This window comes from Sciurus vulgaris (assembly GCF_902686455.1).
Source record: "Sciurus vulgaris genome assembly, chromosome: 14".
In the NCBI taxonomy this organism is placed as follows: domain Eukaryota; kingdom Metazoa; phylum Chordata; class Mammalia; order Rodentia; family Sciuridae; genus Sciurus; species Sciurus vulgaris.
The window spans coordinates 91,373,639-91,661,996 of NC_136475.1; the positions used below are offsets into that span (position 1 = coordinate 91,373,639).

The 288,358-nt window shown below is 43.9% G+C and overlaps 3 protein-coding genes across 8 annotated transcripts; 1 reads left to right on the forward strand and 2 right to left on the reverse strand.

Annotated features, from left to right (window-relative positions):
* Positions 1–42,982: 42,982 nt before the first annotated feature.
* On the forward strand, positions 42,983–177,498 carry ROCK2 (Rho associated coiled-coil containing protein kinase 2). The gene is made up of 34 exons (XM_079111585.1): positions 42,983–43,274; positions 100,479–100,560; positions 101,729–101,829; positions 113,680–113,817; positions 125,269–125,529; positions 131,618–131,762; positions 134,837–134,975; positions 137,530–137,621; positions 138,348–138,507; positions 139,877–139,937; positions 140,692–140,703; positions 141,654–141,733; positions 142,127–142,175; positions 143,111–143,246; positions 143,395–143,486; positions 143,717–143,963; positions 144,361–144,467; positions 146,843–147,002; positions 149,108–149,268; positions 150,094–150,278; positions 151,166–151,235; positions 154,463–154,566; positions 154,809–154,995; positions 156,615–156,708; positions 156,807–156,901; positions 157,778–157,957; positions 158,335–158,503; positions 160,976–161,046; positions 161,607–161,695; positions 162,120–162,198; positions 163,391–163,652; positions 163,738–163,951; positions 170,783–170,883; positions 172,130–177,498. The coding sequence occupies exons 1-33, from the start codon at positions 43,134–43,136 to the stop codon at positions 170,868–170,870; spliced, it is 4,251 nt and encodes a 1,416-aa protein (XP_078967711.1). The 5' UTR covers positions 42,983–43,133; the 3' UTR covers positions 170,871–170,883; positions 172,130–177,498.
* SLC66A3 (solute carrier family 66 member 3) lies at positions 176,481–190,892 on the reverse strand. 3 transcript variants are annotated; one of them, XM_079111574.1, is made up of 7 exons: positions 190,643–190,889; positions 186,324–186,406; positions 186,183–186,252; positions 183,534–183,591; positions 181,831–181,951; positions 179,664–179,705; positions 176,481–177,754 (listed from the first exon to the last, which is right to left on the reverse strand). In XM_079111574.1, the coding sequence occupies exons 1-7, from the start codon at positions 190,783–190,785 to the stop codon at positions 177,663–177,665; spliced, it is 609 nt and encodes a 202-aa protein (XP_078967700.1). In that variant the 5' UTR covers positions 190,786–190,889; the 3' UTR covers positions 176,481–177,662. The 3 variants fall into 3 exon arrangements, with proteins under 3 accessions (XP_078967700.1, XP_078967701.1, XP_078967702.1); XM_079111575.1 differs by lacking the exon at positions 179,664–179,705 and having other exon boundaries at positions 190,643–190,891; XM_079111576.1 differs by lacking the exons at positions 176,481–177,754; positions 179,664–179,705 and adding an exon at positions 179,713–180,752 and having other exon boundaries at positions 190,643–190,892.
* Positions 190,893–191,373: 481 nt separating this feature from the next.
* Positions 191,374–204,684, reverse strand: CIMIP5 (ciliary microtubule inner protein 5). 4 transcript variants are annotated; one of them, XM_079111578.1, is made up of 4 exons: positions 204,117–204,682; positions 196,346–196,564; positions 194,547–194,629; positions 191,374–194,388 (listed from the first exon to the last, which is right to left on the reverse strand). In XM_079111578.1, exons 1-4 carry the CDS (start codon positions 204,338–204,340, stop codon positions 194,315–194,317), a joined length of 600 nt encoding a protein of 199 aa, XP_078967704.1. In that variant the 5' UTR covers positions 204,341–204,682; the 3' UTR covers positions 191,374–194,314. The 4 variants fall into 4 exon arrangements, with proteins under 4 accessions (XP_078967704.1, XP_078967703.1, XP_078967705.1 ...); XM_079111579.1 differs by lacking the exon at positions 191,374–194,388 and adding an exon at positions 198,795–198,834 and having other exon boundaries at positions 194,491–194,753; positions 204,117–204,680; XM_079111580.1 differs by lacking the exon at positions 191,374–194,388 and adding an exon at positions 198,795–198,834 and having other exon boundaries at positions 194,565–194,629; positions 204,117–204,681.
* Between the last annotated feature and the right edge of the window lie 83,674 nt (positions 204,685–288,358).

A 288,358-nucleotide genomic window follows, 5' to 3' on the forward strand; every position in this document is an offset into this window, starting at 1 on the left:
ACAAAGGCTCTCACGTGCTGTAACCTGATACATTCAGAACATTTTAGTCATTTTAAAGCTAAGTCCAATGTCCCCTGCATTTTTTCTGTGTGAATGTGTGCATGGTTATAAATAGAATGGAAAACCACTAAGACTGTGAACTCATTTGGCAGGGGCCCTGGATTCCGACCCCCAAATAGATCCTGCTGACAATTTGCCACAAGCAGTATTTTTTTTTTAATTCCACCCAGTTCATCATTTCATACATCCTGTGCACCCATTCTGAATATTTCTTTGACAGTACATTTTTTCCACTTCTGGCCTAATGTGTGACTTTTTCTTTAAAAAGAAATGAGACTCTCAGGCACAAATAAATATATACCCTGGTGCTTAGCTATCAGAGATTCTCTATAGGCGACTCTGTCTCATGTCAGTTTAAATTTGGAAGTCTCTGGAAAGCCTTGGTCTCATACTCTTTTTCCCATAGCTTGAGCCAGTGGCAGGGGCCGGGCGGAGACGTGTCACGGAATGGGACAGACGTTGATTTCCATTAAATAGTCAGACATAACGGGGAGTTCATCGAGGGGATTCTCAAGATAGATGGGGCTGTAAGAAGCCTTCATTCTTGCCCTGTCTGGGGACCACCACAGAACAGAGCCAGGCAGTCCCAGAACTTTCCCAGCATTCTCATGCAGTTGTTCCACCTACATTTTCTCCCTTTCCCTTCTCCGAACCTCTTCCAAAGTCTAGGCTCAATGCAGTGTCTGACATTTCCCCGTATGGTTGGCCCATGTCAAAAATGTCAACTGCAGATTCAACTGTAAAATTTGAACAGACTTTCCCACAGGTATCATGGAATTAATGAGAAGTTAGAGTCCCAGGCTAGACCATAGTTGCTCATGTTGCCGGGATGTGCCAGTGGTGTCCTGGGAGAGGCTTTGGGGTCAACTTTTGAAAGGGAATAGGCCTGACTGGCCTCTTCATGCAGCTCTTCACCTTGCCTTCCCTCTTCTGTTCACCCGTCTGGGTGGATGGATGCCTGAATCAAAGAGCAAATGCCACACGTTTTGAGTAGCTTCTCAAAAGTCCCAGACCGCCAGCTTCTCCTCTTCCTCAACCCTAGAAAAAGGAAGGAGGAAAAAATAAAAGGAGAAACCTGTTTGAATAACCCACCACGGGCAGCTTTCTGCTCCTACAGCAGAACGTGGTCCTAAATTGATTCATGACAGTTTTCTCTGTGGTTCCAGAGGTATTGACTCCCAACTTTAAACAACTGGAGACCCAGGATGTCTTGATCACACAGAGGCCACTGATTGGCATTGCCACCCCTGCTCTTTGTCCCTGGTCAGGTCTGGTGGTGGGTTGGGCTGGGAAGAAGGGACTGCAGAAACATACAGTGGATTAAGAGGGTGGGAGGAGGGGCAGGCATAGCTCTCTGGGGGTCTACTTCTGTTCTGAAAGGGGCACAGAAAACGAATACTGCCCCGTTTGGGCTGCTGCCCTTTCCTGTCTCTGTAGCCGCCCCAGCTCCCTTGGTTACTCCATAAGCAAGCCTCTTCCTGCCAGGAGCTTGGAGCAACCTGAGTTCACACCAGTTGTTACTGGACCAGCCCCACCCACCAGCCACTCAGGAGGAAGGGAACTTGGTTTTCAGCAGGCCTCGGTGAGTAGCAGACCCAACCCAGAGGCCGCAAGCGCGGGGCTGGTCTGATCTGCAGGGCTGCAGCACAACCTGTAGCTCATAGTGGCATTTGCCAAATGTAGTGGCAGCAGCCCTGAGAAGGGTGCGTTCTATCTGATCACGAAGTTTCATCTTTCAGCAGCATTGACTTGTGAAGGACAGTGGCTTTGCCAAGCAGCAAAGCCCCAGTCACTGCCACAGGGCTGGAGAGAAAAGACAGGGATCAGAGGAAATTTATGGACAGCAACAATCCCATTACTATTGTCATGTTTAATAATTCCAATAATAGAGTCACTATTGTGCATTTCCCCAAAGTTTTTTCACCAATATTGGCTTATTTAATTCTTGTAGTATTCCCGTGAAGAACGAAGGTCTTGGGTATTATATTCCTATTTAATGGATGAAGAAACAGAGGCTCAGAAAGGACTGCTGACTCACAGGATCACACAGAAAATCAGACGTGATTCTCAAACTGAAGTGATGTTAGTAAAGGCTGTGTCATGGAGCGTCCCCCGGGGAACAAAGGCACTGACAAAGCCAGGAGCCCTGGGAGTCACAGAGGGACCAGTTGCAGACATGCACACAAGGTTAAAGGAACCCAAGAAAAGATGCTGAGGCATCTGCCAGCAAGAACAGGAAGGCCCCTGCCACCCAGAGGCCTGAAGGAGCCAAGAGAGACCAGGGACTGGAACCCCAGTCAAGGCCCTGCCTGGCAGAGAGGGCCACCAGGCAGGAACTGCGGGATCTAGGATATTGCCAAACCAAGGAATGAATCGCCCTTTCCTTCCACCCCTCCCATTTCCTGTCGGTACCTCCCATTGGCCAAACCCAACTGGAAGCCAGAGGGCAAATCCGCTCACTGCATCAGTGCCTGAGGTCAGCTTCCCACAGCCAGAGCAGAGGAGGAGAGCGCTGAGCAGACTGGAGATGGGAAATATCCGGCTGTGCCCCGTTGTGTACTCATGGGGCAGAGGCCATACTGCGGGCTTCCGTGCTTGTTTCCTGTGTCATTGCGTCATCCTGCGTAGTGGATGTGAAATCTCAGATGGCCAACTCGGGTGCATAAGAAAAGAAGCTTTATTTTTCTAGAATTTTATTTGCTTTCTACATGGAGCCTCCAGTTCAGTGGGTACCAGAAACTATCTCAGTACATTTATAATTTTGTTAGCCAGTTCAGGATCCCAGCACATCCTAAACCCTAAAAATGTTTCCCAGGGGCCTCCTGTCCATCCATGTGGCTTCCATAGTGCTGACCCAGCCGTTTCTTCCATCTGTACTTCCTCCCTGGCATCTCTCAGGGTACACTTGTTCCTGTCTAGTTTTTTATCATTGGATCAAATTCATGAGGCCCTGCCCCAACCATGAGATCTCTCTGTCCTCTTTCAATCTTCTAAGGAACTTAAGAAACATGGTTATGGTGATGATGGTGAAGGTGGTGGTGATATAAAGGTGGCGATGGTGGTGATGGTGGTGGTTTTGGTGGTGGTGGTGGTGGTTGTGATGTGATAGTGGTGATGGTGTTGATGGCAGCGGTGGTAATGGTGGTGGTGGCAGTGGTGATGGTGGTGGTGATAGTGGTGGTGGTTTTGCTGGTGATGGTGGTGTTGGTGGTGATGGTGGTGTTGGTGGTGGTGATGGTGTTGATGGCATTGGTGAAGGTGGTAGTGGCTAAGGGAATGGAGGTATAGGGTGGTGATAGTAAAGGCGATGGTGCTGGTGGTAGAGAAGGTAATCGTGCTGATATGAAGTTGGTTATGCAGGTGCTGGTGGTGATGGTGAAAGTGCTGATAGTAGGGACGATAGCAATGGTAACATAAAGGTGGCTATGGTGGCGGTGGAGATGGAGATGCAGTGGTGGCATGGCAGTGGTGGTGGTAGTGGTGAGGGTGATGAGGTGCACTTGCTTCGCTCACTTCTGTCGCCCTCCAGTGAGTGGGAAGAGATGTGGGTGAAGGAGGAGAAAGATCCTGAACTTGATTTTCAAATGGGTTGGCTTTATCCGCAGAGTCAAGCTGAAACTGGAGGGGCCGTATACCAATAGTGGTGGGATGGACTGTTGAAGACAGTGGTGAGGGAAATCCTCCCAATGGTGGACATTCAGGTGCCCCTGGTCATGAACTTGTTTTGGAAAAAAAATTTGCCGAAGGTGAGAAGAATAATGAACCCATGGCATTGGCAAATGGCCTGGCAGGCTAGTCGGCCTGGAAGATAGAATGGTCCCAGGCAGGGGGTCTCGGGGAGAGGCATATTTGTACAGTGTATGGAAATGGGCCCCAAGAATGAAGATCTTCACATATATTAGTCCTGAGGAAGCGCTGATCATGAAAAGGGCAGAACAACCAGAAAGGTAAAATAGCTCAGCCTTTGGATGCCATGAGCCCATGAACTGGCCCAACGAGCACATGAGCAGCGTGTGTGTGTGTGTGTGTGTGTGTGTGTGTGTGTGTGTGTGTGTGTGTGTGTATCACACAGTGGCAGAGGCAAAGGCTGTGTATGGGCAACAACATGGGTTCCCACTAGCCACGCCAGCTCACCATAGTGGCTATGACTGTCACAGAGGTTCATTGCTCAGATCTTCCTTCAAGGAAGAACTTTCTAGTCAGCTGCAGGGAACACAGTCAGCAGAAGACCTGCATGATTCCCCACAGCTCTGCCCTGTAGACGGCCAGTGACTGGGCCGCTCTGCACCATCTCTGCCCAAGCAGGACTCCTCTGAGGGGCAGTCTTAGCTCTGGAACTGCCTTTTGGGTTGACCACAACTTCATAGGATCTACCTGACAATGTGGGGCATCTCGTACCCACTTCTGCTCCCTCCCTTCTGCCACTGGCAGACCTCAGATCGGCTCTGTGGTCTGAAGGCTTTCCCTGGCCAATCCCACTTTATCCTTCTTATCTTTGATAAATGTTTCTCCCCAGTGGAACTCTGGCATCCCTGCCTCCATTTCAGCATCTGTGTATCAGAGGACTTGGAATAACTCACTGAACCCACCTGACCTGGGATTCCTTGACAGTGACATCGATGGTGCCAGAAGGGCTACAGGGCCTCTGCCCAGAAGTCTCCCTGAAGACTGGCCCTGCACTCTGGTGTTCGAACCCACAGGCTTGAGGAGAGGCCAGCAGCGGCTGTTTGCAAGGGAACAGTACATCTTAGACATGGGCCTGGAGAACACACGCGTGCCAGGCCCCTTCTGGGTCCAAAGACATGGCCTCCTTCTGCAGGAGAAGGAGACAGCAGCAAGCCAGGGTAAGGAGCCAGCCTTTCTCACATGACACATCCTGGTGGAGAATTCTGAGAATTCTAAATTTGAATCTGGCCTTTCAAATTGTCAGGGTAGGAGGCTGTAACATTATATAACAGTTTTTTCTCTTGATTGATACCTCCAAGTGTTTATTTTAAATATAGGGGCATGGACCTTCCTTTATAATCTTGTCCTGGGCTGTACAACTGGTAGGTGGGCCTAGAGAGTCATCTTATCTGGGTTAGTGGGATATGGTGACATGTTTCAAAGTCATTTCTGTTAGGTTACTGCTAGCCATCCCAGAGGAGGAATGGCTTCTAGGAATCCTTCTAGGGCCTTCTGTGCCCACTCAGCAGGCATCATGACAGAAAGTGCAGGACTAAATGTCACCCTGTGAAATGAATGTGTTCTGGTTGCAACCATGGAGATGTGAGAGGAAGCAAGTCAAAATGAGTCCATGGGAAATTCTTCCAATCACATAGAATTGCAATTGCAAGCAAAGAATTTGTTCCTTATTGATACACAGTCAAGACTATCAGGGTTGGGGGTACAGCTCGGCTGTGTGATCCCCTGCACTGCAAAACAGAAAACACACACACACACACACACACACACACACACACACAAACTATTGATAATGAAGAACATATTTTGATCAACCACAGTAAGAAATAGATTAAATTAACTTTACAATCTCTATGGAAAATGCTTCCACAGGAAATGAAATTGATCAAATTCTGTTGTGCACATATACGAATACGTAACAACAAATTCCACTATTACATAAAATTAGAATGCATTAAATTTTTTAAATTCCTAGACTAATTTTTTAAAAATACTTTCACAATATCATTGTCATATAAAGAGCTATCAAAGTGTAAATAGCCAAAAAAGTATAGAAAAAGTAGGACAAAGTATCATAGAAGTATATAATATAGTTAGTTAATAAAATGTGGTGTGTTGTCTTTCAGGATTTTGTGATGTTTGTAGCATTTGTTAGTTTTCTATTTAGTTATAATTTGTTGCAATCCCTAAATCGATATTCCCTTTATATTTAATGTTATATAAATTTGTACTCTTCTTTCTTAAAAAGGGCCCTCCAAAATGACCAAGTACAAGCCCCCACAAAACCCAGATTCATTCCTGAATGAGTTTAATTATTATTGGTCAAAATATCATGTCCTCTCATCTGCAAGGTGGACGGGTGTGTCTGTTTCACAGAAAAGAAAAACGAAGGCCCAGAGGTTAAGTTGCTCACTATTCTGGCTCTGGGTGCTTTTTCACTGCCTTCTGGCATCTTCAAGCTTCTTGCGGTCAGTCTGTGTGCAGATCCTCCTGTGGCTTCTACCCCCCACACCCCCAAGTCCCACAGGGGCACTTGGGAAGAAGAGGCCTCTGGGAGTAGGCCTCTGCCAAGAAGGGTCTGTCAAGTTCAGCTCCCAGCAGCCCACAGCGGGGAGAGGGTGGCCCCGCAGGAACCAAGTGGCCCAAACAGCCAGCTTTTGCAGGAGAATCAGACAGGGAGGGTTTCATGCCTGGGCTTCTTGGTTCCTGAAGAGCCAGCCTGAACGGCAAGAGTTTTGCTGTGCTGAGCCAGGACCCTGCCCAGGTCAGATGGCCCCAGAGAACACCTGATTATCAATCTTTGGCCATGAGCCCAGGGACACTCCCTTTGCAAGTCAGGGCTATTAAGAATCACAAAAGCATTGCCTCTTGGAGCAGAAATAACCTAAATATCACTGAGTGCAGAGATTCTTGTCTACTTTGGTAAAATAAAGAACTTTTTGGATACTTTTTCCAAAACTGGACTGGGGGGTGCAGCTTTGTGATAGCGTGCTTAACATGAGGCCCTGGGTTGATCCCCAGCCCTGAAAAGGAAAAAAAAAAAAAAAAAAGGAAGAAAGAAAAGAAAAAAAAAAGATAGTGACTTTTCCCAAAACTAAATAGACACAATTTAAACAGTGTCGTCTTGGCTGAGGTTGTGGGGTATTTTTTTGTTTTGTTTTGTTTTAAACTTTTTTTAGTGATAAAATATTCTTTCTTTTGTGAAATGATGGTGATAGTGGTAAAATTTGTATTAAATAAATACAATAAAGAATTTATTGAGTGTTGCCATATTCCGGGCATCATGCTAAAAGCTTTGCACAGTGTCTCATTTAATCACCACAAGAACTGAACACTACCGTGAACCCGGGTGACTTTGAAGACAGGAAGATGGAGTAGGGCCCCGTCCTGTCCCACGGCAGTGCTTAGAGCTAGGACCTGGGCTCAGCCAGTCTGGTCTCACTGCGCACACGCTGAACCATCAGTGTCCCTGATTAAATGTGCTTTTAGAATCTCTATGTCTTTATCTCCCAAAATAAATGTCTGGCAACACTGGCGTTTCCTTCATGAACTCTCCTGGCCTAGAAGCATGGGGCCTGAAAGTCACCCATGCGGTCCGCAGGTGTCGCTGGACAGTTGCCTAGGAGACATGCTTGAGTCTCCAATGTCATCTAGCAAGTTGGAAGCAAAGTTAGACAAAGGGAAGACTTCCAGCACCTGGGAGAGACAGGCATGTGGGGATTTCCTCTGGCTTGGACAATGGCTGACTCAAGGAAAGGCAGCCTGGAGGAACAAATCAGAAAGCAATTCTTCTGGCCTGTGTTCCCCGGGGGCATCTGGTTTTGACAAGGGGCTTCTGAGCAGCCCTAGGAATGTCTCCACTTCCCTCCAGGAATGGGAATTTCCAGGCCCAGGCCTGCTGGATGCTGCCTCTGGGCAGCGTAGGAATCTGGAGGTTCCTGCTCACCTCTCTTGGGCTCCCCCACCTCCCACTCAAGGAACTTCTTTCAGAGTGGCTGTCTCCACGGTGAAGGTGAGAGAAAGGGAGAGGATATATGGTTTCCATGACGACTGCGAAGGAGAGAATATTCCCTTGGTGACTGTGGGAAGGTAGAGGAAGCTGGGCTCAGAGAATCAGCTCCCCCCTGCACAGGTCACACCCTGAGCTTCTGGATCAGAACCTCACACGGCAATTATGACAAGGTCTCTTACACATGATTGACACTCTCCCACTCAATAAAACAGTGCTGTGTTTGGGTTCTGAGTCTGGGCAGATTTAGTTTGGGGCACCTTATTTGACCATTTGGGCTCTCAGCTCATCTGTGAAATGGGTCTAATAATAGGATCGACCTATTTGAACTTCAAGGAAAGGAAATGGGAAGGCCGCACTTATGCCGGTCAATGTCAACCGTAATTACCACACGGTAGCTGTGACTGTGAGGCGGTAACAACCATCCTTATCCCAGTGCAAAGAGGGAAGCAGGTGGGATTTCATAAGAGCACATTAGCGTTAAGGAAGCTGAAGGTCAGGGACGGGGTGAGTCTGCCCGAGTCCCTTCACTGGCAAGAGCTGGTGCCAGGGCCAAATGCCGGGCATTTGGGCTCAAAGTCCAGTGTTCTTTTTCAACACACCCATGTTTCTCTCATACCAGAGGCACACTGACCACTGGCTGGGCCTGCCTTTGTTTCCTGCCTCAACCAGAGACCCTGAACGCAGAGCTTCCAGCCCTGCTCCTTCTCCATGTCACTCATGTTTGCACCGTAAGCCTAGACCAAGTCCACACAAGCATCTAGATGGTTCTGAGAGCAATTATTAAAGTGCAGTAAGGGTCAAGTGAGTCAATCTAGTGAAGTCTTCCCTCCCATAAATTGCTGGGAATCATTTGGGACTGAAACCTGGGCTGCTGAATGACAGACAGACGCTTTGCTCTGTCAGTGATGGCTTGAACATCATGCATCTTCTTATGGCTTCCTGAATTATGCAGTTTTTGAATGATTAATGTGTCATTTGTGTTACCTAGTCATTGTTTAGAAGGTGAGACATCATTCTGGAAAGACTACCTGCTTTAGGATTAAATTCATACTTGGAATCAAATTCCAAATTCCACTACATACTAGCAATGTGACTCTGGATGAGTTAATTAGCCTTCTTGAACAACAGTGTGCTGATCCATAAAATACTATCTCTCAACAGTCTTGTGAACTTCAGAGATACTATATCAAACCCCTTGTATGAGAAATCATTCAACAGCTGGCAGCCTGTCACATTAAACACAGATGGTCTTATCACTGTTCTGTTATCCCCTTGGGGCTGGATGGGCAAAGGCAAGACTGTGTCTCGCAGGCTCTGTACCAAGGTGGAGCCAGGAGAGTTTTGTGGATGTCAGCATAAGCTCTTGGTTGCCTCCTGTGCAAGGCAGGGAAGCAGTAGGTTGTGATGATTCAGGGTGGCTGCAAAGCCCTGGCTATCCAGGTTGGATAACAGGGTGAGCTGCAGTGACATCTCCACGGCTGGCTTGAGTGAGCATCCTGGGACTCTTCATGGCATCCACGGGCGGTGGGGGGGTGTCCTGGCAGCAGGTCAGCAGGTTTGGACTATGTAATCCCACCACTCCAGCTTAATGGCATGAGAAGGTTCTATCCCATCAAAACCATCAGTGAATGAGTATCTCCCAGGAATTTGGGATTGGATCCAAGAACAAGTTCAGTTAGCGTCTTGAAGTGGTTAAGATGTTTATGCATTACACTTGGAAAGGAGAACCGGCCACCTGCCACCATAAGGCACTTAATTTGGGGAAAGACACTCACCAAAACACATGCAGAATCCAGGGACAGCGATCCCAGATCATGTGTCGGATCCCTTCAGAGTCTAAGTGATGTCCTTCCTTCCTTCAGTGGAGAGAGGCAGGGGACGAAGGCAGAGCAAAGCAGTTAAGGTGCTGCTGCTCAGACTGTGGTTTAAATAATAATGAAGCAACTCCCACGTGCTGAGCCAAAGTCTTGGGGGGACCTTTTCTCCTGCCCTCCTTGGCAGAAGGACCTCTGCTAAGGCAAGCTAACGCCAGTTTCCTGCAGCCTCAGCGACTGCATTATTTACTTACTGTCTTTCTTTGATGCCTGATAAGCTCACTCCCCTCAGGCTCAGGAGAGACTTGGAGAGCGAAAGATGAAATGCAGCCACGAACTGCCAGCTGTGGTTCAAATTAGGAACCAAATCAATTCCTGTGGAACAGTAAGCAGTTTCCTGCTGTGTCTGAAGCCCTCTGGTGACAGTCACCCTAATCAATGAGCAAGTCTTTGTGGTCTTGGGATTGCCCCAGAAAACCATTCATCCGTCCCCATCAGCCACCAGGATTGTGATTTGGAAGCCGTGGACACAATGGTGACAAACCCAGAAGCTAGAGGAGGCTCAGGGGTGTAGGGCCACTCTTCCAGTCTCTGAAGTACTGTCTGAAGAAAGGAGGGGCAGGCGAGATGTCCTACAGGTGGTTCGCAGCAGCAGGATGTTTGTTAAGGAGTGTTGGGGAACCTCCCCTGGGCGGAAGGGAGCAGCACGGGGCAGAGGGAGCCCTGGGGCCCCAAGCAGGAGATAGGCGCTAGCAGGGCTTTTCCAGCTGTCTAAGACTATGCGTTGCCACCCACCCTCAAATGTCACGACCTTTGCAAACCCTGCAAAGGCTGGCAGTATGACCAGCAGCTAGAGAAGCAGGTCTGCCCACCAAGGTGAAGGAAGTGGCCCTTCAGGGCACCTACAATGGATCCTCCCCTGCAGAAGGCAAAGCAGACGCCAATCAGAGGAAGCTCCAGGAAGCCAGACACTAGTGCAGTGGTCAACAGTGACCCTCAGCTGCTCATTCTCTTGTTAAAATAATTGATTGGGGTCCAGGTGCATGCCTGTAATCCCAGATTGGGGTTGGTGCATGCCTGTAACCCCAGAGAATCAGGAGGCAGGAGAATGGCAAGTTCAAGACCAGCCTCTGCATTTTATTTGAGACTCTGTCTCAAAATAGAAAATAAAAAGGCTCAGAGATTAAGCATCCTTGGATTTAATCCCCAGTACCAATAAAATAAGAGACAGCTAGACTGAGATGGCTCCTATCCCTTGGTTTTTTATGGAAGCAAGCCGACACCCATCTCAATGCAAATAGTGGAACGAAACGACCTTCACCAGTCAGAAAACACCACTGACCTTCAAGTAGAGACATTTCATTCTGACCAAAAAAATTTTTTTTGTCTTGCCTCTGTGAATACCTTATAAAATCTCACCCTGCACCTGCTCAGTGCAGCCCTGAACCACCTGCAGCCTGGTACAGCCCCGTTTGTGGATTGCTGAAGGCTCAGGTAAACTCTTCTTAACATTTTAATGTGCCCAAGTTTCCTCTTTACCATCAGAACCCGTGTTTAAGAAGCACATATGGATTCCAGCCCTCGACCCAACCCGTGATGAAGGTGGTCTCTGACCTCAGAGTGGATGGCCTAGCAGCTCAAACACAGACGCAGTTCTCTGCTCAGCTTTATGTGAGAGTCACGGTGAAACCGCCCTGAGAAAATTAAATTTCAACCAAACTGTCACCAAAAGTGGCTGCGAACATTGAAACAAATAAAAAAGAACCCTCGTTGAGGAAACAAAAACCTGGACCCCAAGGTCCTCTGGCTCTGTGGGTGGCGACGTCTCTAAGCCTCCCTGAGCCAAATCTGAAAGTGAAATTCATTATACTTACCTTATAGGGTGGAGGAGAAACTAAAAAGTAAATACATACGGCTGGCACAGTCCATGACAAAGGACGAGAAGCAGAGAATGTCAGCCGTCTGGCTTTCTTCCTCCTATAACCACTTAGTCACTGTGGATATTGTAAAAGGTATCGTTCCAACCAGAAGGGCCATAAACTGTTTTTTATGGCCTAATGAAGGCCAGCTGCCCGGCAGAGAAGCAGAGAAGCAGTGTGCAGGCCTGATACCTTCGGGACACATCAGTTACTCGGTGTCTTATGTTCCCAGTGCCCTGAGTCTAGGGATAGGGAAAACCTAAATACATTATTTGGGGCTCTGGTTCAAATCTTGCCAAGGTCTGTCAACTCAGTCATTCTGAGTGATCCTATTCAGCCAGGATACTTGTAAAATCAGAGAGGCAGCTACTACAAGGAATCCACCACACACACACACACACATGCACACGCATGCACAGATAAACACACAGACACACATGCACACACCAGATAGCTCAGTCTGACAATAGTTAACTAAGTAGATAACTATCTGCAACACAGGCAGAAGCTCAGATTTAAAAAAAAAAAAAGAAACTCTCATCTGGAGATGAGCTGCAGCCACGCATGGCTCAGATAATCAGGAGAACTGAAGTCATCTTTGCCACTCAAGTTTGCTGAAAGTGGGAGGCAAGTAGAATATTTTTATTCCTGGTAACCTAAAAATGCTGTTATAAACAGAACAGTTGGAAGTTCCAAACAACTGCCTCATTTTACAGTTGAGAAAATTAAATCCCAGAGAGGGTCAGTAACTTGTCAAAGACACACAGCCCATCTGGTTGGTTGAAGACTCAACCCAGGCCCTCGGAGTCCCAAGGCGTTGTTTTGTGGCATTGTTTTGTGCTTTCTGTCAATCATGGGCTAGAAGAAGGGTATGATGGGCAGTGCCCCCCAGCAGTGCCAAACCAACAGCAGGCATCTGTCCTGACTCACCATCCTATGCTATTTCTGGTTTTGCAAGCAGTGACGAGAGATGGGGGTGAGGATCAGATGCAGAGTGGAGGTGACACTAGTTTGCTAAGGCTGCCATGACCAAGAACCTCAAATTGGTGGCTTAATAACAGGAGTGCATTTTCTTGCAGTCCTGGAGGCTGGAAGTCTGAGGGCTTCCTCGTGTTAGGTTGCTCTTCTGAGGGCGGAGGGCAGTCCGTTCCAGGCCCCTCTCCTTGGCTTGCAGATGGCGTCTTCATCTTCATGAGATGTTCTCCTGGTGTGTGTCTGTGTCCAAACTTCACCCTTTTATTAGGACCAGGCACATGGACTTAGGAGCCCCTCTACTCTAGGATGACCTCACCCTCACTAATTACATTCGCAGCAACCCTGCTTTCCAAATAAGGTCACATTCTGAAGCACTGCGGGTTAGGACTTCAGCATTGAATTTAGGATCTGGTGGGGACACAACCTGTAACCCACCGGCTGGTGAGCACAGACACTGACCCATGTATGTTTGGCAACTCCACACATGACTCTGTGGGAGAAGAGGACAGCAGGCCAATCACTACCGTCAGAGGCACCGTGTTTCTGTTGACTCTAGTTAGGAAGTGTGACAGGGAATTGTGCATAAGAATATTTGTTGCAGTGTTGTTTAAAATACCAAAAAAATAAAACTCAAAATCTATCCACAGAAGAATGAGTAATAGGCGGTCGTAATGGGCTGAACTGTCCTCCCTACAACTCACAGTGTGAAATCCTGTCCCCAGTACCTCAGTGGTGACTGTATTAGAGATGGTGCCTTTAAAGAGATAATCAAGCTAAAATGAGGTCCTGAGGGTGGGGCTAAACCATTATGAGTAGTGCTCTTACAAGAAGCCAAGATTTGGACCCCCCCAAGCACAGTGGGAAGGCACCGTGTAGACACAGGGAGAAGACAGCCATGCGCAAGGTGAGGAGGGAAGACTCGGAAGCAGCCAGTCCTGCTGACACCTCCACCTTGCCTTGGAGCCTCCAGATGCCTCTGTGGCCTCAGCCACCCGGCCTGCCGCCCTGGGCACGGCAGCCCTAAAAGTCTGCCGCAGTGGTGTGAGTGTAGACACGTGCGTGGAGAAGTTCAACAGCAACTTCAAGGCATCGGTACCTCCACCAGGAAGGAAAGGGGGTGTGAGCAGGAAGGGGCACTCGGAAGGTTCCGAGTAAACTTGCAATTTCATCTGGGGAAGGGTGGGCGTGTGGGAGCGGAACCCAGTACCTCAGGCTTACAGGCATGCACTCACCACTGACCTACGCTCTCAGACCCCTGTAATAGTTTATTTTTTAGGCCAAGTGGTGGGCATCTGGATGTTTATGCTATTTCTCTATTTTTTATTGCAAACACAGGAATAGCCGTGTGTAACCACTGTCTAAGTAACCCTCCTTCCAAGGCAGCCCAGCAGGGGCTCTGGCTATCACTCACTGTGTGACCTTGGACTAGTCACTTCTCTTCTTTGGCCTCAGTTTTTCTAACTGTAAAATTAAAAGAATGAAGTAATTCAGTGTTTACCAAAGTGTGTTCCACAGAACACTGATTCCATGAGATTTTTTTTTTTTTTGGTACCAGTGATTGAACTCAGGGGCACTTGACCACTGAGCCACATCCCCAGTCCTTTTTTGTATTTTATTTAGAGACGCAGTCTCACTGAGTTGCTTAGTACCTCATTTTTGCTGAGGCTGGCTTTGAACTTGCCATCCTCCCATCTTGGCCTCCTGAGCCACTGGGATCACAAGCATGCGCTAACACACCCAGCTCCATGATATTTTTAATATATATCCTACACCAAAAAGAAAAAAAAAAAAAAAAGAAGAGTTACCTGGTCAATGAATTTTAGAAGCACTGAATTGCCAAAGCGATCATCATATTTTTCAACTGTGGAAGTGTCCAAGGCTTTCAGTGAACAGCCAACAGAGGCTTTGATATGTGTAGGACCAAGTCCTCCTTCAAGGAACAGTGTCAGCTTCTGTTCACTTATATAAAAACCATTGTCTTCAGTGGTTTTGAAAGAACATGAATAATTTTCTGCATGGTTTACTTTGTGTAAGTGAAAATATTTGAAAACTTAAAATGACAGGAAAAAACCCAGAAGATTGTGGGCTTCTCACCTTCAGGAGGCACCTCTCACATCACCACACTAGAGACCAAGCCTCTGATGGATGAATTTTAGGGGATCGAACACATCCAAACCATAGCAAATGTATTCTACCCATGTGCATTTCTCAGAATACCAGTTCTACATAAGGTCTGCAGAAAAAGGCCACAGAGATAAATACATGTGGGGGACAATGCAGCCCTATCCTATGTTGGAAACGTATGCCAATGTTAGAATGTCAAAGGCTCCCACAAGCCCCGAAAGAAGCAAAAAATAACAGTTGAACCTAGCACTTTCCAAACACACACGCACACATGTGCACCTGTATGTATACCTATGTACTTAGTATATGGATGTGGGGGTGTGTTTTCTCAAAATAAAATGTCAGCCATCCTCAGGTTGCTAATAGAGACCCTGGATCCTTTGGTAACGCCCCTCAGAGATGATGCTGAGGTCCTGAGGTAGAGGTGAAGCAATGTTTTCATTAGATTCTTCCTGTACTTGTCCAAAGAGTACAGGGACATCAAAGGCAGAAATGCCTGTCTACAATGCTCCCTGTGGCCTCTGCCTTTTTGGAAATACCCTCCCAGCACCGCCTATTCGAGCAGCGAGCATCAGTGAGATTTTTGTCACACACTGGAGGAAATCACAGTCCACTCCATAACCCAGGGTCTCTTTTACAGGGACACTCAGAGAAAGTTTTGGCAGGAGCTTCATTCCAGGAAAGTGCCCTACTCCTGTGAATCAATTTGTATGCATTCTTTTGTCAGAAGAAGAAAACAATGTAACCCTTTGTTTTTGTTGCCAGGAAGTGGAGACCCACACTCAGGACCCCTTACAGTGATCTGCTTGTAGGACCGCGGGGCTCCAGAACGCGGGGCTCCAGAAGACCCCTTACCCCACTGACTCCTTGCATTCACACAGGGAAGTCAAGGCCCTCAATATGTGGCTGGGCTTTCTCAGGTGACCAGTCATCCTACTTCCTTGAAATGGGTCCCACCCAGTGTTTATTCCCATGTGTCTCACTTGGCATGGCTGATCTTTCGAAGCTTCTAGGAATCCTGTGAGAAGCACTTCCTCTCACTGTGACCTTATGTCAGAGCTGCACCGACAGGGGGTCTTCCAACAGCCGTGTCCTGGCTGGGTCTCGGCATAAGGGGAGTAGTCTGCATAACTAAGCAGAGAGAGCCCCAGGGGTTTGAGGGAGCCAGGGCCCAGAACGGAGGCAGATGGCAGTTCCTGAGTCGCCATGCATTTGGCTGGGGAAGACAGTTGGGCAGAGAAGCAAGCTACGTATCCACTAGTGTGATTCCTGGGTTTCTCTTTTATATCACTCCTGAACCGTAAGCCCCTGTCTGACCTCTAAGCCATGACCCAAAGGCTAGTGTAGTGGGTCGGGTCAGGATGCACAAATGTGTTTTTGATCTGAAACACAGTCAGAAGAATAAGGAGGATGGAGTGAGTTTTTAAAGAACCAAACGCGTTCACTTATTTGGTTTTTAAAAATGTACTCTATTTTATGAAATGGTGATACTGGAAATTGTCTTACTGTTCTTTCAAGGCAAAATAAAATGTTATCAATCCGTGTCAGAACCCTCAATATAAAAAAAGAAGTTTGGTGAAGTGTGAAATCCAGAAGTGGGTGAGTCCATGTTCCGATGGCCTGAGCAGGCCTGCCGTGGGGGAAGCCAGGACCCGACACGCACGTTGGAGGCAGCGGGCCCCATGGTCTCCATCTCTGCCCCAGGCCCTCGCAGTGCCCTTTCCGGCCAGGCCTGCCTTTGGTCTGGCTGCATGCTCTCCTCTGGTGCTGCTGGCGCTTGACTCCTGGCTGGCCTCTCCTCATCGCCTGCGGAGAGAGTCTTCCAGACCCCAGTCGCTCCTTCCTCTTCTCTCTGAGTGCCAGCTTCATGACAGTTTCGTGATAGGTCAGGTGAACAGCGGTCAGTGTTTGCCCCTGCATGACAGAAAAGGAGCTCACCGCCTCTGGGGAACTTGGCAGTCAGCTTTCCTCACATAAAACCTTTCCAGAAGCTTCTGGTAGAAGTCGGCCCCCTCTCTCCAGCATAGAGCACTTTGAACTCAGTGTGTTCAGATCTGTTAGGGTCACTTGTGTCCTGTGGAGACCTGGGTCCTTGAGGGCAGGGACCATGTCTTTCTCGTCTTCACCTTCCCGGTGGCCTCCTGCAGCCCCTTGGGCAGAGCATTTAGCCAAGATGGGTGGAAGGGAGTCCTCGAGCCTGGCACAGGAAGCAAGCCCCAAGCAGGACAGGGGTGGCAGCCCATACCGCGGCACTTTCTCCCAGAGCTCAGTCCTGAGGCAGAGGCAGGGGGCGCCTGTGGGCCAGCGGACCCAGGCTGGGAGAGTGGGGAAGAGCCCCAGGCCCTGCCTGGGCACCGAGGCTGAAAGAACAACCTAGCATTTATCAGAGGCCTGGTCTGGCCCCCTTTGATACATCACTTCATTTAGTCTTCACCCCAAATGGTTAGAAGACCAGGATTCAGAAGGTAAACAGCTGTCCTGGTTTTAGAAGGTTCGAAAGTGGCACCGCAGGGCTGCATCTAACTCCTCCAGAGAAAGAGCCACCGGGGCTAGCAGTCCCCACCCAGGGCCCACAGGCCCAGGGCCCGCAGGTTTGCCCGAGACTCCCTCCCTTATTAGAGGGACTGAGAAGAATGTTCTCGGAAGGTTCTTGGGGCCAAGTGGCCATTTGTCACAGCAGACAACAATACCACGTGCCACTCCAACAAACAGCTATTCCAGCCCCTGTGAGGCTTGAAGACACCACGGGAGGACGGCCCCTCAGGGCAGCTTGGGTGTATTTTTGTGAATAGGAGAGTGACAGCCACAGACATATTACCAAGAGTTCAGAGGGTGTTGGAAAGAGAAATGTTTGTGCTTTATCACCAGATTCAGAGACTCCGGCAGAATTTTAATCTCTGATGGACTGTGTCTGTTTAATAGGCAAAATAATAACAAAAATGAGGGGGGTGGGGAGCATTTCAGCACATGACACATCAAACACCCACCCCTGAGGTGACACTGAGCCAGCGTAAGACCTTGCTGGGTGGCTTTGAACGCTGAGCACAATTTAATGGGTCACAAATATTTGTAATCTGGCAGCAAAAGGAGGGGAACACACAGTTCTCTAGGGAAGTCAACGGCTGGGTTCTTGATCAGAAAACAAATTCAGCTTCCAACAGGCCAAGGTTTCATACCTTACCAAATGTTCTCAGGTCCTTAAATGTTTGTTTTCTAATAATTCTAAGCGTGAGCAATAACCATGTGTTCAATGAATATTACTGAGCCTTGGCCAAGGGACCAGGGGATTAGAAGTCAACCTGGGAGGTCAGAGGAAATAATGGCTGGATCAGGCGAGGCTGAAAGGCTGGGAATTCCCCAGGATGACAAGATAGCTACTGGGCTCTAGAATCTCAGTGAGGAGACCATTTTCTAAAGGCATTTTTTTAAAAAAATATTTTTTTAGATGTTAATAGACCTTTATTTTTATTCATTTATTTATATGTGGTGCTGAGTATCGAACCCAGTGCCTCACACATGCTAGGCAAGCACTCCACCACTGAGCCACAACCCCTGCCCCCTAAAGGCATTTTTAAAAAGAGGTTCTTTAAAAGTGAAGGACCCACAATATCCAGCAAGCTACAGTTGCCACTATAAAGAAATGCAAGATTTACCTGCTTCTCCCCAAATGATCTGCTTGCCCAAGGAAGATGTAGCGGTTCTGGCCAAGGCAGGCAGGTTGTGGGGAGGGTGCCAGCGGTGGGTAAGAGACCCCGAAGATGGCGGAAGGACTGCATTTGACCCGTCTGCTGCTTGGATGTCTCACTCATTCCTTTGCGAATCACTTTCAGTGACAGTGCCCTCCGAATTTCAGAACAGCCCAGTGAAGAAAGACTGAGATTCAGAACAACAGAATGGCTTCCTGTACAGAAACCGGAGCTTGATGAGACAAAAACAGAACCTAATTTTACTAAAGCTTATTGTTTCTCACCTTTGATTTCTGTACCATTGTTTTAAAATAACAGCTTCAAGGAGAGAGATTGTACATAGCATAAAAGGTACCATTTCAAGTGTACGATTCAGTTGTTTTTAGTAGTCGCTGAGTTGTATGACCATCATGACTGTCTAATTCCAGAATACTTTCATTATCCTAAAACGAAAGTCCATACCTATGAGCGGTTGCTCCCTGCCACACCCCTTCCTGGACCATCTTTTTGAAGGAAACAGCTGATCCCAGAGCAGGTTAGAATGAGGTCTTCCTGTTGTTTAAAGAGGTCAGCAGGGCCCCAGAAGGGGTGAGGACTTTGACTGGAGTCATATCAGGAGCTGGTGGCAGGGGTGAAGTCTCCAACTCAGGGCCACAGGGACTTGTTGCTTTTGTTTTTGTTTTTTGGTACTGGGGATTGAATCCAGGGGTGCTTCACCACTGAGCCACATCCCCAACCCTTTTGTGTATTTTACTTAGAGACAGGGTCTCACTGAGTTGCTTAGGGCCTTGCTAAGTTATTGAGACTGGCTTTGAACTTGGGATCCTCCTGCCTCGGCCTCCCAAGCCGCTGGGATTACGGGCATGTGCCACCGTGCCTGGCAGCTGCAAGAACTTATAGGAGATGACTCTGAATGAGTGCTTCTCAACAGTACTGGGGGACTTGTCTAACTGCAGTTTCTGGTTTGGAATTCTGATGAGATTCTGCATTTCTACAAAGTTCTATGAGGATGCTGACGCTAGATCCCTCTGAGTAACAGGGAGTTCTGCTGGTTGGTAGAACCGAAGGACTGTTTTGCTGAAGACAGCCAGATAGGAGCTGGAGGACCCTGGGACAACCTCTGAACTTGCAGTCACTGGTTTTGAGTTGGACAGATCTGGATCTACACTCAGTATTCCCCAGTGTTTTTGACTTGAATAAGGTTCTTTTAGTTAAAGGACCAAGTCTCATCTCAGGCAGTACAATCAAGGAAGGGGAAGTTAGTGAGAGTATAGCTGGTGTGCTCCACTTTGGAGTTTGAAGCCAGGTCTCACGAGGCCCAGAGGGTTCCTCTTCTAAGTCTGGAAAGCTTGGTGTGCTAGCATGGGTGGAGGAGGCTAGAAAGGCTGGGAAGGCCCAGTCTCCTTGCCTTCCCAAGCGTAAACAGATGGCCCAGAGGGCCTGGCAGTCTTAGAGGCTGCCTGTGCTCAAGACATCCCTCCTACAAACGCACTAGGCAGCCTCTCTGGCCTTCTCCAACAATGGTGTTGGCGGGGACATCCTGGTTGACCTCAATAGCTTTTCCTGTCTCTGAATATTGGGGAGAAGGGCTGGCACGGGGGCTCCTACCCTTGCTGAAGATTCCTGGGTCACTCCTGTTTGACTTCCCTTCCCAGAGTGCCACAGACCCCTGGGAGGGACTGGCTTTGCCCAGTCAAAGCTTGCTGGGTTCACTGAGTACACAAGACCACTCAGGATCTGGCCCGCAGTGACCTTTTGTTATTGTCTGTCCAGATAGCAGCTGGCAATTTTTTCCATTAAAATTTTTCTTTTAAGAATTCTAATATGGTATTATGTTACATAAATTAAAATCCTAAGAGAACATTCTGTTATAAATAACAGTATTTCAGAAACCGAAGGGCCTCAAGAGTGACTGAAACTAGAAACAGGGAAGCTATCAGGACCATCTCTCTGGGGTCCTGGGGGTCACCGTGTGCTCCACAGACGAGCTTCCATTGCTTCCGTTCACATCCGGCAGGCTCAGCTGCCCAGGCCTGACTTGACCCGCCTTCTGGTTCCAGGGTCCAGCATGAGCTGAAGCCAATCACGAATCAAAACTCAATAGAGTATCTGATTGGCAGCTTGGCTCTTTGGTTTATCTCTGCTCCAGTTCGCTAAAGCTGGGGTAAGATGATGTCACTTTGCAGGAGCAAGGTCATGGGTGGGTTAGTTCTCAAAGTAAAGGGAATATGCTAGGAAGCAGACACCCCAAGGTTGTCTAGAATAGTCTGTTGCTTTAAATAAACAGTTGTGTTTGAAATACTGCTGTGCTTTAAAATGTGGGCAGAAACACCCACCCCTTCTCAGTGAGTTGAGCCTGAGTGCTGCACTCAAGCCCTCCATCACCACTTGGGGACTGTTTACCTAGTCGCCATCTCCAGTTGGGAGCTCTTCAGGGTCCTGAGTACTGGGAAAGAGGTGCGCTCGGCATGCTGCTGTGCCCAAGACAGCTCTGCATGCCAGAGCCAAGTGCAAGGGGTGCCAACTCCACGTCCACAACTTGGAGGGGCGCCAGGCAACTCACTGGTTGTCTCTGAAATACTAACAGTCGTAAATACTCAGCTATGAGATGCGCTGGCCTTGGCCCAGACCAGCATAAGTAGGCCTCTTTATTTCCTGCCTTTGCACTAGGGAGAAAGCGGAGCAGAACTGGGGAGGAAGGACATTCCAGAAATGCCACAGAGGACTCTCGAGAGGAGAGTACCGCACTGTGTCTGTTGGAGGAAGCCCTTCAGAGAGCGAGGCTGGGGGCTCAGCGGCCAGCCAGGGAGAGGGAAGGATCTGTCCATGCTCTCGGAGGGAGCCCCAGGGCGAGGGCAGGGGCCAGGTCCTCTCATCCAGGCCAGTTTTCTTTCCACTACGTCACGTCTTCTCCAATTTAAAACAGTGGAATGTGGCCACAGCATGTCATTCTGAGTAAATTCCAAAGATGTTGGACTGGCCAAAAATCCGTGGGGAAAGGGTCTGGTGTTAGTTTTAAACCGAATTGTTTTCAAACAGAGTTTTCATCCAAGCATATCAAGAATGAAGTCCTGCTTCTAACTGTACACTTGTTTACTCAATGGAGGAAAACACTACTTTTTCAGTCCTGCGGCTGTTGAGACTCACATTGGGGGCCCCACGCTGTGAAAGAGGAAGGCGAAGCCCTTCCAGCCAGGGCCTAGCCCTCCAGGGGCAGGGGGCACGTCCTCCCAATGACTGGCCTCTTGATGTGATCTCTATTGGTGTGGGAGAAATTAAAGGCAAGACCTCTGCAGGCAAAGCTTTTCCTAGTTTGGAGGAACTAACACACCACACACGCGCACACACACACGCACACATGCCCAGCCCCTCCACTGTAAGTCTTAGTGAGATGTATTTTTAGCTTGTTTCTCACTTAATCTCTGGGTGACTTGTGTCCGCCAACAGTTTGGGCATGGGGTTCAGTGGGAAACAGCTCTTTCCTGTGCCTCTTCTGTGCTCCTTTTTGATCACAGAAAACAGGGTCTGAAGTTTGGGTCCATTGTAAAGAAGTCAAAGAAGGGGTCCGTGACATGTATTGGCCTATGTTGCCTGTTTTGGAAATGAGACTTCTGAGTCACCACCTAAATTAAACACAGGGGCTCTCAGCAGCCCAGCGTGCTGAGAGATGTCGCCGAGGGCCTGGTCCCACTGCCTCCACCAATGAGAGAAGGCTCAGGACTGGAAGAAAAAGCACATGGACTCTTAAAATTAGACCTCAAAAGTGATGCTGTGGTAAAGAACAAGTTGTCGACAGTCCTTGGCAAAGTCTGTTTTCAAATCCCAATTCCAGATCTCTCTACTCTCTGATAGGTAAGGCAATTCACTTATCTCCATATCATAGCCTGTGAAATGGTTCACCAATTCACAAACTGCAAGGTCGTTATGCAGATGAAAGTTGCTGACTGTCCAGGGCCCTCATAAAGCAAAGGCACGTCCTGTTGGTTGGCATTCTTTCTCACATTGTTCCTTTATATCAGTTGTGTTTTCCGTCCTCAGACCCTGGATCCGGGCTCCCGGAGGGCAAGGACTCATTTATTCATCTTTGGAATCTTCCGAGAAGGCGTGTAGGTAGCTGTCAGCAAATCCTCGTGGATTGAGCCACCAGTACTTGGGGCTCCCTCTCTGCCTCACCCTACCTTGACATACACACCTCTTGGGCCTGAACTTCCAGATGTCCTAAATGCACGTCACTGTCAGCAGAGTAAGAGACAGATAAGAGGCTGGCATAGTGTCTCCACTTACGTCCGAGGCACCAGTGAAGAAGAACCCACGGGACAGTAGAATTTCCAGGAACTAACCAGAGGTGAGACCAGCAGAGAGAGGCTCCTGTTGGGTGGATTGTAATTCAAGGTCAAGGCTGAAGGATGCAAATGTGTCTGCAGGTGTGGAAGTACCTCTTCATTAAGTACTGTGGAGGACCTACTATGTGCTAAGCACTGGGCTAGGGGCTGCAGTTACGATGGAGAATGTGACATGACCCCATGGGGTAGACGGAAGAGCTTGTCACAGGGTCTGTGTGGCACCCAGAGAAAGGCAAATACCTTGAGAGAGCAGGGGAGACGGGAAAGGGTGGTGACAGCCCAGCTGGCTCTGAAGGCTGAGGACTGGAATCCGTGTGGACAGAGAGGAAGAACAGTCTGAAGGTCGGAAACAGAACTTGGAAGACCCAGTGTGCTCGGAGCGACCAGGGGAGTGGAAGCGTGCAGAAGCCTGGGGCCGCAGGGGACAGGCCTGCTGCATCCCGGAAATCCTTCCTGGGGGTGACAGACACTCAGCACTCAGCCAGGAATGGAGAGGGGACGTGAGGAAAGCCCTGAGGAAGACAGCAGGGAACCCACAAGGACAGCTTTACCCCAGACGGTTTGGGGCCAACCAGGTTCTGCCTCTTGTCCTGGAACTCTGGGTTAATGAAGAAGGAAGTTGAGCCTTTGGCTCACTGTCCCCTCGAGCAGGCTGTGGCAGACAGCAGATCAGATTAGGTTTCAAAGGTTAACTGCATTACCACAGGGCTGGCCCTGCGTCCAGAGCCTGGAGCCCTCAGATTCAGGTCAGCCTCCAGCCGCGGCTGGAAATACCCTCACTCCTCGGTGCTATCTCCTGCCACCATCAAAGAGGTGGTGCCTTCACAGGGCTGAGCACCGGGCCTGGAAGAGGACCAGGAGCAGTAGGGATCTGCCTTGAAGGTGAGGGGCACACACGCCCTCTGTCTGAGCCTCTCCCACCCTCTCAGAATTCACTCTCGTCAGATGACAGTGTGTCGCTGTGGGAGGAGAACCAGGCTTCCCAGTGTGAACCTCTGATGGTCTACATGACCCTTAGTGTGTCACGTTCCCACCTGGAGTCTCTGTGTCGCATGTGAGACAGTAGGGTTGGGGACCTGCCCGTGTGGCTCACACAGTCCCCTGTGGTGGTCGGCTGATACGCAGCTGATGAACAGGAAAGAGTCCCTTCGCTCTACTTCAGGATTTCCAAGTGTCTACTGTCTCCGGTTCAGGCTGATTGTTCTGGTCCCTCCTGTGGGTGGGTTGGGAGGGAGGTGAGAAGCAGCCTCCTTTGCTGATGGAGTTGCTGGCTCAGGCACCCGTGAGCATCGTGAGCATCGCAGGGCGGTCAGGGAGACAGGGAAGTCACAGCAGGTGCCTACAGCAAGGGCGGGGTTCCCTGCGGTCAAAGTCAGAGAGAAACAGGGAACCCTGGGATGCCAGGGCTGGGAGGGTCCCACCATGAGACTGAGCAAACATTTGTGTAGTGTCTCCAGTGTGTTCCAGGCCCCGAGCCAGGTGACTTACATATGCTACGTTAAGCTCCATGGCAACCTGAGCTGAGGCACCACGTCATCTCCATTTCCCAAGTTCCAGCAGGTTCCGCTGCAACTCGGGGGCTCTTGCCCTTGGCCCCTCTGCCTACACAGATCCTCTCCTTGTTGCAGTCCCCCCGAAACCAGCACCTTCTCAGAGCTTCCTGGGGGCTTTCTCCCGCCCAGCGCCCGATCCTTCACTTTGCACGAGGCTCGCTGCGCGCCCCCGTTTCCCGGCTACTTCTCCAGCTGGACTGAGTACGAGGCCAGCACCTTGTCGATTTTGTTCACCACCAGCTTTCTCATGCTCTAGGAGGCCTTTGAGAAAACACTCATGTAAAAACAAAGTTTAGGAATAAATGCAGGTACTCCCCTCTCACACCTGGTCAAGTGTTTAAAAATTCTTTCTCGTTATTCATTGCTTTTCTTTTGAGATCTGGTATGACAAATGATATTTTGGGTGAAATTTTTCAATAGGGCCACAAAAGTTCCCATAATCTTTCTCACCTTAAAATCATGGCGCCTTCGGCTGGGGAGTAAGACCAAGACTCCGCCGTGGGCTCTTCCCACTTCGAAGTTAACAGAGTACCTGAAGCATTGCAGCTCGAGGGCTCATCGTGGCTGTAAAGCAAGCCATGGAAGCTCGCTCCTCACCTAGTGAACACTGCGGATCACAGCTATTTCTGTCCTGGCAGAGAAGCATGCTTTGTCTACACAAGCATCCGACTTGAATAGACTCCTCGTACTCAGACCATGCTGCCCATACTTCAAGCGCGCCATTTCCTTGCTTGAAATGCCCTCTTCCCGTCTCCTTTCCAACTTCGATTGCAGGAATTACCAGAGACAAACTGATGCTCTTATTCTGTGACTGGTGCACAGTAGGTGCTTGGTCACTGCTGCCTCCCCTCCCGTCCCCATCTGTCCAAGGTGGACCTGAGTTGCACATCCTCTCCACCCCAGTCCCCCTGGACAGATGTCCCTTCCTCTGAATCACTACACCATTCACTTCTTTCCCCTGCCATTGGCCACTACCTTAGCAAACTCCACCCCTCCCCTGTCCTGGGGACTGAACCCAGAGGCACTTTTCCACTGAGCTATATCCCCAGCCTTTTTTATTTTTTTTGACAGAGTCTCTCTAAATTACGGAGGCTGGCCTCGAATTTGTGATCCTTCTGCCTTAGCCTCCCGAGCAGCTGGGATTGCTGGCATGTACCACCACACCTGGCATACCGCAGCTGAGACATTTCTTCCCTGGATGTGTGGTCTCCAAACCCAGACTGTGGGCTCCGTGACAACAGGGCTTCTGTCTAAGACCTCAAGGCCTTGTCTTTCTGTTCCTCTAACATTGCTGGTTTCAGATCTGGCATTGACTGTGGTAGCTGCTCCACAAATCAGCACCAAAACCTCTTAAAAATAAGACCTAACGGATGTAGAACCAGTCAGGATGTAGCACCAGTCAGGAAAGTGGGCACTGAAATGTGAGCTGACTTTTCCTCCTCCAGATCTGAATGGAGTTCTGTCGCAGATGCCCAATCCCCCCACCGAAGCCCAGGAGGCTGGAGCTTTAGGACCTGTGTTGGGTCAGAGTGGGAAAATCATATAGACAAAGGCCGAATTAGGAGGGGATGAGGGTCGACCAGGAAGCAGAATTCTGTCCAAGGGGTTATCGTGGGGTTAAAAGTGGGTATAAAAGACAGAAGGTGAGAAGTCAGGCAGACCAGAATGCAGACCAGACAGAACGAGAGAGCAGGAGGTTCTCGGAGAACCACTGAGAACCCGGGCACTCTGAAGCCTGCTCATACGGATGCAGCCAGTGTCCGGATGGACAGCTCCTAGTCAGAAGGGCACTCCCCAGGTCCCCAGTTGCCCTCGGCTCACTGGCGTCCAGACAAAAGAGAACAAAGCAGCAGCCAGGAGAGTCCTCCTTCCTGGTTCCTCACAACCCCAGGCCGCGCCTTCTCTCCCAGCCCGCCACCTTTCAGGATTCCACTGTGGTCTGGGGTTAGACATCTATCACTCTTCGACGTTGGGTCCGATGGCCAGGGAGCCCTCGTGTCCAGAATCCACAAGTCTGCATTTTGCCAAACTGCCGTCTCTTTACAAGCTACATCCTCAATTTTTGTTGGGAAAGGCTGAGGAGAACAAGGAGAACCTTCAGTCCACACATAGCCAGTTTCTCCCGCCACGGCTGCCTGGGACTGCGGACACAGGGACCTATTCATCCTCTCCCTGAAAGGCAGCAGATGTGTTCCTAGCTGCTTCTCCTCACTGGGAAACTCTTTAATGAGCTTTTTGTTTTCCCATCAGATATGCAAATAAGCTGATAACAATTTTTTTTAATGCAAAACAAAAATCTCTCATTACACCGGAGCAAAGCCTTTGGCTTGCGAGCTCCTGCCTCACTAAGGAAATGGGTTTGAAATGGCGAGTAGGAAATGAGGAGGCAAACTTCATGTCTATTTTAGTTTTCCAGTGAAGTCCTGTTTCCTTTTGGCTTGTGTACTTGAGGAAAGGACAGTTGTTAGTTTGGTTATTACAGATAACCTATGTCTTTAAAGTAAATGTAGTTTATCTAAGTGGGGCTCTAATAAATGACTAAGTTTTCCAAAATAGAACTTGCTAGCTAATAGTGAGGAGAATAGCAGATATCACTTTATTGAGCAATTACTAGACAACATACACTTGTGAAGCACTTAGCACACATTAGAAATAGGGTTGAGGGGTTAGCTCAGTGAGAGCGTGCATGCTTGGCATTCGTGGGGTCCTAGGTTGAATCTCCAGCACCACAAAAAAAGAAAGGAAAGGAATGTTGTTGGCTGGCTATACCTACTTCACCCAGAAATCCCATTTCTGAAAATTTCCTGGGGAGAAATAAGAACCAATACAATAGAGGAACGTGCGGATGGAATGCACATGCCCATGTGTTGCAGTATTATTCACAGTGGCAAAAACTAGAAATAGCAGATGAAAATATGCTCTTTCCAAATAGTGGAATACTATGCAGTCATTAATATCAGCTTTCTCAGGTGACCAGATTAGAGTTCCAAAAAGTATTGCTGAGTAAGGAAAGTGGGATGCATAAAATTGTGCATAAAGATCTCTTTTTAAAACTCACCCCAAAAATCTTCTTTTCCCCTCATACATAAGTTCAATTCTTTCCTTTTTTTTTTTTTTTTCCCCAGGACCAGGGATTGAACTCAGGGGCACTTGACCACTGAACCACATCCCCAACCCTATTTTGAATTTCATTTAGAGACAGAATCTCACTGAGTTGCTTAGAGCCTGGCTAAGTTGCTGAGGCTGACTTTGAACTCTGAATCCTCCTGCCTCAGCCTCCCGAGCTGCTGAGATTACAGGTGTGCACCACTGTGCCCAACTCACCCCAAAATCTTTTAGATGATTATGTATATTCACTGAAGGCTAAAAGTTTATATTATTTATGATTGCATTGTTTGTGGAGAGAAATATGGATGATACAGTCAGGCTGTCAGCATGGTAATATAGGATGCATTCTGGCCTGGGTTTGGCAGTGTGGGTGGGCCAGAATAAGGGAAGGGCTCGACGCAAGGCGAAGGAGAAAAGACTCTAAGAATCTGCACAGTGTATATCATGACCTCTGTGGATTTATGTGAAATTATGCCAGTTATGAGTAATACAAGTAAGTATTATAAAAATTAAAATGACAATGAATATTTGCCAACAACCTCATGAAATATGTTTTTCTCATCTTCTAGATGAGGAACCTGATGATTTGGTTCACCAAAGGCCATCTGATAGGTCGAGACTCTCTAATTCCAAAGCCCAAATTCTTTTCCTGAAATTACAGTATGGTGAAAGGGACAACAATAAAAATTCTGATAACACGCTAAAGTCCAAAGAAGATTGTGAAAGCCCCTGAGACCCAGAGGTACTGCTGCTGAAATTTGGGGAGACCGCCCTGCAGATGTTCCTGTCCGCACGTCCAGCCATGTACTATGTCTTGTAAAATATCCGCCTGCTGCCGAGGCCACGGGAGGCCTGCACTCCTGAAGGAAGGTGCCTCCACAGTCACTCAGTCTGCAAAATGGAGACTCCTAGGCGGGGAAGAAGGGTGGTCTGAGGGCTGAGAGAGGAGGGGGCAGGCCCAAGAGCCACCTTGGAAGGCTGACTGAGGTAGCTGCAGAGGGCACCGGCTCATCAGAATGCCAGGGTGCTTGAGTGCTAGCGATAGTGGCCTCTCGCTTCCAAACCAGCCATCCCCCAGGCAGCTGCGAGAGAACTAGGACTGACTCTGGACCAGTGGCCAGTGCACCCCACCCTGGGAAGGAGGAAGGCTGCTTCTGGGTAGAGTCTGTGGCTGAGCTTCCAGCACCCGGCACGGCCACGCAAGGCTCTGGTTGTGGGGGTTTGCCAAGTGGCCATCTGCTTCTGTGCATGGAAGCGCTGGCCCACCAGAGTTGTCAGTCACAGCAGGCCTTTTCTGAAGGTGACACTGGCTGGGAGGTCTTGCCTTTCCTCTGGGGGAGACGCTGAGCTGGTAAAGCCTGTGCCATCTACCACAGAGACAGCCAGGCAGGTCCTGAAGAGGCTCACACAGCTGCAGAAGGGGCCGGATATTTCTTCCAGGTGCTCACTGCCCTGGGAAGACACTGAGCCCTGCCCTAGTGACTGCAGCCAGGCTGCCCTAAGGCAGCCGGTAGAAGTTGGTTATCCAGGGAGGGATACAGCTTAGAGGGTTATCCTTGAAGGACACAGCCAAGTTCAAGGTCTTCAGGAAACGGGAGCAGGGTTTTCTTTACAGACTGGTCCAGAAGTATCTTGGAGATAGATTCTTCCTTCTAATCTGGGTAGGTGGGAGCTCCTAGGATTATGATTTGAGTATTAAGGAAGGATAACCGTTTTGTACACCACACTGGTGAGGTGAGAAGTGCTAACTACATGGATGCAGATACGCGTAGAGAAATCCAAACTATAAAATATGTTTTGCTGTTTCCCTGCTTAAAACTCACTAGTGGCCTCCTTTGGGATGAAACCCAAACTCCTCACCATAGGCCCATCCCTCTGTGAGTCCTACCGTGTGTCATAGCACAGCAGCACTGGAGCCTTCCGGCTCCTTCTTCAAGTCTCCAGACCTTCTGCCCTTGCTGGGAACACTTCCTGTCCTAGGCACCTGGATGGCTCACTGACATGTTTTGTTCAGACACAGGAATTCTGTCCTGCTGCCACCTATGTCCCCAGGGTTTAGTGTGTAGATGACACCAATACTGTTGAATGTTTGAATAGTGAGGGCACATGCTTTTACACAAAGGGATCAGGTTCCGCGACCTTCTCTGGGGCATTCAATAATCCTGCACATCTGTGCCCTTAACTGTGAGTCCTGACTGTGGCATTTGAGAGCTGGCAATGGAACCCTCCTCAGCTCCACCCCATCTGCTTCCATGCCCTGAATATGGTGCTTTCTTGCACCCAGTACTGAGCACATGATAGGTACGGGACAAAAGCTTATTCAACTACTGAAGTCAAAGACTCTGGGCCCTCCCCCATTCTTTCCCTGTTTTGTTCCTCCTCTTCTCTAACATCAGAAATGTTATCTCTGGGCAAAGTCGAGTCTGTTTCTCAGCCAGGAGTGAGGTTTCCTCCATGACCTCCTGCACCTTGCTCCTGTCTCCTCACAGCCTCTGACGTGTAGGACAGCTATGTGCCTATAACGCTGCTGTCTGGCTCAGCCCGGATTGTTGATGGTTCTGGACTGTGTCTTCTTGCATTTGTTACTCCCAGAATGTAGTCCAGCCTCTGTCGCCCAACTGAAGTTCAGTATTTGTTGAATAAATGAAGGAGTAAATGAAGAAAGTTTAAAGTTTCTCTCCTAGAGAACTACAAAGCTTCAAGATTGACTGGGATCCATCCCAAGTTGCGGCTGCAGAACTACAGACTCTGGCAGTTTGACTAAAGTTGGGTAAATTATCCCAGCACGTTGGCCTAGGTAAAAGTTGTTTTGTTTTGTTTTTTGTTTTGTTTTGCGCATGGTGGCATTGAGGTCCTGACTGTGAAGGTTACTCATCAAATTATGTAACAGTGAAGTTGACCGAGATATCAAAATTGATACCAAGCATTTTAAGACTTGTGAGTCATCAAGATCTCACTCCTATTTCTGGTGCCACATAATGTACTTTTCACTTCTCAACAAAATTATGATGATTCCTTAAAATTGTACAGCACTTTGGAGTTGACAAAGTTCTCTGAAAATACATTCGAACTAGCTATTTGTGGTCAAGTGGTTTGCCAGAGTCATTCAGTTCTTAAATGATGGATCCAGGGTGAGTTTTCTGGCTACTGGTCCAGTACACTTTCTAGGATCCAATATCTGCTTCTAGCATGGCAGTAAAGGTGGCTGAATTTTGATGGGAGGCTCGCTCGTGGGAAAACGCTATCCTTCCTGATCTGCATCATCATTTCCTACTTCTAAGAATTTTTTAAAGGAGACAGGGACCAGACTTGCTGAACCTTGACCTAAGAGAGCTGATAAGATCTAAACGAGGTTACGAGGAGGAACCGGAATGCTCTGTCTGTGTGCGCACATGTACATGAAGCGTGTCAGGGACTGCGTGTGAAATTCTTGGTGCTTCAGGGCACTCAAAGTGAGAGTGAACAAAATAAGCAAATCCCCAATGTGCAGTGTCTGCAGAGAGTCTGACCTTAGTATGTATTTGCCAATATGTATTCATTTGACTTAGGTTAATAATTACCATATAATTTTTCTTCCTTTAGCTAATGTTTCCATAGAAGGACTTTTTAAATTTAAATGTCTTCCAGATAACTCAAGGTATTCATGTATGCTTTTATTTCATGAGGAAATCTCACCTGTGCCCAGCACATAGTTCCCCATCACACAGCAGCAAGTAAAACAGACACAAACTACCCTCATGGGGTCTGCATTTGGGGGGAATGGGAGACTTAGGTAATAACCAAACATTGAGTTACATATTTCATCAGGTGGTAATTGGTATGGAGAAAAGGGGCGCTGGCAATAGGCGAGACTGCAATTATAACCCAGGTGTTCAGGAAGGTGACACTGGAGCAAAGCCAGTGTGAGTCCTGAGGTCGCCCTGGGGCCGTCCTAATCATGTGCAAAACACTCTTAATTTAAAAAGATTTTTTCCCAAATAGCTTTTACATGCTTGGCTGCCTTCAGTGCGGGAATTTGGTTTCTGATAACTTAGGCATCTCTAGGCTGGACCACAGTGTAGCAGTGTCCACAGCAGCTGAGTGTGACCTCTCACTCAACGTCCCCTTGTGTTTTCCTTCTGCACTGATTTTATCACATCCGGTCATCATAATGCCCTGTGGCTCTCAGTAGTTCTCTGCCTCTTGATCTCTCACTTCTTATCAGCTCTTCCTCATAGTCTTGTTAGGAGTGGATCCAGAAGAGAGAGAGTCCATCGGAAGCCTGCAATGTGATGCGCAAGCTTCGCGGCATCTGTTCTGCGGGTTCAGATGGGACTTTTCGTGCTGATTTCCTTGCTCTCAATTTCCTTTCTGACTCTCTGAATGCCAGATGATTGAACCCCTAATCTGGGAAATATTGCTAATGAGTGCCATGCTTTCCTTCCTTTTAGGGCTGGAACAATTTCTTTCTGGCTGCAGTGGATGATCTCAGGGGAGGGAAGCAAAGCAGAGTCCCACCTGTGTGACCAAGAGAGACTCGGGATGGAGCGGTAGGAGGAGCAGGTTCAGAGAGGTGCCCCCAGGGGCTGCAGGCGATGGCAGGGACCCAGTGGCATGGAGGAAAGGCGCTGTCTGTTTCTTAACCTTGCCTCTAACCTGTGGCTGGCGCGGATGGGTGCCAGCAGATGACAGCTCTGACACACACAGGGAAGCAGAACCAAAGTGCCTTGGGAGCAAGCAATGAGCAATGCATTCTTGTGTGGGACCCGGGGAGGGCCCGCAGAGGAGCTCATGGCAAGCAGAGCTCGAAAGACCAGCAAGCTTTCCATGGTAAAGATGGAGGGAGGGGCGTAGCAATGGCCTGGGCGGTGTGGGGGCGAGCCTGGCTTTTTTTTTTTTTTTTTTGACAAAAAAGTGAGCAAATTATAACTTAACTTTTCTAGTGCCTTTGACCTGACACTGAGGCTCCTTCAGGTAATGCTCTTGCTCCAGGCCCTCTTCTCTCCCTTCATTCCTTCTCTTACCTTTCTCTTCCTCTCCCTTCCCTCATATTCACACACAATCGCCATCATCACCCTCATCTGGTAACTCCCTCACCAGATAATCCTTATCTAAACACTAGGGACAACTGCTGTCACTCAGCAGGGAGCCAGGTTAGCTGGAGAACAGAGCCACAGCAGAACATTCTGGAATGATCACCGTGAGAGCCCTACGGGACAGACCAGAGGCCGAGCAGTGTTCAGGGGCCGCCTCGGCCAGCATGCTTGACAGAGGATGAGCCCCGTCCCTGCAGTCCCTGCAGTGGTGGTGAGGCTGGCACAGGCCTAGGTGACCTCTACCCAGAGGCCCTCGCTGGATCCTTTCATCTCAGGCCAAAGTGAGACAAAGTGCCAGCACTGAGCAGCTGCCTCAATTCTCCCAGTCCTGCGCCCGAGAGGCCACAGCGGGGACAGAGGTTAGAGAAGCCAAAATCAGAGTGGTCCAACTCCTTTACTTGACACATGGGGAAACTGAGGCCCGAGAAGGGATGGGACCTGTTTGTCAAGAACCTCCACATATCTGACAGCAGCTTGGCCTCATGGTTCTTACTGTTAATTTTTGCCAGTTTTTCAAGTGCTTTTTACTTAATGCCTAGGATCCTCCAGAGTGAAGATTCCTGCTCAAGGTACATTAAAACCTTTTTTTCTGGATTCATAATTTGGCGGGAATTTTAAAAAACCACATTCTTTGGAGGATCTTGCCTTCAACTTTGGTACAAACCAACAGACTTATAAGTAGGATAATGGTAGGAACAAGTCCTTTGCCAAGATGTGAACAGTGCCAAAAATATCTCTTACCAAATGGTTTCCTCACCCAATAAATTTCCCCCATCCCTAATTTGACAAATGACCTTTGAGGAAAGGAATTACACAGGGAGAAGGCAGCTTATCCTCGGGAGCTGAAGAAAGAGTCTGATGTCAGTGGGTTGAGCCCAACAACTGGGCCCTGGCCCTCCACTGGCTTAGGGGCCCTGAGGAAGGCAGACTCCTTCTGTTTATGGTGTGAGTTCCTCTGCCTGACGGTCAAGGCCTGACAGGTGACCTATGACCCCAGCTTTACCCCTTAGGCCCCACGGGCAACTTCTGTTCCATCCAGATGTTCCTCCTGGTCACCAGAATTGAAGGGCCCCTCCCACCCTTCCTCCTCCTCAGTCTTCCTCACCCCTCACCCCGAAAGTCCTTCTACTGTCTTAATTTCTATTCTTTAAGTCCCTGCTCTTCCCAGAGGCCTTCTCTAACGTTTCTGATTCAAATTGTTGCATGATTCTATTGAATACTTAGCACTTGATAGGACGTCCAAGATGGCCGGGCCCTTGCAGGTTGACCCCAACTCTTTTCGTTTTATAAGGTAGGAAATAGAGAAACAGAGTAAGAACATAATTTGCCAGATATTGCACAACTAATAAAGGGAAAAATAGGGACTCAGTTTTCCTGGTTCTTGACTTGTATAGACCCTTATCAAGAGAGTTAATACTATGGCATTCATTTGCCATTTAATAAGAATCAACAGTATTTTCATATTAACACATTAGCACTGTGTCATTAATCCTCAAAGCCACTCATTCATTCACTGATTCATTCATTCATTGAATTATTTCGGCAGCCAACATTTATGGAGGGCCAATGTTTGGGCACTGTGCTAGAGGCTGAGTATTGTTACCATTTCCATTTTGTAGTTGAGGAGCCCGACATTCAGTTCCATGACTTGCTGTAATTGACAGAGTGAGTTGGGTCTGAGCAGGAAATGAAATCGATTCAGGTGGCTTCCAGGTAGGAACTCTTTCCAGAGGTACAGACAGGACTAAAACATGAATGAATGTTGAAGCACTCAGACCTGAGTGACACTGAGAAGCCAGGGCCAAGGGGGCAGGGAGAGGGGAGATGCTGTGTTTTTGGGCCCTGGGAGAAGTGGCATGCGGGAGGCATTGAGGGGCAGAGCTGCTGCAGACAGTCCTCACCCCAATCTCTTCCCTTGAGTGAGCCCAACCTGAACACAGACCACAAGGGAACCCAGTGGAGCAGACTGGGAAGGCAGCGCTAGTCGACAACAGGTCTAGAAGCCAGCAGAACTGTCCAGCTCAGTCCCCAGCTGGAAGAGCAGAACCAGGGATGCCAGCTCTGCCTCCAGACTCCAAATCCTGCCCCTTGAGGCTGTATTTAGGTCCTGTGTCTGTTCATTCATTCAGACAGCCCTTCGCTCAGGCAATCAATATCCTGAGCACACATTTACTTCTTGCCAGGCCCTGTGTGCCTCATTTCCCTCCCCAAATCACAAAGTTCACATGAAAGACCTTGACCTTCTTATCTCTGAGCTCCCTTGGTTGCCAGGCATGGTCCTGCATGCATAGTGGAGGACTCCCATTTTGCCGATTAATCCGTAGCCCCTCTAAAGGCCATGGCACCTGTGCTAAAGGGTGCGGAAGGGTATCATGCCGTTATGTGCTGAAGGGTGCCAGCCCCCAGAGGTGCTGGGAGGGAGCCTTAGCGCCACTTGGCGTTTTTCTCGTTGTCTCAGAGTGAGGGTGGGTTACGTGCGAGGTCGATGCCTCTGGGGCTTGGGGCTCTGGGTCTCAGGCCACTTCTAGCCACACCAAGCTCTGGTCTTGCTGCTCTTGGCTTTCAATTCTGGGTGGTGAGGTCCTAAGCCTACTTCTCTGAGCATGTGGCAGAGCTGATGAAAGCAGTTACCCCCTTCTTTCAAAAGTGCAGCTCCCACCTTCTCTGCAGCAGGGTGGTAAAGGTTGAGGTCTGGAGGACCTTCCCTTGAAGGTCGTGCTGGGCTATGGCAAACAATGACAGCGTCTAACAGCCAGACTGAACACTGTCAGTGGGAAGGTCAACAAGAAAGCCAAAGGCTCAAAGGCTATGATAGCTTGGTTTTGGCCTGAGGAGTTACCACAATATATTTCCCTCCCTCCCTTCCTTCCTTCCTTTCTTGTTTTCTTCTGAAAAGGGGCAAAAGAATCACCAAGGACTGACTTGTTGCATCGCTTGGATGTGACAGTCAATGGCTGACAGATGGGAATTATTTCCCTAGTGCTCGCTACTGTGTTATAGCCCCCAACTACCTTTGTCGAATGAATGAATCAGTGAAAGAAGCAGTGCCTGCCATGTGGTCAACTTTGGACAGGTGAGAAGGAACTAGATTTTATGGAGAACATAGTCAGTATGTTGAACACTGTATGAGCTTTCTCTTCTTTGTTCCTAACAAAAATCTTCAGAGAAACTGAAGCTCAGAGAAGATGGTCAGTGCTGGACCTGCAGCGAGGTTTCTCTGACTCTACCACAAGTCGCCCGCCCCCAGTGCTCACTGCCTGTCTACGGCTGTGGGCCTTGACCTGCCGGTGTCCCTGGTTGCAGGACTGCCTTCCCATAGACTGGCTTCCTCCACAAGGCCCCAGGGTTGCTCAGAGGACAGATCAGCAAATGGAATGTCACAAGGGCAACCTGAGCCATCAAAGTTCCACTCCGGAGGCCTGGAGGTTCCAAGCGGCTTCTCATTTCACAATAGGACAGGCTTTTATAGAAACCAAGTGTACCCCTGCATTCTAATGACCTGCAGCTTTAGTTACACATTTCTTCTTTGTATCCTTTGTAAGTTTTGCATTCATGATTAGCCTAAAAACCTCCTAATTACAAATGGTGGCCTATGGATTAGTAAAATATCCCTCAAGCTGGTTTCTCTCCACTCTGCTTTGTCACCTTGCAGCCAAAGACTTATTCCCAAGCCCAACCCCATCATGCCCAGGACTGCTCATGCTGCAGGGGTGCAGACTTGGAGAGCTGTGCAGCCAGAAAGCCCTGGATGGTAACTGTGCCTCTGCCCTCCACGGCTCAGGTCTGGGAGGCTCACTTGGCATCCCTGCGGGTTTGCACACCCCCACGGCCTTGGGTCTGGCTTCCACTCATTCCTCCACTCTCTAGCCACTTGTGTGCTCCATTCTCTTGTCTACTTATTTTTTCTTTTATTTGTTTCCTACTCTCCCACTTCTGTCCTTGTTTGACCTGGAGCACTGTTCTCTCTCTTTCCATTTCCAGATCCTGCTGAATCCTGAGATCACACGCCACATCTGCTTCCTGACCCTCTTGCTCGAGGACATTTCTTGCTTCAGGGTCCTTTGGGTTCTCGTAGCTTGTTACCTGTGACGCTCTCTGGACTCGTTTTTCTTCAGTTACAAGGATCCGTGACCTTCATATACACATTAATTCAGTCATTCAGTCATTAAACACTGAGTACCTATTCAGACAACTAGTTTTTATTTATTTTTATTTTTCGGTGCTATGGATAGAACCCCTGGCCTCAAGATGCTAGGCAAGTGCTCTACCATGGAGCTACATCCCCAGCTCTCAATCGACAATTCTCGACTGCAAACTCTATACAGAAAGAACCCACACTCAGTTACTTTTGGTGTCTACCAAAGAACCAGCGTAATGCTCACATTGCATTCAGAAGCAGAATAGGATGTAGGGAACTGGAGTGGAAGGGGTGTGTCCTCCAGGGCAGGCAGGGAGGGGAGGACTGGAAGGGAGAGGAGAGGAGGGGTGGAATAGCATGGATAAAGGTGCAGAAGTGGGTGTGGCATGGTCTCACCTGTGAACAGTGCTACCTACACAGTTTACAGTTTTGCTGGACCAAAGTGTTGGAGAGTGAAATAGGAAAGCACTCTTACATGATGGATGGTAAATAATTGGAAATTACTCATTCACTTGGGCTAACTAACAGATCCAATTTGGGGGGTGACAAAAACACTGAAAGAAAAACAGAAATATGCTTTTTCCATGCATGCAAGGCAAGTACCTTGCTAAATATTTTGTTGAAAGCTACAGAGGATCCAGAACTCAGTAAAAGTCAAGTCCACCAGGCACGGTAGTGCATGTCTGCAACCCTAGCAACTCAAGAGGCTGAGACAGGAGGATCACAAGTTCAAAGTCAGCCTCGGCAGGTTAGCAAGGCCCTAAGTAACTTAGCAAGACGCTGTCTCAAAATAAAACATAAAATGGACTGGGGATGTGGCTCAGTGGTTAAGTGCTCCTGGGTTCAATCCCCGGTTCCAAAAAAAATGAAAAAGAGTCAGGTCCTTTGATCAAAGAATAGGAGGCCATAGTGGAAGACGGGAAGGAGCGTGACTGGTGAAGCAGGAAAGGAAGGATGGCAGTCTGCCTGGGTGGACTCTGGCTTGATCAGACAGGGAAGAGCTGAGTATCGTCCATTTTGGAAAAAAGCAAAGAGGGAGACTGGAAGAAAGGTCTATAAAGGGAGGCTGTGGACACCCTGTGGAAAGTCCTAGTTCCAGGCTGAAGAATTCATGCATAATCACAGAAGATCCAGTGTTGGTTTTTGGAACAGGGAAATCACATAAAGCACCCTGAAGCCATTTCTAACTCACTAATGGGGAAAGTGAGATTGCCAGGTATGACATCAAGATCTCTTGTCAAACTGGCAGAACCAGAATCAAGCTTAGCTTTCCAGGATCCCAGACATTTCTTGGGACCACTCTTCTCAAACACGTACAAGTTTATATTTTTGGAATGACCCACCATTTACTTCTAAGTACACATTTGAGTCATGACCAGATCTCTTTCTTCTGAGAATCATTCATAGGATAATGGTGAATAATTTGTCTTGGATGAATTCAGCATCTTTCATCTAGGAGATCTTAAGGAGCCTTAATGACAACCAAGCTTCATTATTTCTGTTTTGTGTATGAGGATACTGACTCACAAAAGGTTCGGTGATTGTTCTCATTCCCCCTGGGAGTTATTATCAGAACCATGAATGAAACTTAGGATGAAACTCTATTTCATAGACCTTTAAATCCTGTACCCCTTTATAGTAGTAGAGTTTACAAAAATAATGACACCTTTGCATTGAGAGGCCATTTCTTTATTCTGTTATTAAATCTGGCTCCTGTAGGGCAAAGTGTCTCTCAACAATTCCAGCTTGTGCTGGTCTGTATTTTATTGGTGATGCCTGAACCATCAAAGTCCCTTGCTTTCATCCACCCAGCCAGCCAGCCATTCATTAATTCATCCTGTCAACACCTATCTGAGCCCCTATTACATCACCTCTAAGATGGACATAGTAATATTCCCATTGGCATAAGGCTGTTTGGAGAATTAAGATAATTTCTATAAAGCATGCTGCCTATCACATGGTAAGCCTGTATAATAATTATTGTCATTAAACAAGTAATTACAAGAGCCTATTGAAAGACCAAAAAAAGAAAAAAAAAGGGTCCTCTTATAAACAGAGAGGGCAAAGTTGCAACTTTAGGATGAGTTAATTCCTGGGGAAAAGGCAGATCCCTTAAATTAAAAACTGGAACTGAGAACATGGCCCTGATGTAGACAGCAGGAAGCCCTGGCCTCTCAGTTTGGACATGAAATGTCAGGAGAGCCAGGAAGGTATTGGATATGTATCACTTAGAAATGGCTGGGAATGTGGAGTCAGATAAAAGAGATATAACTTAGAGGAAATGGGGCGGAGCTTTTAAGTATTGAGAGCAAGCTGTTATGATAGAATCAAAATCCTTGTCCCTTGCTAGGTCAACCTGATTAAATGGATTTTTGGTGTTTATTTCCCCACAGCTCTCCTTAGCATTCAACTAAAGTTTTGTGTGGATCTTATCTGACAAACCTGCACTCAGAACACATCAGGAACAGTGGTAAAAAAGGAGCAGCCAGGTAGGACGAAGTCAAGGAGGAGCAGGAACCAGAGCAGTAGACTCCTCAGAAGAACCAGCACCAGAAAACCCTTCCTATGGCTAATTTGGGAGGAGCTGAGCTGACATTAGTAGGAAACTGCCAATTCCTTATAACTGTTGTGCTTCCAATCTGTGTAATCCAAAAACTGGGTTTGAATTCTTTCCTAGCCCAGACACAAACCCCAAAAAACTGTACAGGAAAATATTGACTGATTTGGTGGCATAAAAGGTAAACATGTCTGTGTAACAAAAGATACCAAAACCCAGCTGGGCATGGTGGTGCATGCCTGTAATCCCAGTGGCTCGGGAGGCTGAGGCAGGAGGATCTGGAGTTCAAAGCCAGCCTCAGCAACTTAGCGAGGCCCTAAACAACTTAGTGAGATCCTGTCTCTAAATTAAATACCAAAAAGGGCTGGGAATGTGGCTTATTGGTTAAATGCCACTGAGTTCAATCCCCAGTACCAAAAAACAAACAAACAAAACCCCCAAAACTGAATTACAAGCAACAGACTGGAAGAAAGTATTCATAAATTCTAACATTTTAACATAACAGGGAGGAACATCTGTAATGCATAAGGAGCTCCTATCATTCATCAAGAAGAATGAAAACAAAACAGAAAAAAACAAAACAAAAAAAAAAAACCAATGGACAAAGAATTCAAACAGGTAACTTCAGAAGAAATAGATATGTAAAATGCCCAGATGCAGTAGTAATGAATGGGGTGCAGGTTAAGACGCCATGTCATTTTGTTTGGCCACAAATGGGAAGTGAAGTGGGCGTTCCTTTCATTGATGGCCACAATGAAAACTGGTATGCTTTTTAAAAGGAATTTTGCAGTATCTATAACTATTTAAAGTATGCCCACCCCTTGTTACAATTTCACTTTCAGGAATCTATACTATTCAAATATCTCCACATGAACGCAAAAATAGAAGGATGTCAATGGCAACATAAAACTTTAAAAAGGGCTGGCACTCCTTTAAACAGGAGGACACTGAGACACAGAGAGATTAGGGAATTTGCTCAAGATCAAAGAGCTAGTGTGTAGTAGTGGCATGATTTTAACCCAGGCAATTTTCTCTAAAAAGTCTTTCCTCAACCACCAGGCTCTTAAATAAAGAGTAAATACAGTAAGTCTATGTACCATGGGATGCGGTTCAGCAGTTAAAGACAATGGAGAAGATTGTATACAGATACAGACACATCTCTAGGAACTGATAATTGAGGGGAAAGATTAAGTTGCAAAACACTATTGGTATACATGTATGTATAAGCAAATATATGAGAATAAAGACCTTGAATGATAAAATAATGTATGTGGAAGGAGAGTTGGAAGAGTAATTTTCAGGTTATATTCTATATTTTTCTGGTTTATTTGAACTTTTACAAATACATATATTTATTTTGGTACTGGGGATTGAACCCAGGGTCACTTTACCACTGAGCTATATCCCCAGCCCTTTATATTTTGAGACAGGGTTTTGCTAAGTTGTTTAGGGCTTTGCCAAGTTGATGAAGCTGGCTTTGAACTTGTGATCTTCCTGCCTCAGCCTCCTGAGTTTCTGGGGTTACAGGTTTGAGCCACCATATCCAGCTATTTGTGTGTTCTTTTTATAAAGCAGGAATTGTCATACTGGAGAGAGATGTGTGTGTGTGTGTGGGGGGGGGTGTGATTGCAGAGAAGGAAAGAAGATGGTTTAACTCATACCAAGAGATCAGTCTTTTCTTCTTCCAGGAAGACAATGATGTAAATGGATAAATCTCTTCTATATTTTCTATATGACTTTTTTCTAGTCTAGATAAATGGCCATACATAGAAGGTTCCCAGTAAGTGCAATTTGTTGATCACTACTCTACTTTTAAAATAAGGTTCCATGTGTAGTGCTTGGGACCACAGCTTCTCTATCAAGTCCAATAAAAATATACAGCTGATCACTGCAAAATTAATTTGCAACCCGAGAGTCACATAGTGGTCTTTTTGACTTGTATATCATTGTTATCAGGAAAAGAATCCGTAATTGTAATTATTTAATTATTTTGCTTCAATGCATAAGGGGGGGTGCTTAGTTCACTATCTTTGTGGTGGGGTCTGAAGATATGAATAAGTCAACTTACAGACTTAAAAGATTTTCCTTTTAATTTGAAGTCAATGTGACAGTACTTAAGGTGAAAGAGCTGTATTGAATCATCTAGGGCCTTTTCCTGCGTTAGTCAAAGTAAGAGTGGCTTTACTCCAAAAGGAGGGCAGTTCCAGAAACCACTTGCTGATTAAAAGATTGCTTCACATGGTCAGGGTTTAGTGCATCTGTGGACTTATCTTTGACATGCCAGTGAGAAGGCTAAGATTCTTACTACTTACGGATATCAGGTTGCGGCTGTTTTCGGGGAGTGGTCCACGTTTAGTTCTTAAATTTTTGAAATTTTAACATGCTCTTACACATCTTTACAGAAAAGAATCTCACTCGAATACAACTGTATTCTCTTCCCATTCTTGCAGTCTGCTTATTTCATGTAAAGAGAGTGCACGATCTTCTTTGCATTTTAAAACTTTATTTCTAACACACATTTTCACGCACGTGCCAAAATTTCACATGTTCCGCACAGTCTGCATACCTGCCAGGATTCTCTCTGTTAATGTGACAGAGCTTGTTTGGATTATTCGATCGCTGGGCAGTTGGGTTCCTTCCCAGGTTTTGGTCATTATGAACGTTCTCAATAACCCTGCCGTAAACATTTTATGCAAGCGCTCCCCCACTTCCCCCTTTGGATCATTTCCTTGGAAATGTACTTCCTTAAATGGGTTTACTGGGTCAAAGGGGCTCTATGAACACGTTTATAGCTCTTGGCACATATTTTTCAGATTGCGCCCTGGGAGACCCGACCAATGGCACCGGTCGCGAGCCGGCAGGAATGCGGAGGCGCGGTCCCCATAGCCGCCCCGTCCCGGCTCCCCGCATGGCGAGGACCCCGGAGGGCCCGCGCTCCCCTTCTCCGGCCGGGGCTGGTGGAGCCCGGGCGGGGAGGCGGCCGTCGGGGAGGCGCAGGGAGGCCCCGCGGTCCCAGGCTTTCTGCCCGGGGGCGGCGGCGCCTCTGCCCGGCCCTCGTGCCCGCGGACTCGGATTCCAGCCGCCTCCGCTCTTCCGAATTCCGGGCTCCAGCGCACGCGGCGCCCCCGCCCGCCCGCGAGGCCGCGGCCTGGGAGCGAGCTCGGCGGGCGAGGCCGCGACCCGCGCTCGCTGTTGTTCTGGCGCGGGCGATGCAAGGCCCGCATAGCTGCGCGCTGAGTCAGCGGGACCCGGGGACCGCCACCGCCCCTCCCGGCGGCGCGGGGACAGGGACAGGGCGGTGGGGCCGGGGCTCCGCCTCGGAGGCCTCGGGGTCGGCCCGCCGGGAGGGGAGCCCCGGACGGTCGCCCCGCCCCCGGCTCGGCGGGGACCGCGCACCGGCCGTTGAGAGTCCCAAAAAAGGCGGGGAAGGGAGGCGCCCGGGAACGCGGTCCCGCCGGCCGAACGGAAGACAGGGAGAGCGAGCGCGGCGGGCACGGGCCGGCGGCCGGCGGTGCGCGCGCGCGGGCGGCGGCGTGGGCGGGCCGCGGGCGCGCGCCGGGGCGGGGCTTGCGGGCTCGCGGGCTCGCGCGCCGGCGGCTGCGGGCGGAGGGGCTTGTGGGTAGCGGCGGCGCGCGGCCGGGACGGGCCGCGGCGCGGGAGTGCGTGAGAGCCGAGCGGGCTTGAGGGGCAGAGGCGGCGGCGGCATGGGCGCGGGCCGTCGGCGGCCGTAGCTGACCGCGCCTGGGCTCCTGCCTCCCGGGCCGAGGGCGGGGCCGTCCGGGCGGCGGCGGCGCCACTTCCCCGCTCCGCCCGCGGAGTCCTGCGGGCGCTCGCGGCGGACCGGCGGACCGGCGGCGCGAGGCTGCCTGAGGGGCGGGGACGCCGTCTGCTCCGCGCCGCGCCCGGCGGACCGCGGGAGCAGCCCCGGGGCCCGGGCCGGGCGCGGAGCCCCGGAGCCGCAGCCGGAGGCGGGCGGTGGGCCCGGCGGCGCCCCGCCCGGGGCCGGCGGTTCGGGGGCGGCGCTAGGCCCAGAGGCGGCGGGACCCGAGCGCGAGGAGCCGGAGTGCGGGCCGGGCGGCGGCGGCATGAGCCGGCCCCCGCCGACGGGGAAAATGCCCGGCGCCCCCGAGGCCGTGCCGGGAGACGGGGCCGGCGCGGGCCGCCAGAGGAAGCTGGAGGCGCTGATCCGAGACCCTCGCTCCCCCATCAACGTGGAGAGCCTGCTGGTAGGTGGCCGGAGCCCTCTCCAGCCCGGGACCCGACCCCCTTCTGCCCGCGCGTCGGTGGGGAGCGGGGAGGTCTCGCCCCACCCGCCCCGCTTCCGGCAGCCGGGGCCGCAGACCAGACGCGCGGAGGCTGAGCGCCCGGAGCGGAGACCCACCTGGGGCGCCTCCTTCCCTCCGGGCTGGTGTCATCCCGCTGCCCCTTTCTGCAGTGCCGGGAGGAGACACCGCTCTGCTCCTTCCCGCCTGCCCCTGGGTTCGGGGCGGAAAGGTGGAGGATTGGCTCTCGCTCACAGCCGGACCAGCAGATCTGGAAGTGTCATGCTGCGTGGGGCCTCGGGTGCAAGCGAGGGAGAGGGAAACCCGATGCTGCCCCTCTGTTGGCAGTACCCACCTGGGTACATGACAAAGAACGGCTTCCACTTCTTTTACTGGGACGTCTTGGAACAAGTAGCTGAAGTTTTGCCGTTTTCGGTTGTTTTTGAACATTCCATAGTAGCTATTTAGTGCATTTTAATTTATGTCAAGTGTAATTTCCCGAGATTGTTCCGCCAGGGCCAAAAATTCAGTCTGAATGTAGAATAGAATAAATCTTCCCCCTTCATCGTATCTTTCCTAAGGTGATGGCCTTCGAAATCCAAATTCATATCTACGTAAAGGCTGCTAGTTGGGTCTTAATTAAGGAGCACGTTTTACAAATAAATGCACGGTAGCGTACTGCTGTATTTCTGATTTCTGTTAGGTTAGACAGTTGTAGTTTACATGTAATTTGATTAGTGTGCGGTAGAGAGGCATTTATGAGAAAAGGTGGTGTGGATTTATAATCTGGGGGAGAAGAAAGTGAAAAAGATTCTGGCTATTAAGTTAACTCTGGAGGACCAGCCCTAGGGTGGGCAATCTGACATTCTGTGCCAGGACGCATATGTTTAGTTCTGGGCCTGCTGGGAGACATCTAGCGAGTAAGTATGATCTCCTCCTCCCTTTCCGTTGACTGACTTTTCTTCCGAGGCCCTTGGTTGTCCTTTGAGGTTTCTGGACCCATTTGCAGAGTGACTCAGTCCAGTTTGGCCAAAATACAGCAACTGATTGGAGAGTGTGTATCTTTCTGTACATTGTGTAGAATGTAGTGATGTACTGTATTGTATCAGAATGTAGCGATATTGTATCAAATGTTCTTGACCTTTTTCTTTTACTAGTTTTTGGGTTCGTGTGTTGTTCCTGTGTTCTCAGGGGAGTGTGACACCCTGAACAATCTTTGGAAATCTTCAGTTGGGAGTGGGATTGGTTGCTAGAGGTCCTAGCCTTTCCTTAACTGAGGCAGACTCTCTGGGCTTCTCTCCCAGCATTTTTGCTTTGGTATTTTGCTAACAAAATTTTGACCTAAGGCCAGAAAGTTTTGTTAAAAATAGTACCTGTAAACCTCAAGCATTCATCAGGTTCAAACCAATCCCAGATAGAAATTTTTTTACACTTCATTTTTATCTCTTGGGTCTTTAGTGATGTTGATCATAATTATTAGTATTATTCAGAGCTTGGAACTAAGCTGTTTATACATTTGATATGAATATACATTTTTATTGAAGTATTTTCTAAATTATTAAAAGGAAGGCTATTTTATTTTTTTAATAGCTTTATTTTTATTTATTTATTTTTATGTGGTGCTAAGGATCAAACCCATTGCCTCAGACATGAGGCAAGCGCTCCACCACTGAGCTGCAACCCCAGCCCAGGAAGGCTATTTTAAAAATGAAACATTTCACATTCTCAGTAAATTCAGTCTGTTCATTTTTTGAGTGCTTAGTATGACTAAGACACATTTGCTAAGGTGACACATTACTGGTATGAGCTCCACATCAGATATTTCTGACTTATGGCACTGTTCCTGCTGCTTTTAGTTGATTAAATGTCTTTCTGAGTATGAATATGAATGGGATTCTGAAGAGCAGTAAATCTTACCAAGCCAGAAATTGTTTCATACTCTTCAGAGCAAGATTTTGGTGCTTCTGTTGCAAATTGACAAAACTGAAAAAATTTTTTTTCAAAGTTATAGCAAATTAATTTCAAATTATGTAAGTGCTGGGGCCAAATTATACTGTTATTTTTGTGTGCATATATGAATGTGTAACAAAAAATTCCATCATTATATACAACTGTAATGTAACAGTAAAAAATGTGGGCAGAAATTTTAAATTATATATATTTCATCATGTTAAATATTAGAATAGATTAATGTTTTAATTGTGACAGCACATACATAACAAAATTTACCATTCTATCATTTTCTTTTTTTTTTTTTTTTGGGGTACCAGGGACTGAACCCAGAGGCACTTAACCACTGAGCCACATCCCTAGCCCTTTGTATATTTTATTTTGAAACATGGTCTCACTAAGTTGGTTAGGGCCTTGCTAAGTTGCTGAGGCTGGCTTTGACTTGCTTTCCTCCTGGCTCAGCCTTCTGAGCCCCTGGGATTATAGGTGTGTGCTACCATACCTGGCATTTTTACCATTTTGAAGTGTACAGTTGGGTGGCATTAAGTGCATTCACATTACTGAGCAAAAGCATCACTACCATCCATCCACACAGCATTTTCATCTTTCCAGACCAAAACTCTGTAAATTAAAGAATGTTTTAAAAACTTCTGTTTTCTGAAATACTGATGAAATAATGGTTGGTGTCACTTTAATGATTTGAAACTTTACCACCTAGACTGCATTTCACATTGATAAGTATTTTATTGCACATCACATTCCTTCAGTTTTGCTCTAGGAAAATAAATATTTTGTCTTTAATGGAGAAAACTTAAAATTGTCAAATACAAACCCAGGCATGGAACTTAAGTTACTGCATTTAGGAGTTCAGAAAGTACCTTTGAAAATTGTATATTACAGAACATGACAAAAGTGAGATGAAGTATGCCAGAAGTGAATGTATCCTGCTTGCAGTAGTCTAGGCCTAGAAGGCAGACCATAAGTGGGGGGAAAATTACAAGATGACATGTAAAATGCTTACTTCGCTCAGTGCTTGGTACATAGTAGTGCTCATTAAATGTAGTTCCCTTCTGTGTGCATTTAGCTTATTTTTATTTAATTGCTTTAAGTTTTCATTGAAATAGAATATGGTTTTATTTACAACTGTTTCTTGTTACATAATTTTGAATGCATGTCATTTGAATTTGCCATCATAAAAGTGTGAGAAATCATCAAGCATAGATAAGAGCTGAATTCCAAGACTATCTTTGTAGAGACTAAATTATCTTGTTTCTTTGCAGAATCTAGTTGCTTTTTTTTTTTTTTTTTTTTTTTTTTTTTTTTTTTTTGCGGTACTGGGGATCAAACTCAGGGCCTTGTGCTTGCAAGGCAAGCACTCTACCAGCTGAGCTATCTCCCCAGCCCTTATGTGGGTTCTTAAATTAATCCGAAAAGAGTATATCTCTTTTGTGATTGTAGATTGTGAACTACTTGGGGGTTGGGAGGGCTTCAGTGATACACTTTTATAGTTGAAACTTTGGGTAAATACTTGTGTTTTGTTGTCCAGACTCAGGTTCTCATACTCCTTTCCTATTAATGATAAGAATTGTGTTATACTGGAGAGATAGCTTTCTAAAGTCTTTGTATTTCTAAAGTCTTTACTTTTATTTTACTCTTTCAAAGTGTTAGTAAATAGTCAAAATAACCTGTAGGACAGTGTTACTTAGGACTTGTGTGTATGGGCAAAGGTGGTTAAACATTTATTTACAACTTTCAGTGACTTAGAAAACAAAACAATTAGATTGACTTCAGTATACCTGTAAACTGTGTGAAAATATTTCTTCTTATAGTAGCAAGATTCTTTCAACTTGCTGCTGTTTTTTTACCCAATTAAAATAAAATTGCATGGTGTTTTATATAAGTGAGACTATTATGAGATGTAATAAGAATGAAATAGAATAAAAGTTGAAAAATGTTTTATACATATTTTTCTTTTGTGAAATAAGGGTTGTACGTTGCATATAGAGTAGTTTATTTTAAAACTATTTTGATGGTTGGGAAATCTTTAAAGAAAATGAGTTAGCTGAAATGATGTATGCAATTTACTATTTAGGTGAAGTTGAACTTCTTTGCAGGCCCACAGTCCCTTATCCATAAGACTGCTATATAAAAAACAAATTTTGCTAATATTTATTTGATAGTAACATCTGGCCTTAATCTGATGCTTGAATGTTTGTAGTCCGTTCACCCCTCTTAAGAAGCTAATAATAGCTTTCCCTGGAGAAATATTAATGTGTTTGATTTCAGGATGCTGCCCCATATTCCCAAGAAGGCTTTAGGGAATATACAGTGTATTATTAAAAAATCCAAAAAAATTGTAATCTGAAACATCTTGGCCCCACGGTAAGGCCAGTGTAGACTGAGGAAAGATAGGCTTGTATAAATGGTTGTAAAGAATAGTGGATAGTTATCCTAAAGTATACGTTTTTTGTTTGTTTTGCTGAGTCTTAATCAGATAGTTCTTTTTCCCCATTTTGAATTTTAAAATATTAAAACAATATAGCTTGCAAATATAAGTTTTGAAGCACAAAAAATCTATGAACTCACCACACAAGTTAGTAAATACATCACCAGCTTATTAAAGTTCTGTGTGCTGCTGCTGCTTGATTCAGTCTTTGCAGGGTAGTAGACAGTCCTTTCCTGTCTACTACCCTGCAAGTTTTATTGTTTATTTCATAAATTACTACATTTGTGCATATCCTTAAAGGACATTGTTTGGTTTTACTTTTGTTTTTAAACTTTCTAAATTGTTAACATTTGTATGTATTCTTTTGTGACTTGCTTCTTAAACTCAAACTTGCATAGCTATCAGTAATGAAACATAATGCAATTTAATAGAGTATAAAATTTTTACCAACATTTTATTACAGAAAAACTTACGGTAAAGGTGAATGAATTTACAAGGAACGTGTTTATGCTCATCACCAAATTACTGTTTTGCTCTACTTTCTTTATCATATCAATCAATCTTTTTATCCTTCTTATCCTACATTTTTATTTTGATCGGTTTAAAAGAAGTTAGAGGTATTTGTACATTTCATTTTAAACATTTCAGCATGCATTTAATTAGAATTCTGTATTTGTTTAGTTTTTAAAAGGTTAAATTTATTCAATGATATGCATAAATCTTAAATGTGGGATTGATGAATTTTGACAATTGTATGTACAATGCAAATCTTTGTCAAAATGTAGATCATTATTACTAACCCCAAAGTCTTCCTCATGCTTTTTCAACTAATCCCACACTCCATTCTCTTAGAGGCAATTACTCTTTGTTGTTGTTGCTTTTACACTAAAGGTTACTTCTGTCTCTTTTAGTGTACTTCATGTAGTGTGTACTATTTTGTGTCTGGATTTTTTTAGCCCAGCAAAGTGTTTGAGACTCATTTATATTATTGCATCATAGAATACATTTTTATTTCTAAATTGCATTCTGTTATATAAGTAAACCAGTTTGTTTAGCCATCTCCCATTGATGAGCACTGGGACTGTTTCAGGTTTTTGTTTTCAGAATGTATTATATACTTTGGCTCTTAATAAAGCTGCTAGGAACAACTGGTATTAAGTCTTCATGAAGATGTTTTTATTTCTTCTAGGTAAATATCTTGTAGTGGAATTGCTATGTCATAGAGTAGATTTTTGTTTACCTTTTAGGAAACTGCCAGATCTTTCTTGGGATAGTTATACTGTTTTATACTCCTGTGCACAATATATGAGAGTTCTGGTTATTCCATATGTCCCTTACACTTAGTCTTATAAGTTTTTGCTATTCTGTGATGGGTAGTGATATTGCATTGTGATTTTAATTTGCATATCACTGATGACTAATGATGTAATTTTACATGCACTTACTGGTCATTTATATGTATCTTCCTTTGTGAATCATCTGTTCATGTTTTTGTCCTTTAAAAAAATTGGATTGTTTGATGAGTTGTACAAGTTCTTTAATGTCTTGGATATATAGTTTTATATGTAAAGAGAAAAATCTTTGTCAAATTTATGTTTTGTAAATGATTTCTCTGAGTCTGTAGCTTTTTTAATTTTTTTGGTACTGTGGATTGAATCCAGGGGTGATTTTACCACTGAGCTCCATCTCCAGCCTTGTTTTTGACACAGGATGACATTAAGTTGCTGAGGTTTGCTCAGAACTTGTGATCCTCCTGTCTTAGCCTTCCCAGCTGCTGGCATTATAGGTGTGCACCACTGTACCTAGCACATGTCTATTTATTAATTACAAAATTTAATAATTACTGCTTTTTCTGTCCAAGTAATTGTTGCCTGTTCCTATATCGTGAAGATATTCTCCTACACTTCTGTTTTTTTTTCTAGAAGCTTTTTGGTTTCAACTTTTGTGTTTAGGTCTAGGGTACCATTTCAAGTCAGAATTGGTTTGTGTGTGAGTTAGAGGCATAAATCTTAAGTGTAGGATTGATGAATTTTGACAAATGTATGTACAATGCAAATCTTTATCAAAATATAGATCATTATTACTAACTCCAAAGTCTTCCTCATGCTTTTTCAACTAATCCCACACTCCATTCTCTTAGAGGCAATTACTCTACTCATAATATAGATCTGTTTTTCCATATGGCTCCAAAGTTATTCAGATTGCCCAGCACCAGTTTTTCAAAAAAAAATTTTCTCTTTGAATTGCTTTGGCAGCTTTATTAAAAATTATTTTGTAGATAGGTAGACTTGTGTTTCCTTAGTAGCTACATCAAATCCTCAGTCATAGTTCTGTAATTTAATCCAAGCTTTGTTCAAAAGCCATTTTTTTTTAGTTTTATCCATGCCTGAAGGAAATGGGCAGTCGAACATGGCTGATATAAGAGAATACAGATTTTATGTTTTGAAGGAAAAGCCTTTTTCATTTTTTAAATTATAAAAATATGTTCTTAATTGTAGACAATTTAGGGAATATAGAAAGGATAAGTGGTACTGGCACTTATGTACAGACTCCTTATTTAGAGATAGCCACTGTTTAAGTGAATATTTTGGTATATATTTTTGATACATAAATATAACTGGCCTAAAATGTAAATACTAAAACAGTTACATTGTGCATGTGCTTTGACATCTTTTTGTAGTCACATTTATGTCTTATCACTGTAGGATGATTTCTGGCTTAGGCTTAGTCTTGGGAAATTCTTCATTACCAAGATTACAATATATACCTGAGTTTTAATACTTTACTGGCTTTTGTTAATGTTTTGATTTCATTTTGAATTCTTATTTAAAGTATGAACGAGGGGAGCAAGATCTTATCAAGAGATTGGTTCGAGTATCAGAATTCCCAAAATATTAATTGGGATCCTCTGGTTTGATCTCCATATTGCATTTTCTATTCTGATAGTGTTGGGTGGGGTGGAGAAAGGATAACAATATAAATTTGGTCTACATGTGAGCCTCTTGAGTTGCTTCATGGAAATCATATTCTTCAACACTGTAAGAAGCTTAATGACTTATGGTGGGGTTTTGCCCCAGTAAACCGATGGTCAACTGAAGACTGTTGAAAACTCATTTAATACACCTAACCCATAGCACATCACGCAGCAGCATTCTGGTTGTTTATGCACCTGGTTTGGTGGTGGACTGAGAGCTGCAGTCTGATGCTATCCATGCTGCATGCCATTAGCCTGGGAAAAGGACAGAATTCATAATTTGATATATGAGTTCTGCTGAGTTTGTATCGTTTTTGCACCACTGGAAAGTTGAAGAACTTGTGTTGAACCTTAATAAATTGGGGACCATCTGTATACTTAAAATCACTTTGTGCTGATATTTTAAATATATATGGTCTGCCAGAGATAAGAGTCACTGATGAGGAGAGTACAGATGACTCAAGTGCAGTTTCTAGCTTTAAAAAGGATCCTTTTAAAAGGATCACCGTTGATGGGCTAGCTTATTTATATAGGACTTCACATGTAAGTTGACATCAGATCACGGTGGCCTTTCGGGTCCACTAAAACTGCCTGATGTTTTTTCCTTGATTTTATTCATTCTCTTTTCCTCTCATCCATACCCCCCATTTTTAAAAGTATGTTTAAGTTATATAGGTCTTGTAAACTCTGCAGTTGGCTGTTCTAAATAATCCCTATCTTCTTGGAAAGCATTTAATTCACAATTGTTAGCATTTCTTTGAGTATAAGTGTGTGACAAAAGAAAACAAAAATAGTATTTTTTTTTTTTTTTTTGTTCATTGTTGGTGATCTTTTAGGGGATGTTTCTAAGTCCAGGAATTATTTTTATGGCTTGTTGTTTCCTTTTGGTAAGAGGTTGTTTTTTCATATGTCTAAAGCGCTTTGTAATTGTTGCTGTAGTGGATTAATCACTTTGTATTTGGTGTCTGATTTTCTTTATCTTTCAAAGAGATTCAGACTTCTTTAGTTAAAGGAAATGCTAGAAGTTTTATTTTTAAAGGAGTATAGAATTGGAACCACTTCATTATTGGGGCTGTTTTTAATGCCACAAAAATGAATAGGAAAGCCTTCTTCAGCAATGCAGGGTTAGTATTACCTTAATTATTTAGAATATTTTGTTGAGGAATACTTAACATACTAAGTATATTATAAAATATATATTAACTTTTGAATTTATATTTAATGCACAGAATACAAGCTCTTTTAGGGCATTAATCTTTTTGTCTTCCTATTGTATTCTATAAATGTTTGTTGAAAGACTAAAAATAATCCTTTTTAAGCAATAGTAGTGATATACTGTAGAAATAGGTTCCTGCTCGAAGAGGTATGAAGTAGTCCCCAGATAAACATTTTGATTTGTGTTCCTATCACTTGCTCTTATCTGTTCATTGGAAGGGAGGTTAAGTAAATATCCTTATATGCAGAGAGGATGGGTTTGGGTAGTAGAATTACTAAAGACACCTTGTGTGGACTGTACAGTCTTTATCACTTATGTGTCATCTCTTGTGTTGTTTCCCCCCTGCCTCCTCCCAGTCCACTTTTTCTTCTGGTTAATCACATCCAGTTCCTCCTTATGAACCTAGGTGATCCTTGTGTTGGATTAGCAATTTCTGTAAGGACAGATGAACTGTTGGTAGTGTGTTCAAGGGTGAAATCCTTTAAAATTTTATATTGGCTCTGTTATAGTAATAGTAAGGCACTTGTTTACTAATACAATTAAAAACAAAGTCAAAGGATATGGGAGATCAGGAACCAAGAGTGTCATTACAAAGCATGCTGAATAACTTTGAAAATTTTTCAAATATTATCAAGCATTCTGGTTATTAGTAACTATTTTTATTTAACTTCAGACTGTTTAGTGTTTGTAATATGTTTTTTTCTAATAAACTTAAATGCTTAGTTTTTCATGTTCTTTGCATTTAGAAAATTATAGAAAGTAATTTAGGGGTTATATTCTATATCTACTGGTAGTGTTCAGTTAGACAAAGCAGTACACAGTACATATCTTGATTGTAGTAAATCCTTGATAATCATGGGCTGAGTGAATAAATGTAGCATGCAGATGTAGTGCAGTTGGCAAGGATATTTCAGTCTTGTATTTGCTGTTAGAATCAGCTCTGAAATAAGAGTCTGAGAGAAAGCAGGCGTTGAAAACAGGTATTGTTTACCAGCTTTGCTAGTTCTTTTTATTTATTATTTGAAGTATACTTTACATACTACAAATTCACTCATTTTAAGTGTACAATTTAATGATTTTCATTACATTTTCAGAGTTGTGAAACATCACCACAATCCATTTTCATTACCTCCTAAAATTCTTTTGAGTGGGTTTGTAGTCATTCCAGACTCCCAATCTCAGCAAACCACTGATCTTCTGTCTCTTTAAATTTGTCTTTTCTGTGAATTTTATATAAGTGGAATCATATAATATGTAGTCATTTTCATCTGGCTTCTCTCAGCTAGCATTCTTATTTTTTAGCATAATGTTTTTGAGGTTCATCTATGTTGTAGCATGTATCAGTATTTTCTTTTTTATGGTTGAATAGTATTCTGTTGTATGGATATATTATATTTTGTTAATGAATTTACCATATGTGAAGGTGTTTTACATTTCACTTGGTAGATTCTAAGGAGTGAGATTGCAGGGTCTTGTTAAACTCATGCTTAACTTTTAAGAAACTGCCAGTGTTTTCCAAAATGGCTGTACCATTTTCCCTTTCTACCAGCCATGTGTTAGGGTTCCAGTTGCTGTGCATCCTCACAGAACTTGTGGTATTGTCTGTCTTTGTGATGATAGCCCTCATGGTTCATTTTGCTCATGATAGGTGATGTTGAGCACTGTCTCACTTGCTTGTTATTTGTTTATTTACTTGTTTGTTTATTTGAGATAGTGTCTCACTGTGTTACCCAGGCTGACCTTGAGCTTCACTGATCCTCCTGCCTTAACCTCCTGAGTAGCTAGGACTACAGACGTGCCACTCTGTGTGCCGTTCTTGTTCTTCTAATATTTACTAATGTGTCATGAGTGTGGTCTAGTTTAAATCAACATGTTTGAAGTGTTTCTGTGCAAGGATATGGCAATCAACTGGTAAAGTTTTATTTTGTAGACTACAGGCCAAGTCCAGTGTTTAAAAATAGAATATAAATAAATACCAATCAGAACCCTCTATATGTAGAATTACCCTACTGACTAGCATCTACACCTGGAAGACTTAGTTATTACTGGGAATTTTTGTTTTAAACCTTGTTATGGTACCTTTTGCTTCTGAGTAATGAATGACTTGTTCAACTTAGCAGACCCAGGTAATAACCGTAGAGTCTCCTAGTTGGCTTATTTCTAAGCTATAGGTGTTAAGGACTTTTGACTTAAGCATGGCCTTTCTACATGCTTTTTTAAATTCTGCTTTGTATTCATCTTTTGTTTTAAGCATGTTAGGAATAAGTTTATAAACATTTCTCTCATATGGACCCATTTTATCTTTCACTTTTCTATTCTATATAAAAGATTAGAAAACAGTTCTGTGTGTGGTTCCTATAGAAGGTGGGTAGCTATTTGTGTTTTGAACACTATTGCACTCAGCTTTTTGTTTATATTTGAATAAACACCTGAATTTAGCTTAATGATACAAATGTTGCCTTTGTTGTTCACAGGTAGCATTGAATATTGATTTGTTATAATATACGAATGTATTTGGAATCTATCAAGGTATGCTGTTCTTTTCACATGTAAAGTTGGCTGCCTTAGCACATTGTATCAGGATGTGATCCTACTGCGTTGCCTGTATTTAACCATGATTCCTCAGAAGTCATTCTCAAAATGTACTTGTTGAAATTAAAATTTCCCTTCAGATGTTTGTTTATATGATTATAATTGCTTTTAGTTTTTATTAAAGATAACTACATGTGAACTTTCCCTTTTTTTGAGATTTGGAGGAAAATTTTAGAAACTGATTCTTTCAGCCGGATGTGGTGGAGCATGCCTGTAATTCTGTGACTCTGGAGTCTGAGGCAGAAGATCATGAGTTCAAAGCCAGCCTCAGCAACTTAGTGAGGCCCTAAGCAAGTCAGCAAGACCCTATCTCTAAATAAAATATAAGACAGGCTGGGGATGTGACTGTGGTTAAGTGCCTCTGAGTTCAATCCCTGGTACCCCCCCCACAAAAAAAAAAAAAAAAAATTCAGTATTTAAGATGTTTCTTTGATGGAAAGTAAAGGTGAATTTAAACCATTTTTGGTTGGAGTGATAGTTATTTTTTTAAAATGAAAGTACATTAGCACAGTTGTCATGAACTTTGATTCTTGCACCATCAAGTGAACATGTTTTTTATTTTTATTTTTTAATTAGAGCTTTATGGTTATATTACAGTTGTAGGGTTCATCCCATCAAACTCATACATGTATGGAAATCAATTTCAGTTCATGATCCCCCCTTTTACCCTTCCCGAAAATGTGTTTTGATATATTCAAATCCCTATTAAATGTGAAAATATTTGGATGATCTTGAAAAAATGTTTCACCGTTTTTGAGATAACTTTGTTATTATAGTTTGTGGAACTTTGGGCTCTTATGCATTTTAAATATGTATGGTTGTGTTTTATCCTGTTACATAGTGAAAAAAACTGAAGTCAGGTAGCTGAAAACAGTGCATTTTATTTGATTAGTCTGCCTTTCATGAAAGAAGAAAGATTAAACAAATATTTCTTTGTGAATTAGATTTCATCTAGTGCTGCGAACAGGCCTGCAGCATCTATAAAATTAGTAAAGGTGAAAGGAAAAACTATCCTAAGTCATGATTTTCTTTGAGAGAAATGAGTTAGCTAGTCACAATTTGGGGAAAGAGATAATGTAAAATATAAAGTTAGTTTTCATACCAGCATTGCGATTATTTTAAATTTAGAATAAAAATTATTTGGAGTTGGTCAGAATATTTGGAGTTGCTTTTAAATATCTAAAACATGAACTTTGAAATTTTGTATGAGCTTCTTGATTATATTTCTTCATCTATAATCACTGAAATGAATGTGCCTTTACATACATGATATGAACCTTTACAGAAATGAAATGATATGTCTGAACTTAAGATATGTGGTATGATCCTATATTGTGTTCATAATGAAACAGTTTTTTTGTTGTTGTATATTCTTTTTAACAAAAAGGTCATCTTAAGCTTCAATAAATGCATTGAAAATTTTTCCTATAGGAATAAAAATATGTATACTCATCTAGAAATTTTAAAACTTAGTACCTATGGCCAATTCCTGGCTTTTGTGGATCATTTGAAGCTAAAATATTCTTTTGTCTAAAAGACAATAAATAGCTAAAGGCATTGATTTCCAACTGCAGTATATGCAAGTTGCCTATGGACCTTTAGAAATATTCAAGTCAGGCTTCCACACCCAGATTTTCTCATGTAGTGTGACATGAGTATCAGGGTGCCCCCCAGGGGGGGATTGAACCCAGGGGCAATTAACCAGTGAGCCACATCCTTAGCCCTTTTTATTTTTTATTTTGAGGACAGGGTCTCACTCAGTTGCTTAGGCCTCACTAATTGACTGAGACTGACTTTGAATTTGGGATCCTCCTGCCTCAGTCTCCCAAATTGCTGGGATTACAGTCTTGCACCCAACTGTGGTACCAGGGTTTTCAGAACTGTTCCAGGTGAACTAAGGATTACATTGTTGTAATTCAGAGATGGGCAGAAGTGGCTTTGAGTTCAAAATGTATCAGAGAAAAGGAGAATACTTCTTTGTTTTTCCTTTCCTTTAATTATTTGGTCCACTGAGGTTTGGATGAAACCTGAAAGTCAGAATCATCCAATGTAAAAGAGAATCATGCCTTAGGATACTTGGTGGAAGTGGAATCAGATCCTCTGATTTCGGTGAACTGAGATGCGATCAGGAGTTTACATTTAAAAAACATCCCTGGTGATTCTCATGTGGGTAATCTGCAGGTCAAAAGTTAGAAACATTGCTTCTTCCTGCACTAAATGAAAAAAACCAAAACACATGCTTAAGGTCTTTCTGGGACACAACATTGCATATGTGAGAAATGCTGATGTATGGAAGGAGGCCGGGGTTTTTGCATTTTATATCTTCTTTAGGGCTCCACAGGAGTCAGACCAAGACCAAGGTTTTTCTTTTTCTTTTCTTTTTTTTTTTTTTTAGGAGGAGACATAATTTGCTGTTTTTTTGTTGTTGTTGTTGTTTTTTTTTTTAATTAAAGAGCATGTAGACAAGATGCATCAGTATAGAAATGAAAAAAAAATGTGATCAAAGTATACATTGTAAAAATTTATATCATTACCTCTTACTCCTAAGTGAAAAATACAATGTCTGTACAAACTTATGGACATAGAAATATTTAATTTTGGTGTCTCACACTAAAGGATAATGGGAAAATAGTGGCAGTATTAAGTCATTAAGAGTCAATTCAGGAGCTGGGGCGATAGCTCAGTTGGTAGAGTGCTTGCCTCGAAAGTACAAGATCTTGGATTCAATCCCCAGCACTGAAAAAAAAAAAAAAAAAAAATTCAGGAGGAAGAATTTCACTAATAATTTAGAATTGAATGTATGGTCCTTCAGGACAGAGTACCTAAAAAGCAGGATGTTGTATGTCTATGCTGTGATGTGCCTATGTTTAAAAAATAATAGAAACTTTCAAAAATTACTTTGAGACATCTTTAAAAATGAGCAAAAGTAAATGTAAGGCAAACTTTTATGAAATTTTATTTACAAAACAGCTTTCAAGTTATTGGCTACCTTAAGTAATAGTCATCTTTATGATACCATTTAGGTTTTAAAAATGTATTCTTTCAATTATTTCTCTTCACATCATTTAAAATGAGAGAAAGGTGGGTTTGGTGGCGCATGCCTTTAGTGCTAGTGACTTGGGAGGCTTGAAACAGGAGGATTACAAGTTAGAGGCCAGCATAGGCAATTTAGTGAGACCATGTCTCAAAATAAAAAAGACTGGGATGTAGCTCAGTGGTAAAGCACCTCTAAGTTCGATCCCCAGTCCCAATAAAATAAAAAAATAAGAGAAAACCAGACAATTGATCAGCAATTCATATGTTTTTTTTTTCTCCTAAGTGTTTTGTATACATTTTCTGCTGCTTGGTCGTTTTGATTTTTGGTTGTTAATGGGTATGTATATATTTTAGAAGTTTGAAAGTTAAATTTGCATTTATTGATTTTTGAGATAATACTTAGAACGACTAGAGGAATGACAGTCATGATATTTTATCTTTTTTAGTATTTGAAATTTCTAGTAATTTGGTTGGTAGGTTCTATTTTATCTCATGGCTAATAAAACTGCGTATACGTGAGAGTATGTAGGCATATGCCTATAATCCCAGTGGTTTGGGAGGCTGAGGCAGGAGGTTTGCAAGTTCTTAGTGAGGCTCTAAGCAACTCAGCCAGACCCTGTCTCTAAATAAATACAAAAAGGGCTGGGGATGCGGCTCAGTGGCTAAACGCCTCTGGGCTCAATCCCCGGTACCAACAAAACAAAACAAACAAAAAGCTGCACATAGTTATAGCCAGGGCACAATTAGTTAATATTTATGAGGTGCTTGGGTGGCATATAATACAAGTATTTTTACAGCCCCAAAGATTTATGACAGTTTATCTTTTAAAATGTATCTGTCCTATCTAAATTATTGCTGAATAGAAAGAACATTCAAAATGTAAAATAAATCTGCAACTGGGTGACCCTTTTTTCACTGACAATTATTTCTTTAATAATCTTTAAAGTTTATATTTTGATTGGAAGACTTTTCCCAATTAGAAAGTTTTTATAATCTGGTGATGGGAATTCTTAATTCCATGATATCTCAATGTTGTACAAGATGCTTCAATAGTTTTTCATACTGAAAAAATGAAATTTAATTTGAAACTTCAAGATGTAGTTATGACATTGTTCATGCTAAAAATATTCTAAGGTATTGTAGCTTAAATGAAACATATAACTCATGATTGCAGTATTTAAAATTAGCATATGAATGTTTTGTTACTGTTGTTTTATTCAGGTTAAAGAAGAATTTAATAACAAAAGCAAGATTTTACATTACAAAACAGTGAGAAAACTCACCTAAAGGATTTTGCTGGTAGTTTTGATAAACAGTGTCTGTTACAAGAATATGTATTTTTGAAAAGAGGAAAACTGTAAAGTTATACATTTTAGAAAAGATTGTTTTCTATATTTAAGACTTTTCCTTAATAGAACAACAGATAATACAAATAAAACTGGATTTAGACCTAATAAAAGGAAACTAGTACAGAATTGACTTACGAATTTTTTTTTTTTCCTGAGGGAAATTATAAAACAAAACACTGAATACATTTTTTTTAAGTAGTTACTGATGAGGGTGTGGAGGAGGAAGGGTTATTATAAGTTTTAGCATGATATACAGGTGATATGCAGATGTCACTCCTTGCCATAGTGTTAATGTGCTTTTCCCCCCTCACTTGGAAACAGTTATTCAGTTTGATTCTGTGAAATAAAAGTTTAAAATTCTGAGCAATAGCTTGCTTATTTCCAATTATTTCCTACTAGTAAGAGATACTATAAAGTCCATAAAATGAATCCCTGGTTAATCTATATTAAAATGTGAAAATAAAAAGGGATTCTTTTTCCATAAGAGTTTTTTCTTCTTTTTTAAAAGAAATTTTTTTAGCTGGACACAGTACCTTTATTTATTGTTTTAATGTGGTGTTGAGGATCAAACCCAGTGCCTTACAGGTGCTAGGCAAATGCTGTACCACTGAGCTACAGCCCCAGCTAAAGAGTTTTTTTCTTAAGGTGGTAAAGATGGAAGAAAATGACATGATTTTTTTTTTTTTAATTTTCAAATAGATTTTTAAAAGGGAGACAGTAGTATCTTGGAAAGAACATTGGATTTGGAATCAGAAGAGTTAAAAACTGGTATTTATTAATAGGTGTATTGATTCCTGAGTTGTAGGTAATTTATAATACTATCTTCCTCTTCAAGGAATTGTGAGGTTTAAATCCAGTGAGATGTCAGCTGTATGTGCTAGTGTTCTACACACTGTCTAGAACTTTAGCTTTCTTTTAGGCATTTGAAGAACTTTGTAAAACAGCTTATGTTGTATCTCTCAGTGTCTTTCAAAAGGTTTCTGTACACAAAATTCATCTCCTGATACTAGCCTGTGTTTTTTCCCCTAGAAGATAGCATATTACTTGGCACGTAATTAGATTCTCTAATTAAATCCATGGATGAAACTAGTTGGCTTTTTTTTTTTTTTTTTTTTTTAATTCACTGGGCATAATTAGTTTCATTGACGTTTTGGATGAATCTTTATCATCTGGACAGAAAAGTAATGCAAAATCTTGGTGGGATTTATGTGTTTGGGGGATAGAAACTTATCCTCAGAAATGTGAATGGGAAGAGCGTGAGCAGGACCAGGAATAGAGGCAGTCTTTTTTCAGCAGTAGTCTCTATTTGCCATGTTCTTTTACACTCTTCACCTTGCTTCATCCTTTTCTGCTTTATCAACTTAACAAAAACAAATCCCCTAAAACCAAGAAACCAAAATACTTCATTTTTTAAGTTACAAAATAATGTGCCTGTTTAAAAAAATTAAAAGTTATAGAAGTGAATGTAGAATATAAGTTCCCTACTTCACTCTTTCCATGATCTGTCCCCTGAAGGTACTATCTTCTACCAGATCAGTGTGTCAGTTTCTCTTTTTCTGTGCATAGAATAGCATAATGTTCTACCATTTTTCTTTTTTTCCCAAATGCATATAAAAACATGATGACTGGACTGGGGATATAGCTCAGTTGGTAGGGGGCCTCACATGTACAAGGCCCTGGGTTCAATCCCCAGCACCACAAAAAAACAAACAAACAAAGACAAACAAACACGACTTATAGTTCTGTATTTTGCTTTTCTTTTTTAAACCAAGATGCAAGTATACCATATTTATTCATCTGGAGATCTTTCAGCAGAACTTGAAATCCACCTAGTACTGTGAAGTATTTCATTATATGAATTTGTCATAATTTACTATTATTTCAACATCGATAGGCATTTTACTCTTTTTTTTAACTGTTATAACCATTGTTGCAGTAAACAAACTTTTTTTCTTTTCTTGTGGTACTGAGGATTGAACCCAGGGATGCTTTACCACTGAGCCACTTTTTATTTTTATTTTGAGACTGGGTCTGACTAAGTTGCTTAGGGCTTCACTAAGTTGCTGAGGCTGGTCTCAAACTTGCAATCCTCCTGCCTTGATCTTCCAAGTAACTGGAATTAAAGGCATGTGCCACTGTGCCTAGCTATTTTTGTAAAATATACTTGGATATTTTTATAAATTATTAGATTTGAAATTGATAAGAGTATGTGCATATTTCTACTCCTTTCTGCAACTCCAGGCAATGTCTTTCTTGGATTTGCTTACATAGTATGTGGCATATACCTCTGTTTTGAGCAGTTAGAATCATGCTGTGTTTTGATTATTTATTAATCTGTTAATACTCTCTACCAGACCAGGAGTTTGTGTGTGCTTGTGACCATGTGGTATTCATCTCTATGTCTCTTCTCAGTTTCTAGCACAGGGCCTCGAGCACTTTGTGTTTAGGAAGCTTTATCAAATGGTTAATCTGATTCCTGATTTGGAGTCTCCATGTGGGGTTTGATGCTCCTCTGTTTCTTGGGGGTTGGCTGTTGATGGTCATGCTTCTAGTTTAAGTAAACCCTTTGTTTTACAAAGATGGAGGAATGTCTTTTGTTTGGTTAATGAGAAATTTTTACTTCTTAATCTTAGCCTAACTAGGTATTGTGAAATAGCAAAACTCCTCACTGGAAGTTAATGGTCAAGAACAAATGTTGATATTTATGATCTGAAATAGATGGTAAGCTTCTCTCACTTCTTACAGATGAAGCTTAACCTTTCCCAGATGGTCTGTGCCATTCTTAAACCAACACATTCCATTAAATTTAATTTGGCTCCTTCCAGAGAGGCCTGAATCTTTTCACACACTAGTAAGATAGACTCTTGTAATTGCAGTTATTCCAGGCACTGGCTGAGTCCTGAGGTGCCTGATACCTTCTCTTCCAGAGAACTGTTGGGACCTGTCCTCTCCGCCACCTTCCCATGAAGTGACTCCTTTAAGACTCATTTCATTGTTACTTCTTGCCCAAGAGCTAAATCCTTATGTACATCTTCTGTCATTCCTATTCCCTTACCTTTTCTAACTCCCTCCTTTTTAAACATTTTTCTCTTTTGTTTTGAGGTTACATATTCATTTGCATTTTCAAATTCTTTACTAAATATTGCTTTTACCTTTGCCTTAAGTAGCGCAAACCTGTTTTTCCTCTGAAGGAAAGCCCTCTGATGGAGATTATACGTGTGTGTGTGTGTGTGTGTGTGTGTGTGTACACGCATGCGCACACGTGTGCACGGCCTTCTGCATGCTAGGTGAGTGCTTTACCACTTGAGCTACACCCCTAGTCCTTTTCTTTTATTTTAAGACAGAGTTTTGATCAGTTGCCAAGTCTGACCTCTAACTTTAGACCCTCCTGCCTCAGCCTCCTGAGTAGCTGGGATCATAGGCGTGTGTAACTGGGCCTGGCTAGTAAACTCCTTTGTCTCTTAGTGAAGGGAAGGTGGGAGAAGGCTTCCTTTTCACTCTTGGACTGCAGTGCCTCTGAAGCCTTGCTGTTAGAATTCCTGTTTTTGAGCCTGATGTAGTTGGGTTATACATTTTGTACCTTTCCTCATGACTGGAACCTATAGAACTCTTTCTTGGCCATATCCTCTTGCTCATTGAAACTGTGTATTCTTGACTCAGTCTTTCTTTCCACAAGAAATTGTGGCTCCATTCCTTGTGAATTTAGTGTTTATGTGAACCCAGTACCCAGGACCCTGTCTTAACCATTTCCTTATTCTGTCCTTTATTGTGGTCTTTCTCTTCATTGAATTCATTCACTTAATCCCATGGAGCAATTCTGGATCTCATCCTTATCTAAAATTGACTTTTCCTTTGAGGTTGTAAATTTAAAACATCTCGCTTCTGGCTCTGATCTCTTGTCCTTTAACTAAACCTGTTCATTGATACTTTTGAGATCTGCTATTCCGTGACATTTCTAAATGCTTCCTTTACTAAGTAGGCAAGAATCCATTATCCATAACTTCAGACCTCTTTCCAGAATTCTCAGTTTCCTTGTGCTGCTGAACCATATACATCTGGCAAAATCTAACCTCTGGATCAGTTTGTCTCTCTGGTGCACACAAAAGTCATGTGTTAAATATTGATGGGAGAGGGCTGGTGTTGTAGCTCAGTGGTAGAGTGCTTGCCTAGCACTTGGGAGGCACTGGGTTTGATTCTCAGCATCACATAAAATAAATAAACAAAGGTATTGTATCCATCTACAACTAAAACATACATTAAAAAATATATTGATGGAAGAAAAGTCACACAACTACCTAGAGTAATGGTACTGCAAATTTGTGGATTCCAGTCCCTGAAGGAGCTGTCAAGGACTACGGGGCAGTTCTTTCATTCTCCTTGGGGGCTGTTTTAAACATTCTTTTCATTATTTAAACTTAAGAAACAGAGTATCCTTCACAGATGGTGTTCCTACTTTATGGGAAAATAGACACCATCAAAAGAAGATCCCTTAAGTTCCCTGTTACTTGACTCATGACTGTATCTGCTTTGTACCGCTTGTTCTTCCTTCTGTGTCAAGGCTGTGATGTCCCCATGCTGTTTCAGGCTCATCTCCAGCTGTGCTCTGGATCTCATGCCTTCATTCCTGCTGATTGACACACTTTATCTCTTCGATTCTCTTTCATTTTGCTAAACATGTTCAAATACCCCTAGAAAGAGATTTCCATTCTTCCTAGTTTCTGCCTTCTTAAGTTGTATCTTTTTCTAACCAAGACTTTATCATTCATATGTTGGTGGTTTACATTTTATCCATATGAAAGCTTGCCTGTGAGTTTCAGGCTCAACATCCAGCTGTCTGATGGGTGTCTCCACTTGCACCGCAGACACGTAAAGATAATGTTGTCTACAACTGTATTCTTTTTTCCTCTTTGCTTCCAAATCTGCTTCATTTCCTGTGGTCTTAGACTCTGTTTCCATTATCCATTTGACTTGGTTCAAGCCAGAAATCTGGATATCTGTCATCCTTGGCCTCGTTAGTTACCACATCCCACCAGTGTTACCTTCTAAAAGTGATTCGTTTCTTACCCCTTGTTACCTATCTACTTTAGGTGACCATAGTATTTCTATCTTATTATAATATTCTTTGGATATTCTTTGGTGTTTTTTCCTACAGTTCTCTAATCTATCCATTTCCTTTCTTTTTAAAAAAAGTTTATATGTTGATAGACCTTTATTTTAATCATTTATTTATATGTGGTGCTGAGAATTGAATCCAATGCCTCATGCATACTAGACAAGCACTCTGCCACAGAGCCACAACCCTAGCCCCTTATCCCTTTTCTACTCTCCAGCTAGACTACTTATTATAAAACACAAGTCTTAGCATGGTGCTCCCCAATTTAAAATACTTAACCAATAAATTTCCTATTCATTCATGGAAAAGTTGCTTTCTCACAAAATTGTTGATGATCTGCCTTTTGCTTACTTCTCTGACCCTCCCTCTCTTGCCATTTACTCCTCCCCTTCTCCCAAGTCCCACCCTTATTAAATGAGTTTTATTTGAAGTTGCACCATTTTTCTTCTCATGTTCAAGTAAATCTCTCTGCTTAAAACTAAAAATATGAATTCCGCAATGTTACCATCATAGAGTATGTGGAAAAACTTCTGTAGCATTGTATTTAGTTTGATTTGAGTCAAGTTTCATATGTAGAAGACATTGACCTGGTTATACATGTAATTATAACGGACAGTTGGTTTACTGAACTCAAAAGGGGATTTTTCCTAGTGTTCTAAAAAGAAATTGCTAATAGGAATTCATGCTTGTGAGCATTCTGTTGTGATATGTGTGGATAAAGTAGCTGACATGGGAAAATGATAATGTAACTACTGGACATAAAATTTATTTAAACTACAGAAAATGGGAGACTGAGGCAGGAGGATTGAGAGTTCAGAGCCAGTCTCAACAGTGGTGAGGTGCTAAGCAACTCAGTGAGACCCTGTCTCTAAATAAAATACAAAATAGGGACGGGGATGTGGCTCAGTGGTTGAGTGCCCCTGAGTTCAACCCCTGGTACCGGGAAAAAAAAAAAAAAAAAAGAAAGAAAAGAAAAGAAAAAAAAAAAAACCAAACCATAAAATGGATAGATACTTTATTTTTTATTTTATTTTATTTTTTTTGCTGTGCTGGGGATCGAACCCAGGGCCCTGTGCTTGCAAGGCAAGCACTCTACTGACCGAGCTATCTCCCCAGCCCCGGATAGATACTTTAAATGAGTTTTTAAGTGCTTGAAACCTGGCATTGAATAGGGGTTGTTATATCATTATTGTCAATAGCAAAAATAATAATAGCAAGCTGTATTTTTTTTTATTATGTGTCAAGCGCTATTCTAAAGTGCTTTGCTAATTTGTTAGATTTGTGTCAGTTTCCCAGTGACATCAAAATAAAATGTTCTTTTCAGATTGGTTTATTTATTGTGAATTTAAGTTCCTTTCATGTCTTTCATGGCTTGGTAGCTCTTTTCTTTTCAGTGCCACAAAATATTTAGCTCTTTTGATGTATCAGAGTTTGTGCATTCACTTACTGAAGCACATCTTGGTTGCTTCCATGTTTTAGCAATTATAAATGAAAATGCTACCAACATCTTTGTGAAGGTTTTGGTATGGATGTAAATTTTCAGTTCCTTTGAGTAAATAATAAGGAGCTTTATGGCTGGATTGTATGTTAAGAGTATAATGCCAACATTATCACATTTTGAAAAAGGCGGAAGTATGGAGATATTAGAAAGATCAGTGGTTGGTTGAGTCAGGGAATGAGTAGGAAGAGCCCAGAAGATCAAAACTGTGAAAGTACCATGTATGACACTGTAATGGTGGATACAGGTCATTATACTTTTCTAATGTACAGATGAAGCATGTGTAACACTCGTAGGATGTATACCACCAAGAGCGAATCCTGATGTGAACTATGGACTTTGGGTGATAATGTGTTAATACAGTTTTATCAGTTTGTAACAAATGTTCCATTCTGGTGGGAAATGTGGATAATGAGGGAGGCCCTGTGTGAGGGGAAGCAAGGGGTATGTGGAAAAATTCTTTACCATCCTCTCAAATTTGCTGAGCCCAAACTGCTCTAAAAAAAATAATGTCTTTTAAAACAATAATCTGACCATTAAAAATATTCTATACTCAGACATGATTATGAATGCAAATATAGTGTCTACAGTTCTAAAAAAAATGAACCCTTTTCAGTTGAATAGTTATTTGTGTAGATTTTGCAAACTTAAGAAATGTTACCTGTTTGTAATTAAAGTCATATTAAATTAAAAATGCCTGCGTAAGTGCTTAGGGTGTAGCTCTTTGTTCAATCCTCAAGACCAAACAAACAAGCAAACAAATAAAATATTTTTAAAAGGTCTGATTACCATATGTTTAACTGTATAATCTCATCCAGTTCTTTCAGTAAACTATTTTCTCATTCTGTAGCTAAAATACTTAGTATCTTTTTGGTTTAATATCTTTGCGTGGCCTCATTTTATATATCAGTTTGTGAAATATGTAAGGCGGATCCTGGTGTGTTTTTTGAATTATTTTTTAATACCTCTTTTATTTTTATGTGGTGCTAAGGATGGAACTCAGGGCCTCACACATGCTAAGCAAGTGCTCTGCCACTGAACTACAACCCCAGTCCACGTTATCATTTTTATTTGTAAGTCTTTTAAGGGTTTGTGTGGAACATTTAAGGGGATGAGTTGGATTCTACAATTTAATCATTCTACATTAATGAAGTTGCCTCTGAATCCTATACTAGTTTTTGAATCTTAGTTTCCCTTTGTTGTCCGCACCCCCCCTTCTGTTTTAATTGCTGGTGATGGAAACATTATTTTTCACATTATTTCAGAGGATTAGTATAAGGAGAACTGCTGTTACTTTTTTCCCTTTCAGACAGGTTGCTGTCAGCTTAGAGGGTAGCTCAGTGGTGCACTGAAATTGAGATATCTTAGGTCTTCCCTTACAGGTTTGGATAGGATACAAATGAAAATGGTAATAATGTCACAGAAACTTCTGTGTTTAATAATTTTTGTATAGCAACATTAAAGAGAGACTGAGGTGATGATGGTTAAGAATTCCTGATACATCCCTGGTATCTCTATTTCCCGATCTCCTTTTATAAGGACACTAGTCATATTGGATCAGTGACTGAAGACTTCATTTTAATTTAGTTATCTCTTTAAAGACCTTGTATCCGAACGCAGTCACGTTCTGAGGTACCTGGGGTGAGGCACACCAATTCGATCTGTAATTATGCAGTCTTTTATGTTTCCATATCTCCTGTCTTTCTTGTCTATCTTATCTAGTTTTAAAGCCTGTCATTTTGTTGTATTTTTTTTCAGTTTACTAGGCATTTTGTTAAAATTTTGCATTGATGTTCATTAGGGATATTGGCCTATAGTTTTCTTTCTTTGCGTTTTTTTTTTTTTTTTTTTTTTTTGTACACAAATGGGGTACAACTTTTCGTTTCTCTGGTTGTACACGGAGTAACACCGTTTGTGTAATCATACATGTACATAGGGTAATGATGTTTGTCTCATTCCATTATTTTTCCTTCCCCCTGCCCCTACCCCTCATTTTCCTGTACACAATCCATCCTTCCTCCATGCTTCCCTTACCACCTCTCCCTCATTATGTATCATCATCCACTTATCAGAGAAATCATTTGGCCTTTGGTTTTCTGGCATTGTTTTATTTCACTTAGCATGATATTCCCCAGCTCCATCCACTTACCTGCAAACACCATAATTTTTTCTTTATAGCTGAATACTATTCCATTGTGTATTTATACCAGTTTCTTTATCCATTCATCTATTGAAGGGCTTCTATCTAGGTTAGTTCTACAATCTAGCTATTGTGAATTGAGCTGCTATAACCATTGATGTGGCTGTGTCACTGTAGTATGCTGATTTTAAGTCCTTGGGTATAGGCCAAGAAGTGGGATAGCTGGGTCAAATGGTGGTTCCATTCCAAGTTTTCTAAGGAATCTCCATACTGCTTTCAAGAATGACCACATCAGTCTGCAACCCCACCAGCAATGTGTGAGTGTACCTTTTTCCCCATTAAGCCTGTCATTTTAAAGCTATAAAATCGAGACTTCATTTTTTAAAAAGTAAAATGAATCCATATATGGAAACTTCTGACAGTTTCATTGTGATCTATCCTTCCAGCAATGAAAATTAGTCACTTTTCCATCTGTAATAAAGTTTTCAACTCTTATTTTCTGTGATTATTGTGGGTTAGTTGACAGTTTTTGCTTTTCTTTCTAAAAATGTTACTCCCCCTCCATTGTAGAAGTCTTTTTTCACAACCATCTTGCCATGAATTCATAGGGAATGGGTTTTAGTAGCTGAGGGTTTTTTCTGTTGGTTCTCAGAATGTGCTTCTTCTGGGTGGGTCAAGGATGGTATTTCAATTGAACCCATGTCCCCTTCTCTTTGAATGTCTCCTTTACTGATTATTTTGCTTCGCACATTTTAGGATGCTATCTCAGCTCTTAGAGTACTTAACATACTCAATAGAAACATTAGTTTTCTTGGTAAGAGTATTGCCCTTTTATAGGGCTCACAAGAACAGGCAGGTAACATTGTAGACTCTTCTGCTTTGCCATGGTACTATTTATGGGACATTCCTTTTTGAACACTGCCCATTCCCTTAGTGTTTCTGATATCAGCTTTATTGTAGATCTGCACATGTTTTGCAGAAAGCATGTCCATATTTGCTGAATGGTGCAGGGAACACCTGGCAGGTGCCTGTCCATTTTTCCTTTGTATGGACCGTATTGGAGAATTACTGGAAGATGGTGGTTCTAGTCTCCCTTGTATTCTGGTTTTTGTTGTGCTTCCATTCTTAATAGTGTCCTGTTTTTCTTTGGCTTTTCTGAGAGTTTCTTTTTCTGATTGTTTTGCATCAATGGGTTTATGATGTGCCTTGCTACTGTTTTCTTAGTATTTCTTATTTTGGGCATTGTTTGAACGTTGATTGTATAGTTTTTGTCAAAAAAAATTCTTTGTTCTGTTCTCTTTTTTCCTTCCAGTGACTCCAGTTGTATGTGTAATAGATTGTTTCATGGTAGTTCCGTAGATTACAGAATCTGTTCATCTTATTTTTTCAAACCCTGCCCCCCATGTTTCATGTCTATAATTTCTGTTGCTGTGTCTCAGGTTCCCTTGTCTTTTCTTCTGCACTTTCTGGTCTCCTGTTAGTGTATTTTTTTTTTTTTTTTCAACATTCTTTTTTTTCTTTAATCTCTAGAATTTTGATCTGGGTCCTTTTTATGTATTACTGATCCCTACATGACATTTTTAGCATTTCCTGAGCCTCTCATATTGTGGTAAAATATACATAATGTGGAGTTTACCATTCCAGCCAGTTGTATAATTGTAAGTGTACAATTCAGTGACACTGAGTTTATTCACAATATTATGCAGCCATCATCACTATTTCTAAAACTTTTTATTACCCCAAATAGAAACAGTTTAGGTGTTAAGCAGAAACTCCCTATCTCTACTTACCCCCATTCCCTGGCAACCTTTATTATATTTTCTGACTTTGAGTTTGCTCATGTATATACCTCATATAAATGGAATCTGAAAATATTTGCCCTTCCCATTTAGCTTATTTGACCAAGCAAAATGTTTTCAAGATTCATACATGTTGCGGCATATATCAATTATTATTTTATGTCCTTCAGCTTTTGGAACATAAGAAATAGAGTTTTATTATTTGTATCATCTTTGTCATTTCCTGATCAATTTCAATTCACAATTTTTTTCTGCTCAGTATGTGTTCAGTTCTCCTCGTCTTACAGTTAAAAATTTTTTTAAAAATAAATTTAACTTATCAGGCATTGCTCATTTTAAATTTTTGGGTGGTAGACATTTTTATATTATTATAAATGGCCTTGAGTTGTTCCAGAATATAGTTGTGATTCTTGCAAACAGTATGATCCTTTTGTATCTTGCTTTGTTATGCAGGTAAAGAAGAACAGTTAATCTAGGGCTACTTTTTTTGTTGTTGTTTATTTGTTCTTTGTTTTTTGTTACCTGGGATTGAGCCAGGGTCACTTAATCAGTGAGCCACATCCCTCACCCTTTTATTTTTTATTTTGAGACCGGGTCTTGCTAAGTTGCTGAGGCTGGCTTTGAACTTGGGATCCGCCTTCCTCAGTCTCCCCAGCTGCTGGCATTACAGGAGTGCCCCCCATTACACAAGGCCTAGGGCTAAATTTACTTTGCTATTGAGGCAAAATTTTTTTGAGTACTGGTTTGAATGTCTCCTCCAAAACTCATGTTGAAGCTTAATTGCCATTGTAAACAGTAGTTAAGAAATGACGGATCATGATGGCTCTGCCTTGGTGATTGGATTAATGCTGTTGTTAAGAGAGTGGGTTCTTGACGGAAAGGGTGAGTTAGTTCCCGCTGATGTTTTCTTTCTGACTTGTGGCTGCTCACTCTCCCTTTATGTTCTGATGCAGAAGTCCTTACCAAAGGCAGCCTCAGCTTCCAGAACTGTGAGCCAAATAAAGTTGTTGCTTACAGTTTACCCAGCCTGTGTCATTCTGTTATAGCACCAGAAACAGAACTAAGACAAGTACTATACCTCAAGGCCCATGAGTTAGAGGGTGGTTCAGACTGGCTGGAACAGCAGGAATTGTTCTCGATAAGCTCCAGGAAGTCTTCTTATACAGATGGACTGAGTTTTCTGAAAACCCTGAGGCCTCTGCATCTTCAGACGTATCCCTTCTCCCTGGAACTCTGCTCTGCAGCTGCCTTGGCCTTCTTTGGTTCCAGCTGTGCCTCTTCATCCAGGGTTACTCATGGAGCCTGGGTTCCCTTTCCAGGTGTGACCAGTTTGAAACCGCCCCCAGGTGTAAGCTGCACCCATCTTCGGCCTCATTCTGATTCTCCCTTTGCGCCACCGCTGCCCTTCACTGACTGATACCCAGTGGTGTGAGGCCAGCCTCAGGAACTCGAGAGAGCCTGTCTCAAAATAAAAGACCTGGGGATGTAGCTCAGTGGTTAAGTGCCCCTGGATTCATTCCCCTGTTGTACCCCCAAAAAATGAAAAATAAAAAAAGAGAAAATTGTTTTACTCATTTTTTTTTTTCCTGGTTACTTAGCTTTTTAGGTTAGGTTGGTTTCGGTGGCCAAAAGGTAATCCCTTAAACATGAAATAAAAACCCCTTTATCAGACTAGAATGAACCTATATGAAACAATCTTATTATGTGCCATAATTTACATAAAGTATTTATCACATTGCTGACACATGACAGAGAATGTTGCTATCAGTGCCCTTATTGTCTCATCGAAGAACCCAGTGTTGAGGTCTTCCTTAAGTTTAAATGTTGTTATTTAAAATGAGATATGATCAAGCTAATTATAACTACACCCTGAGATAGTGCTATTGAAGAAACCTGGTACTAGTAAAGAAAATTGGAAAAAATAATTCCATATACTAGGCCAGAATCTCCTAGTGGCCTAAACATCTATTATCTTCTACTTCTGTGCTGGGAGAACGTGCTTGGATTTAGTTGCGTTTGGGCTGAGTGGAATTAATACTCTCTGCATCACAATTTTTATTGCTGTTGGTGATTGGCCACATGAGTAAGCTGTGGCTTCCAGAATGTGAGCACCAAAGCTCGGTGAGTAGCTTTGAAAAAGACTGCATTCATTTGTAGGAAGTGAATGTGCCCTTTTCTTGCCATTTCCTTTGAGTGGAAGATGTTGGCACTTGCTACCCAACATTGTGCAGTGGCAGCAGTACATTCAGGTTGACAGTAACAAAGCTGAGGAACCAAGGACCTTTGTCATCATTGAGACTGCTACACCAACACTGAACTGTTTTCAAATAGACATAAAGGCACTGATTGGTTTGGTGTTTTTCTGTCTCTTGCAGCTGAACTAATAAGATACTTTAAAATTACCATCATTTCTTTAATATTGCCAAGAAAATAGGTGTTTAGAAATGTGTAGAGAAGGGCCATTTTTAAAAAAAGTTTTAAAAATTAATAGTTGTCCATTTATAGAGTTCCTTATGTGTATATACTGTTTTACAGACATTTTATTTTATTTTTTTCAGTAGCCATACTGCAAAAATTGTATTATCTTGTACTGTATTATCTTTACTAAGCTATTGAGGCTTAGAAAAGGTATGTAACTTGATGAAAGTTGGTAGAGCTAACATACCATTTTGTCTGTTTGATTAAAAATCACTTAAAATTTTTTTTTTTTTTTTTACTTAAAGTCAGGCTTTTCTAACTCCTTTATTTTAAATCTTTATTCCTGAGATCCTTCTGGTTAGGAAACTAATCTCTTGTTCTAGGGATACCCTATAAGTGTAGCTAAATTCATTGTTTTAAAATTAATATATTAGCATAAATTATTGGTCTTTTAGTTAGTGTGCATCATTCCTCTGCTACCTCATTGTTCTTGGGAGAGGTTAAAACAAAACAAACTTTGTAAAATTGAGTCCCACTATAAAACTGGACAAATAGTAATTCAGTCTTAAGGTACATATTATAGATGAGGGTTAGCCTCAAACTAGCCTTTGTTTACACCTCTTTTAACTATGCTAGTATCCTTCATCAGCTAAAGAGTTGGTTTTATATATGGGTTGCTTCAAATTGTTGTACTTAATGATCTGAGGACAGAGGTTTGAGAAACTTTAATGTATTTTTGTGGTGTTTATTCTCTTAGAATGTTAATTGTTCTGGAATAGCATGGTAGCAGTCAGAGGACAGACACAGCACATCCTAGGAGCCAGAACATGCCAGGAATTACTTAAAACCCATATTTCTTAAAGAAATTTGAGTTTTATTAATCTGTTATGGCAAAATATTTTTAAGACTTTGGGTGTGTCCAGAACCTGTTTTACCTGTTGTCTCTTAAATGAACTGAAGACCGCAGACCTGGAGAAATTCATCAGTAATAGAGAGATGCCAGAATTACTGAGAATAAATTGTTTATGTAACCTTTTAGTTTGTTGAGTCTTTCCTTTTTTTGGAGTACAGGAAATTAAATACTGTGGAAGAATTTGTCTTTCCCAACTGCTCACATGTTCCCTTCCTATAGAAGTTTTTAAATGTTCTTGTGATGGCAAAACCAGACCTGGTTGTGAAATGAAATAAACGTTATAGTAAGAGTCCAATGCCTGGGGAAGGGTCAGTTCCCCTCCCCTCTCTCAGCCTTTCTCCAGGAAGCCTAATTAACCATTGGCCCCTACCTTTTGCATGGTCAGTAACTGCCCCAAGAGTCTGACTACTCCCTCCTGAAATGTAACAGATGGCTGTGAAAAGAGCCTTTTCTTATCTGTACTGTGAGCATGCTCTATGTTAGAGACCCTGCACAGGCCTTCAGCCGGATAGACTAGGAATTTTTTTCTAAAAAAAGGAAAAAGCCCCAATGATAGGATGTCAAATAACCTGTAAATATTGTGAGAAACTGTAAATCAGGGCTCAGAATTTGGAGGTGGTGTTTTCCTCTGGGCCCATGGGCCTAAAATAAAATTCTCCTCCTCTCTGAGTGCTGCTTGCTGCTTCTTGACCAGTCTGTTTCCTGCAACATTATCTTTATTATTTTATAAATTTGACATGTTTTTTCTTCACTAATTGATAAAGAATGGACATAGTTTTTAAAAGTTTAAAATTGATATAAATGTCAAATAAAATCTGAATTTTCTTGGTCTCTTAGACCTATGCATTGCCTCCTTTTTCACCTATCTCTGATATTTGCCTCTTTCACTTTTTCCATACATAGCTCTTTTTCAACTTCTCAAGTTTGTGTACTACTAATTGAGGGTAGTTGTATTGAGTAATTATTTTCAAGGGCACCATCTTGGTATATCCAAATTCTTCTGTGCCCAATATGGTAGTCTTTAGCTACTCAGGGCTAAGTTGATTAAACCAACTAACATAATTTTAATTCCTCAATTGCACTAGCCTTATTTCAAGTGCTTCAGAACAATTTATGAATATTGGCTGTCATATTGTACAGCACAGACGAATGGAACGATTCCAGTATCCTGTGGGGACCTGAAGTACTCATCAGTATGTGAATTGAAGAAGGCTCCTGGTGCACTCTTAGGTTATATGTCATTTAAAATGTACTTACTTGTTTTAATTTCTGGTTGATGTTTAAAAAAGTGAGGATTTTCATCTTTGTCAAACTTGTTTTCCTTACTGTAAGTTTGCATTTTGATGAGTTTTCTCACTACATGAGAGGTCTTTTACAGTACCCAGCTTGACAGAAGAAATTATGGGTATTTATTTAGAGTATTTAGAGGTATTTTAGTTAGGTTTTTTTTTTTTTTTTTTTTTTTTTTGGGGGGGGGGCTGTTGTGACCCCAGAAGAGCTGTCAAGAGCAATTTTAGAGGAGGAAAAGTTTGTTTAGGATTCATGGTCTCAGAGGTGTCAGTCCGTAGACGGCCAACTTCATTACTCTGTGCTGAAGATGAGGCAGAACATATGACAGAAAAAAGCAGCTCAGAATATGATCAGGAAAGAGAAGGAGCACTCACCCAGCAGGGACAAAATACAAATGCCAGAAGCACACCCTCAGTGATCTAGCCCCTTTGGCCACACCCTGCCTGCCTATTCAAGTGGATTATTTTTATGCACTGTTTAGGTTAAGTCTTTCATAACCCAATCATTTCACCTCTATACTTTCTGCTTTGTCTCACACATGAGCTTTTGGGGGGATACCTTGTATCTAAACCACAAGAGGTTTATTGCATTCCTTAAGAGCAGTACATGGTCATTAGAGGAAAATATAAAAAGCAAAAAAAAACTTATTATGACCACACAACAATAATTACTCATATGGGTTTTTCCCCAGTTTCCTTAATTTAATTAAAAATATTTAACTCGTTGGAAAAGTGCCTCATATTCAGTTTTATTACTTTAACATTGTAGCTTAAGAATTTCTCTATTGTTAACTTGTTCTTCAACTTTTAAATATTGAATTAATTGGGTTATAATAATTTGTGTAGCTATTTTTCTCTTGTTCAGCATTGTTCTGTGTAACGGTGTTCTTCCTTTGTAATATAGATTACAGAGTATATCTAACTTGAATATAATACTTAAAACAAAAAAAATTTTCTTTTTATTGTAATTAAGTTTATATGTTCTACTAGGCTATAAGCCATTTAAATGCAAGGACAGTGCCTTCGTTACCTATCTTAATCATTTTATGAGATAAGTGAAATTATTTTAATTGTATTTTTATTACCAATTTATAGCACTGTCTTGATATATAGACAGTGAATTTAATTGAGATCATTGGATTATTTTAATTAACCTTTGCCTGTGGATGAATATATGAGATTGTATTAAAAGAAAAATTCAGCTTTTTGGACATATTTTCCTGCCTTTAAGGGATATAGTCTCATTTGTTATGTACATTCCTCCCCACCTTTCTTTGCAGCTCTTTTCATAGAAGAATGTTTTTGGATATGCCATTTAAAGAGATGAGTAATTTTTCAAGGATATCCATATTAAGCATCTTATTTGTCTAGCTTTCTCACATGCCACAATATGGTTTAGCTATTTGAAGAATGTCTTTAGTGGCAAGGGCAAAACAGTGAATTGTGGGTTTTGGGATGCTGGCCAAATTTAATTATGATATGACTATAGCTTTTATAAGTTGATTTCATCAATGTTCTGTTACAGGGAGCTATAAGAAGCAAAATTAATTATATATATAGCTTGCAGTTTTTCCTAAACTTACTGGATTTGATATTATATAAAATATAATAGATATGAGACCTTATTTTACTTATGTAAATAGAACATACTATATGATGGAATTTGTAATGGGTTGATCCCAAAGAATATACTGGTAAGTGAAGTCCAAAAGCATTCATGTATTCTTTAAATGCATTTAGCAGTATTGTTTCAGTGAATTATAGTAACTGAAAAAATAGTACACACACAGTCTGAATCACTTTTGCTGTTGAACATATAGACAGAGCACATATATCATTCAAAATTGGTATAAAGACATCAAATTAGAAAACATTTATAGTGGTGTTTTTAGTTGCTAGCTTGAATATCAAAGAGAGCATGCATTATTGTTTCTGTGAGCTGTAAATTATGGACTGAGTAGTTTGTCCAGGCCATTGTATGTATGCGTGTGGGGGATTATATTATTGAACAAATTTTTACCTCTTGGATCAATTAGGTATTAAGAACAATACAAATTATTTAACTTCATTTAATCTGAAATTTTTGTTTATGTAGATCAAACTTCTATATTATTTTCCTTCTCTTTCAAAAACTTCCTTTGTTCAGCTTTATTGAGTTATAATTGACAAAATTAAAATTGTACGTTTAAGGTGTGCAATCTGTGTGTGAGAGAGAATACCTTATTCTTTCAACAGTATACCCTTTTCATATTTGTCTGTTAATACATTTAAATCTTAATAGTTTTCAGTATTTCATTGCTTGGATAAATTATTTAGTCATTAGCCCTACTAATGGAGTTTTGAGTTATAATTACTTTCATCTGGTTATCAAAGGATGCTCTTTAAAATATGTATTTGTGTAGATTCTAGAAATAAATGCTAAAATCTGTTTTCTGCTTCCCATATTTCTTTGATTAGCATTACATATTTTTATAACAAGATAATAGAATTTTATGTTTGCAATGAAAACACTTGCCTTAAAAAGTTGTTTTGGGGGCTGGGGAGAAAGCTCAGTCGGTAGAGTGCTTGCCTTACAAGCACAAGGCCCTGGGTTCGATCCCCAGCACTGAAAAAAAAAAAAAAAAAAAGTTGTTTCGATGTTTGAGAGGGAAAATGAGGTTTTTTTCTCACTTTATAACATGCAGTAAAACTCCAAATAATTACAGGGAATAAAGACAAAATGACAAACCATAAAGAAAGTGAAACTGCAGATTCTAACCTAATCTAAATATAATTGATATGAAAACAATTGTAAAGAAAAAAAATAATAGTTTTTATTTGCTGAAAATGAACAAATATAAAAGAAAAAGTTAAAAGAGAACAAACTGAGGAAAACAATGTCTCAAAAGACATCTTCAAAAAATATTTTGAAAACTGAAAAAAAATTTTTTTACTAATTTTTTTATGTTTGTATAAAGATCTTATACAGATTCACCATAAACTTTATTCACCATAAAGTTGTTAAAGGATTTAGATAATTCACTAAACATGGGAATACAAATATTGCTTAGAATTTAAAAAACTGAAAATAAAATGTCAATGAGATTTTTTTCTCCCATAAAACCAACAAATATTAAGGCATGTCCTACAGATGAGAGTAAATTTGACTCATTTGTTCACTGCAGATCAGAGTATTTCTTACTACTTTAAATTTTAAAAAATTAATGGTCTATTTTTTTTTTTTTTTAAAGCAGTTTTAGTTTCGCAGAAAATTGAACTCACAATACAGAGTTCCCTTTCCCTTCTGTGTTTCCTCTATGGCTAATGTTCTACATTAGTGTGGTATACTTGTTAAAATTGGTGAACCAGTGACACATTATAACTGAAATCCATAGTTGCTTTAAGGTTTGCTCTTTGAATTATACATTTCTATAGGTTTTTTCACATGCCTAAGGGATCACTTACATATCATTACAGTACCATACTGGAAAAGAGTTTCTCTGTCCTAAAAATCATCTGTGCTCTACCTCTTTTCTCTCTTTCCCTATCCCCCATTCCCCAGCCACAGATCTCTATATCTCTATAGTTTTGTCTTTTCCAGAATGTCTTATAAATGAAATTATATGTAGCCTTTTCAGGCTGACTGCTTTCACAGAGAAATGCATTTAAGATTTCTTCATGTGTTCTTTGTGGTTCATATCTCATTTCTTTTTATTTAGTTCATTATCCATTCACCTATTCAGGGATATCTTGGTTTCCTCCAGTTTGGGGCCATCATAAAACTGCTGTAAACATCTGCGTGCAGGTTCTTGTGTGGCATAAGTTTTCAGCTCATTGGAAAACACCTAGGAGTGAGAATGCCAGATCACATGATATGACTGTCTTTAACTTTGCAAGAAACTGTGAGATAGTGTTTGTACCTTTTGAATTTGAATTTCTACCAGCAATGGATGAGAGTTCCTGTTGCCACATACCCTTGTCTGTAAGTGGTATCATTGGTTTTTCGGATTTTAGCCATTCTGATAGGTGTATAGTGGCATTTGCTTTTTTTTTTTTTTTTAATTGCAGTTCCTGAATGGCATGCATATACTTTGTACAAAATAAATTTTATTGTGATAATTTGCATGCATATATCACATTTTATAATGTATATAGATTGATGGGGTTATGAAAATATGTCTATGTAATCACCACCAAAATCAAAATAAAAAGGGTACTTTATCACGCTAGAAAGTTCCCTCATGGCCCTTTGCAGTCAGTCCTGTCCCCTGCTCCCCCAGTGGCAACCATTGGTCTTTTTTGTCATCATAGACTCATTTCGTCTGTTCTAGAATTGCATAGAAATCAAAACCTACAGTATGAAAGCATACTGTTTTTTGTGCCTGGCTTCTTTCACTCAGTATAATTATTTTGAGATTTATCCACATTGTTGTGTGTATGTATATCCACCAAGACTTGTGCTTGGAGTGAAATCTTACTTTAACTAACTAGGAGTTATTTTGTTACCATTTCGTAGATTCTGGCAGCAAACATACTTGCAGGTTAGAAATGAGGGACTACATTACTCTTGGAAGCAGTCACTAGAGTGGCATGTTTGGGTTGGTTCTCTGTGCTCCAAGGATTCACAGGAGCCCATGAGGATGCTTTGCACATGATGGGCATTATGTTACAGGAGTGGAGTATTGAACTCCAGAAATCTGCCATTTATAAAAGTACATAAAGTAAGTAGAAACAAGTCTGTTCTTTGTCATTTGTTTTGAGCTTAATATTACTATAGTAAGGAAACAAATTTTATGAGTTTAGTCTTTGAAATTTGAGATGGCTCAGCTTATGATCAATTTTTGTACAAGTTCTTTGCGGTTGTTCTGTTTGTTTTCTTCCTCCTCTTCCTCTTCTTTTTTTTTTTTTTTTTTGAGACAGGATCTTACTCTGTCATTCAGTGTGTGTACTGCCCTCCTGTGTCAGCCTCCCAAGTGGGTAGAAGTACAGGTATATGCTACCACGCCTGTCTGTTTTGGTAAAAGTTCTGTGCAATGTGAAAAAAATAATACACTTAACTGTTTTTGAAGGCAGCATTGTAAATGTCAATTAAATCAAGTTTGATACTGTTGACATCTTTTGTATTCATTTACTTGTGAGTTACTGAGAAATTTGCTAAATTCACCATGTTTAATATTTTTCTGCTTTTCCTTTTCTGACAATTTTGCTTTATGTATTTGGGAAGTGTTTTTTTAATATAATTATAGAATTGTTGCAAAATGACATGTCCTTTTATGTTTCCTTAAGGTGTACTTTATTTAGTGTTTCTTCTGATTTTAATTCATTAGTTTGTACATTTATAACTGATATAATTATTGCCATGTTTGGGTTTAACTATTTTAAAATTTGTCCCACTTGTTGCATGCTTCTATTTCTCTCCTCATTGCATTCCAGATTGTTTATTATTATTTTATCCCTTCCCTTGTTAACATGCTTCTTATATCTCATTTTTCTCTTGGGGTGATTTCCCTAGAGATTTTTTTTACCAGACAATCTTGATTTATTACTGTCAGATACAAAGGTTCTCAAATTCTTACCCTCTTAAAAATGCATACTCTTCTCTAGACTTGGTGGCCCTAGTGACTCAGGAGGCTGAGGCAGGAGGATCACAAGTTTGAGACCAGCCTCAATAACCTCGTGAGGTCCCAAGTAACTTAGTGAGACCCTGTCTCAAAATAAAAAGGACTGGGGATATGGCTTAGGGGTTAAGCACCCTTGGGTTCAATCCCTGTTATCAAAAACAAAGCAAAACAATAACAAACCTCTTCATACTTACAAAAAAAGCCATGGCGGGGGTGATGTTTGGTCTGAGTTCAGTCCCTGAGTTCAATCCCTGGTACTAAAAAAAGAAAAAGAAAGAAAATCTACTTTCTGTATGTATCTGTATTTTTCAGTCAAGTCTATAGAGCTAATTTTTATCTGTCGGTATTTGGGTTGTTTGTACTATACTTTCCACATGATATTAGTAGGTATTTTCTTGCTGTATTGACTGTAGTATTACAGCTTCGCTTGCAGATGGAATAGGTTTGCTCACTAAGCTCCTTAGAGCAAGGACATCAACTTGTTCATATATGTTGCAGGCAGATTTGTTCAGATGGTAACCCAGAGCTCTCAAGTGAATAGAGGGGTTATTTTATCTTCTTCAGTATTTGTTTTGTTGGTTGAGAAGGTGAACTTATTTTATGATTGTATCTTAAATTCTTTGTGTTCAAAGGATTTTATGTACATTTAATCATTTAAAAACTTTCTATTTATTATGTAACTACCCCCTGGTTTAGGTCTTGGATTAAGCCCCAGAGACATAGCAGTGAACAAACCAAATTTTTTGCTTGTCAGTTTGCACTTTAATGAGTAGCCAGATAATAATAGTTGGGCTCAGTATAGGTAAGATAGTGATAAGTGGTAAGGAGAAAGTAAAACAAGGAAAAGTATACGAAACAGTATTAAAAGTGTATATAGTAACATCTTATTGAAAAGATGACTTCTAAGGAAAGATCTGGTTTAAGTAGGAGAACTAGCCATGCAGATGCAAGGATCTTAGTATTCTGGACTGAGGGAAATAAAGTGTTTTGAGTCCATAACTAGCCTGGTATGTTTTTTAGAAAAAGATTTTTCTTTCGTAACAATTTTGGGGAGGGGAACTAGGGGTTGAACCCAGGGTTTTGTGCTTGCTAGGCAATGCCCTGCCACTAACCTATATCCTCAACCCCTTTTAAAATTTTCATTTGTTGACAGAGTTTCCCTAAGATGCCCAGGCCTTGAACTTGTTGTCCTCCTGTGTCAGCCTCCTAAGGTAGCTTGTATTATAGGCATGTGCCATCACACCTGGCTTGAAACAATTAAAAACAAACTTCTGTATATACTTCGCATAGAGACTCCATTCAAGTTTGTCAGTTGTCCAAACTTTTTTTCTTCCTTTCCTTCCTTCCCTTTCAGGAGCACTTTTCCACTGAGCTGCACCCCAGCCCTTTTTAAATTTTTTAATTTTGAGACAGGGTCTTGGTATAAGTGACTTGGGGCCTCCCTAAATTGCTGAGACAGGTCTTGAACTTGTGATCTTCATACCTTAGCCTCTCAAGTCCTTGAGATAGCAGGCGTGTGTCACCATGTCTGACTCTAAATATTTTCTTCATAGAAAAGAATGGAATTCAGCATTATACATTTCATCCAGCTCTCATATCTCTACTCTACCATCCGGAACAGTTCTGGAAGATAATTTTTTGACCTTCATGCTCTTGATAGTTTTGAAGATTACAAGTCTTTATCCCTGAATTGGGTCTGTCCAGTTTCCTGATGATTAGATATCCAGGGTATGCGTTTTTGGCTGAACTTTTACAGAAATGATGTGTTGGATGGCATACCATTTATCCTGTTATTGATGGTGTTAATTTTGATCGCTTGGTTAAAGATGATATCTGCCAGTTGTCTAGGTACTTCTTTTCCGTTGTAAATTATATAAGTATTTTGTAGGGAGACACTTTGAAACTATATAAAATCTTGTTCTATTCCTGCTTTCACCCACTGGTTTTAGCATGCATGGATGTTTCCCACCTAAATTTTGACTTTAACAGTTGACAGTGTTCACATTCTGATTGGATTATTCCTTCTGCATTTACTAGTTTGCCTTTCACTGTAATAAAAAGAACATTTGTATCATTTTTTTACATCAAGAATTCCTAACTGGAAATCCATATGCAACAGAATGAAACTAAACCCCTATCTCTCACCCTGCACAAAAATCAACTCACAATGGATCAAGGACCTTGAAATCAGACCGGAGACCCTGCATCTTATAGAAGAAAAAGTAGGTCCAAATCTTCACCTTGTTGGCTTAGGATCAGACCTCCTTAACAGGACTCCCATAGCACAAGAAATAAAAGCAAGAATCAATAACTGGGATAGATTCAAACTAAATAGCTTTCTCTCAGCAAAGGAAACTATCAGCAATGCGAAGAAAGAGCCTACAGAGTGGGAGAATATCTTTACCACTCATACTTCAGATAGAGCACTAATTTCCAGAAATATATAAAGAACTCAAAAAAAAACTCTACACCAAGAATACGAATAACCCAATCAACAAATGGGCTAAGGAAATGAACAGACACTTCACAGAAGAAGATGTACAAGCAATCAACAAACATATGAAAAAATGTTCACCATCTTTAGTAATAAGAGAAATGCAAATCAAAACCACCCTAAGATTCCATCTCACCCCAATTAGAATGGCGATTATCAAGAACACAAGCAACAATAGGTGTTGGAGAGGATGTGGGGAGAAAGGTACACTCATACATTGCTGGTGGGGCTGCAAATTAGTGCAGCCACTCTGGAAAGCAGTGTGGAGATTCCTTAGAAAACTTGGAATGGACCCGCCATTTGACCCAGCTATCCCACTCCTTGGCCTATACCCAAAGGACTTAAAATCAGCATACTACAGAGATACAGCCACATCAATGTTCATAGCTGCTCAATTCACAATAGTTAGACTATGGAACCAACCTAGATGTCCTTCAATTGATGAATGGATAAAGAAACTGTGGTATATATATATATATATACAATGGAATATTACTCAACCATAAAGATTAATAAAATTATGGCATTTGCAGGCAAATGGATGAAATTGGAGAATATCATTTAAGTGAGATAAGCCAATCTCAAAAATCAAAAGATGAATGATCTCACTGATAAGCGGATGATGACACATAATGGAGGTGGGTGGGGGCAAGAATGGAGGAAGGAGGGACTGTATAGAGGGAAAAGGGGTGCAGGGGGGAAATAACAGAATGAATCAAACCTTATTACCCTATGTGAATGTATGATTACGCATATTGTATGTCGTTACTCCATGTACAAACAAACAACATGTATCCCATTTGTTTACAGTAAAAATAAATTTAAAAAAAAGAATTCTTGTTTTATTCAGTGGGTTACACTCCATTACTCTCACTTATTGTTATGCTTTAGTTCTAGATTTGCCACTGGGAACCCTTTCAATCAGGTTTTTATGTCGTTTGATATGTCATTATCAGCCTGTCTACTTAAAAAAATACAAAAACTAAAAAGAACTTTTGTCCTGAAATAATTAAAAGCACAGGATGTTGCCCAAAATAGTAAAGTCCTGTATACTTTTTGCCCCATTTCCCCTGTCACATTACTATATTACTTTCTTAAAACCAGGATATTGGGATAACACTTGTATGTGTAATTCTGTGTCATTTCATCACATTTGTGCTCCCTTACCTTTTGACACGAGATACTACTGGCCTGTCTTGTAATTTTTTTTGCTTCAGCCTTTGAATCACCTATTTCTCTAAGGAGCCCTAGCTCCTTCTAGTGGGGAGTAGTATTTTAAAACAAAGATGTGAGTGCTAGGTAGGTTCATTGCTGATGGAATTTCTCTATACCTACCTTTCGGTGGTAGTATGTATGTGCCCACAGAGCTCTGTATCTGTCTTTATATATGAAATCCATGGGTTTACACTGGTATTTCCCATTATATCCTAATACCATGTGATCGTTCTAACCCATGTCCCAATGTTTGCATGTCTTTTGCAACAGTATGAGCTGGTTATTGTTCTTATATAGTTAACTGATTTGCTCTGTTCCTCTGTGTATAACCAGTCTCCCAGCCCCTACAAGGCTGTAGTGCTGCTTAAAAGTTCCTTCTTGTTAAGACCTTGGCTGATACTGAGCTACCTTCTCCAGTTTTACTCATTCCCTGTGTAGGGTCCCTGTTGTGATTTTGAAATCTTTATAAGGTCATTTTGACTTGAGCAAAATAATTGCAAGGGAAAGCAATAGAAAATGAGGTTAGACAAAGTTCATTGCTGGGACTTTGCCTATTATTTTTAATTAATTGGGAAGCTGTTGGAGATTTTCAGAGCAGAGGCGTGATGGGATCATTTTCTCGAGATCCTTTGAAAATAATCACCTTTTTTGCTGCTGTGACCAAAAGATCTGATGAGAACAACATTAGAGGAGGAAGAGTTTATTTGGGGCTCAAATTTCAGAGGTCTCATTTCATAGATTGCCAACTCCACTGCTCTGGGCCTGAGGTAAGGCAGTACCTCATGACAGAAGGGTATAGATAAGAAAAACACCTCAGGACATGGCAATCAGGAAGCAGAGAGAGCTCTACTCACCAGGGACAAAATACAAACCCCAAAGGCATACTCCTAGTGACCTACCTCCTCAGCTACACCTTTCCTGCTTACAGTTACCACCTCATTCATCCACTAATTAGGTAACAACTCTCATAATCTGATCATTTCACCTCTGAACATTCTTGTATTGTCTCATACATGAGCTATTGTGGGGGGCACCTCATATAAACCATAACAGGACAAAACTGGAAATAGGGAGACCTGACAGTAGGTATTTGCAGTAATTCAACCAAAATGGCAGTGATTTGTAGGTGTGTTGAAAACTGTTGGAATTCTGGACTCATTTTGAAGGCAGTGCAAAAAGGATTTGTAGGTATTTGAATTTGGGCTTTAGAGAGAAAGGAGTTAAGCTTGATACCTAAGTTGTTGGTCTTTGGATTTGGAAGGATGGAGTTGCCACTAAGGGATGTGAAAGACTGAAGGATCAAGTGGTTGTAGTAAGAAGGGGTAAGCATAGTTTGGAGCATTGTTGGAGAGACATGGATCTTGACTGAATTCAGGATTTTAAGTGGAATAGAAGGTATGAATTTAGAAGTCCTCAGCACATAAATGGTCTTGAAGACTTGAGAAAAAAAAAAAAAAAAAATGAGCTTCATGGAGTTCCATGGATTTAGAAGAGAAGAGTCCCAGGGTCAGAGGAGAAAAGCATTAAAGGAAACTGGAAAAGACAACCACAAAATGTGTGGAAAACTGCATTTTCAGCAAAGCCAAATGGAGAAAGTATTTAAAGACCTAGATGATGAAGGACTGTCCAAAGATGTTTATAGGTCAAGTAATGTTAACTGAGAAATGGTCATTGGATTAGCAGTGTGTACATTATCCAGATGTAGTTCGTGAGGAAAGAGCTGATTGGAATGATTTCTAAAGAGAATCGGAGGAGAAAAGATAAAAACAGGTATCTCTTCGAAGGAATTTTCCTGTAAGTAGAAAGGGAGAAATGGAATGATGTCTGTACGGAAAGTAATATCAAAAGATTTTATTTCTCTAAGGATTAGAAAAAATGTGTTTCCATGCCAATAGCAATAATCAAGAAAGGAAGAATAAAGATATGATGGTGAGGAAACAGAAAAATTGTTATAGTGTTGTTAGTAGGCAAGAGGAGAAGGAAGATTTAAAAATTTTTTTTTAGTTGGAGATGGACACCTTTATTTTTATTTATTCATGTTTATGTGGTGCTAAGGATCGAACTCAGTGCCTCACACACACCAGGAGAGCACTCTACCATTGAGCCATAACCTTAGCCTGAGAAGGAAGATTTTTAAAAATTTTTTAAAATATGTTTTATTTAGATGTTGATAGACCTTTATTTCTTTCATTTATGCTGAGAATCAAACCCAGTGCCTCACACATGATAGGCAAGCGCTCTACCACTAAGCCACAACCCCAGCCCAAGAACGGAGATTTTAATGCATAGGTGGAAGAATTGGTTGTAACCAGGACTTTGTATTCACAATAAAAGAAAGTAGAATATGTGGGCACAGATGTGGGAATCTGGATAGGTTTAGTGATGAGGGCAGACTTAGCTCCAGAGGTGCACGTATTGAGCAGAGAGAGAATTGGATAACCAGGGATGTGGTTTTTTCCAGATGTGAGAGGAGTGAAGGCGTAAGTGGAAGGCAGTGATTATGACTGGCTGTGGAATTTAAGTCATGTAAAAAGTAAGCATGAGAATGGAGAGAATGGAGTAGAGTGGAAAACGATCGATCTGCATAGAAGGTTCCTGTTGGGTTGCAGGTTGTTGGAGTTGAGGTATTAGTGAGTTGGAAAGATGGGTTATGGTGTCAAGGAGCAGAATATTTAAAATTGAGATTATGGATGTGGTTGTTGCAGTTATTGGTCATAATAAGGTTGAGGACACCACCAGAATAAATATCTAAGATATTTGGAGGGTACCCACAGATATAATGGTGTCTTAAGAATTATGATACAGTCAGTGTTGGAGAGAGTGACAGTGAGCAAGGAGCCAATATGTTAATAGAGACAGTAGTAAGTCCAGGGGATACTAGATGACTTAACAGGAAGTGGTAGTGAGTCACTGACAATTCAAAGCTTAGTGTTTTCAGGAAAGTAGGAGGAACAGTAGTCTAAAAGTGACCTGGAGGAGCAAGAAGAAGTGCCCTTGTAGACTCCATCATTTGAGAGGGTTGTAGAACAAGGTAAGTCGAGTCATCAGGGGAGAGCAAATTTGTATGAAGCTGAAAATTTTCATGATCATTTTTCATCTTATCACAAAGGATTGAAAATATTTAACCATATTTTAACAACTTATTTTTGTAAATTTTCCAGTATTGATGAAATGACAGATTCTTGCATTTTGTGATGTTTAAGATTTAATTTCTTAGTTGTGATAGTTTGTGTAGTGAATGAATTTCATGTGTAGAATTTTATATATAGTTCAAGATAGTTTTGCATTTCAGTCAAAGCACCCAGATCTATCAGTGGTGACTGTAACAAAGGTCTTCCTTAAATATTGTTATTACAGAAGTAATTTGTCGTTGAAAATTTATTATATTTTCTTCAGTTATTTCTTCATTGTAACAGCTTCTAACATATTTAAACTGATGAGGTTATAAAATGTGTGTACTTCTTTCAGTTGGAGAGTAAACCTTTCTTACTGTATAATTATGGTACTCATTTGTTTATTTTTTCAATTATGTTTTTGTGTACCCTCTAAAGGTGTTTGCTGTCAAGAAAATGTACATTTTCTACCATATTTTCATATATATATTTCAGTCACTTAAAAATACCATAATAAGAATTATGTTCCAGTGTTGTCTTCTTTTTAAAGGATCTTTTGATGTTAAAGAAGTGAAATAATAATAAAAAAGCTAAAACAAAAGAATTGTTTCAAATATTTATCTTTAAATGTAATGAAAGTAAAATACTTGATGGAATTCAGGACATTACCATCTTTAAAAAATTACTAAGATTTGTTTTCATGATCCTGTTGTCTAGGTTTTAAATGCCTTGCTAATTGTGTCAGCTTTAGCTTTGTTCAATCTCTAACATGAAATATGAGTTCTTAAGAAAGTTTTGTATTCTGCGGAAGTCATGTACTATAACTAACAGAGCTTGTTGAAAAGAAAAATAGGATAGTGTCACACTGTGTAAAAACATACACAATTTTTAACCAGAAGAGTAACAAAATACTAATATTTCAAATAAAAATCCTCGCACAGTTAAATCTATTGGCATTAGTGATCAGCTTCACAGGCATGTCAGTGTCTTCAGCCTCAATTAAAACCATAGGCTGGAGCATTTTTTTGAGGTTTAAGCCTGTGGAAGTCTTTATTTCCATAGTGTTCAGTTGCCTTTGTTTGTTTTTGGTTTTTTAAACAAAGGAGAAATGTCTCGTCATCTTCATCAGCATTTGCAGTCCCACCAGATTTCTTAATGTCATGAACTGTATAGGAGTTTTGAAGTCACAGTGCCTTAAGCTGACACTTCCACATGATTTCTGACTTTTTAAATGCCTTCCAATCTTTGGATACTAAAGCTTTTCCTTTTATTTGAGAAAACTTGTTTTTTGTCATTTAAAAACATTAATATGCTAGAGAAAACTATGTGTTCTGTTTAATATTCAAATTATTACTTTCTCAAATGCAAGATATTTGTGTTATTGAAATGTAGGTTTCTATCAGAATGTATTGTACTTTAGTAGTGATTATGGCTGCAATTTCCTATTGCAAAAAGACAATGCTTGTTTTAGTCAGTACTTGCATCACTGTGACCAATACGAGAACAACTTAGAAGAGGAAAAGTTTATTTGGGGCTCTGGTTTTGGAGGTTCCAGTCCGTAGAGGCTGACTCCATTGCTCTGGGCCCAAGATGAGCCAGCATACATTTTGGGGGAAGGACCCAGTGGGAAAGTTGCTTAGCTCATTGTAGGGGAAGGAAGGAAAAAAGGAAAGAAGGAAGGAGAGACTTAAATCTGTGATTGCATACTTTATTTTTTATTTATTTATTTATTTTTGTGGTGCTGGGGATTGAACCCAAGGCCTTGTGCTTAGGAGCCAAGCACCCTACCAACTGAGCTGTCTCTCTAGTCCTTGATTACATACTTTATATTCATTTTTAAAACAGCTTTCTTGAAGTATAATTAACATGATAAATTGTAAATATTTAAAATTTTATAAGTTTGATAAGCTTTGACAAACATGTCTGTCCTAAAATGAAATGTTTTAGATCTACTAGGTTATCTTTGCAGTAGGGTGTTTTTGTTTTTCGTTTTTTTTTTTTAATTTAGGAAATATTCATGATAAGAAACATGTAACCTTAGTATGACACAATTCATTGAAAGCTAGCGCGATGAGATATTGCTGAAAACTCGTATATTAAACCTTAATTTTTTTATGTTAAATATGCAGACTTGTAATATTTTTTCCCATCATCTCAATAGATCATCTTATACATTCCAGTTGAGTACATGAATTTAACTTAAGAGACTTTTGAGTTTGTAGGGTATCTGATGGATACTTAAAAATAATGTGTTGGTCACAGTGTACTACTTTATGGACCTTGAAGATGGTTCAAAGAATCAAATTCAGTTATATGTTTGTTGCCTTTTCTTTTTGAATATGGAAAAAATTATGGCTATTTTTGAATTCCATCTAAGAGCAGTTGGGGTTCAGTGGCTTGCATAATTGTCTTTTTCTTTTAAACCAGAGTTGCTAATGTGCAACTAGATTAATAAGGCACAATATGCTGAGGAATCGTGGGTAAAATGATAGTTGCTAATGAGACTTTAGAAACTTGCAGATATTGTTGGTGTTCAAATTGTATTAACAATGGGAAATTTTCTCTGCTAAGTAAAAATTTATGGCTCACCAAAACATAAAAGACCAAATAACTGTGTATTAGATTGCCTTTCTAAGACTTGCTCATCATTTTTTTATTTCTAAGAGAGTGCATACATAGTTGATGAGAGAGGTTAGAACAGATATTTTTAACATTTTCTTCTAGGTGTTTTTTTGTTTGTTTTTTGGTACCAGGGATTGAACTTAGGGGCATTTAGCCACTGAACACATCCTCAGCTTCCCCCGTCCCCATTTTTCAGACAGGTTCTTGCTAAGTTGCTTAGGGCCACTCTGAGTTGCTAAGGCTGGCTTTATCTTGTGATCTTCCTGCCTCAGCCTCCCAAGCTGCTGGAATTAAAGGCATGAAGACTGTACCTGGGCTTTTTTTTCCTAGTTTTTGAAGTGTTTTTAAAAAATTCCTGAGATGTATGGAAGAACTGCTGCCTCCTGGGTAAGGATGAGGGGTACCTTGCTTTTGTAGTCTCTTTTGGGAAGAATATTTTACTTTTTCACTGAAATCAGGTAGGCCACTTCATCAGCAGTTATATGTGTTTTAAAACAACAACTGTTTCTTGCTGCCGAAGCATTCTTCATGGTTCCCAGTGGTAGCTGTATGAATGGCGAAAGAGCCCCTCTGGTTACTACTTCTGCTGCTTCTTCATTTCAGACTTTCCTATTCCAGTGGGGTTTTTATGAGAATGAAATGAAAAAGTGACCTTTTGCACATTACGGTATGTGCTCAATAAGTGTTAATTTTCCACTGTGATCTGTGGGCACACATTTTTAACTTTTGATTATCATGTGAGCTTGATTTGTAAAAGTTCTTAGATGTGCTTAATAAGTTCATTGATTATATTTACTGTTTGACCATAAAACTGAGGCCTATGTCTCTGGCTATAATGTTGTGATTTTGGAATTACCAGTGACTTTTTATGTGGGACAGAAAGTGAAAAATTTTAATCTATCTAGTTTTCAAAAATGTTAACAACTCTACAGATATATCAGATTTTAATAATAGGCAAAGATAGTTTTTGTGTTTGAAATTCCTTCAATTCCATCGCAGATTCCCTAGTAGAGCAACTGTGCACTTCTTACTCATAATTGCTGAAATATTATTAAGGGTCGTAAGAAACATCTTCTTTACTTGGAGATGTGATCCAAAGTTATAAGGTGTGTGAGTTCACACTACCCTCCCAGCACTTAAAACACAAGTAAGGATTTTATAAGTGTTTGAATAGTGTCTATAATAAAAACCTTTATTGAAATTTAGCAAACTCAAGGGTGAGTTGCTTATTAATTTTTATCTCATACTTCTCAGATTAAGGAGATGTAAAGATAAAGTGTGTAAAGATACCTAAGTACAGTGATAGCATACAGGTTTTAAAATACTTTATCATTCATTTGTTCTTTGATGTTTTATCTTGTCAGTCAATTCATTGTTACTCAGTGTATCTCAAACATTTTCAACTGATAAATCATGTCTGTATATGCATACATAAAAGTATAATATATGTATAGATTTGCTTGTATGTTTTGAGGGTGTGCTGTGGATGGAACCTGGGGCCGTATGCATGCTAAGCAAGTATTGTATCACTGAGCTATATCCCTAACCCTTACATCTTGATGGATCTTTGCAATCTGAACACCTATGTAATCAGCAGCCAGGTCAAGAAACAGGATTTTGCCACTACTCCATAGTACCCCTTTTCTTGAACTCTTCACCACTCCTTATATATTTCGTGAATTTTTTATACAAATTTTTAATAGAAGATTAAGGAAATTACATTTGCTCTTAATCATATATGTTCAAATATCATTAATTAGTAAGAAATGGGATATATCAAGCATGTCTGTTGGGAACTTTAAAGTTCTTCACATGGTGAACCCAATATGATGTGACAGTAGCCCCCCAAAAATTAAAAATTAGACTTAACAAAAAATATTTAGACTGTATGAATAACATTGTGTTAAAGGAAGCAGAAAATTTAAATGGATGGAGATATCTACCTTGTTCTTGGGAGGGGAAAAGGTCACTTCTCAAACGAATCAGTCTTTGTAAAGATCCCAATTCAAATGTTAGATTTTATTGAATTTCAGAGGGAAGAGAGGGAGGGAGGGAGTAGGGGAGAGTGAGCATGGGACTTGGAGGCAAAATACAGTGAGACGTAGTGGAAGGCAGGATAAGATGTGGTTTCAGTGGAAATGGAAAGCTGCGGATACTGAGTGAATGATTTTTTCAAGTCTAGATTTATCAAGACTGTGTTCCATAATACCTTCGATCTTGTTCATTTTGATTTTACTTTTTTTGAGTTACAAAATTAACCATAAAAATCGTAGAACTAAGGGAAAAAACAGCAACACATCATTCCATCATGCTATTACAATTGCTATATTCAATTTTGCTGCATTTCTGTTAACATTTTTTTCATAATCATATTTCCCTTAAGTATATATATATATATATATATTTTTTTTTTTTTTTAAACCCAGGGGCACTTAACTATCGAGTCACATCCTAGCCATTTTAAAAGGTTTTTGTTTAGAGACTGGGTCTCACTAAGTTGCTGAGTGGCTTTCAATTTGTAATCCTCCTGCCTCAGCTTCCTGAGCTGCTGGGATTACAGACATGTACACCTTAAGTACAGTTTTTATTCTGTACTTTTCTTTTAGCATATCAAATTTTAAAGATATCACTTCCTACATAGTCTAATAACTACTGTTATTAATATTTACTTAACATAGCTATAATAAGATTTGGTAAAATTTACGTTTTATGTTCCCGATTTTAGATCATTTTGGGTTTCTTGATATTATAAATAATGTTGCTGTATGTGTTATATATAATCTCTTAGATTTTAATTGGCTGAAATTTCAAGCTGTATCAAATTGAATTAATATTGAAAATTACTTGGGAATGAAAGGGTTATTTAAATTGATTAAAATATAAGTACATTTGTTAAAAAAAAAAAAAACCTTTGTTTTATTCAGCTTTAGAAACAGTACTTGACCAGTTGTACTAGTCCTTTGATTTAAATATTATATACATGTTGAAGATGATATTTAAAGGAGTATAATCATTTTCTTTATGAAATATGAAATCATGGAACTGCTTTTGGTTCCATCTGTTAGTATAAAATGTGCTAATTAGTGTAGATGTTAAAATCAAATTTAAAATATCTTTCAGTTCTCTTAAATTCAAATCTCTTAAATTATATAGTCTTTAATTTCAAAGTGTTTAGATGAAAATAGTAATAATAGCATTGAGTGAGTGACAGGTGTGGGGCACTGATTTTCTATATTTAGGTTCTTGGAGGTGGAAACCACATGGGCAGACATCTTGTTATGAAACGAAACAATGTTCTGCTGGTTTAGTTAAACAGTTGACTAGAAACAAAGTTTTGGAGGACTGTTAGTTGTCATTAAGTGTGAATGTGACTAAATTGTTACACCTTCTAGTCAGTAAAGCTTTATTTGTCTATTTGTTTTATCTTTTGAAAATTAAAAAAATGCTGGAGTAGCTGTGTTGCCCAAGTGCCTTGCCCACTGCCCCCCACCCCCCACAGAGGTCCAGCAGACACAATGATTTTGCATTCAGTTGGCCATAATCAACTCTAACCTTCTTAGTTTCTAGGTACACTTTGCAGGAAAAGCTCTAACATGGCCATCGAGTGTCGGTTGTTTTGCTGTGAGGTAATCTTGTCCTCCCGAGAGCCCTTCTCTGATGCATAAACAGACCCTGCTACCAGTGTACTCAGAGTATTGCTTTCGTGTGTGTGTGTGTGCGCGCACGTGCTTTGAATGAATGCAAAGTAGGAAAACTAATAAGACCAGATTTTTGTAGGTAGGTGTATTTTTCTTATATATTTGTTATATTTTGCCAGGTGCAGTGGCCCACACCTGTAATCCGAGCAGCTTGGGAGGCTGAGGCAGGAGGGTCTTGAGTTCAAAGCCAGCCTCAGCAGCTTGGCAAGATCCTTTCTCTAAATAAAAGATAAAAAGGGCTGGGGATGTGGCTCAGTGACTAAGTACCTCTAAGTTCAATCTTGGGAACCCAAAAAAAAAAAAAAAGTTATAGTTTGAATGAGCAGATTTTTTTTAACCACAAAGTCTGTGTGTGATATTTAATTTTGTAATTATAAACATGAAAAATACTTTTTAAAAAGTTGGATTCACCTGTAATTAGTATTAGGATAGCAATTCTAATTTTATCTGACCAACAGTTTCTCAGCTGAATACTAATGCTATGTTAAGAATAAGATTAAGACAGATGGTGTACTAATTTTTCTGATATTGTAATGGAAAATTCTTTAAATTGCTGATTTGTTTGATTGTAATTTAATGTAAATTCGTAGACATTCCTTCAGTGGGGACACATTTTGTATGTAAGGAAAAGATAGAATTGTTGATTTATAGACCAAAGAAATCTAGTAATACAAATACAATTTGATCTTAATTCATGTGTGTCTAAATAATACTATATTATGAATAGTACTCTGATATCTTCCCATTGACTTAATATTTTAGAATTAAAAAGTTTTAGAACCTAATTAAAATATTAAAAGTACCAGTGATTACTTGAAGCAACATGGAACTTGACCCTGCTGCTGTTTAGCTGTAGTTCTGAAAAATTATTTTAAGTTTTCCAAGCTGAATTTCTATAATTAAAAAATGATGGTGGGCTGGGGAGATAGCTCAGCTGGTAAAGTACTTGCCTCACAAGCACAAGGCCCTGAGTTCGATCCCCAGTACCGCAAAAAAAAAAAAAAAAAAAAAGATGGTAACACCTACTTCCACAGTCTGCTGGGGAAATTAAATAGAGTGGTGTCATGTAAAGGCTCTGGCATGGTTCTGATGCCAGGCACTTTGTATAAACAGCAACTGCTTTGGTGTCACCATCATCACAGCAGCCCTATCACGTTAGGACCGAAACTGACTTACCTTTGATTCTAATTCTCCTAAAACTTTGATCAAATCAAGAACATGATTCTTTTCACATTCTTTAAAATTAAAATACGCTATAGTTAGTGACTTACAATGTAGAGGTCAGTTCTGTCAAGACCAGAGCTAGGGCTAGGTTAAACCTGTGAGACACCGGGCACCAACTTTAAGGTGCCAAGAAAAAGTGCAAAGTGCGGTAATTAAGGAATCAAAAGAATCTATTACCTGTTATTCATTACTGTACTACTTATATTCTTTAGATGTTAAAAATAGATGTAAAAATCCTTGATGAACAACATATCAAGTTTAAAATAAAGCAGGATCAGAAGGAGTACTATGCTGGGCCATACTGTCATGTCAGGCAAAAAGGAAGCAGAAGTGGTGCTGGTTCCGTCTTGCCATGCTGAGCCTTTTTAGAGCCTGAGGGACAAGGAAAGGCCCCAGGACCTTGCCACCCCCAAGCGTCCTTCACCAGCTTCATCCTGCTCCACACCTTGCTTAACTATTTAGTCAGGAGAACTGTTCACCAGAACGATTGTGTAGGCTAGTGTCTCGTGTTTGGCAAATGAGGGTGCCAGAAATCAAATGAAGTTACTTGCCTAGAGCCATACAGCCAAATAAGTGGCAGAACCAAGAGGCTGTAACCCAGATTTCTCAGTGACTAGACTTCTTTTACTTTATTATTTCTGAACAGAATATATCTGTGTTGATGTATTCATTTTTATATTGATTTGATGGCAACCATGTGCTTGCTAAATACAGTGTTGGAAAAATGCAAATACTTTTTTGAGGCAGCTCAGAAAAGGGACATTTAATCTAAGGTGAGGAGAATGGAGAAAGCTCTCTAATGGTTGTTAAAAATAAGAAATAATGAGCCAGGCAAAGGCGGAGAAAGAGGAAGAGTGTTCTGTGTAGAAGAATAAGCTAAAGTACACAGGTTTTAGAAAGATTAAAGACCAGTTGAAAGTGTATATCTTTTCAAGGACATTCCACTTCCCTCACACATTCACAGAGTTCAGGTTTTAAGCAAAGTTTTGATACATTTCCCTTTATGTGTTCTAATTATGAACATTTCTCTATTACCTGCTATTTATTACTGTACTACTTATATTCTTTTGAGGTAACAGGGAGTCTTCTATGTGTATGAGATAGGGTCTCAGTAAATTGTCCACACTGTCCTTGAACTTGAGATCCTCCTACCTCAGCCTCCCATGCAGCTGGGAATAGCGTGTCTTCTTGGTTTTCCTAAAACTGTAGGTAGCTAAAGACTTATATAAGTAAACAGGAAGACTGTTCTTATGCTTCTTTAAAATAGCTTTTCAGACTTATAATTGAGTTATTCTCTGTGACAGAAAATATGAGAGACACTTGGACCTGATAGTTTTTAAAATTTCTTATGTTCTTGGCAACTTTTTTCTTCTTCAAGTAAAGATCGTCTTTTGTTAATAATTTTTTTTTTTTGCTAAAGACAGGATAAATTTAGTTTCTCATTTAATTTGACTCACAGATCTTAAGACTAGTGTACTTGCAAAGTGATATGGTGTTATAAAATAAGCATTCAAGCTTTTATTCAACTGATAGCAGGTCAGTTAATGTAACTCAGTTTTCCAGCTGAAATAGAGAATATACTATTTAAAATATGTAGGGTGCAATTCAGATTCAGAATTTACTATATGAGCATATAGGTCATAGTTTTAAGATTAGGTTGAGCATCCCTAATATGAAAATCCAAAACTTTTTAACACCAACATGATCCCACAAGTGGAAAATTCTAGGGTTGGGGATATAGCTCAGTTGGTAGAGTGCTTGCCTTGTAAGCTCAAGGCCCTGGGTTCAATCCCCAGCACAAAAAAAAAAAAAGGAAAAAAAGAAAATTCTACACCTGACCTCTTTTGATGAAGAGTTCTAGCCAATACTCACTAAATACACACTAAAATATTCAGACGTGTATGAATGAATTTTGTGTTTAGATTTGGGTCCCATCTCCAAGATATTTCATTATATATATTAAATATTCCAAGTTTTGAAATCCAACACTTCTCTGATCCCATGGATTTCAGATAAGGAATGCTTAACCTGAATTCTGTTTGCTAATGACGGATTTGTTTGGTTCTACTCTTTTTAGTTTTGTATTTGGAGTTGTAATAATGAGAAAATAAATGTATTACAAATTAATTTGCCAGCCTGGCACCATGACAGTAGCCTCCCCATCTCCTTCAGAGCTTCAGGCAGGAGAATCCCAAGTTCAAGGGCAGCCTGGACAACTTAACAAGACCATGTCTGAAAGTAAAAAAACAGAAAGGACTGGGGCCATAGCTTAGAGGTAGAGTGCCCTGGGTTCAATCCCAAGTACTGCAAACAAAACAAAACAAAACCCCTCATTGTTTCCCATTTCCTGGTTTCTTATCTGTATAGCAAATATACAGAATAAGTTTCTCATGTTGTTTTACCAACTATTTTATTGCCTCAACTTTAAAAATAACCTGTATTTTGTTTATTGTTCTATTACATGAATAACTTTATTAACTTATGTTCAGTAATGCTTAAAGGATAAAAGCATCAAAAAAATGCCACTTCTGTTATGGGTAAACTTAGCTTAGGGAAGTTTTATTATAACTTTTGAGCTTCAGTTTCAGTGCCTACAACTGTGGGTAAAACACCGGTATGTAGTTTATATGTTGTAAGGATTGAAATGTTTATGTGTAGTGCTTTGCTTAATACCTGGCACATAAGAAAGATTTCTGTTATTAATCATAAATGCTGTATTAGCCCATTTAATTTAATTACAGTTTCTGATCAATATGCTATAAAGAACAAGATACATAATTTATGATTATGTTGAATGCTAGGTGTTATTAGGGTCTCAATGTACACTCACAGTAACATCAAAGGTTCGTTAAAACATAAGTGCAGCAATTAAATTAAAATCATAGTGCTTAGAAGATGGTGAATAGTAACTTGGAAATAATAATTTGTAATCTAAATAGTCCTTAGAAAAGTCAGTGGTAAGCTCTGAATTGTGGAGTTTTTGTGCTGGGCGTACTAGGTGTGCCAGACATACTGATTGTGTTGCTCCCTCTTGCCACGCTATCTTCTCCTGACTTCCAAGAGATCACAACAGTCTTCATTTTAAAGGGTGCATGTTTTCAAGAAAAGTTGGAAAACTAGACCATCATGTGTATCTTTTCCACTATAGTAATTGTACTGCACGAAATTGGGTGTTGGGTTGGATGTAGTTTTGTTTGTGTGATTTTTTTGTTTGTTTTTTGAAAAGAATATAATAACACTTCACTCTCTGCCTTCCTCTGCTTTTCACAAATGAAAAATTTTCAGAGCTAATTCACATTTCTTAGCTGGGCACTTTACTTGGTGCTTGACTGAAAGCTGTGTCTGGCCCACCTACTTACACAATTTGATAATAAAGCTTGGGTGGTAAGATCCCGCCCCTTCCAGAGCCTTTTTAGGAACTGAGATTTTCACTCCAGACACTGGTTTTCCAGCAATCAGCCTGATTGTGGTCTCTCACCTCATTTAGGTCCTTTTAACTCTCAGTCATCGGTCTTGCTGCTGTCTGACTGGAAATCCAATAGATCCATGTGACTTTTTTAGTTCTTGGTATTTTTCATTGAATATTCTCTGATGGATGTTTTGTTTTGTTCAGTGGGACACTGACTTCTAAATATTCTCTTGGCACTTCAGTACAGTTGGAAGTTTGGAAAGGTCAAATAGTGTTAATTTTCTTTATTGCTTTGAAATTTTGGTTGTAGGTTTTTCCTGAATGTATTTTTATTCTCTTAAGATTTTCTTTCTCTCAGTTTTAGCATCACGTTTTAAGCAGTCACAGATGAAATCACAGACAGGGAAACCACTTATTGCCTAGTGACACTGCATAGCAAAGGAAGGAACTGACTGATTACAGCCTTGGCAACCAAGACCCGCTGAACCCAGCCTGCCCAGTGTAGGTCTATTAGCTGCATATATTGAAAACAGTGCAGAGTTTGCTTCTTAAAAAAGTAAATTCAGACTAGGTAGAATAAATGTCAGTTGTAAAAATTCATAAACAAAGTATCTCAAGTAAAAAATTTATAATTGTGTGTGCATCACCTACATTATTACCTTAATGTAAATTATTAGCATATCAAAGTATCGTGCTGTCACTAATGTGAATACTACATAAATAATACACACTTGAAATAGTGTTTGATCTTTAAAAAATGGTTTAGAAAACAAAATTAGCAGCTTACTCAGATACTCCAGTTGATGAAAAAGTTCTCTACCTTAGTGGGGATTTTATGGAAAAATATTAACTATTTTCAGATTTTTCTTGATTATTTAATTTTCACATAATCTTTTCCCAAGTCTCTTTGAGAGACTTGGGGAAAATGTGGGGGAAGCAAGAATTCAGTCTCTTCTTAATCTCAAGCTGATGTGTTGTTTCAAAGAAAGTTTTCCTTTGTCTTCATTATGTGCATGAGATGAGTTTAATGCAGAGTAAGTTACTTTTATCATTTCGATATAAATTGTTCATTTCTAGAAAGTCTTTGAGGAATATTTATACTTGCAATAGAAGATTTTGTTTTGTTGATTTAAGTTTTTCTTCCTGTGGAGACTAATAGAGGGGTGTACTTTTCTTTGATCTTGGAAATTGTAATACAGAATATAACTTTGGATACATTTGAAATATATATGACTGAAATTTTATATTTAAGCTTACTAAAATACTGTAATTATACCAGTAAAGATATGTTGAGCTGGGCGTGGTGATCTGCACCTGTAGTTCTAGTGACTGGGGAGGCTGAGACAGGAGGATTACAAGTTCAAGACCAGCATCAGTAATTTAGCTAGGCCCTAAGTAACTCAGATAAGATCCTGTCTTAAAAGAAAAAAATAAAAAGAGCTGGGGTGTAGCCCAGTGGTAAAGCACCTCTGGGTTCAATCTCCAGTATTGCCCTCCCCCCAAGTTGGTATTTTGGCACTTAAAAACAGCTCAGTACACTCAAATACTGGAATCCTTGAACAGTCTTTCATCTGCTTCAGGGAGAAGGGAATGGTCTTAGCACCAGGAGGGAGGGTGGGTTTCAAAGTGTGAATTTAATAATCCTGATTTGACTGGAAATCGAATATTTATTTTTTTTACTGTATTTTTTTATTTCAAGAAAATCAAGATTATTCTGCATCTGCATAAGATATCAATAGGATATAAATGATTTTAATTGTGATTAAAATGCTAATAGTTACTTTTTTGTTATTACATGATATTTTCATAAAGTCTTGGCATTTTTTAGTGAATGAAAATTACAAATTTGAAATGTAATTTAGTAATAAACATATTATGTAGAACTCTTCTAGGATTAGTAAATTAAAATCTCAAATTACCTTTGTAAATTTTACAGGTAGTAGTCCCGCATTCCCCCCTACTCCGGTCCTCCTGCGTTTTCTTTTCTTGGCTGCTTTGTCTCCTGCAGCCCTCCAGCTTTCTCCTTTACTCCTCCACACTCCCTTTATTCCTCTTAGTGGGATGCTGGCCTGAAGACTGAGTTTAGGGCTGGGAGTTAAATGGAGTAGACCTCTAGGATTTAGTTCCCATTTTACTGCTGCTGTTTCCTGGGGATGTGACCTTGGGCAAATCAATTTTTCTGAGCCTTAGTTTGTTTTATCTCTAAAACAAGGGTGTTTCCTCCTGCCCTTTTCAGAGTTACTAGGGGATAAGATAATGTATGCATTAGTGTTTTAGAAATACTGTTACCTCCTTGAGTACATCCATTTGATAACTTGGGACTTTTATCAGTTTTTTTTCATTCCCATGGAGTTACATGTATGTACATTTTCCTATTTTGATGATAAATGTAATGCATGTTCAATGTAAAATGTCTAGAAAATACAGGAAAAAAATAGAAATTCAGGGGCTGGGATTGTGGGTCAGTGGTAGAGTGCTTGCCTAACATGTGAGACACTGGATTTGATTATTAGCACCACATACAAATAAATAAATAAAGGTTCATCAACAACTAATAAAAATATTGAAAGAAAAAGAAAATAGAAATTCAGATAACGTATCATCCCTTTCTCCTGTTTTTAGAGGAAATTAATTTTGAGACCAATCTCCCAAAGTAAAGATACTATCTTACTAAGTAATTCTTGGGTTTTCTATTCTTTCTTTGTAGTAGGCCCCAACTTAATGTTTTTTAAATGAGTAAAAACTTGATGTAATTGTTTTTGTTTTTCTTTCAATTTCCAATCCTCCCAACCTGCTACCCAGCACAGTTCTTGGGCATCAAGCCTGAGGCCTCATGCATGCTGGCAAGCACCCTGCCGCTGCACTACCCCCCAGCCCCTCATGTTCCCTGGCAGAGGTGAGGAAAACAGTTAAAGGTTGGATGGAGCTTCTGGGCAGTGTATCTAAGGGGGGTTGCTATTTATTTGTTGAGGACAATAAAATTTAAAGAACATTTTTTCTTTTTTCAATGTTTGGAAATTATATAAACTGTCCTTTTACTCTTTTTATTTTTTTTAACAGGATGGCTTAAATTCCTTGGTCCTTGATTTGGATTTTCCTGCTTTGAGGAAAAATAAGAATATAGATAATTTCTTAAATAGATGTAAGTGTTTATTTTTAAATTTAATATCTGACTACTTATCTGTATTTTTGATGGGATTTGCGTTTGATTCATATTTTAGCCCATAAATTTATTAACTTAGCTAACCTGTGAGCTCATTAACTTGTTAAACTTTTTTTCTTAGTTTATCATTTATTCTGTTTAAAAATGAGTACTCTTTGTTTTCAAAGCAAAACTGCAGAACTAAATTGCAATATGTAAGAAATTTAAAAATCTGTATGTGTTATTAAGACTTTATCTGTTGTAGGACAAGTTAATGCAATAGGCTATCATAATTCAACAGAAAGATTTGAAAATACAAAATTAATGTTGACATTAAAAATATTTCTAGGCTGGTGTTGTAGTTCAGTGGTAGAGCACTTGCCTAGCACATGTGAGGCACTAGGTTCAATCCTCAACACCACATAAAAATAAATAAATTAAAATAAAGATATTGTATCCATCTGCAACCAAAAAAATTTTTTTTTTAAATTCTGCTTAATGAACTGAGACGTAGTCACATATGTGGGAAGTCCTACAAATAAATTTTGAAAATTGAAAGTAAATCTTTATAGTATCAACTGGAAGTATTATGTTGACAGTAAATATTACATTTATATTATTAAATGAAGAACTACAATATTCCTATTTTTCTCCCTGGAGTTTCTTTTTCTTTTTTCTTTTTTTTTTTTTTCTCGGTACTGGGGATTGAACTCAGGTCCTTGTGCTTGTAAGGTAAGCACTCTACCAGCTGAGCTATCTCCCCAGTCTCCCTGGAGTTTCTAACATTAGCCTTGCAAGTAATTGTGAGGCACTCTTCTGCCATGATTTATAATGTGCACCAGGCATGGTGGGGCCATCACTGTGTCAGCTGACATCAAATTGCCAAGCAAACAGAATAGCTTTTAACTATTGCTTTTTGGCAGTTGACAGCACCATATGTATATGTCAACAAACCACAGAGTTTTTTGGTTTTTGCATGTGTGGATGGATGATGTACAACTTAGAATTTTTTAAACAGAAGTCTTTAAAACACCAAACGAGTTTAGCTGAAAACTAAGTCCAGTTTCTTGAAATAAAAATGTGTTCACAAATATGATGATTATTTTAAAATACTGATAATGAATATGATAATTGATATTATAAATATGGTGATTCTTTTTTATTATAGATGAGAAAATTGTGAAAAAAATCAGAGGTCTACAGATGAAAGCAGAGGATTATGATGTTGTAAAAGTTATTGGAAGAGGTGCATTTGGGGAAGTCCAATTGGTAAGAAAGGATTTGTTCTGTTCTCATTACTTTTTTTTTTGACATGGTTTTGTGAAACATCATCAGTAATAGCTGAACAGTTATAATTTCTATATCCTGTTGTGACAGAAGTATGTTTTATGACCTTGATCAAGTCACTCTGTATCTCTGAGAACCTCAGTATTCTCATCTATAATAGGGGGTAGTTGTTTTATTTTATTTTATTTTTTGGGTACTAGGAATTGAACTCAGGGGTACTTGGCCACTGAGCCACATCCCCAACCCTGTTTTGTATTTTTATTTAGAGACAGGGTTTCACTATGTTGCTTAGCACCTTGCTTTTGCTGAGGCTGGCTTTGAACTCATGATCCTCCTGCCTCAGCCTCCTGAGCCACTGGGATTACAGGCATCAGTTGTTTTATTAATACCGGATCTCTCTCTTCTAGCTCTGATACACTGTGATTTGGAATAATGCCAGCATGGTTTCACATGTGAACTGCATAACAGTTAATATTCCACCAGAGCTACTGTGTTTTTATTAAGAATGTTGAAATTAAAAACATTTCTGCTTAATGAATTGAGATTTATTTAAATATGCAAGAAATCCAGCAAAAAAATTTTAATAACTCAAATCTAAAATTTATTTTTGTAGACCAAAGTGGTACCAACTGAAAGTATGATAGATGTTGACAATATATACTGCATTTGTGTTATTAAATGAGGAACTATAATAATCCTATTTCCATCATGTAAGCATCCAGGACACTAATTTTTGTCCTTGATGGTTAAATTAGAGTCAGATTCTGTTCTTTGAATATAAGTGTTTTACTCCTGCTGATAGAATACTGAGAGGAGCAATGATTGTAAGTCAGCATGACTTTCTAGAAGAACAAGTCATTGCAGACTAACCTTATTCTTTTTCCTCTGTTTCATTGCTAGGCTTTTTGGATTTGTAGATCAAGGTACTTCCATAAGTATAAATATGAAGAAGTCTGACATACTCGAGGATGATGCAAAGAAGTATCAACTGAATGATTGTCTGGGAAGGCAGTATTATAACTAATTTAGTAGCTATATTTTTAGGAGGCTGATGAAGGCATGACTGGTAGTTTAGATGAAGATTCTCAAGGGGTTTCAGGGTATTAATGACTTTTTAGGCTTTGGCATGTTGAATAATTTTGCAAAACTGAAGTGTTTTGAGAATGATTTTAGATGATTAGCCCAAATCCAGAAGAAGTGGTTTAACCAGAATAAATGTGCTTGAATGTGAAGAACACTAGGAATTCATTGTTTAACAGTATTAAATTAATTAGAGTAATTTTTCCTGAATGTAAGCCAGGTAAGAGTATCATTAGTGATGAGGTTGCCCCAGATAGTTTTTAAAAAAAATTTGCGCTGCTTTAATATATTACCTAAGAGAGAGATTTTCTTTGACATGATTGAGTCATTTCCAGAAAATTTAATTCATTCTAGATGCCCTGTTTCCTGGTTTTTGTTTTTTCTTGCTTCCTAAAAACTTTTTTTTTTGATGCCAGGGATTGAACCCAGGGACACTTAATCCCTGAGTCGCATCCCCCAGAGCTTTTTATACTAAGAGATAGGGTCTCACTGAGTTGGTTAGAGCCTCGCTAAGTTGCTGAGGCTGGCATTGGACTTACCAACCTCTTGCCTCAGCCTCCTGAGCCACTGGTATTACAGGCATGGGCTACCATATCTGACTTTTAAAACTTTATAAAGAGCAGTTTTAGGTTCACAGCAGTACTGTTTGTGTTTTGTAATTCCCATTTCACATTGTACATTGCTAGTGAATATAACTTACTTTTAAGTGTTGACTTTGTATCTTGTTATTTTGCTTTATTTATTCTAAATAGATTTTTTTTTTTTGTGGTGAAATCTTATGATTTTCTATGTATAAGGGCATACAAAGACATTTGGATAGATACCTACTTTTCCCCTCCCTCCCTCTCTCCCGCCTTCTTCCTTCCTTCCTTTTCCCCCTGATTGCTCTGACTAGAACTTGGTTGAATATAAGTGGCACAGGCAGACTTCTTTGCCTTGTCTCTGGTCTTCGAGGAAAAGCTTTAGATTTTCACTGATGTGTATGATGTTTGCTATTGGTATTTCATACATGTAATTTATTATATTGAGATAGTTTTCTATGTCTGGTTCGTTGAGTGTTTTTTTAATAATGAAAGGGTGATGAATATTGTGAAATGCTTTTTCTGCCTCAAGATAATGTGTTTCTTCTCTCTGTGTTCTGTTAATATGGTGTGTTAATATCAACTGCTTTTCACATGTTTAGCTATCTTTTCATTACAGGAATAAATCCCATTTGATAGTGGTGTAACTGCTGAGTCAAGTTTGCTGATAATTTGTTGACAATTTTTGTGTCAGTTTTCATAAGGGGTATTGTTTTGTAATTTTCTTTTCATCTAGTGTCTTTATATTGTTTCAAATATTTCTGTTGTTTTTCTTGGTCTTCTTATATTCCCATTATGCATATATAATATCTCTTGCAGTTGTCCTACAAATGATTCTGTTCTGATGTTTTCAGTCTTCCCTGTTTCCTTTTCAGTGTCAGAGGTATAATTGATGCATCCTAAAATTTAAGTGGTTATTCATCTATGTCTAAGTCTTCTAATAAGCCCATCAAAGGCATTCTTTATTTCTGTTAAAGTATTTTTGAACTCTAGTTTCTTTGAATTTGTCTGTTTGCTTACATTACCCCTCTATTCTTGAATGATGCCTACTTTATCCTTTAGAACCCGTACCATATTAATAAGTTCTTTTAAATTCACAGTATAATAATCCTATCATTTCTACCATGACTGATTCTGATACTTGGTATCTCTTCAAACTATGTTTTTGCCTTTTAGTATGCCTTCCAATTTTTACTTGATAGTAGGACGTGATGCACAGGGTAAAAGGAACTGTAGGCCGTTAGTTAAATGGTGTAAAGTATGGAGGGAGAGCAAGCGTCTCTAGTCCTGTGATTAGATCTCAGGCTGTTATAGTGAACTTCTGCCTGTGGGCTGATGAATTCAGAAGTTGGCTAGAGTGGGCTAGAGTTGTGTATTTCCCTTCCCGGAGGCTCTGAGTAAATACTTTTTCCTGAGAGCAGACCTTGTTTAGAAGAGCAGAGTGTTCTGGTATGTTTCCTTCTTTTATTTTTCTGGTGGAAGCACAAGGGGATTTTTCTCCAATGTTTAATATGAGAACTTGGTTGACTGCCTGAGCGTTAAACTCACAGAACTATAGGGACTCCCTGTGACTGAGTTCCCTCTAGTTTTTAATTCTCAGACTTGACCACCTTTAGCCTCCAGCAATTTGTTAGTTACTATTCAGATTTCCTACTCCACCTCAGGTGGTTTCTGCAGAATCTCTGATCCTGTAAACCATGACTCTTGGGAGCAGTGCCATACCACTGTTTTAGATGTAAAAAAGAGATGCTTATTTTCAGTCTGTTGAGCTTTTTAATTGTTAAGAGGGAGTGGTGGTCACTTCTAAGCTACATGGCGAACCAGAAGCTTTTTTTTTTTAATTATTTTTTATTTTTCATTGGTTCTTTTTAGCTATACACGACAGTAGAATCTATTTTGATATATTTATACAAGCATGGAATATAGCTTATTCTAATTAGGATCTCAGTTTTGTAGATGTACACAATGCTAAGACTCACTGGTATATTATATATGTACATAGGAAAGTTATGTCAGATTCATTCCACTATCTTTCTTGTTCCTATTTCCCTCCCTTCTCTTCATTCCTCTTTGTCTAATCCACTGAACTTCTTCTATCCCCCCCATCCCATTGTGAGTTACCACCCACATATCAGAGAAAACATTTGACCTTTGAATTTGGGAATGGGCTTATTTCACTCAGCACGATAGTCTCCAGATTCATCCATTTACTGGCAAATGTCATAAAGTCTTTCTTCTTTATGGCTGAGTAATATTCTATTGTGTATCTATACCTCAGTTTCTGTTGATCTAGCATCTAGGTTTTGGAACCAGAATAAATGGCTTATTTACAAGAGTGTACTCAAGGGCTGGAGTACTCAGGGGACTTGAAACTATGTCATCAGAAGTATGGCTGAAAAAATTGAGGATTAGTTTAGTGTAGACCTGAAGAAAGGACCACCTTGGAAAGTGATATTTTATTATTATTTATTTGGTTGTGTTTTTTGTTTGTTGGTTGGTTGATTTTTCAGTGAAGACGGTGAGACCTCAGCTTTTTGTTGTTCTGGTGGGGACAGTTAGATTAGATAACATAATAGTTGAGATACAAAAGATCCTGTAAGAAGGGAAAATATAAAATAAATGAACCCAGGCACTGGCATCCCCCCACCTTGTTTTGTACTGGTTTTTGAATCTGGGGGCACTTTACTAGTGAGGTACTTCCAAAGTCCTTTTTATTTTTTAATATGAGACAGGATCTCACTAAATTCCTAAGGATTTTACCAAGTTTCCAAGGCTAGTCCCCAATTTGTGATCCTCCCTGCCTCAGCCTCCCAAGTTGCTGGGATTATAAGCATGTGCCACCAGCCTGGCTATAGCTCTGCTGTTTTCTAACTCAAAGATCATGGTGTCCATAAACGTAAATCTCTCTCTGAGTTCTAGTCAGTAGAATAGAGACAGTAACACCTATTTTTTGAGGGTCATTGTGGCAGATTAGGTGGTGTTTAGATTAGGTGTATTCCCTAAGTGTTAACTTTAGATATTAATGCTTGTTTGATATATAAAATCATACTACACGTACTTTGAACAAATACATTGTTTCTGCATACTTAGGATTCATTGTAGTGGCTAGAGATACTAGAATTTGGAGTTGAATTTTGAAAGGAAATGTGACAGACCTTTTCATGTTTTATATCATTGTACTGTGTTCATTTGGTCATTATAATTCAATATGGAAAAGGAAAGGAAAATAACATAGATATAGAAGGCTCTTATGTTTGCTTTTGTTAATTTTTCATCCCAGAATTTGTTTTGACCACCAAAAAAATGCAGAAATAAAGTCAATATGTTTTTAAAAATATTTTAACATTCCCTTAATCTGATGACCTGACCCAGGAGCTTATGGCATGTTTTGTCCCTGTTACCATAGTGGGGGACTTTTTTTTAAGTTGGGGACTTTTTAAAAGAAGGATAAGATTGTAAAGGAAAAGTCCAAGTGCTTTCTCCATCTATAATCTTTTGAAGTTGATTTTTTGTGTAGTAGATAAATTGACACGTAGGGAATGTTCCATATTTACTACATCTTTATGGCTATGTTTTCTAATTATTTGAAGGAAGTTTCATGATAATCAGTGCAAGTTTGTCTTTCCATGTGAAGTTTTTTTTTCCAGTCAAGTTAAAATACATTTCCACAGAGGGCCCGTTAATCTATTTTTACAAATAAAATTCTGACTGTAAAAGTAACTTTGGTATGGCACCAGGAAGCCATGATCTATAAGATCATTGACTCTAGAGTCAAACTCTTTGTAATTGAAATCTCCTTCCACCACTAACTAGTATGATTTTAGCCAACTTAACTTAATCTCTCTATCCCTTTCTTTCTTATCTATTAAATGAAGATAACAGTAGCATTTATATCTTATAGGATTTCTGTAAGAATTACATGTGACAATACGTATAAAGTCTGTAGAACAATCCATGGATTATAGCAGTGTTCAGTAAATGTTAGCATTTAATTGTCGAGATACATAGAGATTCATTTATCTGTCTACTCATGAACTATTCAGTCAGTGTCCACAAGAGGATATAACCTTTTCCAAAGTGGAGGTCTTATGAGGAGGTGGAGAATAAAGCAAGGAAAATTATTTCAGATTGTGGCAAATACTATGAAGGGAAAGGTCTGGATGCTGTGAGAAAGAACAATGGAAGAATGTCCCTAAGTGAGACGAGGGAGATAGTGAAGGGCTCACTGTGAGAAAGTGATGTGTGAGTTCAGACAGACGGGGTTAGCTACTTGAAGAATGAGTTAAGAACAGCATGTGAATTGTAAGTCAGGAAAGTGCCAAGTCATTTAACTTCTTTGGTGATAAATTTTCTCATCTGAAAAGGCATTTTTTTACAGATTAAAAAAATTCTGTAGTTCCAACATGGTAAAATTGGCCTAATTACTTTCTCCCCCACCTACAGAGAAGGTGTGCACTTATTTTCTTTTTTATAAAAGATCTATCACATAAATGATTTTTGTGTGATATCATTATTGCTCTTGGATCCTATCCTGTTCGGATCTTTTGCACATCTCGTTTTTATGGTAAAAATAGAATTCAGTATATTATTCTGATTAAGAGCAGACTCTACAGTTAAGACTAATGGCCTCAGACAACTACTTAGTCCCTGTGATTCAGTTTCCTCATTTTTAAGATAAAGATACTAATATGAATATAGTTAATGGGTTATTGTGAGTATTAAATGAGTTAAATATGGAAAAAATCTAGAATAGTATTTGACACAGTGGAAACACAATATTATAGGCTAATTAAGTTTCATTTAAACACTAAAAGTACTAATCCAACTTCTTGGTTTAAATAAACTTTTGTAGTTACGGTAATGTAAATTTTTAATAGACACTTTTGGATAAAATACTCTGGAACTGTGGGAAAGGAGTCAAAGTCAACTACTTATGTTTTCTATTTCCATTCTATGATATATTGATTTCCTGTCATCAGAGTTGTACTTTTCTCATCTTGAAGTGGCATTGGTAATAGAATTTACTTTATAATATTTTTGGTGAGGACTAAATTAGGTCATACATATGTGGTTCTTAGTATGGACTTCGTGCCATGTAGTGACAGGTCAGGAAATACTAGCTTTTAATACTATTGTCAGTTTCTTTGTCATGGATTAAAGTGAATTTTAAATAATCAGAAGTCTTATTCTAACTTTCAGATGTACATATATATATTAGTTGTCTGGGGTTTCCATAACAGTACTGCAGACTGCAAGGCTTAAGCAACAGGAATTTATTTTCTCATGAGCTCTGGAAGACCCAGATCAGGGTTTTGTCAGGTTTCAGTAACCAGCCTGTTAGTATCCTTTTACTGCTTTGATGATTAGAAGCATTTGGAGGCTGTCTCAAAATTAGTGTCAAATTATTTTCAGTGAATACCTATATTTTATCCCAGTTATTTTCATTCTAAGAAAGTAAAAAATCTTTCCCTGTGGAGTTAGAAAACTCAGATCAGTGCTAATTCTCCTTTGAAGTTAATGATTCTTTTATATATTATATGACAGATATGTTCATAGTTGAATAATGAGAGTAAGCCAATATTATACTTTTAGAATAAACCTAGAGTCCCACTGCTGAAAGTTATCTGCTGTTATCAGTTTGATGCTGAGTTTGCTAACTTTCCATGTCTAAGGATACATGTTATATGTGTGTCTTAAATATTATCTGTATTTAAGGATCATATACATGGTTTTGTAGTTTGTTTTTTAATGCAAAAATAAATAGTAGCACATGTTTTTATAGCAGTTTAAACATTGGGGACATACTTCTAAGCAATTTGTATACAGTTAGCAAATTTCACAGGTCTTTCCAGATAGATATTATTATCATTAATAACGATGCCCATTTTTAAAAGGGGTAATTCAGTTCATGCAGATAGGATAAATAAGCTGCAGAAGTTCATATAATTACTGAATGATAGAATTGAGATTTGAATTTAGGCAGAGGATTGTAGTGAGTATTCTCTATATATGTGGTCATGACTGTCGTCTGTGTCAGTACATCTATTATATTATTGGCTGTGTAGTGTTTCACTCTCATCTTAGTCACTTTTACCAGAATTTATTTTTCCTCCTTTCTTGAAACATCACTTTTTCCTATTTTACCTGTTCTTCCTTGTCACTTTCCTTCCTGGTTTATTTCTCAGTTTGCCTTAAAGCATGGTAGTTCTCAGTGGCCACCCTTACTTCTTTTATTTGCATTCTCTTTCAAGGTGGGCTTATGCATTCCTGTGACTTTAAAGACAATTTATAGGCAACATTTATAGCTATTACTAGAAACTTTCTACTTCACTCTGGAGTTCATATCCACAGTGACTTATTTGATATCCTTATTAAGATGTATCACAGATATTTAAAACATGTGAAATTAGAATGCTTGATTCCCTCACTCTGTTCCTCCTAATCTATTCCTTTTCTTACCTTCCCCACTTGGTACATGGCTCCAGCATCAAAGTAGCAAGCAAACAAAAGCCAGAGGGGAATCATTATTGATTTCTCTCCTTTATCCCTTATATTTAATATTTTTAGTAAGCCTTGTTTTTGCCTTATTCAGTGTCTCCACTTTTGTTTTGCTTATTTTTGTTTTGTTATTTTCCAGCATCCAGGGCCATCAGTTTCATCCAAGCTGCCCTTTCATTAGCCAGTCATACGACTATATATGATCCTGCGTCTTGGTGTTTGCTATGTTTTTCACCTGTGCTAACTTAAAAATTTTCATCATTGTTACTATTGATCTCAAGCTGTGAAGTGCTGATGGAGAAAATATGAAGACCATGTTTATTAAATTTTCTGCAAATTCATGCAGTCCATACTCCCCTGGACCTGTGTTACTGTTTGATAGACTGTTTCCTCTTACGTTATATCTGTACATTGTCATGGACCATGAACCGTTCCTAATCCAGTTCCTGGTGGGTGTAGTAAAATTGACTGCAAGACTTTCCTAGCATCTGTTTTGTTTTCATTATTTCTAGGCCTCCCCACAATTGAGTTAAAGAATGGGAATTTTAAGTCTGATCTGACTAATGTAACTACTGCCAAACTGACTCTTCTAAAACACATTCATTATCTCCCTTCTGTATATAATGAATCCCTTCCTTACTAAATGAAGTGTGAAATCTCCATCCTTATCATGCAGGCGCTCTATGAAGAGATCACTGATTTTGTCTTTTTAACCCCTAACGTCCCCTTTGCTCTTCATTCTCGTTTCCCCTGCTCTTTGTTTTCCTCTTTTTTTTTTTTTTTTCCCCCCAATCATACAGATTTGGTCTCTCAATACTCTTTAAAAGAAAACTTTACTGATTCCTTTTACTCTTCTGCCTTTGATCTGAATGTGATTTCTCCTCTGTATTTAATTATAATTGTTTTACTTCATTTATCATATTATGCCTTCTAGTTTATTGGTATACTTCTTTGATTGCTCCTTTTATATTATAAACTTCTTGAGGGCAAGAACTGTGTCTTTCAAGTACTTTTGGCATTCCCACCAGGAATCAGTAACTCCTCATCATATCTGGAAATATCATTTTTAGTCAAGTACACAATTTAAGAAGAATATTTGTAAGGCAATGTAGAGAAAAGGGCTAGGTAGGCTTTTGTCAGTTCAGCTCCCCACATTACTAACCTGTGTGTGTGTGTGTGTGTGTGTGTGTGTGTGTGTGTGTGTGTGCGCGCGTGTGTGTGCGCGCGCTCATGCATGCACATGCACTCTTACGGGTCTAAGGACCAGGTGCAGCCAGCTCGTCTCTAGGATTGAATTCATCTCATCTTTTTACGTCCTGTATAGCATGGAACCTTGAATGTAGAGAGCTTTAATTGAAGTGAAATTGACTGTTCCTTCCTGATCCCTGGGCTCAGGTACAGGCACCCCTTGACTTGCTTTTAATTAATTTTAAACCTATCTTTTAAGTAGAATCAACCAAAGGCTAGAAAGTAGGGCATGATTTCCCAGTTCTCATGTGAATTCAGCCTTTTGAATCTTTCTTTTCTTTTGGGATAAAATTGGCCCATCACTGTGTACAGGATTATTTCTAAGTTGCAAAAGTACGTCCCTCCATGTTTTTTAATTATTTTTTCTGCCATGGCTGCCTCAAACAATAAAAGTGACATTTTTTTGTGCGTGTGTAGTATAAACTTCATTAACAGAAGAAGATAACTCCTCTGTGTCTATCAAATAGATGCACTGAATCTTCTTACAAAAAAATCAAAACAAGTTTTTGATAATAACAATAAACTTGAAAGCCTCAAATGAGGTGTTTTGATTAGAATGATTTTCAATTGTTTTTGTCCCTGAGTGTTCCAGCAAGTCCATTTTAGGATCTTCTAAGCATGACTGTAGCTCCACATAGGACCTCCTCATCTATGTAAGTTTCTTTTTTTAAATCATTGTGTATAAGCTACAGAAAATACAAATAAACAAGTAAAAATCACTTAAAACTCCCATCAGTTGGAATTATAACCACTATTGATTTTTTGACCCCTCCCCTTTCTTTTGTCTTTTTTCCCTTTATAAATAGTCAATTAGATTATGTTCTTTTACTCATTCACTTTAAAATTTAATATGAGGAATTTAACAGTCTTTTCTATAACAACTGTTAGACTGGGAGCATTGTTTTTGTCCTTCAGGTACTAGATTAGTGACAGGGAAACTTGTATAACTTTATAATGCAACAAGCTATGTTCCATTTGTCAGTGATGGAACTAGCTAACATTTTCATAGAAAGTATTCTGTATGCTAAGTCTTTATAGTCATTATCTCAGTTTATATTGGGATTAAACAGTGAACAAAAACATAAAAATCCTTGCTTTCATTGGGTTAAATTCTGTTGTTGTGAGATAGATGCAAATTGTATTTTAAAAAAATATATATATGATGGTTAATAAGTGCAGAGGAGCAAAAAGAAGGGAGAATGAAATGGGAAGCTGGCAGCAGAGGAAACAGTGAGCTGAAGGTTTCAGTAGCTCAATCAGGCTCGGTGTTTCTGAGGACAGCATTTGAACAGGGATTTGAAGGAAGTAAGGAACTGAGTCCTGCAAGAGGAGGTGGTTGCGGACAAAGAGCACATGGAAAGATGACAGGGAAAGCCTCTTAGGGGGTCTTAAGCAGAGGAGGATCCAGACGTGGTTTATGTTTTAGATGGATTGCCAGATTGTAGGTGGTGAGTGGCAGCAGTTGAGATGTTGGGCCAGGGTGGAAGCAGTGGAAGTAGTTAGTGGATTTTGAAACTAGAGGATGGTTAGATTGGAAACAATTTGAAGGTAGAGTTGACATGATTTGCTGACAAAGAATTTTTTAAAAAGCCCAAGCAACTGAAAGATGAAAGCTGCCATTTACCAGAATGGGAATGATTGTAGGAGGAATACATTCAAAGGTGAGATTTAGGATTTTCAGTTTTGTATGTCCTGTTGGACACTGAGGTATAATTGCTAGCAATTAGTTATCATTAATTTTCCAATAAAGGTTAAGTGTTATAATCATTCATTAAGTATTTGTTGACTCTGTAATAGATAATTTGCTCTCTACTACAGTGGCAAGAAAAGTTTGGGGGAATTACAAGAGTGGTCAAAAGTAGACACCATTCTTGCCCTTGTGGATCCAATAACGATATTTTTAAGTAGTTTTTTGTTGTTGTTGTTTAAAATAACCTTTTAAATAGGGTACCTAGAAAGAAATAAGGGCAGATTAATAAAATCACAGCTAAATTTGGATATTTAAATCTATTAGATTTAGTTTAAGTTCTAATAGTGAAGGATATATACATTGATGTTTCATGCAGAAGTAAATTTTTTTCCACAGTAGACATCTCCTGGTTTTTTTTATTTAACAATATCTTAGTCTTCAAATTGGCTGGTTACCATGATGGATTGAAAGTTCATGATTTAGCTTTATTTAGATGAAATGAGATAGTAGTATATTGAACTTAGTGTTGAAAGTTATGTGTTTCATGAAATATTTATGCTGTAAATTTTCTCTTATATTAATATACTTGTTTTAATAGTCAAGGATAAAGAAATAGTTCAGGATCAATTTATTTTGCAGCAGAAATCTCTAACAGTAGCATTATAGTATAATCTATTCACTCTCCTCTCATAAAATTAAATTATTTATGATTTTTGTGTTTAAAAAAATCCACAGGTTCGTCATAAGGCATCACAGAAGGTTTATGCTATGAAGCTTCTTAGTAAGTTTGAAATGATAAAAAGATCAGATTCTGCTTTTTTCTGGGAAGAAAGAGATATTATGGCCTTTGCCAATAGTCCCTGGGTGGTTCAGGTAAGCATACTAACTTTTATAAGTTTATTTCATTTTTTAAAATGCTATTATTCATGTGAGTTCATGTGCTGCAAGTTCCGTGTCTCATTCACATAGTAATAAGGCAGTTGTTTTCAGTGAGATCTGAGTCAGTATGCTTGTTAATGTTCCTGAACAGTATCTGCGTAGACATGACATGTAATAATTACTTAAAATTGATGTATGGAAGGAAGTATTACTTGCAACTTTTTCCTTTTTAAATCCCTTCTGTAAAGAACTGGCTTGCTCACCAGCATGCCATTGTTCCGTGCCTCCCTTTTCTTGAGGTTTACGTAGTAGGAATCTGGTAAATTCATTGAATCATTTGGAAGGATATATACAAATTAATGTCATTTAGAAATTATTATTACATTAATTAGCCTATCTCAGAGAGAAAAAAATGACTACAATAAACAGTGGAAATTCTCCTGCAGTCCTTTATATGTTACCTATTATTTAAGATAGTATTAGCACTCCTGATTCTGTATCTTATTTGACTGCGGATTAAGAAATTTATGGTTCTGTTTTGCACCAGCTTTGCTTCTCTTAAAGATTTTTGTAATACTAACATCTAAATCCACAAACACTTTTGAACAAGTGCCATGAATAAGATTAGGTACATGCCACAGCATGTTCAGATGTTTTAAATAATTTGGGAGTTTGATACCTTACTTGTGGAAGGCATTGTGGAGGTTAAAAGAAATTGTCATAGTAGTGACTGTGCCTTTTTTTTTTTTTTTTTTTAAAGGTACTAGGGATTAGACCCAGGGTTGTTGAGCTATATCCCCAGTCCTTTCTATATTTTATTTTGAATCAGGGTCTCGCTAAGTTGCTTAGGGCCTCAGTAAGTTGCTGAGGCTGGCTTTGAACCTGTGATCTTCCTGCTTCAGCCCCCTGAGTTCCTGGGATTATAAGTGTGTGCCACCATACCCGGCTTACGACTATGGCATTTAAAACCTCGTTTCTTGTTTTTTTTTTTTTTTTTTTTTTTTTTTCTTTAATGTTTAGTCTTACTCTCCCCCTCCCCTTTATTTTATGATTGTAGCCAGTTATTAGAAACTCTAGTATGTGCAGTTAAAACTTTTGTTTCAAATTATGTATCACAATAATTCACTTGATTAAAGAATGACAATAAAGTATTTGTTCCATGTTTAGCTTTAAATTGCTTTCACAGTAGTATATTCATTGCTGTTTCCAGATATTATTTCATAATATTGGTATCTTTTGATCTTAATTCTGCTAGGTGGATTCTTGTAAAGTGTTAATCGAGAAAGGATCTCTTGATAGTTGAAATAATCTGAGGAAGCAAATCAACAGTGAAAACATAGTACAATTGAAAAAGTAATTATGATTGTGGTCTTCATATGTTTATCTCTTCTTAAAAAATATACCATCCAACATTATACTTACATGTATGAAACATTTTAATTTGGGGGGAAACTTGCCAAAGGGACTGACTTATTTTTTATTTATTTAATTTCATTATTCAGATTTTTAAAAATATATTCAGAGTTGTTTAATCACTACCACTGTCTAATTTTAGAACGCCGGTATTATCTCCAGAAGAAACTCTGAATCATTTAGCAGTTAGTTCCTAATTCTCTCTGACCCAGCCCCTGTCACTGTGCTAATTTACTTTCTGGCTCTACAGATTTACCTGTTCTGGGTATTTTGTATTTGTTAGTTAACTTTCCATTGCTGTGACAAAATACCTGATGAAATCAACTTAAAAGAAGGAAAGGTTTAATTCAATACATAGTTTCCGAGATTTCAGTCCTTGGTCACTTGACTCTCTTGTTTTGCGGCTTGTGATGAGGCAGAAGAACATCATGATGCGGGGACTGTGTGGTGGGGCAAAACTGCTCACCTTATGGCAGCCAGGAAGCAGAGAGACAGAAAGAGAGAAAATGGGTCTGGGGACTCTTAAGTAGGTCCCAAGTGCCTTATTTCCTCCATCTAGACTCCACTTCTTAAAAAGTTCCTGAGAGCCCTCTAAGCCATGAATCATCAGTGGATTAGTGAATTGATGATGTCAGCGCCCTATGGTCCAGTCCCCTCCCTGAAGCCCCTCCTTAAAACACTGCTGCATTGGAGACCAAGCCTTCAACACATGAGCCTTTGGAGGTCATTTGAGATCCAAACTATAACATTATATAAGTAGGATCGTATAATATGGTATTTGTGACATCTTTGAACATTCATTTGTGTGTAACATATATTAGCACTTCATTCCTTCATGACTGAATAATATTCTGTTGTATAGTTACACCATGTTTTCTTCATTCATCACTTAATGGACAATGTGAATTGTTTCTATTTTTCTTTGGCTGTTGAATAGTGCTGCTATGAATGTTCTTTCATATGGATTTTGGTGAATATGTTCATACATTCCTTTTAGGTGATCTATCTTGCAGAGAAATTAATGGATCAGAGGATGTGCCTTAATTAGTTTCAGTGGATTATTTCAAATAGTTTTCCAAATCTCAGCTCTTATTTTTTAATGATTATTCAATATTTAATTGTACAAATGTCTTTTCAGCTAGTTTTGGTGGTACACACCTGTAATCCTTATGACTTGGGAGGCTGAGGCAGCAGAATACAAGTTCAACACCAGGCTCAGCAACTTAGCAAGACCCTGTCTTTTAAAAACAAATACAAAAAATAAAATAGGTCCGGGACGTGGCTTCATGGGAAAGTGCCCTTGGGTTCAATTCCCCATTTCTCCCACAAAAAAGTCTTTTCATATAGCCAAATAACACCAAATACCATTATCATCCACTAACATTTGGTTATTTTTTATTACTAGATTTTATTTTAAAGACCTTTGTGATTTATAGAAAATTTTAGCAGATAATATAAGAGTTCCCATCTACCTCCTATATAGTTAGTTACCTTTAACTTAGAAATGTATGAACGAGTAGTGGTACGTTATTATTTACTAGGCCTACAATTTATTCAGGTTTTTGTTTTTAACTAATGTCCTTTTTCTATTCCAATACCCTGCCAAAATAACCATATTACATTTAGTTTTCATGTCTTAGCCTCTTCTTGGCTGTGATAGTCTCTCATATGTTCCTTGTTTTTGATGATCTTGACAGTTTTGAGGAGTATTTGTTAGATATACTGTAGGGTATGGATGTTCCTCTATTTAAATTTGTCTGATGGTCTTATTATTTGGACTAAAACTATCATTTTAATGATATCATTATTTATGGCTGTTAATGTCAACCTTGAGCATGTGATTTTGATTAAACATATTTGTCACTTAAAGAAGACATTTTTAGAATTCTTCTAAATTCCTCTCTTGATCTTTGCCATTTTCAAGGTCATTACATTACAGAGCAAACATTTCTACTTCAACATTAGTTAGAAACTCCTCAGTTGCAAAGTTAAATGAATTTTGAAATGTGTGTATTTCCTTTGCACTTACATTTGAGCTCAAAAATGCTGCTAAAACTATGGTACTAGCTTGAGCTCAGAAAGTGCATTCACTGCAAATTTTTTATACGAATGGAAATCTTGTTTTTAACTTTTGATAGGAAAAATATATAAAGCAGCTTGAGGTTAATTTCCATCAAAACGATTGTATACAGTGTAAGTTTTACCTATACACATTGCTTTGCCTTGTAATTTTAGGTTGTATTAATTATTAAACCTTATTAGTCGGTGGCAAAGACTAATTTTCCAGAACTTTTCAGTGTTGGATACAGCAGTTGAGAACAGTGCTTGTTCAAATTTCAGTCTCGGCTCTGAGCTCAAATAATCACAGTAAACTTTCACCACTGCTGTATGGAAGTGAGGATATTCTGCTTCTATTTCTGACAAAAATTCACAAAACCGATGATGACAGTTAAGTCCAGAAGTGCAGATGACATCATCAACACCACTTGTTTATTAACTAGAGTCAGAGTTTTCCATAGGGTGCATATTGACGAACACCCGGTGAATGACCATAAGCAAAAATTTCACATTTTCATAGGCTTTGTAAATTTGTTCAACTGAATCTTTCTGCTCCACGTATCTTTTTATCACCATCTGTTCAGGTTTTTATCATCATCTGAATCAGTGTTTTCTTAAATTCCTTGAAAATATTTTTCCTATGCAGATGGTTCAGAGTCACAAATTATTTACTCCAGCATTGGCCCTGACCCCTCCAATAAACAGTAATTACTGAGTAGTATCAGTAACCTCTGGCTCCTAAAGAGCCAAGGAAAACTGCTCAGATCCTTTACCTTGTTTTTAAACTGACTTGATACTGCTCTTGGTATCCCTGACTCTTAAAGCAACTGTTAAAAGACAAATAATTCTTAAGATTGTTTTCTCTAGACATTTTTCTTTGGCTACTGCAGTCAAGCACAATTTAATTAATTCATCACTGGTAGATGGCTTTCCCTGCTTGCCTAATGAAACCTCTGGGAACTTTGTTTTAGTCTCACATGGATTTGGCAGATTTAACATTTCCCCATAGTTCATTTTACTCTTTTAATTTTAAAGTAGTAGATTAAATACTTTTTGTCCTTCTACCTGTTTTTTTTTTTTATCTTCTCCATTCTTTTCAAGAGATTGCTGCTATCCTGAAATTAGTGTTCCTCCTCCTTATGCCAGATCTCTTTCTCCCTTCCCCATCTATTTTTAATTTCTGTTTTGATTGGCTGAGTCAGGGTTTTAATTTCTTGAGTCTGTTTATACTTTATGTGACTGTATCTTTCACTTTTCTATTGACTAAGCCTACAAATTATGTAAATTATCTTAACAATTTTTTGGCTCTCTTTGCAAAGTATGCCCAACAAGAAAAGGTTTTCTTTTAAAAGTGTTTCTGCTTTTTCTTTTTTTTAAATTTCCTTCAGTTTTCTTTAGTTTTCTAGTTTCTTTAGTTATCTGCCTAACTTACTGTCAGTTCTTGGTTTCTGGTTCAAATACCTCTTTTTGCTTGAATATTGAAAAGGGAGAAGATAATGAGAAATATGTAAACTCATTTGAAGTTATAAATTTCCCCTTGAGCTCTGCTTTATAATCTTAATAGATTAAAAAAAAATTGTGAGATCAATTCACAGAAGTGCATCAAACAAATATTAGAATGATTTTTCACAAAATAAACATCTGGGTCTTCACTGTCATGTCCAGAAATTCACATTTCCAGCACACAGGAGTCCAGAGTGTGCTCTCCCAGTCACCAACTCCACGTGTCCCCCCAGGAACCACTCTTCTGGTTCTCACTAGTTTGTCCCCTAAAACAAGTCATAGTATCTGTACTTTCCCTGTTTATATCAGTGAAATCACTGAATAGGTTTTTTTTTGGTCCAGCTCCACATATATCAATTTATCGTTGTTGCTACAATATATTAATTGCATTGCTATATTTTATTCTCCCTGTATATGTCTTGATTTGTTGTTTATTTTCAAAATCCTGTTAAAAATGATGTCATCATCCATATTCTTGTGCTTATTTCTGCTAGGTATGTCTCTAGAATGGCATTCCTAGACACTCACTCGTCTGAGTTTGTGGTGCCAAGTGTTCCTTAGCACAGTTGTCGCAATTTCAGTTTTAAGTTTCCTTTGCCTCATTCTTTTGTCAACTCTTGGCTCTTCCATAAGAAAATTATTTGTCATTTTTGTACATGAGAAGTGGCATCACATAGTGGTTTAAGTTTCCCTTTCAGTAATGAAGTCAAAAACCTCTTCGTATTTGAATATCCTCTTCTGGGAAATGCCATTTTAAGTTTCTTGCTTGTTTTCCCATTAGGATGTCTATCACTTAGAAAAAAAAATTTAGTAGGAATTCTTGTCATTTATTTTGGATATGAACCCTTTACTGTGTATGTGTTAAAAATGTCTTCTCCCTAACTATGACTTTTCTCTTTTGGGAGGGTTAGCAGCCAGACTTACAGAAAGGCTAAAAGTATGAAGGAACTATTTTTCTGAAGCGTTTGTAACTTAAGTTGCTGGCTTCATGCTTCATCACCCTTCTCAGGCTGCAATAACACATTCCCATCGACTGGGTGGCTTTAGCAGCAACAACAACAACAACAACAAAGACATTTCATTTTTCACAGTTCTGCAGACTGAAAGCCCAAGATCAAGTGCCAGCACGGTCAGGGTCTTGGTGAGGCCCTCTTCCTAATTAGAGGCAGCCACCCTCTCTTTGAGTCCTCACATGGCAGAGAGTAGAGAAGGAAGCAAACTCTGTTCTTTTTACCAGGGCACTAATCTTGTCATGAGGCCTCCACTCTCATGATGTAATTATCTCCTAAAGACTCCATCTCCATATACAATCACATTGGGATTTTGGGTTTCAGCATACAAATTTGGGGGGACTGAACATAAACATTCAGCCCATGGCACTCTCAATACTTGACTTGTTTCCTGTAAGCATGGACAGTCTCCTTTACAGTTACAACATTCCTCGAACTGAGGAAATTAATTTGGTACATTAATAATTAACAATCGGACCTCACTCAAGTTTACCATTTGTCCCATTAATGTCTTTCATAGGAGAAGAATCTAATTCCAAATTACATTGCATTTTTTTCTCTTAGTTTTGAACATTTTCTCAGTCTTCCCTCAACTGTCTCTTTTGGGTTCTGATGTACCCTCTAGACTGTCAATTGCCTGGATGCCCTTCACATCCACTTGAGTCTTGATATCCCATGGCAGCCACCCTTATGTACAATTGCCCTTCCTCACCTTTTGAGTTCTGATAACTTGTGAGTAGCTTGCCACTGGCTCCATTTTAAGTGTATTTTAAAAATAGAAACTCATAATTTTAATGCAGTGCACTTTAATCAAACTTTTATGATTAATGGCATTTTATGTTCGTTTAAGAAAATTTTTTCCTACCTTGGCATAATGAAAGTTTTCTGATACATTTTTTGACTTTTTTATTTTTTGCCTATTGATTTGTCATATCTTAGTCCTTTAAGGCTACTAAATTGAATTTCATAAAGTAGATAGTTTACAAACAACATAAATTTATTTCTCAAAGTTCTAGAGACTAGGAAGTTCACAATCAAGGCATTGGCAGATTTGATCTTGAATAAGGGCCCATTTTCTCATAGATGGCACCTTCTTGCTATGTTCTCACTTAAAGCATGAAAGGGGTCAATGAACTGCCTTACGGTATTTTATAAGGGCACTAATCTCTTTCCTCAGAGCTGTATTCTTAGGACCTAATCAGTACCTAGAAGGCCCTCCTCCAAAAACGATCACTTTAGGATGCTGGTCTTAGGTTATTGGTTATTGGTAGTATTAAACCATTGTTAAGGTATTTTCATAGCTTACTGTTAGGATTGCATATGAATTTGGGAGGAATACAGACTTTCAGACTGTAGCACCAGGAACAACTTTCTAAGAGGATGTTACTTAAAGGTTGTTTAATTTGTTTCCATGTAGATATCCAGTTGTTCCAACATCAGCTATTGAACCCCCTCACTCCCCTGGTATGCATTGCCTCTTTGTGTTGTAATTCAATTGTCCACATGTGCATGGGTCTATTTGGGGGTTTTCTGTTTCATTCAGTTGTTTTGTCTAGTCCTGCCACCACCAGTACCATAGTGTTTTAATTAACTTTATTTAACTTAGTATTGATTGAATTTTTCTTCTTTTAATGGTGCTAGGGATCGTACTTAAGGACTCCTTTCTGCTAGGCAAACATGCTACCACTGAGCTATACTCCTAGGCCATGGTTGAGCTTCTTTAAGCTAGGGGTTTATAGATTTCATTAAATTTGAGAATCTTTTGTCCATTATTTCTTCAGACATTTTTTTCTCTCCCCAAGAACTTCTGTCCCGTGGCCCCCTCTTCAGACTGGTTACACATATATGATCTGTTTGATGTTGTGCCATGGCGACTTGATTATTTTTCTTCCATTCTTCATTTCGAGTAGTTGTATTGTGTCTTTCAGGTCACTGATCTGTTTTTCTTCAGTGTCCAGTCTAAGTCGTCTCATATTTTTTCTTTTACTCACAAAATTGTTTTGAGATTTCCCATGATGTAAGGTATTATCAATGGTTTATTCCTGGTTATTACTGAATAGTACTCCAGTGTAAGGCTAAATGACAATTTGTTGATGGACATTTGGGTTGTCTCCAGTTTTGCTCCCTTATAAATAAAGCAGTAATATTAATTTACTTGTGAGTCAACTTGACTCTTTGAAGGTTTGTTTTTAAGCTGTGGGGTAGGTTTAGAGTTGCCTACTCTAAATGTTAGGGTAGATTTAGATTTACATACTCTGATGGAAAGTATGTGATTCTTTTTTATTGTTATTCTAGTAGCCATGTTTATTATCTTAACATATATATTTAAGTTTTTTAGAATAAATTTTATTAAACTTATTGAGGTATAATTTGTATACCATAAAATTCATCCAAGTAAACAATTTAGTGATTTTTTTTTAAAAGAAATTTTAGAGTGGTGCAACTATCACTACAATCTGGTCTTAGAATATTTCTACTTTCTCAAAATGATCCCACGCCCATTTATGGACATTTTTTTTTTATATCCTCTCATCCCAGGCAACCTTTTCTAGACATTTTCTAGACCTATACCTTTTAGATATTTTATATCAGTGAAATTGTATACTATGTTGTCTTTTGCATCTGATATCCTTAGCACACTTTGTTGTCGTTGTTCTTTTGTTTGATTCTAAGCATTTAACCCAGGGGTGCTTTGCCACCAAGCAATATCCCTAGCCCTTTTTACTTTTTATTTTGAGGTGGACTCTCACTAAGTTACTGACGGCCTTGCTAAGTTGCTGAGGCTGGCCTCAAATTTGCATTTCTCCACCTCAGTCTACAGAGTAGCAGGGATTTGTAGGCATGTGCCACTGTGCCCACCTAGTCTATCATTTGTAAATTCAGCCTCATATAAAGTCTCAGTACATGTGCAAAATATAGCCAAGTTCTTTGCCAGAATATAACATGAGTGACTTCTCGGCCAGTTTCCAGCATCATCTGCGTTTCCCTCTGAGCCTCACAAGCACACTCTGCATTCCTGTGGGCATTCTGGTCTTCTCAGGTCCACCAGAATCACCTTTAAGGTCCAATTACAACATTCTAAAGCTTTTCCTGACTACATCTCTAAACTTTTCAAAATGCTTTCCACAAACTAGCTTCAAAGATTTTTGAACCATGTGGTCAGGTTAGTCACAACAATGAACCCAGTTCAGAGCACCAATTTCTGTTGTTCATTTTTGTGTTGCTGTGACCAAAACATCCAATAAGAACAACTTACAGGAGGAAAAGTTTATTTGGGGCTCATTATTTTAGAGGTCTTAGTCCATAGAGGGTTGACTTCATTGCTCTAGGCCTAAGGTAAGGCAGCACATGATGGGGGGTGGGTCCAGTGGGAAAGCTGCTGAGCTGATTTTCACCTCCAAACATTGCTGCTTTAACAGGAGCGTTTGGGGGACACCTCATATCCACACCTAACACACTTTTCCCTCTGAACTGCCTCTGACACATTTTTCAGGAGTTCTATATTAACTGGACTGTTTTGTTTCATTGGTCTATATGTTGATTCTTATGTCAGTACTAATAACTTTATTTACTGTAACTTTACTGTCTTTATGTACTGTAGTTTTATTGTAAGTTTTGAAATTGGAAACTAGAAGTCCTCCTGTTTAGTTCTGACTCAGGATTGTTTTGCCTTTTCTGGGTTCTCTGCATTTCCAAATAAATTTTAGGATTAACTTTCTGGAGTTGGTGGGAACCCTGGGATTTAGATGGAGAATACATTGATCAATTTGGGGAGAGTTGCTATTTTAATAATATTGAGTCTTCCAGTCCATGAACATGGAATATCTCTCCATTTATTTACACCTTTCCTTCAGTCATTTGGAGTAAAACACATTATACACAATTATACTTTGTGTGTGCGCGCGCGCGCACACACACACACACACACACACACACAATTTTTCTAGTAAACCAGCATTATAATGCTTCTTCAGCTCTTCTTTCCCTGCATCCCGCTGCCTTCCATCTAAAAATTAGATTTAATAAGATTTTCTTGATTCTTTATTTTGCCCTTTCCTATGTCTCACATAATCATTTCTTGGGTTTATTCTTCATTTTGTCAAATTATCCTTAGTTCTTTCAGAAATTATTTGTCATGTATAAAATTTTATTTTGTCATCTCATTTGTTTTCTAGCCTACCATATTGTAACATCAAAATTATTTTGTATATTTGCATATAAGGCATCTTTTTGGTAACTTTGAGTATTTTTGGTTATCTGGAAATTTAACACTAACTGTCTAAGGCCTTTATTTCATTTAGAAGTCACAATTCTGAGTTTAGATTTTTTAAATTAATACACATCTAGAAAATTTTACTTCGTTTCTTTTTCTTCTGTTTTCTCTTTTTAGAACTTTTAGGTAGGTGTTAAACTGTTGCTAACCTTGCTCTGTATTTCCCCTCTTAATCTTTGAGTGTGTTGGGAGAAAGCTTTTACCAGTCATATGTTTAATTCTTAGGCTTCAGGATTTTTTCTTCCTTAAGCGCCCACTATTTAACTGATGCAACATCTGCTACCCTTTTGTGGGTCTTGATCTTGCATGTTTAAAGCTGTCTTCAGTTTGTCTCACCAAGTATTTTCTTGAATAGTAATTTTGTTTTCTTAAATTATTTTGCCCCTATTTTATGATGCTGATTTTTCTCAAGTGTTAATTCTTAGTTTTCTTGTATCTCGTCTCTCTTTTTGTCTGTGGAAATCTTTTCTGTCTACACTGCTTGCTTCCTGAGGGGTGGGACATGTTATTTGGTGGGATATACAGATATCTTTTCTTCCTAATTGTGGTTTTTCTGTCCCTTCTGGGGACCAGTGATAACCTTTACTCTGGGTACAGATAATAGTGACACTTGCTGAACAAGAGGATGGGGAAGGGAATAGAGGAGCTTCCTATTCCAAGTATGGACTCATTCTTTCCATGGAAATGTGGCTTACTTCTCATGTCTGTTGAATCTGGTACCTTTTAGTTGTTGCTAACCTGCTTCTGTTTCCTCTGCTTTCTTTGTAAAATGTGTGCAGTAGTTTGTTTAGTTTTCAGAAACTGTTTTAAAGCGATAGTGAATTATTTTGTCATTTCTTCACCTTTTATATTCCTTATTCCTATTCCATGTCTGTTTTTAAATGTTTCTATTTAGTATCCTGTATTATATTTTCCAAGAGAGAAAAGCATTCATTTTTGCATATTTTATAGTATGCTTTATATAGTACCCATATAAAAAATTTGTTGGCTACTATTTTTCCATTGGACATGTCCAAGTTTAAAATAAGAGAGTTAATAAATTTTAACTCCATTTTTAGTAATAAAATAGTTTTTCATTCATAATAATAGTTTTTGGGTTTTTTTTTTTTTTTTTCCCATTTATGTTTTGGTTTGGTTTGGTTTGGTTTGGTTTAAAAACATTTTTTTTCCTTTCCTTTTGTTTTCCAGCTCTTTTGTGCCTTTCAAGATGATAGATATCTGTACATGGTAATGGAATACATGCCTGGTGGCGACCTTGTAAACCTTATGAGTAATTACGATGTACCTGAAAAATGGGCCAAATTTTATACTGCCGAAGTTGTTCTTGCTCTGGATGCAATACACTCCATGGGTTTAATACACAGAGATGTGAAGCCTGACAACATGCTCTTGGATAAACATGGACATCTAAAATTAGCAGATTTTGGCACGTGTATGAAGATGGATGAAGTAAGTAAGCACATTTTAAAAAGAGCACGTTTTTTGAGAAAGTATTGTAACACCTCAAATCAAGATGCCACCATACCCAGCAGGTCTTTGTAGTTTCAAATAACAATAAATTTAGTTTTGTTTATTGTGTAACAACTCAAGACAAAACTAAACCAAATTAAAACACTTCCTTTACCATAATTCATCTAGCTATAAAACACTTTGTCAGTAGATTTGTCGAATGTAAGAGAGATAAACCTCAGCGTAGCTTTCTCCCGCATAGAACATTGACAGGCATTTGGTACCAATCAAAACTAGTTCATGTGTATCGTGACCTCGATGTAAGATTGGGACACACAGTCAAGCAAGACATGTGACTGTTTCCCCCACCACTGTTATTTTTCCGTTTTTTGCTTTAGGAAAGGAGATTAGGAAAGAAATTTATGTTACCACCTTCTACCTACCCTTTCTACATCAACCATACAGAATAAATTTGGGGACATCAACCATTGTGATGCTTTACCTATTGAACAATCCTTATCATGAAAATAGGTTCAATGACATTAGCCTCATAGCTCATTATGGTATTGATTTATTTTGGTTGCAAAACTTATGTTTTGTCCTTTCCTCTTAGTGTGTGTAATTCCTGATGGAGCAGTATTATATTTTATTTATTTTCACATTTCTTTGCTGGATCTAGAAGATGACTTATAAGTGTTAATACATATTGATAGCAAGTGTGTATCATCTTTAATATGGTTTTCATAATCTTCCAATATGCTGATATAGCTAATCTTTTTCCTGTTAGTTATCTAGCAGAGACATATATTTGGAAGTAAATTTCTTCTTTACCTCCTCAATTATTCATGCCAACTATGTGACACTTATATTATCTTTCCTTTATAAGTAATTCGTCTTTTCTCAAAATCAGCCCAGATTTTACTTAATTTAGAAAGTTCTCCTTGATAATCCTAATCTGACTGATCATTCTTTTAATTATATAATATTCCCACTTATTCAAAATTTATGCTATACTTTCTAGGCCATTCCTAACATCTGCACTTTTTTGGCGTGCTTTACAGAATCTGTTACTGTGTCCTGTAACTGTTTTTCAGTGTTTAATAGAAGTTTTTTTTTATTGCTTTCAAAGCTCCTTTTTGTGTTATTTACTATGAAAATAATGATTAGCAGTGAAAATTAATCTGTAGTGAAAATCAAATATGAAATCATTTTCTGATAGAATGCTAAACTTTTCTGTCTAGGGTATATGATCTATTTTGTTTATGTACTGCACTTCCATGAGTGTATTCTGATTTTAATTAGACCAGAAACTTTTGAGAATAGGGTGGGATGTAAGGAAATGAATCAGACCACGTTTATAGAGGAAAGTTAAAGGTACTTTGCAAAATAGAAAGGTGTTGCCAGGTGCAGTGGTACACAGCTGCAACTCTAGCACCTGGGGAGGCAGAGGTAGGAGGATTGCAAGTTTGAGGCAGCCAGGGCAATTGAGCAAGATGTCTCAGAATAAAATAAAAAGGGTTTTGATGTAGCTAAGTGGTAGTGCACATGACATGCAAGTCCTGAGTTCAATCTCCAGTACCACCAAAGAATGCAAGGGTATGGGGAACATGAGAAATATGGTGTTTATAGAATAATTACACAAAATGCAAGCAAATACTAAAACTGTTAGACTATCTTAAATTGTTTCTTCAGCAAACAAAATATGGCTTAATTTTATTTATTTTTTAAAATCCAAGTAAAGAAAGTTGTGTTAATTATACTCCTTAGCTCACAGTTTATTGTCATGAGAGATCTACACATTGACCCCATTTTATTTTTATTATAATTTTCTCCTTTCAGTTTCTAGTTCATCTTTACTCTCCCTGTAAACAACCAATGTAGGGTGTTTACCTTACACTTTTTAGAGTATTAGTCTGATGTACATATACTCAGTTTGTGTAAGTAGTATTAGAATTGGTATCATTTTGTTTATTCCTGTTACTCAGCATTGTTTTGCTAACTATCCCTGATTAATATAGATGAGTTCATTGCTTCTAACTGATGCTTAGTATTCCATGGTATCTTATCAGTTTGCCTTATTCCCCTAGTATTGTTTCATAGGTCACCTTCATCTCCCTCCCATCAACAGAACTGTCTTAAACACCTTCATACACATCCCATGTGTGTTTTGACAAGTGTTTCTCTGAGTGTAAACCTAGAAGTGATACTACCATACCAGAGGGCTCATTAATAAAATATTGCCTCATCTCCAGAAAGGCTATAAATGTTCATAACCTGTTCCTAGTAGTGCAGGAGAGATCTCATCTCTTTATGTCCTCAGTAACCCTTCCCATTGTTCAGCTAAGGTTACCATTTTCACTGGTATAAAGCAGTATCTTTTAAAAATTGTGTTTCTTAACAACTAATGATGGTAAACCTCTCTTCATATACATGTCATTGATTTCTCTTTTGTGAGTCACCTATGCACCTTTTGACTTTTAAAATCGGCTTCTTGCTGACAGGACCTGTGATGATTCATAATCTAGCCCTTTAGAGAATGAATCATCATCCCCTTATCCATAAGGCCCAGCGCTCAGATCGTTCTTTAGTTATGCTGGCCTCCTCTAAAACATTATGTCACGGACACAGGCAAAAATGAAACACGACTGTGAGGTTATAACTTAGAAGGACTAAATAAGTTGTTACTATCAAAATTAAGAGTTGGTGTTTCTCTAATTTGTATCACAAGTAAATTATGGGTTAACAACCATTTTCTGCATACTATTGCTGTTATTCTCTTTCTCAGGAAAAGAAAAAAACTATCTAGTGCTCAGGGTGTAGCTCAGTGATAGAACTTTCTCCTTGCTTAGCATGCATAAGCTCCTGAGTTCAGCCCTCTCCCCCTAAAAGCTGCAACAAAACAAAACAACACACACACACACACACACACACCTGGATGTGAGAGTCATATTGTATTTTGCATGTATGGATGTGTCTACAGCTGAGAACTACTATTTTAAATGATTTCCATTAATTGGGTGTGTTGGACTCATTCATTGTCATCATCCATTACACCACCTTTTATGACAAGTTATAAATTCTTATTTTAAGTTTTCTAAAGATAAGATTTTGTCCATTATTAATACGTACCATTTTATTAAATTGCTGTTTTTTAAAAAGTTAAAATATAGGTGTTGATACATGTTTCTGAATAACTCTATTCTCTGCAAAATTGATGTATTAAAAGGAATAGAAATTGAAGTTATTGATGCATTATTGGAGTAATGCAGGTCGACCATTCAGAAGCCATTCCTCTTTGTAACCAGAGCTCTTATGAAAATAAGAGAAGACCCACCAGGGGGAACTGGGATAACCCAGGCAGGCAGCTTTGTGTGGCTCTGGGTACCAAAGCAGTGGTAGTGGAAGTGAATTCCAAACTATTTGAGCTGTTTTTCAGTTAGTACACAAGACAAGGCAGAGCTCAGTCAAGCCAAGAACCTTACAAGGCATAAAGGGTGTGTTTCTCTGAAAAGAATGCACAAGTGCTCATTTTTAAAATTTTTTAAACAGATTGAAAAGCCCCTCCTATGCAACAGTTCAGCTAAGGCTTTTAGGGCTTCTGATAAAGAACTCCATGTACAATGTTTCTTTTCTATCTTCATAGAAGGCATTCTGAACTTTTGTGTGTGTGTGGTGCTGGGGATTGAACCCAGGGCCTTGTTCATGTGAAGCAAGTACTCTACCAACTGAGCCCTTTTAAACTGTTTTTGAGACCGACTCTTAAGATCTCTGATTGACCAATTTTGTGTTTTGAGTAAACTCTTCATTTATGAAATTTTGTGAATGATAAACACCAGATATACTTAGCAAATCAATGTTTAGTCAGATGCAGTTAAAATAATTTTGAGGAACTTTTTTGAAAGTCTTGCTTTGTAGCTTAAAACCCTTCATTAGATTTCTTTTACCTGCTGAATAAAGTTCACACTCCTTTAGCTTGTTCATAAAGCCTCTTATGATGACATGGCCCCTGCCTACTTCCACTTTCTGTATCATTTGGTAGTACCTCAGGGTGCAGAAGCACTGAGTTACCTTATACTTCTTTTAAACTGTGTTATTATTTCACGATAGTCTGCCTGGAAAATTTCAGCTCATACATAGAGACTTGGTCCAGAGCTTGCTACCTTGTAAAAGCTCCCCAGGTTGGTCCCACTGTCTTTTCCACATGTCCCCCTTTTGGAGCATTTTCCTTTTCTTTCTGACACTACGAAATGTGTGAGACTTGGCTTGTGTCTTCTCTGCCCCAGCCCTGGAACCAGTCATTTCTTTATACTCTGATCCTCTTACTAGAGAAGAGGGTGGTAAGGCAGTGTTTAGGGGCCCAGCTGTGCTCATAGCTCCTGGAGCATCATCACTTCTCGTAGGTAGGCATTGTGCACATTTGAGTGCTAAGTCACATCCCCACGTGTGTTTACATTTAATTTTGCACTTCTCTTCTGCATAATATATTCAATATGATTTCATATAGATATGATTCAAGTTCACTTTCACAGGATTCTAGTCTTTCTTCCATTCTTTTTTTTTTTTTAATTTCTTAGACATTAAAAAGCCTTGGGGCATGGTGATTCATACTTGTAATCCCAGTAGCTTGGGAGGCTGAGGCAGGAGGATGGCGAGTTCAAAGCCAGCCTTAGCAACTTAGTGAGGTCCTAAGAAACTCAGTGAGACCCTGTCTCTAAGTAAATACAAAAAAGGACTGGGGATGTGCCTCAATGAGTTCAACCCTCTGTACAAAAAAAAAAAAAAACAAAAAAACAAAAAAAACCCCAAAACCTGGTTTTCATTATCTGTGGTATATTTATTTACTTATTCAACCCTAGTATATACCTAAAATTACTTCATAACCGTCAATCCCTACTGTTGTAGCATACAGATTTGCTAACATTGTTTAGTATTTCTTTTGTTTTTATCCTTACAGTATCCTATTAAAATGTTTTATTTGGAGCTGCTCTTCCTATCCCCATACGGTGTGGTTTTGTTATTCATTTATAAAGCAGGTTCAGTTTTTTACTTTTTTATATGTGAATTTTCCTCTGTTTTAAGAAATAAAGCTGTACAAGATGTATGCTCTGAGCAAGGTCTCTTGCTCTTTGTCCTTATTACCTTGTTCCCATTACTTCTTTTTAACTCCTTCTTTCTACCCTTTTCCCACATACTCCCCAGCAGGTATAAATCAAGCTCTAGTTTCTGATTTATCCTTCCAGTAGTTCTTTTAAGCAGAATCAGAGAATTGTCATAAATGTAAGTTCCACATCTATATAATTTAAGGACTTTCCCCATGAGATAGTTCTTAAAAATATTTTCAAATGTTTGTTTTAAGAACCTTAAGACGTTAGTCAAATATTCTGGGTAGAACATTAATTTTCCAAAAGGAGAGTGCTATTTGCATAGTTTACTCCAAGTGTTTATTCTGCAGCAGGGTAGCTATTGAAACTGATATTCAACTTTCCCTTCTGACCTTCATCATGTGGAACTTTCCAATTAACTGATTTGGACTTTACTGCATTTTTTGAACATGCTTTATGTAAGGTCATTGTTCTTTTTAAAATGCTCTTTTTCTCTTCAAGCTATCGTACTACCTCCATTCATTTAAAGCCTAAATTGTTCATCTATCAATCTAACTTTGTCATTTCTTTCTTATATTTCTCCTTATATTCTCTCCTTCCTTTGAACCTTTTAGGCTAAATAGGCGTGTGTGTGTGTGTGTAGGAAGGGTTTAGCTCTTAAGTCTCACAAGATTCATATTTTAAATTCTAATTTCTATGAAGGCATGCAAAATTAAGAGATTTTATTTATCCTAATAAGTCTCTATTAAATTTTTCCCCAAAGTATAAACTACAGGATAGTCCTTGGTAAAAATTAATCGTAGTGGCTCCCATAATTCAAACACTTTTATGCATTTATAATACATTTATTTCATGTATCCCAAAGCCATGTTGGCAATGAAGGCTCTGTTAGTGGCAATATGTAGTCACTGTATACCTAAGAGTAAACAAATAAGTTGCATTGATATCTCTGTTTTCACATTGGTCTCTTTTTCTGCTGTTTATAGACAGGCATGGTACATTGTGATACAGCAGTTGGAACACCTGATTATATATCACCTGAGGTTCTGAAGTCACAAGGGGGTGATGGTTACTATGGGCGAGAATGTGATTGGTGGTCTGTTGGTGTTTTCCTTTTTGAGATGCTAGTGGGTGAGTAAATATTTTAAGTTGTTCTTTTTCAAAATCTTTTCAGAACACTTTAGTTCAATTAAGAATTTGGAAATAGGGGGCTGGGGAGATAGCTCAGTCGGTAGAGTGCTTGCCTTGCAAGCACAAGGCCCTGGGTTCAACCCCCAGCACCCAAAAAAAAAAAAAAAAGAATTTGGAAATAAAAGGAAATGGCCTGTGTCCTACGGAAGATTGAAATTTCTGGAAATTTTGATTTAGTATTATCTAAATCTGGCACAGTGATTAAGTAGAATAAGTAGAACATGAAAGGAATTAAAAAGTATGTTAGAAAATATTTCTTCAGTAGACCCTTTCAAGTTAAGAAAATGTTAAAACAAGAACAAGTTTACAGGGCTGGGGTTGTGGCTCAGTGGTAGAGGGCTTGCCTAGCACATGTGAGGCACTGGGTTTGATTATTAGCACCACATTAAAAAAATAAAGATATTGTGTTCATTTACAGCTAAAAACATTTAAAAACAAAAAAAAGAAGTTTATAGCTTCAGTAGGCCTCACTTCTAAGATATTTTTGGATTATTGTATTATCAATGTTTTAAATATAAGGTTGTTATTGTTTATTCCAATAACAGAGAACTATAAGTATTTTTTCCTGTAGTGCTGGTGACTGAACCCAGGGCCTTGTGCATGTAAGGCCAACATTCTACCACTGAGCCACAATCCCAGTGCTAAAAGTACTTCTTAGTTTATGTAGTTTTGTCCTATAATTGATTTTGTAAAATGTATTCCTTTTATTTACTCCCTGTATTTTTTGGTTTGTAGTTCAGTGGAATGAATCGTTAAGTATTGATCTTTGGTTATCAGAATAAGTATATTTTTATGATATTTCAGTTTTAGAAAACTCAAAAGCAAATTCAGTCATTTCTTTTACTTTGATCAAATTAAAATTTGCAAAGCTGAAGTATTTCAGAACTTTTTTTTTATATTTCATAGACTTCATTCCTAACATTTTCCATTCCTAAGCACTGGGGTCACAAAAATATCTTTTGGATGAGGAAGCAATGACTAAATTACTTGTCTTGTGGATGAGGGGAGATGTAGCTAAATCTACTTTTCTAAGTTTAGTATGATAAGGGTAATAACATTATGTGGAGTTTTTTGGATAATCTTACTTGTTATATTTTAAACATAAGGCTAATGGAAATATATTTTAATTACAGAATTTATTTTCTAGATCATGACCCTAAAAGAAATTGAGAGTATAAAATATATATTATGAGTATGATTACTGCTAAAAAATTAGAAGTGTTTGGTAAAGCCCAAATCTAAATGAGTACTATGGAACTTTTCTGTGGCAAAAATTGCCTTCTCTTGGCGATCAGTGCCAGTGAATGTGGCATTGATCTTGTTATGCTTGGTTTCATATTATTGTATGACCTACTTTGTTTGGGCCCTTTGTTGTTGTAATGAGTTCTTTATACATACCATGTGGTATCAATAGCTGTCTGTTCTCCCACCTGTGGTTTGTGATCTGATGATGGACTAAGATGTATCTCATAATTTTTTTTTTTAATTTTTTTTTATTTGTAGATGGACACATACCTTTTTATTTATTTATTTTTATGTGGTGCTGCAGATCGAACCCGGTGCCTCATAAGTGCTAGGCAAACGCTCTACCACTGAGCTACAACTCCAGCCCCAGCCCCATATTTTGTAATCTTTTGAAAGTTGAGTATGTTCTCTTATTGCTTTGCCTCTTCTTTAGAGATTTAGAAAACAAGTACCTCTGAAGAAGTAATTTGGCTCATTTGAATATGCCATTTAAATTTCCTCTACTGTTTTCAAGTCTGAGAACTAAATTAGAATTTAATGGCAATGATTTACAGTGTTCTAAGTCTATTGCAGTGCTTTCTCTTGTTGGTTGGCACTGAACTTTATTTAAAAGATTCTACTGCACTAGAAAAAGTGGCACTAGAAAATTCTTGAATTCAGTGCTCTCCACCGCCAAGCCACCTTTGAATTCAAACAATAATTTGAGTACACCTTTTAAAGTTTTGCACTGGCTAATTTAGGGAAGTTGACCTGCACTGAAGTGACCTGGAGTATAGACATTTACTGGGCAGGGCCTTTACCTGCTGTGACTTTAGATGAGTAGTGACTAGAACTGTTCCTTTAGCTTTTTCTATCTTTATACTTGCTTCAGTGGCTCTTTATTATAATTAGTAGTTGGCCACAATACTGCATTGTAAGATGATTTCTGCCCCTTCGTGGCTCTAGCTATTTGTCATCTTAGATGGGTCACACACAGTCTGGGCCCTACTCCCTCTTGTGTGAAAGCTCTGAAAGTCAGATACTCTGACTCTCAGAACAGCACTGTCCAGTTTGTCTTGATGAAAATAATTTATATCTGCACCAGTCAGTGTGGTTGCCACTGACCACATCAAACACTTGAACTGTAACTAGGGGGCTGCATTTTTCATTTTATTCAATTTCAGTTTAACTTTAAATTGCCACATATCACTAATGGCTGCTGTGTTGTGTAACAGCTCTAGAGAGCCATCTCAAGATGCCAGTCCAGCTCAGGCATCAAATACTCTGGTCTCATCCCACTTCAAGGCTCTCTTGAATTCAGTAAGTCATTTCCTTTCTTCAGTTAAAAACAAATACTAGCCCGATGTGATGGCTCATGCCTGTAATCCCAGCGGCTCAGGAGGCTGAGGCAGGAGGCTCTCAAGTTCAAAGCCAGCCTCAGCAACTTGTGAGACCCTAAGCAACTCTCTGAGACCCTAACTCTAAATAAAATACAAAATAGGGCTGAGGATGTGGCTTAGTGGTCGAGTGCCCCTGAGTTCAATCCCTGGTACCCACCCACCCCACAAAAAAAATTCTAAAGTTAGCATTGATTTTATTTTGTTTTTAATAGTAGAAGGATCATCATGAATATGGTTAAAATTCTTTGACTACTTCTGTTTTAATTGGGACTCCTGTCTTTGTTTTCCATGTATGTGGCAAATTTAAAGTTAACGTATTTAAAAATTAGATGAAAAGTGTTTAATTTGCATCCACCATTATATTCAGCATCTTCTTTCTTGGAATTTTAGGGGATACTCCATTTTATGCAGATTCACTTGTAGGAACTTATAGCAAAATTATGGATCATAAAAATTCACTATGTTTCCCTGAAGATGCAGAAATTTCTAAACATGCGAAGAATCTCATCTGTGCCTTCTTGACAGATAGGTAATGTACATTGAAATTCTTCGTAAAGAAGCCCTTTTACTTTTAAATTTGTAGAAATGAAAGCATGTCTAATTTAGTTACATATGAAATACAACTCTCATTAACCAAGTTGCATTTAATTCTCAGTTAGCCTTTTCCTACTGCTGAACCTGGTGTTGGGTTACCTTTAGAATTTTGTGTGGGCAACCCAGTTGTAATTTAATCTTAATCCTCATTTCAAAAGCCATTAAAAAAGAAGAAGAAGAAGAAGAAGAACCTAGTAAGCTAACACATTTGAAAAGAAATAAAATTTTTGTTTTCCCATTTTAGCTTCTTAAGGTATTAGTTTTGGTTGTACAACTTTTGAGAGGACAGCAGTTTGTGTAGATAAATATTCAACAGTTTATAATCTTAAAAACGGTTTGCATTTGATGTAAGAGTGCCTCCTTCCCAACCCTCTTATTCAATTTGAATACGAACAAGTCTGTTCTGGAAATTTTATGTTTTTCAAAACTCAATAGATGAACAAATGTGAAAACCTGCCTCTAAAAGAAAAGCTAACCCAGCATCGGTAAATGAAGTGACTTGAGATACTGAAGCAGGAAGACGGCAAGTTCAAGGCCATCCTCAACAACTTACTGAGGCCGTAACCAGCTTAGTGAGATCCTTTCTAAAAATTAAAGATATAAAGTGTTGGAATGTGGCTCAGTGGTTAAATGCCCTTGGGTTAAGTTCCCAGTACCAAAAAAAGGAAAAACTAGGAAAAACTATTTGATTTTTCTTACTTCATTTCTGTATTCATTTCTCTTCTGGTGTCCTCTTTTATACTTGTGATAGAGGTCATCCTAGCAAATGTGCTAGCTCTTCAGTCCAAACTTATTCATCAGCTTTGTGATCATGGGGAAATTGTGTTCTTTCCTTGGGAAATAATTTTGCTCATCAATAAAAGGATGGGCTCAGGTTAGGTAACTAATGTTATCTGGCTTTTTTAGCTCTGCACAACCTTATTATTTGCACACCTTATTGTCTGTGAACTCTAGTTGCTGTTACTACTACTGTAGTGATGATGCTTATACATTCATCATTATATACTTTTTGTGAGATAAAATCTTGAAGGTAGAATCCTGGGATGTACATTTTAAAATTGAATGATTTTACAAAATTAACCCCCCAGTGAAGTTTTATTGGCACATCTTTTTCTTTTAACAATAAATAACTTTTTTTCTCATCAAATTTAATGTTGTTATTATTATTATTATTATTGTAGTATTACAGTACTGGGAATTGAACCCAGGGCCTCATGTATGCTAGATAAGCATTCTACCACTGGTCTCCATCCCCAGCCCCTTTTGAACTTTAGGACAGAATCTCAATAAGTTGCCCAGGATGGCCTCAAACTTGAGATCCTCCTTCTTCAACCTCTTGAGTAGTTTGGATTACAGGCATTCATTATCACACCTAGCTAGTATAAAATTTTTGTTATTTTTTTTTTCCATCAAACACAAAGTTATTTTATCTTTCTTAGGAAAATAATTTTTGTGAGTCAGTCATAAATATGATAAAACTTTAAAACTTGTTAATTATATAAATAATGATTAATCAATGCTGCTAAACTCAACTAAACCTGTATAATGTTAGATTTGGGGACTAAATAGGGTGGGTGGGGATTACATTATAAAGTGGGGCACAGCATATATTAATAATGGATTAGGATTTGTAGATTTGCTTTTTATTGGGAGGGGGTGCAGTCTAAGGATGATTATAGGTGAATATTTTGAACTGTTTTGAAAATAATACAATGTCATAAATGTGGCTAGGACCATGTCCTTTGAAATACACAGGTTTTCCTGTTCATGTTAAACTTAACTCCAGGAACACACCTAAAGCAAGTGCTTTTTATTTCCATACAGTCTTTTTTCTTTTTTCCTTTTCCCTTGCTGTGCTGGGGCTCAAATGCAGGGTCTTGTGCTTGCTGGGAAAGCCCTCTATTACTGGGCTACATTTCCAGCCTATACAGTCTTCATTGAAAAATCAGAAGGTCGAAGAATGAAATCCTTAATCATATTTTTCTTATATTCAAAGTGATAATTTTAATATAAATGTAGGGAAAGAATTTTTCAGAGTAAATATGTATAGCTCCAAACTTAAAATGTGATTTTTTTTTTTTTTTTTTTAAAGAAGAGAACGTTTGAAATAATACTTCTCTTAGAAAGGTTGGAATCACGTGACTGTGCCCAGAGTTAGACCTGTGTCTGTGACATGCTGGCTTTGGTGGGTCATAGGGTTTGAAACACACAGGTGAATCATTTTACTTGGCAGTCTCGCATACTTCATTGACACTAATAGCAGAGGGAAATATATTTTACTTCCTATTGTTTGCTGTGTATCAAGTCTTTTTAATCCAATCAGAACCTTCAGTTGCTATAAAATTGAGATTATTTTAGAGAAACACTTAGACTGAAGCAATTTTTTAAAAATCTTAATTTGTTATCCTTATTTTGGTTAAATTGTTGATAAGAATTAACTTTTTTTCCATTTTATTTTTTATAATACAATCTTTAACTGCATTGTTTAGAGAGGTACGACTTGGGAGAAATGGGGTTGAAGAAATCAAACAGCATCCTTTCTTTAAGAATGATCAGTGGAATTGGGATAACATAAGAGAGAGTAAGTCAATAAATCTAATATTTCCATTCCATTTAAAATCTCATAAATTAATTTCTCTTTTGTTAACTTTATGCTAACTCATTTTTAAATTGAGATTGCATTTCAAAGTTTTCCTGTGGCAGCATTTATAAATAAATTAATATTTCCTCAATATCTTAGCAAACCAATATGAACTTACTAGCAATGTTTGTCAATTCTTTTATAATAAGCATTATATATTCCTTAATTTGCCAAGGAAAATTTTGTGGCTCCAAGTCATGTTCAGAATGGGAGGAATAAAATCCTTTAGTTGTTTGTATTTGAGCTAATAAATCAGCAAATAATTATTTATGGAGATCATACTCTGGTAAAGCATAGAGTAGTAATTTACTTTTACTTTATTTATATATGGCATGGATTCATTTTAAGGGTAAGTGATATTACTATTAAAAGAATGTAGAAAAATGATGACCTTAAAGAATATATGTGCAGGTTATTGCTTTCTACTTATAATTTTTGGCACCTAGAATATCATCATATACCTTTCCTTACGATTAATCTATGAATGCTGGTCTATAATAACAAACTACTCATAAAATCTTAATTATGTGAAGTGATAAAATGGAAGATGTGTTGCTAAGATTTTGTGTAAAACAATGTATAATCATATTGATAATGTCATCAACATAGAGGTGACTTGTGTCTTACATTTTGATTATCAATGAAATAATTCTTTTCTTTTAATAGCGGCAGCTCCCGTAGTACCTGAACTCAGCAGTGACATAGACAGCAGCAATTTTGATGACATCGAAGATGATAAAGGAGATGTAGAAACCTTTCCAATTCCTAAAGCTTTTGTGGGAAATCAGCTGCCTTTCATAGGGTTTACCTACTATCGGGAAAATCTGTATGTGAATTATTCGTTGTGTTATTTTTCCTAGTCTAGTGACATCTTATTTTGAGAATTATAGGAGATTAATTTTTTTTTTTTTCTAATGCTGTGGATTGAACCCAGGGCCTTGTGCATGCAAGACAAGCATTCTACCAACTGAACTATATCCCCAGCCCCTTAAATATTAATTTGTTTTAAACTTTGAGTTTTTCCAAAACTCTCGGTTATTTTTAATTTTATTTTACTATATGATTTTTTAAACATTATACTCATTTACATATTATTGCAAGGCACTGTTGTTTATGAAGTAAGAACAAATAACAGTTTTCTAAAGGAGCTTTTCATTTCATGAAGGATACAAGATGCCAAAAGAATCTGAGATGGGCCAGTTGTGGTGGCGCACTCCTGTAATCCTGTTGATTTGGGCGGTTGAGGCAGAAGGATTGAAAGTTCAAAGCCAGCCTCAGCAACTTAGAGAGGCCTGAGCAATTTAGTGAGACCCTATCTGAAAAAAAAAAAAAAAAAAAAGGGCTGAGGATGTGGCTCATGGTTAAGCACCACTGGGTTCAATCCCAGGTACAGAGAGAGAGAGAGAATATGAATAAATCTAAAGAAAAAGTCATATTTCTTTTGGGTGGGTACTGGGGGAAGGTCAGGTGAGAATTCAGGGAAAAGGTGGCATGTTAGCTGTGTTTGAAGGTAGAAAAGTGGCCAAGATACAGGGAGCTTAGGAGAGGATTGTACTGAAGCAAGTAGTTGGAGAGAGACTGAGAATGTAAGCATGCCTTGAGAGCAGAAGAGTGCGGCCTCGTGGGCCTCATACAGGGCATGGGAGCTGTACTGTGACTGGAGGACTTACTGAGACTGAGGTTTTCTTGCCTATAATCTCTGCACAGATCCTGGCAAAAGAGGTCATTGAGTAAATAATCATTGACTGCAGTGAGTATTGGGTGTAAGATTAGAAAATAGATTACAATTGGCACTCAGGGACGAGCAGTGGGGCAAATGATTGTTATGTGCTCTGCAAAGAGACTTTTTACCAACAGCCATTTCTTTCTAGAAGATGGAATAGAAGAAGATCTAATAGTTAAAGAAATTAAAATGAGATGAATAAGAGGAAAATGAGTTCAGTGTAATGACTCTGGTCCCAATAAAATTAAAGACTAGATGAGAAGGAGGAGAAACAGGAAAAGTGTGCATTTTAAATTACTGAAAATGGTTTAAGTTTCTAGAGGCTAAAATACTGCTTTCTCTAAAATAATATATTGAAGGGGAAAAAAAGAAATCTTTGTGGTTGATATTTAATTATGAGAATAACGTGGTTGAATAAGACAAAATGGATTAAAATGAAATACAAAAGATTTTATTTTTTCCTCCCTTCTAGGTTATTAAGTGACTCTCCATCTTGTAGAGAAAATGATTTGGTACAATCAAGAAAAAATGAAGTACGTATACATTTTTTACTATTCTAGTTAAGTGACATGTTCAAATATATATATTTTTTTCCTTTTCTTTTTTGGTACTGGGGTTGAACCAAGGGAGGTTTTACACAGGGCCTCACATAAGCTAGGCAAGTGCCCTACCACTATGCTGCATTCCCAGTTTGCCCTTTTATTTTGAGACAGGGTCTTGCTGAGTTGCTGAGCCTAGCCTTGAACTTGCATCCTCCTGCCTTGTCCTCTGGAGTGGCTGAGATTAGATATGTGCCACCATGCCCAGACACACATGGCTTTTTAAAAGTTCATTCAAAGCTACTTTTAAAATCCTGAGATGGTATTCCTTGTATAATACAGTACATAATAACATTGCAGTGGTTAATACAAAGAGATTTGTAAATCTCTAGGTTTGTAAACAGCTATAATACCAGTTAAATTTTGTGATCTTAGTGCTATAAAAGTGTACAGATATTAAGCTGTCAGGTATAGAGGAAGTAGGAGAGAGATTCAGATTCTGAGTTTCTATTTAGGATTGTGTGTATATAAATGATATTTTCTATCAGACTGTATTTTGTGACTGCTGTAATTTGTAACTGCATACAAAACTAAATCATGCATGTATACCCACATACATGTAAATGCAAAACCATTTTCTTCAAACTTATGAAAATTAAAAATCAGGTTGGATAATTTGGGTATGATTTTTCTTAGAAATTTTATAAAGTATAATCTTTTTTCTTTCTTTTTTTCTCTTTTTTAATAGGAAAGTCAAGAGGTATGTTATCAACTACATAGAAAAATGAGGGGAAAACGTCACTCTAGCAGTTTTTTAATATAGTCACAGTCTGGCTCCCCTTTGGAGGACTTCTTCTACCCAAGAGAGAAGTTTCCAACTTTTTCCCTACCAAGTATCCCTTTTAATATTGGTACTATGAATCCATTATTTAAAATGTACATCATGGAATTATCTTATTACTTACTAAGTTATGTAACTGGCAGAAAGAACATGTAAAATATAATAACTAGTATGCTCAAATAAATGCAGAAGCAGCCCCAAACAGTTCAACTTGATTAGTTCATTAGCCTGTTTATTCTTACTGTGGGATGATAGAGATTTTAAGATAAATGATTAAGAAACCATGGAGAATATAATCACTAGGAAGAATAATGAAAAGAATATTGGCATTGGAATCTAATAGACCTGGATTAATTTTACACTACCCACTTACTTACTATGCTGTCTTGACCTGGGTATTCACCTGTTTTGATTTTCATCTTATCTAGTAGATGAGCTTATATTCTCATTTTTTAAAACAGCTATATATTTTTAGTATATATAATCAGTTAAATATTCTGAATATTTATTTCAGATGTAGATCTTTTATCTCATAAGCACAAAAAAGTAACCATATTTTCAAATGAAAACCTATAGAAGCGTGTTGGAGGATTCCAGAAACTAATTTGAAATTTGATTTCATTGAAGAATTCTGCCAAAATGAGTTTTTCATTCGTGTTTAGTTTACATAAGTTTTTTCAAACAGATGTGTAGTGTGACAGAAAACAGAATATGGGGGAGTTTTTCCTTTATCAGTAAAAGTCACATTAAGCAAATACAATTACACCATAGTGAAGATTGCAAAGGGAAAAAAATTAAGCTTGCCATCGTTTTCTTTAAGGCTCTTATCTTTAAATATAACCAAAACAAAGTTTCTTATTTTTTGACAGATTCAGAAAAAACTATATACGTTAGAAGAACACCTTAACAGTGAGGTACAAGCCAAAGAGGAGCTAGAACAGAAGTACAAGTATGTTTTATAGATAAATATTTATTTACTTATTCGTTCATTTATTTGTTTATTGTACTAGCAATAGACCCCAGTGGCACTCAATCACTGAACCACATTCCCAGTGCTTTTTATATTTTTATTTAAAGACAGGGTCTCGTTAAGCTGCTTAGGGCCTTCCTAAGTTGCTGAGACTGGCGTTGAATGCCAGATCCTTCTGCCTCAGTCTCCCTAGTCACTGGGATTGCAGGCATGTGCCACCATGCCCGGCTTATATTTAAAAATTTTAAGTTCAAACATTTTACTAAAGAAGAAGAGCTACAAAGTATTTATGTAATTATTTTTAACTTTATAGATTGCTTTTATCATAAATTAGAATTATTTTATTTATTATTTCTTTTTGAAATTCTTTAGATCTATTAATGTTCGTCTAGAGAAAACAGCAAAGGAACTAGAAGAAGAGGTAAAGTCACCCTATACTTTTTTTTTTTTTTTCTTTTTAACTTTTAATTTTAATTAAAAATCATGAATTTACATAGGGCAATGTTGTTTGATTCATTTTGTTATTTTTTCCCCTTCCCCCCTCCCCTCCCACCCCTCTTTTCCCTCTATACATTCCTTTCTTCCTCATTCTTACCACCCTCCTTATCCCTAACCCTAAACCTAACCCTAACCCTAACACTAACCCCTCCCACCCTATACTTTTATTAACTTTTTTCCCCCACCGTATGGAGAAATTGAACCCGAGCCTCATGGATGCTAGGAAATCTCTAAGCCAAATTCCCAGCCTTTATTAATATTGGTTGGTAAAAATCCTCGGTGCCTGACTGACTTGCAGAGTTCTGTTAATACATGGTAATATGATTGTATCTTGATAGATAGTAAAACCTACTTTGTGGCACTGGAGGACAAGACTGAAATTATAGGGTAGCTTCTGTTTAGGCTTCATTCTGTTGTTTTTGCAAAATTGATTTTTTGCAAGTTTGATATGTCAATGTGGGTGTTTCAGTAAAAAAAAAAAATGCATTTGTATATGTGGTTAAAGGCATTGTTGGAAAACACAAAGGGACTATTGTTTAATTGCTATTCATAATACTTTAGACCCATAGTTAGTATACAATAATAATGGTTAAATAGTAATGGAAGATTAAAGGAAGTTTGACTTTCAGTAGTAAAGAAAACATTTATGATCTTGATTGTTAAAGATAGTATGCTACTTTTCCTACTTTCCAAACAAGGAATATATTTTATAGTTTTAAAAAAACAGTGATAATCCTTTTTTTTTTTTTTTAATTAGGTCTCTTACCTACTTGAAATAGCTGAAATATTTTATTTTGATTTGCTGATTTGCTTTTTATGCATATTTCCTTTTGATAATAATGTTAAGTATTATTTCAGATTACCTTAAGGAAAAATGTGGAATCAGCGTTAAGACAGTTAGAAAGAGAAAAGGCACTTCTTCAGCACAAAAATGCAGAATATCAGCGGAAAGCTGATCATGAAGCAGACAAAAAACGAAATTTGGAAAATGATGGTTTGTAGTGTATAACATTAAATACTTATTAGGATAATATTAAGAGAGTGTGTGTGTGTGTGTGTGTGTGTGTGTGTGTGTGTGTGTGTGAGAGAGACAGAGAGAGAATGTTATTAATAGCTTACCATTAAAATGTTTTTTGTTATAGTTAACAGCTTGAAAGATCAACTTGAAGATTTGAAAAAAAGAAATCAGAACTCTCAAATATCCACCGAGAAAGTGAATCAACTTCAGCGACAAGTAGGTTGATCTCAGTTTGTAAAATGATATTGAATTTTATTTATGACTGACTGTTAATATTAATTTTAATTGGCAGTGTTTCAAAAGGCCTGTGCCTCTAATTTTAGAAGTAAATCCTTATAAAGTATTTTTAGGTTTTTATTTTTAAAAGTTTGTAATGAGGTAATAAATAAATGTATTTTTATTTTATATACCTGTATTTCTTTGTTTGCTTTTGAATGAAATAACAGCTGGACGAAACCAATGCTTTGCTACGAACAGAATCTGATACTGCAGCTCGATTAAGAAAAACCCAGGCAGAAAGTTCAAAACAAATTCAGCAGCTAGAGTCTAACAATAGAGATCTACAAGATAAAAACTGCCTGCTGGAAACTGCTAAGTTAAAACTTGAAAAAGACTTTATCAATCTTCAGTCAGCTCTAGAATCTGAAAGAAGGGACCGGACCCATGGATCAGAGATAATTAATGATTTACAAGGTATGAAGTATAGAGTGTACTTGAATTACTCTTTAATGATTCATATTTTGGAAATAACTTTAAATGATGGATAATGTGCTAGAATAGCATGTAGCACTCTGTTATATAAAGTTAGAACAGTACAACTACATTGATAAAAAGCTTTATGAATTTTGAATTTTTGAATTACATTATTTTACTTATGAACTTAATATACTTTCAAATACTTTAAGTACTAAATTCCTTAGGTAGTAAATTCTACTTGTTGAATTAACTGTAAAGCATTATGCTAACAAGTGTAAAACTCTTGCTCACAAAAACAGCTTCAAAATATGAAGCAGCTTCCACATTTTTACTCTTAGTTGAATGCATATAACTTTCTGGGAATGTTGTTTTTTTAAACTGTCGCAATTTTTAGGTAGAATATCTGGCCTAGAAGAAGACTTAAAGAATGGCAAAATCTTACTAGCAAAAACAGAGCTGGAAAAGAGACAATTGCAGGAAAAATGTACTGATTTGGAGAAGGTAAGATATGGCTAAGCTCATCACTTTGTGTAAGAAAATCACAGTAGAGTTTGAGAGCAGAAGGGGAAGTAGGGGAACCACTAACTGGAATATTTCACGTGCTCACTGACTCTTCCATTTCGACATGGTTCTGTAGACAAGGTACATTTGAGGCTTACTGTAACACCATACAAGCAATCATTAGCATGCTTCTGCTTGTGAGAGGATACTCTGTGTGTAGAATAAAGATGATTCTCGAGGGATCCAGGAAAACTCAAATTTTGACTCATAATATATCTTAAATATATAAAGTCATGACATCACTTTTGACATTTGGAAGTTTTTCTTTAAAAATACTATAAGGCAGGGATGTACAGTTAGTTTTTTATTTTCATTTACTTATTCATTCATTTAAATATTGAGTGCGTCTTCTGTAGTAGAAAAATCAGGATGCAGTCCTTGACCTTAATATCATAGTCTGGTAGGTAATTTAAAAAGTAACAATAAAGCACAGATGATTCTAATGCAGGTGGTCTGCAGAATGATAGAAGTATGGCAGGGTGTGTGTACTGAGGGAATAGACTGAGTCGTCAGTCTGACAGTCTCAGGTTGGCAAGGTAAAGAAAGGCTCACTGATTGGAGAAGACATTGTGAGCAGAGTTGGGTGAAAATTAATAAGGCGCTCTTTGTTTATTTAAGTATAGACTGTTCAGTATTTCTGGAGAACAGAGTAGGGATCAACAAATTTTAACCTTTTAAGGGGGAAAATGGTAAATATTTGGGTTTTGTAGGCTGAACAGTTGCTGTAGTTTCTAGAGTAAGGGATGTGCCAGTGAAACTTAAAAAGAAAAATAGACATCAAGCCAAAATTGGTCTAAAGATGACAGTATGCTCTTCATGTAAGAGTACGAGGAATTCAGTGGCCAGAGTAAGGGTACAGAGCGAGGCATAAGCTAGACTAGGTTAAGATATTAAATGCTCTATTAGGAAACTTAGAATATAAACTTTTAAGGACCAGACACTGAAGGGCTTAAATTGGATGATCTTTCTAGAAGTACATGTAAGGTAGATCGTTAGATCACTATACTATGTAGAGAATAGATTTGAGGAGGACAAGACTAGAGGCCAGTAGGCTAGTCAGAAGCCTTTTCCAGTAATTCAGATAAGGGATAATGGAGATTTAATTAGGGCATAGTTTAAAGGAAAGAAATAGAAGTGTCTCAGAAACATTTGAGGAAGGAATATTTCACAGCACTTAGTAATTGATTAAAAGTGGTTTGAGAATAGTAGTTAAGGATGAATCCTAGGTTTGGGGGTTATGGCATGATATTTAGTGGTGCCATTAATCAGTAAAGAAGAAAGAAAAATCACAGGTAGAGGAGATAGTGATAAATCCATTTTAGTCCTCTTAAATTCTTTGGGATAGCCAAATTAGAATGTCTGTAAGGCAGTAAACTCTGGTAAAAGCTAGGAATATTTGAGTCATTGGTATGTAAGTAGCTGAAACCACATGAGTGAAAGAGCCCATCTGGGAAAAGACTGGGTAGAGTCATGATTATTCAAAGAAGAGTAGATTATTCTGTTGGTAGATTATGTAGTTTGAAAAATCACTTTTAATACTAAAGATTTTATTTGGAGAAAAAGAAAACACACTTGTATCGTATTTGTGAAATGAACAATAAAGCTCAAGAATTAGAAAATAATAAAGGTATATATAGAAAATGTACTGCTAGTATCAAGATTCTCAACTTAAAACAAGACCTCTGTGGGGATTTATAGGTGAATGGTAGGCGATCTTAAGGGTTTTTTTCTTTTTTCTCCTTTTAATATAGAAGAGGGAAACATTAGATATGTTTTAAAAGTTGGAGAAATAATGCTACAGGACAAGAAGCATTGTGACTGAAGAATACCAGCAGCTGGGGAGGCTTGGAGGATCAGCAGGAAAGACAAGAAAGAGCCTGATGGGGAGCAAAGGGACAGTGTCAGCATCAGCAGTGCCAAGGGACAGTGTCAGGGCTGCAGTGATTTCAAATAAGAGAAAACTGAGAAGTGTCTTGAGCACTGCTCACTTTTTTTTTTTTTTTCCAGTGCTGGGGGTTTGAACCCAGGGCCTCTGTGCTTATGAGGCAAGCACTCAACCAGCTGAGCTATATCCCCAGCCCAGCACTGTTCACTTTGATGTTAAACAGTCTTAGTATAGATCTCCATGCAGTAGAGGGGAGGTGTGGCAGAGACAGGAAGTAGAGGATGCAGGTTACTGTTAACAGCAGTTCAGACAAAGAGGGGAGGGGAAATAAATGCTCAACATTTTTGTTAAACCTGCTTCAAAAAGTTTTGAAAGTTTTTAGAATTATAAACCTTTTTTGTGTATAGCTGCTATTTTAAATCTTTAATAGGAAAAGAGCAACATGGAAATAGATATGACATACCAACTAAAAGTTATGCAACAGAGCTTGGAACAAGAAGAGGCTGAACACAAGACTACAAAAGCACGGCTAGCAGATAAAAATAAGATCTATGAATCCATCGAAGAAGCTAAATCAGAAGCCATGAAAGGTATGAACACTGAAAAATTTTCCAGCAACACCACCCCCCCCAAAAAGATTTGAAAGTGATAGCTGATCTAACTAGCATATAAATTGACGAATATTTTGGACCCAGGCATGATGAAGACTCTAGCTGGAATTGCTCAGAGCCATTTGATACGAATAGATAACAGAGTTAACTTTCCTGCACACCAATTTTTATCTTGGAATTGTCTTAGGATAATTTTTTTGTCCCAACTGACCATTTATGATTGTAATGGATTTGAAATTTTAAAAAGAAACAAACAAAACAGTTCTTTATTTTTGTGGAAGTTTTAAAACTCAACAGAAATTGCATTTCATATTGAAGCATAATATTTGTGAATAACGGCAAAAAATAGTCATTTAATTTTTACATGTAACTAAATTGTAGATTTTTGGATTAAAAACTAGTTTTTGTTTAAAGGTTTAATTCGGGATCATAAAAAATAAAAAGAGTGCTCTACTTAGGAATATCTAATTGAAAGGAACTTAATGAACAATGTTTCCTTGTCCATGGCTTAGTAAAGAGAGTTGAATTTTTTATTACTGTGTAATTTTTGCACAATAAAATATAAATGTTTTGACATTTGTAATGCATTTATTTAATTATCATCCAAAACAAGGTATAGAATATTTGTCACCTCAAGTGCACTTCTTTTTGTCTTTCTAGTCTGTGCTCGTATTATGAGTACGTTGATTTATTGGTTATGCTCTAAACTGATAAAAATGAACCAGTGTGGTGTACTGTAACTACCATTTTTCAAACTCCAACACTAATAGAAGACACATGTTGATTTTTGTATGTTATACATGTTACAAAAATTATGGATGGCATTCAAATCTAGGTCTAAAGCATTTGATCTTTCTGCTGCATGTCATTGCCTTTTTGGATTAAGAGCATGCTAGCCAAATAATTATTAGCAGCGTGACCTTGTCTAGTTAGTTAACTTTGTATGCTTTGCTTTCTGTAAAGGAACAGTGATGGTGTTGTAAGGTTGTTGTGAAAATCAAGTGTAGTTACACTTGAAACGTGCTTAGAAATGCTATTACATGTGCTGGGGATATAGCTCAGTTGGTAGAGTGCTTGCCTTGCAAGCACAACGCCCTGGGTTCAAACCCAGCACTGCAAAAAACAAAAAAACAAAAAAAAAGAAAGAAAAGAAATGCTGTTACTAGTGGATGTATCATTTTTCCTCACTTCCAATACTGTTCATTAACTGAAAATTCATAGCTTTCATTTTAACCTAATAAAACTTTAGATGATAATTAGATACTATCCAATTAGGTATGAAAGAGTAGAGGAACCTTAATTGAATTTAAACTAAAGTTCTAATCAGTTTCAAAAGGTAATCCTTTAACTACAATGACTTGCATTTCATATTGAAATCACTTCGTTAGGTGTAAACTTTGCTTTTCACTTGAAGATGAAAGGAGACTAAAGGTTTTTTCTTATTTATGAAATATATTAGAAGTTTATTGCAAATCATTTATAAAAATACAAGAAAGCATAAAGAAAAAAACAAAAGATGACCCATATCCTACTATTCAGGATAATATTTTTTTTTCTGCACCTTTTTACTTTTAAAAAACATTCTGAATATTAATGAGTGCTACACACGTATTAACTCAGAATCTTTAGGAAGGTAGGTACTGTTATTTTCCTAGAGATAAGAAAACGGAGGCCCAGAGTCTTTAACTTGCACGATAAGTAGAATCTACCTTGAAGTGTTTCCAAGTAAAAATAGTAACACTGAGAGATACAGTAGTAGAAAATGTAGAAAATAAAAGTATTTATTTAAAGACAGAAGCATTTTCTAGAACTATAAGATAAAGATATTTTGTTTCTATTAGAACAGGTGTAATATTGCAAAGTGTGATACATTTCACACTCGCAAATGAAACTGAATTTTCAAGCATAAAATTCGTACTATTTCAAATATATTGAGAGGAGTGATAAAAATATTTTAGAAATGAATAAATATATAATAAAGCAACAGCATTTACCATCATTTTTATTGGCACTGGGCCGTATATTTGGTAAGCTTTTTTTATTCATAAATTGATTGATGATTGTGTCCATTCTTACTCTAATAGAAATGGAGAAGAAGCTTTTGGAGGAAAGGACTTTAAAACAGAAAGTAGAGAACCTATTGCTGGAGGCTGAGAAAAGATGTTCTTTATTGGATTGTGACCTTAAACAATCACAGCAGAAATTAAATGAGCTCCTTAAACAGAAAGATGTGCTAAACGAGGATGTAAGTATGAATATTCCTAGTAAATAATAAGCTAGTTAATGAGTCATTAATAAACTAGGTTTATTTCTAACAGTCTAATGGTGATTTCATAATTTTTAAAATTTCCTTCTTGTTGGGTGTGGTGGCACACACCTGTAATCCCAGCAAATTGAGAGGCTCAGGCAGGAGGATGGCAAGTTGGAGGCCAGTCTCAGCATCTTAGCCCTGTCTCAAAATAAAAAACTATAAGGGCTGGGGATGTAGTTCAGCATTGAAGTGCCCAGGACTCTGGATTCAATCCCTAGTACCAAAAAAAAATTTTTTTTTCTTTTAATATTCTATGCAGCCTGTATTTTATTTTAATATTCTGTGTAACTTGCTGGTTTTATTGGATTTTGATGACATACTAAATGAATCAGAATTTAATAATTTTATTTTTAACTTCAAAACTATGGGGGTTTTACTGACTTTTGTTCGGTTTTTGTTTGTTTGGTACTAGGTTCAATTGAACCTTAGGGTGCTTTACCACTGAGCCACATCCCTAGCCCTTTTTATCTTCTGTTTTGAGACAGGGTCTCACTAGGTTGCTGAGAGCCTTAAACTTGTGAGCCTCCTGCCTCACCCTCCCAAGTTGCTGGAATTATAGATATGTGCCACCACGTCCAGTTAAAACTGGTTTATTTTTAAAATTATATGTATAACATTCTTAAAAATATTTTACTGTGTAATGAATGGGCTACCTGAGGACAGAAATCTATTCTTCATTACCATATTTGCTGCCAACTTGATTGATAAGAAAAATCAAAATAATTTATTTATACACCAAGTATACTATTTATTTTTTAGGTTAGAAACTTGACATTAAAAATAGAGCAGGAAACTCAGAAGCGGTGTCTTACACAAAACGACCTGAAGATGCAAACACAGCAAGTTAACACACTAAAAATGTCAGAAAAGCAGTTAAAACAAGAGAATAATCATCTCATGGAAATGAAAATGAGCTTGGAAAAACAAAATGCTGAACTTCGGAAGTAAGTTAGTTGTTTGAGACACACTTTTAATATGCATAATTATGCACATGTAAATCATATTAATTTTAGTTTATCCGGGGATTTTCTTTGACCATTCTACTTTCTTGATCACATTTTCTCTATTTCTATAAGTGTTATGTTGAGTGCCGCTGTTGTCCTTTGAGAATATTTTGTTTGCCCACCAATTTTCTTACTACTGCTACATAATCAGGGTAATAGTGGTAGAGAAAGTGCAGTTCATAAATGTAAGGCTCAGTGAATTTTTACAAAGTGTACAAATTTGTGTAGTCACTTTCCTGATTTAGATTTAGAAACAGGATACTCGGCCTCCTCACAGATACCTCTTGAGCATTTATTTCTTCACTCACTCTGAGAAGCCTAGTTGAATCTTAGTTGTTTGACATAAATGGCGGATCACAGCTCATGTATGTGCTCGTTAAAACTGATAACAATTGGCCAAGTTGGTGGTGCATACCTATAATTATAGCAACTTTGGAGGCTGAGGCAGGAGGATTGCAAGTTCAAGGCCAGCCTCAGCAATTTGGCAAGACCCTGTTTCAAAAGAAAAAAATGCATGGTATCGGGCTCAGTGGTTAAGCCTCCCTGGGGTCAATCCCTATTACCTCCCCCCCAAAAAACAAGACAAACTTCTGAGAACAATTAAAAACATAGGGTACATTTCGTTAGCTGTTAGATTGATGACATCATCAAAAGTCATCTTGTCTCAGGGAAAGGAACAGCAACCATGAGTCTGGAATTAGCATGAAAATGATCTGACCTCATGGATTCTCTGAAAAGGCTTCAGGGATTTCCCAGACCATACTTCCCTAGTGACTGGTTTAAAATGTGTGTGACTCAGTTAAGCCTTTGATTCATTGTCTTCACAGAGAACGCCAGGATGCTGATGGGCAGATGAAAGAGCTCCAAGACCAACTTGAAGCCGAACAGTATTTCTCAGTAAGCTCCAGATATGTCAGTTTGAAATTGCTGTATTTGTAGAGGTTTTTCATTTCTTGTTGCAGAACCAGGAGAATGATTTTGTATAGATTCTTAAAGCGCACAGGAGACAGATTTTTGGATGGAATGTGTGATATCCCACAACTCATTAAAAGTACTGAGTAAAAAAATGTAGATAATTTAGCAGAATTCTGTTGTCATTGCTAGAAAACTAATTCTAAGAACATGCTATACATGTTCTTAGAAGGCATTACTTTTTGAAGAAGAATACATTTTTATAATAAAATTGTAAAACTGTCATTTTAACATTTGTACTTTTTTTTTTTTTTGGTACTGGGAATTGAACCCAGGTGCCCTTAACCACTGAGCTACATCCCCAACCCTTTTTATCATTTATTTAGAGACAGGGTCTTGCTGAATTGTTTAGTGCCTCAGCCTCCCGAGCTGCTAGGATATTTGTACTTTTTTGAGATCAGTTTTAAAATTTGAAATGATAATTATCACCCTTGTTCCATTGATTTAAATCAACAAAATTTATTTTTACAAATTAGTAATATTTTTCCTTGCATTTTCATTCATCCTACTAATCTATACTATTTAGTGAGAAGTATCACTATACTATTCAGTTGAAAATAATGCTTTTAAATTATTATCTGACTTTTTGGGGAGAGGTGATAGTTACTAAACCTGGAACCTCATGCATGCTGAGCATGTGCTCTATCACTGAGCTATGCTTCCAGCCCCAAGTCACCTTTATCTTATCAGTTGATGACTAGAAAATAGAAAAACCCATTAAACTATTAATTTGCTCAAGAGTACGACATTACTCAACATTAAGAAATTATTGTACGCAGAAAAAGCGTTCAACAAAATACAATACCCCTTCATGCTCAAAACACTAGAAAAAATAGGGATAGTAGGAACATACCTGAACATTGTAAAGGCTGTTTATGCTAAGCCCATGGCCAACATCATTCTTAATGGAGAAAAACTGAAACCATTCCCTTTAAAAACAGGAACAAGACAGGGATGTCCTCTTTCACCACTTCTATTCAACATTGTCCTCGAAACTCTAGCCAGAGCAATTAGGCAGACTAAAGAAATTAAAGGGATACGAATAGGAAAAGAGGAACTTAAGCTGTCACTATTTGCTGATGACATGACTCTATATTTAGAGGATCAAAAAAACTCCTCCAGAAAACTTCTAGACCTCATCAATGAATTCAGCAAAATAGCAGGCTATAAAATCAACACACATAAATCTACAGCATTTTTATACGCAAGCGACGAAACAGCTGAAAGGGAAATGAGGAAAACAATTCCGTTTCCAATAGCCTCAAAAAAATAAAATATTTGGGAATCAATCTAACCAAAGAGGTAAAAGATCTCTACAATGAAAACTTCAAAACATTGAAGAAAGAAATTGAGGAAGACCTTAGAAGATGGAAAGATCTCCCATGTTCTTGGATAGGCAGAATTAATATTGTCAAAATGGCCATACTACCAAAAGTGCTATCCAGATTCAGTGCAATTCCAATTAAAATCCCAATGATGTACCTTACAGAAATAGAGCAAGCAATCATGAAATTCATCTGGAAGAATAAGAAACCCAGAATAGTTAAAGCAATCCTTAGCAGGAAGAATGAAATGGGGTATCACAATACCAGAACTTCAACTATACTACAAAGCAGTAGTAACAAAAACGGCATGGTATTGGCACCAAAATAGACAGGAAGATCAATGGTACAGAATGAGGACACGGACACAAACCCAAATAAATACAATTTTGTCATATTCGACAAAGGTGCCAAAAATATGCAGTGGAGAAAAGATAGCCTCTTCAACAAATGGTGCTGGGAAAACTGGAAATCCATATGCAACAGAATGAAAGTAAACCCCTATTTCTCACCCTGCACCAGACTTAACTCACAATGGATCAAGGACCTTGAAATCAGACCAGAGACCCTGCATCTTATAGAAGAAAAAGTAGGTGTAAATCTTCAACTTGTTGGCTTAGGATCAGACCTCCTTAACAGGACTCCCATAGCACAAGAAATAAAAGCAAGAATCAATAACTAGGATAGATTCAAACTAAAAAGCTTTCTCTCAGCAAAGGAAACTATCAGCAATGCGAAGAAAGAGCCTACAGAGTGGGAGAATATCTTTACCACTCATACTTCAGATAGAGCACTAATTTCCAGAAATATATAAAGAACTCAAAAAAAAAACTCTACACCAAGAATACGAATAACCCAATCAACAAATGGGCTAAGAATATGAACATACGCTTCACAGAAGAAGATGTACAAGCAATCAACAAACATATGAAAAAATGTTCACCATCTTTAGTAATAAGAGAAATGAAAATCAAAACTACACTAAGATTCCATCTCACCCCAATTAGAATGGTGAGTATCAAGAACACAAGCAACAATAGGTGTTGGAGAGGATGTGGGGAAAAAGGTACACTCATACATTGCTGGTGGGGCTGCAAATTAGTGCAGCCACTCTGGAAAGCAGTGTGGAGATTCCTTGGAAAACTTGGAATGGACCCACCATTTGACCCAGCTATCCCACTCCTTGGCCTATACCCAAAGGACTTTAAATCAGCATACTACAGAGATACAGCCACATCAGTGTTCATAGCTGCTCAATTCACAATAGCCAGACTTTGGAACCAACCTAGATGTCCTTCAATTGATGAATGGATAAAGAAACTGTGGTATATATATACAATGGAATATTACTCAGCTATAAAGAATAATAAAATTATGGCATTTGCAGGCAAATGGATGAAATTGGAGAATATCATGCTAAGTGAGATAAGCCAATCTCAAAAAACCAAAGGGCAAATGATCTCTCTGATAAGCAGATGATGACACATAATGGGGGGTGGAAGGGGGGCAAGAATGGAGGAAGGAGGGACTGTATAGAGGGAAAAGAGGGGTGGGAGGAGTGGAGGGGATGTAAAAATAACAGAATGAATCAAACATCATTACCCTGTGTAAATGTATGATTATGCAGATGGTATGCCTTTACTCCATGTACAAACAGAAACAACATGTATCTCATTTGTTTACAATTAAGATAAATTAAAATTTTAAAAAAGAAAGAACTAAAAAAAAAGAAAATATTGTATGTGGTCAGTGTTTTCTTTGGTAGGTTTAGATGTAGAAATAATATTCCTGATAATAATGATACACATTTCTTTGTATTTTGCTTCTTAGACCCTGTATAAAACACAAGTTAGGGAACTTAAAGAAGAATGTGAAGAAAAGACCAAACTTTGTAAAGAATTACAGCAGAAGAAACAGGAGTTACAGGATGAAAGGTAAGACAAGACCCTCATCCCCTGTTCATAGGTACATATACTGCTCTAGAACAATGTCTGGTTGACGAAATCAAACAAAAATGACTTCAAAGTGAAAAATTTAACATTAAAATGGCATATCTTTAAGAGGGGTGGAGGTATAATTCCATGGTAGGGTATGCTTAGCATGCACAGGACCCCTGGGTTCAATCCCCAGCACTGCCCACAAAATTTTTATTAAATGATATGTTCCTAAAATATAGGGACTCCTTGGCTGCCCAGCTGGAGATCACCTTGACCAAAGCAGATTCTGAGCAGCTGGCTCGTTCAATTGCTGAAGAACAATATTCAGATTTGGAGAAAGAGAAAATCATGAAAGAGCTGGAGATCAAAGAGATGATGGCTAGACACAAACAGGAACTTACTGAAAAAGATGCTACGATTGCATCTGTAAGTAAAATTCTTATGTGTTTTTTTATTATAATTAAATTGCTAATGTCATAAATCATATTTAGTAGCATTAGAACAGTGTCAGAGATGTACATGAAAAATTGTTCTATCTGTTAAGATTTGTAGTACAGTTAACTACTCCTCGTTGTTTGGCAGAGAGAGTCTAGCTAAAGAAAATTTCCTAGGAAAGTAAAATATCAAGTAGTTGGGTTTATCTATCAATTATGCAGACCTGTTGAAATGATAGAGTATATGGCAAAGTGTGACTTTAGAACAGGGCTGTGCAGTTCTGCTCTGTGAGAATGAATAGTGAGACTAGAAGAAATTTCATAATCTATACAGGAACTTGTACATGATGGAAATAGCAGTATATAAACCAGGAGGAAAGGACACAGATTGAAGAAATGGTTGTGGAATAACTATATTTGTATGTGGAAAGGAATAAAATTAGGACCTTACCATTCCACACACAAAAGCAAATTCTAGCCTCTTAATAACCTAAATATGAAAAATAAAAATTTTAAGCTATTAGGATAGAATCCAAAATTTACATCTGATAAAAGACATCATAAATGAATGACAAGGAGAAGATATGTATAATTTGTTCATTAAACAAGGGACTAGTATTTAGAATATATATAGAATTCCTGCAGTTTAATAAGAAAAGGTTAAACAGCGCAGTAGAAAATTTGGTCAAAAAAGAAAACCTACATATATAAGGCAACGTTTTGCCTCACTGCTCTTCAAGAAGAGTGGATAAACCAGCTTCGAAATACCAGTTCATACCCATGAAGTGATAGAAATTCAGCATCTCACAGTGGCAGGTGTTTGAAAGAGGTCTGGAAAATGGCATTCATCTTTACTACTCTGGGAAGCTGAATTCAATATGGTATAGCATGGCAGTGTCCAGTAAATTTTAAGCATATACATAATACAATTCAGAGAAAGTTCATTTTAAGATAAGTATGCTAAAGAAACGTGGGCACCATGCTTAGAGGAGCATAAATATTTGTAAATAGCAAGTACTCAAATATCTTATTAATTGAATGAATGGGTACATTAAGTGTGGTAGAATATGGAATTACTGTCTGTTAAAAATGAATAGATCTTTATATCAACCATTTAATTCTTTAATGCTGAATAAAAACAATTGCAGAAAGATAAATACAGTGTGACTTAATCATTTAAACTTTCTTCAGGAAGGAAGAGTAGGAATAGAATTTGGGAGGAATACAAAAAGACCTCAAAGTCTTCAGTACTATTTTATCTTCTGACTTAAACTATTGTTCTGAAAAAAATTTAGTTTTTAAATTTGTTTATTCTGTAGGGTTTGTATTTCCTTTTCTTAGTTTATTAAATGTTTTTCTCATTTTAAAAAATGCTAAGGATTTGTAAAAGAACAGCAAATTTTGGGCTTCCTTGGGTACATGAAAAGTTACTTTTCATCAAGAAAAAAGTTTAGTAAGGTACACATGGGCAAGAATATAAAGATGGATAAGCTTAGAAAAACAAGAGGTTTACCGACTTTGTGGGGGTTTCAATTTGAATTATTGTTTTATGATTTAAATTTTGTAAATTGTTTTGTGGTTTTATTTCTTTTCCTCACTTTCATTTCTTAGCTTGAAGAAACTAATAGGACACTTACTAGTGATGTTGCCAATCTTGCAAACGAAAAAGAAGAATTAAATAACAAACTGAAAGATGCTCAAGAGCGTATGTATTTAAAAAGAATATAGTGTATTTTTAATATACCTAATGTCTGTCACTTGCTCTAGTTACCACTGTAATTTTTATATCTTTCTGTGTTTCAGAACTATCAAGGATGAAAGATGAAGAGATAAGTGCAGCAGCTATCAAGGCACAGTTTGAGAAACAGCTATTAACAGAGAGAACACTCAAGACTCAAGTATGTCACTGGACTTTTAAACATGATTTTGAATCTTGTTTTCATTTATCTTTTACTTCCAGCATTATAGATTGGAAGCAGTAGTCACTGAATGTATGAATATTTGTGAACAGTGACCTGATTTTTCTCAGGTTGGGAGAAGTTAGGTTTGATTAACATTTTCCAATTTCATGTCTACTAAAGTTTTTCCTAATTTTCCAATATGGATCACATTTATTCCTAATTTTTTTATTGTAATCTAATAAGTTATTCTGCCTTTTAAGAAACCATGGGGCATGACTGTTTGCTGATAGCCTGAAAAAAGTTTTAAAAGGAACCTATTTTCATTGACTACCCCTCTGCTAGCTCCTGTGGTGTGTGTACAGCTAAAGTGAGTGTGGGTAGTAGGTTCTTTTCTCTGTTGTGGAGCAAAGTGTATTTTACTAATGTGATGCCAATTCCAAATTCCAGATATAAGAAGAAAAATCTTACTATTAAAGTCTTCTTCCTTGGAACAAAAGTTGAAATGGTAGAAAATGACATTAGATTAAAACTGTTATTATTTATTTGTTGACTTTTATGATGCTGAGGGTGGGGGTCAAACCCTGGGCCTTATATGCATTTAGGCAAGCTCTCTACCACTGAGTTACATTCTCAGGCTCCTATAAATATTTTTAATTACAGTTCTCAGAAACCATGAGAGTGAAAAACAAATATGGGTATAGGATAGAGAAAGACAATGAGTAATAAAATTTAAATAATGTAAGAAGTATTTCTTTGTAATCCTGAGCTTAAAGAAGGAAATTATTAATGGTTATATAACTTGGAGTTGGTGAATTACCAAGGAACAGTCAGCATAATTTGTTTCATTTACATACTTATTTTTACATTTTTAAGGCTGTGAATAAGTTGGCTGAAATCATGAATCGAAAAGAACCTGTCAAGCGTGGTAATGACACAGATGTGCGAAGAAAAGAGAAGGAGAATAGAAAGCTACATATGGAGCTGAAATCTGAACGTGAAAAACTGACCCAGCAGATGATCAAATATCAAAAAGAACTGAATGAAATGCAGGCTGTAAGAATGCTTTTTAGACTCTAGATTGAAGATTGCTTTTTTAAGAAATAGAATTATTCTTAATTTTTGTGTGTTTGACTAGTTTTAGAACATTTCTATTAATAGTTATTATTAGGGAGAGAAGATAGAAATAAGAAAGACAAGTAGAATGTATTGGACATAACTTTCCTATGTTCTTATATGAATACATGATCATGTACAACCACAAAAATGAGAAGTTTATTCCATGTATGTGTAATATGTCAAAATACATTTTACTGTCATATATAACTAAAAAGAACAAATAAAAATTTAAAAAATAATTATTAATAGTTATTGAACAAGATGCAAAATATGAGATGTATTGTACCCAGTTAATTTAATTTAATTTCTTACAGCAAATAGCTGAAGAGAGCCAGATTCGAATTGAACTGCAGATGACACTGGACAGTAAAGACAGTGACATTGAACAACTACGATCACAGCTCCAGGCCTTGCATATTGGTCTGGATAGTTCCAGTATAGGCAGTGGACCAGGGGAGGCTGAGGCAGATGATGGATTTCCAGGTACAGATTTGCTTTCAGCCCTTATGTTTGTCTTAAATATAAATTGATTGATTGTTTTAAGTCCTGTGCCTGACTTCACTCTTAAGGAAAAATGTTTATTCTTTCTTTAAGGGAAAACCTACTTCTTAGAATGGGAGTTCAAATAACATTTTGGACTTTTGTTGATTTTTGACAATATTTTTCATAAAGAAGCAAACATGCAAAATAAACCTCTACATGTTTAGCTATTTAATTCATTATATCTTATATAGTAACTCTCTTTTAAAGCTTTCATTTTATTTTCTCTTCTTTCTGCATTCTTACTTCTTATGCATTGGGTGTTTAGTTCATATCACTCAGTCACATACTATGGAATCCATGTCATTCACCTACCAGCGTTCCTCTACTTCTCTCAATATTGCCACTAAGCCTTCCAGTTCTCACATGCTCCTTGACTCTGATTCTGACTCAGAAGAAGAATCTTTGCCTTACTTACCCATATCATCGGAACCTAATGGTACAGGTGATATCCTAAAAATCTTTGTCTTTGGAGTTTTTCCTACTACCCTTAATTTTAGTCCTTTTGAAAATTTTTTATAATATTAACTAATATTCACTTACTCTTAACATGTTACTGTAGACTCAATTAATGAACTGCTGCATGAACAAAGTATTTGTTTTTAAGGTATTTTTACAGTGCATTGCTATTAAAATAGATCATTTATTTTGCTGACTTATAAGAACATTATATCATGTAAGAGTGTATGGTGCCAGGCACAGTGGGTCATGCCTGTAAATTCTGGTAGCTCAGGAGGCTGAAGCCTGAGGGTCACAAGTTCAAAAACCAGTCTCAGCAACTTAGCAAGGTCCTAAAGCAACTTAGCAAAACCCTGTCACTAAAGGATTAGGGATATGGCTCACTGGTTAAGCACCACTGAATTCAAAAAGAAAAAAAAAAGTGTATGGTTTTATCGCTCACTTCATTCATTTTCTTTTTCTTTTTCTTTTTCTTTTTTTTTTTTTTTTAGTTATTGCTGGACCTTTATTTTATTTTTATGTGGTGCTGAGATTCAAACCCAGTGCCTTACACATGCTAGGCAAGTGCTTTACCACTGAGCTACAAACCCAGCCCCCATCATTCATTTTCAACTAAGAAGTTCTTCCTGAAGTTTTCATGTCAAGAGTGACAGAACAGAAAATACCTGTAGGCTATTGGAGAGAATGTGTTTAGGTTTGTCATTGAGCACTTAAAATCTGGTCAACAGTCCACTGGGCCTTTAAAGGACATGAAGCAATTCGACCTGAGCCTTGCCCTGAAGGGGCTGGTAGTTAAGCATCTTGCACAGTTGACACATAATGGATGTTAAATAATAAAAGTTACTTCTTTTGTTAGAATCATCTCCCAAAGTGGTATTTTACTTATTTCATTAAAAGATACTGATCAGATGTATTAGAACAAATTCCAAAGACTTAGACATTTCCTTTGTAAAACTAGAATTTTATTCATTTTGTTATTTTGGTGTTTAGAAATCTTTTGATTATATTGTTGCTTGTTTTTTGTTTTTGGTATGGGGATTGAACCCAAGGATACTTAACCACTGAGCTATATCCCCAGCTCTTTTTATATTTTATTTAGGATCTCACTCAGGGTCTCACTGAGTTGCTGAGGCTGGCTTTGAACTCAACTCTCAATCCTTCTGCCTCAGCCTCCTGAGCTGTTGGGATTACAGGTGTGCACCACCACGCCTTATTGTTGTTTGTCAGCCACATTTCATCTACTGCAATTTTATTTCATTTTTTTATAGCCATTCTGAAGGACCATATTCTCTGAAAACATTACTCATTTAAAATGTTTTATCAAAGATGTATATTATAGGGGCTGGGGTTGTGGCTCAGTGGTAGAGCACTTGTCTAGCATGTGTGAGGCACTGGGTTTGATTCTCAGCACCACATGTAAATAAATGAGTAAAATAAAGGTCCATCAACAACTGAAAAAAAAAAAACATGTATATTTATAGTTAGGCCTTCTTTCAAAGGAAAAATAAAAGATCCTAATGCAGATGTTATCGGTGATTTCGTTTTGGGGGTTTGTTTGTTTGTTTGTTTTGTGACTTGTCTTCTAGATTTTTGCCAGTGCATGAATTTAATCAGTGGGACATTTGACTTCATAAAATTGCAGACTATTTATTTCCAACGTGGGGGCTGGGCATGTGGCTTCATAGTAAAGTGTGTGTGAGGCCCTCTGTTAATCCTAGCACCACTAGGGGGAAAAATTTATTACCAGTGTGGTAGAGCCTGGATTTTGTTTTGCATTGAATAACTTTGCTTCTACTGATCCTGCCTTATTATTGTATCCCAGATAATGTACAGTGATAGATTCTGAAAGGAATATTCGATTGGTTTTGTAGTTTCCATATTAAAATTATGCTAAATTCTTCATTATCTACGGAAAATCGTTATATTTAATCCTTATAATCTTGTGCTTATTTATAGAATCAAGGTTAGAAGGATGGCTTTCGTTGCCTGTGCGAAACAACACTAAGAAATTTGGATGGGTTAAGAAGGTAATTAGTACTTCTTTTGAATATGGTTTGCATTCTCTCTCTCTTTCTGTCTTCTGGTTTAACTCCAACTACACTTTTTCTGTAGTTGTAAGACATACATGACTAAACCTTTCAGACACACAATACTTGTTCATACTTTCCAATTTAGAAGATGTGATTTTATTTCTTACTATAAATTTTTTTCTGTTCTTCATGAGTTGCTAATGATAAATGCGTATTGGAGTTAGGAAAATATAAGCCTGTTGTCCTTGGTGCTTTTGCTGTTTCAGTGGGAAAACAACTCTTATGTTCATGTTTTTATGAAGTTAAATGCTGTTGGATCCTAAAGCTAAGTCAGTCCAGAAATTACTGACTTCATCCCCCCATTTGCTTATTTAAAATAGCTACAGATTTATTGTTATTTTAAGGAAGACTTTCCTGAGGATATATTAGCACTTTTTAGTTACTTAACTTAGGTATTTTGTGAATCTTATTGCTAACATAGAATATATTTTCAAAAAAATCAGTAAATATGGTATGTAACTACTTTATTCATTGATTTTCTTCCCTCTTTTTAACAGTATGTGATTGTAAGCAGTAAGAAGATTCTTTTCTATGACAGTGAACAAGATAAAGAACAATCTAATCCTTACATGGTTTTAGATATAGAGTAAGTATTTTTACTAGGATAATTAGAGGCTGCCTCTTCTTATCTTTTAAAGTATGATAAGAGAGTTAGCCTGACCTCTTCTGATAAGGTAATACCATTTGTTATTAGTCATGGAAGAACTCAGCATAGCTCCTCTGTCCTACTGTTATTTTCCTTACAGTTTCCTTCACACCCATGAAAGTCCGGGATATGGGTTCATCCAAAACACCTTTATTTCATGGGTCTGTAATGTATCATTTTCTGAAACTAATCAGAAAATTTGTTTTACTAGAAATTTCTGAAAATCTTAAGGATTAATAGAAGAACAAGATACTCTGAGCTTCTAACATGGGTTAAAATATTTAACTTCTTACATAAGTTAGGATAACTAAGGGAATTTGATCTTTGGGTAATATTTTATTCTTTCATTAAAAATCTTTTGCAGCAAGTTATTTCATGTCCGACCAGTTACACAGACAGATGTATACAGAGCCGATGCTAAAGAAATTCCAAGAATATTCCAGGTGAACATGATTTGTTTTGTTTTTTCATCCTTGGAGTTTCTCACATGACAAATCATTAAATTCCTTTCTTCCATGGCTGCCTTCAGATGACCTTTCAGTTTCAGTCCCTTCTAAAAATGGTTTTCTTTTGTGCTTATTCTGTTTAGGACATCTCCGTTTCTCTCTAGATAATTTTACTTTTTTATTAAAACCTGTGTAGTATATTTACACCATGTTTCAGGTCTTTGTTGTCCTTTTTTTCTGGGTTTGTTGTGATTTTTTTTTTTTTTTTTTTAACATGAACTTTTTGCCATTTTTATAATCAACTCTCTGGAGTCATTTATGAAGTTAAACTTTGTACCCAGTGACCCTTTTATTTTCTATTTAACATGAAGTCAAATGCTTCCCTATACTACTTCCACTTAAAAATCTTCAAACCAGTAATTTAGTTACTGAGTTCTTTTTGTGTAGACACTGCCTGGTGTCCTGTGGGGAGTTGTCCTCTTGTTTTCTGGATGCTTATACTGTTTATGTGGAATATATTGCACATCCTTTTCTCTTTTTTCCCCTCAGTTCTTCAAGCACATGTCATTTTTAAAAAGGTGCACATATGGCAATTACTCCATTTTCTGCTCTTAAGAAGACCATATATGTTCTTTGTGTATGTGCTGGGGATCAAACCCAGGACCTCCTGGGTGAAAGGCAAGCACTCTGCCACTGAGCTGTAGATCTACCCTATTCTCATCAGGCGATTGGGGGATTTGTTTGTTTGTTTGTTTGTTTGTTTTGTTAATCTGTTGTTTGTTTTTTGAGGGAGTGGGTATCCTGGAGGGCCTGGGTCCCTACTGACCTACACTCTTAATTCCCAGGTGATTGTTTTGAACAATCTCTTGGGGGTGGTCCTGTAATTTCAGATTTACCTTTTGCTGGTCTACTTTGATAGTGTTGTGAAAGCATAATAAGATATTCCAGAAAAATTTTTGAGACAGCATTTGAACAGAATCATTTCTTTTGAAATGTGAAGCAAAGTGACCCTCTAATGACTCCTCACATAGCTCTTCTTTAGGCAGAACCTGCTTAGGTTTGAACTTCAAATGCATTTTATTTTTACTGAGTAATTTAGGCTAATTTGATTTTATTTACACTATGGAAATTGTTTCTACATAAAAAAAAAACTTACGTCTAGAAATCATTGTTCTCTTATTATTGATAGATTCTGTATGCCAATGAAGGAGAAAGTAAAAAGGAACAAGAATTTCCAGTGGAGCCAGTGGGAGAAAAATCTAATTATATTTGTCACAAAGGGCATGAATTTATTCCTACTCTTTATCATTTCCCAACCAACTGCGAGGCTTGTATGAAGCCATTGTGGCACATGTTTAAGCCCCCTCCTGCTTTAGAGTGTCGCCGCTGCCATATTAAATGTCATAAAGATCACATGGACAAAAAGGAAGAAATTATAGCACCTTGCAAAGGTAAATGAGAATTTCTCTACTGCATTAGTATTATCAGTTCAGATCACTTTAAGCCCATTAATTGGTTCCAAATATTTCTTTCTAGTGTATTATGATATATCAACGGCAAAGAATCTATTGTTATTAGCAAATTCCACAGAAGAGCAGCAGAAGTGGGTTAGTCGATTGGTGAAAAAGATACCTAAAAAGCCTCCTGCTCCAGACCCTTTTGCACGGTCATCTCCTAGAACTTCAATGAAGATTCCACAAAACCAGTCTATCAGACGGCCAAGTCGACAGCTTGCCCCAAACAAACCAAGGTAATAAATTAAAAATATGATAAAAATTTCTTTGATAAAATTTTGCTATTCATATCCATACTAATTCAAACTATACAATTTCTTTCTTTTTTTTCTTTGTTTTTTAATCTATTTGTTTTGTTTGTTTTTGCAACATTGGGGATTAAACCCAGCATCTTGCACAGGCTAGGCAGTGCTACACTGTACCACGGAGTTACACCCCAACTCTTGCTTGGTATTTTAATGAACCATGGAATACCAAATATTTTTAAATGACTTGCTTTTGACACATTTTTGCATATAAACTTTTTTCAGTTTTAATAAACACATTGACTAATTCAGTGACTTGGGAAATGGCATTTACATTGCACACAGATCTTCCACTATGTTTTAATACTGCAAATTTCTGCTAGGTGACTTGGGAGGCAGAACTGAAATCAGATTAAGACTTAATTTACATCTATGAATTTAAAACAGTGACTTGTTTGTGACTTAAACAGCAACATAGACAAACTTTTAAAAATGTTAACTAGTAACTTGGAGTTGAATAGAGTTAGGAATATAGAGGGAGTTAGGAATGATCACTAAGCACAAAAGCATTTTGATGGAGCCATTTTCATATGACTACATTAAAGTCATGTAATAACATTCCATTTGGAATAGCCATTTCCCTGGCTACTGCAGGGTTTATGAGCATTGTTATTCATTGAACCTGAGGATTTGGTTAACTAAAGGAGAAAGTATTTACTTAGTTCAGGAATCTAATTTCAGGTATCCTTTTTGTTCCCTAACACAGGACCTTCAGTATATGAATAATGATGATTGGCTGTATTATCAGAAATCTTACTCTAACCACAAACAACTTTTTTGAAACTAATATCTCAAGGAAATAATTTAGAATGACAGAGGTAGAATTGGTGTGTCAGCAGTGAAAATGTTGAATATTTTGTGTGAGGTATGATAAACTAAATATTTTAAAATAGCGATTACTTGATAGTAATTAAGCTAAAGAAACAAAATGCAGAAACCCTAAAGACCATTTCATGTGTCTTGTGTAAAACATCTAAAAATTAAGTTTCTGTTACTAATTTTGTTGAACTATTAATACATAAGTGGTAAATTAATACCTTACGTCATAGTCTGGTTTCTCTTGCTTTAACTCAGTTCCACAGACTGGATAATTTACGAAGAAAAGAGGTTTATTTAGATAGGGTTTGCTGAGAAGTCCACAGCAGGGCACCAGCATCTGATGAGGGCCTTCCTGGTGTACTGTCACATGCAGAGTGCTTCCCTCCAGGAGACAGACAGCTGCCAGGGGGAGTTGCTCACTGTCAGGTAGCGAGTGCCACAGGAACCTATTAATCCACAGATGGACCCTGGGGACCTGGGCACCTCCCAGAGGTCCCCCCTCTCAACACCACTGCAGGGGAGACCAGGTGGTACATCCAAACCATAACACCTTATAATGTGTAGTGTTTTTCAACTTCACATTTACTCTGCTCTCTGTTTAACTTCCTGTATTTTCTCTCATTTGATCATTACAGTGGTTTCATGAAGAAGCACCATCTTGTTCTCTTTCTTTTTGATTAAAATTCCAGAAGGGCAGTTTGTTTGAATCTGAGACTTGAACAACCCTAGTCCTTTGATATAAACTAATGATTTCCCTGCATGTGATAACATACAGAATTAGTTTTTTAATCATTTTTCAGACCAAGTGTGGCATGCTTTCAGCGACTTAACATTCTGTTTTCCTATTTACTGATTTATGAATAACTTCCCTCGCCCTCCCCACCCCAAATTAGCATTATGGCATATTTGAAAAAGCACATTTACTTGTGATTTTTGTCACTTTTTTTTTTTTTTTTCTTTAAACTTCTGGCCCTGCCCTTCAAATTATTCTTCATTGTTTTTTTTTTTATCTGTCATACCAACAGTAAGTAATAGGAATTTCTTTCTCTCATAATCATGAATATAGGTAAAACTAATATTAAAACTGAACAATATATGGAGTATGTTTTGCAAAATCTTAGATTTCTAAAATTCTAAACTTAAAAGATGAGCACATTTAAAATCAGATTTTGTTATGCCTCTGAAACATATTGTCCCCTATTTTTAATATCAGTTTCTCCATTGTTCTGTTAACTCACAAATTGTGAGTTTTACATGTCCGTCTTCCAGGTGTCACCTACAGCATTTTATTTTAGTGTTACATTTTTTAAGAGCCATATAGACAAATTGGAAGGTATATTATATAGAGAGAATGACTAAGGTGTATTAGTGGGTCATTTGAAAGTATTGTACCCATAGCACATGAAAGAACCACTTTGTTTCATATTGCAAACTTCTTTTCTGCTAGATGACTTGGGAGGCAGAACTGAAATCAGATTAAGTCTTAATTTACATCTATGAATTTTTATTATTTGAAAAGAAAGAAGATCATAAATAGCTCCAAATATTTAAAGAACTTTTCCTTGGAAGATATATTAGAAAAAAACCAATCAGAGAGGCATATTTCAGTTCAGTAAGTGAAAACTATCAGGCAAGCAGAGATTTTCAAAATTGGAAGAATTACCTTTTCTGGAACAGCAAGCAGGTTCCCTCTGACCATAGGTATTTTCATGACCCTCGTGCCCTCTCAGTAGGCACTTGGTGAGTCCCTGATGAAGCTGCCTGCCTCTGCATTTCCTGTACAGACATGGACATGTGGGGACATTAAATGGCATGTTCTGGGAGGGGCCCAGTTTCAGATGAGATGGCCTTTAACATTCTGCCCATTCATAGTATACCCTTGTATATAGATGGGTAGAGATAGTAAAAGACCATCCTAGAAAACATAGAGACAGAATTTCTGGTGTTTATCAGCAGTGGCTTAATATCTAGCTCTTAAGTTTATGTATATTTAATGTTAGTCTTACTGCTAGCCAGTCTGGCTTCAGTTAAACTAATGCACTTGGTTTCCTTCTTAAAACAACTCTGGCTTTGTTAGGCACATCATGTGCATATATTTGTGTACATACTAAAGCATATCCGTAAATGTGTGCCTGATCTTTTGGGAGTAACTTTTCCTTGCTATCGTTTTTGTTAATAGTTGCTTTGTTACCTGCTTTCCTTTATCATCAGTGACATTCTAGGTTCCGATCAACTCTTCCTGCATCACATCCCCTTTTCCCTAGTGAAGTGTTTAAAGTAATAGATAATTGTTAGCTATTATTATTATTATTATTATTATTATTATTATTATTACATAAAAGAACTTTTTTTGAATGCTTATTTTATGCCATTTCCTCTTCTGAGAGCTTTTGCTGGACTGACTTACCCTCAAAACCACTGTGAGATTTTCATACCTCCACTTACTGGATGAGGAAACTAAAGCACAAATTTTACCCAAGATCATACAGCAGAAAGCTGTAGGGTTATGAATTTAGATCCAAATAGTTTGGTTTCAGAACCTGCACTATGAACTGTAACACTCCACTATTGGCCTCACTGTGGTGTAAGTAAATGTTAATTGACCATTTAAGAAGCATAATGTGTACAAACATTATACTAAAGGAGTGTTGTTATGGTGATTTTCAATTGAAATTAAGATATTATGCTGGAAAAGTAGATTTTTAAATAAAATACTAAGTTGATGAAGACAGGGAGATAATTATTTGTTTCAATACAAGACACAAAGTATTGGCCTGGCTGGGGTGCATTTCTTGCTTCCCTCCCTCCTCACAGGGTCTCTTTTAAAAATTATAATATTTAAGCCATGCAGGAAAGTATAAAGCAAATATTCAACTAATGCACATTTACCTGGTTTTAAGGTGGGGAAATGCCAGGGTGAGGATAGCTTTTGTTGTGTTATGATGATCTTATCTTTGTTCTTCATTTCTAAGTGCTAGAAAGCTAGCGGACTATTTGGGAAAACTAATAATGAAGTTGTATAGAACTTAAAAGTGTTGAAATAAGCCCACTAAAGAAATGAAATAAATTAAGTGATTATATATCTGATTTTGTATTATTGAGTTTCCAAAGAATATAAGCAAAGAAAGAAAACAAAATCAGAGAGACTACTATTCCAAAATTAAAGCCTTGTAAAAGTTTAAAACACCATTTTATAAAAAGTTAAAATACCAAATATTTGCAGTATATATATGAAAAAGCTGGATTAATATCTTTGTATATAAAAACATTTTAGGTACTGTTGGGTATAGCTCAGTGGTAGAGTTCTTGCATGCATGAGACCCTAAGTTCAGTCCCTATCATTACAAAACAAACAATGTTTTTTTTTAAATCATTAACAAGAAGAGTGCCTTACCCTAATGTAAAAGTAGTGCGCGAACCATGGAGGCACTACTGTAGAAGTAGCTTTTTAAAGTAAAAATGTGATCAAACTGATTATTAAGCAAAGAATTAAGGTTAAAGCTATAACATAAAACCATTTTTCACCTGCCAAACTGGCAAGGATTAAGAAACTCAGTATTGTGAGATAGAAATTAATATTCTTGTGTATTGCTGGTAGAACTCAAAATTCTACCCTTTCTGCACCCTTTCTGAAGCATTCTTTGATAGTAAGTTTCACAGGCCTGAGGTGTAACTCATCAGTTAGTGGAAGAAACAGGCAATCAGATTGTTGCACTGCCCTATAAAATGCTGCCTGCATAGAGGCATGAAAGGGCAAAGAAAAGCACGTCAAGTTCTGCTGGAAGCCAGCACAGGGGCGCACACCTGTGATCCCAACTGCTTGGGAGGCTGAGGCAGAAGGATCTCAAGTTCAAGGCCAGCCTCAGCAACTTAGGGAGATCCTGTCTAAACAATAAAAAGGGCTGGGGATGTGGCTCAGTGGTAGAGTGGATCTGGGTTCCATACCTAAAATGGGGGTAGTGGGTGAAAGGTTTTAAAAAAATGGAGAATCACTAGTTGTCCAGGCGAACAAATAAGGGCAAAAACAATTCCAGGCAAAATGTCACATGCAGAAGTATTAAGCTGTCTGAATTACTCCTGTTTGAAATGTGCCACAGTGGGGTTGGGAGCAAGTGATGGTAGGAAGTGGTAGAAGGTGACATGATGCCGACAAGGAAGTTTTGAACCTGACTAAAAACAACCAGCCACATGTTGCTAAGGAACTTGGATTTTGTTCTACAAATAGAAATATTTAGGTGAGGGATTGGTGTGTTCAAACTTAATGAGATCTTGAACTGAGAACTGACCGTGAAAATGGAGAGAAGAAACAGATTCAAAAAAGTTTTTTTTAAGCTGAGATAACTAAAATTAAGTGACTGAAAGGGATGAAAGTTGTTTTTTTATTTTGTTTTTGGATACTGGGGATTGAACTCAGAGGCACTCAACCACTGAGCCACATGCCCAGCCCTCTTTTGCCGTTGCTGAAGCTGGCTTTGAACTCTCAGTCCTCCTGTCGCAGCCTCCCAAGCCACTGGGATTACAGGCCTGCCGAGAGAGAGGTTTTAAGGGAAGTCTTATCACGTATTGCACTAGCAACCTAGCAACTGGACTTCAGATTGTGGCACTGGCACACACTTTGAGGGTTTTAGAATGATATAAAATGCTGATATTTCAATAAATGTACTGAAACCAGGGCTTGAATACCCAGGACGGCCTACCTATAGTAATCTGCTAAATTGAAACAAAGTTCAAAGTTTACTGTAGCCTTGTAAAGTAAGTGTGCACCAAGCTGTGAACTGCAAGTTGATAAGTAAGATTATATCAAAGTTGTATTTTTATTTATTTAGGTACTGGGGATTGGACCCAGGGGTCTTAACCACTGAGCCCCATTTTTTTTTTATATTTTACTTAGAGACAGGCTCTTACTGAGTTGCTTAGGTCCTCTCTAAGTTGCTGAGGCTGGCTTTGAACTCTCAATACTCCTGCTTCAGCCTTCCAAACTGCTGGGATCACGGGTGTACTCCACCACGCCCCGGAAAGTTTGTTTTCTCAAAGATTTTCCTGTGTTCTGCCACTTTGGAAGAGAGTAATTTTAGTTGGTTTGTTTACTCATGAGTTAAGATAAACATCCATAAACCTGTTTTTTCAGTGTTTCAAAGAGCATTCAGAAGATCATATTCTCTAAAGCTGAGAACCACTGACAGTGATGGTCCCAGGTGGGATTTAGGGGACCTGATGAGTTCCTTGGCACAAACTGATGAATATCACAGTTACAAATAATGAAAGGGTACTCCTATTTTTTTTTTTTTTTTTTTTAATACAGTGATTTTAGTGTTACAGGATAGATTTGGGATTGGAGAGAAAACACATAAACCCCAGCACGGAGTCCAGCTTATTTAGCCAAGACAAGTTGTCCATGCCGTTTACGTACCCGTGGCTTCTCCCTTGTGCCCAGCTTTTCACATGTGGAGCACAAGTGCTGGTGGCCCCTGAGCCAAGCAGGGGCTGCTGGGAGTGAAGAGGCTGTGGCATCACTCCCCTCTTCTTCTAGGCTCTGTGGTGCTGTTGTAGAGACGCGAGTGGAGAATCTAGGCACTTCCGTGAAGGGAGATATCAGCAGCTCTCGAGCCTTCATGTTTCTCAGACTGAGCAGCAGGACAGTTACATCTTTATCTGGGCAGCGGGGACAAGGAGGAGGAAGAACATTGTATCGTATTGTCCAAAGTGTTATCTCTGTCCGGTTCTCTAGTATTCTGTAACACATGCTTGCCAACATAATTGTGTACATGTACATATAAAGGGAAGGGTTTTCTTTATGCGTCCATCTTAATTTTAATCATGTTATTGATAAAGGGAAAGTGAAAATGCTTACAGCACCTTTGAAATATGATTTCTCCGTCATAGCATTAAGCTGTAGATTGTAAAGAATGTTAAGAGTATAAATTTGCAAACCTCCTGTTGCAGATTGCTTGATTTGGCATTTAAAGACTGGGATTGGTCATTTGATGATGTTGATGATGGTGATGATGATGACGATGTTTTTGATTTCTGAAGAAATAAATGGGGTAAATCAAAAAATGAAGAAAAAAGTTATTTTAGCACCATGTAGCGCATGTGGTTTGCACTTGGGCTTTCATTATTTTTCACTAGTTTTGAAATTTTATAAAGTTGTTTTTAATAGTCTCTGTTAAAAAGTAGTTTTCAGAAGTTTCTAACTGAAATTTCCATGTCAAGTATAAAAGTAAAATGCTATGTTCAGATTCTTTATTGTCTGTAAATTCTTAGTACTGTCAGAATTAAAAATTTTTATCTTAGGAATGAAACATGTAGAATTAGCCAAAGGAGCTAATTCTGGTACCCTCTATTCATTCCAAAGAAGGTGTATTCAGAGAAGTAAAATTACAGAGTTCTCAAGCTCCTGCAACTGCACTAGTTTGTGAACATAGCATGGGATTACTTTCTCCCTCCACCACTTTCTCCTCCCTCTTCCTTCTCTAGTGTGCAAGAATTCAAACCATAAAAACTTTCTAAGTTTGCTAAGTGCTGTGAAATTGCTATTTCTGATTTGGCTTTCTTTTTGATGTGGTGAGATGTTGCAAGAACTCAGTGTTACCCTTGCTGAAGAATGCTAATGATATGCTGTGAAAATTCCTGTGCGTTTTAGAAAGCATAAAATAGTTTGATTAATAGTGACTAAAGGAGATGGAATAAAAGTTGAGCCTCATGACCTAGATCTTTCACATAGAATGGGTTTAGAAGTAATATCTCTTACACTAAGTTAGCATGTTGCAAAACATATACTTACATCATGTAATTTAGGATCTGTTTATATGCAGGTTTTATGGAGCATCTTTACTACAACAGTGTGTTTGTTCCTGTTTCATAAATAAGAGAAATGTGGCTTCAGGTGAAACAGCCAAGTAGAACTTGGCCCTTAAGTCCACTGCTCTTACAAATACATGAGGCAGCTAGTAGTTAAACCTCAGATCAAACTTCAATCCAGATGTGTTATTAGGCAGCATATTGTTTAACCCTAATAGCTTGTTAACTGCATTAAAACTGTGTGTAATGTTTGTAACCATTATGGGACTTCCACAGTCCATTGTTGTATTGAAAAGCAATATAATTGCATGTACCTAAAAATAAGAAAAGTAATACAATTAGTATGCTTATGCATGACTTAGGTGTTAAAGATATAGTAGTTAGAAGACAGTATAGTTTAAGAGTATGAATTGAAATGCCTTTTCAAGGAATTTAAGTCTCTTAAATTATTTTAGTGTCAACTAACTTTTATTTTTCCTTTCTTTCTAGCTAACTGCCTTCTATGAAAGCAGTCACTCAAGGTGATCATATTCTTCCAGTTAAAACAAGACTGAAAGATGATGACCCAAAGTTTATTAAAAAGCTATATTTTCCTGAGAGACTGATGTATACACATACATATATGTGTTTCCTTTTTCCTGTTATATAAATGACAAGTCTTGGAGAGGTTTTTCTGGGCTCCTTTCAAACAACAAGTTGAACCAACAACAATTTTAGTAGAAAAAGAATATCATTTGCAACTCTCCTAAATTTGTTTCATAAAGCTCTCGGCAGTCACTCACACTACATTGCACAGAAGAATTGAGAAGAGATAAATTTTGAAGAAATCATCTTTTCAGCTTCAACAGAGAGATTTCACCAGCACATTTGCCAGAAGAACCTGGGAATGGATTTACCCCAGTGATACTGACTGCATCTTTAGGATGTGACCGTGGTACTGTGTGTGTATGTGCACACACACAGAGTACTGTAATACTGCAAGAGGGTTTTTAAACTCCCCACTTTATTTTTTTATACACATTAATCAGATATCATTACTTCAGTTGCAACTATGCACTTGTGTAAAGCCATAATGTGGAGTTTATTCACTTACCCCTGCACCTAATGGAAGCTGCATGTTCATGTTTAAGCAATTGCTGTAACAAGAAGTTTGAAGTTAATTATATCAGTTTCCTAACACTTCATGATAGACAACTTTATCTATTTTGAATGCCTTAATTTAATTTTTTTTTCAAAGTCTCAACCCTTTTCTGTATTTAAGAAAAAAAGAACAAGTGTTTACCAGCTCTTAGGATGCAAACTTGCTTAGGGTTAAAAAAAAAAAAATAGTGCACTATTTTTACACTAGTAGTTCTATCAGTGTCAGCCTATTTTGATTGTATAACAAAATTTTTTAATGTATTGGTCTTAGAAACAATAATGGTTAGTATTGGAACTAATATATCTTTGATGTATATCTTTATTCATCCATCCCTTCCTATAGACCTATTAGTCTGTGACCACAAAATGTTTTTTTTGCTTTGAACTTACTGGCCACCCTAGATGTGTTTTATTTCTGGTAAAGACATTTGTGACTATTTTTACATTTTCACACTCAAGATTTAAAAATTATCTCAAATATAAAGAAAACTAGGATATACTGTAGATATATTTTAAATATTTAAATGTGATCCTCAAAACACACAACTGTGTATGGTAGAACCTCAGTATTGGGTTAAGAAAATCAGTGACTGGGGGAAGCGGCCTCAAAGGCACTTGATTTGATTTTCATTTTTAAAATGTTCTCAAGGCTGAAATTCATGCAGGACCATTCCTGCTGTGTTTCTCATTATCCCAGATAAGTATGTTTTGTACTGCGACAGTATACAGCAATGGTAAGCATCAAGGTTTTTAAAAATTACAGTCTTATCAGTCTCTCCTATGTACATACATAGAGTTTGGTATGATCGAAATGCATCATCCAGTATTTCAATGAAGGAAGTAGACATTTCTCATTGCTTCCCTCTGGGGTTAATGCAGAGATGTTGGAGAGCCCAGGCCCCATTATGGATACCTTTGTGGACGTTACAGGGTGCACTTTGGCCTACTGATGTTCTGAGCTGCGTTCTGCTCTTCTCATGCTGTCTGTGCTCTTCCCTGCTTCTGTGCGAAGGCTAGATGTGCTGCCACTTCCCTTGCAGGTGGGTCCTGCAGTGCTGGCTGGGACACAGCTTGCTTTTTTTTTTTTTTTTTTTTTTAAGTAAAATTAAAAATGAAAAATATATAAAATTTATATAGAATAAATATTTCCATTGATTAGAGTTGTTAAAAGGAGACTGAATTAATATTTTATATAAAGATTTTGTTACACTATGGGAGGTTCTATCCTATTATTCTGAATTGGAGAGTATATATATATATATATTTTTAATAAACTTTATTAAGGTGAAATAATTTCAAGTTTACACGAGTAATTGAAGTATTTGAGTAAAAAGCAAAAGTTTGAATTTTGAATGCTGTAAGTGTGTATGTATATACATATACATATGTATATATATATATGAACAGGGAGAATCATGGTGTGATACAACTGTACAAGAAAAATTAATGTGAAGTATTTAGGAGAAAAGATTTTCTGAGGGGTAAGAAAAAATCTCTCCCATGGAGATTCTTCACATTATATGGTTTGATAAAAAGATTTATAAGGTTGATTGTCCAACTAACGGAAATGTGCTTAATAAAAAATTCTGACCTTGGGTAAGAATTTGCTTTTTCCCCCATTGCCGCCTTCATGTACACATCTGTCCACATTTTCTTCCCAACACTTGGTAAATATTGAACAACCTGATTTCATGCCAGTTTCTTTTTCTTGAGGTTCCAAAATTTACAAGACCAAATTCTGTTTATTTCTTCACACCTGATTTCTCCTAGAGCCGTGAATACCTCCTATGGGAACTAAGAAATAGTGAGTACTGGGATTTTCTTAGTTTAATTTTTTTACTTTTGTGGAGATAGTGAGACAGAAGTAAAACTAGTGCCGGTATTACTGTTGAAGATTAATGTAAAATGAATTTTTTAAAGTATTAATTTTTAAAAACCTCCTATCTAGAAGCAAGATTTTTTTAAAAAAGAAATCTGAAAGTTTAAAATGCTCTGGCTAGCTAACGGAGAACACACTGATGGACACATTTCGACAGTGAGTGCTCTTGAAACTGCGGCGAGGCTGAGTACACGGAGCTGGCTCTGGAGGGCCGCTTGGCGTCCATTGGCACGGACCCTAGGCAGGAGCTCCTCGCGGCCGCGCGGCAGTTTCGCAAGTCCCGCTGCTGCTGTTCGTCCTTCTCATAGATTCTGGGCTAAGGTAGAGACCCAGACACTAGTTAGCCCGACTGAGAGGCTTTCGCAGCGTTGAAACCCCTGGAGCGCGCCCCCGGGTTTCTCAGCCCGGGCTGACACTGCTACTGACTCGCTTCCTTGCTGGGCAGCGGCAGCTCCCCCAGCTTGTGAAGGTGCCACGGCCCTAAAGCACTTTGAAGAAGAGCACTGTGTGACAGTGCAGGTGTCACGTCCTGATTCCCTTCCCCATGGTGACTCATGTTTGGAATTGTAATAAGTTATGAATTGCATGGTTTAGATAATCAAATATCTGATCAATTGTCCCCATCAATAAAAATCGTGCCCCCTTGATTTTTTTTAATTTTGTTGCATCTTTGTAGTAATGTAATTGTATTTTATGCCTGCTTTTTATAAAAAATAAATAAATAAAAGAAATTAAGATGTAAGCATTTTCATACTTTTCCTGAGAAATAGTCCTGCAATGCTACAACCTTGTGAAGCTTACCAGAACATTCAACTTCCCTAAAAGATGGCTATGAAAGATGGGCTGGGCATGGTCTAGACACGGCCTTGTGATTCTGTTCTGTCGCTTAGTTCATGGAGAAATCTAAAGAACATCGCCAGGAGCCTGTGTCCAGCTTGAGCTGGGCATTTAGGGGGCACATAAACCTAACCACCTCATTCCTGTGGGTGAGGAGGGGAGGGAAGCAGGTGACCTGTTGGCTCGTGAGGCAGTGTGCTGTGGGTGGTTTCTAGAACGAGCTTCTCTGGTAACTAGTGGATTCTTTTCTAGAACACTGGTTAACTCCCCGATCTTGGGCAGCATATTCACTCTCACCCCAGTGTTTTTATCTATAAAATGGAGATTGTGTCCACCTGGCAGGATTATTGAAGGATTAAATATGATAAGGTGTGTGGAATAATTAAAATGTTTGTTTTCTCAAAAATTGGAATTTTCTTCCCCCAAGATAAGTATGTTCTTAAGGGAGTTACTTTAAGCAATGCTAAAGTACTGATAAAATATATCTAAAAATCTTTGTTGGAATAAAAATTGTATAATTTGTTTTTGTACTAATGGTCAGATTATTGCATATGCAGAAATATCAACTTGGATTTTTTTAAAGGACAACTATGATCAAAACAGCCATATGAGAATAATTTATCTTATTTTAGTTTGGGTATCAGGATTGAACTCCAGTACACTACAGCTGAGCTACATGCCCAGCCCTTTTTCTTTTATTTTGAAGCATAGTCCCACTGTCTTGCCCAGACTGGCCTCCAACTTGGAGTCTCTGCCTCCCGAGTCTCTGGGATTTTCAGATACAGTATTCTTCCTGATGGTCCCAAGCAGTAGTTCTAAAATAACTAACCAGTTTGTTGAAAAACTACATAACTTCAAACACTACATTAAAACTACTGACAGCTTTAAGACATGGGCTGGAGATGTAGCTCAGTGCTTGCCTAGCACATATGCGACTCTGGGCTCAAACCCCAGCATCCCCCGCTACACACAAAAATCAAAATATGAAAGTTTACTCAAAATGTGAAAGTTTATTCTGCATAGGTTCACAGGAAAGTAAACATGTACTAGTAAACATTGTTTACTTACTGCATATAACAATAATGCCATTCACTTAGAAGGGGGATTTGAGTTTAGAAAGTTTTAGAGGAAAATGTAGAGTACAATAATCAACATGTTTAGGATAAGATACTATAAATAAAATCCATAAGATCTGGGTAGAACTCAGCACTGCTCTTTACTGCTATATTTTCAATAACTAAAAAGTGGTATCTCGCATCCAATTCCAATAATGACAGTTGTACAGGTGTAGCCCTTTTAAAATGGTAGCATTGTGCTTGAATTGCGAAGCCCCTTGGGACTCACTTCCTCGGCCTAGTGGAGATCACAGCTCTCAGCACCTTAGGATATTCAGAGACACAGTGCAGCCAAAGGACGCGGGCACAAAATGCCAGTTGACCAGGAGGCCTGCGCAGCTCTCCCGGCTCAGCCTGGCAGGTGCTGCCCGGCATCTCACATCAACCAAGGCCACCATCAAAAAGTGACCCTGCGGATTTATTTCATTTTCACTTCTGATTGGGCAGACCCCACTCCATGTTCATTTTGGTTGTGGAGAGAAGTTACTGCTTAAAAGATCCTGAAAGCTGAAAAACAGATGTAGTTGGCTTTTCAGGAAGTACGTGACCATGACCAGAAGAGAGGGTCACTGGGCTGCCTGAGCCTCTTCCATGGGTCACTGCAGTATCAGCACTGCAGCTGTCAGCCCGACTGACCTCAGGAGTGGAGGGCGGGAGGGAAACACCTAAAACGTTTCTCCCTTGTCCTGGGTATTGATCCCTGGGCCTCCCGCATGCCAAGCAAGTGCTCTACCACTGAGAAACACCCCAGCCCTTCTTTATTTTGAAGCAGGGTCTCCCTACATTGCCCAGGCTGACCTGGAACCTGCCATCCTCCTACCTCAGCCTTCTGAGTAGCTGTAAGGACAGGCATGTGCCACCACACCCAGCAAAATTGGCATTTTATTTTTTAACAAGTTTTAAGTGCTCTCTGAAGTCCTAAATACCTCTGACTTCAAAGTTTCCTGAAATGATTGACTAAATATATAAAAGACCTTCGCGTAGCAATGAGCTGTTTTTTTCCTTTGCTTTAGTTATTCAAAATCCACTGTGTGTAGGAATAAGGTTTCCGTCATTCAGCTTTTATGATGGGCTTCCGGTAGCGAAGTACTGTGGCTGTTACCCATATATTTAAAGCCAGCATGATCACAAAACGAATAAGAACTGAAAAATAATCAGAAAAATGTGGGTATTAAGAACTTGTCACATCATAGAGGAAAACCACTTCCTGCTCTAGTGGCAGCCTACCTCGGGTTTCACCCCCAGACCAGAGTGGATCAGAGTACCTGGGAACTGAGCTTCCTGCCTTGGGCCACCTGGCCTGACTTCACAACTAACCCTTGATCACTTTACATGCTTCGTTTAGTGTGGTCTGGCTCGGACTAAGTACAACTCTTTAAATCCCTTTCCACATTTTACATGGAGGGTTAGGTACTGCTGTCTCAGTCCCGTCCGTGCTGAGCACAGGTAGAATACTTCGTTCTACCAAGAATGGGCCCAGATGTCAGAGCATATTTTATAATGAAGCCACTCTAAAATGATTCTGTGGATTAAGTAGATGGCTGTTAAAACGCCTTTAAGGCAGCTCCACTCCTGATAAATAGGTTTATGTGGTTTAAAATTGCTTTGTGATGGTAAAACACGTAAACATACGAACTACACCGTTTTTAAAACTTACCACCAAACACAATAGTCATTTTCAGGAACAGCAACCGTAGGTAAGAAACCTTATCGATTTTAGTTTTGCAACTTAGTGTTTCATCTGTAGGTTTGTTTTGGTTAGTTTTGGTTTGGCTCTCGTTTCCGTGACAAGAATTCTTCAGGTCCTGTGGGGAAGACCCAGGCCTGCCTCCATCCCCATTCCCTGACTTGATCTAACTTGATGCTTTCATCAGAATAAAATTTTTTATAGTAGTGACTTCAACGGAGGGGCACTCTACCACTGAGTCACAATCCCCAGCCCTTTAATTTTTTATTTTGAGACAGGGTCTTGCTAAATTGCCGAAGCTGGCCTCAAACCTGCCATCCTCCTGCCTCAGCCTCCCTAGTTGCTGGGATTACAGGCATATATCACCATGCGGGTTTAATCAGAATGATTTTAATCCTACAACCAGAGCTGATAAGAAGAATTTGGGCCAAAGATACAGCTTCTGGGAAGGGACCAACAAATGCATTTCCCTGTTCTGAAGCAATGTCTCAAATACTTAGCTTATTTAAGGGTCTGTGTGCTGGGGACATTTTCTAATCTTAACTGGATCAGTGAACAGATATGACTGTCTGTCCTGATCGTTCTCCAAGGATTCATAATATTCACCACGCTCGATTTGGGAGTTGAACATTAGCCTAAGGAACTACTAAATTCCCAGTTAACCAAAGCAGCTTCTCCTCCATCCTGACCTGGTCCATAATGAGGCCACTCCCCGACTTTACAGAGCCTTGAGAGGCTTCTCCTGCCTCCTGTTAATATGAGGTCCTTCTTCAGCTGGGAAGGTCCTGACGGCAGCCGCCTCACTTCCCTCACTCGGTGTGCTCCCCGCTGCCCTGCCCTGCACTCCGGACTCAGGACCCTCAGCTTCTCCAGGCCTGAGTCCTCTTTGCTCCAGCCTTCACATGTGCTGAGCCTTGTAAGAGACTCTACCTCTCTGATCAGAGCTCCCTTCTGCTTTAAGATCTCGCTTTTCTTCAATCTTCTCAGCTCCCGCAGACAGGTCAGGATCCCATCAGGTGCAGAGAGGGTGGCCTGGCTCCAGCAATCCCCCTGCCTCGGCCTACCGAGTAGCCGGGGACTACAGATTCGTGTCACTACTCTGAAAGCAGAACATATCGGGTAGCTAAGTGTGTGGTTTCTGCACCGTCCATTTTCATTTCTGAAGTGGAATCTACTCTTGTGCATACTCTGCCCCAGGTAAGTAGATGCTCAGCAATAAAAATGGCAACCAATGAAGACAAGGAACACACTGTGGCTGTCCTGAGTCCACAGCCTGAGAGCCAAGTTGGTCTGTGAAAGACAGTTTCCAAAGAGGAGGCACATAGAACACAAGCAGGAAGTGGGAAGCAAAGTATTTTTGCTTACTTGTAAAATCATTGGTGGTCATTAAAGTTGTTATTATTCTTGCTGTAAAAGAAAATTGGCAGCAATAAATAACTTGCTTCTCAGGTATTTTGGTGTTAACTAATGTCTTCCCCCTTTAATATACCAATATATACCGACTGGTCTGGGAAGGTTCAGTTAGGAAGAGCACTAAACAGTGCTACAATCCACAACCACCTGACCATCAGCCATCCTCCTGGCCAGCTGGTTAGGAAGCTGCTCCTAGGAGCAGAGGCAGTTTCTAGAAAGTAGCTGAGTTCTGCCCAAGGAAGCTGAAGAGACTGAGCTCCCCTTCCACCGACTCTGCGCCCACCCACAACCCCCACCCTGAAAGCAACTTTCAAAGTCTCATTTGCATATTGAGCTTCCTGGTAGTTTCATTAAAGAAAGGCTCCCACATATTAAAAACAATGTTTTCAAATCACTGAAATCTACCTCGGCTTTCACAGGTAAGGAAACTGAGGGCAGAAAAGGGTAAGATGTGCCTGAGTCTAACCAGCACTGCCCTGTTCTAACTCGGTTTTCTGGTAGAACCCTTCACAGTGAACAGGATCTTGGGGTAGCCGTTTAAACGGGCACCCAGCAGGGGTAGAACTGGATTAAGAACCTGCAGCTCAAAGCACCCATAGGTCTGAAGGGCGGAGATCAGGCACCTGGGGGGCACAGGGGAGCTGGAGAAAAGGATGACAAAATTTCAGTTTGACAAGTTCAAGAGATCTCTTGGGCAGCACGGTGACTATAGACAAAGGAGAAGATGAGGGTTACATGGCAGTGACCAGCTCCAAACAGCGGCCAGTGGAGGGAGCAAGGATGGAAGCTGAAGATGCACACTGCACCCATTTCTGCAGGGGTGTGCAAGGGTTAGCCTCACCTCGCAAAAACAACACTGGCTTTAACACAGTTTACTCTTCCCTATGACATCACAGAGGCCCAGGGATGTGCCTAGCATGAGCGAGGCCCTGAGTCTGATACCCGGCACTGCACAGGAAAAAAGTGAGTCCTCAGTACGCGTTTCACCTCCTCAACGAACGCCTCTGTACTCACTGAGCACAAGGTGCCGTGTGACAGAGACTGCAAGAGAAGACACCATCTCTGCAGTCACAGCACCTTCTAGAAGAAAATTTAATAAGCAACATTTAAATATGAAAAGGTCCACAGATAAATTTGGGAGCTAATAAGTAATATCGCTCATTGGCAATTCCTGAAGAAATCACACATGTAAAACACAAAAGTACTTGAGTTAAAAAGAAAACTTTAAGAAGTCTTCATTTTAAGTAACTTTAGACATTAAAAACCTCAAAACCGCAATTTCTCTGGATGGAGAAATTGGTCCTCTAAGTCGTAGAAGAACAATGAAGTATAATTAAAATAATAAAACTACACTCCTGTAAAGCCATTATGGTATGAGTGAGTTATAAAAACATGTCTGCTTACATGTAGCACATAGGCCTGTGTATTCTAGGTAGTTCTCAGAAGAGTCCAAATGAATCATGGGAATTTTAAAATGATATGGGGGCAGAAAATCTCTATTGGGACAAATTAGTGTGTTCATTCTCAGAAAACAATGTGTGAGGGTTGGTAGGGTGCTTGCCTCATATGTGTAAGGCCCTGGGTTCAATCCCCAGCACCACAAAACAAAACAAACAAACCAATGTGTGATTTTTCTCCCTTCCTCCCTCCCTTCCTTTGTAGTACTGGGGACTGAACACAGCAGGCCTCTGCCACAGAGCCACACCCCCAGCCCTTTGCCCATCCTCCTGCCTGGAGAGATCACAATGGCCAGCTGACAAGGGATGTTTTTCATCTTTTAAATTTGTTATAAAGATTCAAATTTTTGAAATATATCAGAGGATTCAACACAATCAGTCTCAATGCTTTTCCAAGAAGAGAGAACTGTTAACATGAGGCCTCAGATATTTGGAGGAAAGTGTATTTCCACCTCTTGTTATTTATTTTTTGGCCACTGGAATACAGATCACAGATCTTGCAGAAAATGGAGAGCAGATGGCATTGAACCCGCTTCGTAAATATGGATACTCTTAGTAAGCAGGACCTATCTGAATAGCTGTTTGCATGAAGCTAGAGAGATCATGCAGCTTGGAAACCAAGCTCCCGGGGAGGCCGCTGGGCCAGGTGACCATGTCCTTACTTGCACAGGTGTACGCAGAGAGGCCCCAGGTCAGTGCGCTCACAGCCCCCGAGTCTTGCACTTTCCACAGGTACTGGAGCTGGGCAAACTTACTGGCCGCGCTGATGAACGTACATAAGTTCTGTTTGCAGATAAAACGTGAGAAAGTCAGACCCAAAAAGCCCCAGATGCAGTGCTTTTAAAGCAAAAGATCTCCTAAACCCTAAGCAGCCAATGGCAGCTCACCACCCTGAGTTCCTGGCTGCTCTAATCTTGAGTCCACGGTGGAGATGCATTCGGGTCCTGCGACCTGTGAAGTCAGAAAGCTTCACAAATTAGCCTGCAGCCCACAGGACCAGGTCGACAGCACCTGCGCCGGCAACTCCAGCCGCTGGGTCAGGTACAGACCCAGGGGAGGCAGTTGGAAGTCTAGAGACCAGTCTGGAGGCCACTGCCTCACCCAGGTGGTGCCAGTTGCGAATGGTGGCTAGTCTAGCTCCAAGCAAGTGGGCCCTGAGGAAAGAGGCTCGTGGGCAATCTAGGGAGCCAGGCAGAGCAAAGCAGCGAGGACTGCAGAGGGACACTCCCATGAGGCCAGTCCCAGGGCCCGAGGCTGCTCAGCAGCGGGGTAGGAGCCAGGCGACAGACCTGCTCTACAGAAGTTTGCCTGCTCCATATTCGTCCAGGCTCCTCTTCTGGGAGAAAAGCCTTTGACATCTTGAAGTGGTTTTCTTTTGGACCAGCACTAAGAAGTGTCCCCTCTTAATGCACATATTCAGCAGGAGAGCGCAGCGCCTCCCCAAGACCTTCCCCACCGGGAACCGGATCAGAAGGCGCAGGGAAGCTCCTCCATCCCCTTTTGTGGATAAAGGGCAAGCGGGCGAGTGGTCGGTGTGCCCAGGAAGCGCGGTTCATGTCTCCCGGGGAAACCATCCGAGGGCTCTGCTGCTCCAGACTCGCGGGACCCTGTACCTTGTCCCAGGCCCCGGGGCTGCCATGAGAAGGGGCAGGGTGAACACTTGTTGAGGGATCGAAAGACGGGCCACCCGGGGAAGGACACATGGAAGTCACGAAATGTGATCTCACGGATGGGCGGTGAGAGCGCCCGGCACGCGGCCTTGACCTTTGGGCTGCCTCCTAATGAGCCGGGACCACCGGCTTCCCACCTCTCCAGGGTGAAGGCCCAAGGCTGCGCACAGCCTCATCAGCCCCGGAAGGCCAGACGCAGCTACACGCTCGTGTGGGGTGCTGCATTTAGCAAAGAGAACGCAGGACGCCCAGTCAGACTTGAGTTTCAGACGAGCATTCAGATCAGCACTCCTGGGACCGCGGACTAGCCAGACCCCAGGTGCTGCTACACCCAGCAGGTTGTGCGGTGGCAGGCAGTGGCCGCTGACCACCAACGAGCTCGCCTCCTTCTCGCTTTGGGGAGCGACATTCACTTCTGTCACCTTAGAAAGCTCTGTGGTCAAGTGCATCCTGACCCACTCATGGAAACTTTGGGCTCTGAGCTAAGTAAGGAAAAAATAGGACCTTTTCTAAAGAGGGAAAAAAAAATGTTTGGGGTGGGGCAAAGCGAGAAGAGTGAGGATGTGGCCACTGTGTAATTATCAACCCAGGAAGTTCTCCCGCTCACAGGAGATCCCTCACTCTCAGGCTAATAATTACATGTTGTGCTGTGAGGATGGACCATGGGCACCTGCTTTGTGACAGGCAACACTCACCATGGCCAGGTCAATGATCCACTTCTGCAGGCTGAGGATGAACCAAGAAGACACAAATCTGACCAGTGCTAAGGGACATGGCAGCAGGTGGCTGGCAGCCCCACCCCAACTCCCATCTCCTGCAGATGTACCACGAGGATGAGCAGTGTGTGGAACTGGGGCCTGTTCCTTTTAGAACTTGCTGGACTTGAGGGCTGGGGAGATAGGTCAGTTGGTAGAGTGTTTGCCTTGCAAGCACAAGGCCCTGGGTTCGATCCCCAGCACTGCAGTTTGGAAAAGACCAAAAGGTCGGCCAGTGAACATCAGCTCAAAGCTTAAAGGAGCAGAAGAGAAACACGAAGTAGCCAGTGCTCAGGGGTTACTCCCTGGCCCTGGAATGTTCCCAACAGGTTAACACCTGCTTAATTCCTGACCATGCAGACATCTCCAATTTATTGTCAAAAGCTCAACGCTTCTGCTGGGAGTGGTGGCACACACCTGAATTCCCATTAGCTGGGGAGCCTGAGGCAGGAGGGTCATCAATTCAAGGCCAGGCTCAGCAACTTAGCGAGTCCCTAAGCAACTTAGACCCTGTTCCAAAATTTAAAAAAAAAGGGGTTGGGGATGTGGCTCTGCGGTTAAGCACCCCAGGGTTCAATCCTTGGTACCCCACCCCGACCCAAAGCTAAGCACTCACAAAAGAGATCCATGATTACACAAATGGTACGCCTCTACTTCATGTACAGAGAAACAAGATGTATCCCATTTGTTTACAATAATTAATTAATTAATTAATTAATTAATTAAAAGAGGTCCAAACCTCCAAAGCAGGGATTTCTGAAGAACTGGTCAGGTGAACTTCTTACTGACTTCCTTCCCCCTTTCCCACCAACTCTCTTGTAAAAATCAAACGGCCCAGGTGGGCAATGCTGAGGTGGGGACACCAATCTGGATTTTCATTCTGGCCTGGGTGAGCAGTGAGTCCCACAGAGCAGCCTGAGCAAGCGGGAGGGGTGGCCAGGGGTCCCTGGGCTGGGGCAGCTCGCTCTCCATGTCTCAGCCTTAGTTTGCTCACCTGCTCAATGAACTTGCCTGCCCTCCCTACCTCCTAAGTGATCAGCACCCAGGAGGAGCCCAAGAGGCGGCTGTTACTGTATCTAATCACATTCATTAATGAGAGGGCTGACATAGATGGAGCGTGTGCTGCAGGTACCCCAGAAGGCCGTCGGGATCCAGCCGCTCTAACTCAAGGTTTTCAGCTGATTTTTGTGATTTTCCCAGCCCCCAACTCTATACCAGCCCACTTCATTCTATTTATTCCCAGTATACATCCAACATTTTATAAAATTTGACCAGTAATAGAAGCTACTAAAATTCCAGAGATGACTCATTTGCAGCATTGCCAGATTCTCTGGATAAAAATACAGGATGTCCAGTCAAATATTGAATTTCAGATCAACCCAATTTTTTTTTTTTTTTTTTTTTTTTTTTTTTTAGTGAAGCATGTCCCATGCCATATTGGGGAGATATATATATATATATATATATTTAGCTCATATAAAATGGTGACCTCCTTATTTGCTTTCTGTAGGTCTCAAATATCAGAAGGGTTAAAACGTCTTGCAGATGTTCCAGACTTCAGTGCCCAGTTACATGAATAATTGACTGATGCTGTCAACACCCAAGTTTCATAATCTATAGTCTTGGTGCTCACACATGGATAAGCTGCTGTGTTTTGCTTAAAAAGCAAATCACACAGTGCTTTTCATCTTCAAAGGACTATTTTTGAAAACCTTCTCCCCCTGGTCTAACCTGAGAGTAGGAGGGCAGCACAGCTCTGCGGGGGTTGCTCTGCCAGGGAAACTGAGTCCCAGGAGCCCAGACGCAGGGAGACAGCAGGGGGTGGGAACTCCCATAAGCACCGCTTCCTTCCCTGTGGGAAGGGCGCGGCCATCACACAGGAGTGGCAGGATTGGTGAGCCAGCACTGCCACTGAAAGGCTTTCCTGGCCTTTTCAGGGTGTGGAGATCAGCAGGAGAGTAACAAGGAGCCTGTGGATGGGGCCGGATCCTGCATATGGGGGAGACCCCAGGCTCCCAGCCCCTGAGCACAGCCTTGACCCAGAGTGTGACTGGCACTGTGAATCAGCCATCGCAGGCCCACACCCTGGTCTGCAGGCCATGAGAAGTTCAGCCGGGTGCGTCAGTGGCAGGCAGCTGGACGCCAGGTGCCCTTATGGTCATTACTTAATGCTCGGGGAATTTTTCGGGGAAGGAAGAAATGTCTCAGATAAACAGATAACGGTCAGTGGTGCTGCTCTTGGCAGGGCTGACTGTCCCTCAGTGGGGAGATACCAAACCTACCTACTGAGTGATGTAGAGCACAACCAGGGCTCCCTGTCCTAGGGAAGCCACTATGGGCTGGGGTCCGTGTGGACAGACTGTGTAGTTTAACCAAAAATCATATAGCTGGTGAATGACCTGGCTTCAAAATGCAAGCTGAACCAGACCCCCATTTATGTATGCATTTCTCTCTCTCCTCTCTCCTCTCTCTCTCTCCTACCAGGAGCTGGGATGGAACCGGCCTCACACCCATCAGGCAAGGACTCCATCCCTGAGCCCCACCCGGCCCTGCGATCCCAGTTCTTATTCTCCGATGCTGAAAGGATACACAGCCAGGTAGGGTACCGCCTGCTTCACGTTTCCGTTAAAGTGAAAGACACAGAGCAGGAGGACGACATCTGAAAGGAAAGGCCCCACGTGAGGGGGAGGGGAGGGCGAGGGCAGACCCAGCCGGGGGCAGGGCCCTTACCTTGTGCAATGAGAATGGGGTACTCCAGGTAGGTGAGCAGCGGGTTTCCATAGTAACACTGGTAGCGGAGGAAGACCAGAAACCTGGGGACAGGGAGCACAAATGTTCACAGACCACCCTGCACCTAGCCAGGCCCCAAAGACCGGTGTGTTTGTTGCGAAGACTGGTGGCATAGAACCCATGTGCCGCCCAACGGAAGATGGAATAAAGTGGATGAAATGTCAATCATCCGCATGACTGGGCATCCAGAACTTGCTGGGTGCTGGGTTGCAGTGCAACACACATGATCGCTCTCAGGTCCTTGAAGATGGCTGTTTACCAAGAAGTTTTTACCAAGGACAAAGGGCTGACCAGGATTAGGAGAATCCAGGTTTCTGGGACCCAGGTCTGCCAGTCTGCAAAACTGGGCTCAGATGCCACCCTCAGACAGTGGCACTCATTGTTGTCACTCTGAGAAGCTGCTTAGGCATAAAGGATCTGAGGGGGGCCAGGTATATCCCTGGATGGGGGTGGGGTCTGAGGTGGCCTAATGAAAGGCTGGCAGGGGGCTGTTTTAAAGCAGAAGGATGCTACCTGGCCACCTGTGGTGTCTTCCAGAGGCACTTCCCATAGCATGGGAGAGAGGACCAAAGAACAACCTCAAGGCCACCAAGAACAGTCTAGCTATGTGAGCAGTTGGGGGTAAGGGCTGGAGACCCCAGGATCCTGTCCTTATTAATAGTGCAGGCTGAAGCCTGCTGACTTCTGGCTCACACAGGGCTTAGCCCAGCCTCTTTCCTCAGACCAGAATCCCCTGCTGTTCTCTTGGGCTCTCTGTCCCCTGCCCAGCTGTCCACTGCTCAAGTCCATTGCTCATCAGAGACAGGAAGGGGTCCACATGAGGGGCCTGGTGCTTCCCACAGGGTCTATTGCCTAAGCCAGTAGGGGCAGCGGAAAGCCGTTATGTTAGCAAAGCATAAGGCGGCTGGGGGCCTGGGCTTCCGGGATCCTGCTTCTGACAGTATCCAATTCTAGGTTTAGCTGCAGGTGGCTACAGATAGGGAGGCCAGACCCAGTGCCACCCTAAGCAAGTGGGTCTCCCCAGGCCTGGGCCTCAGGGGTCAGCCTCCATGTGACTAGCAGGGTCCCCATAGCCTGGCTGCCTGCTGGGCCTGGAGGCAGGGTACTTTGCAGTTGGCCTAGCTTCAAGAAGCAGCAGGTGGCTGGGGGGTGAGAGCTGTTCCCTGGCTCTCCTCCCACTGGGCCCCAGGGTGTTGGGTGGAGAGGGAGGAGGCTGCTGCTGAGCTGAGTGCCTGGGTGAAGGAACGCGGGTCTCTGTCACACTGCCCACCACTGCACAGACCTCCTGGAAGGCAGCCAGATCAGGAAAAGCCTGGAAGGCCAGACTGCGCACACCTCAGGGGCCCTCCACATTAGTCTCGGTAGTTTACAGACCATGTGGGGGAACTGAGGCCAGGGCCATGTAAGAACTCAGGGAAGAGATGAAAAGCCTGGACTTCCCAGTGCCAGCCAGAGTGCTGCCCGCGCCCCGAGCTTCGTCCTTTGCTCCTAGGCTGGTCCTCTGGTGCCATCTGCTTTTAGGGGGGCTCAAATTCCCCACCTCTCCTGTGGCCTGGGAGGGTGCAGCAGTATTTTTTATTTTAAAAATGTTTTTGCAAATTAAAAAGTAATAGTTAACATATTTGTTATAATAGAATCAAGCCAGAGAGTCATCTGACACCCAGCCCACTGTCCTGTTTATATCCCTGTCTTCTCTGAGAAGTCATTTGAGTTTTCTGCTTCAATACGTATGCTGGAGATTTAAACAGAAAAATACACCCACATGGGCACAGCAAGCAACCCAAGAGACGAGGGCAGTCTGCACTTGAACGAGTCTTTTCCAGAACAGTCTTACTCAGAGGCCAATGCTCTGGGTAAAACTGAATAGCAGCGGCCAGCAGTGAGCCCCTCCGAGGGTCTGAAGCCCCAGCCAGCCCCTACACCCCTTCCTGAGACCTCCTTGGCTCCCTTCTGTGGTAGGTGTTCACTGTGTGGTCCTGGGATGAAGGTCAAGAACGTGGAGCCCTAGGAGGAGAAGAGGGATTCGGAACTGACTCTGGCGCTAGAACCCGGGACACCAGTTTCCTAACACCACTCAGAACTTTGGTGTCCCCATCGGTAAGTGCACATGCCAGCAGTGCCTGTCTCCTGGTCTGTTGGGCATGCACACAGTGGGTACTTTAAAGGGGGTTCCCATGATTATGTCTTCCTCTTCCTTTTTTGGTGTGAATGCATCTTCCAGCCTCACTGTTTCTATTTGGGCCCTGAGCTTAGGTTCCAGAAGGCCCCCTGCCTGGAGAAGTCTTTTGTCATAGCTATCTCCTGCCCCTCCCTGAAGACCGGCCCAAGGGGCTTCCCTCCGGGGTGTGATCCTGGTCTCCCCAGGTCACTCTGGCATTCCCTGGTAACTTCAAGACAGTTAATACTCCAGTGGACCCAGTTATCTCATTGCTCAGAGCAGGGTCCAAAGTGGGTCCGCCCTCCAGGAGATGGCCCTGACTTTAAGCCTGGAGGATCAAGGGCTGTCTGATGGTGGTAGACCCTCCTGCTCTCATTCTGGAAGCCCCCAGCCTCGGTCTGGTTAGGGCCAGACACATGGGCATGCCCACTAGGGAGGCAGGCCTGCCCAACCCTGGCCTCCTCCCCAGGGAAGGAGGGGGAAAGAAGAGAGGGAAGAGGGCGGGGGAGGGGGAGGGTCAGTGTGCAGAGAGCAAGTTTCCCGCGAGCTGCCCAGCCTACTCCGATTGTTCTATTGTCAGCGGTGAAAACAATTCATACCTCCTACAGCAGAGGTGAGGATTAAGTAAGGCCAGGCACGTGGTGCACGGAGGCCACTTGAGAACGTGCTCTGGAACCCGAGGCCTGTGCTGAACAGAGAGAAAGCTATTGGAATCCAGGGTGGAGCCTAATCGCTTCGTCAGGCCCTGCGAGGGAGAGGGGCGTCGGAGTGGGATTTAACACAGCCACAACCCCAGCGTCTGCGGGCTGGGCACTGGCACTGCAGTGGACGGCCGTAGAGGCAGGTAGGCGGCCAGGTACCCAAGAGCCTCCTCCATCTGTACGGTGATCCACAGCAAGCCCCCCGCCCCCCAGCTTTTCGGCCGTCTGGCCCAGGAGAGCCCACACTGCCGGCAGGTTGTGCTAGGAAAGCCGTTGGATGAGGTGTTAGCTGACACCGGATTTAAGATGAGCCCACCTCTTTGTCCCCCCAGTCGGCTGCCATTTCTCCAGCAGCGCAGCGAGAGCGGAAATACAGGTAGAGCAGGTGATGCGGGTTGGGACTCGGTCGGCATCATTGTCCACTCAGCCCTGCACGGGCAGCCTCCGCGGCTCGTCAAGGGCTCGAGCCGAATCCCACTCCCGGCCTCCCACGCCCTCATTCCAGTCCCGCACCAGCAGTCCCTGGGGCCACTTCTTGCCCTTTACTGTGCCCAATGCTTCATCCCGCCAGCCTCTCCCCTCCCTACCCGAAATGCAGGCTGCCTCCCACACCCTGGGCCTCCACCCGCTCTCTCCAGATCCATCCAGCCGCGGTGGGGGGCGCCCCGCGTAGTTATTCACCAGCCCGTGAGGGTCACAAACCCTCCCGTCAACCGAGCCTTTCCGGAAAGGTCCCCCGCCATCGTGGGAACCCCATCGGGCCCCCCACCGGAAGCGAGTGCCCAAACCGGCCTCCGCAGGGTGCGTGCGGGACCAGCCCTCAGAGAGCGGGCGACAGCGGGTAGCGGGCGGGAGGAGGGTCGAGCCCTCGCGTTTCAGGGGCGTTCTCGGCCTTTCCGACCGAAAGTTCCACAACTCTGCCGCACACGGTTACGTCTCTAACTGCTGGGTTGGCGCTGCCCGCCGGTTGGATCCCCGCCCATCCTTCAAGCGCCAACCCAGGTTCCCTTCCTCCTCTATCTCGCCAGGGTCTGATCTCCAAAATACGGAACTTATATCACAGTGCAAGCATTCCGTCTTACAGGAGACGGGCCGGGAAAGCGACCGACGGTGCAGGTAGGTTTAGGTCGATGACGGGCGCAAGGTGCACATGGCCAGTGGGTTTGTCACTAAAGGACCAAGCGCTGATTCCGCTGGGTGTCAACTTTCTCATCTGTAAAATGGGCGTGAGCAGTCAATCCGCACCTCCCCCGGCCTGGGGAGGAGTAATGAGGAGGGTGGGGGCGGCCCTGGGAAGCGACCCCAGCCTCCAACCCCCGACCACCCTTCGCTGTCCCGCCGGACTTAATGACCCGGCTCTCCCGGGCTCCCAGCTCCTTCCAGGCCATGCCGGGCCTTACCCGGCCAGCTCCAGAAGTAAACTGGGGAGGCTGATGCCCCGCGCGCTGCGCGCCGCCAGCTGTGCGTAGATCTGCGGCAGCTTGAGCGCGGCGCACACGGCCAGCGTGCTCCAGTTGCAGAACCACAGCAGCGGGCCCTCCATGGCGCGGGCTCGGTCGCAGCTGGAAGCGGGTGCTCGACCCTCGGCCGCCAGCCGCGCGCCTCCTTCCGCCTTCCCGCGCGCCTGGCCGCCGCCCCGCCCGGGCCCCGCCCTGCCGGGGGCCGCCCCTCCCGGACGCGCGAGTGACCGTCCCCCGCCCCGCCCCGTTCGCTGGGCTCAGGGCCCGCCCCGCCCCGGCCTGCGTTCCCGATCGACCCGCCCCCGCAGTCGCCGGTCCCGGGCGCGGCTCCCTCCGGCCCTGCCGGCCCTGCCGCTGCTGATTCACTTCTCTGAACCCACCGCACCCTTCCCAGCCGCCGGGAGACGCCCAGGCAGCTCTGCTTCGCCACCGGTCGGGGTGGCAGAGGGCAACGGGCACCCCGCGGGATGAGGCGGCACTCCGAGGGGACTTTCCACTCCACGAGTGTTTTCGTTTCTTTTTTCCTTAAGCGTTTCAGAGAGGAAACCTCAGGACGCTTAGCACTCCAGCCTCGTGTGCGTGCATCCCGCGGGTCGCACAGGCGGGGGAAAAGACCAGGAGAGGCTGCGGGACTCTCCGCGGCCCCTGGGACCACCCTCAGCTGAGCAGGGCAAGGCCAGGGACCAGGGCTGGGTAGAATCCGGCTCCCAGCACCACCTAGGCAGTGCACCTGCTCACGGGTGGAACGAACGCTGACGCCGGCCGCTGATCCTGGCCGGGGACCCAAACCCCTGGAGCTCCCTGCCGTGGAATGGAGGTCCCTGGGTGAGGCACAGCGGGAGGAAGAGGCTTTCTCTGTGGCTCCAAGACTTCTCCCCACACGGCCGCTTTGCGTGAAGACAGATGTGGTGAAGTGACAGTGGCGCTTGGTGCCAGCAGACCCCAGGGGTCCTCCCAGCATAGGCCTCAAGACCTTCATTGAACAAACGCTTAACTTCTCTGTTGCTCAGGTTCTTCATTTTAAAGTGGGAAAACCGCAGGAGGTTATGGAGAATCACTTAGTAGGTGCTCAGTGTATGGTGTTCCCCGCAGCAGGTGCAAACTAGAGAAGAGGTGTGGGGATTCTTGGGCACCGACTCTGCTCTCGAAACTGTGGGGGCAGATGGTCTAGGTGAAGTCAGGTTTGGGCCTCCTCTGCTGCAAGGTATTGGACCCCACTCAGTGGCCCAGCTGGGACATCCCAGTAGCAGGGGACTTTTCTGCACAGATGACTGCATCAGAACAGGTGACCCCGAAAACTCCTCTGTCCTCCGGAGGCTGGGGAGTGCTTGGGTGAGGGGTCCTCACAGTTAGCCCCCTGGGATATCTCTCCAGATCTGCCCCCAGGTGGCAGAACACTGTCCCCTCCCCACCTGCACATTCACATGGACACCGCCCAGGCACCAGCCTGCCCCTGCTCCTCAGTCACACCTGGGCACATGGGCTCCCTGCCTGGGACTCACTAGAGATACCTCCACAGGGGACTGGAAGTTGAGCGCTGACGTCATTGTCCCCTTGGCTCTTCTCCGCAACCCAAGAGATGCAAACTCCAGAGCCATTGGTGGTGGCCAGTCCCCCACCTTTATTTTTTATTCCAATTCCCAAACCTTTGGAAAGATCACAAAAATAGTACAATGGACACTTACATACCCTCCGACCAGAGTAATCAGTTGTTGACACTTCATCCACGTTTGCTGTGTCTGTCTCTACACACCAAACATTTGTGTTAAGCTATCTGTGAGTTTGTTATTGACACCACAGCACTTTACAGAGCACCAGGTGGGACTCCTAAGAGCAAGAATGTCAGGCCCAAACCTGATTTCACTTAGGGCCCCGCCCCCACAGCTTTGAGAGCAGAGTCAGTGCCCCAGAATCCCCACACCCAGGACCATCATCTCACTGCACACTCTGCCTGCTGGTGACACTAATGCAGTGTCTACTCCATCATCTACTATTTTACTCAGCAAAGTGTCCCTTATAACCAGTTTTGCTTGAACCCTGGAGCTGGATCAAGTATGATCTGTTCTGTCTTTGATCTGCACTACTTCCTTGGCCTGCCTTTGTCTTTCATGACATGGACGTTTTTTGAAGAATCAAGGCCAGCAATTTGGCAGACTGTCCTTCCATTTGGGTTTCCCTGGAGTTCTTTCCTGACTACACTCAGGTTACATTAATTTATTTACTTATTTATTCATTTGGCAGGAGGACTTACTACCTGGTGTCAGCTGTCTTGGTCTTGGTGGGGTTGAGTTTATTATGTTGGATAAGTGGTATGTTCTAGATTTCAGCATTTGCTGTTCCCTAAGAATTTTTGACCCAATGTTTTTTGTGTCTTTTATTCTTACCTAAATCAGAATTGCTATGATAGGCATCAAAAGGTGATTTGGGAGCATGGTGGCGCACGCCTGTAATCCCAGCAGCTCGGGAGGTTGAGGCAGGAGGCTTGAGAGTTCAAAGCCAGCCTCAGCAACTTAGTGAGGCCCCAAGCAACTCAGTGAGGCCCTGTCTCTAAATAAATACAAAAAAGGGTTCAGTTTTTGAGCGTCCCTGGGTTCAATTCCCAGTACAAAAAAAAAAAAAAAAAAGTGATTTTGTTATTATTTATTTTATATTCTTCAATAGAAGAGTTCCTTCTCAATATCTGAAATTTTAAGACTTATTAGGATTTATTATTATTATTATTACTGTTATTGAATGGAGTTTGTGGGCTCTGGCGATGGGAAGTGGGCTCTCAGATGTAGCCAGGGGTGATCCCCTGTTTTTCTTTTGTTCCTGGGAATTGAACCCTGGGTCTCTTGCATGGTGCTCAGGAAGTGCTCCACCACTGAACTACACCCAGTCCTTTCAGGGTCTAAGGTGCCTGGGCTGACCTCAAACTTTGATCCTCCTGTCTCAGCCTCTAGAGTAGGTGGGATTACAGGCATGTGCCAGCGAGACTGGCAGGCATGGGCCCTTATTGTCCTTCATTTCGATGTTCATTGTCTCAGATTTGTCCCGTGGGAACCCCTTCAGGTTGTCCCTTCTGTCCCTTTTACATTCTGTGTCAAGTTTGAACACTGCCTTGTTTTCTAACACAGGAAGATGCTCCTGGCTTACTTGGATGGTGGTTGTTTTTGTTTTGGTTTTCTACTGTGTGGAAGCGGAGACGCTGGATCTGCCAGAGAGCAGAATGAGGCAGAGATGCTCAGAGAAGCAGTGATCAGAGGCGAAGGAAGAATCCTTCCAGGCCTCACTGTGCTCTTTGGCTCCTGATTCCAGTCCCTTCCTGACCCCTGACGCTGCCTCGTCCATGACTCTGACACCACGCATCTCTGTTGATGATGCCTCCTTTCCTTTTGCTCTGCCAGGGGCCAGGAGGCCTCCCTGCCCATCCAGCCTTCTGGACAAAGCAAGAGACTAGGTCAGGACCTGGTCTGGATTCCCTTGGTTCTGGTGGGTGGTTCAGGAGTGGAAAAGGTCACGTGCAGATGTCCTCTTGAAAAGAAGGCAGGTGGGGCAGGGCGGGGACGGGGTGGTGTGGCTGTCGTGAGGGTCTCCAAGGCCATGCAGGTTGGCTGCAGAGTACAGACATGCTCAGCATGCAAGGCCACCTGAGCATCCTCTAGTGCAGCTGGGCCCCGTGCTGTGTGGTGGGTGAGAAGACTGCTCTGGAGCCAAGAGAACAGGAAACATGTAGGCAAAACTTGGGTGCAGCCGGAGCTTGCGGCCAAGGTCAGCCAAAGTCAGCCAAGCCCCAATGACACGAAGACCTGTGAGCCAGACAGGGTGGTGTGTGGCATGGTGGCACTGCAGCTGGCTGCTGCACTCAGTGCTACCTCAGTGCTCAGAGACTCCAGTCCTGCAGCCCATGCTGCCTGGGCGTCTGCCTCCTCCTCCTCTCCCTGCGACCTGGAGCGGGAATGAGCCAAGTCGGACTTTGAGGTGGATCCTGGCTCCTCACGAGCTGGGTGAGCCTGACCAGATAGAGCCAAGCCTTTGGCTTAGTTTCCAGACCAAACGGTGACAAAAATAGCTGCAAAAGAGATGTGGGCACCATGCCAAGCTCGGCCTGCGCGTATCCACTGCACTGTCTGCAAGTGTCCTGCTTCCAGGAGTGGCAGCAGCACTGGGGCCCAGCCCCCACCCTCCCTCCAGGGGCAGGTGGAGAAGCTCAGTGAGTCCTTCTAACCTGCGCAGGTGCCACCACGTGCAGTGGCAGGGCCTCGACGTCCCTCATACCTTGTGCTCCTTTCTGTCCTCTCCCTCAAGAGGAAACTGCTTTTTTTTTTTTTTTGAGGGGGGTTATAAAAATAATATATATGCGTGCTCATGTCAAGGACACAGACTGGGTCTCTGAGGAGCTGGTTGTGTGCCCCGCAGCTTCAGGATGGGCATTTGACCTTCGTATGATGCTGCCGTGGTATGATCTTGACCCTGACTGTGCTGGCTGCTGACGTCAGCCCAGACCTGGGACCTCAGGTTGGAGGGGGAGCCCGGCTTCTGTCTCAGACTCGCGACACCGAGAAGCTGCGCCTCCAGAGCCAGCTTGCAGGCCGGGCGCTGTGCCTGCCCTGCTCCTCCTGGGCCTCGGAGGTCTTGTGCCACATGCTTGCGGGTCAGGGTGTGCAGCAGGGCGCATGGGAGGGGGCTGTGTGGAGAAATTATCTGGGACTCCATGCCTGCGGGTGAAGGCGTTGCGTACAGTCTGCTGAGGTATATGGTAACTAGAACTACACTGAACTGCTGTGTTTGAACCCCCCACTTACCACGTGCCAGTTGTGTGACCTTGGGCAAGTGACTTAACTTCTCTGTGCCTAGATTGCCTCTCCTACCAGGTACCATAATGTCCAGCCCACATGGTTGCTGAGAGGATTAAATGCAGTAGAGGATAAATGACAGTGGCACTTAAGGTTAGTTGGAAGGCTGAATAAAACCCAAGCAAGTGGCTGGGGAGATAGCTCAGTCGGTAGAGTGCTTGCCTTGCAAGCACAAGGCCCTGGGTTCGATCCCCAGCACCAAAAAAAAAAAAAAAAAAAAAACTCCAAGCAAGGCAAGTGTCCCAGCTGCTTCCTGCTCCCTTCAAGAGGCTCTCTGCAAAGAGGGAGGAGTGAGGCAGAAGCGGGAGAGGAGAGGAAAGGAGAGAGCGAGGTGGGGGCGGGGCTCGAGACGACCTGGAAGCTGGCTTTGAAGGCTGGAGGGAGCTGCAGGCCAGTGGCCTCTGGAAGGAGCTGCAGGCCAGTGGCCTCTGGAAGGAGCTGCAGGCCAGTGGCCTCTGGAAACCAAAGGCAGGAAGCGCGCCTCCCCGCAGCCTCCCAATGGAGCCCCAACCCTAACCCACAGCTCTGGGCCCCTTGACTTCGGCCTGGTGACACCCGTGTGGGACTTCAACCCTCAAAACTTTAAGATGGTACATTTGTGCCGCCTGGAGCCACTCAGCCTGTGGCCCTTTGTTACAGGCCAGAGTCGGCTGCAGGATTGGAACCCAGGCCGACGGGGTTCCCGGCCGCAAGGCCAGGCTCCCTTTCACAGCGTCCTGGGCTCCCAGCGGGAGCAGCCGGGGTTCGTGGCCGGCTCAGTCTGTGAGCCAAGAGAACCCCAGGGTGCCAGGCCCCACCTCACACCCACCTGCCGGGCCGGACAGCCGCCTCGCTGCTACACGGGCTGCAGCTCCTCCTCCAGCTTCTTCTTGCGAGCCCCTTCGGTGAAAGAGAAGTCCAGGCGGATGAGGGTCCTCCCCAGGGGCGTGTCCACCCTGCTGCCCACAACCTGGTTTGCGGAATTGGGGAGCGTGTCCGAGAAGAGAGGCACGTGGTCCGGCAGCTTCTCAGGCTCCTTCTTGTTGCCCTGAGGAGAGGGGACAGCCTGGTCACACGCTCTTGTGGCACAGGGAGAGAGCTTCATGCTCATGGAAGAGGGCGGCGGGCAGGCCGCCTGTTTCCAGTGCTCTCTGGACGGTTTCCATCCCAGTCTGGACCGGAGACCCCCCAGAGAGGGCACCTCTGTAGCCTTGGCGGGACCTGCCCCTCAGCGCCCTGGGCCCCCTCCTGGGTCCAGACCTCCTGATTTTCCTCTGTGACTGGGGCGATGGAGGGAGGGACCTTGTCTTAGACCTCCGTTTATCCCTTCGACCTAAGATGCTGCTTTCCATATGGTGGGAAGTCAGAAGTGGGGTTTTTTGTTTATTTTTACTTAGAATGTAACATTCAACAGAAAAGTGCACAGATCATAACCGCATAGCTCAAAATTTTTTCACAGACTCACTAACCCTGTCTAGATTTAAAAAAAAAAAAAAATCAGCTCCCAGACCCCTCCTTTCAGTCCCTCAGTACTATCCCCACCCCCAGGAAAACCTGCTCTTGACCTCTGACCCCAGCCTTGGTTTTGTCAGGTTGTCAACCTTATGCTGATGGGGCCCTGCCTCCTGGGTCTGGCCTCCTTCGACACTGTGCCTGTGAAGGTCATTCTGGTTTTATGTGTGACTGCAGTTCACTCGCTCCCGGTTTTCCACCCCAATTATGTGACTATCCCCAACTCGTTCGTCGGTTTTGATTCCAGATTGTGGCTCTGATGATTTGTGCCCTTTGAGCATCTGTGTGCACGCCTCAGGGAGTTCTGATGGCTGAGAGGATCATCTGACGAGCTGTCCCTGCCCCTCCTCAGGGTTATCTTGTGCCTGATAGAAGCAACGTGACCAGTCAAGTAAGGAGAGCCTGGCTTTCACCTGGGACAGCCCCTGCCCAGCTGGCCTCCCATTTGGGTGCCTGTCTGTTTCAGTGGGAGGGTTGCTAACAGAGCCCTTGGCAGGGAGAGACTCCTGCAGGCTGGAAGCCCCACTAGAAGTTCAGTGCAGGACTCAGGGTTCAGTGAACTTCATTTTCTCCTTGAGGGCACATAGCGACAAGCCCAGCAAGGCCACGAGACAGGCACTGAACCTGGTTGATGGTCAACACCTGGGCTGACTTTCTGCTGTTTGTTTTCCCGGTTGGTTCTCTGGCCATTCTTTGCATAGCTAGATCCATTTGTGCATTCCCTACTCCATGTGGCACACGCTGAGCACTGGCTGCCGGGGTGGCGTGGGCTGTTTAAATCACCTTCGTCCTTCGCTTAAGGAGCTTGCAGCCTGACAAAATGGGTCCCTGCAGTACCACACTCCACGCTGTGCCAAAGGGACAGGTCAGAGGTGCTGGAGAGTCAAAGGAAGAGGTGATGTGGTCCATCCTGCTCAGACAGGGGAGGCTCCCCAGGAAGGGAGGCCCTGGAGCAGGGCTGGAGGCATGCATAGGGGTCCACCCGGGTACAAGGTGGGAGGGGCACCGTGTGTCAGAGGCATGGATCAAAGACAGCACGCGGTCCACATGCCATGAGCAAGGAGGCTGGGGGGGCGCAGAGTGAGATCCCTTGAAAATCTCAGGCTTCATGAAGCCCCGCCCTCGGTCTGGGGGTTGGACGGGGGCCTGGGCCTGCTGGGCCAGCAGCGCTCCTCCTGATCCACCTCTCCAGCCCTCTTGTTTTCGTTTTCAGACAGGGTCTCCCTAAGTCACCAGGCCGGCCTCCAACTTGCCATCCTTCTGCCTCGGTCTCCCGAGTCGTGGGGATTATGGTGGGTGCCACGGTGCCCAGTTTACTGAAAACGTCCAACTGGAGAGCTGCAGTTTAGATGGATGGATGGGAGGGGAGCCACCCTGAGGGGGCTTGAAGACAGGAGGGAGCAGCCTCCGAGGAAAATGGGCGCAGGAAATTAGTGTGCAGTGTTTCACCCAGACTCCCCCTCCACCCTGGGCTGGGCACACGGGCGTTATGCACAGGGGCGTTATGCACAAGGCTGACATCTCCGCCAGCGGGAAGGCTCGGTCAGCAAATGCCTGCCCTTTCCAGCTGATCCACTTTAACACACCAGCAGACGCCAGGGCAATTCCGAATAATCTGTAGAAATACTGTCTTTTCTACAGATCCTGTGTTTCTCAAAACAATTTCATTCCTCACTCCAGCATGGAGCACACAGTCATCCTTGATAACGTTAGGTGAATGACGGAAAAGATGAATAAATGTGTGACTGGGACGTGTCGCGCCTTACCATCGGGTCATAGTCCTTCAGGAAACTCCAGTTCTCAATCCTGGAAAGGAAGAACACATGGGCAGCAAGAGTTCTCTCTGGGACATTTTTAAGACTGACTCACTATGTCCAGTAAATAAGCCCATGTCACTATATGTCACATCACCAAAAACTCAAATAAATAATTTTTCTGTTTTCTTTTTTGGTACTGGTGATAGAACCTGGTGCTTCTTTACCACTGAGCTACATCCCTGGCCCTTTCGTTTTCTTTTGTGGTAACAGGAATTGAACCCAGGGGCATTTCACCACTCAGCCACACCCCAGCCCTTTTTCATATTTGATTTTTTCCCTCAGAGTCCTCAGTGCTCATAACTGGAAGCATTTTTTTTTTATTAGAGCAACTATTAAGAACCACCAGAGAAAAGTACAGATTGTTTTGATTATCAGTAGTGATTTTGAGTCAGGGTCTCACTAAGTTGCTTAGGGCCTCAATAAATTGCTGAGCTGTCTTTGAACTCATAATCCTCTTGCCTCAGCCTCCTGTGCTGCTGGGATTACAGGCAGGCACCACTGCACCTGGCATCCCTAGCCCTGTCTATTTTATTTTATTTTTTTAAGTTTTGAGACACTGTCTCCTTAAGTTGCTGAGGGTCTCACTAAGTTGCTGAGGCTGGCCTCAAATTTGTGATCCTCCTGCCTCAGTCTCACCATTCTCTGAGATTACAGGCATGTGCCACAGGGCCCAACCTAAAACATATAATACGCCTTGCTAAGTTGCAGAGGCTGGCTTTGAACTTGCAATTCTCCTGCCTCAGCCTCTCAAGCTGCCGGGCTTACGAGCGAGCGCCACCAAGCCCAGTTCTAAAATGATTTTTAACTGAAACAAATGCCAATGTCAACCAGGTATTTATGGTGTATTCTATAAAGTGAACAAATTTTTCATGACTGATGACTTCCCAGAGTGGTAACTCTGTTGCTAAGGAAACCAGTGGCTGCAGTGTTCCCACATCTCCGCGTTTTCAGAAGGCCACATGAGGAGACCTCAAGGGTTTTGAGAAGGAAAGCCGTTTCCACACCCCAGGCCTCCGTAACCTGCGGGGGTGGGGGGTGCGGAGAAGGTGGGGGCAGGGGAAGGGAGGAGAAGGCATGACCCACACTTGCAGTTTGATTTTTGTTGGGATCTATTTTTTTAAAGTTAAATAACTTACAAGACATAATAAAGTCACCTTCTCTGCACGGGCCTCACTGCTCCTGAGCCCATGTGCTAGAGTCAGATTGTTTCCAGCCTTCAGCTCTTTCTCAGGCCTTCTACCTTCACATTTTGAAACAATATGCTAACCTTTGCTTGATTTTAAAAAAATATACTTATTTATTGACTTCCTGTTACAGGAGAAGCGTCAGCATTCCGACCTGCCTCCCTTCCCCCACTCTTCCAAGCTCATAGTAGCGCTTGGTCACATTAATATTCATCGTTTATGGGCTGATGATCATGTAGATGCTCTTCTTTGGGGCCGGGGTGTAGTTTAGCAGAGCACTTGCCTCGCGTGCTCAAGGCTCTGGGCTTGTTCCCCAGCACTGCAAAAAATAAATTTAAAAGTAAATAAAATTTAAAAAACTATTCATTGATGAACTAAGGAGCAGAATAGGGTCCCCATTCCTTTCTTATGCAATTTGGTCTTTTTTCTAGATCCAATACTAACATTTTCTTCCACTTTTCTCAGGTTTCTATGTATCATTGATTCCAAATACTCCAACAAAATCCCAAAGCCCCTGTCAATATTGTCCACCCAGCCAGAAGCTCAGGTGGCCAGCGACCCCCTTAAGAGCGCTCCCTCCAGAGACCTCCTGCGGGAGCCGGTCCTGCTCCCCCGCCCGGCCCCTTCTTCACCACCACCCTGGGGTCTCCCGATTTGGATGCCCAGGCCTGCCTCCGTTTTGCGGAACACACGCGTCACCATCTGTGAAGTCATGTTTCCTTGGTTCTGGGAAATCCCACACATTGGCTCTTCAAACGTGTCCTCTGCGTGGGGAGCGCTGACCTTGTTCAGTTCTCCATCTTGTTTTTCCCAGTGATTTCCACGAATCTATCTTGAGTTCATGGCCTCTCACGTCAGCTCTGTTTTACTTCTCAGTGGTACCTGTCTTCATTTCTGGAAGTTCTATTTGACTTTCTTCAGTTGTCTGCCTGGGCCAGGCACAGACTCTGACCACACCTGCAGCCCATCCCCCAGACACCGGCCGAGCTGCCCCTGCGCCCTCCTGGTGTCTCCTCCTCTGCTGCCCCCTGTGTGGTTCCTGTTTCACCTCCAACTCTGCCACTCTGCCCTGAGGTCCCCATCCCAGCCCCTCCTTTGCTGCTCGAGGGAGTTCTGTTTGGGGTCTCAGCCAAGGTGACCCCGAGTGAGAGGAAAGGGTGCTCACGCTTGTCCTGCGGCCTGTGTGCTGGTGCCAAAGCTGCTGCCTCCGAGGAGTCTGTTTCCCCACCTGCCAGGGGGACGAGTTTGGCTCACCGACACCTGGAAGGTGGCAGGCCCTGATGGGGGTGCTCTCAGTACAACTGGATTTCAGACTTGGCACAAAGAGGGATGTCAAATATCTCCTCAATAACTCTAGCCTGATCTCATGGAGCCATGGTAATAGATGGAATGTTCAGGGCAAAGTAAAATTTTTGGATATTTAGGGTGAAGTTTACGATAAAACGTTCCTTGTTACACTTTTTAAAGATGGCTGCTCGAAATTTACAATTGCGTATGTGGCTTCCACTATGTTTCCACTGGAAAGTTCTGCTTACGGCTTTCCTGGCCTTGCAAAACCCCTGCCTCCTGTCTCCGCGCCTGCTGGCCCTCGAGGCTTCCATTCTCCCATTGCTTCGCAGTCCCCTGGTGGCTCCGGGATCTTCAGGTAAGGTCTGCGCCTCTGTCCCAGGTCCTCCTCTCAAGGGGGCATCCTGTTCTTCAGGGGAAGCTCGTTCTCAAGGCTGGTGTGAACCTTTGCCTTTTCCTTTTAAAAACTGCGATTTAACTCACATATCACAAGATTCACCCTTTTAAAATGTACAATCCTGTAGTGTTTAGTATGTTCATAAAGCTGTGCGACCGTGACCACTACCTGAGACCAGGGCATTTTATCATCCTACAAAGAGAGCCACCTCCGTTGTCCTCTGCCCGCCTCCCCTCGGCTCCTGGGGTGGGTCTCCAGGGTCTGACTCTGGACTCGCTTTCAACAGCTCTGGGGCAACTCCATGTGCAGGTGGTCCAGGCACTTAAAACTCACCAGCTCTCTGGTTCCGGTCACTGACCTGTACCTCAAACTCCAAACCTGTTTCTCAAACTCCATTGTCCAGGCTGGGGTCTCCCTCATCCGACGCTCCTTCCCATCCCTCCCCCCACACCTGCTCCGTGCGCAAATCTTCTCTGCCACTCTGCAGCTACCTTTCAACCCCAGTGTTTCCTTTGTGGTGTACAATAAATTTGGACCCTTTTCTTAGATGGTACCCCCAAATCAACTCAAAGCCATAGGAGAAAGTTTCATGCCGTTGGTCTTGGCAATGACTTCACGGGTAGAATATCATAACTATAGGTAACAAGAGCAAAAATAGACGTGAGGGGTTATGTCCGACTGAAAACACTTTGGAGCAGCAAAGTAAAAAATCAATAGTGAAAGGGCGATGTACGGAAGGGGAGGAAATATTTGCAAACACCTATCGGATAAGGGGTTAATTTCCAAAATCATGAGAAATTCCTGTAGCTTCATAACATAAAACAAAATAACCCAACTGAAAACAGGCTAAAGATTTGAATAGAAAGACGTGCAGATGGCCATTGAGCATATGAAAAGATGCTCAAAACCACTCACCATCAAAGCTCAGCAGAGCAAAGCCACAAGGAGACCCTTTCACACCAGTTCGGATGACTATTATCAAAACACAAAAGATAACCAACGAGTGTTGGCAAGGTGTGGAGAAACTGGAACCTTGTACGCTGCTGGAAATGCAAAATAGTGCAGCTGCTCTGGAAAACAGTATGGACGTCCTCAAAACACTATAAATAGAACTACCGTATCATCCAGCCACCCTGCTTCTGAATATTTATCTGAATGTGTTCACTGTGGCATTATTTACCAGTGCCAGTATGTGGGGAATGAACCTAAATATCTACGGGCAAATCGATGGATAAACAAAATGTAATCTATCCAGCCTCAGCAACTAAGAAACTCAGTGAGGCCCTGTCTCTAAATAAAATACAAAATAGGGCTGGGGTGCCCTTGAGTTCAATCCCTGGTATTGCCCCCTGAAAAAGGAATATTATTCAGCTTTAAAAAAGAAAGAAATTCTGCCATATGCAGATGATCATGGAGGACATCAAGCTAAGTGAAGTAAACCAGAAACGGAATGGCAAATGAATACTGCATGACCCCACTGATGTCAGCGGTGTTTAAAAAGTCAGAAGGTGGTTGTTAGGGGCTGGGGGAATTAGGGTAGGGGAAGCAGGCAGTGCTAATGAACAGGTGTAAAGATTCAGCTGGCAACATGAACAGATTCTAGAGCTCTCCTTAACTAGTCATTTAATAATGCAAACTAGACCCCGGGTGAGTCGCTCACTCTACTCAATCCCCCAGGCACAGGAGGCTGAGGTGGAAGGATCTCAATTTCAAGGCTAGCCTCCGCAGCTTAGCAAGACCCTAAGTCAACATAAAAAGGGGTGGGGATGTAGCTCAGTGGCGAAGCGCCCCTGGGTTCCATCCCCGGTACCATTGAGAAATACTACTAATAACTAAGAACCCTAAATCTTGCTTAAGACCCTGGACGGCGACTCCTGACGTTCGGGGAAGCAGCACCCCGCTTTCCCGGGTGCCGGGGCGGCTCCTGCGCTCTCCGGTCGCCCTCCCTCCCGCGCCTGGCGCCGAGGACTGGTCTTGGCTTCTTTCCTTTAGTGCCCGGATCTCCTCCCGGCCCTTCTCGGGTGGGGTCTTGGCCTGCTGTCGCCTCCGGGGAGAGGTCCCCGCGAGCTCGCTCCCCCGCAGCCAGCTCCTCCCGACGGCAGGCAGCTTGGGAGCCGTTTGGACCCATTTTCCTGCCGTCCTGGGAATGGGGCCTGGCGTGGCGGCCCAGGCACTGGCTGCGGCTCGCGGCGGCGCAGGGCGCTCGGGGTCTTCCCGGAGCGAGACCCGGCGCGGCGCCGCGCGGTCCCCTCCCGCCCCGCGGGCTCCCGCCGGGGTGGCTCTGGGGAGCCGGGCCTCGCGTGCCCGGCCCGATCCCTTCCCGCCCCGGGCGCCCTTTGTCCAGACCTCCCGGGCGTCGACAGGCGACCTCGGCGGCGCGGGAGGCCGGAGCGCGACACTCACCAGCGCCGCCGGCCGCGCTGCTCGGCCTCCACCAGCTCGCGCCACAGCTGGTCCTGCTGCACGCCCGGGGCCTCCCGCGGGGCCTGGCCGCCACCAGCGAGGCCCCTGGCCGCCGCAGGGCCACCACGGGCAGCCGGGGAGACCGAGGCTGGCCGCCTGGCGCTGGGCAGTCGGTAGCCCGCCGACGAGGTTCTCTGGAGCCCGGGGCGCGGGCGGCTCCCCATGGGCGCAAGTGGGGGCGCTGCCCGGGTCACTCCTCTCTCGGAGGGAGGGATCCCCGGAGGGCTGTGCAGGGGCTCCCCTTGCTCCCCGAGCTCAGAGTGGCGGGTGAGGACACAGGCCCCGCTGCCTGTTGAGCTCGGCCTGTGTTGACTGTCGCCCCGGGAACCCGCGGCTCCCAGTGTGCCCAGGAAGGGGCGGACCCAGGCGCGTGACCCTACTGCGGGAGACCCCTGAGCGCGGGTGGGGTGCAGAGTCCCCGAGCCTGTGTGATGCCCAGGTTAGCAGCCGCCGCCCCCGCCCTAGGCAGGCGTGTCACCACAGTGGGGCAGGGAGGGGCAGCGCCAGCCTCGGGGGATCCAGCAGCCCCCCACCCGCCTAGGGATCCCGCCCCAGGGCTGACAGCTGCGGGTCCCCCGGGGTGCGTTGTCGATGGGACCCGGCTGCGAGGCCTGGGCCCGGTTCGGCGATCCCGAGGGCTGGGGATGAGTGCACGCCGGTGTGCGCGGCGAGCCTCACTAGGAGCTGCTCCTCTGGTGACCCCGGCGTTGAGAGCATCGTCCGTATCTTGCCGAGCTCCCAACCATCCAAGGCAGGCACCTCTAAGCCCATTCCACAGATGAGGATCCGAGGGCCTTACCAGCAAGACTCGGGGACTACCCAAGGTCGCAGTCACCACCGCACAGCTCGACCTTGAGAGCGGATTTGCGGGAGGAAACCTGAGAACCCAAGGTGGGGGGTCTTGGTCTGCAGTGTTCCTGCCCTCACCTGGGGCAGGCAGCTTCTCTTGGTGGCGCCCATGGCCTCCCCTGGTCAGGCACCCCCATCACTTCTGCCCCAGGCACTCCCGGGGCTCGGGGTCTCTGGGCTTTGAGCCATTCCCTCTTGGCTCTGGCAGATTCCTCCCAAGAGACTTCCTGTGGCGCCTGCAGCTGGGCCTGCTGCCCCCTTCCTTGTGCAGCTGGGAAGGAGACACATGAGCTAAGTGCAGAGGAAGCTGTGCCAAGTGGAGGAGCCAGCAGGTGCCCAGGGGTGCGGCCGGAGTTGGTCTTCACAGGTGGAAAAATCCAGGAGCTGGAGATGCTCAAATGTGAGAGAGCTGGATATTTTGAGAGAAGCAGAGAGGACGCAAGGTCTGAGGCCTCAGGGTGTGTGTGTGGGGGGGACTTTGGGGCTGTTTTGGACTGTCTCCTGTGCACAGGGGAGGGATAGCCCCGGGAGAGCTGCAGGGCATAGAATCATCAGGAAGGGGCCAAGAAACAGTGAGGGCACCATGCCCTGGTCTGGGTGGAGGAGACAGGGAAGAGCCAGGCAGGAAGAACCCTGACTTCCTCTTTTTGCACTGGCTGAGTGGCTGGGACCTTCTGAGCTTCATCTAGCTGAAGGCAGATGTGTGGAGGGGGACTCCATCTCTCCTCCGCTCTGGCTCCTGTAGCTGGGATAAGACCTGCTGTGTTCAATGACTTTTAAACTTTCCTAATAAAATGATGAAAGACTGGTTAAATGACAGTACCTACTACTTACAAAGATGTTCTCCATATGCTATTAAGCAGAACAAATGTTTGATGAATCGACAACAACAAAACAAACAGAAAAGCAGTACATGTGGTGTGATTTTGTTTTCGTTACTTTATTTGTGTGTTGAATTCATAGGAAAAAGGCCGACAGGAGGAACATCCATGTTTCCAGAAAACATCTTCAGGGAGCAGAGTTGTAGGGGAGCTTTCACTTTCTGCTGTACTTTTTTGTGGTATTGGAATATTTTTCCACAGCATAAATTATTTAATAATTTAAAAAAGATATTCTGCATATAAATACCTTTCTAATATAATACTCTAACCAGGTTAACAATGTTCTTTTTCTTCGTTCCTTTCTTTCTTTCTTTTTTGCAGTCCTGGGGATGGAAACCAGGGTCTCGTGCATGGCAGGCAAACACTACCACTGAGCTATAACCCCTAGATCCCCAGCCCCAGCTTAACAAAAGAAATGTTTGTTTTATTTTTTGTACTAGGGATTGAACCCAGGGGCACTTTACCACTGAGCCACATTCCCAGCACTTTTTATTTTATATTTTGGAAGAAGGTCTCACTAAGTTGTTTAGGGCCTCACTAAGTTGCTGAGGTTGACTTTGAACTTGTGATCCTCCTGCCTCAGCCTCCCAAGTCACTGGGATTACAGGCATGCACCTCTGTACCTGTCTTAACAAATGGTTATCAAGTTTTATTTCACTCACTTTATCACTTAACTTTCCTCATTCCTAAGATGATACATTGACCATAATACCTTTTTATATATTTATTTGTTTATTTTTAGTGCATTATAATTGTACATCATAGTGGGATTCATTATGCCTTATTGGTACATGCATGTAACATAATTTGATGGCCTCATTCCCAGCACCGTCCCTCTCTCTCCCTCCGCCCTCTCCTGACGTGCTCACTCTGCTCATTTCGCTTCTATTATTGTTATTGTAATGAGTGCATAATAATTATACACATCTGTGATTTGTCCTGGCATACTCCTATGTAGATGGAGAGTAATTTGGTAGATTTACTTGCATTTCCCCATCCTCTCACCTCCTCTCTTCCTCTATTGTCCTTCCTTCTATTTTCATGATATTTCTCCCCCTCCCCTGCCTTGGCTATAATGTCTTTTTAAAAATTCTTAAACTCCTTTAAGGGAATCATGGAAACTTCTAAGAAAGGCCTTCAGGGGCAGTGGAGAGAGCACTGCATTGGGAGTCCCGAGAACTAGGCTTCAATCTAGGCTCTGACCTGCCTGCTAGGCCCACCGGTGAGGATTATTCAGAAGCAGACAGTTAATCAAGCCTATTAATTATGTGTTAGTTTGCTGCTGTAACAAAACTGGATGGTTTAAACAACCGTAGTCCCTCATCCCACTGCCGGGAGGACAGGAGTCCAAGGTGAAGGTGTCCGTGGGGTCCCTTCTTTCCAAGGCTGAGGGAGACACTGTTCCCGGCCTCTCCCCTGCTTTAGCTGGTTTCCTGCCATCGGTGGCATTCTTTGGCTGGTGGAGGTGACACCCTGACCTCTGTCCTCATGTCAACATGGCATCCTGCGTATGTGGGTCTGTCCAGATTCCTTCTTTCGATGAGGACACAGGATCACAGCCCACCGACTCCAGTGTGACCGCATCCTAACTAACACCCTGCAATGGTCCGCTTTCCAACAAGGCCGCCGGCTGGGGTTCTGGGGGATTAGGGCTTCATTATATGAATTTGGGGAACACAGTTCAATCCAGAGCAGATTATACGGATTCAGACTCCTGGGATATATGGATAAGTCTCGTATTCAGTCCCTACTGTGCGCCAGGAACACACAATGCTACCTTCAACCCCAGTCATCTCTGATGAACAGCATCAGCTCCATCTCATGGATAAGAAAACAAACAAAAGCTTCAAGGGGTCAAGTGACTTGTCCAAGGACACAGGCAGTGGGTGGAGGGCCTGACGGAGGAAGCCACTCCCGCTGGACTGCGGGCCTGTGCTTTGTTCCTGCCTGGGGCCGGCAGCTGACTAACACCAGACTGCTCTGTTTTCCCCCAGGTGCTTCCTTGATAAATTTCAGCAATTAAACGCATCGAATTTGCAATCCAATCGAGCCTCTGGGACACGGTTTTTACATTCCCGGATAGATAATTACATTAAAAATAGCAATCGTATGGCACGCTCATTGGCAGGTCTCACCGAAGTGTGGTGGCAGTCATATGAGCTGGAGCTGGTCACATGTGGCCTCCGGGGCAAGAACTGGGGCTCAGAAAGCCGCCCCCACCACACAGTAGGGAACACCCTGCCACGGCTGAAAGCCAGGGCTTCTGCCTGCTAGGCAAGCTCTGTCCCACTGAGCGGCATCCTCAGACTTTTTTTATTTTTTATTTTGAGACAGGGTCTTGCTCAGTTACTGAGGCTGGCCTCAATTTGGGATCCTCCTGCCCAAGTCTCCTGAATAGCTGGAATTAGTCATGTGCTGCCCCACCTGTTTTTTGCAGAGGAAAAGCATCCCACATAAATGGCTCTACTGTAGCTATCAAAAATATAAAATTGGAAGACTCTAGATTCCTGACATTCAGGGAAGTTTTAAGCATTGGAAAACATATTCTGGGGCATGGTCCTTATTTCCTTATTCTGCAACTTCCTACTGATGAGCAGCTGACTTGGTGTTAGGAGAATCTTTTTGGGTGGATTAGATTTCTGAAGACGGGAGTCCTGCTGTGAAGTCGGTGGGCAGCAGGGGGCAGCCTGTAGCTACGAATCCTCCATCAGGCCTGGGGATCACTGGTTCCTCCAGCCCTGCATGATTTGCGGTGACCATTTCTGATCCAAGACAGAAAACAAGTGCAACCTCCAGAGAAGGAAGGTGTCCATGAAGGAGGCGCAGTGGGCTGGGGGGTCAGGTGCTCACCAAGGGCCCTCTCAACAATGGATCCCAGCGGGGTGAACAGGTAGGCCAGGCATCCGCCAATCAGAAGGGCCGCAGAGCCTCCTGCTGTGCAGGTGCGGGGGCCTGGGATTAGACAGCAGCTATTCGCTGGTGGATGTGAGTGTTCTCCATATTCAGACGACTGATCCAGAACTCACAGGCCGACTCTTAGCCTGGATGAGGGCTGCGGGGCTGGCAAGACCCCTTCCAGGTCTCTGGTGGGATTGCTGATGAGGACCAGCGCTTCCGCTGTGAGCTAGGGAGGACTGGGCTGCTGCGCACTTGCCCTTCTACGCCCCCATCCGAGCCCCAGGACTTACCCATGCCCAGCTGACCTGTGCAGGCTGCCCCACTGGCTCCCACACCTCAGTTGGGATCAGCCCAACTCCTGGCTGAGCGGCCTGGGGGCCCAGCTTGCCCCGATGCTGTGTGTGGAGTCTCTCTGGGGGTCTGATTCGAGGAGCTGGGGCCAGCTGTGCAGAATCAGCCTCTGGAGTAGGTGTCAGGTGGGATGCTCCAATACGGAGCCTGGGAATGGGGTTGCTGGGGAGGGGTTGGGGACACTGCCAACTAGTGACAACTAGGAGGTCCCGGCTCAGAGCCCACCTATGGTGCTGCCTGTGCTTTGGGGGCAGGAGCTGACCCCTGGCCTGACCCTCAGGTGAGGCTGCAGAGACCAGGACGAGGCCTATCGTGAAAGCAACTTGACTGGCAGGTGTTTCTGAGCCAGACAGATCAGGAGAGGGAAGGTTGTGGATGCCTGAAAGGCCAGCGTCATGGCAGATGCACTACCATCTGGCTCCATCTGGCTCTGGAACCAGGTGTCGAGGGCCAGGTTCGCCTGCCACTGACCAGCTGGTGGCCACTGCTCCATTGGAAATACTCTTTTGCCCAGTCCCTCCTGAATGGTCTGTGCTGTCCTTCCCTTGCCATGGCTCGTGCCCTGCCCTAGGCCCCAGTAATGGAGTGCTTGGGTTCCAGGTGTCCCAGAGGAGTGGGTGAGTCAGTCCTCCTAGGGCTCCAGGCACAGTGGCCGCCACCTGGTTGAAAGGACACGAGGTCATTATTGCCACATGAGCATCCCTGTCCTCGCATCCCTCCTGGCTCTGCAGCCTTCGTGTCCAGAGGGGGCTGCAGTGGAACAGAGAGTGGCGGGACCCCAGGGTGTCAGTGACAGGCATCTGGGCCCCCCTGACAGGTGGCTGCATCAGCTCTGCCTGTGTCTTCTCTGGAGTTTCCCAGGGGAAGGGGTGCTGAGCCTGACACCTGGGGTAGCTGGCCCAGCAGCTGGGTCAGGCTGGGAAGCAGAGGGGGCGGGCGGCGTACCAGGTGGAGGGAAGAGCAGGGACGAAAGAGCAGAGGGGAGGTTGGCGTGATTTGGAAGTAGTGCCAAATACTCCAGTAGGCTGGAGCCCAGGAGGCTGGGGAGGCAGGGGAAGAGGGGAAGGTTTTAGAGGCTTTGGGGCGTGAGAGGTCTCAGGCTGGGGCAGTGGGCAGATAGTTGGTGCCTTTGGTAGAGTGGGTGCCCCTGAGGGATTTGGTTGAGGTGGGCACAGCCTGTGGGCCACGGAGGATGGCAGGAACGGCCTGGGGCTGAGGGCACACTCTCACCTTTAGAGTTAAGACCCAGGCCTTCGGCCTTAGTCCCTCTCTGCCCCAGCAAGGCAAAAGGCTGTCCCCTGCCATGGGGAGCCCTGATAGATCCTGAAGGAGCAGCTGGGGCGACTTAGAGATAGAGTGTGTGGCATGGTGGTTGGTCAGGGCAGGTGGGGGACTCCTGGCCTGGTAGAGGGGGGTCTGCATCAGGCCAACCTTCCTCCTAGCTCCTGTTTTTCCCAGAGGCTGCTTCCCCTGCCTTCCTCCCTGGAGAATGGACATCCTCATCCCAACCTGCTCCGTAAGGACAGGATGAGAAGGTGGGTTCCAGGGCCCTTGCAAACTTTGAAGTGCAGCGCTCGCCCGTGGTGGGGTTGTTCGTGATCAGAACTGAGCATCAGCTCACCGTTCTCCAGCTTGCCGAGCCCGAGCTGGGACTTCTCAGCCTCCGTAGTATGTGGCTGTCCCCTCTGTCTTCCTCTTTCTTTGCTTTTTGTGGTCCTGGGGATGGAACCCAAGGCTTTGGCAAGCTAGGCAAGCCCTTACCACTGAGTTCCACCCAGCCCCTCTCTACCTGTGTGCATCCTATCAGCTCTGTTTCTCTGGAAAACCTTGACAAAGAAGATGAGGGTCACTGTGATCACCTTACTGATGAGGAATCTGAAGTTTGGCCAGATCGGATGGTGGAGGGGTCTCAGTGCAGCTTTGACCTCCTGAGCGCTCAGCCACTGGGCTCTGGTTTTCTAGCAGGTCTGGGTCTGTGCTCCACCTCTGCGTCTCCCAGAGACGTGTCTAAGCCTTGCTTAGACAGGGCACAGTGAACACTGTCACCTCTTAAGGATGAGGGTTGGAAAGTGGAGGGGGAGGAAGGACTCAGGGTCCCCACGCTTGGCTTTCAGAGGTGTGAGGCCCTGGGAGGAGAGATCCACGTTCTCAAGTGCAGCATGGGGAGGACGCAGGCCTGGCTCCCAGGCTGCTTGACAGGGCCAGGTCCTCTTAGGTCTCCATGTTCACGGGCACTGGGCGATGTAGGCTGCTGTCTCACGGTCTTCCCCGTGATGCACCTACTGTTGCGCCCTAGTTGATCAATGAAGAAAAGAAGCTCAGCGAGAGTGATCTGCCCAAGATCTCCAGGCTAGAGGGCTGTGCGCCTTGGACTCGCTCCTTGTCTGGTAGGCCGAGGCCACGTTCCTGCTCCTGTCCCTTACTCCTTTCAGAGGGGAAATCTCTTCGTTCCTAACCAGAGGAGGCAGGGAGGCCATGTTAAAGGAAAATGCCCAGTGATGATTTTGAGGAGGAAGGGATGCTGGAATCAAATGGTGGTGGGTACAAGGATTTGCCAAATTGGGTGGAAAACCATTTTGTGTGCTGATGGAATGTTCATAATTCCTGGCTTATTAGTTTGCCAGTATTAATCTTGTTTTGATCACTGAGAAGGCTAATAGCTGCTTCCTAAGATCTGTTGATTCTGCAAGCTGGGGAGGAACCTATCAATCAGGAGGAGGCCCCAGGAGACTCCACACCCCGCCGGGTTCTGGGGCTGCATTTTCACAGTTGAGGGAAGACGTTTGCTCCAGAATTCTCCCCTCCAGTCACGTGCGTGAATTATGAGCCCTGCTCTTGTTAGAGTGATTCTGCCTTTTGGGAATGAGCCTGTGAATTCTCCCAAGACCCAGCGCACCGGAGTGGGATGCCTCTTGCATTCTGCATGAGGGCTGCAATCTACTTAGTGACTCTCTGCAGAAAGGAGGTAAGACGTGGTGATGGAGAGCCAGCACTTAGAGTGAGCCCTGCACAGGAGGCTCCTTCCCTCATGAGCACTTGAAATGTTCCAAGTGCGTGCTGGCCCGGGGCAGTGCTGGCAGCGGTGCGGCGGGAGCAGACTCCTCCACAGGCTCGCTGGGCCCAACCCTGGACCGCTCCTTTAGGGCTGTGCTCTCTTTATGCCTCAGTCCTCTCCCTGGTAAGATGGGAGCAAGTACAGCCTCCCGCAGGGTTATGGCAAAAGGCACCACCATTCCTGCGTAAAGGTCCTAGTCAAGTGCAGGCATCTAGTCAGAATAGTGCTGGCTGGTGCCGTACCAATGCCTACGACAGTGACCCCAGGACTGTGGTCCCCTGCTTGGTGACTTGGCTTGCTGTCACGAAGGAGAAGGTATCTATTGAGGAATGACTCGGAATGGGGCGATATCAGGAGGGAGCCCTGTGCAGTGCAGCTGCTGTCCAGTCCTGTGAGGCTTCTTTTCTCTTCCGGCTTCATCTGCGTCCCAGCGGAATCTCTGTTTATCTCAGTTTGCCTGAAGCACGGCTGATGTTCTCGTTCTCAGTCATTATACCCATCTGCACAGATCGTAGCTATCAAAGCCTCGGGTCTCATTGAGTATCACTATTTTAAATGCACGTTATTGTGGCAAGAAAATTTAACACGAGCCCTGCCCTTTCCAGAAGCTTTTAAGTGTGTGGCCTCATGTCGAACTGCAGGCAGCGGGGCCCAGGGCAGCCCCTGTTCCTCTTGCATAACTGAAACCTCAGGCCTGTTGAGTAGCAGCTCCCAGCTCCCCCCTCCAGCCCCTGCCAACACCCCACTCTGCGTCTCCCAGTTTCACTGTGCTAGACTCAGACCAGCCTCGCCCTCTTCATCCTGCTGTGCCTGGCTCACTTCACCTGCATCCTGTCCTCCAGGTGCCCCGTCCACGTGGCAGGATTTCTCCTTCTCTCCTCCTCCTCCTCCTCCTCCTCCTCCTCCTCCTCCTCCTCCTCCTCCTCCTCCTCCTCCTCCTCCTCCTCCTCCTCCTCCTCCTCCTCCCCCCCGTTCTTCTTCTCCTTCTCCTCCTTTCTCCCTTCCCCTCTCCCCTTCCCCCTCTCCCTGTTCCCTTTCTCTTTCTCCTTCTTCTTCTTCCTCTTCCTCTTCCCCTTCCCTCCCTCTCCTCCTCCTCCTCCTCCTCCTTTTTTGAAAAGGCTGAGTAACGTTGTGTTGTGTGTAATACCACATTTTCTTTTCCTGCTACATTCTCTTCATCTATTTACCCTTAAATAGACCTGTAGGTTGCTTCCATACCTTGGCTCTTGTGAATACTGCTGCAACAAACATAGGATCCTCATTTTAATTCTCTGGATAAATAAGTGGCACTGCTGGATCATATATATGGTAGTTCTGTTAGAACTTTTTGAGAAACCTCCATACTGTTTTCCTTTCCTTTTTTGGTACTGAACCCAGGATGCTTTACCACTGAGCTGCATCCCCAGCCCTTTTTATTTTTTGTCTTGAGACAGGGTCTCACTAAGTTGTTGAGAGCCTTGCTAAGTTGCTGAGGCTGGCCTTGAACTTCTGATCCTCCTGAGTTGCTTAGGGCCTCACTGAGTCGCTGAGGCTGGCTTTGAACTTGTGATCCTCCTGCCTCAGTCTCTTGAGCCTCTGGCACAACAGGCCTGAACCAGGGCTCCCAGCCCAACATCATTCTTTTGAATGAAAAATGTTCCTGCAGAGCAAGGAAACAACAGAGTGAAAGGTAATCTATGAAATGGAAGAAAATATTTGCAAACTACATATCGGATAAAGGATTAACATCCCAATTTATCAGGAACTCTGCAACTCAATAGAAAAAGAGGCATATAACCCAATTTTAAAATAGACAAAGGGTCTGGGGTTGTGGCTCAGAGGTAGGTCATTTGACTAGCATGTGTGAGGTACTGGGTTCGATTCTCGGCAACACATATAAATAAATTAATTAAAGGTCCATCAACAACTAAAAAAAATAGACAAAGGATTTGAATATATATTTCTCCAAAGAAGAGTTACAAATGGCCAATAGGTATATGAAAAGATGCTTAGCATCATTAATCATCAGGGAAACACAAATCAAAACCACAATAAGATGCGTGGCCTCACACCTGCTAGGAGGGCTGTTATAAAAAAAAAGAAAGAAAGAAAGAAAAAGAAAATCCCAAGTTCAAAGCCAATCTTAGCAATTTAGCAAGACCCTAAGCAACTTAGCAAGACCATGTCTCAAAATAAAAAATAAAAAAGGTTGAGGATGTGACTCAGTGGTAAAGCACCCTGGGTTCAGTACAAAAAATGGAAAGGAAAACAGATTACCTTAAGAGTGACATTGGCCTTGGTCATGATTTCTTAGATCTGACCCCAAAAGCACGGCCAACAAAAGCGGGAATGAACCAGTGGGCTTACATGAGAGCCGCGGGTTTCCTTTAAGGCAGCCCGTGATCCTTTTTCCCAAGCTCCTCACCACTCCTGCCGGCCCCTCACCAGGCTGGCCGGCCTTCTGCCTGCGCTTCTCCCCGGACTCAGATCTGAGGGTGCCCCCTGCCCTCAGGGCTCTTTGTAAAGACTTCCCAGGGCGCATTCCCGTCCAGCTGTCGCGGGCGGCTCTTTGGTTCCTCACTCTCAGGTTAGTGTGCTCATCGTCTCCTCCCTTCTAGAGTCAAGTTCCACAGACACCCTCCAGGTTCACCCAGCACCTGCCACACGCCGGGCACGTTCCACCTGAAGGTCAAGGCGAGAGCAGACGATCCTCAGGCTCGTCATTCCTGTTTGACCCCTGGATCCCGAGGGGCTGGACGGGAGCCCCAGGCCATGGGCTGCGTTCCTCTGGAGCCGTGGTCCTTGAGCAGCACGTCCGGGGGCCGCTGGGCCTTCTCCCTCACCTGTGACATCCAGGTGCTCTCCCCCTAGAAGTGCCTCTCTTGGGAAGGGCTTCCCTGAGCCTCGCCCCCTGGCCTCCGATCTGACCCTAGAACTGCTGAGAGCAAGACCTTGCTCAGGATGGCTCTCCAGGTCACCGAGGATGTCTTGTAGACTCTGAGGAGGCAGCTCTTCTCAAGACGAGCCCGCCGTCTCTGTAAACATTTTCCTGTGGCATGCTTCTAGATGGCCTGCTGTCAGCTCCTTATATCAGGGTCCCAGGAACCTGGGAGGGCTTCAGGAGTCTTTCCGGGTATCTGTGAGACCTGATAGGATCTGTGACCTTCTTGGCAGGTAGGTGTGGGGTGGGCAGAGAATCTGGAGGCTCCCCAGCTGCTCTTAAGTGGGATCCAGGCTGTGCCCAGGAGCTCTTGCTGGGTCTTGGCTGTCTCCCAGGCCACTCCCAGGCCAGGCTTGCTGTCCACAGAGCACAGTGGGTCTTTTTCTCCTTAATAATGGCCACGTACTGTGAGTAGCACTGCCTTAATGACACATTCTCACATTTAGCCTTTCACTGGGTCCTCGCCATGCCATTCAGCGTGCTTGGTTCTGCTGTAAGAAGTCCCATCCTGGCGGTGTCTCGGCTGGTCCTGGAGCTGTGCCTTAGGTCTGCCAGGGTGGGCACAGCTGCCCCTTCCCAGACTGCTTTGTGTCATCAGGAGGTAAGTTTGCTTTCTGACAAAGCAGTTTCCCCATTAACTCAGCTTGACTGTTTTCTTTTGGTAAATATTTGCTGCTGTTTCCTCCCATCAGTTTATTTTAAATATAAATCTTTATGTTTAAATATGTTTCTTGGACAGAGCAGAAGGCTGTTCTTCAAAAAATTAGATTTCACAACTTCTGTCTTTCACCCAGTAAATTTGGTTCATTTATATTTATTATAATTATTGATACCTTAAATTTATTTCCTCTAATCTTATTTGGTACCTTATGTCGCCCTTGCCTTTTGGAGACTCATTTCCTTTCTCTATTATTTTGAAGGTTATAAATTGTATTTCTCTTTCTCAGCTCTTTGAAAATTGCTTGATTGCTAGTGGGTTTCCTTAAAATTTTAACATATATTTAATTTCTGAAGTTATACAATTTTCTGTCCTTCTCTCATCTTGTCTAAAATACAAAGATTTTAGGATGCTTTTTACTATAATCACCAAGTTCAATTTTATGCTATTTTTTAGTCATTTTTTGGTTCCTTTTTATTACTCCTCAAATGAATTCTGGTTGCTTCATTTAGTCGGCCTATTTCCTTTCTTTGCGGTTGCGCATCTTCCTTCTGGATTCCACCTTCTTCTATTAGAAGACTTCCTTAGAATTCCCTTTTCCCAATTTCCTTTGCCCGTTGGTAAATTCATTTAGCTTCCGTTTGCCTGTAGATAACTTGGTTTTTTCCATTATTCTTGAATCACGATTTCACTTCTACTTTGACAATATTTTTTATTTAGCAATTTGAAACTAACGTTCCGCCCCGTTCTGGCTGAGGCCCCTGTGAAATCACCTGTCCACCTAACACTGCTGTGAAGGGCCCTGCTATCCTGATGCTGTCCACAGGGGCCTCTGGCTTGGGGATCTTGTGTCAGCATCTGAGTCTCAGGACCCTCCTGGCTCTGGCATGAGGATTCCCCTTCACTTCCTGCGTTTTCTTATTTTGGTGGAGAGCCTGTCAGATGTGTGTGTGGGTCCCTCTGATCCTAGCCTTGGCCTTGGCATCTTCCTCATTTCTCTGGCCTCTGTGTCTGTGACCCACCTCCACCTGCCAGCTCACCCCTCACCCAGCTCATCTGGGCTTCACTCATCTGCTGAACTTTTGTTTTTAGTCATATTTTTTACTGCTAAAGATTTTGCTTTTTTTTCTTATTTACTTGTTTCTTATTGGTTGTATTTTTAATTTTTATGCCTTTAAATGTTTTAAAATGTATTTGTATGCCGGACCCAATCCTTCCACTCCCTGGAAACCCTGCAGGTGGTGCCTGGTGACATGTGCCCGTGATGGAGTCCTCTGGGGACCCAGGACGGGGAGGCAGCAGAGGCAGGGATTCAGAGAGCAGACTGGGAATGGACTTCCTGGGTTTGAAATTCACCTCCTTTCATTTGCTGTGTGTTCTTGAGGAAGTTTCTTATTCTCTTGTGTCTTCACTCTTTCCTATTCTGAATCCAGGAATGGGAAAGATATTAATAACAGTAAGAATGAGAATAAGAATACCTATCATTGTTGGGTGTGGTGGCACATTCCTATAATACCAACAGCTTGGGAGGCTGAGGCAAGAGGATAGTAAGTTCAAGGCCAGCCTTAGCAACTCAGAGAGGCCCTAAGCAACTTAGTGAGACCCTGTCTCAAAATAAAACACAAAAGGACTGGAGATATAGCTCAGTAGTGAAGCACCCTGGGTTCAATCTCCAGTACCAAAACCAACAAGCAACCAACAAACAAAGCAGACCATTAAAAGAATGCTGTGAGGCTCAAGTGGGACAGTACCCATCAAGGATTTATAATGGACTCTGGTGCGTTTTAAGCCCTTAAAAATCTCCTAATACTTGATGGGGCTTCTCCCCACTGCCTTCCTCCAGTATTGGGGATTGAACCCAGGGTCTTTCTACCACTGAGCCACATCCATGACCCTTTTTGTTTTTGAGACAGGGTCTTTCTAAGTTGTCAAGGCTGGCCTCAAACTTGCCATCCTCCTACCTCAACCTCCTCCTGAGTCACTGGGATTACAAGTGTGCGTTACCATGCCAGCAACATGACTAGCTTTATCTTGGACATCCTACATACTTTGGATTGAGGACACGTTGCTCGCTAAGAGAATTCATATTTGCTTTTGCCAAGCACCTGGGAGACTATGAACCCAAGACCACCCTTAACTCATTTCTTGACTTTGGTTTCCTAGACCATATAGTTGGTGTCCGTTCAACCCCAGCGTCAACAAATGCAGGTGTGTGGTATGGATTCTCAGGGGAGACTCTCTTACCCATTTAGAACCCAGGAGTTGAGACACAAGCATCCTTTTCTATTATGATTTTTTTTTTTTTTTTGGTCTTGTATCATCCAATCACTGAGTGTATGGCCTCTGTATTAGTCTGTTTTCCATTGCTATAATTATATACCTGAGGCTGGGTATTTTATAAAGAAAGAAAAGGGGTTTATTTGGCTTTAAACATTTTGGAGGGTTGAAGGGTGAACATCATGGTGCTAGCTCTCATTAGGACTTGGCTGGCTGCATCACATCCTGGTTGATGGCCTCATGTTAGGAGTGCGTGTGAGGGGGAGAGATCACGTGGCAAGACAGGAAGCCAGAGACCAGGAAGGCTCAGGCTTGCTTCATTTATTTATTTATTTATGTATTTAAAGATGGCGTCTTGCTGTGTTTCCCAGGCTGGTCCTGAACTCTGGGTCCAAGTGCTCCTCCTGCCTCAACCTCCCAGGTAGCTGGAGCCACAGGTGCTCATCACCACGTCCAGCTCAGGGTGGCTCTTTTATAACAACCCTCTTGTGAGAACTAAGCAGGCCCCAGGAGAACTCCTGCGGGACCGTCCCCATGGCTGAGCGACTTCCTACCAGGGAAGGACTGCCTATCTCTTAAGGGGGCCCGGCCCTCACCACGACCCCCCTGGGGGCCAAGCTTCCAATTCGTGAGCCTCGGGGCACAAATCACATCCAGGGCACGTCGGCCTCCACGGGTCCTGCGTGTGTAGGGGTCTCCTTTCCAAGGCTCTACCCTTTCAGGATTTAGTACGCAGCAGTTTCAGGTGTTTTCTGGCAACAGGATTTTCAGATTATGTAGATTTCCCAGTTGCCAGAAATAAGATGTCTGGCAGCTGTTCTGACGCACCCTGACCCACGCATCTGGGGCAGAACAGGACCCACGCCTCTTCTGCTGTGCTGTGCATGCAGCCCGAGGGCTGAAGCACGCTCCCATCGGGCCTTTCAAAGTGCCGGGTCTACTCACAGGCCCCCCCCAGCACCTCTGTGGGCCTGAGGGTCCTTGGGGACTTAGACTGGGGAGTGTGGTTTGGAGCTGGCTTTCCAGGTGACATCACTGTCCTCTACTGTCACATCCAGAGCATCAGTTGCCAGCTATGGATTCTTCTCCTTCTACTCACCCTCCTCCTTCTCCCTCCTCCCCATTCCTCCTCCTTCTGTTTATGCAAAGAATTGGGGAAAGATCTAAACAATTTTATTGCTAAAATAAAGACAGATTATGGACCTGACAGCTTGTCCCAGTGAGATGTGGTCAGTCCTTGGTGACCACAACTGGCTCCCAGAAATTAGCTTTTTATTTCCCCACTAATCATTTAAATATTATTCCCACTGGAATTTTGCTTGAAATTGGTCGGTCTTGTTGGTTTGCCTCTGGAGTTCACGGTCTTCCCACTCTGGAAGCTGGGGTGGCATCTCCTGTCCTCAGACCACTGGCCTCTTTGCGGTTCTCAGGTCCTGCATGGCCTGGCTGTGAGGTGCTCAAGTTCTCTCACTTGCCTGGTCATGAGTTGTCCAGCTCTGAAAGTGTAAATTAGTGAAAGTGTCCAGAAAGTTCTTGCCCCTCTTTCTTCGGAGGAGATTGTGATTCCTGTGACGTGGAAAATCTGGTAATGAAATTTGCAGATGAACGTTGTATTGGTATCAGTGGAGTGGGTGGTCAGCTGGTGAAGGCTGAGCACTCAGCTCATCAAAACACCACGCCCTTCCAGTGCGGTGGGCAGGCTTCCGCAGGAGCCCCCTGACCAGCGAAGGGGAGGTGGAGGGTCTTCTACGCCTTCCTTCCTTTCCCAGGCCGCAGGCTAGACACTCAAATCCCACAGCCACCAGGCATGGTAGTGGGGCCTGAATGGGGGTGGTGACAGCCACTTCTAGCAAGGTTGGTCACCTGTGCGAGGTAGTTATTCATTTGATATGTTGTCAATCTTTTAAAAGTATTTAATTTTATTTTCATTCCTTGCTATATGCAAAGTACTGGCCCTGACTGGTTTAGTTCTGTCATATGTAAAAGGAGGGGAAGGGTTGGGCTAAATGGGACCTTCTTGTCCAAGGTTATTGTGAGTCCAGCTATAAAGACGTGGAATAACCAGGGCTGGACGCAGAGGGGCCACGGTCAGCAGGAGGTCTGACTTGGTCCTCATGCGGGGGCTCTGTGGAGATGGGGGGGCTGCCTACTGATCATCCCTGAGGCAGTCGCGTAGGGTCGACAGAAGGCACGGCCTGTTCTACGCTTAAGCTAAAGGGCAGAGATGGCAGTAGAGGGTTAAAGTTCAAGTTGGAGACGCTGAAGAGAAAGCAGGGTACGCTTCATGCTAAGGTAGCTGCGTACGCTGTTCAAGGCAAACAACAAGAAGGCGTCATGGGAGCAAGCCCATGTGGCCACGGCCCCTGGACCAGGATCCTCTTCCAGAGGCATTTCTATGTTCAAAGACGCCCTGGGGGGAGACCTAACCTTGTGCATGGTTTTGACCATGGTGTGGGTTCAGGGCAAAATGGCCCCATTGCTTGTAAACGTGTGGCATCCTGGACTGGAGCCCACACGGGCTGCTCTTCCCTGACTGTCAAGCTGCCCTGCCTGTGGGTGGCTGCCTCGCGACGTCATCAGTGCAATAAATGGCTCTAGTGTCCCGGGAGCTGCGTTGAATTCTGTCCTGCATGAGCTCAGGGACCCACTAAGCCAGTGACCTCGCCACGTCCTCTCCAGTTGAGACTCACACCACTCTTTAGCCTGTGAGAGTGGTCTTAGGAGGAGTCCCCAGGACGGGAGCAGCCCCGGCCACTGTGCGACCACCTCCATCCTCCCTAAACCCTCGCTGCAGTTCTGCCTTAGCCTTCGAGGAGCCCATGAAATTGTCACAAATGCACATCAAGATTCTGGCAAAGCAGAGACCATAACACAAAAATATTTCTTTTAATATTTTAGCTGGGAATGCGCACAGCTGTGAGAGGCGGGCGCCAAGTTCCAAGAGTGTGGGCCGCGACTGACAGCCTGCAGCATTTGACGGACGTTGTCTTGGTCCCTGGGAGAGCTGCAGGGGACAGGGGACGTGCCAGGCCTCACGGTGTCTCTGAAGGCAGCAGTCCTCCTGGGACTCACTGGGGCTTGGAGCAGTGGCTCCGTGGACTAGGGGTTCCCAGGGCTGCCTCCGGCCTCTCCAGAGCCGGGCCTGGCTTGGCAGAGCGCTCCTGTCTGCAGTGGGTCCTAGTCTCTGTTCCCCCAAGGCCCATCATCCCTCCCCACACAGTGTCACAGCCCTCTGTCCCAAATGTCCTGTGTCCATGAGACAGCTCCTCGGGGCAGCACCAGCCCCTCCATGTTGGGCGTGGACCCTTCCTCGTGGGCGCTATGGCCTGTCCACCTGCTCTGGTTCCAGTGTGTCTTCCAAGCCTCTCCGGTTGGGAGCTCAATCCCCGGTGTGACAGAGCTGGAGGTGGGCCCTCGAGGAGGTGGTAGGTCGTGAGGTCCCCATCCCCAGGAGTGGGTTGGCATTGTCACCAGGGGAGTGGCATATTCTAGGAGCAAGTTCGGTGTTCTTGGATGGCCTCCATCTGGCCTCCCAACCCAGAATGTGGCCATGTCGGCTTCTGCTTGTAAGTTTCCTAGGCTGCACATTCTGTTATAGCAGCGGAACGCAGACTGAGTCGGTTGCAGCCTCAGAGCATTGTCATTCCTGGGATGCCAGAAGCGACTGCGTGTCCTCTTCCCTTGGGTCTCTGGGGAGTCTTCCTGCCACCCCTTCTCATCTGGGTTAAGCCTCCTTTCCTTGAAACCCGGGCTTCCTCTCTCACACCCGTCACTGTGTCATGGACATGTGCCCCCCTGCCTTTCCCCTCAAGTGTATTTGGGCTCCTCAAGGGCAGGAACTTGGCCCTGTATGTCCTTGGCCCCTAGCATGAGCTGACACACAGCATAGGCCCAGACGGCTCCTGCAGAAGCAATGGATAAGCAATGGAGAACACCTACCGGTCGGCCAGGCCAAGGTTACAGACGGGAGGGTCACCATCAGGGGTGGGATGGCAGCAGGAGGGGCTTCCCGAGTCTGCTCCTGAACTCAGGGCACTGAAGTGTTCCGGAGCATGCTCCTCACCAGCTGGCAGTGAAGGCAGGCTGAGTCGGAGGCCTTGTGTGGTGTGCTGTCAGGTTTCCAGTGACCTGCCCGCGTGGGCTGAGTCCCCACGTAGGGGGAGTTAATGATGCAGCCTTGGTCCCCTGGGAAGTCACCTGGAGACAGCGAGTAATGTTGGGAAGTGTGTTGGTGGGGGGTGGGGAGCTGTCTGCTGGGAGGCAGCAGGAAAGCCAGGGGACAGGGTGGAGGGAGAGCTCTGCCTTTCCTGGGGAGGCCCAGGAGCTGGACAGCCCTTCCGAGGGGCACACTCCAGCCTTTACCCCGTGTGGGCCTCCTTGGCTGTAGGCCACCCCAGGTAGGGAGAGGGTTATGAGTCAAATTATGTCCCTCCAAAAAGGCACATTCAAGTCCCAGCGCAGTGCTCATAAAGCGAAGGGGCTGCTGCCGAGGTCGCCATCTGGAGCTGTCTGCACAGCTGGGATCGCCTTCAAGAGCAGCGGGCTGGCTGTGAGTTTGGGGAGCCCGCCGGGGGTCGCGCAGCCTGCACCGTCTGAGCACAGGCACCCCAAGCTCGGCGGCGCACACCCATTTCCGTTTTGGTTCTTTAAATGCGGCAGGTTAGACTGAAGAACCAGATTGTCACGCTGGAAGGGTTTGGAGGTGTTCACTGAATTGAGAGCGGGTGTCGCAGGATCCCACAGGGCATCTGCTGGAACTCCAGGTTCCAAGTCGAGCATCAGTGACAGGCACAGGGAGCAGGGGCCCTGCCCCAGCTGCCCTCCCCAGGCTGTGGGTGCCCAGGGTGCACCTGGTCCCTCCTTCGTCAGGCCACCAGCCTCCTCCTGCTCCCCGGGATGCCTCTCCTCAGGACTGGCTCTGTGCTCAGGAGGCCATGCAGCCGCTCGGTGCTGCTGCCCCGGCCTGGGGCAGGGCTGGTCTCCGGGGCCTGTGACCTGCCTGCACTCGCATCTCCTTCTCCCGGCCTCCAAGCCATGGAGGACACAGTGGGGAGGCAGAGGGCTGTCTGGCCTCACCGATGGCAGCACGGCCCACTTCCATGGCCCACTGGTCCCCTCCACACAGCTCGGCACAGGCCCAGCAGCCTGGGGGACAGCAAGCCAATCGGGTCCTCACCAGGGGATGCAGGGCAGGTGCCTGCAGCTCCTCCCTTACCCACATGCCTCAAGTCTGCCTCACAGGTGCGCCGGGCCTCTGCCCCGCAGTCTAGCTTCTAGGGACAGCGCAGCTTAGAACTTCGGAGAGAATCCTCTCTGGCTTTCCTTCTGGCCTTCAAGACTCCCCTCCAAAGGGTCAGAGGCTGATTTCAATCTGGGTGGGAGTTCTAATTAGCCTGTGGTGCCAATTACCTGGATTCCGGTCTCCATTGAGCCTCTCCATGTGGCTTGAGGCCACCGACCTCCACACTACACCCGACAGCAAGGGGAGGCAGCTCTTCCCTCCTGGAGTTGCTTCTGAGGACAGTGCCACATGCACACAGTTGGCAGCAAGACCTCCCCTCCTGGCCCCTCTGGGTGGGGTGGGGCCTGGGGCTGGTCTGCCCTGGGTGGGCCTGGCTGCCAGGGGCCCAGGTGGTGGGTTGTCCCATCCTGCACCTGGGGGTTGTGGTGGAATTCATGTCTGTGGTCTGGGGAGCTCAGCCATCCTCCCTGGCCGATGTCTTGCTGGCACCCTGCAGGTGTCCTGAGGTCTGGTTGGGACTTCATTGGTCCTGGGCTCAGAGAGTGTGTCCTTGGCTTCGGGGTCACTTCACCTTTACTGAAGTGGCTTTTTCTCTTTTCTTTTCTTTTTTTTTTTATATTTTTTAGTTGTCAATGGACCTTTGTTTTACGTATCTATATGCAGTGCTGAGAGTCGAACCCAGTGTCTCGACACATGCTAGGCAAACGCTGTACCCCTGAGCCACAACCCCAGCCCTGACGTGGCTTTTTCTAAGTCCCCACACCAGGCTTTGAACTGACCCCTGTCTCTCACTAAACTAGGGGTCTCCACTACGTCCTGTGAGGCCAAGCAGTTGTCACAGATCCCCCACATTTTCTGGCTGTTCTGACCCAGGAGGGGCAGGGTGGGATCCCAGGACTGGAGAGTGAGGGGTCCCAAGATTCGAGGGGCGGGACCCAAGGATTACAGGAGTGGGATCCCAGAACTATGAGGGTGGGGATCCCAGGGCTGTGGGATAGGGCTCTCCGGGTGGGGTGGACTGCAGGGCAGGTGGCCTTCTCCAGGAGTCCCCAGTAGGATCAGGGTGGGGATCTGCTCTCAACTTTCCCCAGCTACTCCCATGATCCTCCTGGTTTGGACACTCTGGCTAGGGGGTAGGTGGAACACCCTGGCCCTGCCTGTGCTGCCTGCCTCTGTCCCTTTCGCCCCTCACCACCCACCTAACTGGGAGATTCATGCTTTCAGTGTTTCCTCCGGGTGCTGAAATTCTCCCTCCTCCACATCTTCTGTTTCCGGAAGTGGGTTGTCCCTAAGCCCAGTCCAAGGCTTCCTGGCAGCGTGGGAAGACTTCAGGAGCCAGCCCCTGGGGCCTCCACTCCTGCTGGGCCCACTGTCTGCTCCACTGTTGGTGGTCAGTGAGGAAGCACTGAAGGACCTCAGGTGTGCAGGTCACGAGGTGTCCCAGAGCCTGTGTGCACAAGTCTGTCCAGACTAGCATTGAACCAAGGCTGGCTTCACCCTCCAGAAAACTCCGCCCCTCCGAGCGGCCCCAGGAGGCCCTTTCTGCAAGGTCCTAAACGGCTGGCCTGTTTCCCAGTGCTGTCATTTACACTGCGACAGGCCAGAGGCTTGGGTGTAACGCTTGGCACCCTCGATGTGACCAGCTCCAGGGATGGTCCCGAAGTGCTCTTCACGACAGACAGGCAGGTCACTTTGCTCATAGGTCCTGGGTGGGGACAGAGAAAAGCATTCGGGAGAACCCCGTGTGAGAGAGGTCACTGCAGAAAGGGGGGATGGAGGCAGGGGCCCGACCACTCATGTTTCCAGAATGGTGTGGCCAGGCGGCCAGTCCTTGGGCCACAGGGAGCTCTGGCCAGAGCCCTAGGAGAACATGAAGGAGCAGTGTGGGCAGAGGTCAGGCCTCCCTGAGGCAGGGGTCCTCCAAGGACCCCTGGCTTCTTCAGCTTTGGGTGTTCGTCCCAGGGAAGGAGAGGCAGGGTGCTTTGAGCAGAGCAGCCTGTTGCTAGAGCCACTTGAGCAGAGCAGCCTGTTGCTAGAGCCACGTAGGGTCCTCCTGTGTGTCAGAGAGAGCCTTCCGGATTCTTCCTCAAAGGCCTTCTGTGAAAGGCCCGGCCCGAGCAGGTGGGGGGAAGACTCGGAGCAGCCTGCAGAGCTGCCCGCATCGGCTCTCGGCCCACGGGCCAAGTGCTTGTCACATGCTGACCAAGCACTGACCAGAGCTTGTGGGGAAGAAGCAGAGTTGGGACCCTGGGCTCTGCACTCCCTCAAACAGCAGGGAGGAGGGACTAGGCCTGCGTTTGACCCCCACTGGCTCTGAGGGACCTGGCAGCCAAGTGGCTGGATGGGGAATGGGAGGATCCACGCCTCCCGAGCTCTGACACCTGGGACACCTATCACCTCACTTGATTCTCCAGCGGCTGCCTGCCACCAACATCAGCCCATCCCACTGGGCAGGGAGTTGGTGACTTGCTTCCGATCCTTCAGCCAGACCTCAGACCAGGGGCACGGGATTTGATCCCAGGCCCCCGACAGGGAGATTACCTGTCAGGCAGGCGCCGGAGGTGCTGTCAGAAAGGAAAGCCCAAGAGGGCCGAGTGCGAGTCGTTAGTTAATCTGCTTACCCACACACTCCATTTATTTGGGAAATATTTATTGAGCACCTGCTGTTTACTGAACTGAAAAGACAGCTAAGGGTTCACCAAGGATTTCTCATGAGCTTCTCTGTCACCTGTGAAATGGCTTCTCTGGGGTCATCAGCTGGACCCCTGGCCTGGTAAGCTTGGACATTCTCCTGGGCTAGTGGGAGGTGAGAAGCAGTGCTGGGGGCTCCGTCTCCCGCCCTTCCCACACCTCCATGGATGCTTCTGCTTCCTCCTCCCTGGGATTTGGCCCGGCGGCTGCGTTCCCCATGCCCTAGGCACTGTCCTGGCCACGTACATTAAATGTAACACGATGACATGATTATGGGATGGATAACGTCCTAAGTTTGCTCAACCTCCTGCTCTCATCAGACACAGCCCAGAACACATTGTAATAATTTGTCACCCGTTTTTCTGAGGTAGGACGTGCTGACTCTTAATTACAATCTAAGGCTAGAGATGAGCAAATAAATATGCATGCTAGTCTGAATGCTATAATTAGAACTACCATTTGGCTAAAGAAAAGTAGAGACGTTTTAATTCCAGGCCTCTGCTTTAATGTTGAGTCGCTGCGAGGGGAGCAATCTGCGTGTTAACACGTTAGGCTCAGGAGGTAGGACCGTCTTAAGACATTTTTTCTAGAAGCAGAGCTGAGATGCACTTTCTATTCCGGTGGGTATTCCAGTTCCGAGTTTATTTCCCAGAGCCAAGTTAACATGATAATTAGTATTTTTGACATTTCTGACAGCTACTCCGAAGGATGATTTTGCATGAAGTTTCCGACTGTATTTGTGTACCAGGTTGGCACCACGCGCTGGCACCAGTGGGGTGGCCGATGGTGGGTGGACACGGAATCTACTCATGCCTCTGACAAATCATGGGACAGATGCATCGTTATTTCCGATGAAGCCAAGAAATGCGTTTTCCACACCACCTTCATAGATGCCCTCCGACCCTTTTTTCTGACCCCCTAAGTTAACATTTCTGAGTGTAATTTCTTCATACACCACCTCCTCAGTTCAAATGCTATGTAAAACTGACAGGAACAATCTAGAAACAGAAACCTACTGTCTCTCTCAGTGTCCCAAGCAGACTGACCGTGGGTTTCATCGACTCTTGAAACAATCTCTTGACCAGAGATTGGTCAGTGTCTGGAGACTCGCCAAAACCTTTTCCCAAGTCAGCTGCTCCAAGTGCTGCGTGCCAGCTGCAGCGCTCGAGACTCCAGCGTCCCCCCTGCTCTCCAGGAGGAGTGTCCCCAGTGGACACTTGACTACGGCATTCTAATCGCTGTGAAGCGGGGACTTATCCTGGTTTTCGTTTGTGTTTCTCTAACGAGTAGTGAGGGTGAACATTTTCACATACAGATGGGCCATTGTTGTGTCTTTGTTTTGAGAAATATTCATTTAAATTATTTGCCCATTTTTTGAATTATTTATCTTTCATTGAGTTGAGAGAGTTTCAGAATAGATTCCAGATACTCTTGTCAGATGTAAAGTTTGCAGTATTTTCCATTGTTTTGCCTTTTTACTTTCTTGAACGGTGTCCTCTGAGACACAAAAGTTTTTGATTTTGAAGTCTAACTTTTATAATTTTTTGTTGGTTGCTTATGTTAGGTGTCTTATCTAAGAATCCATTCCCTAATCCAAGGTAATGAAGGTTTATAGCTATTCTTTTGGGTAAATGTTTTCCAGTACCACATTGTCTTACTTTCTCTAGATTTCAAGTGAATTTAGAAATCAGGAAGAGTGAGTCCCAACTTTGCTCTACTTTTCCAAGGTTGCTTTAGGGGTACTAGGTCCCTTCTGTTCTCATAAGAATTTTAGGGTCAGCCTGTTAATGTCTGCAAACAAGCAGCTAGAATTCTGGTAGCAACTGCACTGAATCTGAAGGTCAGTTTGAAAGGTATCAACATCTGTGTTAAGTCTATAGTCCATGAACATGGGATATCTTTCCACCAACTCAGATTTTAAAAGTCTCTTTCAGCAATGTTTTGTAGTTTTCAGTGTACAAACAAACCTGGAACTTCTTTTTGTAAAATTTATTCCTAAGTATTTTATTTGGCAGATGCTATTGTATGTGGGACTGCATTCTTAATTTCCTTGCTGGGATGTTTGTGGCTAGTGTACAGGAGCACAGTTGAGTTTGGAGGTTAATCTTGTATCCTGCAACCTCATTGAATCTGTCTATTAATGCTAATTCTCTCTCTGGGGTTTTCTAGATGAGGTCATGTCATCTGTGAGTAGAGATAACCTCACTTCTTTCTCATCTGTGTGTCTTTTTTCTTTCCTTGACTGATCGCCCTGGGTCAAGACTCCAGGACAACCTCTAGTGCAGTGAGGTACTGATATCCTGTCTACAAAAGGTGTTCCTAAAACTCACCTTAATTCACTTTAAAGATGTCATACAGAGGAAAATGGCAATAAATTTCCTTCAAAATGAGAAATTTCCTTCAAAATGAGAGAGGAAAAGCAGTGAAAAGGAAAATGTGTGCACACACCTGCAATCCCAGTAACTGGGGAGGCTGAGGAAAGAGGATCACAAGTTGGAGGCCAGTCTCAGCAACTTAGCAAGACCCTGACTCTAAGTAAAAAGTAAAAAAAGGCTGGAGGTATAGCCAGTAGTAGAGCACCCCTGGGTTTAATCCTCAGTACTGCTTAAAAAAATACAGAAGCAGAAGAAGAAGAAAAAAATAATGCCAAGTAGGAAGTGTGAAATAGGATAGCAAACCTAACTATAAGTAGATCAGTCATAACAATAAAAACAAATGGGTTAAATTTTCTAGCTCAGTCAGGACTGGGTGAGAAAACAAATCTAGCTATGCACTTTAATACTAAAAAAAGAGAGAGAGAAAGCTGAAACCTTTTAAAAAGGGAAAACGTGGGATAATAAAAAAAAGATAGAAGCATAGTCAAAGGGAAGCTGAGAGTTTTATTAATATTAGGCACTGAGGCCTTAAGGCACCGAGGACCAAAGGAAGGGTTTACCAAATAGGGTAAAAGAAAAAGGTCCCAAGGCAGAAGTAAAACTCCGTATGTGCTCCTAAAACACATCCTCATGACAGACACAGCAAAGTTTGACAGACTCTGGGGAGAAGTTGACAAATCCCTCATTGTAGTGAGATCTCAGCACTCAGTTCCTGGAATCGGCCATGGGATAGAAACAGCCCTCAGAAGAGCTGATCAGAAGGAGCTGAGCAGGACTTGAACCCCAACCAGCTCCGCACCAGGACCCAGAGCAAACACGAATAAACCCAAGGAGTCGGTGTGCCGCAGACCTTTCTGTAAGATTCAAAAAAGACTGGGGAAGTGTCTTCGAAAAGGCGAGGGGAAGTCGGCAGAGCTTCCTCCAGGCGAGCAAAGAGGGCACAGCCACCCGACCGGCTGGGAGTCTCCGGGTGCTGACTTTGTTTTATTTTGGCCGAACTATGACTTACTTTGCTTTGGGAGAGGCAGAAAGGGGGAGGCACGTGAATCCGTATTTTCTGGTTCATTTCTGTTAAGAAGCTTAGTCGTCACAGACTCGGTGTTGCGACATTTCTTTCCTGAGTGGGATGCTGGCTGTGGACATGGGACTGCGCTTTAAAACTCGTCACCACGGAGGACTCTACCTCGCGCCTGCAACGCAGCCCTTCCTTCGCCCCATCGTGCCGAGGCCTTTGTGCAGGGACCCCAGGGACCCCGGCATGGTCTCTCTCCACAGACAACCCTGAGGACCCTACAGGCAACCTGGATGCCTTTCTGTGGTGGTTGAAGCGACACCCTGGGGACGTGTCCTGTTACAGTGTGGCCTGGCGTCGCCACGGGCGTGAAACCCGTTACTGAGAAAACACAAGGCCGTGACCTCCTGAGTTACCACCCAAAAGACTCTTGCTTGTCTGGACAATCAAAAAAGATACCGCAAGTACAGGAAAAGACAAGGAACAGCGTGGACGCACTGGGCCCGCCGCGGACCCGTTTGGGGCCTGTTGTGGAGTAAGTCATCTTTCAAACTGTGTGACCCCTGCGTCCCCACAGAGTGACAGAAAACAAACCCAAAGGAAGTCTCAGGCTTGCCGCCACCGGCGCCAGGAAGGCCTCCAGTTCACTGTACCCTGCGAGCCAGCTGCACAGGGAAAGGCGACCGTTTGGCAGTCGCACCTTCTCTGAAACGTCCCGCATGCTCTCTTGCACACAGTTCTGGGTTCTAAGCAGCCACTGCAATTCACGTTCGCACTTGGCAAATTTGTTAATAACTTTGAAGAGCATGTTGGGGGAATGAGTTGAAATCGCATTTGGATGATGTTCTTCACCTAGGCAGGAAGAAACAGAGCTCAGACTCCTTAGGGAAAAGGTTTGCGGATCAAAAGATGTGACTCAGACCTGAGGGTACGCATTTAGCAAAAAAAGCGATCCGCTAGACCAGCGGCTTTAGTCACTGCAAAACCCCACAGGGCTGGTCACCACCAGAGGCAGAGAGAGGCAGAGAGACGGTGCGTGCAAGGGAAGGCTGATTTGTGCGCATGGTGTGCAGGTAGAAAAAATTGATGCTTGTCACTACCGCCAAGTAAGGACATTTTTGAGTCAGGTGGGAGAGTAATTAACCCAAAACCCTCTGCACTTTCCTTATCCAGAGGATATAATGGCTTGGGAATCCCAGGAACCATGTGAGGGATGCATGCTCTAATTTCATTCTGGGTGCTAATATTTACTTCTGCAAGATGTGGATCTGTCTTTGAAAAGGTGGACAGGGTCGCAGGAAGTCCAGGGAGGACCATGGGGAAATTAAAGTAGTGGCAGCTTGTTGAAGGGTCCTGGCTTCTCAATCCCACTCACCTGTGATCAAATGTCACCACTGTCTGCCTCTGACCTCAGGCAGCTACGTGCCAATCTTCCTGAACTGGTTTCCTTGTCAGCTAAGGTAAAAGTTAACCTGAACTGTGTGCTGCCTGCTGCTGCTGTAGGATTGCAGGAGATGGGGGACGTGAGTTAGTGAGTGCCATGCCGGGGACTCAGGAGGGGCCCACTGACTCTTAGCCCCTGTCTGGCTGGGCAGGATCCCCACAACTGTACTCTAGCAAGGACTGAAGAAAGCGGTTGGAGACCAACAGACAAGGCTCTGTGTGAAGGGCTGCACGAGGCAGGGTGGCAACAGTGGTGAGGATGGTCTCTTGAATTTGTCCGACTCGCTTTGAACGGTGGACTGGGAGTGAGAAGCTGAGTCTGGGGGTGTCCAAGGCAGCCCTGCCTGGGGTGCGGGCAAGGAAGCATGTCCAGCTGCAGCGTGCACTGCCCCTCCCTCCCCACCCCGTGCCAAAAATGGGCCCAGCCGTGCTCTTTCTTGGGCCTTGGGTTCTGTCCCGAGAGCAGCTGTTCTCTGGGGCCTGACACCCAAGTCCACTCTGCTGGAAAACCTGGGGCTCCTGTCTGGGTGGAGGCTTGTTTCTAAGACCAACATCCAAGTCCTCCCGCGGGGTGCTCTGTCACGGACTGGGGTGTCTCCAGAGCTGCCGGTGCCCTGGTTCCCGGGCCCCTCCCCCGTAATCCCCGGGCTCCCACCCACCCCAGCGACATCTGTCAGCAGCTGCCTAGTTTTGGTGACTTGTGCTTTTAATTTCGAACAAGAGGTGACTGTCACCAGGTGTGGTGGCAGGTGCGTGGTACCTGGGTGGAAGTCGGGTAGGAATTCAGGTAAAGCCTCAGCAAAGAGTCTGCCGGGCTCCCCTTCTGCCCACCACACACACAGAAGAGGCTGCAGTTGCTGCAGCCAGCTTGCCCGGGATGGGGACGACAGGAGAGCCGCGGCTGAGGCCTGGAGAACTGGGGCCGCGTGTGCTGGCCCAGGAGGCACGTGCGTTTCCAGCGGGGCTGGGGTGCTGATGACGGGGCCGTCTGTGCGTCTTTCCCACAGACCCGATTTTCTGCAGGATGCCTTCCCCGGGCCTCCCTGAGCCAGTGGCTCTCAGGTCAGCCCCTGACAGCAGTGGGTTTAGGAGTGGCCCCCATCCGGTTCTGCCCGAGAGGTGTGGGCATCCGATGCCCCTCGTCAAGGGAGAAGTGGGGAGCACACCCACCCAGTGAGCACGCAGGGCCGGGATGCGGACCCCAGCTCCCGAGCGGGAGGGCTGCAGGAGGCGCGGACCTGTGCTGGCTGTTCCGCTGGGTGTCACATCCTCCCGCTGTCTACGCAGGCTGAGTCAGGGTGTTCAATTACCGGCAGTCAAAACTTCCTGAGGTGTTTCAGAAGACGGTGTCTGAGGACTTGTCATGGAAATGTAAAATGAAAGTATGTCAAAGATCTCACCGAAAAACGAGGGAATCAGTAAAACGTCACAGTGGTGCAAAGGGAAACTCAAGGAACCCCACACACAGGCAAAGGAGCACCAGGAACGAATCCCCGGCAGGGGGTGGCTCCATGGTAGAGCGTGCCTAGCAGGGTGAGGTCCGGCTGGAGCCCCAGCACAGGGAAGAGACATGGCAGCTGCTCCAAGCTGCCTTTTCCTGGGGGAGGGAAGAGGGAAACCAATTGGCCTTCAACCTGGAAGAATTGATTTGCACGTCTGAGGACTAGACTCACTTGCCTTGCTAGTGTTATCTACGATTTACGAAATAGCCCCCCAAACGTGAAAGCTGTAAACTCCTGGAATGAGAAACCCAGGATCAGACAATGCCTGGTTTTCCCTGGAGACACTGGTAATCATTTGGCCACTTCCAAGTTTGCCAGGCCTCATCGTACCAGTCAGATCTCGAAGGCCCATTGCCCCTGCTGCTCCACCTCTTTGGCTCTTTCAGCTTTAGGCTATTTCACTGTGTCTTACAAGAAAGCAGGACCCTAGAGCCCCTCTTCCCAGCTCGGCTCCCCTGATGCGCCTGCAGTTTCCGTGTAGGGCTGCCTTGGCCGCGAGGGCGCTTCCTTGGTCCTAAGGGGAGGCGCCTGGGCCTTGAAGACCACCTCTGCTGTTCCGTGTTCTGGCTTGACGCGTTTTGGCAATAGATGGATCACTTCCCTGTCTAGAATCCTCAAGAGATAACCCAGGCTGTGATTTCCAGCCTCTTGCTTGACAGAAGGCCACATCTGGATTTATTTTTGCAAGAATTTCCAACCTTATGTCCTCACGGTCTGTATTAAAAGTTATAGGTGACATATGTCTTTTTAAAATTTATTTTTATTGTACGCAATGGGATACATATTGTTTCTCTGTTTGGACATGAAGTAAAGGCATACCATTTGTGTAGTCATACGTTTACATAGGATAATAGTGTTTGATTCATTCTGTTAGTTTTTCCTTCCCCCCATCCCTCCCACTCCTGTTTTCCCTCTATACAGTACCTCCTTCCTCCATTCTTACGTCCCTCCCACCCCCCACTATGTGTCATCATCCGCTTTTCAGCAAGATCATTCGGCCTTTGGTTTTTTTGAGACTGGCTTCTCACTTAGCATGATATTCTCCAATTTCATCCATTTGCCTGAAAATGCCATAATTTTATTATTCTTTATGGCTGAGTAATATTCCATATGTCTTTAAAATGGCTTAACCTTGGCTTTTACAAACTTAACCTCTTTCCAGATCTTTCTAGAGGTCATTAGCAACCCCTTCCTGCAGCCCCCAAGTGCTGGGCCGGCAGCTTGGTGGACTGAATGACCTGGCAATGCTCCCAGATCTCACAGGTTTCCTGGTGGCCTGTGACTCCATGGCCAGGCTGTGTCTCCTTCTCCACTGTTGGTGAGCACTGTTGATCCCTCTTCCCTGCGGAGCATCAGGGTGCCACAGGCTGTGTCCTGGGCCTCGGGAGAAGTGCAGCCCTGACCATCCACCAGGCGTGTTTGGTCAGAAAATCCACGGGGCGCTTGGCACCTCTCAGCAGGGTCTGTGTGACGGCAGCGCAGAGCGCGGGGTTGGGGTGAAGGACTTGAGGTGGAGGACTCAGGGCAGAGGGGGCGCCATGGCCTCTCCAGAGCCCTGCTCTGCTCGGCCTCAGCCGCAGGCTCCCTCTTGTCCCAAGTCCTGAGTTCCCCTCAGACGCCCGGCGCTGTCAGCCTCCTGCAGGTCACAGAGATGCGCTGAACCCTAGAGCCCTACTCCAGGGAGCATGTCACACACCGGCAAATGGGGACACGGGGACGTGATTCTGGTTTCCAGACGGGGCTCTCCTCCAGGGACAGGAGAAAGGTGGCTCCTTGTCCTTATTAAAGTGACGGAGGGTCTGGTGCCGGCATCAGCCAAGAGTTGGTACCTGTGTCCCAGGGAAGGCCACGGGGCCCAGGCAGCAGGAGCAGGGGGCTTGGTGGTTTGGAGGGCGCGAGGGTGGTCAGCTGGCCGAGGGGCTCTTCCTGCTTCGTCAGTACCCCCTGTGCTGTGGGGGCTGCGCCTGCACACGAGGTTTTGTTTGCTGTTCTCGGTCCCGATGGCCTAAGGAAATGACAAATGGCGTCGGAGCAGCTGTCTGGTCAGCGAGGAAGCAAAGTAATTAGGTGTTAAGATCATATTGCTTCAGTGCCCCGAGCTGTGTGGGCTCCGTGTGAGTTGAATGACAGTAAAGGACCCAGTGCTGGCTTTGTAAGTGGCCTGTCACATCCCGTGGGGAGGGAGCACCACAGTCACCAGAACCTTCTGGACTCCAAATGTCAAAACTGACAAGTGGACCCTGTTTCCCTCCTTCATAATGATCATCTGTCACCGGCTGGAGGCGGAGGAACAGGCTGGGGCTGCTCATTTGCCTCATCGGCTGGAGAAGAAGCTCCCGAGGGACTGGGGACACCTGGAGGCCAGGTCTGGTGTCCAGCGAATCCCAGGGGTGGGCTTCGCCAGGTCTCCTGATCATCCAGGTGCCATCCCTGCTGAAGCTCTCCCCGCGGGCCCCTCTCCTCATAGCAGATCAACGGTCAGGGGACGTCCCTGGCCAGCGAGGCTGTCAGTGTACGGCTGGATGTCACTGAGTACGTTCACAGTGCAGGAGCCATCACGCCATCTACCCCCTAGGTAAACTACCCCGCATCCCTGGCATGCTGCATGCTGCTTTCCATCTCTGTGAATCTGCCTGTTCTGGGCCCTGGTGTGAGTGGGGTGGGGGGCACCTGTCCTCCTGTGTACATCACTGAGTGCGATGTTTCCAAGCTCTATCCAGTTGTTGCATATGTCAATTTCCATTCCTTTTCATGGCTGCATGATATTCCTTTGTGTGCGGTCAGTGCCAGCCTGCATTTGGAGGGCCCTTGGTACCTGCTGCTCAGCTGCAGCCTCAGACAGGGGTTGAGGCCATTGTTGGTGGCACAGAGGCCATGGCTTCCTGCTGCCCTTTACCCAAGGATGTTACTGACTCCCCCATAGTCTGTCTTCTCTGACACCGCATTCACAAACTGCAGGGCACTCTGAGGGGGTCACAGGAAGAGGCCAGGGCCCCAGGCCTGGACCACAGGGAAGAGACCAGAGCCAACCCTTCCCTGGTTTTCGAAAAAAATGCTGATTGATATGCTCACAGGCCCTGAGTACAAATCTATTTGCACTTAGACAGCTGGCCCCACAGAGTGACCCTGTTACCATGGGGACATTGGACTGGCACTGCTCTGCCAACCAGGACCCGGCAAGACCCCGCAGGGCTGCCAATTGCTGGCCTGCCCCAGCTGGCAAGCTAGGAGAGGCTGTCTTGCTGGTGCCCTGCTCCTCGCACCAGCTCCCGCCTGGTGGGCATGGGATTCCATCCAGTACTCGGCACAGCATCGGCTGCTACGATCTGGTCACAAGTCGCTGACAACTGACTGCCACGGACCTGGCTTCACAGACCGAGGAAACTGAGGCAGGCAGACAGGGCTGGGCCGAGGCCCCTGCTGGCGATCCTGGCTCCTGCTCCCCTTCCCGGGTTCGCGTCCTCCACCCCACAGGCAGCAGCCATCACTTCATGGCAGCTCGGTGTCTGGGGAGGCCCACGTCAGAGGGACAGCAGCTCCAGACCTGCTTCCCCTTGACACTCGGCTTCACCAGCGCTCCGTCCTGAAATGCCCGCACGCCGCGGGGCGCGGGCTTGGCTCGCTCTTGTTGGTGCAGCACTGGCCCTTTGGGCTCTGAAAGGAGAAAAAGAGCAAAGTGCAGCAAAGGGTGGGGGAACCTGACCGGAGTCCAGGCCTCACACTGAAGGTGAGCGCAGAGGAGATGAGGCACCTGGACTTCCGTTAGCAGAGGTGTCCACAGGAGGCCGAAACTACCAGCAAGGACAAGGGCTGCTGCGGGGAGCCCCGGGCCACGGGTCGGGGCTGGGTGAAGAGCAGGGCGGGAAGGAAGTGGCCGCAGGCCTCCCTCTGCCTGCCAGGTGCTGTGGTCACTGTGGCCTCCTGGAGGGCTAGTGATCGAATGCTGGCCTCTGGTTCCCTGGGGTCCACCCTCCCTGTGCACAGGGCGAGGTTGGCTCTGTGACTGTGTCCCGCTTCCTCCCTGGCTGCGGAGGAGAGCCAGTGACAAACTTCACGGCTGGTGCCCCTCTTGCCCGCACATCTAGAGGGCATGGTGGAGGGTGTGTCCTCTGGGCTCACTCATGAGACAACCGTGGTCTCACCTCCACACCGCCCATCACGCGCCTCAGCCCGCTCCTCTCCTGGTCAGGCATCACATCCGCAGGCTGGCCCTCCGGGTCCCTTGGCCTCTGTGAGCTGCCCAACGGTGAGCTTGCCCCAGGTCCTGGCATCCTTGCTAGCACGATAAGCCCTGTGCCCCCCGTGTGAGCCACGGTTATGGGAGGCCCGGGTTCTGGACCAGCCTCCTTTTAGGCCTGGTGGACCAGGCCCGACCAGCATGGAGTCACTCACGCTAGGGGCCATGTGACCAAACCAAATTTTTAAAAAGAGGCCAATTTTCCAAAAGCCAGAGATTCTAGTCCACCTGAGTCAGTGGGCTCAGGACTTGCTGTCTCCACTTTCTTCTTTCTTCGACTTCCTTTGCCCGGGTCGCCAGCCTCCTCCACTCCACTCATTGGAAGGACCCTCAGGGAGTAAGGCCGTGCCCGGTCCAGAACGGCAAATAAAGCCAATCGGATCTTTACGCGAGATCTGCAGCGATCTTTTGACACAGACAACGCACTGAGACGGATCTGCTTTTCCACCCGCTCCCACTTTTGACTCCAGCGCAGGACAATTGCTGCTGAGAGTTCACTCTAGTATTGACTGGCGGTCAGGACAGGATGTGGGGCCAGTCCTGAGGGGTCCCTGTGGCCATGTGGGGGAGGGGACACCACAGCAGGGGTGCGAGCTCTTGTTAGGGAGGGTGGCAGTTCTGCTGGCCCACAGGGGTCCTGGGGGGCCTGCGGAATCATGCGGACACCCACCGGGTTTCAGGGTCCCAGGGTCTCCTGACCAGAGCCCCCTCTGCATGACAGAGGGGCGTGGCCAACCACTGAGCCATCCCCAGCTCTGCGACCTCAGTCTGGCTCTCCTGCCGTGGGAGGTGGGAGCCTCTCTGGAGCTGGCCTCCTGCAGGGGCTAGCCGGCTCTCCGAGCCCCCTCTGCTGAGGTTTTCTCAGGCCACGGCCTGGACCCAGCTTCCTGGAGCTCTGTGCCAGGGTGGCACCTGGTCATCCTCGCTGAGCTGCACTGGAGCTGGTCCCAAATGCCCACCTCACTGCCTGCCTTCTGGGTATGTCCTGGTACCTGGTGTGCCAACTTAGGAGCCCCGAGAAGCAGACCGAGCAGGACAGTAAGCTGGAAGAGGTTTCTTGGGGAAATGCTAGCGAGCAGCAAGGAGCCCGATTGAGAAGAGGCGGGGACGGCAGGCAGTCTGACAGGCATGGAAGCCCAGGGAGGACGAGGTCCAGAGGAGGCACAGAGGACACGCGGTTCTGGGGCGTTTGGCAGCCCTTGGGAGCCTTGGAGCCACGTCACCAGCATAGGAGACCCCTCTCCCAGGAATGGGGCCTGCCACCGCGTCCCTGCCAGGCTCAGTCCTGCCTGGGAGGGCCAGCAGGAGCCCTGGCCTCGGTGCAGACTCAGGAAAGGATGCCAGGGGCGCAGCTGTGGAGGCCCAGGGTGGTCAGTCATGCCCCTGCAGACGGTCTCCAGGCGCGGATGCGTCGGCATGGGGACACTGCCTTTCTGGACGTCCTGGCTCGCTAGAACAGGACGATTTGACTGCTCTCTGCCCCATGGTTGTTCACAGCCTGCCACCCACCAGCCCTCCCTCCTGCGAGGTCACAGCTAGTGGGCGAGGGCCGGGCGGCCTCCCTGGTGGTGCTCCGCCCCATCTTCTGGAACAGGCAGCAGGGGGAGCCTCTGGGCTCCTCCTCAGGCGAGGCAGCAGGCCTGGCGTCCTAGGGACACTTTCTGACACGTCCGCCCCAACCCTCCTTCTTCAGTGCGGTCAGAGGGATGCCCTCCTCTGGGCTCTGGTGGTCACGACCTCCCCTGGGGGTTAGTACAGCAGGGCTGCTGTCCAGGGGAAGGTTTCAGGGAGTCCCTTACCCGCGTGACTCAGCGCCTGAGAGGGGAGGTGACCGCCTCTGGAAGCTTGTTTATTTGGAAACCCTTCAGCACCTCCAGTCTTTGCCGAGGGCTGTCCTGCTGGAGTTACGGGTCATCGCGGCTAGGAAAGCCCTCTCCCTAGTTAGAGCTGTGGACACTGAGGTTCAGAGAAGCCCAGTGACTCCGGGCCTCTGGGCAGAGCCGGGACTGGAACGGCTCCTGCCGCCAGCTTGGCGAGGTCCGGTCCTTCCCTGCCTGGCCTCTGGCCTCCCTCCCGCTGCCCCTCTTTCTCTCCTTTGCCTCGTCTTCCTCCTCCCTCTTCGCTGTAGCCCACGTCCTCATGTGGCTTTGTGCCCGACTCCTCCAGCTTGAGGCTTGCCAGTCCCCCTGAGCGCCCACAGCAGGGACCTGAGCCACACCTTACCACGGCCTTCTTCCCGCCTCCTCTGCCCCCTTTCCCACACCCTCACCCCTATTTCCTAGGATCCCCTCCCAAATAAACCACCACCACTCAGGCACTGTGTCAGGGTCCATGTGAGAATCCCAACGTGGCCCAAGACTCCACCCTGAGATCACAGACTTGACCTCAGCCCTCTGAGGCACAGCAGTGCCACCACGTTGTGCCTGGACTGCTGACCAGCAGAGACTCTGGGTAAGAGTGGTTTCAAGACATCACCTTGACGACACTTGTGATATGGCAACACAAAGCAGGCACAGCACATGTTAGTGAAATGCAGACCAAGATGCCTTCACACTGTGTAGCTCACTGAAGCTCAGGCAGTGAGCATTGCAGAGGACCCGAGGAGGAGGGAAACCAGGAGAAGGTGTGATTCATCTCTTTTAGCATACAGCAAATTGAGTAGGCAAAGAACCAAATAAGGAGATAGAACTAAATTATATAGTTAATATAACAGATTTTATAGGTTTCAACTGTGAATCAAGAGGAGCTAAACTCCATGCAGCATTTTCTCCTACCAATTCTAACCAGGACCTCTGGACAAAATATACTGAAAATGTAAAAATGGCAGGCAGGCTGGGGAAGTGGACCAAAACTTCAAGAATGATGTATTAAGATATCTCAATTTCTGGGATGCAGTTAAAGAACATTTTACAGCATTATATGCTTCTGTTAGAAAAGGAAAATGAACAACCTAAGCTTATGTCTTAAAGAATTAGAGAACAAAGAGCAGCCTAAACCTAGGCAGAAAGGTAGAAGAAATAAAAATACCAGCACAGATCAATGAAAATGAAAATAGAAAAACAGTAGAGAAAATCAGCAAAGCCTGAAGATAATGTCTGGAAAAGATCAATAAGACTGATGAACTTCCAGCCAAGCTGTCTCCAAGAAAAAAGGAGACGGGAGAGCTATAGTACAATGTGGTGATTGCATTAATGGCAATATATACTTTCAAGTATGTATGCTTGAAAATTGCTAAACAGCATGTTTTTAAATGTTCTCACCACATGCACAAAAGATCTGCATGTGAGGTAATGAATATGTTAATTAGCTTGATTTAGTCATTCCATAAAGTCTGCATATACCCAAACATTATGCATATGCCATAAACATACAAATTACTGTCAATTAAAAATTTTTTTAGGGCTGGGGATATAACTCAGTTGGTAGAGTGCTTTGCTTCACAAGCACAAGGCCCTGGCTTCAAGCCCCAGAACTGCAAAGAAACACATTTTTTTAAATAACCAATTTCTAAAATCAGTAATGAAAGAAAGGACATCACAAACAGACCCTACAGACATTCAACGGATAAGGGAGTAGTATGAACAACTATGTGCCTATGAATTTTACGATTCATATAAAATGGTCAGTTCTTTGAAAGACAAAAATTTAATCAAGAAGAAATGAGTAACCTGACTATACTGTAATACCTACATCTAGCTGGGTGCACTGGTGCACACCTCTAATCCCAGCTCCTAGGGAGACTGAGGCAGGAGGATTTCAGGGCCAATCTCAGACCTGGAAAACTTAGCAAGACTGTGTCTCAAAATATGAATTTTAAAAAGGGATGGGGTATAGCTCAGTGGTAAAGCATTCCTGGGTTCAATTTCTAGTATCAAAACAAACAACAAAAATCCTGTATTTATTCAAGAAGTTGAATTCATTACTAAAACTTTCTGAAACGAGGTAAGTCCGGGATCAGATGGCTTCATTGGCAAATTCTGCCAAACATTTGAGGTAGAATAGTATCAATTCTACACAATCTCTTGTGGAAAGCTGAAGAGGAAGAAATGTTTCTCAGCTCATTTTGTGAGGCCAGCATTACTCTGATAGCAAAACCAGACAAAGACATTAGAAGAAAAGAAAACTACAGACCAATATTCCCCATTGGTCTAGGTGCAGAGTCCTTGACAAAATGTTGGCAAATTGAATCCAGCAATTTGTAAAAAGGATGCCTCATGAGGGTGTGAAGTTAGTCCTAGCAATTCAAGGTTGATTCTACATGTGAAGCAATCACTGTTATTTACCATACTAATAGATTACAACTGATAATCTGTATGAAGATCTCAAAAGATGCAGGAAAAACACTTGATAAAATTAAACTCCATTTGTCATACTCTCAGCTAAGTAGAGAAGAAAGGTTTCCTACATCATCTTGCTCAATGGTGAAGGACTGAATTCTTTCTCCTGTGATCAGGAGCAAGGCAAGGATGTCCTATTCAACATTTTCTGGAGATCCCAGGCCATATAATAAGGAAAAAATCATCCAGACTTAAAAAAAAGAAAAGAAAACCATTTCTATTCATAGATGACATGACTCTCTACATAGACAATTCCATGGAATCTATGCAAAATTTCCTAGAACTAATATGTTTGTCAATATCATAGGATAAAAGAGCATTTTGCAAAAATCACTCTTCACATACATTGGCAATAAACAATAAAAGTTTGATACTTTTGAAAAGTGCCATTCATAGCAGTTCAAAAATGAGATAGTGAGGTATAGATCTAAGAAAATATGTTCAGAATTTGTTGACAAGTATAAGAGCTGGTAAAAAAAAAATCAAAGATGACTCAACTAAGTGAACAGATGTTATGTGTTCATGGATTAGAAGATCCACTGTTGACAATATATTAACGATATGGTCTTCTCCCCACATTGATCTACACATTCAATACAATCAATATAAAAATTTCATTAGGACTTCAAAAAATATCAATAAGCTCTTCCTAAAAATGATCTATTTGAAAAAGGAAAAAGTTAGAGAACTCACATGATCTTATCTCAAGATCTGCTTCAGAGCTGTTATCATACAGTGTGGTGTTAGTGAGAGAGTACCTCAGTGGAGAGGGACAGTCCAGAAGCACAGCCTCAGAAATGTGGAACTCGATCTTGACAAACAAGCATTCAGCGCCCTTCTTTCAATGTTCCCCTCCTCCCTGTTCTCTTGTCCCCACGTGGAGGGGGTGTCCCCAACACGTGTTTCGTTGGCTTGCCAGTCCCACAGGTCTCTGAAGCTGTGGTTCCTTCTCTTCAGTCATCTTTCCTTCCTCAGATTCGATAGTTCCCACTGTCCTGTCTTCACTAATTCTTTCTTCTGCCTGCACAAATTTGCCTTTGAAACCCTCCAGAGAAGTTTTCGTTTTGATCATTATACTTTCCAACTCCAGAAGGTCTTGTTGCTTTCTTTTAGGTTTTCCATCTATTTTCCATTTTGTTCATCCTTTGTTTCCTTGACTTTCCCCAGATCTTCTTTTAGTTCTTTGAGTATCTTTGTGACAGTTGTTTTAACATCATTTTCTACTTGACATGCCATTAGGACTTTTTTGGAGAGTGTCTATTTGTTATTATTATTTCCTTTGAATGCCTTGTAAATTTTTGTTGAAAATTGGATATTTAATCTAACAATATGGTAACTCTGGAAATCAGTTTTCCTTTTCCCCGAGCCTGCTGTTATTTGTCACTGTTTTTGTATATTTGACTGCTGGCTGCCCCTGTGCCCAGGATCAGCCTGTGATGCAAATCAGGTCTTCTTGGGTCTTGGAGCCTGTGCTTTACCTGGGTGTGTATGGTCTCTTTCTAATCTTCCCTGCATGAGATTGTTTTTAATGTCCTAGTGTTTGACATCTGGCTCCAAAAAGGGGAAAAAAGAGGAAAATAAAGGGCAGCACCAACCCTTTAAGTCCCCTGGAAGTCTTGTCGGCTGGAGGAGGAGGGCTTGCACCAATGGTGGAAGTACGACAGTGAAGACACAACCTCCCCTCAGTACCTCTGTGATCACAGGCAACAACCAGCCATCCGAGCACAGATCCCCAGTGTTGGGAAGACGGGTTCTTGGAGCACAGCTGCTTGGAGGATTCACCCTCAGCTACCTGCCCTGGGAATGGGAGCAGAGTAAGTGCTATTGTGCTAAGAGCTGAAAGGACCAACATTAACTGCGCGTCGCAGGCAAGCCTTCCCCTGGAGGTTGCAAACTGAGACTCCAGAGCTCGGTTGTATCAGCTGGATTCTGCTGCAGACATTGCCGCCTAGGTGGGGAGGTGGAGCACTGAGTCGTTTCGTCTTCCGTGTATTACAGTTTGCTGACTGAAGCACGTGTGAAGTGTTCCAATCCTTGGAAACGACTAATCTTATTGACGCTCCAGGTATCCCATTTTGGGCCAACGGGAGTCTCTTCGAGTTGCCCCTCGGTTCATTTGACGTGACCTAGTTATCTTTGATGACTTCCAGGCCTCTAGCGTGACAGGATGTTCCAGGTGCTCCTTCCGGTTTCCTGTGCCGAACTTGAAATCAGTTATTTCTCTGGGGAGCCTGGGCTCGTTTTGGTTGGAATTGGTATTTATGACCACAATTAGGTGCTGGGGTGCTTATTAGTTTGGGATTAGTCATTGTTTTCAGGTTTGTTCAGTGTCTAGTGTTGCAAATCATAGACCTGCATAGCTTGTGTTAAGTTCAAGGATCTTAAACATCTGTACTGCCTTGTTCCACTCCAAAAATCCCAGTTTCAGTGACTCCAACATAATTACCTACGTTCTTTATCTCACAAAACATGCACCATGGTTTCATAATAATGGTACTAAAATTACAATCAGCAATATGAATAGCAAAAAGTAGTTTAAGACCTTTTTCCCCAAATGGGGGGGAGGGTTCTTTTGTTCAGAGGTTACATCCTCCTGGGGGTAAAATCACAGCGCTGGTCTTTAACGTCTCCTGGACCAGTGGCTCTCCACGAGAGAGTCCACACCAGAGCTATGCGAGAGATTCATGTATTTCATTTTGCTTTTGACTGTAAGGGTTGACTTTTAAAGTTTAATGTTGCTTTAAAATGCTTTAAAATATTTATATCAACTCTACAAAACAGACAAGGATGTCTAGCTTCTCAAATTTTCTCCACCCTATTCCTTCCCTCTTCCTATAAGTAACAGTTTTCAATATTTTATTGTCTATTTGGTTTAAAAATGCAAACATGCACCCGCCCCTGTCTCAGATACCACAGCACACTGCCCGTTATTAACAGTGTGCTCCTACACCCACTGGTAAGAACCACTCCTCTTTTTGCTCTCGTTCAGCAGACAATTCCTTCTTAACATTCCAGTTGTTTCCAGTCTTCTGCTATGACAGGGCTGCACCTTTGTCTTATCTCCTGGGGACAGATTCCTAGAAATGGGATTGTAGGATCAAAGTGTTTGTCATTTCCCTCTACACCACCAAATTCCCCTAATAGGGGTTGAACCATTTTGCATACCCACCAGCAAAAGTATAAAAAGGCATCTCCCCAGTCCTCCCCGGCAGAGCATGCTGTCAGGTCTGTGCTTGCCAATGCTACAGCTGAGGAACAGAACTGCAGAGTAAGCCAGACTTGCATTTCTCTTATGAAGAAGGCTAATCATCTTTTCATATTATTAAAAGTCATTTTAATTTATCTTTCTGAGAGTCTGGAGTGCAGTGTAAGAAATGGACCATTTTTACCCTGCGCTTCCCAAAGGTTTATGTAGTTGTACTGCTGTCGCCTACGAACAAGCCCGATTTCCCCACTGCCTTGAGGTGCCTTCACCTTAGGCCACGAGCTGCAAAGCTCCATCGCTCGGGCTGTTCCAGGCCGTCTGCTCCTTCCCTGATACCGCGCACGGCCCTTCCTTGCTCTTTCAGAATTTTTCTGGGCCTGCTGCTTGTTTCTTGCTTCTAGTGGAACTTCCAGTCAACTTGCTCAGCTCCAGGAGAATCGTCTTGATGAGATTTTGATTGGCATTGCATTGAATCTATCATTAATTTAGGGAGAACTAACATCTTTATGATGTGTTTCTCTATTGAAGAACACAGGATGTCTTAGTATTTGTTTAAAATTTCTTTTCTTCTCTCAGGAGTGTTTCCTCATTTTTTTCCCCTCGTAGGTCTTGGACACTGGAAGACAAAAATGTCCCACTCAGATGTCCCTTCAAGGAAGCCTCTGCCAGGCTGGGAGCGGCGGTTAGTGGATGGCCTACCGTTTCTCCAGGGTCCCCCTCAGCTGTGGGCCAAGGTTCTGCTCTTCTCAGGGAGGTCCTGGTTATAGGCTGAGCAAGTCCAGCACAAAGGCCGGGCCATTTCTGCTCAACCCAGACTGAGCTTTGGGTCTGGGAGACCCCACAGGGTCTTTCAGGTGGGAGCTGAAATTGAATACCGGTGGTTCGTTGCCCCACAAAATCATCTGGGTGTTCGGGATATCAGTGTCCTCAGAAACAAAAGAAGTTCAAGGGGAAAAAAAGCTAGCTTTCTGTAAGTGGGGGGAGAGGCGCTCTGCCTGGAACGCAGAGCAGGGGGATCCGCAGGGTGTAAAGCCACGCGGGCTGCTGGCCTCCCGGCCTTTCTGTGCAGGAGTAGATGAGGCAGGAAGGAAGTTGGTGCCTCCTGAGTTCCTTCCACCAGAAAGAATAGGCCACTCAGGGGGTGGATCCCAGCAACCCCTAAAGGCAGCTTTCACTTCTAAAGTTGTCTCAGAGCAGACGGTGTTGGCGTTGGTTCCAGTTTTCCTAAAGGAACTATGGAAAGCAGGCTGATGGATTTATGCCTGCAGTCTTGATGGCAACCCCCAAATAGAACCCAGAAAAACTAACGAACAAACAAAAACCAAAATCGAACCAAAAAGCAAACGACAACAACAACAGAAAGCGCCATCTGGGGGCCGCCCCAAGGGCTGAGCACTGGTTTGGGGACTTGGTTTTCCAAAGAGAAAATTGCATGTTCTCTCTTGAGCTTTAAAGTCTCCGTGCTGTCGCTCAGCAGCGCTGTCGATGGCCGAGGGCTTTTCTCCTCCTTAACGGATAATGGTCCATCATTGCTGCAGAAACCAGCGAGCGTCTTTAAAGTGCTGCGGCTTCTCTCTGCCAGCTAACCCCGATTCTGTCGTCATGGAGCCACCCGAGCTTCTCAGTGCTGTCGCCAGACTTTCTGTGACACGAGGCAAAGGCACAGCCACTCGGAATTATCCTGACAACCTGCGGCGGAGCGGAGGGCGCGGCGGGCCTTCTCGCCCGCCCTGAGAGCTCCAGGGACCCTCGCGAGCCGCTCGCAGGTCCCACCAGAGCCTGCGGCTCGGAGCCAGAGCCTCCCTCAGCTCCTGGCGCCATCACCTGCGGGTGGACTCGGCTGGCTCGGTTCCTCCTCTGCGGGGGGAGGGCCACGGCCCTGCCTCAGGCATTGCTGCCTAGGGCGCGGCGTGCGCCAGCCACCAGATCCAAGTCTGTGCCCACTTATGGTTTGGGCAAGGGCCCATCCACGGTGGTCTCCACTGTCCCTAAGGGATCATCCAGGAACAGAAAAACAAAACAACACAGCTCCTAACCCAGGAGACCCCCGCGCCTGCTCCGGCGGACTCGCCTGCAGCCAGGTGTGGCGGCAGCACGTGGCCCATCCAGGGGGGAAGCCGGGCACTCTGACCACCAGGCAGGCCGCAGCGGGGCCCAGCCCCATGCCAAGGAGAAGTGGCCACAGCACCACAAGGAGGAGGTCCCGGAGCCTGGGGCTCCTGACGAGCTGCCTCCTGTAGGCCAGCGCAGTGACACGTCAGCCCTGTCACTGTCACTGCAGCGTCAGCGCCGTCACCGCAGCATCTTAAACAGAAGCCGCTCGTGCTGCACAGCAGCCCGGCCCAGCTCCAGCCTCGCTCTTGTACTGCCCACGCTTCAGCAGCGCTCAGCAAAGGCTCAGCCAGCGTCACCCGGACAGGTTGTCACATCAGCATTGCCCTGACATTGCAGGGCTGCTGCTGGAGCCAAAGGGAAGCCCAGGCGCATCCACCTGATTTGCGAAGGCCGCGAGCCACATGCTAACACGCTAGTTCTCTGACCTTGGCCTGTGCCCCCCAGGGCGAGGGGTGAAGGTTTCCTGAGGAAAATGGCCACAATGACTGCAGATCTGTGACTCTTGGAGCCCCAGGTCTGCCCCCTTCTCTACCTGACCCACAGCAGGAGAGACCCGAACCCGCCATGAGGCACCTCAGGCACCCACCGCCCCACAGACAGCTCCGGGGCCCCCTGGGCCAGGGGTGCACACTGGCTTGCTCCCCTTTGGGAGGAGGAGGGAGACAGGCTGGCCCAGGCCCCGAGGCACATGGTCCAGAACAGGCGGGAGCGTGTGGGCCTGTCTCCTTTGCCAGGGGTGTGACCTGAGGCCCAGGGCAGTGTCCAAGGCAAAGTGGACCATGTGACGGAAGGAGGGGTGGCCAGGGCACTGAGGAGTCACCACAGGCTCCTGCAGTCTCCCAGGCGATGGCAGTGACAGGATGGGGCCGCGGAGGGGGTAGAAACGCAACGGGACCTGCAAAGGCTTCAGAGGCAGAGGAGCAGTGGAGTGTGCCCTGGGGGAGGCTCACGGAGAGGAACAGAGAGCAGGACGGCCTGTGTGTTCAGAGGACGCGAGGCTCTTGCAGACAAGGCTGGGTGGGGTGGCCAGGGGACAGGGACAGCGAGACCCTCCCTCTTCAGCAGCAGGAGTGGCCCTCCGTCCCCGGGCACTCTCGCACACACCCAGGAGTGCCCCCACCGGGCAGCGGCTGCTGTTGGCAATATATAAAAAGGATCTCATGCCGCAGCCCAGAGACCAAACCCATCTGATGCACCAAGTCAGAGCTGGCACATCAATTTTTATTTGTAGCTTTGTTTGCTTGAACTACTGAATAACAAAGAAATCCAATTGCCCCAAGAATTTTGTTTTTAAGAGCTGCGTTTTATTGAGTGTTTTTATAGCACTGGGAGCTTTTACAAGTCTTTTCAAATCACAATATCATTCCAAATAAATAAATCCAAGTCCTGCCCCAGGATATTGAGGACAAAGAGCACAGAAGTGGTTCTTGTTCCCGTCCTCTTTTGCGCCATTGTGGGCTTGTAGGAGGGCTCGTTTGTGGTCTGAATCTGAACAGCAGAGACGCCTGAAGGAAGCAAAATGCAACATGACTTTTCCACTAAACCAAACAAAATGGAATTGAAATCCATCATAATCAACTCTGCAGGACACAGCTATTGTCTTGGTGTGGCAGAATCCCTTTGTGATGGCCTCGCTCTTGGCCTTCAAACTCCTCATTTCTAGGAACTAAAAATGAAATGGTACGGAGGACAAGAAAAGGGACGTGGAATCTAAGGGGCGGGTGGTTCCTTCTTCAAAACCCCCGTCCTCTTGACCATTATTGTCCAGATGCCCACTCAGTCCTCACAGGGCTAAGGGAGGGTCAAATTCAGTCATTGAGGTCTCATTCTCCTTTTATGTGATTGGTCAATGAGAACCTCTTCTTCTAGCCATTGTTAAGTTTGGTTGTGATGCCTAGAACTCTGCAGCCATATTGCAACCATGAGGAGGGCTAGCTTAAAGACAAGTCAACCTGCTGACGGAGTCGATGGGGAACGTGAAAAGAACCCAGGTCTTGGAAGATGTCATTCCATCACTGAGTCAATCAATCCTAAGACCCACCTTATCTTGAAAAGTTTTATTAGGTAAGGTAACACATTTTTCTCCCTGTAACTGGCAATATCCTCCCCACTAGGGGGACAAATCCTTTCCCTAAACCTGCCACGTGTGCCTTCCTGCTGGGTCTTCGTGCATGTAGTATGGTGACAAGGGTAAAGGGAGAGGGGGCGGCTCCGCTGTCTGGTTCCCTAACTGCAGATATGTTGTTATATCCACATGTTATATCCTTCCTGCCAGGAGCTGGGACGACGGGGACAGGCACTGCTGTGAGAGCAGAGGCCATCTCTGGCCTCTGCTGCCCGCCACTCGGTGAGCTGGTGGAGGGCAGGCTGCCCTTGCCCTCTGCAGAGCAGTGACTGGCTCGCACCACCTCTGGGGCCCTCTGGCTCCCCCGGTGGGGGTCTCGACTCCTCACCCCCACAGCATTGTGCCTTGTGTGCCCATGCAGCCCACCCCTCTGCAGCGGGGACGCAGGGTCTCTCCCATCTGCACATTTCTGTGCTAATGCAGGTGACCGGCCGGGGTTACGGATCTGGGCTGAGCCCAAAGGAGAGGTTTCCCTTGGAATTTTAATCTGGGTCTTTTGGGGGGCCTGGGGTGGCGTTTCCTGAGAAACTCCACAGGGTCAGGTGTCGCGGGACCCTGTCATCTCGTCAAAGCCGTTGCCACATGAGTTTCAGCAGGCGTGTTCGGCGTGGTGCGCGAGCCTCCTGCCTTCTTCCTGCAGGGTTTTCCTGCACAGACGTGCGGCGACTTTGTGGGTGTGCGGGTTCACTTGCCGGGCGCTGGAGGAGAGCCCTGTTTCCCAGGAGGCCAGGACTGGCCATCACAAGTCAGCGTGTAGTAGAATTGACGGAAATGAGGTGAACTGAAGGTGTTTGCGACCGATTCCTGTTTCTGGAAATGAGAATGGGGTTGGTGGCTCTGTCACCTTGTCCCCACCACTGTCAGCCCCTTGTCTGTCCCCTAGTCACACTAGCCTCCCTTCCTTAGCTGTGGCCTCTTCCTCCTCCCTGCCTTGCCCACCCTAGCTTGCTGGACTCCCCCATCTGTCAGGGCTCAGACCTAGGGTCCCATTGGCTCAGTATTTATTGAGCACTTACTACATGCAAAGCCCAGGGCCAGCGGTTGGGGAGCCTCCTGCCACCCTCGTCCCAGAGCCCTAGTCCTGGCTTTGCCTCCCCTGAGTCCACCACTGTGTGCAGACTCATATTAGGGTGGCTGCTGATCGGTGCCGAGCCTGTCAGGCTGGGCCTTCGGATCCCGTGGGCAGCCTTCTGGTGTGCAGAGCCCCGCCACATTAGGGAGTTGGTGAACAACTTTTCTGAATGAGTGAATGAATTTTGGGAGAGATTTTGTGGTAACCTCGTCAATCCCAGGACAGGGACTTGTCTCCCGGCAGGGATTTTGGATAAGCAAGCCCCTCCCCAGGCCACAGATGAACGACCCAGGACCTGAATGTGCGTCCAAGGACTTGGGCACAGATCTTCTCTGAAATAACAGGGATTTGTATATTTTAAATTCAAATTTCTTCCATCTTTACTCAGTATTTTGACCTTAAGAGAACGCCTGCGCAAATGTCAGGTTTTTGTTTGTGGAGAGACGGGTGCTGGGTGCGCAGGCCTTGGATCCCCTGCCGGGAGGCGCTGGGCTGTTCTCGGGAGGCTGCAGGAGCAGACAGGCACTCCAGAGGGAGGACTGTGTCCTGGGGCTCTTCCTGTCGTAGACAAAGCTCCCCTGCGGGCACAGGACCAGCAAAGGGAAACTGCGTTATGTTTGCTTGAACGCGGGGCCCCAGAGCGCCTGGATACAGCAGTTACCAATAAATTGCAGAGTGAGGGTTTTGGGGAAGAACGAGGATACACTTTTTATTAAGTTTTGTTATTGACAGACCATGGCCACAGCTCACGCCGGAGATGCCTGGTTCCCTGTTAACCCGGACCACAGAGGCTCCGTGGCTTCTTTCTCGCCGAGGCCGTTCCATCCTCTGACAGCCTGAGCAGGAGGGCAGTACTTGTTTGAAGGGACTCCTGTGTGGTACAGCTGGGCTAGAGTCCAGGCCTCTGGCCTCTCTCCAGGGCCTCCTTCTGAAGCTGGGTGTGCTAAGCAGAGAGGGTGGCAGGGAAGTGAGCATGCGCCAGCAAACCCCGTCCAGTGGTCCAGTGCGCACACTGAGCTGCGGGCCAGTGCAGCTTGCAGGAGACCAGGCTTGGGCCCTGAGGGTGGTTGGTCCCTGGGGAAACAGCAGCAGCAATAACACAACAGCATCTCCTCTGCACCTGAACGTGAGTCAGGGGAGGAAGCAGGGCCACTACCGGGGACCAAAGTGCTAAGCCTCTCCAGCAAGGGCCAGAGCCTTGCCTTAGATGTTCTCAACTGCTTCTAGTCCTTCACTATCACACTTTAAGAAACGTCTTCTACAGCATTTGGCTCATGCCTGGCTGGATTCTGGGTGTTTGATTTACATACTCATCTTCTATGTAGCGACCTGGTCTTGTATTTTCATAATACCTTAGCAAATCCCATAAGGCTTGAGCCCAGATTGCCAGGCGTAGACTCACATATTATAAAGAGTGCATGGTAGGAATGAAGTCCACTCATTCATTTCTCAAACACTTTGTGAGCATGGAATTGCACTCTGCTGGCTAACATTTTTCTTGGTGTGTTTGCATTGATAATCATGAATGATAAGTAGTCGGTAGTTGTATATTCTCAGCCTCAGGTATCAAGGCAGTATCGATGCTTCCTAGTAGGAGCTAGAACGTCCAGAGCTCTGGGAAAATCTGTGTGTTAATCTTCAGGAAAAAAAAAAAAAATGAAGTGGAAAAACCCTCCAACTTCAGAATAATTATAATTTAAAAGAGAAAAAAAAAGATCACTACATCAAAGACAGGATTTCTGGCTCTTCCACTCTACTTCCACTCCCCGGAGGCCTGAGCAAGCCACGCCGGGGAAACCTGAAGGCAGGGAGAGCCGGGAGCGAGCCAGAGCCTGGAGGCTGAGCTGAAGCCACCACCTGAGGGACGAGGTCTGCCCTCAATCTGAAACGTATTAGGTAGGACTAACATGGACCCCGAACCAGGGACTTAAAATCGTGCCCAATTTGAAGGAATGGTTCTTAAAACACACAACTTCTGGGGAGAAAAAGGCAAAGAGAAACTGGATGACAAGGGGAGACCAAGCAGAGGGAGGTCAGGGACCTCGGGATGGAGGAGAACCCAAGGCTGGGAGGACGCTTGGACACTCCCCTCTGCCCGAATGAACCGACCACGGAGACCCGCCAAGGGACTGGACTTCACTATGCTGAAGTCCTGGGTGCCACAGAGCTACCAAACACCCGTCCCACAAAAAAGATCACCAAGACGAGTAGGTCTGTAGGGAGCGAACTACCCACCAAACCCGAAAACCGCATTTAACACAGACAGCTGAGAAAACTTCCCCCCAAAGTGAGACAATGCTTGGGACAGAATCACATGTGCTGGGACATGCACTAGAAGATACAAAAAAATCACTTCAAATCCAAAATTCAAAAAAATAATAAGATACATGTTAAAAAAAAAGAACCAGAATAAAAGGAAGAGTTGACTGAGTTCTGGAAAAAATGGAAGAAAAAGACAAAACTGTCTGAGAAGTGAAGAATACATGCCAAGTTTCCCGAGCGAGAGTGTCCTCCAGTGACGGCTAATGCAGAGGCCCTGGAGAAGGGCGGGGACAGGCACCTGCCTTGGACTTCCAAGGGTGGGGCGAGGCAAGGTGACAGGCGCCTGCAGGAAGGCAAGCCTGTCCCCCTGTGGGCCGGTTGAGAGCCACACGCTGCCCTCAGGGCTGTAGAAGCAGCTCTCGGCTCGGGCGTGGGGATAATGCCCGCCTGCTGCCCTCCAGAGGGCTCTGCGCCAGCCCACAGATCGTGGAGAAGACCCAGCCAAGGGCCCCAGGGGAGCTTCTACCCCTGTAAATGAAGGTCTCTGACAAACCCAGGAGAGGACGGGTGGAGGGTCCATGGTTCTGTGGGCCGGTCAAGGGGCCAGCGTGAGGCGAGCCACCAGAGGCCCTCTCTCCCACGTCGGAGCGCAGGACACACAGCAGCGAGGGCCTGCACTGGGGCGTCACAGAGAGTGGGCCGGGAGGGCCTGGGCGGGGAGCAAGGCCCCAGAGGCCCTGCTGCTGGGTGTGGGCAGCAGTGGGCATGCAGACCAGGGCCTCAGTCCAGCCCCGTCCCCACCCCACCCCGTGAAGGTCACCTGGGGGCTGCTGCACCCCTTCCCCAGCCTGTAAACACTAAAGATAAAGGTAAGAGTGGACAGCATCGATTTTATGCACTTTATTTTTTAAAACTATTTTGTTATTGAAGGACCTTTATTTTATTAACTTATATTCGGTGCTGAGAATGGAACCCAGGCCTCACGCATGCTAGGCAAGGGCTCTACCACTGACCCACAAACCCAGCCACTGATTTTATGCACTATATTAACTATGTACTTTAATTGTCTTATTTAGTGTGGTTCTTAGAAAACTCTGGGAGCTCCCCAGCCCCCGACACAGATGGGGAAACACGCGTGTGACCAAGTGAAATGTCTGCCCAAGGTCCTGTGGTCTTTTTAAAGCAGCGGCAGCTCCAGAATCTAAGCCCCTGCCCTCCCCTCCCACAGCGCCCTCCCGCTTGGCCACCTGTCCCCAGAAACAACAGCGATCAACCAGGAGAGCCTCAGGGTGAGGCTGCTGAGCGTGCAAGCCTGCTAGCCGCTGGCCTCTCCCCTCCAAGGATCCTGTGGGGCCCGAGCTCACAACAGGCCCCCAGAGCAGGCGTGCACCCGACTGCAGGGGAGGATCTGAGTCCAAACCTCTGAGAGGGGCAGGCGGTGAGCGGGGCCAGGCCTCCCCCTCTCCAGTCCAGCTTCTCACCACTGCAGGCAGAGCTTCCTGACACCGAGCTGAGGGCAGGGACTGAGGGGACAAGGCTAACGTAGAATTTAAAATCAGTTTTAAAAAATGGAAATAGACAAACCAAAACCTGAAAGTCGCTTTATCCTAAAACTTAAAATAAAGAGTGTCATAGTTCAGACTAAGTTGGGACCAGGACTGTAAGCCCCCAACAGGACTGGGCTGGCTCCTGAAGGCACCCGCTGGGTCCTGTGGCCAGCTGGCTCTGGCCTTTATTCTGCTCCTCTTTCAACATAGGACACACCTCCTGTCCATCCACAGTCGAAACAGACCTTAATCTCCAAGGCCAATGCCCACGTTGCCTGTCAATCTGCCAGCAAGAAGGGAATTCTCCTTCTGACTTTCTGAGCTCTTTTTTTTTTTTTTTTAAGTTAGAATTCATTTTAATGTTATTATCGTCTTACTTTTTAGTTGAAGTTCGCAGCATGCATAAAACTTTAAAATACGATTTATAAAAGTTGCCAGATAAAACTGAAACAACACATTCTGCATATTATGTAACAGTATGTGCTCTTGGAGAAATACTAAATTTGATAGTTCTACCATGCACATATTTAAAAACCACCGTGTTTTTCAATTAAAGATTTCATTTTGAGGTGGTTGTAGATGTTCAAGCCATTCTGAGAGATGCAGAGATCCTGTGCCCTTCATCCATTTTCCAGTAAGGGTGACGTCTGGCAAGGCGATGGCACAGTGTCAGCCAGGACGTGGACCCTGATGCGACCCTGCAGCTGGCTGAGCCCGGCTTTCCTCGTGCTGGCTGGTGGGGCCTCTGCCGCTGTGCACGGCCGATCTCCTGTGGGAGTCCCGTCTCTACACAGTCAGGATGTGGATAGGCTGTCACCAAAAGGAACCCTCCAGGGCCTTTTCGAAGCCATGCCACCTCCCTCCTGCCACCTCAGCCCCCATCCCTGACCCCTGACCCCCATCCTTCTGTCTTCCATTCTCCAATTTGGTCATTTCAAGAGTGTCACATAGTGGAGCCAGACGGCAGGTAAGCTCTGGGACTCGCTTTTCATCTGAGCGCTTCTAGAGCCGCCCCATCACTGCCACCTGATCGAGTGACTTAAACATCCCATTCCTCAGTTTCCTCCTCTGTAAAACGGGGATGATAACACCTCGCTCATAAGATGTGATCCGGAACTTGGCATGCTGTGGCTGCAGGTGACTGTGACCATCCTCCATGCTCCTGCCACGCTGAGTTGTGAGCTCCCGCAGCCTCCGCCACACCCCTTCCGGGAGATGCCGGCGGTCCCAGTCTCTGGGTCGTCTTCGTGGGAATCCGTCGATATTGGTGATGTCTGGTGGAGCTGGGTTGTCCTGGAAAAGACCCTCTGAACTGAGAGGCTGGTCGCCGGCTGCTTGTAGTGAAGAGGAGCACGTGAACGAGAGGAAGGAGGCCCCTTCCCCTGGCCAGCAGTGTCATCCTAGGACCTGGGGACAGTGTCAGGGGGAAGGGTCCTGGGAGCAGAACCAGAGGGAGGGGTCCTGGGAACAGAGCCAGAGGGAGGGGTCCTGGGAACAGAACAGAGGGAGGGGTCCTGGGAGCATGACATCAGGGAGAGGAATTCTGGAGTACTTGTCAGGGTCAGGAAGGGAACAGCAGAGAGAATGCTGGGAAGGTGCAGGTAGGCAGGATCTGGTGGTTCGGGATGCAGTCCAGTCCTGGCACAATGTCCAGCAGGCATGAGCCCTGTGTTTGATTCCTCGGTACCGTTCCTCCCTGCCCGATGTGACATGGGGACCCTGAGAATACACCCTCAGAGGGGTCCTCAGGATTCCTGGGGCTACATCATCACGGGAGAGACAGGAAGTGCTCCTCAGGGAAAGGGATGCTGGGAACACACCGTCGAAAGAGGGCTTCTGAGGATGTCCGTGAGAGGGGTCCTGTGAACAGAGAAGGGGATGCTGGACGCGCTCATCAGGGAGAGGGGCCCTGGCAATGGCTCGTTAGCCAGCTTTTCATTGCTGTGGCAAAATACCTGAGAAAAGCAACTTAAAGGAGGGAAGATTTATTTTGGCTCCTGGTTTCTGAAGATTCCGTCTAAGTTCAGCCGGCTTCATTGCTCTGGTCCTAAGGTAAGCAGAGCATCGTGGCAGAAGGGTGTGGCAGAGGGAAGCTGCTCAGCTTCTGGCAGCCAGGAAGCAGAGATAGAGAGAGGAAGGGCCAGGGGACTGCTATCCTCTCCAACTAGGCCCCAAGTCCCACAGCTTCCATCCTTACCCAATAATGTCATCGAATCACGAATCAATGGATTGATCCACTGATGAGATGATGAGATCAGAGCCTTCATGATCCAATTCCTTCCCCAAAGCCCACCTCTGAGCACTGCTGTATCGGAGACCAGGCCTTCAGCACATGAGTCTCTGGTGTACATTCAGGCCATCAGAGGGGGTCTGGGGAATGGCTGTTGAGAGAGCTCCTCCCCCTCAGAACGCCAGCTGCCCATCACTTCCTGTCCCTGATGTTCTCATTCGGAAATTTAAGATCTTATTTAAGGCATTAAATGGTATGGGCAGGAGTGGGGATGTAGTTCATTGGTGTAGGGCTTGCCTAGCACGCACAAGGCCAGGGGTCAATTCCCAGGACCCACACTGCCCAAAATCTGTGGGCAGTCAATGTCATTAATTTCTGAGAGATTGAAATGTGATAGGTTTTTAATCTTATATATTTAATTAAAGTTTATATTGTCTTTTGACAGCTAGGAAAAAATGACTGTTATTCCCAACACCATTAGGAACGATGTTGCAAAGCTCACCAGAGAACCTCAAAGGCACAGCAAGAACCAATACTGCTCCTTCCAGGTAACTAGGCAACTGTTGCGAGTCCATTTGCATAGGAATATACTCCATCCTGTCTATGCAGCTCTTAGTGCATTTGCTCATCGTGGGGAGCACCTTCTGGCATTTTTAATGCTTCCCCTAAAGAACATCTCTAACCGTGCACAAGCAATTGGATCTCCCACTTGGAATGATATAAGTGGAATTAAATCTTTTAAAATGATGTCTTGATAGTTGTTGGAATTCCTGGGCTCTACTGTGACTTGACAGCTGGTAATTGCTAATTTGCTTTTATGCTAATTTAACTGGATCTTCCCTGACAGTTTCCTGCTAAACTTCAGGACTCGTGGGCTGCTCCCGCACGCTGCCCCAGGAGTGTGCTGGACAATAGACACGGACCAGGTGGAGGGAGGTGCTGGCCTCTCTGACTTGTGAACTTCAGGCCCTGCTGCTTCTTGCAGGGAAGATGCTCAGTAAATGCACATTGAATAAAACCCGGAAGAGAGCTGGTGTCCCGGGGGAGTTCGTGATTGCGCACCGAGGCCAGCATTCATTCCCAGCTGGCCTGGCAGCGGCTCATGGAGGGAGATGGGTTTTGGAGAGAGACGGAGCTTTAACATTGACTAGCTGAGTGTCTCTGGGGGAATTACTCAGTCTCCCTGGATGCGCCTCCTCAGCTGCAGGGTGCAAGGCTGCCTGCCTTGGGGTGCCTGTGGTTGGAGAGTTTATGTCTGTACCTGCCCCAGGCAGTGAACCCATGGCGCCGGCATCCAAGAAGCGCTGGCTTCTCCTTTCTTCCTCTAAATCATTGGTGTTTCCACGTGTGCCTTCCCCCCGCACAGCCAGCCACCTCTGACTCCAAGCTGAACTCTGAGCCACTCACGCTGTCACAAGCCCAGCTGGCTCCCAGAGGTCTGGGGGTGACAGCGTGGCTCTTGCCAGGCAGGAGGTATGGCCTGGACCCTGATGGCTCATTGGAGGGGACCAGGAAGCACCTGTGGGCCTTCTGCCCTCTGTGCACCTGGCCCCTCTCATCAACCCAACTTTCCGTCCGGGGCAGTAATGGCAGGGGTCACACCAAGGGCCAAGTGTCTTCTTCTCAGCTTACTCTGCACAGCAGAGCCCTGGAGTGCAAGCTCGTCACACGCAGTGAAGATGGCCTGTGCAGCAGATGATGACTCACCGGGAAGAGAACCTCCTCATTATTCTGCGAGTAGCTGAATTTACATTTAGACTTGTCACCCCCTCGAAGTGGCAGAAACTTAACTCTAGTTACTTTGGGGTCTCCTCACCCTCCCCAGGGAGCACCAGAGGCTTATGCCACACCAGGGTGTGTACGGGGGCGATCCCTGCTGGTCCAGCGTCCGGGTGGACACCTGCTGACTGCCCCACCGGCTCACTTGTTCTTCCTGTCCACCCCACACAGTTCTTCCTGCCTGGAAAGGTCTAGAAGCCCGGGTCACTGCTCATCCCATGCTGTGCTGGAGCTGAGCTTCCTGACCATGACGCCACTCTGCGGCACCGCTCTGCCAGGGTGACCACGACCTGAGCACCCTGGACGGCAGGCCATTCCCTTGTGGGTCCTCCTGCCTCCTGGACACACGTGCTGGACAGCAGCTCAGGAATCCCCCACACCTGTCCTGGGTTTGCTTAGACCCTGGGCTCTTGGCTTGGGCTTGGCTGCCCTTTAGGGGGTCTCCTGACTCAGAATGGAACTGGACTCTCTAGCTTTTGCTAAAGCCAGGCCTGGAATCTCTTTGGGGGCAAATGTGGGTGACGCACCACACCTGGGACCACTCCCTGGTAGTAGGTGGGCTCCAAACGCCTAGCCGCAGCCTCACAGGGGTGGGGTGGGCTCTTTGCAGCAGAAGGTGAGCCCTGGTTCTCTGGGTGTGGGTTAGGGGCAGGGAAGCCCAAGCACGTGCCCACGGCCCTCCGAGTCCTTCAGCCTTCACATGGTCTCTGGCCCCACTCTTTCATCTTCTATTTTCAAAAGGGTTTTGAAATGCCTGGGGGAGTCTTTTCTTAAGATGGACTATAAACTGTCCTGAGGTGAGGCGGACATTTAGCTACAGGAAAGGACATACTTTCCTTCCAATCACGTTTTCCTGGTCGCTCCCTCCACCCACCGGCTTCTTCTCCAGGCGGACCTGGTTGTCTGGCCTGCAGGGGTTTCCTGGGAGTGGGTCCATGCATCCCCCTGATGACATGCGGCCTCTGTACCCGTTCTCCAGTGCCCACAGTGGAGGGTGATGGCTTTCTTCCTCTTCTTACAAGGCCACCAACGCTGCCGCATGAGGATTCCACCCCAAGACCTCATTTGACCTGAGCCCAGTCCTACTCCAAGCCCAGTCACGCTGGGTGCAGGGCTTCAACCTGTGGATCTGGGGAGATGCAAGTCAGCCCAGAGCAAGGTTCTCAGAGTTGCTCCGCCCGGGATCAGCTCTCCAGCTTGGTGTCTTCCCTCTGAGCTGGCAGTTTCTGAGGGCAAGAGGCACAGTCTACGCCATCTCCATTTGGATCTCCCTCCCAGCCTGGCCTCCCCGGGTCACCATCAGCTCAGGTGGGGAGGGTGTGGGTGCAAGGGCTGGTGCTTGGAAGCCAAGAGGCTTAGCATGCCGAGAAGAGTCAGTGCCCGCAGAGCCTGGCGTTCCGCTGGGCACTCGGCCCTCCTTGTCTCTTGCTGGGTGTGACTGAGGCAGCGGTGCTGTGGGCCATATGGGATCCAGGCTTGCAGGTGGAGCCCTAAGGAGGCTGGGGTTCTAGGTCTTTCAGGGTAACTCAGATCTCTCTGAGGAGCTTCCTTCTCTTTGACAGTCAGATCTAGAGTCCACACAATGCCCAAGGCATCAGAATGTGTCCACATACAGCAATGGCGGTGTGGGCAGTAAGTTTTATTGCAGGAGCTGGTAAATTTGGAATACATCATTTGGTCTGCTACTTGTCTAATTCTACATAATAATGAGAACTTTGTAGAGGCTCAATATGCATAAACTTGGTTGACTTAAGCCCTTGAAATTTTCTGGTGCAATTTTTATATCCAAGTTCCCTGCCTTTATAAGTCAAGTAGGGAAACACTTGCTATTTGAAAGACTTTTCCATAGCCTGAAAATCGGCTTCCGGTATTGGAAGAGGATGCAGTCTCTGGGCACTGCTCATGCTTGGGCTATGCAGCAGAGCTTCTGGAGGGGTTTTGTCAATTATCTCTCATGGGGCTGGCGGGAGCTTGTGCAGAGTCCGCTGTGGGACTGAGATAAGAAAACAATTTTTCATAATTAAAAAATTCCCTACTTAATTTTCAAATAAGGAAGAAAAAGAAAGGGTTTTTATCCAGTATTTGTACAGATTCATTCTTAAAATCTGTGCACGACATTAGTATGAACTCACTTGTTCAGTCGCTCAACAACTGTTCTTTAGAAAGCCATCCATACATTTCACATAGCGGCTGTTCTGTGCAACGCCCTCTGCGTCGTGGGGCTGGGAAGAAAGAACTCAGTTCCAGCCCTCACAGGCTGGTCCCCAAGAGCAAAGGCTGAAAAAGTGTAGGAGGAGAGAGGGAAGGAGCATCACAGAGAGACCTGTCACCGCCTCTGATGATTCCCCGGGTGACTCTCCAGATGTGATGTTAAGATTGAGTTCTGGTTCAAAATAGCAGATGGAGTGTGTGCGTTTATCCTGCCCATCTCCAGTGGCTCCGTCGAAATGGTATTAAGGAAGTGAACAATTAAATTAAACAGAGAATGGGATGGAGGGGACCATTAGGAAGCAAGAGGTTTTCATGGATTTCAAGAAAATGGGCAGGGGACAGGATGCCCTGGCAGGTAAAGCTGAGCAGGGGAGGCTGCCACTGGGAAAGAGGCCAGAGAGGGCAGCCACAGACATGGTGGCTGCTCCTTCCCTCCAAGCCCTGCCGGTGAGGGGTGGGGCACTTGCAGAAGTGGGTATCAGCTGTGACATTGGCCCCAGATTAAAAGGAAAAATGTAGAGCACCATCTCATGCGTCTGGCACACCTGATAAGCATCGTGCCTCTGGGACCCAGGTGAGGCCCTGCCCAACTTGGCTGCTTCTCCCCTGGAGCCCCGATGAAGTCTGCGCACACAAGCTCTGACCCGAGCTCTTCTGTCTGGGACCCAGGCACCCAGGAAACGGCCACATGCAAGAGGGTGCGTTTCATGCCAAAAACTGACACAACTCAGCTGAGACTTTCTTTGTAGATATAAAAAGACAGTTAGATATTATCACACACCTAGAAGGCAGATGGCAAAAGAGAAGGGCCGCAATAGGAACGCATGCTTAGGAAACGGGCACGGACAGGAGACACTTCCAGAAAGGGCCACTGATACCTCAGCGTGATATAACGAAGTACTTTCCCTGTGAAACAAGAACCCGAAACCAAGAACAAGGAACAGAAGAGAGATGGCTGAACTTCCGGGGTATCAGGGCTGTTGCAGTTCTGTCTGTTCTCTGTGAGAAAATTCCCAGTGAAAATGTGCATTCTATCAGATGATATCAATTGACCAAAATGTCACGCCTTGGGCTCGTCCGACCTTGGCAATACAGGGGTCGAAATCTGAAACTGATGACTCAGATTCTTTTTTTTTTTTTTTGTACCAGGGATTGAATCCAAGGGCACTTAACCACTGAGCCACATCCCCAGGCCTTTTTTATATTATTAGAAACAGGGTCTCACTGAGTTGCTGAGGCTGGGATTGAATTTGTGATCCTCCCGCCTCAGCCTCCTGAATCGCTGGGATTGTAAGTATGTACCACTGCACCTGGGTGACACAGATTTTTTTGTGGGAGAGGTACTGAATAGTAAACTCAGAAGCCCTAGCCCACTGAGCCATGTCACCAGCCCTTGTTTTGTGTTTTATTTAGAGACAGGGTCTCCCTGAGTTGTTCAGCACCTCACTTTTGCTGAGGTTGCCTTTGAACTCAAGATCCTCCTGCCTCAGCCTCCTAAGCGGCTGGGTGTATGCCACCAAGTCTGGCTGACACAGATTTTTAAATTGAGGTTTGATAGTATTCTATAAACTTACCCATTAACATGCTCAATTCAATAACTTTCAGTGTGTTTATGAAGATATACAGACAATGCCACTACCTTACTAGGAGCCCTATCACCTGTGGCAGCCAATCTCCAGACCCCTGGCTCAGGGGAACTTCTCCCCACTGTCTGTCTCTGTGAATTTGCTTATTCTGGACCTTTCATGTAGATGGAGTTGTATGATGTGTGACCTTTTGGGTCTGATTTCTTCCACGTAGTATGGTATTTTCAAGGTTCCTTTAGGACGTAGTATGAATATCTATTTCTCTTCCTTTTATGGATGATCAATATTCCATTCTGTGGATAGAACACATTTTGTTTATCCACTCACCAGCTGATGGGATTTGGCTACTGCTTTTTGGTAATTATGAATAAAATTGCTATAAACATTTGTAGACAATTTCTGCACAGACTTTTTTTCAGTTTTCCGAGAGATATGTATATACTTACAAGTGGAATTGTTGTATGGTAAATGATGTTTACATTTTTGAGGGAATGCCAAAATGTTTTCCAAAGTGACCGCGCCATTTTACATTTCCAGCAGCCACTTGGGAGGCTTCCAGTTGCTCCACACTTCCGCCAAGACTTCTGACGATGGCGGGTAGGCCGTGGTCGCACCTCATGGTTTCCAAGACTCACTCTGTTGACCATCTTCTCCTGCCTTCCACCCTTGGTCAGACACTTGATGGCTCTTGGCCTTCCATCCTCAAGACCAGCCAGAAGGGAGAACCTAGGGCTTTTCCAGGACGTCCCTGGACATGCAGCCCTGTTGCACACGGACAAGACCCTCTACAGTCCTAGGAACATGGCGGAGCTTCTCAAAGCCCTCCCCTACCCCCACCTCTCCTGGACATCCCAGCTTATCTTTTTGAGGTTTTGGTTAGCTTCTTATTTATCCCACTGATATCCTGGTTGCAGGCAGCTGTGGTGTTAAACAAATGCTGCTGGTTGCTTTTGAAGAATGTCCTAGGGGAGAGGCTGTTCCCACCAAGTGAGCCCTGAAAGGCAAACCAAGCCCCGCCGGTCCAGCCTGCTAGGCAGCTGCCCGGCAGGCCACAGTGGCAGTTGATGGACTGGAGCTTTGGAGAGCACCACCTCTATTCCACCTTTCCAGGCGCTGCTGTGAGGGGGAAGGGCAACAGGAAGCTCAGCACCACTGAGTCCCTCCACCTTCCAGGGACTTGGATAAATGCTCTTCTCTCTTATGCGGTGAGGTGCTGCGTAGCTTCCAGAGTCCTAAATGCATCATTGGGGGCCTATTTTTGGGTTTCTCACTGCTCCTGTGGAGGAGCGGATCCCTGCTCTGCTGTTCCTGTTGATGCCACTCTGGGGTTTCAGATTCTTGACCGCAGCAGGGTCTCATGGTCAAGGTGTAGAGGGATTTATTGTCAGTCCAAGCAGACGTTTTCCTCCAAGCAACTTATGCCTGGGCTGGGGATGTGGATTGCCTCTCAGCCCCCACAGTGTGGGTCTCCATCAGGGAAGCAGAGCCCATAGGTTTGTCCCTGTGACATGATTGGTGTACCTTGATATCACCAGCACCCTCGGTATCTTGGGGACAGTGGCGGTACCCTTGCAGATTCCAGAATCCAAGGATGCTCGAGTCTCTCTCATAAAAATGGAGTGACATTTTCACAGAACCCACACACGTCCTCCTGCATATTCGAGATCATCTCTAGATCACTCATCACACTTAACACAATATAAATGCTATGTAAATAGTGGCTACATCTTTGGGGGTAATGACCAAACAAAAAGTCTGTAATATTCAGTACAAATAAGACTTTGAAAAAAATTTGCAGGTGGTCAAATACACAGATGTGGATCCCACAGATTTGGAGGGCTGCTGATATTTGCCTTCTGGCCTAAGAAGCAGCCCAATTCACCAATGAAGCCCAAGGTCTAAACAAAAAGGTTTTGATTACAAGATGTATCATAATATTTTAAAAAAATCACTTAATTTCTTCGGTCCTAGAAGACATTCTATTAATGTCATTGAGTACACTGGCCCCATGAAAGCACAGTGATGTCAGCAGGTGCACTAAAAGCATTTGTAAAATTTAACATCCACTTATGCTTTTTGTTTTTTTAAAAAAAGGGAAAGGAAAATCAGCACCCAAGAGTTATAAGAAAACTTTAATGTACTTAAAAATATTCTGTTAAAGAAAAAGACAACTTCAGGTATCATCTTAATGGTGAGACCTTAAAATAATTCCTATTAAAATCCAGGGGATAAAGAAAAGCTGAGGATACACACCCTCACAATACAATTTTTTTTTATGGAGCGGGGGTAATAGGGCTTGAACTCAGGGACACTCAACCACTGAGCTACATCCCCTGCCCTATTTTGTATTTTATTTAGAGACAGGGTCTCATTGAGTTGCTTAGTGTCTTGCCTTTGCTGAGGCTGGCTTTGAACTCGATATTGTCCTGCCTTGGCCTCCCAAGTCACTGGGATTACAGGACTGGCTACCGTACCCGACTTCACAACACAATTTAATGTGGTACAAAGAGTTCTAGGCACAGGAGTAAGAAAAGGAAATGGAAGTGTTAGAGACTGGAAAAAAAAAAAAAACAACGTTGTCTTTGTTTGTTTCATGTTAAGAATTGAGGCAGAGTATTAGAATTAATCAGACTTGAGTAAGATAATAGTTTTTTTAATTAAACTATGTGTCAGTTATAAAATGTCACCTAAAATAAAATACCATTTATGCAGCAACAAAACAAAACAAACAAGAATAATCTCAGCTCTTACATAATAAAGATATGCAAGATTTTTGTAGAGAAAAATGGTAAAACTTACTGATATTTAGGAAAACCTAGAGATACATCTGGTTTATGGATAAAAAGACCCAATACCATGAAGATGTTAATTCTCTTAAAAGTAATCCATGGGTTTAATGTAATTCTAATTTATTTTTTGTATGTTAGGCATTTTCATTATAATGTGCCTTGGTGTGGATCTGTTCTAATTTTGTGCATTTGGTGTTCTGTAAGCCTCCTGTATTTGAATTTTCTGATATTATTTAATTGAATAGGTTGTTCATTCCTTTGGTTTGTATCTCTGTGCCTTCCTCAATCCTGATAATTCTTAAATTTGGTCCTTTCATGATGTCCCATAGTTCTTAGAGGTTCAGTTCATGATTTCTTACCATCGTCTCTGTTTGGTTAACTTTATTTTCAAGATTGAATATTTTGTCTTCATTGTCTGAGGTTCTGTCTTTCAAGTGATCTAGTCTACTGGTGATTCTTTCCATTGAGTTTTTATTTAGTTTATTGTTTCCTTCATTTCAAGGATTTCTGTTTGTTTGTTTTTCTTGATAATCTCTTTGTTGAAATGATCTTTTGCTTCCTGCAGTTGCTCTTTCAACTGCTTATTGGAGAGATCATTCATTGCCTGCATTTGCTCTCTTATCTCATCCTTTGCTTCACAAATCATTTTAATTATGTATATTCTGAATTCTTTTTCTGACATTTCTTCTACCATGCTGTCACTGGATTCTATTAATATAGAATCTAGGTTTGTTTGGAACTTATTCTTCCCTTGTTTTTTCATGTTCTCATATCTTCCCCTCTAGCAGTGCAGATCTGGGGTATTGCAGTTTTCCCCCTACAGCTTATAGTGACCCTACAGGTTTCCAAAACCTCTTCTTTAAGGGGGAGATCAATATTAGCAGTACCCAGTACAGACAATATGCAGCCCTAAACCAAATAGCCCCTATGAAGACATTAGCAATATTGTCATAATAAACAGGGAGAATAAGTTCAATTATTATCTACAGTATGACAGATTTGCAATAAGGGCTGCAGTTTCTAATGGAGGACAAAGAGGATGGAGACCGTGTAGGATGTAACTGTTAATGGGATAAGAAAAAAGTATATAGAAGTTCTAAATTATAGAAAGAGTAGAAGTGTAATCAAAAGAAGTTGGCTGTTAGCATGAGAAAAGGGAGAAAGACTGAGGAAACAGGTAAACAAAAGGACAATATGGAGAGCAAGAAAAATAAAGAAATAAAAACTTCAAAAATTTCAAAAAGGAGGAAAAAAAATCTACAGTATAACAGTCATATAGTATTCAAACCTCCCAGTCTTCAGTAGCCTGATGCATGAGAGGTACCTGACAATGAGCTTCCAGTCTCCAGCAGGCGTCTCAGGATGGGATTTGCCCCACCTGAAGATGGGAGCTCTCGCTTCCAGGATAATCCAAGATGACCACACTGGCTTCCAAACATGTTGGCAAACAGGGAGCTGCAGCTTGGGGTGTGGGTATTGTCAGGCTGGGGGTCCTGGAGGTGGGGTGTGGTTGGTCTGGTTGAGGGGTCTTGGAGGTGGGGTGCAGTCAGTCCAGAGGTCCTGGAGACAGGGTGTGGTCAGTCAGGCTGAAGGGTCCTGGAGGTGAGGTTCAGTCAATTGGGTCAAGCGTCCTGCAGTGGCTGTTGTCTCAAAATGGCGGCATCCACGTGTGATCAAACCTGCGGGTACTGTGACAGTGGACTTCCAGGTAACAGCAGGCAGCTGGTGATCCACTGGCTGTCTGTGGTTGCTCTGCAGGTGGACAATCAGCAGGTGGACCTCAGGTGGTGGGTGATGAGTAGGTGAAAGGCAGGTGATGGGCAGGCAAGTAGCAGGCAAATGGGCAAATGGTGGATGATAGGTAGCTATGAGTGAATAATCTGCACTCAAAAAGTAGTCGATACGCTGGCAGACTGTGGGTGATCGAAGTGGACAAATGGGGTAAACAGCAGGGGATTGATAAGAATGTCTCACAGAGAAACAGATATCCTCTGCTTGAAACTTGAGTTGTGGAGCAACAAGGAACGCAGCCTCCCTCTAATCTGCCATCTTGGATCTCCTGTAATTCTAATTTTAAAACCCTAAAAGGATTTTTCTGTAAATTCAACAAGATGAGTCTAACATTTTGTGGAAGACCCTGAAAAGTCAGTAATGGTGGGGTGGGGGAGAGTTTGCCCTCTGAATCTCAGTCCATGACAGACAAGGGGGACTCAGGGACAGAGGGCAGGAGCTCTCCAAAGACTGCCTGTGTGGGGACGTGCCTTTGACAGAGCTGGCAATGGAAGCTGGTAGAGGAAGCAAGGACCTTTGGGTGGATGCTGTTGGGGTAGCTGGCGATCCATTGGGTGAACTATGAAATCAGACCTTTCTGTTCACAAACTCAGTCTCAAGCAGACTGTGTGGATGTGTAAGAACAAATCCCACAGTCACGTACAATTATAATGCACCTGAAATATGTGGAAAAATCTCTAACAGATTAAAATCTTAAATGTTGAAGTAAAAATTTGGAGAATAGAAGATGATCTTCCTGGTCTCAGAGCAGAGAGGGATTACTTAAATCCTAAAGAAGATTGACACATTTAGCAGCATTAAAGAATTATTGTTCGTCCAAACACAATAATGAAGTTTAAAACATAAGCCACAAACTTGCAGAAGGTATTTTCAACACATGACTGGCTAAAGATTTAGAATGTATAAAAATTTCTCAAAAGGCAAAAACAAATTGCCCAAAAAGAAAAAAAAAAAAAAAAAAAAATACAAAAGGCAGCACGTTCCAGAGGAAGAAGCACAGCCAGCCAGTTAACAGGCAGCCAGGCTCCACCACGCCCACACGGGAGGCAGCACAGATGCAGGCATTGTAGGTACTGTGGACACCACACCCATGACAAAAAATCAAAGTGTTGGCAAGGATGTAAACAGCCCATTTATATCGCTGGGGGCTAAAAATGGCATAACTATTTTGGAAAAAAATTGACACTATTTCATCAAGTTGAAGATGCACAGGCCCAAAGATTCAAAAATTCTTCTCCGAAGATAAATCCTTATATACACGAGCACCAGGAAATGAAGAAGATCCACAGGGACCTTGAATGTGGCTTAAAAACACACTGAGAAAAAAACAAAAGGTCATCGACAAGGGAATGAATAAATAAATTGTGGCATATTAACACAATGCCGTGTGCAGAGAGAATGAGCCCACTAAGCCATAGGCTCCAACAGAGATGTGCGTGGCCTCATTTGGGGCAGAGGATGTCATTCATAGGGGAAGACACGCAGTAGATGGTCACTCTTATAAAATTCAGAAACATGCAAACCTAAACAATGTGTAGAACCACACATGTAGCCAAACTGTAAAGAGCAGGAAAGGACGATAAACAGGATTCAGGCTGGTGGGTTCCACTGGGGAGGAGGCGGGGTGTGGGCCGGGGCGGGCACGCTGGGCATGTCCCAGGCACGGATGCGGGTTCTTCAGCCGGGCATCTGGGTCTGGTTCTTCCTTTTATTGACCATTCAGACTACTTCCTGAGCTCTTCCACATCATTCTGTGCACCTGCTCAGAATCCCGCAGAAGGAATTAACAAATGACCCAGGTTCAGACGCATCTTTGCAAAAAGGTGAACACCAAGGAAAAAGGAAAGATTTTCCTTTCGGAGAGATTTTGCCTTTGGAGGGAAAAACAAACATTTACATATAAGGAAACAGGAATCCTGTTACAAAAACACCAGACGCTAGGGACAATAAAACACACCTAATGTAATGTTAATGTAATGTCACTAATATGCTCACCAGCAATGAAAAATGGGCTAGAATCACAAGCCTCTTCCTTCTGCAGGGCTAGGGTGTGTGTGTGTGTGTGTGTGTGTGTGTGTGTGTGTGTGTCTGTGTGTGTGTGTGTGTCTGTGTGTGTGTGTGTTACCTCTCTCTGGGGGAAATTTAGGACTAACCCTATGGTTTTTCTAGTCTTGGTCAGAATAAGAGGGGGACAGCCCCTCCTTATTTGTCTGACTTCTCCTTTTCTGGGCTGAAATAGCACCTGGAACACCAGCACAGGAGTGGAGTCCAGGGAGGGAGAGGACCCAAGAAGCCAGCACAGGTCCCACCTGGCTGGACAGCTGAGTTTGGGCAGGTGTTTAAAGCTGCCTCTTTCTCTGGTGATGTGTGTGAGTCCCTGCCATTACCAACAGCCCTGATTTCCTGGATCTCCTCCTGTAATACCCTTCATGAGCACACCTTGGCCCTGGTGCATCCTCAAACTTTCCCTGGGGACACATGTCCACCCCTCCACATGGTCTTTAGATGGGCAAATGCCCCCACATGGGCTCCCTCTGGAGAGGCCCAGCTGATCTGAGGACATGAGTGTCCTCCACAGACCCTGAGGATGAAGACTGGCCACTCTAGCTTCGTGGCCAGAGCAGCTAACTCTTGTCCTTTTGGTGTTCCAAGTGGGTCCCCTGTTCCCCCAGGTGGTGGAGGAAAGACAACCACTCTGAGCCCACTCTCTAGTCTCCCCGACACTGTTGGACTCTCCATGTGAGTCCTTGTGAGGGTCTTTAGTTATATATTTCTCATATTCTCTTTGGAGGGACTATTTGGTAACTTTGGTAGGCAGAAAAACACAGTCCCTGCCCCCAAGACGTCCAGGTCCTGATCCCCAGAAGGAATCATGGGTTAGAATATGCTGGAAGGTGTGCATGTACCACCTTCCCTGGCAAAAAGAACTTTGAAGACAGGGTTAAGGCATTGGCGGAAATAAGCCCCTGCAGTTGGCTGTGTGGCTTGTTAATGATTTTAAGATTCAACCCACTTAAGCTTCCCTGATTCCTTTTCAGAAGGCAGTGATGGAGACCACACAAGGTGACAGTGACCTTGAAGTGTGGGTTGGGGAGGAACTCAGTCCCACTCCTTGTTTGGTGGAAGCGCCTAGTATCATGGATTTGTGTTTTCTCCTGGGTGAAGCACACCACAGTACTTTCCAGAAACAGGTATTTGTATAACGATCAAATAAATCCTACTGGCTTTACTTTTCAGACTAACCTATGAGCAATTAAGTTGCTAATTCAGGATTTACTTAACAAGAGTTACAGATTAAAAACAAGTATCTTAATATTCTAAGATCTGACAAAAGTAATGGTGGAGATAGAGGACGGGGTGCAGGTGGGTGGAGAGAATTATTTCCTTCATCTTTCATAATAAGCAGCTAAGAGATATTGCCTGTAGTGGATGGGGCCAGAGACAGAGGTTTCTGTTTATTTTTAGAGTTAAAGATATTAAATTAACTAAACACAGACTATTGTCATTTAAGTAATCTGGAAGGAAGAGAGTAAGGGAGACGGTGTGAGTGGGATACTTCACCTTTTGGACTGGGGAGTCCAGTGGCAGAAGGAAGGGCTCTGGGGACTACAACTGGGGATGGGGAGACGTGGGAGACATGGGAACTTCAAAACAGCACTCTTGTTTAATCCTTTCAAACCCCTTGTGAATATGTCCTCTCTCCTCTCTTCGGTCTCTCTCCTCTCCTGGCCCTTCCTATCCCTCCCTCTCACATATCCAAACACCCGTGAATGTGAAAAAATAAGAAGCAGCTGGTCTCTTTCAAAATCTGGTCTCTCGAAATGCAAAGATGTGCGAACAGAGCGGCAGAGACGGAACCCACAGCACACCAGGAGTTCAGGCAAGAGTCCTTCAGATGGATCTGTGATCCCAAAGGGGACGGTCCTCACGTCCCTCACTGACGACCCATGGAGAAGTCTGGTGCCAGGAATATCTTCCATTTCTGCGGCCGTGGTTCTGTGTGCCTGCCACCGTCCAGGGCAGCCTCCCAGCTTTGGTGGCTCTCTGCCTACTTCTGTTTGTAGTCCCTATGGTCTATTCTGGAACCTTCCTCTCTGAAGCCAACTCAGGGGGCAGCGGAGGTGCAGAACTGAAGTATACCGGCAGCTGCTGGTAGGGAAAATGCTCTCTCTGGTCCACTGTGGTGGTTTGTACAGCTTGTTCATGGGTCTTGCTCCATGTACCCCAGGACACCTGCGAAGTGTCCAGGGAGGCCAGGGGCTCCTGGCGGGCCTGGGAAACGGAGGCCAGGGCCTGAACTCCTCACGGGGACCCACGCTGGGTGAAGGCCTGACTTCTGCTCCAGAGACGAGAGCATCCCAGGGGAGCAGCGCCTGGCAGGGACACCTGGAGGCAGGGACAGCTGGAGGAAGATCACCAGAGTGCAAACTGTCCGGACGACCTGGCAGGCGGCCAGGAAGCCCACAGGGGTCACTGTGGTGTGAGCAGAGGGGAGTGGCTCTCGTGACCTGTGAGCGTGCTGAGGCCCACCTGGCCTTGTCCAGGACCCCCGGGCTGCCCTGTGAATGGTGCAGTGCCTGTTCTGGGGCCAATTGCCACTGTGGCCGGGGCTGGCCAGACCCAGTCGTCTCTGCTGCTGATGGTGACCTGGGTGTCGTGGGGTCAGAAGGACAAACCCAAGGCTGGGGTCCAGCCCTGCACCGGGTTCTTTGTTCTGCCAGTAGAAGGCTTTCAGAAGTTAAATTCTAAGTTGCTGGAGGTTTTGAGCCACTTTTTCTCTTTTTTCAATAGCGCCTCTTGAGTGAAATTAGGCGGCTGTGTGGGCGGCTGTTAAGGGTGCCTCGCTTCCACATCGAGAGCTACCCACACAGCAGATTTTAGTGGCACTGCAGCGGGACCTGATTTTGCCTCTCAGCTGCTATATTAAAATAAAATGCCCTTAAGCTGATTATAAAGATACCAATTTAGATGTATGGATACCATTTCCCCGAGGGAAGGAACATCTTCATTGATTCTGAGACCTCACGTCACCTCCTGTGCCCTGTGGGGTGCATGTCGCTCCATCTTCCAGCACCTTCTAACAGAGATACGGCCAGGGACAGGGAGGGGGCCGTGGGAGGAGTTCTAGACTGCCGACTGCCGCCTTGCTGTGAGATTTCAGAGCCTCTGTCCCCACGGGGACATTCACTCTGCTCCTCCACCTGACCACGTCCCTGTGAAGGCTGGTGGGCTGCGAGGCATTCTTCCCCTGAGCTGCCCTCCACTGTCTCGTCCCCACCCTTGTGGTGACGCACAGAGCAGGGCAGCCGATGCTCCCTCACTTGCCCCTGGATACAGTTTTATCTCATTGTTCATTTGGAAGAATTTCATGTGTCACCTCCCTTCATTCAGCCTGTTGCCATCTCTCTCTCTCTCTCTCTCTCTTTCTCTTGCTTTCACTCTTGCTCTCTCTCTTTCTCTCTCCTTTCTTTTTTTTAGCATAAATTAAGCATTATTTGATGTAACTTCACATTCCGAATTTTCTTTGATAGACAAAAATTTTATAGGGAATAAAAGCATGCTCATACAAATTGATAACTACAGACACTTTGGAAGCAATTCCATTTCCATGTGCAAATACAGAGCCTGAGTCTATTATGATGAAAATACAGGCTCCCAGCCACCTCTGAACCCACCTTGCTCCTCCTCATCCCACTTCCAGGGAACAGAGGAGCTGGCTGGCTGGAAACAGGACACACTTCAGACTCCAGCCTGGTGGTCAAGGCCGTCTGCCCGCCTGTCTGTCTCGTCTCCCCTCTTCTCTTCTGAAGCCTTTGCAGCTTCCTCTGGCCTGGCAGAAGGGTGTCCCCACCCCCGATCCCGGGGCCACCATGCACAGCCTCCCTGTAACCCCTTCCTCTCTTCCTGGCAGCTCTGGCCGTCCCTCTCCACCAAGGGTTCCCAACAATGGCAGGTGTCACTGACCAATCGCTGTGTCCCTCTCAGGACCACGAAGTTAACAAATGACCGGATCAAAGGTGCCCTTTTTGTGAGGAATGTCTGCTCCTTTCTGCTGTCCTTCTAGATTCGGCTCACCATGGGCCACGTCCCCTGGTGAAGAATTCTGGAGAACCCCTGGGGATGACTTGACTTCCTGGTAGCTCCTGGGTGGGCTCTGTCTCGCCTCCAGCAGAAGTTTATTTCTCTGAATAGCAATGCTGGTGCTTCCCCCTCACTCAAATTCCCACCATAGGATGAGGCCCAGTGGCAAGAGGCGTTGGGGGGCAAGCTTGGAGTCTTCTTCTCTCTAGAACTGAGGTCAGATCAGGGTCCTCCATGCTGCCTCCAACAGAAGACAACCACGCCCTGCTCCATGGGGGATTATGGGCTGACCCTCTGAGGCGGCCTGGGATAACCCCTCCCTGAGGTCCCCTGCCTTCCTGCCCCATCAGCCCATGCCAGATCAGTTCCCCCAGATGGCAAGCTCTTCTTTCCAAGGAGGGGAGACCAAGGCCAGAGGGGCGGGGGCGACAGCATTGGAGCATGGTTGCTGTTATTCTGGGGACCCAGCTGTCCCCTTGAGTCACCTCTAGATGATCAGCAGGAGGGCTCCCTTGATCTCTGACCTGTTCCTTTGACCCAGCTGGCTGCTCTTCCACCTGGTAGCCAGGCATGGCAGACTGGGGGTGGCTCTAGTCCATGGCTAGGAGCTCCAGCTAGAGTTCCTCCCCAGGGGACATGGTGACTGAGATGCTCAGTAGATCACCCCAGCAGTTAGCACTCCTTCTGAGGGCAGGCACATGGTTTTGAGGAAAGTCTGTGTCCCTTTGGCTCCGGGCTTGCCCCTCCTGAAGCAGAGGACCGAGGGGTATTGTGCAAGAAGTCTGGGCTCTTTCTGGCCTTACCTGGCCTGGCTGCCTTCCCAGAGAAATACCGTGATCATCAATGGCTTTTCTTCTCCTTACTGGTGAAATGCTCCCATCTCTGGGGTATCTTCTGATTAAATTCTGCCGGTTTCCTTTTCCCCCTCTGAGGGTTGGGGAGGCACAGCCTGCTGATTTGTTCTGCCAGGTGTTGGCTTCCTCTGCTGGGTTGAGGGCCGGAGCATCACGGACCCCCTCACCGTGTCCCGGGGCCCTGCCTGTATCAGCGCATGGCAGGTGTCCACAGAGTAAATGAATGAGGAATGAAGGCTGAGAAACAGAGGAAGACATTTTTGAGGAAAATAAAAACAGGTGGCCATGAAGGAGGGACTCTGGCCAAACCAGCCAGGCTGGGAAAAGGGAGCGGAGGGAGGGCAGTGGCCTGGGAGGATTCTTCGCAGCCCCCTAGCTGCATGCCGCCGTCCGCCCTGGCTTCCTGCCTGCTCCTCTGGGTGCTTTCCCAGGTGGGCAGCGGATGGAGCCGGGGCAGAACCGGCCCCAGGCAGATCTCAGGGCAGACGTCAAGGTCTGCACCTGATGCTGCCTGAGGTTTGCACACGGACTGAGATGCTCCCTGGGAAGCGAGAAAGGTTGTCTTCCCCAAAACCAAGGATGGGGCTCTTTGAGAAGTACTGTGTATACTGGGGTGACTGCATGCTGCTCCCTGTGGGCACCCGCTTGGACAGTGGCCTGCTGGGCCGGCCTGTGACTGGGAGTAGAAGAGAGAGGCAGAGAATGCGAGCTACAAGGGCGATGGTGACAGCCTGAGTCCCCAGGGCAGGCAAGGACACTTGCACACTTGGGAGAGGCAGAGGGCTCAGCTGGGCAGTCTTGCTGGTCAGAGATCCCACTGCAAGAGGCTGTGAGCAGAAGGGGCAGAGCTGGAACCATAGGGACCGTGACAGAGGGAGGGAGGGCTCAGCAAGATCTCTCCAGGGACCAAGGCAGACACCACAACAGCACCATCTGGACCTTAGCAGAAAGAGGGTATCACTGGGCATTCGGGGTAGAAAAGTCACAGATCCTCACGGGCAGGAACAAACCTCTCTGTCCTCACCCCTTCTGCCCCAGGGAGGTGAGAGGGTCCATACTGGAGGAAGCCAAGGGACTGGACGTTTGCCTTTTCTCTCTGCCAGATGTGGGGACCACAGCTGGGTGGGGCAGGGCAGAAGAGGACTTCCCAGCCAAGTTTGAGATGGACGCAACTGGGCTTCTGAGTGGACTTTTCTCACCATGGAGTGTGGTTCCGAGGGGCTGGGACTTGTTAGGGGAGTTGCAGCTCTCCGGAAAGGGGTTCAACCCAGCACGGGATCCTGGAGCTCCTTCATGCTCACCCCTTTCTCAATCTGCCCCCTGCATGTTGAGTTGGAAGCTCGAATCCCCTAACCTCTCCAAGAACGCTGTGGGCCCGATTGTACAGTGGCGAGCTGAGGTCAAGACAGTACAGAACCTTGGCCGGGGCTGCACAACCGGCAAACGACACTGCAGACAGCTGAATGCAGAGCTGTCAGACTCAAAGCTTCCGGCTCTCTGAGCATCTACTACATGCCTTCGCTTTCTGTAGTCCTGTCTCTTCCAGTGGGGAGACCACCTTTGCACTATTTCACCAGGAAAGACTTTGGATCTCAGCCCAAGAGCAAGGAAGTGTGAGGCTGGAGTCTGCTCCCCAGATGGTCTTTCTCCGTCCAGGGCTCTCCCCAGTGTCCCCCAGCTGCTCCATGCACAGACCTGCAGAGCTCCCAGCTGAGAGGGCTCAGGGGAATCCTGACGGAAACAGGTCCCTGTTGCTGTGGAGCCAAGCTGAAATACAGTCCTCTGACTGAACTGTGCTCTGGTTTTGGAAACTGCTCTCTCAACTGCAGGTCCTGCTGTTCGGAGTGAAACCACTGTGTGCCTGGAGTGTAGATGGACAGCCTGGGTCCGGTCGCACAGCCCCCACCCTGAGTGCTGGAGCTGTTTCTTTCAGGATCTTCCTGCCTTTCGAAGATGGGTTTGGGCAGCGTGGCCAAAAGCAGCAGCATTTGGTCCTGGGAGCGCCATTATAGAGTCCTTAAAACTAGTTCTTTTGAAAGCACATGCCACGGAATTGCATCTCCGGCTGGCAGGGGCTGGGAGACCCTGGGTGGGGCTGGGCAAGGTGGCAGAGGGGATGAGGGGACATTTTCCCTGGGCAGCTGGAGTGTGGTCATGGAGATCGCTTGTACGGGCTTCAATTACAAGTCTTCTGGCGAAAATTTAGCTTTTATGAATAGGAAGCTCGCCAGAGACACATATTTGCTTCAACGTGCTGAATGCCCGGGACTCGTTTTAGTCCTGCCTCCGTGGACCTGGCGGTCCTTGCGCCCCTCGGTCCTCCGCATCAACGGTGACTCCTGCCCGATTCCTGGCTTCACCTTTTCCCTGGCTTTTCATTTCAAACAGGGCAGCTGGGAGGGACCTGCGTCCAGCTCCGCCCTCGCTGACTGTGCGCTGGGCCTGGTGCCCTGACTTCAGGGGACTGGGGCGGGGCCGGAGCCGTGGGCAGGTGGGAGGCCCCAGGAACCACAGGGGCGGGTTCATGCGTTCCAAGTCCCCTGAATCTTCCTCGCTGTGGTCTGAGTCTTTGTTTTCGGTTGGGTACATGTTGGGATGCAGTTTTATTCTACTAAGATGATAAAGCAAAACCAACCCCTTTGGCCCCTGCCCCGCTTCTCTCTGTGCAGTGTCCCCACCACCGCGCAGGGGCTCCGCTGCCCCTCCGCTCCTGCGCCCGGGCCCTCTGGTAGCCTCCCAGACGTTCGCCTGGATCTCACTGCTTCTCTTAACTAGCACTTGTCGCGCCTCCGAGTCGCCAGCATGTCTGAGACGCGTTCTCCTGTCGTTTGCTTCCTCCTATTTCTTTCATCCAGAATATTTTGAAAGCTTCCCAAGAAAGACTTGAAATGGACTGTACGCAAGGGTGGGCTGGAGGTGGCTTTCTTAGCCATCGCAGTGTCCTGCTCCCATCCTGATGTTTGGTTGAGCATGGAGAGTGGAGAGGAGGCCTGAGGGCAAGAGCCAAACGCTTCATCTGAGATGGAGAATCGGGAAGGCCAGGGGTGAATCCTCTCCCAGCACTGGGGAGACACTGCCTCGGAAATAGGAGACCCTCACTTGAACCCCTAATGGGTGTTTCGGCTTCTTTTCTTTTTAAAAGGTCATTGTATTTCCTTCCGGGTTTGAAGGCACGTTTAGATACTTAACACACCCAGCACTGGGGCACCAAGAGCCAGCTTCACTTTTTCCAGATGGAGGGCCCTTCTAACGATGCTGTTTGTCATTTGTTCGTCTTTTCCCCATTGATTTGAAATACAGTCTTTACCAGATGTTAAATGTAGATCTGCTCCTGAATTCTCTGTTCTGTTCCATTGATTTTCTATTCTGTTAGCATCGTGTGTTTTAATCACCATTGGAAAGCTGGGGCTTCTGAGCCAGGATATTCACATATTCACAGATACTAGTAATCACCTTTTTTTTTTAAACAAGAATAAAAGGGTAGTTGCAAATTCGTTGTTCCCACAAGCCATCTGGTATTCCCCAATACTTGGAAAAATAATGGAAAACAGTCAGTTAGATTTCTATTTGATCATTTAAGAAATCATCTGAGCCCCCTTCTTAATAAGACATCTCTAAGTCTTTGCACTCAGAAGGAGAATTCCAAATGTTTAATTCATGAGATGTTTGCTCCATGGAGACCAGTTTATTTTCAGGTCTGGGAAAACAAACCCAACTTGGGCAAATTTTCTGTTATTTTTCTGTTCTGGCATAAAGAGTTTACACACACTGCTGTGTCGCTCTGAATTTACGGGTGAAATCTTCATGTTCTTCCATCCTGGCCCTGAAGCCCACCGCTTGGATGTGGAACTGGCACCTACGGCTGCAAAGTCCAGCTGTCACGGGTTGCGGGGTTGGAGTGGGGCTGGTCAGGTGCCATCAGCTGCCACCTGCACCGGCGTAGCTCTCTCAGTGCCTGGGAGCCAGGCCTCCCACCCAGATTTATCCTGAAGTGCGCCAGTTACATTACCCAACCCTGCAATGCTAACGAGCAGGTAGAGTTTGGGGCTCATTCAGGAGAGGGGTGCACTTCTCAGCACCTGGTTCGCCCCTCGGTCTGAGAAGCTCTCCTATGGTTTCTGATTGTGTTCCTGGGCCCCAGAGTGGGTTGGCAGTCCCGTGAGGAAACTGAGACCGAGAGAACTTCCCTCACTTGCCCAGTTGACACAAGCAAAAGTGACAGACCAGGCCCCAGGCCACCCCCGAGGGAGACTTCTGTTGCCTTGCTCACCTGGGCCACTGGTAGAGTCAATCTTGGCTCCAGGCCCAGGTGCCCCACAGCAGACTGTGACCGTAGCGTAGTGGAACTTCAACAAGGCCAAGGCCAGGCCCTGGTCTGCTTTCTGACATTTTCTGTTTTAAGGTAGGGAAAGAGCCTTGAGCTTAGGCACAGTTACCTACCTGATATCCCAGATTTGATCATTTCTTTCTCTCTTCTTCCCTCTTTCCCTGTGAGACACAGTGATAATGTGGAATTTCTGCCCTCCAGGGACCCATGGAGCAGTGACATGCATAAATAACAGTGACCGGTTGTTTTCCCGTGCCTTCTATGTGTATTTCATGAATCCTTCACAACAGTCTCATGAAATTGGCTTTATTATTATAATGTCCAATTTGTGTATGTGCATCTGTTGAAGCACAGAGAGGTGGCATCACTTACCCAAGGTCACACAGGGAGAAAGGGGCTGAGTGTTTAATTCAGCTGGTGGTGGGGCCAGGAGGGCCACGCTCCCAACAGCCTGCCTGAGGCCTGTCACAGGGAGCGAGGGGAAGGCGCATCTGAGGCTGCCTTGGAGGCAGGAGGTTCCATCTGGAAGATGAGGAGCCACATCCCAGGCTGCTGAGCAAGGGCAAGGCTGTCCTGGCAGAGCAGGCTCGAGGCCGGGAGTGTGGGTGTGTTCCTGGAGTGGGGCCACGCGTCTTCCTGGTCGATTGTGCCTGAGGTCATAGCGCCAGACCATGAGCAGCTTCGTCCTGCAGGAATTTTAAAACAACTCAGCTCTTGAAGTCTGAGGGCAGTGCTGGACCTCAGGGAACAGACAGAGGGGTCCTCGTCATCAGCATGGCAGAATGACCCTCGGGAGCTGTGCAGATCAGGGACAGCGTGGGACACACTGGGGAGCGTTACCCTCAGGGTCCAGAGGAAGGTAGTCGGGGAAGCTAGGTCCAACCTCTGGCTCTCAGGGCTTCTCTGCTTCTCAGACTGGATAGGTGGGGTAGAGGGATTCTGCTCTGGCTGGAAACACCCAGATTTGTCCTTTGGGGCCAGTCTGATGGCATCCTAGCTGCTGTGGCCAGCACTTGTGGTCAGCTCTTCTGGGGCTTGCCCTGGGCTCCAGCAGTCTGAGCCTCTCACTTCTCTTGGGTCCGTCAGCTCCCAGAAGTATCCTCCGTCAGCCTTCTTCCTTTGGGCCTGGTGAAGCAGGCCACCGGGCACGGTGACCCGTTTGTTGTCCAGGTCTGGGAGACGGAGCACCCGCACCCCACAAGTCACACGAGGCAGTTTGTGGCTTAACCTCAGGCAGCCAGCACCACCAGGTGCCCCGGTTCCCGGTGAACAGGTCCCCCAAGGCCCAGGGAAGCTCCCAGCAGCCAGGTGTCCTCTGACAAGCGCCACTCACACCCCGGGGCCCACCTGGGGATTATACGCCTAGACTAAGGTGCTGCAGGCACCCTGTTTCTAGGGGACGCGAACAGAGCCTGGGCTGTTCCCGTCGGTCCCCTCTCGTCTCAGCACGTAGCACTGCCAGCATGTTCTACAGCTTCTCCTAAGAAGAACTAGGGAGAGAGGGACAACTGAGCCCATCCAGAGCACTGCCTGGCAACCACAAGGTACAGTGTCACCCACCTTGACGGCCTTGAGGGCAGGGTTCTGGTTCTTCATGGTTCCCAGCCAGTGCCCCGGGAGCTGCCAGGGTCTGCACACACGGCCGCCTGCCACCATGGTTGCCATCTGGGCTCTGCGCCCCGCGCTCGGCCCCCCTCCATTATGTTCCCTCCGGGCTGGTGAATAAGCTTGGAGTGCATGTGTGTGTCCATCATGGGCCCCTGTCACGGTCCAGCCTCGTCCCTTGACCCAGCTCCCACTCTGCATCCGCCACTCTGGACTCCATCACAGGAAGCACAAGCACGGGCCTTTCCCCGCTACCCCTCTGCTTCTCCCTCCTTCTGGACCCCAGTCTGCCCCGACTCTTGGTCTGAGCACCTCTGGCCTCTCAGGATGCCGTCTCCTCCAGAAGGGTAACGCCTCCTTGAGAGCTCACGTGAGCCCCGGGCGCCCCCAGGGTAACCCACTCACTGGTCAGCTGTTCAGGTGCTGCTGCCCCTGGAGACCTGGACTCTGAGCACAGGATCCAGACCTCGATTCTCTTTGTTCCCAGCACCTAACGCTACCCCAGGGGCTGCTGTCAATGGGTGAACCAGGGACCTGCCCTCAGTAGCCTCCTCAGGACAGGAGTGGCTCGCAGGTCTCATGTCCCCTTGGCCTTTGCAGACCCTGCCTGCAGAGCCTGGGGTGAGCACCCCATCTTCTCAACACTGCCCAGCTTTCCCAGCCGAGTTGGGCTGAATCAGGACCCTCACCTCTGAGCTCCTCCACCCTTCCGAACATACCGAATAAGCAAAACCCAGATCCCCAAACAGCAGCCAGCAACTGAGCTTCACCACGGAATGAAGTGAGTGTGTCCAAGTGTGGGCGGAGGAACCAGGCAAGACTTGAACTCACCATCTGGCTGGCTGTCCACAGAACTTCAAGTTGTTCCAGATGCACCCAAGGGAGAAGGGATGGTGCAGGCCCATGCTTCAGGGTGATGCTGTGTCTCCTGAGGAGGGAAGAGGGCTCATGATGACTTTTCAATCTCCAGGAAAATTCCAAATGTATTCAGATAGCATGAGAAGAGTCATGGACTCTCAGGTTGCCAGCTGGGTCGACCATCCACCTATGCTTGCAGATGTAACTACCCACTCAGACGCATAGTGATTAATGCAGAGCATTGACTTTTATTCAACATTAATGTCAACACCAGTGTCAAGTCTTCACACTAATCTTAACATTAGTTTTAAATATTAGTCAATTTCTGTGCATACCAGGTGCCCGCCCCTGTCCCAGGTCATCATCGACACAGATGATGTCTGTAAGCTCTCGGCCCCAGTCCAGGAACACCCACCTCAGAGTCACAGAGGAGGTCATGCTCTGCCCTCTGCTTGGCGTGGTCCCGCAGTCCCCTGCCCCTCCTTGGACTTTGTGGAGTTCATGAGGTGCCCAGAAGAGGGCCTACAGTCCTGGCCCCCGAAGCCTGCCAGTTCCCTCACAGGAGCCAACCCTTGCCAGGCAGGGTACAGTCACCCCTTGTGCTAGCTCTTGCAGCCACCTGGCATCAGGAAGTGGCACGGAGTCTGTGAGCAGTGTTGCATTGCCTGGCCCCCTGCCCGTTCCCCACTGCCCTCAGCCACAGCCCTTCCTGTGACCCTGGTTCCACCCACAGAAGGCACAGTGGGGCGCATTGCTTTGGGTTTGGAAAGACTGGTGTCTAAGCCAGCTCTGAGCTGTAATGATCTCTGAACTCGGGTCAACCGTGCGCGTCACGTCTTGCCATCAAGGTGGAGTGGGGAGGTCCCAACTCGCCTGGCAGCCTTGCCAAGAGGAGTCCGGAGGAGACGGGTGAGAGCAGGCAGCAAGAAGCTGTGTGAGGAGCCCAAGGTCAGGGATCCCACCCTGCTGTTTAGCTCAGGGTTAGGGAGCATCCGACCACACAAGTGTGGTGGGAGAGGCACACAACCAGGACCTCACAGGCCTGGAGGGCGTCTGCGGGGACCCAAGGTAAGTGGGGTGAGGGAGCAAGGGCCTACTGCTCTGTCACTGCTGGTCATGACCATGCTGGCGACCCTCTCTTACCCTCAGTATTCTCTGTCCTACAAAATGAGCAGAACAGGTGATCTTGCATACTCAGTTAATTCATAAAGCACTTTGTGCCCAACACAAGTTCACGGATGCCCAAGCTGGCTGTTACTCAGCATTCTGGCTCTTGGGAAACCTGGGGAGGGGAGACAGAGGATGAGGGATCCTGGGTAACTTCGGGCACACAGTGGACTCTTTCTGGGACTTCTTGGTTTCTAGAACAGAAGTAACACCAGTGCAGGCACCAGGCAGCTTTCTGAGGGCAGGAATGCAGGATTAATACCAGGCTCCAAACCATTTACCTATCCACCATGCCTTGCCATCCAAGGAAGCCCTGGAGACACCTTGCTATGTGACACTCCAGCCCTGGCAACCATGTCCAGAGAGGTGGCCTCACACCCGCTGGAGTCCACGCATCCCGGATGTGAGAAGGTTGATTAGCGGCCCTCGCAAGAGAAAACTGCTCTTTCCCTTCAGTATTAACAAGGGCCCAGAGACCAGGGCCGTAGGTTCTGGGATTTCCCACTGTGGCAAGTGGAGCCATCAAAATCAAAATTAGAAACCAGTGCTCGGGCCAGCCAGCAGGAACGCCCACCTGACCTGGCTGGCGATGTTGAGTGCCTGAGGGCCAGCTGGACACCTGACCCTGCGGGGACTGTCCAGCCAGCATGAGCTAGCTGACTGGTTTGCTGACTGTTCAGTGCACATGGGGCCCGAGAAGGGATGTAAAGGGTGTGTTCTCCTGACAGTGGATTAATTAGGGCCCAGCAATTAACCCACAGTCAAGTGGAGGCTGGAATTGCCTTGTACCTTCAGAGCTCAGTGACGTGACCACACTCTTACATCTTTACAAAAAAGGGTGGAAACTGAGCAGCTGACTGTCCTGGGCAACAAATCAAAATCACTGATGAGAAGCTGCCAGTTAGACTGAAAGCAGCTGAATGACAGGCTGGGGGCTGGGGGGGTAGGAATGACAGGGTTGAGGACACTTGGGGTGATGGAGAGCTGTCATCATGACCATGGTGATGGTCAGGATCACATGTGTGTCCGTACATCAGTGTGCACTTCAAACGTGTGCAGCTCCGTGTCCTGGAGTTGAAGGTGCCCTGGCACTGTGCCCACAGACATCTCTTCATTCCTGCTTCACCCTGGAAAATGCCATCACCCCAGACAAACCTCAGAGCGCTAGGGTCTTCAAAGTGTCATATGGTTAAGAAACTTACATGGAAGCGAAAGTGTACTGGGCGAAGACCTGCCCACATGGTCCACTCAGCCCTGTGGACTGGTGCGGGCATCCTGTTCCGATCTTCTGAGAAGCTAGAGAGCGTGGGTGGTGTCTGGTGGAACCTGCCCGCCTGTCTGTCTGATGACACATTCCATCTGTCCTTTCAGCATCGGAAGCATGGTCCAGGGTCCATCTCCATGTACAGGAGCCCACAGAGGGAGCTGTGGGACCCGTTCCTACCGCCCCTCATTCTGTTCCAGGCTTTGGCACTGGGTCACCCCAGGGTGGGTGGGCTCTTGCCTCTGCTTTCTTTCCACGTGTCTCCTGAGCATTTCCCCACGTTGCTTGAATGTGTCATTTCCAGACCTTCTGCAAAGCCCCTGGAGTTCACGCATGATCATGGTGCACTCAATCCTGTGGCTCCCCAAGGACATCGTTTCCAGTATTTCGCTGCTGCAAGTGCACAGCAGCCAGGTCTCCAGGCAGATGAGAACCCAGCCCCGTGGTCAGATCACCTGGGCTGCAGTCCCAGAGCTGCCGCGAGCTTTTTGACTTGAGGCAGGTCACTTGATTTCTCCGTGGCTTCTTAAGACATAGAGTGGAGATAATGTTGTCACCTCTCTCAAAGGCTACCAGTCCCTGAAACAGGGAGACCTGGCTCTGGAGACCCAAGGGTTCCTTGACTTCCCACTTCAATCAGTCTCCCTTCTGGCATCTGATGGGGTTTGGGACACGCTGCCCCCAAATATGACACCTTGGCAGAGTGACTCTTTCAAGCTGAAGGCATCTGGGAATTGGCAGGTACAGAAGGGGCGCTCCCACCTTCTTCCTGTGCGGGGAAAGGGCCGCGTTCCTTCTTGAAGGCCTGGGGAGGATAGACTCCTGCTGTCGCTGCTTCCCGAGACCAGAGGCCGCCTGCTCCTCTGGGCCGAGGGGCCCTTCGCTACCTTCCCAGTGGCCCACGCTGAGTGAGTCCTCATGTTGTGCTCGGCTCTCTTGCTTCCTCTTCCGTTTTTAAGGGCACTGGACTCGTGGGGCTGATCTGGGATCATCTCCTGTTTTAAAGTCTGTTGCCTAGAGCCCTTAATTCCCCTGACGTGTGGCCCAGCATATTCACAGGTCTGGGGATAGGACGCAGGTGTCTTCAGGAGACAGCGCATTGTTACCACACACCGCTGGAGCTGGAAGCCATCGCTGAATATGTGTGCCAGCCTCTCTTGCTGAGGGTGGGCAGCTAGCACCTCTGCTCCTGGGGGCAGCCCGGCAGTGGTTCCAGCAACACTGGGACAAGCATGGGCTTGGCCTCCAGCCTGGGTGCTGGCGACAGCTCTGTCTGTGTGCAGCACCTCTGCCCCTTCACACCTGCAGCCTAGAGGCAGTGATCACTTCTGTCCCTAGGCCAGCATTGTCCTGTCCTCCAGCCTCCCTCAGAACCATTCCCACAGGCTCCTTGCCTGCTGTCCTGGTTTCCTCCAGTTTCTCCTAAAGGAGGTGCAGGAGGGTGGCACTGGGCAGCCCTTGGGCACCACGAGGGGCCAGGCACTGGCTCTCCGTTGACAGCTCTTATGTTAAAGAGGCATAAACGTGTCCCAGGTCACCAGTTGGGCCCCCTTGCGGTCTGTCTGCCTGGACTACTTCCTCTGCCCAGGATCAGGCCTCAGCCCAGGGCTCAGGGGTCCTGTTGGGGGTCTCCCTGTGTTTCTGCTGAGTTCCCTTTTGGGGCCTCTTGCTCCAGGGTGTGGGGTCTCCCCAGGACACTCCCCTGCATTCTTGGGAAGCCCCCCATCCTGCTGCAACTCTTCTGGGACTTGCCTGTGGACCATTTGCCTGCTTGTCCTGGACATGGTGGTTTTCTAGTTTATATGAAGAAGCTCCCTGAAGGTCAGAGGTGCCTCCCCTTTGTTCTGGCCCCGCCTGTTCTGTTCTATCAAGGGCCAAGGGCTCCAAGTCCTCCCACCCAGGGCAGGCCCTGCTCGGTGAGATCCCCCAGCCTCAGAGACCTCCCCAGTAAAACAGAGACACCTCCTTGAGGCCTGTCCCACAGGTGAGGCAGGTGGCACCTACGTGCCTGGTATCTTAACTTATGCTTAATACAGGCTTAGCGCGTTACAGTTACTCATGATTTTCAATTTTACGTTTGTTGGTGTTGCTGATTTAAATTTTCATCAAGCAGTCAAACGCTCTTTTCTCCTAGAGTTTCTCCTTTGATTCCACTTTGAAGATGTCTCTGATGTTGACAGAAACATACCCACTTCTGGCGCATTTCCCTCTAAGTTCACGTATTTAAAGTCATTCAACTCCAGGAAGCGTCCGGAGGCTATTGTGGGTGGCCGCCGGTCGATGTGGAGCCGACTTCATCTCCGTGACCCTGAGCGGCTCCCCGAACTTCATGGAAGCATAGCTTTGTCTTTCCCCGGCCCTGGTGCCGCTTATTTCCGTGGGACTCAGGTTTCCACATGCAGCGGGATGGTCTGTGGGTTCTGGCTGGCGAACCTCACGGCCTCAAGCGGACGTCCTGCAGGTCCGAGCGCTGCGCTCAGGGAGTGACGGCAAGTCTGGTGACTCTTCTTACAGCACATGCTTCTGCCGCCAGGGCCTTTGCCTTTCGGAAGTCAGAGGACTGGAGAAACCCAAGGCCGGTCGTCCATGTCCTTCACTGTAACTTGCCTCTTTGGCTCGGGCGATTGCTGACTTCCACCCTTTCCCTTGTGATTTGCAAGTTTTCTGAGACCCCGTCTGGGTGACAGTCTGCTCGGACTCTGCCACCCTCCCCGTGTCGCCTCCGTTCCTTTGATTTCCCAACCGTTCCTCTCCTCTGATCTCGATTTTATTTTCCACATGCGCTTCTCCTTGTCTCCCCGTGGTGGCCTTACCTGGCCTGTTGTGACGCGTGGCATGGCTTTCAGCTGAGTGACCGTGAGCGCAGGGATATCTTACCCGCATGCCATGCTGGCCTCTCGTGTTTCCCTGAGGAGCGCCACCTGCGGCTCCCCATGCTGCATCCACTGTGCACAGTAACTCATTTTCTAGGTGCTGAGGGTGGACCTGGGCATGAGCCCCGGCGTGGCCAGCGGCTCCCCGGTGCCTATTCTCCACAGGGACGGGTGGGGACACACTCCTTACTCTCACGGGATCCAGGCCTCGAGCAGCCCGGTCCTCCTGCACTGCTGCCCAGGCCCTGTCGCTCCCAGGCGCTGCACCTCTGTCCGTGAAGCCATGTCCACCGAGCTTGACGGAGCCCTGCCGCTGCTCTGCTCTTTCTGCAGCCTCACCGGCCCCAGGTACTAAATATGGGCATCGGATCTGCTATTTTGCTGCCACCGTTATTCTGCCTCCCCCAAACTACTTTGCAACCCAGGTCGTTAGCCTGCATCCTGCTCGCCTGCCATTGGTCCGTTATTAGCCCCCAAAATTCCACTACTTAAGAACGGCTCCACCCACCATTCTCTCTGTCTCTCTCTCTCTCTCTCTCTCTCTCTCTCTTTCTTCCTCTCTCTCTCTCTCTCTCGCTCTCTCTCACCCTGCAGGCAGACACTCTTCCTAATAAAATCTCTTGCGTGCGTTCCCGCGTCCAGAGTGGTTTCCGGGTGCCTTCACTGTGCATAGCCATCCCTGGGGGCTCTGCTTCTGTGAGGTGGCTTTTTTTTCCTCTCTGTCACCACAAACCACTTTAAGTAATTAAGTGTCACGTAGTGAAGGTGCTTAATTATTTAAGAACAGCCTCATCACTCCCAAGGCACTTCCATGTCCCCAACCCATTCTCCATGCAGCTCCACACGGACACCCGACCAGCATCCCCCTGCCAACCCCGTGCTGGGCTCCAGGGACCCCCTGAGACTCCATCCCTCTCTCTCCTGCCTTGCTCCCTCCTGTGGGTCTTCCCACTGTCCACAAACACTGGTCTCAAAGATGCACGTCACCCTGGCTCAGGACCTTGTCCTCACCCTTCCGCAGTCCTGTCTCTGAGGCATGAACTCCCTGGGGAGGGAGGGTGCTGAGGGCGGACGGGCCAGCTTTGATGCTGTGAGTCACCGGATGCTCTGGTGCTCTCTGCTCATATTTAGTCATGAAATTAGTGAGCAAACTAACTGGGAACTGACTATGCCCCAAACCAATGATAGCTTCCGCTTCTTTTCTTTCTTTTGGTTTGAAGCCTTTGAAGTCCCCGACATTTCCTGATGAGAATGAAAGGAACCAAAGGTATTTGCAAGTTTTGCTTTCACATCACTTTTCTATAAAGGAGAGAACAAGAACTACCAACAAGAGCAAAGGAAACGGGGACTTGCAAAGAGTGGGAAACAATTCTATTCTGCCACTTTGTTTATAGACTGTTTGGAAAGACAGGGGTAAGATGGAAGCGGTCATCCGACTGGCTCAGGAGAGTGGAGAGTCGCCCTTGGTAATCGCGAGAGCCAGAGCGTGAGCAGCATGGGATTCCAGAAGGCTTCATTGGGCAGAGAAGAGAGCCGGAGCTGAGAATCTGAGAGCCGGAAAGCCAGGAAGCCAGCCTGTCAGGATTGCTCTGGAAATGAGTCCATTCTGAGGGGCTCTTCTCTGGGGCGAATTTGGGGGCTTTGTTCTGATCCTTCACAGTCTCCCTTGCTGGTTGTGGTTTCTTGGTGGTTTTCCAGGATGGAAATCTTGGAATCCCATGAAAATTCCTGGAACCACAGACTTTGACTCTGCTTTCTGTTTTACCTCTCAGATTCCACTTCATTCCTGGATCTCTTTCTCCTCTTCCTTTCTGCTTAGGGAAAGAAACGCCCCCTCTCACTAGAAATGAGCCAGAGAACCCGAGAGGAAGAGAGAGAGAAGCGTAATTCACAGTGCAGAGCGTGCAGAAGGCACTGCAGAGGAGCGGGCCCTGGTGGGAACCCGCCAGCTGGACTTCGAGGCTGCCTCCCGAGGGGTCCCCGGCCACATGCACAGTCTCATGGCAGTGGCCTTCCAGGGCACAGTGGGTCCCTGTACTCTGGGGCGACATCAGATTCTGTGGGACAAGGCCAGAGATAACAGCAGACCAAGTCCCAGAAGGAGAGGCCCACCTTCCTTTCCTCTTCCATCTTCTCTGCTCTCTCCTTCTTTATCTCCATCCATCCATCCATCCATCATCTACCTCCTTCACGAGAGTAGAAATTTTACAAATATGCAAATAATATCTTAAGATACACATCATATATATAAATCATATATATGTAGTTATTATAAGAAAGACACAGAAAATATAAAAGGTGTTGTGAGAATGTGAGCTGAAGCCGGGCGTGCCCTACTAAACACGTGCCTCTGGGCCTCAGGCACCTGCCCGGGGAGCAGCCCCCGGTTCTGAGCTTTCCAGGAGCCTCGGGGACAGGATCAGGGCCCTGACTCTCAGTATCTGTAAGGTAAAAACACAGAGTGCTCTGACTGCAGCGACCAGTGGGACTGCCCCTCGGCTTTTGTGGACACTGAGGTTGGGATAGTCAGGAGCAGGACTGGCGGGCGCAGGCTGGCTGCACAGGCTGGCGCCCCTCTGGGCAGCGTGCAGTTTGCTGGGAACTCCAGAACCAGCGCCCATCTAAAGGAAGCAGAATCTCCAGTGTCCCGAGTGTCACTCAGAGGGGAGAGGTGGACGAGACACACAACAGTAAAATACAGAGCTTTCCTCCCGCTGCTGGTATAGAGTGGGGGAGGTGGGGGGAGAGCTGGGTGAGGGCGGTGGGGGCTCAGGAAGGCTCAGGACAGAGGCGACATTTCAGTCAAGACCTGTGGGAGGCAGGGGAGCTGCTGAGCAGACCTCTGCCAAGGGTGGAGGGGACAAAGAACATGCGGGCGCCCCAGCAGCACCAGCTATAGCAAGACCTTAAGTCAAACCTTCTGGGAATCAGTCTCACTTGGCCAACTTGAGGGACACCAAAGACCCCATGCTTTGTGACCCGGCAAGCTGCAGCCATGGCACTATAACGCAGGCTGAGACCAGGCACGCCTGGTGGGGCCAGGCAGGTCCTAATGCCCGTGAGACGAGAGTATGTCACATCCCGCTCCCTCCCACGCCTCTAAAAAGCTGTTGTCCTTCGTGGGCTCTGACCCAAGCTGAGCTTCACGCTCTCACCAAGTAGCGTTTACAGCGGGAGAGTCTGCCAGAAGCTTCTGGAACCCTGAGAATCCAACTCTACACGTTCCAACAGGCAGGGCCTTCTGCTCCTGTGGCTGGCGGTCTGCAGCTCTGGTGTGAGTGTGGAAAGGAAGAGGTGACTTCCTCCCAGCCAGCTCTGGTCCCTGGACCCCATCAGAGCGTGAGCATGTCCCCACAGAGCCAGTGTCCCGTGCCAAAGTGGGCAACACTCACTGAGGGACCAGCTGACCAGGCGGGTTCGACGGAAGAACTCACGAGTGGCCACATGGCATGGCCTCGCCCTTGGTTTGATTGGTCTTTTACTTTGGTTTCAGAGGGTGTTTTTATTTTCTCTGATTACGTAAGTGGCTGGGCAGGCAGTATTGTTCAGAGAGGAAATCTCTCCTCCAGGAGGACGTGAATGTTCCAGGGCTGAAAATAGAGAGAGAATGTGTGAAGTCGGTGAATCCAGAGAGCGCAGACGCGACGAAGTGGAAAAGTGGGAAAACTGCAGCCGTTCAACTCCTGGGAGCCCAGTGTGAGGGCCGGGAGCCA

Excerpts from the sequence above, each read along its gene's own strand:
- SLC66A3 (XM_079111574.1), bottom strand. The coding sequence starts at position 190,785 with ATGGAGGGCCCGCTGCTGTGGTTCTGCAACTGGAGCACGCTGGCCGTG. Across the intron at positions 179,706-181,830 it reads CTCTGCGTACACCTGTGCAA|CAAGAATAATAACAACTTTA; the intron begins GTAAGGACATGG and ends TTTCTTTTACAG. Across the intron at positions 177,755-179,663 it reads GACCACCAATGATTTTACAA|TTCTTATTCGTTTTGTGATC; the intron begins GTAAGCAAAAAT and ends ATTATTTTTCAG.
- ROCK2 (XM_079111585.1), top strand. The coding sequence starts at position 43,134 with ATGAGCCGGCCCCCGCCGACGGGGAAAATGCCCGGCGCCCCCGAGGCC. Across the intron at positions 143,487-143,716 it reads TGAATCAACTTCAGCGACAA|CTGGACGAAACCAATGCTTT; the intron begins GTAGGTTGATCT and ends ATGAAATAACAG. Across the intron at positions 150,279-151,165 it reads CAAAATGCTGAACTTCGGAA|AGAACGCCAGGATGCTGATG; the intron begins GTAAGTTAGTTG and ends TTGTCTTCACAG.
- CIMIP5 (XM_079111577.1), bottom strand. The coding sequence starts at position 204,340 with ATGGGGAGCCGCCCGCGCCCCGGGCTCCAGAGAACCTCGTCGGCGGGC. Across the intron at positions 196,565-204,116 it reads CAGCGCGGCCGGCGGCGCTG|GGCAACAAGAAGGAGCCTGA; the intron begins GTGAGTGTCGCG and ends CCCTCTCCTCAG. Across the intron at positions 194,630-196,345 it reads GCGGCTGTCCGGCCCGGCAG|GTCGCAGGGAGAGGAGGAGG; the intron begins GTGGGTGTGAGG and ends TTCCCGCTCCAG.